This window comes from Aotus nancymaae, unplaced genomic scaffold (genome assembly GCF_030222135.1).
Source record: "Aotus nancymaae isolate 86718 unplaced genomic scaffold, 86718_ANA_hifiasm-v0.15.2.pri h1tg000014l, whole genome shotgun sequence".
Classification (NCBI taxonomy): Eukaryota; Metazoa; Chordata; class Mammalia; order Primates; family Aotidae; genus Aotus; species Aotus nancymaae.
In genome coordinates, this window is record NW_026988425.1 from 24,277,933 (window position 1) to 24,566,290 (window position 288,358).

Genomic DNA, 288,358 nt, shown 5'->3' on the forward strand with positions numbered 1-288,358 from the left:
GCAATGATACACAAAGACTCAAAACAAAAGGACAGAGGAAGATTTACCAACCAAATGGAGAGCAAACATAAATAAACAAATAAAAAGTAGGAGTTGCAATTCTCACCTCTGATAAAATAGACTTTAAAGCAACAAAGATCAAAAGAGGCAAAGAAGAACATTACATAATGGTAAAAGGATCAATGCAACAAGAAGAGCTAACAATCCTATATATACACGTACCCAATACAGGAGCACCCAGATACATAAGACAAGTTCTTAATGACTTATAAAGAGACTTAGCCTCCCACACAATAATAGTGGGAGACTGTAACATCACATTGCCAATATTAGACTGATCAATGAGATAGAAAATTAACAAGGGCATCCAGGACTTGAACTCAGACCCAGAACAAGTAAACTTAATAAACATTTACAGAACTCTCCACTTCAAATATGCAAAACATACATTCTTATCAGTACCATATCACACCTATTCCAAAAGTGACTACATAATTGGAAGTAAAAAAAAAAAAAAAAAAAGCCTGCCTTTCTATTGTACACAGTGTAAGCTCACATTAACCACTGAATACCCTGCACTTTGCATTAATATTTTTCATGGTTTGTTGATTTAATAAAAAATAATAATTTTTAATTTGAAAATGTGCTTCTTTTTTGAGTCTTTGTTTCTTTTGCTCAAGAAGTGGCAACAATATTTCTCCAATATCCCTACAAAGAACTTCACAGTCTTCTTTGTGTCTTCTTATTCCCCCATTAGCTACATTTAAACTATCCACTGATGTTTGTTTAATCTGTTTTATTTAATTTTTTTTCAATACCTTGGTTATGAGAAAAACCAAAATTTGTATAGAAAAAAAATTTCCCCCAAACTTGGAGGGAGCCAAGAAATGAAAGGACAAGTCAAGCTTGGTGAGGAGATGTGTTTATTAGGAATTACGTACAGACACTCCTGGGCAGCAGCAGGACAACTTTGGGGATTTATGTCAACCCCCTACCCCCATCTCAAAACCGCTTTTAAGCTAATTTGCTAGCTCTGTTTCTGCTACATTTAAGTAATGAGACTGTGTTTTTTTTTGGAGGCTGGGGAGGTTTTCAGGTGCTCTCCAGAATGTTTGGGTTCTCAGAGACACCTGCTCTTTGGTTGGACACCATAGCCTTGGCATGCAACCTAGCCTTCAGGGGTCAGGCAGTGGACATGCACATACAAAGGAAACCTTAGGGAGAGACCCATCACACTATAAATGTATACTAAAAATTCTCAAATTTCCTGCATTTATTGATTCCTATTACCACTGTTTGGCTCAACTTCCATCATTTCTTGGCTGGTTTATTGAGTTTATCTCAATTGCCACTGCTTTCTTTTACATGTACACCTAATAAGCTTATTACACAGCAGACCAAATTACTTCTAAAGTGTAAATCAGATCTCACTTGCTTATGAATCTCTCATGCCTCTAGAGAATGCCCTGGCTTCCTAGATGATGCTCAAGATCCTATATGATTTTCAGCTCATACCTATCTTATTCTTGTAATCCATCAAACTTAGAGTTCTTTTTCTCTCTGATTTCCCACACTTTTTTTAGTATTCTTGATTGTGCACAGGTTTCAGTTGAGACATCGAGCCATCCCAGTCTATAAGTGAATGCTTCTTCAGTAAAATATTTTGTAAATACTTCTTGAATATGTAATTATAACAGAAACCACAAGCTGAGAAAGTGGACTTCTGGTACCACTGTCCAATCTCTTCCCCTCTCTTTTGTGTCACAAGCATTTCTCTGCCATGCCTAGTTAGTCTTCCATACTCTTCTCAATAAACAAACAGTCCACTGGACCTATCCTTCTTTAAATCATTTTATTGATCATCAACCAAGAGAAATTGCACTGGTATCTCAGTCTTCTATAGAAACTGTGAATCACCATTCATTTTCAATATTAGCTTAAGCAATACAACAAAATTAACAGTATTCTTTTGACTTAAAAAGTTGGATTTTGGCAATTTTATGAATTTTAACCTAATGTGCAGTTATTAAATTCTTCAAAATGCCTGACAAAAATAATTTTCTCTATCTTGTTGCATTTCCAGTGATTATATATGTTTTTCACAGTTTGGTATGTCAGACACCTCACAGGCTGGTCCAACCATCAGTGGGTATTTATTTGATTCAGATACAATATTTTCTCTGGCCAAAATAATTTTACCATTTTTTGAAAATAGAATTTATTTTTTAGAGCTGTTTTAGGTTCACGGTGAAATTGAGCAGAAAGTATAGAGAATTTTTACATATCTCTTCGCCCACACATAATAGCCTTCCCCTCTACCAACATCCCACACCAGAGTCGTACATTTGTTAGAACTGATGAACCTACATTAACACATTATTATCACCAAGTCTATAATTTACATTAGATTTCACTCTTGGTATTGCATATTTTTTGGAGTTTGATAAATGTATTAATGACATGTATTCACCACTATAATGTTACACAGAATAGTTTCACTGCCCTAAAAATCTTCTGTGCCCTACCTATTCATGTCTCCCTCTCCCCAACACTTGGAAACTATAATCTTTTTGCTATCTATACTCTTGTCTTTTCCAGAATGCCATATAGTTGGAGTTGTATGTAGGTAGCTTGTTCAGGTTGGTTTCTTTCACTTAGTAATATGTAGGCAAGAGTCCTCTGTGTCTTTACACAGCTTGATAGCTTATTTCTTCTTTGCACTGCATAATATTTAATTGTTTGTTTTTTTAAAAATCTATTTACCTACTGAAGTTCAGCTTAGTTGCTTCCAAGTTCAGACAGTTATAAATAGAACTGTTATAAATATTTTGAATGCAGACTTTTGTATGGCTATAAGTTTTCAACTCATTTGGATAAATACCAAGGGGCACTTCATTAGATCATATAGTAAAAGTAGGTTTTAGTTTGTAAGAAACTACCAGTCTTCTATAGCTGTACTATTTTGCATTCCCACCAGTATTCACCACTTTTGATTGGTGTGAGACTATGGTACACTACTCAGATGGAGATAGTTCTCATTTGCTCTATGAAAGCCTCACCAACATCTCCAAGTAAAAGTAAGCATTTTGTTCTTCATGCAACCAAAAGTCTTAGAAAAATTTTAAGCATATGTGAAGTCTACCTTAAATGAGGTCAATCCAGGAAAGAAGGACAAGTGTCCTCCCAGGGGTAAACTCATCTTAGAAAATGTCATGATATGGGATGTTGACCAATGGCAAATACCAGAGTTGAGTTAGTGAAAAAAAAAATGTGTTTAAGTGCAGAGAAATCTGGATATTGATGGTTTCCTTCTGTGTTCAACCACATTCATATATGGCTACACACCAGTCAATCAAAACTACAAGTCACTTAGAGCCTTTTCTGTGAAAGCCCTTCTGGACCTTGTTATGAAGCTCCACACTGGGAGAGAAATGTCCTACCTACAACACTGAAGTACTGTATCACAGATTGAGACCAGTGAATTGCCCCAACACGTAGGGCTTCCTGTGGTGGTCAGTACCGAAGCTATAGCAGAAGTCAGCAGGGTGAGGGCATACCTAGTATTAGCTTTAACTCATCTTTTAAACAATGACCCCTGAAAAAAAATTCATAAGGAAATTGAAACCGGCACATAGTGATATACAGATATCAGCTGATTTGTATATCACCCTTAGGGGTTAAGGATTGTCAAAAATTACTCAAGAAGGGGAGCCGGTAGCATAATAAATGTCTCAACATCAGCAAAATCCAGGTGCCATTAAGCATGAATCTAATTATAGGGATATTTTCCCTATTTCATATGACATTTTCTTAAATTTGGAGATCAAATGAAATAATATATATTATTATATTTTGAACTAACAAAATTCTATACCAGAGAAAGTGTTATTCATCATAGAAATTAGTATCTTCTATTGTCCCTTGGGAAAAAATATAATAACTGCATCCTAATTATATTAAGTTTCCATATTAGGTGATAATGATGTAGGAAAAAACTTCAATAATGATTTTATTTAGTATGAAAATTCAAATGTAGTTATTCACTTCAGTTTTGTATTTTCTGTAATATAATATTCTGGTATTTTTGATGCTATTCCTAGCAAAGAAACAAAGTATTTGAACATACTTTGAAGGCAGGGAACCAAGTGATCTGGCTTGGCAGATCCCAATCCCACAAAGACCAGCAAACTGAGACCCACTGGCTTGAGATTTTTGCAGCTAGCACAGCAGTTTGTGCTTGATCAGGGATGGTCAAACTTGGGAGGGGGAGGGGCATCCACCACTACCAAGGCAGTTCTAACCTTGCCTGTGTAAACAAAATCACAAGGAAGTTTACACAGCAGCTGAGCAGAACCCAGAGCAGTTCAGCAAGGCCTCTGCAGGCTGACTGTTACTAGACTCCCTCCTCACTGGGCAGGGAATCTCTGGAAAAAGGCAGTAGCCCATCAGGGACTTATAAACAAAACCCCACCTTCCTGGGTCAGAGCACTTTGGAAAAGGGCCAGTTGTGAGTTCCACTTCAGCAGACTTAATGTCCCTCCCCAGCAGCTCTGAAGGGAGCAATAGAGCTCCCAGCACAGCACTTAAGCTCTGATAAGGGACAGACTGCCTCTTTAAGTGGCTCCCTGACCCCTGTATATCCTGAGAGACACATCATACAGGAGAGCTCTGGCTGACATATGGTGGGTACCATTCTGGGAGGAAGCTACCAGAGGAAGAAACAGGCAGCATTTCTTGCTGTTCTACAGTCCCTGCAGGTAAGTCCCAGACAATAAGGGGATGGAGTGGACCTCCAGCAGTCCTGCAGCAGAGGGGCCTGATTGTTGGAAGAAAAACTAAAAAACAGAAAGAAATAGCTTCAACATCAACAGAAAGAACATCTACTCAGAGACCTCATCCAAAAGTCATCAACTTCAAAGACCAAAGGTAGATAAATCGATGAATATTGGAAGAAACCAGCACAAAAAGACTGAAATCACCAAAAACCAGAACACTTCTCTTCCAAGGGATCACAACTACTCAACAGCAAGGGAAAAAAACTGGATGTTGAATGAGTTCAACGAATTGACAGAACCAGGTTTCAGAAGGTGGGTAATAACAAAATTCTCTGAGCTAAGGGAACATATTCTAACCCAATGCAAAGAAACCAAGAACCTTGAAAAAAATGTTGGATGAAATGCTAACTAGAATAACCAGCTTAGAGAAGAACATATGACTTGATAGAGCTAAAAAAACAGCATGAGAACTTCATGAAGCATACACAAGTTTCAACAGCTGAAACAATCAAGCAGAAAAAAGGATATCAGAGATTGAAGATCAACTCAATGAAATAAAATGAGAAGGCAAGAATAGAGAAAAAAGAGTGAAAAGAAATGAACAAAGCCACCAAGAAATATGGGATTATATGAAAAGACTTATTCTACCCTTGAACAGTGTACCTAAATGTGACAGGGAGAATGAAACCAAGATGGAAAACACTCTTCAGGATATTATCCATGAGAACTTTCCCAACCTAGCAAGGCAGGCCAACATTCAAATCCAGGAAATACAGAGAACACAAATATCTTCCTCAACAAGACCAACCTCAAGGCACATAATTGTCAGATTCACCAGGGTTGAAATGAAGGAAAAAAATGCTAAGGGCAGCCAGAAAGAAAGGTTGAGTTATCCACAAAGTGAAACCCGTCAGACTCACAGCAAATCTCTCAGTAGAAACCCTACAAGCCAGAAGAGTGGGGGCCAACATTCAACATCTTTAAAGAAAATAACTTTCAAGCTAGAATTTCATATCCAGCTAAGCTAAGCTTCATAAGTAAAGGAGAAATCAAATCCTTTAAGGACAAGCAATTTCTGAGAGATTTTGTCACCACTAGACCTGCCTTACAAGAGTTCCTGAAAGAAGCACTAAACATGGAAGGGAACAACGAGTACCAGCCACTGCAAAAATATAACCGAGTGGTAATGACCATTAACACAATGAGGAAACTGCATCAACTAACAGGCAAAACAACCAGCTAGTATCAAAATGACAGAATCAAATTCACACATAACAATATTAACCTTAAAGGTAAATGGGCTAAATGCCCCAATCAAAAGACACAGACTGGAAAATTGGATTAAGCGTCAAGACCCAGTAGTGTGCTGTATTCAGGAGACCCATCTAACATGCAAAGACACAAATAGACTCAAAATGAAGGGGTGGAGCAAGATTTACCAAGCAGGAGTTGCAATCCTAGTCTCTGATAAAACAGACTTTAAACCAGCAAAGATCAAAAAAGACAAATAAGGGCATTACATAATGGTAAAGGGATCAATACACCAAGAAGAGCTAACTATCCTAAATATATATGCACCCAACACAGGTGCACCCAGATACATAAAGCAAGTTCTTAATGACCTACAAAGAGACGTGGACTTTCACGCAATAATAGTGGGAGACTTTAACACTCCATTGTCAATGTTAGACAGATCAACGAGATAGAAAATCAACAAGAATATCCAGGACTTGAATGCAGGTCTGGACCACGTGGACCTAATAGATATCTACAGAACTCTCCACCTCAAATCCACAGAATACACATTCTTCTCTGTACCTCATCATACTTACTCTAAAATTGACTACATCATTGGAAGTAAATCACTCCTCAGCAAATGCAAAAGAATGGAAATCATAACAACCAGTCTCTCGGACCACAGTGCAATCAAATTAGAACTCAAGATTAAGAAACTCACTCAAAACCACACAACTACATGGAAACTGAACAACTTGCTCCTGAATGACTATGGATAAACAATGAAATGAAGGCAGAAATAAAGATGTTCTTCAAAATCAATGAGAACAAAGACACAACATACCAAAATCTCTGGAACACATTTAAAGCAGCATCTAGAGGGACATTTATAGCACTAAATGCCCACATAAGAAAAGAGAAAAGATCTAAAATCAACTCCCTATCATCACAATTAAAACAACTACAGGAGGAAGATCAAACAAATTCAAAAGCTAGCAGAAGACAAGAAATAACTAAGATCAGAGCAGAACTGAAGGAGATAGAGATACAAAATCCTTTCAAAAAAAAAAAAAAACAATGAATTCAGGAGCTGGTTTTTGAAAAGATCGACAAAAGAGATAGACCACTTGCCAGACTAATAAAAAAGAAAAGAGAGAAGAATCAAATAGATGCAATAAAAAATTATAAAGGATATATCACCACCAATTCCACAGAAATACAAACTACCATCAGAGTTTACTACAAACACCTCTATGCACATACACCAGTAAATCTGGAATCTAGTCTTCATGGATAAAGTCCTGGACACTTCCCAAGACTAAACCAGGAAGAAGTTGAATCCTTGAATAGACCAATAACCAGGTCTGAAGTTGAAGCAGCAATTAATAGCCTACCATCTTAAAAATTCCAGGACAAAATGGTTTCACAGCCTAATTTTAGCAGACGTACAAAGTGGAGCTGGTATCATTCCTTCTGAAACTATTCCAAACAATACAAAAAGAGGGAATCCTCAATAACTCATTTTATGAGACCAACATCATCCTGACACCAAAACCTGGAAGAGACATAACTAAAAAAGAAAATTTCAAGCCAATATCCATGATGAGCATTGATGCGAAAATATTCAATAAAATACTGGCAAACCAAATCCAACAACACATCAAAAACCTTCTTGATCACGATCAAGTCAGCTTCATCCCAGGGATTCAAGACTAGTTCAATGTATGCAAATCTATAAACATAATCGACTGCATAAACAAAACTAAAGACGAAAACCATATGATTATCTCAATATATGCAAGGAAGACCTTGACAAAATTCAACAGGCCTTTAGGCTAAATACTATCAATAAACTAGGTATTGATGGAATGTGTCTCAAAATAATAAAAGCTAATTATGACAAACCCACAGGCAATATCATACTGAATGGGCAAAAACTGAAAGCCTCCCCTTGGAAAACTGGCACAAGACAAGAATGCCCTCTCTCACCACTCCTATTAAACATAATATTGGAAGTTCTGGCCAGAGCAATCAGGCAAGAAAAAGAAATAAAAAGTATTCAGGAAAAAGAAATAAAGAGTATTCAATTAGGAAAAGAGGAAGTCAAATTGTTTGTATTTGAAGACAACATGACTGTATATTTAGAAGACCCCATCTTCTCAGCCCAAAATTTCCTTAAGATGATAAGCAACTTCAGCAAAGTCTCAGGATACAAAATCAATGTGAAAAAGTCACAAGCATTCCTATACACCAATAGCAGACAAACAGCCAAATCATGAGCAAACTCCCATTCACAATTGCTACAAAGAGAATAAAATACAGAGGAATACAACTAACAAGGGACGTGAAGGACTTCTTCAAGGAGAACTACAAATCACTGATCAAGGAAATAAAAGAGGACACAAACAGATGGAAAAACATTCCATGCTTATTGTTAGGAGGAATGAATATTGTGAAAATGGCCATACTGACCAAAGTGATTTATAGATTCAATGCTATCTCCATCAAGCTACCATTGACCTTCTTCACAGAACTGGAAAAAAACACCTTAAACTTAATAGGGAACCACAAAAGAGCTCACATAGCCAAGACAATCCTAAGTAAAAAGAACAAAGCTGGAGGCATCACCCTTCCTGACTTCAAACTATACTACAAGGCTACAGTAATCAAAACATCATGGTGGTAGTAGTACCAAAACAGAGATATAGACCAATGGAACAGAACAGAGGCCTCACAAGTAACATCACACGTCTACAACCATCTGACCTTTGACAAGCCTGACAAAAACAAGAAATGGGGAAAGTATTCCTTGTTTAATACATGGTGTTGGGAAAACTGGCTAGCCATATGAAGGAAGCTGAATCTGGACTCCTTCCTTGCACCTTATATAAAAATTAAATCCAGATGGATTAAAGATTTAAATAAAAGAACTAACACCATAAAAACCCTAGAATAAAACCTAGGCAACACCATTCAGGACTTAGGCATAGGCAAGGACTTCATAATTAAAACACCAAAAGCATTGGCAACAAAAACCAAAATAGACAAATGGGATCTAATTAAACTCCAGAGCTTCTGCACAGCAAAAGAAACAATTATTAGAGTGAACCAGCAACCAACAGAATGGGAAAACATTTTTGCAATCTACCTATCTGACAAAGGGCTAATATCCAGAATCTACAGAGAACTTAAATAAATTTACAAGAAAAAAAAACCCCATCAAAAAGTGGGCAAAGGAGATGAACAGACACTTTTCAAAATAAGACATATATGAGGCCAACAAACATATGAAAAAAAGCTCATCATCACTGGTCATTAGAGAAATGCAAATCAAAACCACACTGAAATATAACCTCATGCCAGTTAGAATGGCAATCATTAAAAAATCTGGAGACAACAGATGCTGGAGAGGATGTGGAGAAATAGGAATGCTTTTACACTGTTGGTGGGTGTGTAAATTTGTTCAGTCATTGTGGAAAACAGTGTGGTGATTCCCCAAGGATCTAAAAATAGAAATACCATTTGACCCAGCAATCCTATTATTGGTTATATATCCAAAGGATTATAAATCCTTCTACTACAAAGACACATGCACATGTATGTTCATTGCAGCACTGTTTACAATAGCAAAGACTTGGAACCAACCCAAATGCCCATCAATGATAGACTGGATAAAGAAAATGTGGCACGCATACACCATGGAATACTATGCAGCCATAAAAAATGATAAGTTTATGTCCTTTGCCGAGACATGGATGAAGCTGCAAACCATCATTTTCAGCAAATTGACAGAAGAATAGAAAACCAAACACCACATGTTTTCACTCATAAGTGGGTGTTGAACAATGAGAACACATGGACACAGGGATGGGTACATCACACACTGGGACCTGTTGTGGGGTTGGGGAGCTAGGGGAGGGACAGTAGGGTGTGGAGGATTAGGGAGGGATAACATTAGGAGAAATACCTAATGTAGGTGACAGGGTGATGGATGCAGCAAACCACCACAGCACGTGTATACCTATGTAACAATGCTGCACGTTTGGCACATGTACCCAAGAACTTAACATATAATTTAAAAAAATGAAAAGTGACACTAATGTTCATTTACAGGTAAGGGGCAAAGAAACTTTAGCATTTATATAATTCATATTCAGCAATAAAAGAGACAAACCATTGGCGCTTGCAATAATACAGATAAATGTAAAAAACTTTGTGTTAAGTGAAAGAAGCCAGTTACAAGGTAGTGTATATTCTGGGATTTCATTTATATTAAGTTCTAGATAGGCATAACTAATTGATAATAGCAAAATAGTGTTTTATACTTGGAGGCTGTGGAATGTGACTTTATGGAACCAGGACCCCAGTAGCAGACTTCAGGGATAAAACATTTCTACAGGCATACCTTGGAGATATTGCAGGTTGGGTTACAGAGCACTACAATAAAGTGAAGGTCACAATAAACCGAGCCACAAGAATATTTTGGTTTCGCGGTGCATATAAAAGTTATGTTTACATTATACTTTAGTCTATTAAGTGTGAACTAGATAGAATTCTGAAAATAATGCACATAACAATTAAAAATACTTTATTGCTAAAAAATGCTAACAATTATCTGAGCCTGCAAGCCTCATAATCGTTTTACTGATGGAATATCTTGCCTAGATATTGGTGGCTGCTGAATAACCAGAGTGGTGATTGCTAATAGTTGAGATGGGGTGGCAATTTTTTTTGTAGATGGAGTTTTGCTCTTCTCACCCAGGCTGGAGTGCAATGGCGAGATCTCAGCTCACCGCAACCTCCCGGTTTCAAGCAATTCTGCCCAGCCTCTTGAGCAGCTGGGATTACAGACATGCTACCACGTGTGGCTAATTTTGTTTGTTTGTTTGTTTTTTAACAGTGACAGGATTTCACTATGTTGGCCAAGCTGGTCTGGAGCTCCTGACCTCAGGTGATCCACTCACTTTGGCCTCCTGAAGTGCTGGTATTTTAGGTGTGGGCCACTACACCCAGTCATAATTTTTAAAAATAAAATAAAATTTAAAAAATAAAGTTTGCCTTGCCAGTTGACTCTTCCTTTTTTTAAAGACTTCTCTGTAGCATGGGATCAGTTTGATAGCATTTTACTCACAGTAGAATTTGGAGTTGATCCTCTTAAATTTTGCTTTAGCAAATAATTTATGTAATATTCTAAATCCTTTGTTGTTATTTTAATAATATTCACATCATGTTCATGAGGAGTAGATTCTTTCTCTTGAAACCATTTTATTTGCTCATCCATAAGAATCAACTCTTTTTTTGTTAAAATTTTATCATGAGATTGCAGGAATTTAGTCACATCTTCAGGCTTCATTTATAATTGTAGTTCTCTTGCTATTTCCATTACATCTGCAATTACTTCCTCCACTTGAACTTCTCAAAGTTATCAATGAGGGTTGGAATCAACTTGTTCCAAACTCATGTTAATATTGATTTTTTTTTTTTTTTGGAGACAACGTCTCTCATGATCTTGGCTCACTGTCACCTCTGCCTCCCAGGTTCAAGCAATTCTCCTGCCTCAGCCTCCCAAGTAGCTGAGACTACAGACGCATGCCACCACGCCCAGCTAATTTCTGTATTTTTCGTAGAGACAGGGTTTCACCATGTTGGCCAGGATGGTCTGCATCTCTTGACTTCATTATCTGCCTGTGTCGGCCTCCCAAAGTGCTGGGATTACAGGCATGAGGCACCGTGTCCAACTGTCATGTTTTGCCCTGCCTAATATTGACATTTTGACCTTTCCCAGTGAATCACAAATGTCCTTAATGTCATCTAGAATGACGAATCCAATTCCAGAAGATTTTCAATTTACGTAGCACAGATCCATCAGAAAAAACACTTTCCGTGGTAGCTGTGGCATCATAAAATGTATATTTTAAAAATAATAAGACTCAAAAGTCAAAAATTACTGCTTGATCCATGGAGTAATTTAAAAATAAGACTTGTGACTTTAAGTTAAAGCCAGTGCTTATTTACTACTTGAAATTCCTAGGGCCCTTAATAATTATGCTTAGAGCTGGGCACAATGGCTCACGTCAGTAATCCCAGCTACCCAGGGAGTTGTGCAGCTGGATTAAAAATAGTAAGACTCAACCCTTTGATCCATGGCTACAAAATGGATCTTGCATTAGCAGGCATGAAAACAAAATTAATATCCATGTGCATCTCCAACATAACTCTTGTGTGACTAGTTGCAGTGTCAATGAACAGTCATGTCTTGAAAAAAAGTTTTTTTTGAGCAATAGATCTCTAAAGTGGGCTTAAAATATTGAGTAAGCGAACCATGCTCTAAATAAACATGCAGTCATCCAGCCTTTGTTATTCCACTTATAGAACACTGGTAGAGTAGATTAAGCATACTCCTTTTTCTTCTTTTTTCTTTTTTTAATTATACTGTAAGTTCTGGGGTACATGTGCAGAACGTACAGGTTTGTTACATAGATAGACACACGCCATGGTGGTTTGCTGCATTCATCACCCTGTCATCTACATTAGGTATGTCCACACTGTCTTCCACAGTGGTTGAACTAAATTATGTTGCTCAAAGTAATTTATAGATTCAACTCTTTTTTTTTAAGACTTGGGGTCTTGCTCTGTTCACCCAGGAGGAAGTGCAGTGGCATGATCATGACTCATTGCTGCCTGAAACTCCTGCGCACAAGCGATCTTCCTTCCTCAGCCTCCTGAGTAGCCGGGGCTACTGGGGCATGCTGCCACACAAGGCAAAGTTTTTCATTATCCGTTGTCTGATTTTAGACATGAAGTCTCACTAGTGACCCAGGTTGGTCTCAAATATCTGGCCGCAAGCAATCTACCAGTCACAGCCTCCTGAGTAGCTGAGATTACTGGAGTGAGCCCTCATGCCCAGCTCTAAGCATAATTGCTAAGGGCCCTAGGATTTTCAAGTAGTAAATAAGCATTGGCATCAACTTACAGTCACCAGATGTACACTAGCTTCTAACAAGAGAGTCAGACTGTCCTTTGAAGCTTTGAAGCCAGGCATTGACTTCTTGTCTCTAGTTGTAAAAGTTCTGGCCCGGCACAGTGGCTCACGCCTGTAATCTCAGCACTTTGGGAGGCCGAGGCAGGCGGATTACCTGAGGTCAGGAGTTCAAGACCAGCCTGACCAACATGGAGAAACCCCGTCTCTACTAAAGAAACAAAATTAGCCTGTCGTGATGGCACATCCTGTAATCCCAGCTATTCAGGAGGCTGAGGCAGGAAAATCACTTGAGCCCAGGAGGCAGAGGTTACAATCAGCCAGATCAGGCCATTGCACTCCAGACTGGGTAACAAGAGTGAAACTCTGTCTCAAACAAAAAAAAAGTTCTTAGAGGACATCTTCTAAGACATGGCTGTTTCATACATTGAAAATCTGTTTTTGAGTGCAGCTACATCAATAATTATCTCAGCTGTCTCTTCTAGATAACTTGCAACAGCTTCTGTATCAGCACTTGTGCTTTGCCTTGCATTTTTTATGTTATGGAGACAACTTCATTTTTCAATCTTCGTGAACCAACCTCTTTTAACTTTTGACTTTTCTCCTGTGGACTCCTCACCTCTCTTAGGTTTTAAAAAATTGAAGAGAGTTAAGGCCTCTAGATTAAGTTTTGGCTTAAGAGAATTTTGTGGCTTGTTTCATCTTTTATTCAGACCACTAAAACTTTCTTCATTTCAGAGTAAGGCTGCTTCACTTTCACATTTGTATGTTCACTGGAGTAGCACTTTTAATTTTTTTCAAAAACTTATTTTTTGCAGTCACAACTTGGCTAATTGTTTGGCCTAAGTGTCTTACTTTTCAGGGGACCTTGGTTTTGACACACCTTTCTCTTTAAGCTTCATTATTTCTAGCTTTTAATTTAAAGTAAAAGACATGCAACTCTTTCTTTCTCTTAGAGACCATTGTGGGGTTGTTAATTGACCTGATTTTAATATCATCTCTCAGAGAATAGGAAGGCCTGACAAGAGGGAGAGAGATGGGTAACAGCCAGTTGGTGGAGCAGTCAGAATACGCACACATTTAAGGATTCAGTTCTCCATCTTACGTAAGTGCAGTTTACGGTTCCCCAAAACAACTATTATAGTAACATCAAATAGCAGTGATAACAGATCACCGTAACACACATAAAAATAATTTAAATGTCTGAAATGTGAGAATTACCAAATGTGACTCAGAGACATAAAGCGAGCATGTGCTGTTGGAAAAATGATATAGATAGGCTTGCTTGATGCAGAGTTGCCACAACTTTCAATTTGTAAGAAGCATAATATCAATGCATAATAAAGCTAGATACGCCTGTATAGGTTAATTGGAGTGGGTATTAAACATTACATATATTTGTCAGAATCCAACAAATTCTATTTATTGATAGCTTATTGAAAAAATAGTCTACCACTAAAATAGTGATTTAATTTATAACTGCTGTTCTATAACAAAAACTGCCATAAAAAATAGTTTGTAGTAATATCTATATAATTATATAAGCATGTACTTATATATATATAGAAATAGCAGTTTTATATACATGTATGAAACAGCACTATAAGTTAATATGTGTATATATGTATATGTGTATGAATTGTGTGTCTCTCTCTATATATATATTTATGTTTTCATGAGACTTCATACTCTCAGGATACACCAATGACTTTTAGAATAATTTAAAGATTTTTTTAAAATGCAACATATATTTAAATACATTCTAAACCCTAAATGTGCTTCAGCTATTTAACTTTATGTAGAAAAATTTATTTGAATATTGATATATTAAACTACATGATGAAAAATTTATTTACATATTTAAATATTCTAGCCATCATTTCTACATATCCGTCAGCCCTGTTTAATCACATAATTTAAAGCATATTTTAATATGTTGTTAATTTTGTTTTTATAGATTACTTTAAGGATATAAATTTCATATATTGGTCAATATTTTTTAAAGTAGTTTATAAAAAATTTAAAAAGCTCATTATTATAATAACAGAATTATGCAGTTTTTCCCCCTTTCTTATATGACAGTTTGAAAATATTCTTATTTATACTCTTAATTACAAATATACATAATGTCTTGTTAGGTAGATATAAATCTTTGCTTCTTGTTTCTCTGCTTTTGTAAAAGAAGTATTAACTATTTTTTCCTTTTGTAAAGCAAGTATTAACAATTTTTTCCTTTAATCGTATTATTTTTCTGTAATTAAAGTCCACTTTTCTCAAATATTTGAGATAGTATGAGCTGATATAAAATGATAGAACTTTAAAGTCTTGAATCAGCATCCAAGCTTTTAACAAAATGAGGAACATATATCTGTTCTCAGTCTCTAATTTGAACCCACAAGAGAAGGAGTAGGATTGAAGGACATGGGTTTGGCGACTACTACTGAATTCTAAAAAGTTCATACAGATACATGAGGAGCCTGTGTCAGAGGAATAGAAGGAATGGAATTCAACATTGGAGAGTAATTGCCTTGGAGTGAGAGAAGACAAGAGACCATATATAAATCACAGCTGATAATCTGGGAAAATTACATTCTTCGTGTTTTTGTTCCTTTGCAAATTGACCAAGAAGGATCTTTGCCTTCTCATTAGTTCACTGAGGACAAGAAAGCACAACTAATGCCTTGTAACAGACCAAAAATGGAAGTGTTCTGGTGCTCATATGGATAAATAGGGACCGGCAATGTGTAAAGTAAGGTGCTTCACTACATTCTCTCTCATTACTCTCAGCCCACCTTGCAGCACCATATATGGGATACTTGTCAATTAAAATGGCCAATTGCAGGCTCAAGATTGTTTAGTGCCTTAAGCAGAGATGGTGAGAAATTATTTTGAGTTGTAGGAAAACACGTGCAAGGAAAATGAGAGAGGTCAAACCCTTCCTCTATCACCAAAAAGAGGTATTTGTCAAACCACTAAACAAAACTCATTTGTAGTAACAAAAAATACTTTAGTGGGCCACAATAATGATATTTAAATAAGATGCGAATGAATTGAAAACATCAAGGTGTATCAAATGAGTGATGTTAAGTATTTTTTAATAAGTTCTTTGTAAGTTGAGCTTTTCAAATACACACACATACACACACACATTTGTTATAAAAAGTTAAATCAATGAGGATTGAAATATATGTGGTTTTTGTTCAATCCTGATACTCAGAGAGTTAGATTGCAGCTGGTATTTTATAGGCATTCAATAAGTATTTTAAAAATTAATGCAGTTATATGCTACATAAAAAATATGTTATGAAAATCATATTTCTATGATAGATTGCAATAAAAATACAGAAAAAAATGCTGTTATTTTAGCTTATAGAGCACAATATAGAGCTTAGACTTTCACCCCTCCTCCAGCCCCAGTTAGATATTATTAACTAGAGAAAGTAAATCCCTTGAGCATTTAAAATGAGCACCACGAGAAAAACAGTCACAGTGAAAGATGACCTACAGAAGAGAATCAAAATGAGTGTGTGTATATGTGTGTGCATATATGTGTGTATTAAATATTGAAAAGAAAAGGATATTAGAAACATTAAGCAGAAATAAGAAAGCAGTTTTGAAAACAGAAATCAATTGAAGATAATAGGTATAAAAATACAGTTGTTGAAATAGCGATCATTTAGTTCAAAGCTTCTTATTTAAAGAGGAAATTGAGACTGGAGACTGAGAATGAAAATAATTGTTTCATGTTTATGCATTTTTTTTTTTTTTTTTTTTTTTTTTTTTTGAGGCAAAGTCTTGCTCTGTCACCCAGGAGGGAGTGCAGTGGCAGACATCAGCTCACTGCAATCTCCGCCTCCCAGGTTCAAGTGATTTTCATGCCTCAGCCTCCCAAGTAACTGGGATTACAGGCGCCCAGCACCATGCCTGGCTAATTTTTGCATTTTTGCAGACACAGGATTTTATCACGTTAGCCAGGCTGGTCTCGAACTCCTGACCTCAGGTGATATGCCCACCTCAGCCACCCAAAGTGCTGGGATTACAGATGTGAGCTACTGTGCCTTGCCTGATCTTTTGATTAAGTGGAAAATGTTAATCTTTATCTATCATATTTTGTTTTGCCTTTTTACTGTATCTAATATATTCTATTTTTATCAATTTTATTTATTGTAACAAAATTTATATTTACATTTCTAAATAATTTTAATTTAGTTGTATTTTACCTAATATGACATCTTGAGAAGCACCTAAAAGTTAAAGAAATAAAAGGTTATATATGGTAGGGTTTGTAACTAAGAAAATATTAAAAACTCTGTTAAAAGCCATCTTTACTAGAAAATTATGCTATGAAGCAAAGGCACCCATGGCTTATATATTTCATCAGAAAGAATGGTAGCTCCTTTATTAGAAAGAAAAATACAAAAGCGAGCTCTGGCTCTGAAGGATAATGATGGTTGCTTGAATCTGATTCTTTCCACATATTCTCTCCAAAAACATTATAAGACTAATATCCAAAATATTATAAGACTCATAAGTAGTAAAATGCACACACATACATAAAAATTTCATAGCTTGACCATTCCTAGGAAACAGAGAATGCCACAAAAAATGTTACTCTCTGTAAATAGAGCCATAAACACCAACTTTTATTAGCGCTGCTACACTACTGCAAGTCTCTAGATACAGAAAGCAAAGGTAGATATTCGAGGCAAGGACACTAAATAGATTCCCCGAAAAAATGGGGAGTAAAGAGGAACATTTCATCAAATTAAAAATGAAATGACTCTCGTTGCCTTCAGCTAGAGAGATTCTATAAAATGCCAAAATACAGAAACAATATTTTGAAATATTGAAATCTGGGATTGGTAGTTCACAGCACCAACTACAGGGAGGTAGCTTGAAAGAAAACGGGTCCAGAAGTAAGAGATATGAAGAAACATTTCCCTGGAGGAGAAGATAAATAAGCAATGTGCATTAGACCATCAAGACTGGGTAATTTATAAAGAAAAGAGAGGTTTAACTGGCTCACAGTTCTGCAGGCTGTACAGAACGCATGATGCTAGCATCTGCTTCTGGTAAGGTTTTCAGGAAGATCACAGTTGAGACGCCAGTCACCACCTGCGGAGGTCTGTCCTGCAGACCCTGACTCAACAACAGATGAATAAATGCACTCTCACACCTGTTTCAGTGAGTCAAGTGGGCTAGGATGGTTGTTGGCTGATTTCAGAGGATGAATGCAGCCAACCGACCAAGACCCCCTCTCCATCCTCACATTTATTCAGTATAAGTTTCATAACAGAGGTTATAAGTCAACAGGCTTGTGGATAATTAACATGGTTAAAAGAGTGGTTTTACGAATGACAAAAGCTTTTGGTTCTGGGGCCCAGAGTAACACAATCAATGGGTAATTCCTCTTCGACTTCCCCCTGAGAAGATCATCTCACAAAGTTTATATGAGCAAATAAATTAGAGTAGAGACAAAGGAATGTGGGGTAAATAGACTTAACTGGGAAAGCCTCTTATCATCCCAATCTTTTCCCTAAGCTAATGTAAATGAACCAGCTGCCATCAGCCCATCCCAATAAAACCATTCAGCCTTCCAAAAGGTTTGAGACTAATCTATAACTTTTCCTAATATTTCCCTAATATTTTGCCAGCCAGCATAGTCAATCTCAACACACAGTCGTGGTGGAAGGTGAAGTGGGAATATATACATCACATGGCAAGAGCAGGAGCAAGAGAGCAAGTTGTAGGGAGGTCCCGTGTTTTAACAACCAGATCTTGCATGAATTAACTGAGTGAGAACTCACTTATCATCAAGGGGAGGGTGCTAAACTGTTCACATGGGCCCTGCTTCCATGATCAAATCACCTGCTACCAGGCTCCATCTGCAACATTGGGAATCACATTTCAACATGATATTTGAAGGGAATACACATCTAAACCAAGGAGAAATCTATCACAAATAGATAGATTAAATATTCTACAGAAATGAAGTAGAAAAGATTCACTGACACCTCACTTTCAACCACTACAGCCAGCATAGATGAGGTCATCATTTCAATATTACAAAATTTACTAAACTGGGAGAAGTGGATGTTTTGGAACTTAGAACCCTGTGTAGACAGCGTAATGGCCCCCAGAGTTATCAACGTTCAACATCCTAATTCCTGAAAACTGTCATATGTTTATTTACACGACAAAAGAAAAGGATTCACATAGACTGTTTGCAAATCAGCTGAACTTAAAATAAGGAGATTATCCTAGATTTTCCAGGTGAGGCCAACATAGTCTAAAGGGTCCTTTGAAATGGAAAAATGTAGCAGAAGAGCAATTAAGAGGGATGTGATGTGAGAAAGACTCCGCCCACCAGTGATGAACTTAAGATACAGGAAGGGGGCCATAACTGAAGAATGCAGGTGGTTTTTAGAAGTTGAAAATGGCAAGGAAACAGATTCTCCCCTAGAGCTGAGGAGAAGGAACTCAGCCTGGTGAACACCTTGATTTTAACTCAGTGTGACTTGTGTCAGACTTCTGAACTACTAAACTGTAAGACTGTAAATTTTTGCTATTGTAATCCACTAAATTTTTGGTAATGTTTGATAGAAGTTTTAGAAAACTAATAGAAACACTTTCTATAAAATGCCTAAGGTTAGCAATTTATTTAAAAAAATTCTCTATATATCTATTGTAAAAAGAGAAAATGCAAATAAAAATATTTCAGCCATAGATTATTGTATGCCCAAAACACAAAGACACGCATGCACATACATGCATACTCAAAAGCAGAAATTATTATACTTCTATTTGAAATAAATATCCAAAGTAAGCATTCTAAGATTTTAAGAAATAGACAAAGCTCCCTAGAATCTGTGAAAGGAAAATAGAAACTCAGGACTACAATTCACTATGCCTAAAAGAAAAAAATTAAGATGAAAGCTGAGTCATGCAAAAAGCTGCTCATGCAAGCAGCTGTCTTTCCTTTTGTTCCTAAGTGGGTAACTACAGATCAAAGGTTAAATATCTCCACAGGTAGCTATTCTATGTTCACCTTATCTTATGTGCGCCATGTACTGAGCATCAGATGCATACATAATGAACTATTCCCCTACCTGCTCCTTTTCTTTTGCAACATGTAGATTACCATACCATCCTTTTCCCTCCAGGCCACTTTTTTCCCTTGCAGTATTGAAGCCTTCAAAAATCATCTTTAGAGAAAAGCACAAACCACAAACGGTTTCTGCAATTCTGTGATTTCTTCTTCTGGGTACATCCTTAATCTTGGCAAAATAAACTTCAGAATTGATTGAGACCTGTTTCAGATACTTATTGGTTTACAAATCAGATATCCAAAATTAAGACAAATAGAAATAAATGTGAGGAGATTTTATTTGATTTAGGAAAGCAAAGAAACAAAAATATCAGAAATAAGCAACAAATTACAAGGTTTCAGTTGAAAATGATAGATGCAGGAGGCAGTTGTAGGGGGTTCCCTAGAGAAGCTCCAACCTGCCCACAGGTGTTTATGTCAGATGCTATTGTGCAGATGAGAGAACCTGCCCAGTGTCTTGTCTATGCATGTTCGCAAGGGACTGGGGACCCACATGCACACTGTGGGGATGACAGGGTGGAACCACAGGAAGTTCGTGCCTTGTGTAGCGGGGAGGAGCCTAGGCTCTTCAGCTCCTGTGTGGAGACTGATATTCAATCCGTGAGGTGGAGGAGCCTGTCGGCAAGACTCCCTCTCAATTTTCTTGAGTGTTTTTTGTTTTTTCTTTTCACCCCAAAAAATCTGCTTTCTTCACCCTTCAATGTTTCTACGTGCCTACTTTTTCCTGGTCATGACACAAAAACCCGGATTTAGCTGAACTCAAGGGCTAACTTTCTGCATCAAAGATAAATTAAAATGAAATCTAATAAAGCAAATTTACAAGACAAACCAAAGCAAAAATACGAAATAGAAATGAAATAAAAGGTTCAGAGGTAAAAGTGGTTGAAACAAAGTGCAAGCTAAGAAAGTCTATCATCCATATAATTGGAGATTTTGAATAAGAAGAAAAAAATTACTGAATAAATGTATAAAATTCTAATGCAACTGTGCTATAGCTGGCCTGGAGCCAGAACCTGAGCAATGCCATTTTATATAACAAAGCTGAATCTCCGAAAATGAGTTGTAATAACTGCCCCATTCTCCTTGCAATAACTGCTGACTTGGTTTCTGTAAATAAGACTGCTAGTCTGCTCTGGATAATGTCCACCAGGTGAAGTTGTTTACCTTTCTCATCAGTAACTGACAGAATTGCTGGCCTTTGCTGTTGTTTACCTTTCTCATCAGTAACTGATAGAATTGCTGGCCTTTCTTATCAGAATGAGCAGCCCAAGCTAATCTCATCTTGGCCCCTGTGAACTAAGATCTGTAATTTCCACCGGTACCCAAACCACGTGTAAAGTAACGTTTGTCTTGACTTTGTCGGTATCCAATGTGTAAGCTAACGTTTGTCTTGACTTTTGTGAATCATTTATGTAGCAATTAGAGTGACAATAAGCCCCCGAGCCCTCGGAATGTCCGGAGGCCCCCACCCCCGTCCCTGCCCAGGAGATGATTTACAGAATCCACCAGCCCTCGGAATGTCTGAAGCCCCTTGATCCCCCTCCCCATTCATCCCCCAACTCCCAGGGTGGTTTTTTGGGTATAAAAAGACTTTGTACCCTCCCTTCGGGGCCGCGGGTTAGAGAGACGTGAGTCCTCCGCGGTCGCCGGCAATAAAGACCCTGCAATTTGGCATACTTTTGTCTTGGTGAATTATTTTAATCTCGCATCCCAATACTACACAACAAACCTTTTAAAAATAATTTTTAAAACTTTCCACCATTTACCCTGGAAAAACTGGGCTAAAAAAACCAATCCTAAAACATATTTTAGTAAAAGTTACAGGCTGTAAGACAAAGAAAAAATTTATTGGAAACTCTAAACAAAAATATTAAGTTACTTAAAAATTTATGGAAATTAGGTTGACATTAGACCTTTCCAGTAGAACATACTAAATTGAGCAAAGGGATAATATCATTTTCAAGAAACTCAGGAAGCAAAGTGCATGCCAAAGATTTATATTTAGCCATATTGTACTTTAAATACAAAGGCTTCAAAAGAAACATTTTGAAATGGTAAAACTTCAGGTATTGCCCATGAATGTTTTTTCAGGAGACTCTTGCAGAAGACAAGCTTTATCCAAAAAATAGATAGCTAGGAAAGTTCAGTAAAATAATAAATTCTAAGATTTGATATATTTAATAGCATAAAAGAGAAGAAAGCAAGGGTGCAGACCTGGGCAGAACAATAATGTATTAGTCAAAGGTCTCCAGAGATGGAGAAATAATAGATTATATATACACACACATATATGTATATATATAACTGTTAGTCATTTTATATCAATATCTATCTATCTATCTATCTATCTATATGTAGGAAGAAAAAGATATTTGTTATAGGAATTGGCTCATGCAATTATAGAGGCCAAATATTTTCCCAGTCTGCTATCTGCAAGCTAGAAAAAGAGGAGAATTAGTGGTATAATTTAGCTCAAGGCTGAAGGCCTGAAAATAGGCGCACCAACTCTCAACTCAAACAGAGGCAAATTTGCCATTTGTCTGACATTTTGTTTTATTCAGGACTTCAGTGAATCAGGTAATACCACCAGCGTTGAAGAGGGCAATTCACTTTACTCAGTCCACTTACTCAAATGCTAATCTATTTCAAAAACATCCTTAAAGACATATCCAGAAATAATGATTACCAGCTATCTGGTCATCCCTTAGTTCAGTCAAGTTGATACACAAAATTAACCATCACAGCATATGAGCGTTAAATATTCTGACAATTTTTTAATGGACTTAAACCATGGGAAGTGAACTAGAAAAGAAAGAAGTTAGAATATGGCCAATGGCTCTTGAATTTGTAATACGTGAGAGTCCAAGCATAGTATTAAAGTCGATATACCAGGAAGTGAAAATAAAATATTAAGTACAAAAAGATAGTGCTCTTCAAAATATAAAAATACAAAAAGATTCATTATAACAAAATAATAAATATTTCTAAATACTAGGCATATTTTAAATGCAAAAACAAGACACAACACATAGAGAATAAACACTGTAAATGTACCCAATTCACACAGTAAATATGTATTTTCTGTAACCTATAATCACAGTAATGTAGCATATACATGTAACACTATTATATATCGATAAACTTTGATATATATGTATATATGTATATAATTTAAAACATTAACATAACATAAAATAATGTGAGCATAGAAACCAAATAATTTGATTCATATCAAAAAATGTGAATGGCTTAATTGACCTATTTAAGAAGTCACATTGGCTCTTAACACAAAACTTAGGTTTTTCTTTGCATTAATAAAAAGTCATTTTAATTGTTTGAATATTGAAAGAATAGTAAGACTCGAAGAGTTTTTAGTCATGAAATAGTTTCATTATAGATGAAGGACACCACACTACTGTAGCAACCAAAATCTGAGGTGTAAGATTCTTTGTTCCCCAACTTTGGAGGCTCATTGTGTTCATGTCTCACACAACTACTGGCATGCATGTGAAACACCTTAGCATTAGAAAGCTCAATTTCTCAGGATGGAAATCTCTCATACTGAGCTAGGCACATTCTAACTATTAATCGCCTTGAACATTAAATTCTCCTAAAAAAACACACAGGTAGAAACCATGAATCAAATTATTTTTTCTTAGAAAGTGTTGACAGGTTGATATATCCTGCTCTAGAACAACTTTCCAAATATGATTACAAGAATAATACCTAATTTTAGTTAATAAATTTTATGCATCTACCCCGACTTATTATCTGATACAGCTAGACCAGCTAATATTAACTCACACTATGAGATTCTGCACATAAAAGACATACTAAATCAAGGTAATTGAAAGACTAACAACAAAGAAATAAGAAAAAGACAATCATGCAAATGGAAATTGAAAGAAAGCAGCAGTTGCCATCTTGATACCAGCCAGGTAAACCTAGTCAAAATATAAACATTAAATAAAACAAAGAAGAAATGTATATAATGCTAAAAAGATTCATGAAGAAGATAAGACAGTATACACCAAACAACACGTAAACCACGTATAAAGTGGGGAAAGACAAGAGATAGAAGGAGAAATAGGAATATACTAATAGTAGGAGACTGTGTTACTCCACTTGAATAGGACAGTTCGAGTGAAATAAAAATAAGAATGTAGATAGTAGATGGTAATAGATGGATCAATTGTAAGATTAAATAAAATTTCAAAAGATCTTAAAAAGTTGATGTCTATTTATAAGGGATACAGGAATAAGGAATTATTCTTCCAATTTATTGTATACTTGACAGTTCAAAATTAGGAGTTACAAAATTTGCTACATACCATCAAAAAGTTATTACTCATCTACTTTTCTAGTTTACATATATGTATACATTACATAGACATGTTATATATATAATACATAAACTAGAAAAGTAGATGAACATAGACATGTCTATGTCTATATTCACATTTCTATACGTAAATGTATGCTTTCCAAATGTAGCATATCTATGTAATATAAACATATATGTAAACTAGAAAAGTAGATGAGTAATAACTTTCTGAGAATGTGTAATATATTACACGTATTATAATATATATGGTGTAACTATGTATACACATTTCTGAAAATTCCCCTGGTGAGGTCTAAGCCAAATTTATTTAAAAATTAAAAAAAAAATTCTATAAATTAAGAATAAATGGTACCACAAACTACTTTTTTTTTTTTTTTTTTTTGAGCTGGAGTTTTGCTCTTGTTGACCAGGCTGGAGTGCAATGGTGCGATCTCGGCTCACAGCAAGCTCTTCCTCACGGGTTCAAGCAATTCTCCTGCCTTACCCTCCTGAGTAGCTGAGATTACAGGCATGCACCACCACGCCCAGCTAATTTTGTATTTTTAGTAGAGATGGGGTTTCTCTATATTGGTCAAGCTGATCTCGATCTCCCAACCTCAGGCTATTTGCCCTCCTTGGCCTCCCAAAGTGCTGGAATTACAGGCATGAGCCACCTCGCTTGGCCGCAAACTAAGTCTTACAGAAATAAATAATTTTAAAGCCAAAAGCTGAGAATTATGAGAAATGTAAGAGTACGAAGAAGTGACACCTGAAGCTTTTCTCAGATATTTTTATGCTACGCATCAAACCTATATGTATCTGCTAAAGAAATTTTTTTGTCTGTTTTTTCCTTATCCATTCTTGAATTTGATTTCCCCAAGTTCAGAGAGTTACTATGCCACACTTACTTCTCACAGAAGAAAGCTTCCCTGCCTCGCATTGTTTCTCCATCTCTGATACCTTCAGTAGTATATGTAAACCAGAGTAGAAGCAGGTATAAGTGTGTGGTTAGCATTCTTAATTATTCTGTTCCCTGTCTGAATCTAAATTTCTCAAACAAGTTAAAATGAATTTTCAAATTTGGGTATTGGTGTAGGAAGTCTAAGTTAGAGAGAAAAATAAAGTAATTATGTCCACATTTTCCCCAACCCATCTGTAAATATTGGGAAATTGAGCAACTCATAATAAGTAAAAGGAAAAATATAACTATATATTGGTTCAATTGACACAAAGTGTATTTTTTAAATGGCAATAAAGAGAAAAAAAAATGCTCCCTGGCCAGATTCCAATTTAGGTTATTATCAGGTTCATTGTATTTTTCTTCTGCATTTTTGAGGTGCTAATCATCCCTCAAAAACCGTAGCATCATTACCACTAAATTCCCATTGTAAATTTTCTTTTTATCTTGAATGGAATAAGACTGAGAAAGCATTTGTTCCCTGTGTCATTCTGATCAAAATATATTGTTCCCCAAATAGATTTGGTCTTGTTGAGTGATCTCTTTAACCCCTTTCTATCATTCCTTTCTCCAATCTGCCACTGAAACAACGTCTGGTCATCCATTACAATCTTCCTAAGCTTCTTACATCAGATTTAATTTTCATGAGCATTACAGAATTGATTAAAAATCTAGGCATCTAGACCTAGACTCTAGAGACAGGTGGCTTGTCTTCAAATCCCACTGCCATTTTTATGAAGATTGTGATCTTTGGAAAGTTACTTACACTCTCTCTATTTCAGCTTCCTCATGTAAATTAAATACAAACAGTATTGTTGTGTTTTTTCTTGTTTCTCATGCCTGATGCTGGTAGGCTGTTATTTCTGTATATCTTCTATTGAAACTTATATATATAGGTTTTACCCACTCTTGAATTTGATTTCCCCAAGTTCAGAGAGTTACTATGTCACACTTATTTTTTATAAAAGAAAGCTTCCCTGCCTCACCTTGTTTCTCCATCTCCGATTCCTTCAGTAGTATATATAAACCAGAGTAGAAGAAGGTTTAAGTGTGTGATTAGCATTCTTGAGTAAAATTATTCTGTTCCCTGTCCAAATACAAAGATCGCAGTCTTTATAAAAATGGCAGCTAGATTTGAACACCAGGAGGCTGAGGCGGGATAATCACTTGAACCCGGCAGGTGGAGCTTGCGGTAAGCCCAGATCATGACATTGCACTCCAGCCTGGGCAACAAGAGTGAAAATCCATCACACACACACACACACACACACAAAAAAAAAAAAAAAAAAAAAAAATACAAAGAGAGAGAGAGGTTTCAATAGAATATATGCAGAAAAAAGAAACATATATATATATATGCTTCAATAGAAGATATACAGAAATAATATATATATATTTTTTTCTTTAAAAAAAAACAGAGCTGAAAATCTCAGAAGACAGCAAACAAGCTGAGCTCTTACTGCTTTTGTTCAAAGTCATTTCAAATTCTAATGAAAGTAAACTTTTATTTTTATGACCTCACCTGGAAATGGGGACAAAATTTAGGACCTACTTAACATTACAGATGAAAGTAAGAATCCAAAGAACTGTACTATCAAGGTAAATGTGAACTCGAAATAAGTCTGCTCCTGCCTTCCTCCATACCTAACAAAAGACTACATGAAGGATTCTCTTGACCTGAAAAGGGCAGACAACAGCGAACCAGGCAATCATATTTGAGAATTAATAGCATGTGGCCACACTCACAGGAATTTACAATTAAGAATCGCATATCCTAGGTAGTCAAAAAATTCTTAAGTTCCGAATTAAGTTCAGAGGTCACATTTTTTTTTTTTTTGACAAAGCTAAATCCATGGAAGAAGTGAATTGAGGAATGCATCTTTATTGAAAACCCCACATTATTCCTACAAATATATTTATTTCTAAGGCAATAATGACCTCACCATCTAAGATAACTCTCAAAAACTGCAATTCTTATGAAGAACCAGCGGAAACTACAAAAACACTTTCTCAAAGACTTTAGATATTAATATCATTGGTTGATATTATGCAGATTCTCTTGTCTGTCATAAAAAGGCATGGGATAGTTGCTGGGTATCCACTGATAGCAGAATGAGAAGTGAATCCAAGCTTCTTCTGAAATAGATCTATGAATTCATGAGAGATAGTAATTATTATATTTATTATAAGTTTACTATGTTTTACGGGCTGTTGTTGGTGCAGCACTACTATAGGCAATACATGACAGTCAGGCGTGGTGGTTCACACCTGTAATCCCAGCACTGTGGGAGGCTGAGATGGGTGGATCACCTGAGATCAGGAGTTCCAGACCAGCCTGGTCAAGATGGCAAAACCCCATCTCTACTAAAAATACAAAAATTACCTGGGCATGGTGGCACATACCTGTAGTTCCAGCTACTTGGGAGGCTAAAGCACAAGAATTGCTTGAACCCAGGAAGTGGAGGCTGCAGTGAGCCAAGATTGTGCCACTGCACTCCAACCTGGGCAACAGAACCAGACTCCATCTCAAAAAATGAAACAAAACAAAACAAAACAACAACAACAACAAAAACAAGTCAAGCAAGAAACACTAATAAGTATAGGGGTAAAATCTATCACTATCTCCACAAAATATGAGCTAGAGGAAGTTCAAATACTGTGTAAATAAATAAAACAAATGCAAAATTGCCTCACTATATTGTCTGGCCTAAGAATGAAATTCACCACATTGTCATTATTATATCATTATTTCTACTGTCAACATCCTAAGATGCATTCTGATACGTGGATGCTTACTTTGAGGGAGAATTAACTGCTTAAATTAAACAAATAGAAAAAATAAAAGCATTTTCATTGTCAGTGTTTTTTTTTCCACCAGTACATAATCATTTACATTTCATCAATCAACAAAAAAATTTGAAATATATCTATATTTATTATTTTATTTTTTAGCGATGTAAGTCAATCTAAAAATATACTAGAAGTAATTCTCCTGTATTTGAATTGTGTTTGTCATTGTGTGTTTATTGATATTCATTCTGGGTAAAAATGTTATCTGCATCTATTAGAATTCATAGAAAGTCAGCTACAACTGCTATATTATAGGAATATTGACTGTATGTGTGGTTCAAATACTACCTCTTTTTAAAGTAAAAATCTAATTCTCTAAAACACTGTTGATAGAAATCTACTCACTATCATTGCTCCCCTGAGAGATCAAGATTGATTATTTTATTCTTACCAATAATAGAGGTGGGGATAAGAGAACTAGCCTTAGGCCTGAGTCACTTGTGTTTTCCAGCTCTATACTATAACAGGAGCAGAACTTTGGGTAATTGCATTTGACCTCACTGTTCCTGTATTTCCTCATATGTAAAATGGAGATGATAATAGTACTTACCTCAGAGATTCCTTGTGACAATAAAATGTGTTACTATATGTAAGACAATGAACAATCTTGAAACATAATAGGCAAATAAATTTTTGTTGCTATCATCATCTTCATAATCATCACCACCACCTGTATCTTCTTACTCCTTATTATAAATTAGACACATTCTTAAGATTCCATGAATACGTTTTCCAGGCACTAACATTAAAGGTGTTGTTTATAAGGGACATTTTATGCACTTAAATGTACTACTAAAATTATGTTCCTTATGTTTTAATTAATTTGGAGACGAACCTTTGTGTTTATCCTTATTTTTCGTGTTTTTCAACAAATTAAAGAATGTATACTAAGAAATATATCAAGGTATAAAATTATTGTGTTCAGCATTCTATATTAGTAATTTACAGGGATATCAATTTTTTACATATGGGAGTTAAGACATTCTAAGATAATCTTTAAATAACTTAATTCTCTTTGTCAATAAAAACACACAAAAATTAAGTTTCACTTTTTCTTATTTTTGCATCAAAAATATAATTCATAAAAGAGTGCATTGAGTTTGTGGTTTTTTTCTATCTAGTCATCTACATGCTGTCTGCTCAGGCTATCACTTTTGGGAAGATGATGCAAGAAAGTTCAATATAGAGCTGGCATAATTGTGCATAGCTGCTGTCAAGAATTCCTAGGCAGGGACTGTCAACTTAAAAGGTTACTGTGACATTTCTAGAATATGTTTTTTCAAATATGAATGAAACATGTTGCCTTTTTGGTTGTGGGTGGGGAGGGCATGAAACCTGACATTTTCCACACTGCCAAAATTAGAAAACAAAGTATTGGAATGCCAAGATTAATCAATCACTCAACAAATATTTATGTGAAACCTATTCAGGTGCCCGATACACTGCTGGAACCCACTTTTTATCAGGTTTAAGTGTTTAGTCAAATGTAACCTAAAAATCAAGGAGTTGCTTTGCTTTAAATTATACAGTCTTGCCAAGAGAATGTAACATTCATATATTGAAACTACTAAAGTACATACATCCTTTTGGATGAATATTTTATGCTCATAATTAATACAAATGCAGTCAAATTCTAACTATAATAAAGTTTAACTCTTTGAAAAAACGCAAATACAAAATTTAATTACGCCGTTAAGATTTTAAATAATAATTATTTGCAGTGCTAGTCTTATTATTGTAAAAGAAGTGTAGAATGACATACCAGCAGTAGAATCAATTACTGGATCTAGCTGTCTTTTACAAAGATGCATTGATATTGGCAAAATCATTCAGGAAAGTTTCCCTTAAATTATATGAATAGTGAGAATAATGGAAATAACTAGCAACTATAACGCAGTGGCATGAATTTTACACATTGGAAAAATCTCATTTAGAATCCTTTTGACTGTAAAAGAAGAGAGGCAGAGATCATGGCAAGATTCTCAGATATACTTCTAAATATTTCACATCATGTGGGAGGTTTCTTCAGATAAATCTGGGGATGGAGTTGCTGTGCTGTTCTTCCTGTGGAGTTGTAAATGTCATGTTCCAAATTCAGGATAATTCCACAGCTGGAATTTTTTTTTAACTGTCTACCAGTTTTCTATTATATGCTTGTTAATCTTTAATCCTTTCCTAAATTCTCTAATTTAATAAAGAATTATACATTGTGCTCCTTTATGCACTCTTTTAAAATTATCTCATTTTAAATAAGAGTAAAAAATAAGCTTGAACAAATGATCTTTATTTGCCTTTTTTTTTTTTTCTTTTCTGCCCTAATTACTTTTATGAAATGCACTTTTTCCTTCTGTTTGATTAGTTGCCAAATCTGAAAATGTATGGAGGTACGTACTATATTTGTAGCCTTAAAGAATTAATGAAATTATCAAGAAAAGCAGATACAAATTGCAGTAAGTATAATAAACATTGGAATGAAGTGAAATAAACAAAATTTCATTGATATATACTTAACTATCAACAAATATGTACATATATATCAGATATATACAATACACACATAGTTTATATATATTTATATAATTTGTGTGAGTATACATATGTATGTATAATCACATACTTTCATTGGTATATCTATAGTTTGTATACAGTTTTGCTGATTTATATTGAGGTGGTAGTTAAGGTATATATTTTATTTTTTATAATCAAATTTGTACCTTTGCCTCCAAGCATCTTTGCTCATTGTTTTCAATTCCCTCAGCTCATTTTATTGACCTTGTTGTGGGTTCTTGATTCAAGTTAGTTTCTAAAGTTTATAGCTAGGAATATTTCAAGGTTTTCTTTGCAATTAATAGCATGGCAATATCAGCAAGTGAAACTTGTTATAAGTAATCAAGAAAATTTAAAACTAATCCATTATACTTAATAATTATGGCCTGAATATGCGAAGCAAATAAACTCAAAAATTGAACTCCTCAACCAAAAAGTGAATGAGGCAGATCTCAATTGATTAAAGGTTTATTTTGCCAAGGTTGAAGGTACATCTGGAAAAAAGAAACAAAAGTCACAGTAAGATCTGCAACCTGTGCTTTTTCCAAAAAGAGTTTTGGGAGCTTCAATATTTAAAGTGAAAAGAGTAAACAGGAGGGGAAGAAAAAAAAGGGGGGTGAGTAGGCAATGAGGCAAGTGGTTATGTTCTTGCGAGGATCTGATTAGCACTCAGTGAATTTGTGCTCAGTGAATCTACATTTTACACTTGAAAAGTAGAGAGTGGAGACAAAGTGAATTATGCATTCATCTTGTGCTCAGTAAATCTACATTTTTGCATAAGATTAAGTAAGCATGTGAAATTACAGCTATTTGTTTGGGAGCAGAAAGAAGGCAGCTTTTGCATGACTCAGTTCTGAAGCTTAACTTTCTTTTTGGCATAGGGAGTTCGGAGTCCAAAGCTTCTATTTTTCTTGGACATTTCCCCCATTTTCTTCAAAATCTTTCAGAGAAAGTATTGTAGAAGAAAATAAGTCTCTGGTCACATGTTTGGTGTGATCCTTTATCGCTAGAAGTATTTATTCCTCAAAAAATCCTAAGAAGGCTCATTCCCAGGAGGTCATGTCCTGTGTTGTTAGCCTTGGAAATTGTGAAGTTTCATGTAACTTAGGAAAAAAAAATTAGGAGGAGAAATAAAGAAACAAAATGAAAAAAAAAAAAAAAAAAATTCAAAGGGAGTAGAGCCAGATTATAGCAACAAAGGGAAAGCAATCCAGGAAAATTGATTCAGACTATACATCTGTAAAGTTCATACATCAGTAGGCAGGCATGAAGATGGTTTATGTAAGTTTCTGTTATTTCTGCCAATGTTTAAGTTGACTAACTTTAGTTTGCATGGCTTTAGACAACATAGTTTTAATTTACAGTAAATCCAGTAATTCTTACTAGAATTTCTTAGTTAAAAATAGAAGGAAAAAATTTAAAAAATTGAAAACCTGTAGCCAGAAAAAGATTCAGGGTCTATTCCAGATACATTTTACACAAACAACATAAAATTAAAAACAAAGGACAAGGCTAGAATCTAATAATAGGTGTACTATAATTTCTTTTGAAATATAATGTTTCTGTTTCCAGTCCCTCATTCTTACCAAAAAACAAATCATAATAGGACCAATTGATTTGCAAAATAAGTTTTAGTAGTATTGTACTTGGCCTCATTACATGCATAAAGTGACGCAAAAATAATTATTGGCCAGTAGACACTTTTTAAATCGGCTTTAATGGAGCCTTTTTCATAAGGAATCTCAGATTAGACTTTTAAAGTCCTCTCAAACCAAGCCAAGGATTTGTCTGTGCCTGGAGATACCTGTATGAACTGGGTAACTTTTCTTCTCCTCAAAAAACTTCAGGTTCCTGAGCCTGTCAGAAAGTGGCATTCTTAATAGGATATGACATTATTTACAGGATCCCTGTAAAAAACCTGCATAGATAGACAAGGTACAACAACAGTATTTCCAAGGGGATTCTGTCAGTTCTTCAAAGCATTATGTTCATACCTAAATTTTGTCATTCCAGTTAAAGCTTTGGTATAATAATCAGTGTCTCCAATTGTGTCCTATTACAAAAGGAAATAAATTGCTATTGAACTTATGCAAATACCTATATTGCTGTAAATTAAGAATATTCACAAATAGATTCCAAATTTTGGATAAATCAGATAGATAAGAAAAAAATATGTTTTAAATTTTACTCACAAGAGTAAAATGTATTCAATTGTTACATATTATCCAATTGTTACAAGTTATACATTGCTCAAAAGAAAAAAAAAATTTGATTCACAAAAACAAAAAAAAGAATCAGTAATTTTTCAAACAAAAATAAAGTCATAAAAATCATTTCATTCCTCTGTTAGTTCAGTCTCATACAATTAACTCATTCCATTTGATATTGGTTAGTAATTCTTATGAATATATGAGCTCTTCAATGAAAGTCCTGGAAATATTTTCTCTAGTCTAATGGTACAATCTCTAAATTATTCAAAATCTGCATTTAAGAGCACCTATCAGAGTCCTTTCTGTAAATTTCCCTAAAGAAGTAGGTTTTGCATTATAGCTGATTATTAACTGCCTTCGAGAAGGATCAAAGCAAAATAATAATTGTGGAGAACAAAGTTCTTAGGACAGTCACAGACAAAGACACAATTGACAAAGAAATTTGATTATTTCTGTAGCTTACAATAATTTAACAAAATAAGCATAATCGTTATTGATAACTTATACAGAGACATATCAGAATTATAGGAATCTCATATAATTTGGGAATACCGATTAGTAACACATTTATATAAATAGAACACAAGAAATATTAAACACCATTTCATATTTGACAATGCTTTCTGTATCATTTTATGATATCAAATAATCTGAACACGTCTCTTTTGGACTTCAAGTGTCCTAACATCTAACAAAGTAAATGAGATCAATAAGACTGAATTCAGAACTTAAAATTTTGATTTTGGAGTTTTTCAAATACCAAAGGTTTAAAACTCTTGATATTACAAAATGGGATAACAGATCTCTAGAAAAGTAAGTCATTTAATTAGCCAAAATGATAATTAAAGATTTTAAAAAGCAAAATCCTCTAATTTTTGATAGTGTGAAAAATCAGTTTCCCAAACAATAAGATATAATAAGGATGGCATATGCCTACTTAGTCTGTTCCTTTCTCTCCCCTCTTTTTTGTGGCTTACTCAAAAGGCAAACAAAAATATTTTATTATCTGTTAATATTATACAGAAGTCTTCTTAAAAGAGAAAACACAATTTTATCTTTGTGTAGTGTATTCTTAATATTAAAGGTAATTTTAAATAAAATCTTATAAACATATCCACCCAACCTCAGTTTGACCATAAGGTAAGATTTCAATAAACCATATTTTACAACTGTTTTCTATATTCTTTCTTTTCCAACTTTCTATAGCCATTCAGTTTTAACTATCATTCTTTTTCATTCCTTCAATTTAAGAAAAAACTTGTAGGAAATAAGAATAAATAAAAGGTTCTTCTTCAAAGCTTTCCTTTTAGTTTATTATGAATAAACAATAGTTTCATCAAAGATCAATTTACTTTAAAGCTTTTGCTAATCATCTTAAAGTAGCTATTAGTCATAATAAAGAAATAAGTACATCCTGGTCTCTTAGCTCTTACACTTTAACCTAGATATTTGCCCTGAGATGCCTGGACAAGCCCAGGTAAGTCTTAGATCAAAGCATATTCCCCTTCCTTATTTGAAAATGTTATCTCTTCTCTAAATATTCCTTACCTTGCTTCCTCTTTTCCTTTGTTTTCCTCTGCCTTTACTTCTTTAGAAAATTTCCAAGTTTGTAGCCAATCGGGTTAAGCATGGAATGTGAGGTCCTGTTCTGGCCAATGGAAACTGGACACAGCAGTGGGGCGATTGCATCAGGTTATGAAAGTTATAAATGTCCCTGTCTCCCTTGTTCAGGTGTGCTCTTGTGACAAGACTGCTGGAGAGGTGCACCCTTCCTGCAGGAAGTAAAACTAGCCTTGCTGAATAACACATTGCCTCAGTGTGTATTTTTCCCAAAGTTATAAACTTGCTTATAACAAGCTCAAAACTAGATACAATTATTCCTTTTAACAAAAACCGTATTTCCATGCCTTCCTATTATTTTTTAACCAAAAACGCATTCCATATTCCTTTACATTTTGCATACAAAATTGTTTTACTAATATTTCATTGTTTTAGTATAATATGTTATTTGTAATGCTAACTCTTAGTATCTCTTATTTTTAGGGAGAGGACTAGAAAGTAAGGGGTTTTAATTAATTAATAAATTTAGTTATTTATTTTGAGACAGAGTCTCACTTCGTTACCCAAGCTGGAGTACAGTGGCACAGTCTTTACTCATTGCAACCTCTGCCTCCTGGGTTCAAGCAATTCTCATGCCTCAGCCTCCCAACTAGCCGGAATTACAGTTACATACCACCATGCCTGGCTAATTTTTGTATTTGTAGTACAAACAGGGTTTCTCCATGTTGGCCAGGCTGATCTTGAACTCCTGACCTCAAGTGATCCACTGGCCTTGGCCTCCCAAACTGCTGGGATTACAGGTGTGAACCACCATGCCCAGAAGTAAGGGATTTTAAATATGTACCAGATTCAGAGTAAGCCCAAGTCAAAGGGCAATGCCTAAAGCCAGGCTTTTTCATAGCCCCAAAGGCTCAAATCTAAATATAAATTTGTAGAGAAGTTAAGCAAGGATGAAGTATTACAGAAGCAAAGTTTTAAGCCTTAAAATATCTAACAGAGACAGCATTTGAACAGCAAATTTTGAAGACATTTGAATTTTACTTCTCAAATAATTTCAAAACTATATTTACTAATAATTACTAAAGGCATATGAATTGAAAGGTACTAGATTTAAAGTTTCTATTTTTTGATATGAGGTTTTATTTAAGTGCTTATTTTGCTTTAAGCCAATTAGTTAGAACTCTTTCAAATATGTTTGTAGTGAAACATCACATACATGTGACACATGTAAACACATAGACATACAGGCCACACGAACAAAAGCAAATCTTCTAGATTCATAAGATTCTTCATTTGCCAGTTATAAATAACATTCTTTTTCATTCATTCTTCCAGTTACCTGTTTTACTTACCTAGGCAATTGTTAGGTAGGCCACCCTAAATTTGCATTTCTAAAGAGACAACACTTAATGTGAAACAACATAGAGAATTCTGCACTTTCACCTCCATGGCAAGGATTTGATCGCTTGTCTCTTAATTTGATATTTCTGTGACTTTTGGGGTACCAATTTACCATTGATCCTTGCCATGAAGATGAAAGTGCAGAATTTTAGCTATTATGCCATAAGGTTAAGTGGACCTTGTTTCCTGATCAGATAGCAAACTTAAGCCGTGGTGGGAATTTTAACTGTTTTAGGTCAGATATTTTTTCTGTCTCTTAATTTAGTCAAGAGAACTTTTAAGGCTATTCATAACACTATTATGTGTCCCTTTGAAATTTGATTTTTTCATTAACTATGTAGAATAATAGATCTCTAAAATCTTTCAATTAATAGCACACAGAAAGAGGCTGGGAAGGCAGACTTGTTATATAAAGAAAAACTCTCAGGTTTTAATTTTTTAATCTTTCTTAATTGGCCAGGGTTTTTTTAGAGGTGTAACTTAACTTCATACAGCTTTGAGGGTTTCAGTTGACATTAGAGGGGCCCAGGATGTGCTTAAATCTGAGGAAAAACAGAAAAGAAAAAAAGAAACAAGAAAATGCAGTCACACAATTTACATATAGTCAAGATCTCTGAGCATAAGAAGTGATAGCCAGCTGACAGACTTTGACCTTTAGCTACCAAGCCCCAAAATGAAACACCAAACCACTTACCTGGAGATGGAGCCCAAGTGGAAGCCTGCTCTCAGCCACCATACAAGCAGAAAACTGCTTTCTCCTCTTCTGGGAGTTTAGCAGCAGAATAAACCTCAGATCTCAATAAAAAATTATTGGGAGATCAGGGATCTCTGTAGGGAGAAGCTCCCAGACTTCAGCACATCATCTCATCTGTCAGGACAATAAGAGGTACTGCTAGCAGCAGGGTCCTGATAGGGGAGTTGCTGTAGACCAGGGGCTAAACTCCACATTCCTTTCAGAGAATCCCTTCATGATTACCAAAATCCCTTCATGGTCACCCTTCATATCCAACCAAAAAGTGACTGAGACAGATGTCAATGAATTAGAGGTTTATTCTGACAAGGTTGAGGATGCATCTGAGAAAAAGAAACCCAAGTCACAGTAGGACCTGTGACCTGTGCTTTTTCTAAAGAAGGTTTTGAGAATTTCAGTATTTAAAGGAGAAAGAGTAAGCAAGAGGGGATTTCAGTGAATTAGCACTCAGCGAATCTACTTTTTTTTGAGATGGAGTCTTGCTTTGTCACTCAGACTGGAGTGCAGTGGCACAGTGTTGGCTTAGTGTAATCTCTGCCTCCTGGGTTCAAGTGATTCTGCTGCCTCAGCCTCCTGAGTAGCTGGGATTACAGGTGTGCACCACCATGCCCAGCTAATTGTTGTATTTTTAGTAGAGACAGGATTTCGCCATGTTGGCCAGCCTGGTCTCAAATTTCTGACCTCAGTTCATCCACCTGCTTCAGCCTCCCAAAGTGCTGGGATTACAGGTGTGAGCCAGCCACCGCACCTGGCAGAGTCTACTTTTTACATGAGAAAAGAAGGGAGTGGAAGGAAAAGTCAGTTATGCATTCCTCTTATGCTCAGTAAATGTATGTTTTACTTAATATTAAATTAAGATTACTTAATTGAATCATGTGGAATTACATTTATCTGTTTGGGAACAAAAGAAAGGCAGTGACTCAGTTCCCAAGTTTAACTTCCTTTTGGCATAGTGACTGTGGGGCCCTAGGATCCTAATTTTCTTTCATACACATTTTGGAGAGGGAGTTCGAGTTCTTACAACTCCGGTCATCACTTCAACATTCCTTTTCATCATAATCTTTCTCAAAATCTTGCCTCAATAACATTTTTTTTCATTCATTCTTCCAATTACCTGGAATTGGAATTCCCTTTATTTGGCCTTTTCATAGTCTTGGAATATGAAGTTCCCCAAAACTGTGAGACAGACTTCAACTACATTAGAACAGAATCTGAAAGGGTAGTCATTCTCTGACACTAGTACTTATTTTATGTTAATTCCTTCTGTCATTATCACTGGTACTTTGCAAATGTTCCAAATATATTTGCAATGTAACTTCACTTTTTCTCAGATTGGTGTGTCTTTTAAGGTTTATTTCTAATTTTCTAAAGCAATTAACCAAAATAATTACTAACTATCATTTATTCTTAATATGGTGGGCCAGCACTGTTGTATTTTGGGGGAAAAAAAAACCAGTTGTCATTGTAAGAGTTAAAGAAAGAGGAAAGAAACACAAAACTCAGCTGGCAGTTATAGACAGGTTTTCTTTAGTTAAAACCTGAGAGGCACTCCTGGTGCTTTCTCTTACAGACTAAGACTATATATTGGTTTTAGGGTGAGAGGACTTATCACAAGAGTATATATTGGTTTTAGGATAAAGGGGGCTAATCATTTGGAATGTTTGTGTGTGTGAAGTTTACGGTAAGATTGGAGTCTTTCTGGGAGGAGGGCAGGTTATCTTGGGGCAGACATCTTTCCAGCCCAGAGAAGGAGTTATCTCGGGACTAACATGTCTCTGGTCACAGAGGAGTTTGAAATGTTTCTGGTTGGAGATGTTATTTTTGATTTATGGTTATACTGACCTTAGCCACTAGGCTTATGCCCTTTGGATTTAGGCAGCTTTTTATTAAGGTGAACTTTAGAATGAGGGGCTTGTCCAAGATAGCAATGCTCCTGCTGTCAGTCATAAAATGAACAAAGGAATCACTAAGGCACCTCCTCTAACTTTAAGTCGTTCACTAACTAAAGGAAGTGGCAGAAATATTGCATACATACAGTATGTTTATATGTCTACTTGAAGTTCAATATAATATGTGATAAATTTAATAGTTAAGTATTTGTTAATTCTTTCAACAAATGTTATTGAGGTCCTAGAAGATAGACATCATTCTACTTCTTTGGTCATCATAGTGACCAAACTTACAATTAATGACACACTGTCATGAATTTTACATTCTGTCTGTGGGAGGCAAAAAATAATCAGTGTAAACAAGTAAATTACATAACATATTCAAAAGGTGGTAGCCTTAGGGGGAAAACAGAACATAAGAGAGGATGTAGGGAAATATTATAGCTTTAAGAATGGATAGCGTAGGCCTCAAATCAAAACCAGCATTTGCTCAGTTAATCAAGAACTTGAGCTAGGTAGGGAGACCAGCTGGAGGAATAAGGAATGGTTACTGTGCATACAGGAAAGCAACAAGGAACAGTATTGAAGAAGAGAACAGAGCGAAGTGAATGAATGGGAAAACAGCCGAAGAAAGGTCAAATGCGTATGGGGAGGCTTTTTGGCCATTATGTTAGTTTTCTACTGACTAAAATGACAAATGAATAAAGAGTTTAAAAGAAGGAAATGACCACATAGGCAACTTATTTTGAAAAGATTCTTTTGACCTCAATGCTGACAGTTGAGTGAGTGTAAATGGGGCAAGATGGAAAGCTATGAGTTAGGAAGTTAATTGCTCCTAACAATTGAAGAAGAAGGTATTGGTGGCCTGGATCAGAAATAGAAATGGTGATAAGTTGTAGAATAACGTGTGTTTTAAAGAGAAAACAAATCTGTTTGGAGGTGAGATTTGCAAGAGATACTGTGGGAGTGACTCCAAAGACATGGGCTTGAGCACTTCACTGGAGGAAAGCATTGTCAATCAGAGCTGAAGCAGACTGCAGGTGAAGCAAGTTTGGCATGTGTTCATGGGGAAATGTGTGGTGCTCTTCTGGACATGTCAAGTATAAGATGTTCCTATTATAGTAGTTATCTTTGGAATTTCAGGAGAACTTCAAACTTAAAGAATAAATTATCTGGTCACAAGTTTTAAAATGACAATTCAAATCCTCATAGCAAGGAGGGAAGAAAACCCAACTTGAGGGAAAGTAGTATTCTATAAAAGGATTTTGGAATTGAACCTCTAGGCAAGAGGTTTCAGTGAGGTATTTGACAATGCGAAGTATAACTTTTTTTATTTTTGCTTTGAAGATTGCTAATCTATCATTCGGTTTTCGCTTTTATTTATTTATTTTTCTTTCTTTCATTTGTGTGAAAATAGATGGGTCAGCAAAATGCAAAAATTGTGTTGCAGGAAAGGAGAGAAGTTTGAAGATTGTTACCCTGACAGTGTTCAAGTGAAAAGTATAAAGGGCTCAACTGGAAGGAGAGCATCTTATATTAATACTGCCGTAGTTCGCAACTCTATTCATCCATCTTGTATGCTCTGGGGATATTAACACATTGGAGAACTTACTTCAAAGATTAAACTTATTGCCACACACTTAAAGATCATTGCAATCTACTTTAAGTATATGGCAAAAAACTGATAAAGTGGTGCTTAAGATGATAACTGAAAAATTTCTTTTAAAAAAAGAATGGTAGTAGATTAAAGCATATTTATTTTGGGAGATTCTATAGTAAATGTAAACTGATATGATACGTATGGAAGATAAAGAAGGCCTCAATTCTAGCTTGAACAGCCATAATTGATGATGAGGCCTTTAAAGAATGACTATAGGAAATATGTAGAAAACATATTGGAGAGAGGTAATGAAATTGTTTAGCATTATGAGTGACTATAACGTGCCAGGGACTGAGCACTGAGAAAATAATGGAAGGAAAGACAGACTCTGTCCTGGAATTAAAGGAGCCCACAACATTTTTAAATTAATTTCTTACTTTCCATCTTGTATGCCATTTGGTTATTTTGGGGCATATATGTAACATTTGTTATACAATAATTGACTAGGGGCAGAGTCCATAATTCAGTCGTTGCTTTTGTACCTTTGTATGAAATAATTATATGTCCTGTATAACTCAGTTCTTGTAAATTTATGAATTTTATCTCCTTTTATCACTCACAAAATCTCTGAGGCAAATATCGAACATGATTAATAATCGAATTCTGAATGAATGCAGGGATCACATCATCCTTCCATTCTTTCATCCACTTATTTAAGCGCAAAGGACCGATAATGAGTAAGGGATTTTGAAATGTGGCTCTGTTTTCTTGTTAATAGGTATGTTAAGCTGAACTTTTTAATAAAGACGTGAATATGAGTGTCTGTTTGTGTATTTGTAAACTAAAAAACGAAAGGAATAATTTCCTTGAATGTTATATGGAGTCTAACATAGTTGTATTTTATATATACATACATGTATATGTAACAAATATATAAATTATATATAGACACTTAGGTAGATATATTGATAAATGAATATGGATATGTAGATATCTTTGATCCTCTTTGATCCTTAATCTTAAAAAAACTTGAATGTTAATTTTTTATAATTTTAGAAGATCCTAGACATCTAATTACTCATGCTTAATTCATATGTCTACAAATAAATATCTGTAATCCTTGAATTGGCATAAGAGTATCTACCTGATATATAGAGAAATTTCAGCCTGAGTACGTATCATTATATAAATTTCCTTTGATATCTTGTTGATAGTAGAACCAATGAGAATTGATCAATTTAGTCACCAATTCTTTTTTTTTTTTTTTTTTTGAGATGGAGTATTGCTCTTTCACCAGGCTGGAGTGCAATGGCATCATCTCAGCTCACTGCAACATCTGCCTCCCAGGTTCAAGAAATTCTCCTGCCTCAGACTCTCGAGTAGCTGGGACTACAGGTATGTGCCACTACGCCCAGATAATTTTTTTGCATTTTTAGTAGAGACAGGGTTTCAGCATGTTAGCTGAGCGTGTTAGCCAGGATGGTCTCAATTTCCTGACCTTGTGATCTGCTTGCCTCAGCCTCCCAAAGTGCTGGGATTACAGGTGTGAGCACTGCACCTGGCTAATCAAGTTAGTCACCATTTCTAATGATCAAAGATTAGAAATCATCTTTTCTTAGATTATTTGTATATTTAAATTATGAATAATGACAGCAAAATGACTGATTTATTTACTGTTTAGAAAAACAAACAATAGGGCATGGCATGGTGGCTCATGCCTGTAATCCAAGCACTTTGGGAGGCCGACGCAGGCTCACTTGAATCCAGGAGTTTGAGACAAATCTGGGCATCATGGTGAAACCTTGTCTCTATATAAAATAAAATAAAATAAAATAAATAATTAGCCAGACATAATGAAGTACACTTGTAGTGCCTGATATTGAGAGGCTGAGGTGGATTGCTTGATGTTGGAGGTAGAGGCTGCAGTGAGCAGTGATCAAATTATTGCACTCCAGCCTGGGCAAAAGAGTGAAGGCCTGTCTAAAAAAAAAAGAAAAAGATTTAAAAAATTAATAATAGTGAAAGTTAGATATTGTCTTAACTATTTTGCCATCTTTACATTTTAATTAATAGAAAAATCATACAGTAATATAAAGTAATTATCTATAATTTATTACACCTCTAGGGTTTAAGACATCTTCTGATTTTATAATAGTTGCTCAAAAAATATTTGATGAATGAAGGTATACGTAGATGAATAAAAGTCCACATTTGTTCAATGAAATCAGTGATACAGAGAGAGGGTTGTTTCAGTCCCTAGGTAAAAGAGATTTGGGACATAGAATAGTCTATATATTGGGCATTCCTTTGGGAGAGCATAATGTCAGGGAAATTACTGAGTTTAAGCAGGTAATTATAGGCACACATTTTAAATTTCAGCATCATCAATTAATTTTTAACATATCACCTTCAGTATCAACAAATAAGATAGCTGTTACTGAATAATTTCTGTGCAATATAGACTTTATATTGACAAAGAAACCTCTATATTATTATTTTTCCATTGTTTACTGATTTTGTTTTTAATGAGTAGTTCTTTCAGGATATCGAGGATTTTCTCTGCTTTTAGTTCAACATATATGACCAAACTTTTTTTTTCCCTTAAACTTTGTCCTTTTGACACCTAGCCTTCAGTGAAAATAAATGGGTTCTTGGAAAAGAGGAAGTCTAACAAATCGTGTTATCATTTATCCTTGTCACATGACTGTATTTTTAACTAGAATATATCAGTTGTTTTTCTTTTATCATCAGACTAACATGCAAACAAAAATATCTGTGTTTAGAGTGATGTGGGCCCTTTCAGTCTGGAAGTTGGGAAAAAATTACCATTTAATAAGACTGAAATAATTCTACATTAAGGACACGTTAGTACTGCACCTTGATTCAATCCAAAAGCATAGCATTTTCACTAAATAGAGAGCACACAGATCTTTGGTATCATTTACTATATACTCAGCAGGGAATGTGGCTTCCTAGTCTATGTCCAACATAGTAACACTTTTATAAATAAATCATGTTGTGGAAGTTGAGAAATAAGGAATCAGTTAGTGTCAGCTAACTTTCATGATTCTTAGGAACTCTGGATAATTAGCTGCCAGTGTTTTAATTTTTTTATTTTTATTTTCTTGCTTTCTGTGGAATCACTGACAGAAAAGCAGGCTTTGTTACAAACAAATGTATCATGCATTTAAAATCTTGACATAATTGTAATGCTGTGTCTCAATGGAATATTCAACATTATTACTGTCATTAGTAGGCATTTTCAAAGTCACCATAGGAGGTAAGTATATTTTCCATTAAAGGATTATTTTAGTCTGAAATCTGTCTGAGCTATTATTCTCTATAAACTTCGATGGCATGAATGCCATAAAAAATGAGAAAATGGTTTGTTCTTTCAGATATGATTTTTGGGAATATAAACAGAATCAAATTACTGCATCACTGGCGTCTTGGTATATTTAGAAAGGATGGTCATGTTTTAAGTTTGTTTAAATGAAACATTTTTACGTGTTTCATAAATGGCTTTTACTTTGAATATAAAGAGTTTTCCACATATCACAGCATATCAAGACTTACTGGAAAAAAAAAAATTCTTACCTCAATCATATTAATTTGCTTAGCACTTTCAATACTAATGATAATAACATTGTGTTCTTACCTGTATGTAATGTAATTTTGTATCAAGATATTGAGTTCAGGGGGAAAGTCTTCCATCCTAGGGAAAAAAACGAAGCTACAGACAAAGTAGTTGTAAAAACTGGTTTATTTTTTTAAAAATAAATACAAAAATATAAATATAAAACATTAGCAGATAGAATTTGATGAAATGAAATTGCACAAATGTCTGTATACCGGGTTGCATATCACACCTACTAACACCACATGTACATTTTTTTCAATTGAATGTACAGAACAGGATATACCTTAAAAGTTTTCTTCACCTTTTTAAAAGCTTCATTTGCAAGGGCAGGGCATGTATCTAACAGAAGCGGCTTTGTTTGTGAGGTTGCTTAAGGGAGAACTATCCTGTTCATGTTTCTGAAATTATCTTTTATTTACTAAGATGGACAACACTGTATTTCCATAGCTTTGGCTCTTGGAAGTGATTAAATAAAATGTTGTATATATTCCATGAGACATCCTACAGAAAGAATTAATGTAATTAATGAACAAATTAAGAAGTAAATGGGAAAAAAAAAAATTTGTGCTGACTGGCAGGAAAATGCTCCTGAATATCAAATATTGTGGAGTGGAGACAGCGTGGGTAGAGTTACTTCCTCTTGTTTGAACAGAACATACATCCTACGTTAAGAGTCTTTGTCACTTTCCCCACCACCATACATTTCCGCTAGCTTGTTAAACCGAGGGCCCCATTCTCGGAGGTAATCGTAGTTTTGGTCTCCTTCAGTAGTACCTGATTCTAACGAACTCAGAGATTCAGCAATGGAATCATTTCCTTCATAGGCATAGGTTGCAAGGGAGTCGTATGGAGGTGCAGTGGGGTCCAGGTCGTGCTCTTTTAGCCTTTCATTAATGAAATCCCGGACGTCCGTGTTATCTGGAGCCGTAGGAGTCCTCCGAGGAATAAATAACGTTTCAGGAATAATATCTCGCCGGAGCTTTTTTTCCTCAATGGCTGCAGGATTCCTTAGGGTGCCGATATCAAAGGCCTGGGTGTCCTCCTCTCCTCCACCCTCATCGTTATAGCTCACAATGTTGTCTCTGATATCTTCTTTTGACAAGATCAGAGGCTCTTTCTTTCGCTGTCTTTTCAAAGCTGCAAACAGTACTACTATAACTTAAAAAAAAAGACAAGGAGATACATTAGAGGTCCGTTCAAAATACTATACATAACAAGTGGAAGTACTATAAAGGAGTTTAAACTCCTCAGGCTTTCTATAACAGGTTAGAATTTAAGATTAATTTTGTACTTCCCATAGTTTGGGGGAGGTGTCGGGGAGACACTGCAGGGTTTATCAAGGGTGGGTGGTGCTTAAGATCATATGCCTAATTTATTTTTAAAACAATGTAAAATATTCCTTAAATATACTGGCTTAGACTTAACCTATTTTTCTAGGAATCATTGAAGAAGGTTCCTCATTGTACAGATAATATTTATCTTTTGTATTAAATAGTAACATAAGATGCTATATAAAATTTGCCTGTATAAATCTACACAAATTGAATTCAGCTTCAAGACAATTTAAAAGGACAAAATTTAGCTTACTTTTTTCAAAGCCTTTACAGAATAGCAAAAAGCAACATCCTTCACAAAATATTGAGTACTGACTTTTGGTTAAATAGCTCTGCTTATGGACTTACATAGTTTTTTTTTTTTTTTTTTTTTGTCACTTCATTAAAAGAATGCTGCAATTATTGAAAAAAATGGGTTATTTAGAATTATATGGATTTAGAAATTTCTAAGGGTTTCCATGAAAATATATATCTTGCATGAGACCCACACCACCAAAAATTGTTAGATTAAATGATGGCAAAGAGTGTATCTCCCAAATTACAACATTGAATTAACTACCTCCCCAAAAATGTATGAATCTTGGCTAGATTCACAATAGAAAAGTATATTGCTCAAAAAGGACATTTTCCCACTTCAATAAGGACAAACAATACTAATTATATTCATAATCATAACAATGGTAATAGCATAAATGATAGGAGAAAGTTAATATCAAAATCTTCTTACTGCATTAGAGTTTCTCACCCTTACTCATTATCCCCAAACATTTGATTGTCAACTTTTAAAAGGATTTGAAGGAAAAAGTGAATTTAATAAGATAAGAAAAGGATAGGGAGACTCTTACTGGATATATATATGAAGAAATATTGATACAAGTATTTATTTAGCTTCTTTAGAATACACATTTAAAGAGTATGTAATTTATTATATTATTATATAAAGGAGTATTAAGTAATGTTTTGTTTTTTATTAACATTGAATGCACAGACTAGTTTGTCTTCAAACTGTGTGAGAGGGCAAACGATAAACTTTTTTAATGTTACAAAAAAGTTTTAATCCATTGATAAGTGTTCTTGGTCAAGTAATTAAAAAGTAAATAGGCAGAGAGTTTTAAAAAAGTTTATTCTTCAAGATTTTGAGAAAAGATGTCATTTTATTTTGCCTTAATTCATATATTTAGGTACACAAAAAACTGAGTATTTTAAATCTAAGATTATTTATGATCAGTCAAATGACTTTACCCAGCAAAAACTTTCTAGGGTTGAGGATAATGACAACTTATTATAATTGGCACCAAGTCCAAGTTCATTTCCCTCTTTCTTGAATGTTTTTTGATTAGGGTACCAAAAATACTCACAAAAATAGGTTTAAACTAATAAAACTAGGGAGAATATTTAATGCGATTTTAATTCAAAAGCAGTTAAAAGCCTTTTTATTTTGATTATGAAATAAAGTATCATTGCTTGGGGAAAAAGTAAACCAGGTAAAAATCTATTTTAATACAATTTCAGTGAATATGTAACTCAGTGAGGCCTCCATCCGGCCATAATAAAAGTGGAAATACAGATTCCACTGGGAATCTCTGTATACACTGACTAATAGCAAAGGTAACTTAGCTCAACCACTCAGAAATTATGTGACCTTGGAAAATGTTCTTAATATTTTGAATTTTTAGTTTCATTATGCATAACATGAAGATAGTAACACCACACTTGCCAGATAATTTTTTTTTTTTTTTTTTGAGAAGGAATTTCTTTCGCTCTTGTTACCCAGGCTGGAGTGCAATGGCGCGATCTCTGCTCACGACAACCTCCGCCTCCTGGGTTCAGGCAATTCTCCTGCCTCAGCCTCCTGAGTAGCTGGGATTACAGGCACACGCCACCATGCCCAGCTAATTTTTTGTATTTTTAGTAGAGACGGGGTTTCACCATGTTGACCAGGATGGTCTCGATCTCTTGACCTCGTGATCCACCTGTCTCGGCCTCCCAAAGTGCTAGGATTACAGGCGTGAGCCACTGCGCCTGGCCCAGATAATTTTTATTAAGTGAAAAAGGTTGTCATGGCAAAGTGCTAATGACAGAGCCCAAAACACAGTAAACACATACTAAAAACTTGCTACCATTAATATTATTCTTACTAGAGACTTTCGTTTTAATTATATATTTTAATAGAATTAGTTTCTATGTGATTTAAAGTATAAACCCTTCAAATAAAGATTTATATTATTCATATTTGCAATTGTGGATTCAACTATTATAAAGCACATTTATTAACTTTTCCTCAGTGTTTGTTGTATTAACAGTAAGTCAAATTATAAAAATAAAGTTATACCAAATTCTCATTCTATGAAATAACATGAGGTTTGTATTCTTTGTGGTGCAGAGAAACATTTTGTTCTGGCTTGTATTTCATAGTAACAGGTTATACAATGCATATTTTTTAATGTGCATGTTCTCATTTGCTGAATTACATAAAAATCTAATCTAGAATTGTTCAATTCATCCATTTAATGATTTTTCTGTCATAAGTAATTTACCTTTCTGTTATTTAAAAACAGAGTGAAAGTGCATAAATGCTATGCTAAAAGTAGAAAAATGGAAACTTCTATAGAATGAAGTAGACATAATCAAGTCAAATAACGAACACGGAAGTAATGTTAATCAATTTTTTTTATTGTTGCAGTTCTTAATTTTATATAAAAATGTGCTCTCTTTTTCTAATCATAAAAATAGCATTAGGAGAAATACTTAATGTAGATGACAGGAAGATGGATGCAGCAAACCACCACCATGGCACGTGTATACCTATGTAACAAACCTTCATGATCTGTGCATGTACCCCAGAACTTAAAGTATAATAAATACAATTTTAAAAATATTACATTTATTATCATCTACATTATTTTATAATTTATGATGAATGCTGAATCGTTTTATTCAACTTTATTTTGTAAGTATGAAAAGTTAGCAATTATTGAATGTAGGAAAACGGAAAGTCCTTCTATATCAAGGTTTTGAATTGCTATTCTAACAAATGCTATCAACTTAACCTTTGTCTTTTTCTTTTTTTTTAGTCTTATAGAGATTAATTAATGTCCACCTTCCAAAGTTGGGGTTTGAGACCCTATGATTCTCTTACATTTCTTCCAACTCCTATTTGATTCGTGTCTGGAGGATGTTCCAGAAGAACCATTCCCACAGATTGTTACTACACCACTCAGGAGGAAAGTAATGGGCCACCAATAAACTATTTTGAGTCCTGGTCTTTGATGCTTCTCCTTTCATTTATTCACTGGACCTAGGTTTCAAACATCACTTAATTCCATCAGAACATTCAGCATGACTAGCAAGAATTTTGTCTCTCAAATTTCCAAGCTCCTACACAAGCCATTCTGCATTCATTTTTCTTGCCATTTCCTTTGTTTGCTGCAATGTGGTGAAAAGACAGTTGTTTTTTCTAAATATTTTGACTCACATTTGAATGAATTCTAGGCCCCATTAGGTAAAGTTTCACGATTACTACTACTGCTACAAAAATTCTTTATATATTCTGATCAAATAAAATATTTTAACATAAAGAATGTCACATAATTTATGTCTACCATAAAACTTGGGGTTGGTTTTGGGGGGTGGTATTTTAATAGCAACAATTCTTCTTCAAAAACGTACTAGAGCAAAAAGCCTAGAGAATGCTCCCATTGTGTTTAAGGTTTCTTACCCAGTAGAATGATGATGCAGAGGAGGATGGCGATCAAGGCCCCAGTGCTGAGGCCGGCAGGGAGGAGCAGGGCTTCAGCACTGCAGGACTGCATGTTGCCTTGACTGTCACAAGCGCACACTCGAATGGTCAGTGTGCCTGTGCTGCTCTGAATTGGGTAATCATTGTCTGATATCACCACAGGCAAGAGATAGGTACTGATTTCATGTCTATTGAATCCATTTTTTCTGGTTAAGATTCTGGCAGTATTATCTAAAATAAAATTTAAAATGTTACAAATGGTTTGGGATAGTAAATTTTTCTCAATGTGATAACCAAAGTTTAACATATAAATAAAAACATATTTATGTAAAATATAAAATTGGTATACATTTTCCTAAAAAATAAGTACAATGCAATTCATATAGAGATAAGACAAATAATTAGTTTTAGAAATATACTATACGTTGTTTATTTATTAGGTTGTCAGGTAATTCCTCAGTACTGTTTTCAAAGAGGTAAACTTTTATAAGTGAATCATTTGCCAAGAGGACACAGAGGATAACAATTGGCTTTTCTCTTTTCAAAAAACTGATTTTGCATACCAAGAGAAGAGTCATACTAAAAGTATATTTTTAAATTTATGTGCATCTGTGCGTGTGTGCTTACACACATACAGAACGCACATCAATTCCATATTCATGAAGAAAATGAATTAGCTAAATTTCACACAATGTTGCATGTTTTAAATCAATAACAAAGTAAAAAAAAAAAACCCTTCAAGAAGCATTACATCTTGCCATTGCAACAGTACCTTTGTAACAATGCCTTTGTACTGGCTTTTCTTTTCACTCCCTTATGCATATTTGGCTTTGGTGAATCTGCTGCTGCTTAATCTCACTGAAGTCTGCTTAAGAGTCTCACTGAATCATTTATTTCTCTACCCTATGTGTTCTATATTATTGTTGTAAGAATTATTTCCAGCCTTTATAATCTTTTCAAGACTCAATCATTTCTTTAACATCCATAAAGAGACCTTTTTCACATATTTTATTATTTTAAAATTGAAGAGTACACATTGCTAAGGAAGAGTTTACTAAATATATCATTAAATACCTGATTAAAACAAGATGTAACTCAGTTCAATAAATAGAGATGGCATATATATTGCAATGATTACATTAGGGAAATTGCCTATTTATGTCATCATAAGTCATAGTGAACAAGATCTAAAATTTACCTTCATTATCCTGTACAGTGAAGTTTGGATTGACAGCAGCTAAACTGAAAAAAAATTTCTGTCCACCTAAAGGGTCATCTTTGTCTACTGCACTTATAGTCTGTATTAGCTGCAGAAAAAGAAAAATACATCTCATCAATATATCTCTTATCCATGGGTATAATCTGTACTTTTTAAAGATTTTCATTTTGTCTAAAGTTTTTCAAAATAATTGGCCTCTGTTTTTTGTGAATGTATCTTTGAGTTAATCCATCTTTTAGTTATTACACTGATTTTAATAATCTCTGCCTCTCTCTCTCTCTCGGATCATACCCTTTGCTTCAAAATGCTAAAGGAAAATATTATATTCTTCGAGGTTTTGTTAATTTAGATATAGCACTTAAAATGAGATTATTTTATATGCATTTATACATTGATCTGATCTGGAGGAATTTGTCTAATATCAGAACAATTTAGGAAATTATTGTGACTATGCTTTGTTTCTTCCCAAAAATAAAGTCAAAAATGGTTGAGGAATGTAAACATTTTATAGATAGTATTATATATTACTTTTTAACAGTCTTAAACATTGTTATAAACTTTGAGAAAGTTCGATTAATTTACACTTTCAATAAAATAATATTTTAAAAATTCAACATATGTATATTACGTGGGAGTTATTTTAAAAGGGTAAACTCTGACTGATTTTACTGTAAGAGAAAACATAAGAAGCTATATGGTGGCAAAGTAGACAATGTAGCCCCTAATACGTAATCAGATCACTGCTTTGCACATATGATATGATTAACTCATATACAAATATGTATGTAAGATGTATACATATGTAATAGGTAGTTTTTTTGCATCTTGTTCTTTAACTTATATTTATAATAAAATTTATATTTTTTACATGTGTTAATTTTTAAGAGAGCCTCAAAAGTTGTTAAATACATACACTGATGCCTGTATAGTCAAATTTATGCTTAACTAAGAGGAATACACTTTTGACTTCATTAACTCAATGTTGTGTGGATGTTGGGTGGAAATACTTGTTGCTGATGTTTTGTTGGTTTAACAAGTGATTTAAATTAAAAATATTATGTAAAAAGTTACAAGAAGTAAAGAAATTATTACAACTATCTGTATTAGATCACTTTTCTTCTTAAGTGTCTTATAGCAATAAAATGTGATACATTTGTGGCACTAGCCTATTTAATTACAGCCCTAACCATTTATTTCAAAAGAATACAAGAAATGTAAATGGACTAAAGATTTATATTTATTGCCCAGAAATAAGCAGCAAGAAAAAAATCAGTTAAAACTTTGAATCATTTTAAAAGCATATTTTAAAAACAGCAACATAATTATTTGACTAAATTTTAATTGGAACTTAAGATTAAATACAAGCAATAATTATTAAAAAGCAAGAGTATACATCTATTAAAATTAATGAAATAAGTTAAAATACTGTTAACTAATACTACTTAAGATGTGTCAATTCAATGAAAAAATATTTCTTGACCGATCTCTTGTCTGTCGAATATATTCTCAAGGATTTCCTTTTTAAATAGTGATTTATAAAATAATTGAAGAGAAAAAAAGGCATAAATAGAATAACATCCAAAAAGATAGTGGACTAATGGAACTCCTTAGTCATTGAGATTAACATTTTAACATTCACATACAGACACAAAAAGTGATGGAAATGTAGAAATAAGACTAATAGCTTCTGAAAATGGAAATTCAAATGTCTCAAAGTAAATATACATTTGCAACTGTATATTTTCTCTCAAAATAAATGTATAAAATATAATTTCAATTTATTTTTATGGATCAAAATAATGCAGTTCAAAAACCAAATGTGACATGTTTACATATATCTATAAGAAATTATAAAAATTAACATTAAAATCATTAATTAAAATGTATTATTTTAATCAAATATTATAGCACTTTTGATTTAAAGATCAGCAGTTAATTTATACATTTTCATTGAATATTATAAAAGGAGTAAGTCAAACTCACAGTGATGATACAAACAAAATGGAATCATATGTTGCAGAATCTATATCATATTACAATACATTTTTATGACCTGAAGATGTCTCTGTTGCAGATAGAGGCACTTACATCCTTTACAAGATAATAGTTTCTTTTTTTTTTTTTTTCTTAAGACGTTACTTCTAGTGTTCAACTTCTTCATATTCAGAATTTACCTCTCAATGAAGTTTTTCTTTCCATTTTCACCGTATATTAAAAATCACAGTGCTTTCATTTTGGTAAATGTGCCATAATGACTGGTAACAGATATAATAACTAGGCAACAAGGAGCTAAAATTATTTTCCCTGGCTCTCTGTAAGCATCCACTGTTTCTTTTTTGTCCTGGAGACAAACTCATTTTGATCCATTTCCAACAAAAGAGTTTTCCACAATTAGGAAACAAACAGAAACCAGTGATTTCCAGTATTCATTCTGAGCGCATGAAGAAAAGTGTACAGATAAGTCATTTACATTTTATCTCCTTAGCAACAATATAATTGATTTATATTTTAACTGGGCTATTCTAAAATAATCTTAAATCAGCTTGAGGAATGTTTCAGTGATCATACTATTATGGTGTCTGGAACAATGAATGGGTTTTAAGATATATAATGTTAAAAACTGGTTAAGTTTTAATGTTTTAGCTTTTTCTGTGGCAAGACTTGAACTTTCTGTTAACGCGAACATTTCTTTTGTGCTGGTAAAATGCACGCTTTTCAGTTGTTAGGGAAGTACTAAGGATTATTCTATGGAAAATACGTAATGGGATATTTTTGGTTTCATAAAGGCTTACTTGCTATTTGGTTTGATATTTGTTGATTGTTGAGATGTGGCTTGATAAGTCACTTAGATACTATTGAAGGGAAATAGAAACAGCATATCTCCCTAGAGAGACACCTTGGGAAATCTGTGATATTAAATCCTTTCCATAAAGATTAAAATTATTAAAATGCATTTTATTTATTCAAAATACATTTTATTGACTGCAGGAGTAAGAATGAGTGAGACAAGATAGAAGGAAAAACATAAACAGCCAGCCCTCTGTCCTCCCTTTTGCTGAGGTCCTCTGACTCTGAGATGGAAAAGGGGAAGGCTCAAGAAGCCTAGTTCAGGCACCAGAGGGGACTACTAATATTACATCAGCTAAAAGTTACATTTCTAAGGAGAAATTCTACCCTTAGATCAGAAAATAGGTGAGAGTAGGGAATAGAAAGGAGGAGGGATGATCATGAGTTTTATTTTATTTCTGTCACCTCATTTTGTCCACAAACCAAATGAATGGAATTATTTTTCATGTTGGTGCTCTGAGTGCTATTCGTAATGAGCGCTTAATTCAGGGGAGTGCTGGGTGGACTGAGATACTCTGTAAATAACTAAAGCACACCTAGAAATCCTGACATTCTTCTGCTTTCCTAGAAGGGGAGTCAGAGCTAACAAATTAATGTTAAAAAGGCTCTGAAGAAGAATTTTATCAAATTACCACTTTGATTTTGCCTGCTAGGATGTCATAACCTAGAATTTCATTGCTAAATATATAACTGCTTAGTTTTAGCAAGGCATTTTTCAGCCTATGAGACCAATGTGACATCTAACAAACTGGTCTTATTACAAATTGCTTGTATGGGAGGCTACTGCACATGCAGCCAATTCCACAGAAAATATTAATCATCCTCTTCCTATCAAGTCGGTCAAGACAGGCTAACTCCCTTTTTATTGAAATCATCTTTTATTTGATTATTTTCCTTCAATATGCCAGCTGTTTTTTAAATGTCCAAAAGGGATGGAAAAGTTGTGAGCCAGTTAGAGTTAAAAAGAAAATAGGCAGAAGGAAAATAAACAAACATACTTTCTATTTTGTATATTTTGAATACATTTGTAAATCAGTATTTATAATGACTTGAACGCTCTGAAAAGATATCTTTTGAAAATCAAATAGAATAACCATAGAGGGAGCAATGTATGCAGCAGTGGCAAAGTGGATAATTTATCTCTTAGAGAAAAGACTTCAGCTTATATCATGCTGAGCCTGCCAAGCAGAGGACGATTTGGAATGGTGTTTTTGGGGCGTGCACTGTTTCATTAAGTAGTAAGTGGGAAGCAGCTAAGTCATTTAAATATTCCAAATTAAACATTTCCATAACATTTTCAAGTAAAAAAAAAAAAAAAAGAATCAAATTGCAGCAATTTTACCATATTCAAACAACAGACAGGCTATTGAATTCTTGTTAGAATCTTCAAAAGGAAGAATTTGAATTATTCCACAATAAAATTTGCATAAAAATGTAACAATGACATTGATGTTTATAAAGAGTATCAAATAATGTCAAAACATAATACAATTTTATGATGGTTCTTTTTTTTTTAATAAAACACATTTGATTCCCAATTATCATTTATACCACGCAGCTTCCTTCTGTGAAGATAGCACTCAAACCAATTAAGAGCATTCTCTTTCAGCCATATACACTGGAGCTTTTCAATCAACAAAATGAGTCCACTGAGGAAAAGACTTACAGAATTATAAACAAAGCTGATGTACAAAAAATGTTTTAAAGGACTAAAACCAAGTCATTAAGCACTTCATATGTTGCTGTAATGATGAAATGCAATGTGTAAGTCTAAGAAGCGAACTCTGCTGCCCTGCTTCAAAGTCATAGCTGCATACATCAGAATAGTGATTAAGTATTCTGCTGCTCCCATACATTTGTCTCTAGTTTTTCGCAGCATTCATCTCTCATCTCTCTAGCAGGTTTCAGTATTTATTTAATGACACAGCCGGGGGTTTTAGGGGTTTGCTTGTCTTTGTTTCTGAAAGTTTTAAAAGTAGGCATTTCCTCTTATATTTCAACTTTTGTGGCCACAGTACAATTTTATCCATACATTAGAACTTTACAAAGGAAATATGAAACCTGGTATATGGCTTTAAAAAATATTTTCATTTTCACCTTTAAAAACATCAGTTACAGTTTTTTAAAATGATATTATTGGGACTGTATAGTAGTGTTTCTGTCTCTGTGTATTCTTTCCTCTCAGGATTTTGAAAAGGAAATATTTTGCATGCAGTTAAAATCTTTCCGTAGTTTTAATCCTGTAGGTACTTACCTGCCCTGGTCTGGCATTTTCACACACAAAAGTGTCATAGAACACGGCAAACTGTGGGGCATTGTCATTAACATCCAAAATTCTCACAAAAACAGCCACGCGTGTTGTCTCTTTGGGATTGTCTAGAAAAGGGGAAGCAAAATTTTGTTTAGGAAGACAAACGTGTGCATCAAATTTAATTTATATAGGCATCCTGTGGATATTAAGTGCCCACATACAAATAAGCATTGCAATCATTCTACTAACATAATGAGCAAATGCAATAAAGAAAATTACTGCAGAGCCTAATTAAGTAGCCATGAATTCAGTTATTATTGGGAACAAGGGTACTATTATTATTTTGGAAAATCATGTTAAAAGTACAAGCCAGTATAATTGAGTTCACATTATATTTGTGTCCTTATTGTCCAAATATATAAAATAAGAACACTTACTTATTAAATCCTTGTTATACTTCATTATACCATTGAATCTTTACCTATTTTTTTGATGAATAAATAGTTTTACATAAATTAGTAACTTGTCCAAGGTCATTCGCTCCTAAGTGATAATTATTATAATAAAACCTGCTTCTGTGACTACTCTTATCACCAAAATGTATTTCAACAACTGCTCTCAACTTTCTGTTTGAAAATTTTATTCTATGGCTACTTACTTTACAAGCTAGTTGGAAAATTTATGATGAAATATGAAGATTAAGTATTTTATTAATATAGCATGGCTGGTACCATCTCAACACTCTAGCTCAATTCTGTATTACAATCTATTGTCACAAATTAGCTCAGTAGTAAGAAACAGCATATTAATCACACCTTTGCTACAAATGCTGAAATCAGCAGCATCAAAGTTTTCACATAAAAAGATGCATTTCTGGCTGGGCATGACGGCTCATGTCTGCAATCCCAGCATTTTGAGAGGCTGAGGCAGGTGTATCACTTGAGCTCAGGTGTTCGAGACCAGCCTGGCCAACAAGGTGAAACCCCATCTCTATAAAAAACACAAAAATTATCCAGGAATTGTGTCAAGAGCCTTCAATCCCACTTGGGAAGCTGAGGCAGGAGAATTACTTGAACCCAGGAGGTGGAAGTTGTGGCAAACCAAGACCGTGCCACTGCATTCCAGCCTGGGTGACAGAATGAGACTCCATCTCAAAAAGAAAAAAAAAAAAAAAGATGCATTTTCAAATTTGTTTTGATATGTAAATTAATAAAAATATAAATGCCTCTTAATTTAGCTTAGCTTTGAGTAACAACCTTGTATTAGTTATAATTGCATTTTCTCTATTATAGATTTTTCTAGGTACTTATGCTGAGAGTGTGTTTACATTTTAAATTCAGGTTATATTCATCAGCTTTTATGATGTCAACAGCTCCATCTTTGGATACAGTTAAACTTCTGTGTAAATTTTGGAAAACTGAAGCTGAAGAGCAATAAAATATAACAAAAAATATAATTAGCTGAAAACAAAACAAAACAGTAGCAGAATAGCTTGGGTCAGCAGCAACCTTATTAAATGGTGTCAACCAATGGGCTGTGGATATTATTTAGCCTTGTAAAATGTATCTGACGTTTTAAAGTAATCTAAATAATTTTCAGATACAAAGGTAAAATATATTGTCACATATAAATAGGAAGTGTATTACCACCAAAAATAATTTATACCCCCTGTTCTCTCCATATAATTAAATGTTATTGCAATATTAAAATCAGCACTTTAAAAAATGATATATAAGCACAGACTACTTAACAGGGATATAGTTACAAGGCTGAAATAGTATAAAGAAAGGCAGACAGAATTGAAGTGTATTTAAATTTCCTTCCTCTTTGCAAGAGAAAATTTAAGCTACATCCTTTCTTCACAGTTCCTTTTAAGTCTCACCACAGTCTTCTGAACCCACATGCATTTAGTTATCAGGTTCTAACTTCTTATTTGCTAATATGTTATTGCACATTATACACTTGTTAGTGTACCATGAGGTTTAGAGTTCAGTCCCTGGAGTCAAACTGAGATGCTGCTTTTTTTTTTTTTTTTGAGATGGAGTCTTGCTCTGTCACCAGGCTGGAGGGCAGTGGCACAATCTCAGCTCACTACAACCTCCGTCCAATTCCTTGGTTCAAGCGATTCTCCTGCCTCAACCTCCTGAGTAGCTGGGATTACAGGCATGCGCTACCACACCCAGCTAATTTTTGTATTTTTCGTAGAGACAGGTTTCACCTTTGTTGGCCAGGATGGTTTCGATCTGCTGACCCATGATCCACCCACCTCGGCCTCCCAAAGTGCTGGGATTACAGGCATGAGCCACCACGCCTGGCTGAGCTGCTGCTTTGATTCTCAAGTTCACCACTCAATTGTCGTGTTAGTTTGGTCAGTTTACTCCATCTGCTTAATGTCTTAGTTTACTCAATACAAATCAAAGTAGAATCTCTAATCTCACAGAGCTACTTGGAAAATGAGGAGTTAATGCAGGAGAAGTTCTTACGAAAGTATCAATGATCAGGACTCAATATGTATTGATCATAATCCTTACCACCATCTTTATTATCACTATTATATTGTCTTCACTTTCTTATGTAACTTAAGAACTTATGTTTCCTCCACATAAAGTATCCGCCTAATAAAAACACATTTTTAGCCTTCCTACCATTCATGTGAGTCTGAAGAGTTGTGTATTTGGGAAGAAGTGGAGAGAGGAGGAAAAAAAAAAGGAGAAAAATGCTATCTCATTATTTTCTGCTTCCTCTATGCCTAGAACATTTGCTAATACCCAGAGGCACAGTGTTCTCTACAAATGGACCTTTCGCTATCTACTTGTTGCTATGGAGAAAAGTGAGAAGGTATGCTTCTTCCATATTTTCTGGAATGTGCTCTTTAACCTAATTATGTAGTGAGTGGACATAAGCAAAATATTTCCTCTCAATATAAAGTCTTGACATAAAAATAACCCTTCTTGGTAACAATTTACTTTCTAATGATGTCACAGGAGCCAGGAGAGACAAAACTTTCATATCTAAAAACTTGCATCATCAGCCCCTTCCCTAACACAATATAGAAATTCTCCAGTGTCTTTACAAATAACTCAAGGCTCTTAAAATCAAAAGCTAAATCCACAGGGATGAATGTGCTTTGTAAAGCATCAGGCCTGGAGTCACCCATTTAAAAAACAGTGCTTACACTAATCTTTTTTGCTGGCAGATGCTGTCGCTTATGTATAAATGAAAGTATAAAGTGTTCCAAGGAAGAATCAAACTGAATAGCAACTGGCATATATTTACCACCTGAGTTTCTCTCAAAGTCCTTCAGGGAAACACTTCAGTAGCAAGAATGTATCAGCAATAAAGGATCTTAAAATGTATGCCCTAAGGTGAAGCCATGACTATGCGCCCATGAGCCTTTTCATCCCTCCAAACAGAGAAAGTTTAAATCATTATCCAGAAATCCAGGCTTTGGAAAAATATAACTGTTTTACCTGCTTTGGGTAAGAATTTATGAATAAGACCTATGGTGTAAATAATGGAGTCCTTTAGTCGTAAACTTAGTTCTATTGTCCTCAGAATGTATCGCAATGATTATAGTCCAATTTTCAGATATAGTGACAGGTACTTTTTGGTTTATATAGCAAATATACCCTAAAATCCCAAGTTCATTATTAGGACATTGATTGTTACCTTAATTTTAGATGTTTTATTCTTTACATGACATTTCAAAATATTTTTGAAGAAGAAAAAGAGGAGTTATTCCATGATATGATGCACTAAATAATTACCTGAAGTAGTACCTGCCATTTGATGTGATATATTGATATGGAATATAGAATTAAATGGTTAGAGGCAAGGTCTTACAACATATTGGTAAGAAGTACATTTAAACGTCATTCTGTCCTGCTCAGGGTGTGGTGTATGACACATTTACTGTAAAGCCAGTGTTTAAAGTCTAGTAGAAAAAATTCCCTATATGCTGTTTCCCTCTCATCCTCATTGCATTCAACACCCGGAACAGAATAATGAGATCCTGACTCTGTGGTTTGGCAGGTAGGCATTTCTGGCAGTTGTTCTACAGATTGATTTTATTTAAGGGCAAAAAATAGATTTAGTCCTTTATAAAAAGAAGTAATTGGCTTAGCTTTTTAAAGAATTGTAATTACTTCAACTAGCTTTAGAAGTTAAATCTCTCAAACTATCTGAAAGGGAAAATGCAATTCTTTGCTCACTGGGCCTGAATAAGGATAGTGAGTCAGCAGAGAGTACAATCATGATTCTGAAATGATCAGATTGGATCATGTTAGGTCCATCTTACTATGGAGATGTGGCTACAGATACAGAAATCAAAGCTTCCTTAAAAGAAAAAACTTGAAAATATTTAGTTAGCCTTAAAAGGCACAGACATTTATATCTCACTACGGAAAAAAAATGGATCATTTGAGATTAATCTGTATTTCAGGGGCAGATGTAAGAAAGATGCTAAATCTGTTACTTTGTCCTGAAGCTTTGATTTCATTGCTGATGATCTGTCTAGCCGAATTCAACTGTTCTAGGACACTTGGTGATTCAGCCCCACCCAATGCTTTGCCTCCCAAAGCCTGCAGTCGTTACTTCAAATAAATTACTTGACCTTGATATGAGTTTGTGGATTCAGCTTAGTATTACAGATTTAAAATTTATGGGCTTAATTTTTTAACAATGATTCTGTCCCTAATTAATGCTTATTTTAAAAACAGTTCAAGAGTTGCTCTATACCATATACATCACAATATGGGAATTAGAAAATCTGAACAGGTTTGCAGATAGGTGTGCCGGCAGGACTGGCTTCATGGGCATGTAACCCAAGCAGTTGCACAGGGCCTCACCCTTAAAAGAGACTCATGCTTGTTTAATGCCCCACCTTACATTTCTTAATTTACTTTTAACAAGCACCTGACATTTTCATATTACAACAGGCTCCACGAATTGTCCTAGTATGGACAAGAACTTTCATAATTAGAGACAAATATAGCTTGAATATGTCAGGTTTTAGTGAATAAAATTTTATTAATTAGCTTCGGAATTAAATATTGGATCTAGAAATGACATGATTTCAAATCTCAGTTTTGCTACTTCTGATGTTACAGCTTCGGGCAAGTTACTAAAAGTCCCAGAGCCTTAGTATCTTCTCTGTTAAATGAGGTTAATCAAAGTATTAGGAGAAAATATTTTTTTTTAGAGTGACACCTGGCATATATTATTACTGTTAACTCTGATTAACATCATATACCTGGATTCCTCATCTGTAAAAAAGAAGTAGTAATATCTACCTACATGTTTTTCGATAAGATTAAATTGTATCATATACACCCAGCATTTAGCATAGATTCTAATTATTAGTGTGCAAGTGACAAATTTAATTCTTTTATTTTTCCTCAAATGATAATATCTTTAGTCTCTAATTCTAGCTCATTTTTATTAGTTAATATTAAATATACATTTATACATACTGAAGAGTGGCAAAATGTGCCATTTTGGCATAAAGATTATTTTGAGCTAAAGGTACTTAAAAAAACAAAAAACAGCAGATGCAAGAAGGGTGCTCTGCCCCTTCCCTTTCCTTCCTGAAAGCAGGAGATAAAACCCCAGATAGAAGATGTCCTCCCTATACCAGAAGAAAAGTAACATTCTTATCATCAAATAATGGGAAGTGAGGCCAAGAATATTCCATACTAACAGATTCAGATTTTGCTAACATAATTTTTATCTTCATTTACACTCTCCATATACATTTAATTACTTTTGTACAATTGCCTCTCTTTGTCATCCTAGCAAAAAAGAAAAAAATTCAGTTTTGCCACTTCATTGGGTCTTTATTTCTTTATGAGAGGTCCTGTGTCATGTATCATTTATATTAAATGCTTTGTCCTGTTAATCTGTTTTATATTAATATTATGATGAGGCTCAGTCAAAATCTCTAAAAAGGCAGAGATAAAATGTTTGCATTTTTTTGCCAATACATATAGGTATCCCTCCATATATAGATGTAGGAAATATTGAAGAAAAGATAAGTGTTGAGAAAATTACAGTTCATCTGTCCAACAACAACTATTTTTAATATAAAATGAAACCTATAAAATGTTAAAATATGTAAAATATATAAATATAAACATATTTAAATATATGTTATATACACGAAATTCATCTTACTAATTTCAGCAGCTATAACAGTAAGATTATGCCACTGAGATAGTTCACGGTCAAGAGGTTTTGAAGTATAAAGAGATCCATTTCCTGAATGAATGTTAAAGATCCTGTCAAGGTCAGTATGGCGATCCAAGGAAAATCTGAACATAGAGGACAAGAAAAAATACATGATAGCATTATTAATAGTTTGTAAGAAAAACAGTGAAATGCAAAGACACATTTATCACGGATAATTACAGGAAAGAACACAGTGCTGATCCAGAATGTAGATTGTTTGAATGACTTTTCATAGTTTCACACATACATTCTCCTCAAGGTGTAAGTTGGTACTCTACTCTGCATTCAAATGCTATTCTTCTGAATGTTTGTGTTATTTTAATTATTGTTTATTGTCATATTCACTCAACTGACTTTGATATATTTGGTCACAAAACAGTTGGGATTACAGGCAGTTACATTGCCAAATGACTTTATTTGGTTATTGGAAGTTCTGCTAAAGAATAATACAAAGATTTATTGCAAAAGATTATTCCCAGAAGCTATGTGCTGTTCTTAGAAAATTGAAGACAATGTTAGCTTCATCAAAGTAATAGACTATCAATTTATTAATAGTGTTTCATAGCTTCATGGTATACTAGCCATGTAGCTTCAGTTTCCTAGCCAGGTGTATCATTATTATTCATATTGCTTTTAACTCGAGAATTTTAAAAATATAAAAGTTTGGGATAAGAGTTTTTAATATATCTGTATCAAATAAAGTCTATATGCATTTAAAAATTAACAATACATTATACTGAAACTTGATTGCATGCATGATGTGCTGGGTGTCATTTTAAAGCCTAAAACTAGATTTAACATTCTGATTGATGTTGTTTAAATAAATCACATTATCTTTATCAAACTACATATCTACCATTCACATACAAAGAAAATCATTGTGTCTCCCCACCTGTAATAATTACTTTATTACTGAAAGACCTAACGTACATTTCACCTCTTCCTTTAGCCTCTCATGATGATGTAAAGTAGAAGCTATTTGTCCCCTTCACTCATAAAGCAGCTTGTACCACCATCTTTCCATTTACTACATTGTATTAGGAATTCATTTCATCTCACATCTTAAACAGACAATAAAACATGAAAACATCAAGCATCAAACTCTACTAGGCACTCAATGAATATCATTTAATTCTCATTCTGCATCTTCTTCTCTAAAATAGACTGTGAACTCCTTGAGAAACATATTAATATCTGATATAGTCATCCACAAATATTTATTAAATGAAAGAAAGAACGACTTAATCATTTGGCATTTTGACAAATCATAAGATTCCTTATTTCTGTAGAAATATGACATAAAGTTGAAACATATAAATCAATAAAAAGCCTCCGCTGTCATGCATCACTGACTTTGCCAAATCCATATCATGTGTGTTCTTTCTTAATTATTTCTTGTAGTTCAGACTGAGGAAGTAATGACAAAATTTTGAACGTTATGTGACATTATCTCGAAGATACACAGAGATCACAGGTCTTCTTTTTCAAATACGATTCAAAGTATAATTATAGTTTGCAATTCTCTGTTGGAAAGTTATGGGTGTTAACTTTCATTTTCTTTTCTAAAATAATTTTCAGAACACACATTTTAAGAAAATCTCTTTGATTACTGTATTAACATTCACAAGATATGACACAATTTATAGCATGTCAACTATGATCCTTCCCATAACTATATTGCATTAGTAAAGCTATTCTCTTTTTTTGAAAATATATATATTCTAACCAAAGAATGACACCCAAGAATATTAATTACATTTTCTACATCAAAGGTCAAATTATACAACAATTTTAATAGCATATCATCTGTCATTGATAAGTAAGGAAGTTATTATTTTTGCTATAATATGTAAAATATTGTACACATAAGAGGATTCGTTCCTCCTCGTCTTTATACTTGCATCCTAATTAACCATTTTATTTCATTTTATTTTAAATATCCACATATATATTTTGACATATAATAATTACATATCTATAGGAGGATTTAAATTCTATTTCATTGTGTGGAGAAATATCATAAGTATGCCACTTGATATACATTTAACTAACAATATTACCTTTTATTTTGCAATGTCCATTTTAAAATCAGAAACATAGCCTGCTAAATCATGGAATCTCTGCCAAGAAAATGCTTGGTAAGTATTTAATGGGGAAAATTAGGCCTCTGTATTGGTTATGTAAAACCTTCAAAGGAAAAAGAAAAAAATAGCACAAGGAATGCAGCAACTTAGAAGTCGATAAATGAATTGGGGAAGAGATATTTATGAGAACATCATGCTGGCATGTACAGGTTTCTTCTGCCAATATGTAACCTGTGATGCTATGTATGAATATAAGAAAACATATTTATGTGAAATTATAAAAATATAAAGTAACATATATATTCATAAAATATATGACTTCAATTGAAGATATGGCAGACCCTGCAGAATTTTTAACTGGCTTAAGTCATACAGCATATAAAATTAGAAGTTCCCTATATGTGCTGTGGCTCAGAAGTGAACAATGACGATCTGAACTCATACTTGACTGGTTCACATAGAAAGTGGGCAAGCAAAATCAGCCTGCAGAGATTTAGGAAAATAAGGGAAATCCAAAATACACAGTGGATGAATGGATTATAGTAAGTGTTCATTTTCATGCTGAAATTATGACAATATGTATATTTATTTAATGTAATAGAACAAGTGTCATTGAAACATTGATTATTTTTCATTTTCAGGAGTTTATCACATCTTATATGTTTTTAAGCTGTCATAAGAAGGAATTATATTGAAAAGACTCATCTTTCTGGAATGTTCTCATATTATTTGAAAAAGGCAGAATAAATAAATAAAGATAAAACAAAACCAGAATCCTCTCAACTTTGATGGTTGTGTATTAGGGGAGTTTTTAAAATCATAATGAACACTTACTAAAATTATAATATAACCACATTACTGCATTATAATTAATTTTTTAAAAAATTGAGAGAGGGTATTGCTTTGTCACTGGAGTGCAGTGGTGTGAATGCAGCTCACAGCAGCCTTGACCTTCTGGGCTCAAGTGATCCTCCTGTCTCATTTGAGTAGATGAGACCACAAGTGTGCACCTCTATGCCCAGCTAACTTTTTATAGAGGCTGGGTCTCAGTATGTTCCCCAGGCTGGTTTCAAACCCCTGAGCTTAAACCATCTGTCCAACGTGGCTTCCCAAAGTGCTGAGATTACAAGTGTGAGCCAGCACACTCAGCCTACTTTTTAACTGTTAAAACTTCTCTCATTCAACCTTATATTCCATTTAATAACTTGAAAGCACAAATAAAGTGGTTTGGTTGTATTGTAAATGGAGAGCTCACATAGTACCCTGTATCTGTACCAGGGATCAGAACAAGGAACATCGTAAGGAGACATGCAGGTGTAACAAGCAAGGTTTCAGTCTAAAGTGCATGATAAAAATAAGAACACCATGAAGCATGTGCATGCCCTGCCCCAAAACGTTGAGACAATTTACTAGAAATGCTTGGCTTCATCAATTTTTTATACAACTTATGGAAGGATTCTTTCATCGGATTGAATGTTTTAAATAGAATTTTATAATCCCTGTATGTATTTTAACTTCCTTTTTTTTTTTTTCATTTTAAACAACATTTTGTTTTCATTTTTAAAAGGCACACTTACCTAATGGGGCTGGAAATAGAATCTGGGTCCCTTGCCATCACAGTACCAATGATTGTGCCCACTTCAATATCTTCATGAACTTCAAACAGATAGGAGGACCTACTAAACACAGGAGGCTCATCCACGTCGTCTATAGAGATTTTCACTATGGTAGTATCTTTAAATGGTCCCAGGTAATAAAAACGTGGATCTACATGGGTGTTTTCTGCTTCGACTTTCAGAGTATAAAGTCTTCGGCTCTCAAAGTCAAGTGGCTGTATAAAGAAATAAATCATCAAATTAGAGTGAGGGAAAGTGGACCAGGTTACAACATGATTTTTAAGTTCTGGTTGAGTTCTCTCAAGTAGCTCATTAATTATAAATAAAAAAGACTAATGCAAATAAAAATATAATCTTCATGTTTCACTTAGGATTCAACTTTTACATTTTATTCATTGAATTAGTAATCCTTTGGAACATAGGATTTCCTATGAGACTTTAAGCCTTGGAAAAATTGGGATGGATAATCAAACCTATCTTGTAGGTGGTAACATTACAAAAAATGGGCTGGGGGTTGTTGTATGTGTTTGTCTGTGAATGTGCATGTGCTGAGGTGTTAGCTACTGTGAAATTTTTCTAAGTAAATACATTCAGTTATCTTTTTACATTTATGTCGTGATGTTTCCATTCAATGTAATGGGCTTATGACATTACAAACATTATGAAATCTTGGAGACTAACATAAAATTTTCAAGTTACATCAAATATTCGAGATAAGAAAAACCTCTAATTAAAAAAAAATGATAGTAATTTGGTAAATACGTCACATTATGAAACAAAATACCTTAAATATTCATATAATTTAACTGTCAGAAGTATAAAATCGAACATTTTATATCTCATCCATTCTAAAATGTATGTTTTTTCAAAAACACATTTTTCATTTTTTATTTTTTTGAGATGGAGTCTCACTCTGTCACCCAGGCTGGAACACAGTGGTGCAATCTCGGCTCACTGCAACCTCTGCCTCCTGGGTTCAAGCAATTCTCCTTTCTCAGCTTCCTGAGTAGCTGAGATTACAGGTGCGTGCCACCACACCAGGTTATTTTTTGTATTTTTAGTAGAGAAGAGGTTTCACCATGTCGGCCAGGCTGGTCTCGAACTCCTGACCTCGTGATCCACCTGCCTCACCCTCCCAAAGTGCTGGGATTATAGGCGTGAGCCACCGCACCCACCCAAATGTATGTTTTGTTAACAGATAAAAGGCATTGTTAGTTTGAATTCCCTGGACCTTTTATTTTTATTTCAAAAAGAACCAGATTCTATATGCCTTACTGCTGTTATCTGGTCTGAAAAACTACAAGACAGCTGCTTTTCCATTTGCTAGTCACTGTCCATTTAATAACAAGTGGTTTTGTACTTTGTACCTTGCAAAAGAATCTCAGGATTGTTTAATTATTAACTAATGCCAGTGTAGTTACTTTATGCATGGCATTTCATTAGGACCTAAAGTTTAATGTGCCTTATTTTTTTCTCATAATGATGGCACTGACACTACAATAAAAAACAGGTTATCTTTAAATTGCATCACTGAGCATATGTTAGCAGAGAAGTTTCATTTATATAGCAGAAGGGAAATGTGAACAATTAAATTATGTTCCAATCCATGCTGTCTCTTTTATTAGTAACTCTAATTACTGCTTCATACATCTGGATAGATGGCATGGTACTTTTTATATCTCCAACTGGGATGATATATTGCCATTATTAGGTATTAACTACACATTTTAAAATAAAACAAGTAATTATGAGGATTATCAATGTGGCTTAGAAATATGATCACACATATATTAACTTGCCTTTATATTTTCTAAAATTTCAGGTTTCATGTCTCAATCAATCAAAACCTGTGGTCAAAATCTTCAAGGAGCTCTTTGGCTTTATGTCTTTCTTATGTATCCACAAGATAAATTAAATTTTTTGGAAAATCAGAGTGGTAACTTGCAATGGACAATTCATGAGTGAAGAGTACACAATACAATCCCTACCCCTGAAACACTCAGATGCTTATTTATATGGACACTGTGTACCTTTTTCACAGTTATGATGCCTTCCTGTGTGTCCTTCTCAGTCACGATGTCAAACATATCAGTACCGTCGCCATCAATAATTCGGTATTCTACTTCAGCATTTTTCCCAGTGTCAGCATCAGTTGCTTTGACACTTCCAATGGCTGTGCCAACCGGGGAGGATTCGAGAACCCGAAGATGAATAGTGTCTGTAAAATATAAAGAAAAGAGAGAGAGAGAGAGAGGGAGAGAGATTATATTTCTCAATAGAATAGCCAAAAGCAAAAGGTGTATAAGGCAATATTATAGATCTTAAACTCTAAATCAGATGTTGACAAATGATGAATACACTTAATATGGATAACATTAAGGTCTAGGAACTTCGGGGGCTTTGGTCTGTGTATATTATGAATAGTGAGAACCGAGTCCTAACAGTAGAAGGAATTCTGGTTTAAAAATGAGTATGTTCTAGTGAAACCCCATCTCTACTAAAACTAAAAAAAATTAGCCAGGTATGGTGGTGAGTGCCTGTAATCCCAGTTACTCAGGAGGCTGAGGCAGGAGAATTGCTTGAACCTGTCAGGGGGAGATTGCAGTGAGCCCAGATCGCTCCATTGCTCTCCAGCCTGGGCAACAAGAATGAGACTCCATCTCCCCCTCTACAAAAAGAAAGAGCATGTTCATAAAAAGGAATGGCTTCATGTCTTTTGCAGGAACACGGATAGACAGGGAGGCCGGTATCCTTAGCAAACTAATGCAGGAACAGAAAATCAAATACCACGTGCTATTACTCATAAGTGGGAGCTAAATGATGAGAACTCATGGACACAAAGAGATAAACAACAGACACTGGGGCTTACTTGAGGGTGGAGGGAGGGAGGGAGGAGGGAGAAGAACAGAAAAACAATAACTACTGAGTACTAGCCCTAGCAGCTGGGTTATGAAATATATATCTGTACAATAAACACTCGTGTCACAAGTTTACCTATTTAACAAACCTGCACCCCTGAACTAAAGTCAAAAAAATTAGCATGTTGCTCCTTCCTTTCTTTCTTTCTTTTGAGTTGGGGGTCTTTCTATGTTGCTCAGGCTGGTCCGAGCTCAAGCTATCCTTCTACCTTAATCTCTGGGGTAGCTGGGATTACAGATGCAAACCGCTACACCAAGCAAGCATGTATTTGTTCATTGCATAGATCTGCTTTGAGTGCAGATGTGTATTTACGTGTGTTCACACAATCACAACAAAGCACAGGATATACAGTAGTTGTTTTTATTATGCTATATTTAGTTATTTACTACTCATACTTATTTCAACTGATGGGAGAACATTAAAAAAATCCAATGAAATCAGTCATAATGGGTAGGAATCTTATTTGTACTTGTGACAGCAGGAACAAAGGACAGCCTGTGGGAAAAACATGAAGATGCCCTTCGCAGCGTCAGAGTAAAAACACTAAATACCGACAAACTCCCCTTCATTCCAGAGCAAAACAAGAATTTGAATTTATCTATGCTTTCGGTGTACCTAGATGTTCTTCCAGCATGAACAACTTCTACTGCTAATGAGATTTATGTTTCAGCACCTGATCATAAACCACATATTTCTGACGGATTAGTCAACCCCTAGTACACCTCTGATTATAGCACCTTCTTGCTCATAAACCGTAAGTAATTCTTCTTAATATACATAATAAAGTCCAGACCTCTTAGCTTGTCATAATCTTGCTTGGATATATCTCTCCTGTATCATTTTGCACTTAGTTACTTCCATGAAAGATATGGACCAAATTGGGCTTTTCAACGTTTTCTAGCCAAAATTTAGTTTGCTATATCATTCTTATATCACTATTTCTTTTTTTATTTTTCTTCTTTTTTTTTGAGATGAAGTCTCACTCTATCACCCAAGCTGGAGTGCTAGAGTGCAGTGGCATCATCTAGGCTCACTGCATCCTCGACTCCCGGGTTCAAGTGATTCTCCTGCTTCAGCCTCCCCAGTAGCTGGGATTACAGGCAACTGCCACCATGCCCAGCCAATGGTTGTATTTTTAATAGAGACAGGGTTTCACCATATTGGTCAGGCTGGTCTCCAACTCCTGAACTCAGATGATGATCTGCTCGCCTCGGCCTTCCAAAGTGCTGTGATTACAGGCATGAGCTACTGCTCAACCACTTTATCATGATTTCTATATTTCTCATGGTATTTTTCTCACATAAAATTCCTCTCCTTATCCTCAGAATACCATAACGCAGTTTACCAAATCTAAGAAAATGGTATTGTTCAAAGCTGACTGTTGGTTGGGCTATGCCAAGCCATGGAGAGAGATCTCAGAAGGAATGAGCCAGCAGATACTTTGTTATCAGGATTCTAGTCCCTAGAATTGTGAGATAATACATTTGTGTGGTTTAAGCCATCCAGTCTGTGAGACTGTGTTGTCGCGGCCCTAACAAATGACTACGGGCAAATATACAACACTACATTTTGGAAGTCATTTACTAAGAGACGTCATTGAAACTCAGTTTCCATCACACTGTAGTTGGTCCCTTAGCCTGTATCCTTCTTCGTCGTTCTATCTCTGGTAACACACCACTGAAAGCAACTCTTAACTCATTACTTTGCTACCATCTTATTGGTTCTCTTTGCCTTTGCTGATTCTTCTCCATGGAACACCTGTTCCCCTGGATATTCTGATGGCTCTCCTGCTCTCTTCCTTCAGTTGTCTGCTCTACGGGGACTTCCTCAAGAGCTTTCACTAATAGTTTAAGTGAAAATAGTCTTATCAAAAATAGCACTCACAATCACTTCTCTTATCACCTGTCATCACCAGGCATCCTATTAAATCCTTACTTGTATGGAACATAAGAATATAACAGAAAACAGGCACTTAGTATTTTTATCTAAAGATTCATTTGAGTGTAGTAGCCACCATATCATTATTCATATATTGGATAAATTATTTGTGTATTGTATTTTGTATAGAAGCTTCCTAACTGGTCTACTACTGAGGGAATGTGTTCTCTTTCCGGGACCACAAGGGGGCGTAGTTTTAAGGGCAAGAACTTCCCAGCACCATGCCCGCTCCCATTTCTCTCCACCCGGGAGATTTAATGTCTCTGTACAAATTTTAACGGGGGTGGGAAGAATCAAAAAGTCAATCACTCCAGCGGAAGTCCTAAGGAACTCCTTTCACTGGCCAGAGGTCTAGGAGAAGGAGGGGGTTCCTCCCAGGTTAAAAGTCCCCTTCTTCCACACCCTTTTGGACTCCAGGTTTGGATCCCCTTCACGAACACTCTCTAGTGGAAGCCATCTTTCTCTCTCCTGGATTTCCCCTCTAGAATCCCCTTCCACACTCTTCGTGGAAGTCTTCTCTCTTCTTTTTTTTTTTCTCTTTCTCTACCTAAATAAATTCACTTTCTGCAAAAACTGTTTAGGGTCCAGTATTTACTTTATGAGGGCACTTGGTCCCCTCTCTCATTCTTGAGAAAGAAAGAACCTTGGAGAAATGTCCTCTCAGGGGAGCTAAGGGTTCCCCTGAACCCAACACTATCTCCTATGCTCGGCCAAATCAAATCAATTTGTACACGCTCAGTCCACATTGCAGCCCTGCTGCCCCTTAAAAACATTCATCTTATCAAGCTTTATTTAGTTTCAAAACTCTTTAATTGTTCCCATTGTACTTAAAAGAAAATATCCACAGACTGACCCTTCACAATGTAGACCCTCTGTCCTGTCAGTCCCTCTCAAATTAATACTACCCAATAATCTTGTCCAACAAGCTTTTTAGCTTTGGACCAACAAGCTTTTCTTACCTCAACCTTTTTTTCCTCTTCTTATGAAAGATTTTCCACACAACTCTGCCTGGTAACCACATACTTTTTTAATATACTTCATTATGATTCTACCACAGAACATCATAAACTCTAACCTGTTGATTGCAACACCTTTTTTAAAAAATTAAATTTTATACAGTGGCACCTCAGTAAACGATTTACTACTCCTTAGCAAAGGTGATCTTTCTAAAATACAAAAATGGTATCACTGCCCCAATGAAAGCACTGTTAATGTTAAGTGTTTAATTTCATTTGGTGTATAAAGACCTATAAAATTTGGTTTCTGCTAAAATCTTCATTATTACTAGTATATGTATTCTCAAAGCTAGAGCATATAGGAAATGCAGCCACAATATTTTTTTAATTAATGAGTTTTCATTTAAAAATTTTAGATACGAGAACTATTTAACAAAACAAATACAAATATATGGATTATTGGATTGAGATATATATATATATATATATATATATATAACTTGAATCTATCATTTAGAGAGTACAGATTCTTTTAGAGTTGGCATGAAACATTTAATTCAATCTAACCAAATACTAAGTTATTAGGCAAGCTTGAATACAATTTAGTAACCACTATCTACTAAATATTCTCACTACGCTACAATTAAGCTAAAGGTTAACACAGAAATGATAAACTGAAATCCTTATATTCCTGAATATGTTAAAAAATAGAATTAAAATTGTGAAGGTTAGAAAATATTACCAACACTTAATGTGCTAATAAAATTGAATACCTAGCCTTAGTGGGAAATTCCTAAAAATAATTAAAAATATATCAAAATTTACAAAAGAGAAAATGAAGTATGCTTTAAAGTATTCTGCCATTCCAAATCCAAACAGTTCACTCAGTTTTCAAGGAACATTCATGGAAAAGAAAATTCCAGTCTTACACAAAGACTCCTTGAAGAAAGAAAAGTGGGGTTCCTGTTGTAACTCTTAAGAACAGTATTACCCTGATATAAAACCAGACAGGAGAAGAAGAGTCCAGTGGGCATATAGTGTGATCGATATTCAGGCTCTATCACATGGAAATGCATAACATTTAATAAGTTCATTTAAAAATTTTTTTTTTTCTTTTTCTTTTTTTCTGTTTTCTATTTTGAAGGTCATATTGTGCTACCTCTTTTTTTTTTTTTTTTTTTTGAGAGAGAGAGAGAGAATAGGAAGGAGGAAAAAGGAAGAGAAAGAGAGAGAGAGAATGGGGAGGAGGAAGAAGGAAAAGAAAGAGGGAGAGAGAATGGGAGTATTGCTTTCTTGCCCAGGCTAGAATGCAATTTAGTAATGGGTATTGAAAACCTCTTTTATACTGATAATTATACTTAATGATGTAGTCAGGAAGGAATAAGGGAAGAAGATAACAAACAAACAGCCAACCAATATTTAATTTAAACCTATGAAATGCTATGCGATTACTGAGGAGTGATTTACTTCTAATTATATAGTCACCTTTGGAATAGGTGTGAGGTGGTAATGTATGTTTTGTGTATTTGAAGTGGAGAGTTCTATAAATGTTTATTAAGTTTACTTGTTCCGGGTCTGAGTTCAAGTTCTGAATATCCTTGCTAATTTTCTATCTCGTTGATCTATAGAATCGTTAGCTCTTCTTGTTGCATTGATCCTTTTGCCATTATGTAATGTCATTCCTCGCCTCTTTTGCTCTTTGTTGCTTTAAAGTCTACTTTATCAGAGGCGAGAATTGCATCTCCTGCTTTTTGTTTATTAGTTTATTTTTGCTCTCTGTTTGATTGGTAAATCTTCCTCCTTCTCTCTGAGTCTTTGTGTATTGTTGCATGTAAGATGGGCCCGGATGCAGCATACCGATGGGTTTTGGCTTTTTATCCAATTAAAATATATATAAGTTTAATACCGGCGTTTGATGCTAGCTGGCTGTTTTGCCCATTAGTTGATGTAAATTTTTTATTGTGTTAAAGTTCTTTGCTTTTTGATGTATTTTTGGAAAGGCTGATATTGGTTGTTCCTTTATATGTATAGTGCTTCTTTCAGAAGCTCTTGTAAAGCAGGCCTGGTGATGGTGAACTCTCTAAGTACTTGTTTGTTCGCAAAATATTTAATTTTTCCTTCGCTCATAAAGCTTAGTTTGGCTGGATAGGAAATTCTGGGTTGAAAGTTCTTTTCTTTAAGGATGTTAAATATTGGTCCCCACTCTTTTCTGGCTTGTAGGGTTTCTGCTGAGAGATCTGCTGTAAGTCTGATAGGTTTCCCTTTATGGGTAACCTGACCTTTCTCTCTGGCTGCCCTTAGTATTTTCTCCTTCATTTCAACCCTAATAAATCTGGCGATTATGTGCCTTGGGGTTGGTCTTCTTGAAGAATATCTTTGTGGTGTTCTCTGTATTACCTGGAGTTGAATATTACCCTGCCTTGCCAGGTTGGGAAAATTTTTCTGAATGATATCCTGAAGAGTATTTTCCAACTTGGATTCATTCTCTTCATCACATTCAGGTACACCTATCAAACGTAAATTAGGTCTTTTCACATAGTCCCATATTTCCTGGAGACTTTGCTCATTCCTTTTCATCCTTTTTTCTGCATTCTTGTCTTCTCGTTTCATTTCACTGAGCTGGTCCTCGACTTCTGATATCCTTCCTTCTGCTTGATCAATTCGACTGTTTAAACTTGTGCATGCTTCGCGAAGTTCTCGTGTTGTGTTTTTCAGCTCCATCAATTCACTTATATTCCTCTCTAAATTGTCCATTCTCGTTAACATTTCGTCAAACCTTTTTTCAAGGTTCTTAGTTTCTTTGCATTGGGTTAAAACAAGTTCTTTTAATTCACAGAAGTTTCTTATCACCCACGTTTTGAAACCTGCTTCTGTTATTGGAACACAGGTGTAATCTATTAAGCCTTGTTCCGTTACTGATGAGGAATTGCAATCCCCTGTAGAGGGAGAGGCATTCTGATTTTGAGTATTCTCTACCTTCTTACGCTGGTTTCTTCCCTTCATTATATATTTGTCCGTCTGTCGTCTTTATAATTACCGACTTTCTAACTGGGTCTCTGACGTCCAACTTGTTGATTCCCTGTGCCGAAATCTGAGCAATCCACTGAGCCGGCCAAAACAGCGGTGTTAAGATTGATGGTGCTTTTCTGCCCGGGAATCTCCGGACTCTGCACCAAGAACTGGCGTGCTAAGGCACCAGCAAAACCGCCACGCCGGCCACAAGAGTCGCCCTGGCGACCCGTGGATCTCCTCCACTGGGAATCTCCTGGTCCGTGAGCAACTAATTTTCGTCTGAAAGTGTGGCGTCCTCTCGTTCTTTGCGCTTTCACTGGGAGGTACGTGCCCGAGCTGCTAATCATCAGCCATCTTGGATCTCTCCCCTTAAAAATATTTTAATTTAAAATCACTTATGTAAAGTGATAAACACTCTTCTAATCATTTTACTACTAACTAAATTTCTGACTTTGTTCAAATTTCACAATCTTTGTGATTAAAGTCATTCTTTTTTTCTAGAGATCTCACTATGCATCTGGTTGTCATGTCTTCTCACGTTCCTCCAAACTGTAAGAATTCTTTATTCTTTGTCTTTCATGACTAATATGGTTTGGCTGTGTCCCCACCCAAATCTCATCTTGAATTATAGCTCCCATAATTTCCACATGTTGTGGGAGGGACCTGGTGGGGGGGTAATTGAATCATGGTGACAGGTCTTTGCAATGGTGTTCTCATGACAGTGAATCAGTCTCACGAGATCTGATGGTTTTATAGAGGTGAATTCCCCTAAACATGGCCTGCAGCCATGTAAGATGTCCTTTGCTCTTCCACCATGATTGTGAGTCCTTCCCAGCCATGTATAACTGTGAGTCAATTAAATTTCTTTCCTTTATAAATTATCTAGTCTTGGACATGTCTTTATTAGCAGCGTGAAAACAGACTAATGCAATGACTTGACACTTTTAAAGAATACTTGTTAAGTTACTATGCAGAATTTCTTTCAGTGAGGGTCTGTCTGATATGTTCTTGTCATTAAAGTTATACACTTTGTCAAGACCATCACAGAAACAATCATTCTTAGTGTATTATTTCATAGCAGGGAGTATCTGATGTCAAAATGTCTTATGACTGGTGATCTTAAAGTGGTTAAGGTGTTTCTGCCAGTTTTCTCCTTTGTTAAGTTAGTATTTTTCTTCATAATTAATACACAACTTGGTGAAGATATTTTGCATTTATGCAAATATCCCATTTCTCCTAAAAAATATGCCCACTAACATTAGCATCAGTCAGTGATCTTGCTGGCAATAATACTGTAGTTTACTAATAGTGATTTTCAATTTTTTTTCATTCAGTTCCACATTTATTATTTGAAAGTCTTCTATAGGAAAAGCTGCCCCTTCTCTCTTTTATTTTTACTTATGCTTTTATTTATCTAGTAGATCAGTATAGATTCAAAAACATTTATTTTATTTATTGGAATCTAATAATATGGTTATTTATTGTTTTCTGCAAATCCTTCCAGATTCAGCCATTGGATGCTTTTTTTTTTTAGATGGGTTCTGGTGCCTTTCAACATGCCTCCATCATTCTTTCAGCATGCTTCCTTAATTTCAGGCATCACAAAATGTTCCAAGTCCATCTTACATATTTTTTGCCCAAGCCCTCAAATCAAACAAGTTTCCATATATGCCTGATTGCTTCTGCTGGAGAAAGAACCATAATTAAAATATTAAAAATCAAAAAATAACTCTTGCTTCATAATGTGGAAATATGTCAAAATATGTACATGAAAGTATTTGTATTAGAAATAAATCTATGTATTGCATATAAAAATCTAAGTAACAACAAGTTGTTTTTTAACATTTGTTTTAGAAATCAACTATCTGTATCTTGAAATCTATTATTTATAATACTAGCATTTAAAACTTTTCAGCCAAAGAAAAAATTCAGTATAAGAATAAAACGGAAGTATTTAAATAGCAATGCTGTAACAGAACTGATTACACATATTTTTTATAATTTATATTTGTAAAGTAGTCACACATTTTTATTTAATCATTAGTGCTGAAAAGGGCCTACAATTTCATTTCTTGGCATGAAACACAACTCTAGTGCCAAAAACACTAGTCAGTAATACCACTGTTTTCACATTGATATAAACTAAGTTTTTTTGGAGATTTGCTGTTTCTAAGTCTGAAGAATTAAAAGGAAAGTGAGAATAGGATTTCTTCATGAGACCAAAATTAACTGAGATATCAAAGATTAATGGGATCACAGAAAAGTACAAAGAAACCAATCGACTTTCCTCTACTGGCCAACATTTAGAAAATTTGATAATCAATAAGAGAATAATAATTCAGGTGATTAAAATACAATAAATCATATTTGGTTTTGGCAATGCAAGCTAAATAATTCAGTTTAATATCTTAGTGAAAAACAATTAATATTTGTGGACTATATGTAAAGATAAAGATAGTTGTATGAAGGTGGTGAAAGAACACAAGCCCAAATTGAAGGGAAATGAGAACCTAGAGAAGCAAATGAAAAGCTAAAAGCTTTTTTTGGCCTGGGGATATTTGCCATTTTCACAAAATTTATCTTTATTTTTATGGCCTCTTGAAGCAAGGAGGGCATAGACCAAAGTCAAGGTTATCTACAAGTTTATTTACCGAATGAGCAGACAGACTCCATAGTAAACTAAACCTAATGAGCTTTGCACTAGGTGTGAGAGGGATCCAGATTGTAAGCCACCCTTGACAACATTTTAGATTTCATAGTGTAAGCTCAGATAACCCTGGTACATATCTATGTTTACAGACACAGAAAGCTTTAACTGCTAGGGAAGAGGGTGACACTGTGGTATCCACAACGGATTGGGATGAAGGATCATAAAGCAGTGTAAAATTACTTGAAGGAGAGTCTATGAACAGACAAGAAAACCTCTAAGCTTGTCCTAACTAGGAGGACCCTTCCTGGGTGTCTTTTGCAAAAGTGAGGGACATTAATAACTCTGAAAAGTTTCTTGTATAGCTCAGTGAGAGTATAGTTGTAAACATTTAGCTCATAAAGCCCAAAGGAAGGAAAATGAAGGCACTAGTTAACCTAAAATATAGAACAACACATCAAATGCATGTTGGAGAGAGGAACAGATACACACACACACACACACACACACACACACACGTATACACATATTTATATACATATATACACATAAATATAAATTTATATATACACACATATACACAAATATATGGGCAAGCTAAATAATTCAGTGTAATATAGTGTATGTATACACATGTGGATATAAAATGGAGTTTTAATAAGCTAATAGATCTTTAATATTTTAATGGAATCTCTTATTTTCTCTCTTTAGTAAAAATAAGCTTTTGAAACTTTCCACTGTAGGTAAATTCAGCCCTGCTGCAACATTGCAGGTTTTTCTGCCTCAAAGATCACAAGATCTCCCCTTTCAATGAATATCATGTTTTTTCCCCTGTTCTCTGCATGTCTCAACATAATACTTGAACTGAAAACTATCAAGTCATATCTGTATATTAATAAAGTTATTTTAATGCCAAAGGCAGCTTTCACCCACATGGGAGAAGGTAATCTCTTGTTTATTTTGCAAAAGATTAATTTTGATTTTTTTGTATGTGCACTTTTTTTTTTTTTTTTTTTTTTTTTTTTTTGAGACAGAGTCTTGCTCAGTCACCCAGGCTGTGCTGCAGTGGTGTGATCTTGGCTTACTGCAACTTTCATCTCCTGGGTTCAAGTGATTCTCATGTGGCAGCCTCCTGAGTAGCTGGGATTACAGTTGTGCACAACCACACCTGGCTAATTTTTGTATTTTTAGTACAGATAGAGTTTTGCCATGTTACCCAAACTGGTCTCAAACTCCTGGCCTCAAGTGATCCACCTGCCTCAGCCTCCCAAAGTGCTGGTATTACAGGCATGAGCTACTGTGCCCAGCCCACATGAAAAATTTGAGTTAAAAATTCGCAGTCTGCTTCTTTGTTGTTTTCCCCAGCAATCCTAAACTTATAAAATAATTTTTAGCAAAACTTATAGTTTATAAAACAATGTAGATCAATATTTTAATGATCTTCAGTTAAGGATTTCTAAAACAACAAAACAAAATAAAAAAAGGTTGATAAATCGGTCTATACTCAAACTAAAACCTTCTATAAAATAAAGATCATGTAGAGAAAGTGAAACATTTTACAAATAAAGAGAAGATAGTTTCAGCACACGTATTTACAAGTATATATTTAAAGATCTACAAGAAAAGGCAGAATAACTAGTGGAAAAATTAGTCAAGGATGTTGATAGAAAACAATTTCCAGTGGAGGAAACATGAAAGATCCATAAACAGAGACAACTGTACTAAAATTAAACCGGGTAAATGCAAATTAAAGCCAAGATATGACACCTTTTTTAAAATTATACTTGAAGTTCTGGGATACATGTGCAGAACGTGCAGGTTTGTTACATAGGTATACGTGTGCCATGGTGGTTTGCTGCACCCACCAAACTGTCATCTACATTACGTATTTTTCCAAGTCTTTGCTATTGTGAACAGTGTCGCAATAAACATATGTGTGCATGTGTCTTTATAGTATAATGAGTTATAATTCTTTGGGTATATACCTAGTAATGGGATTGCTGGGTCAAATGGTATTTCTGGTTCTAGATCCTTGAGGAATCACCACACTGTCTTCCACAATGGTTGAACTTACCCTCCCACCGATAGTGTAAAAGTGTCCCTATTTCTTTATATCCTCTCCAGCATCTATTGTTTCCTGACTTTTTAATGATCACCATTCTAACTGGCATGAGATGATATCTCACTGTGGTTTTCATTTGCATTTCTCTAATGACAGTGATGATGAGGTTTTTTTCAAATGCTTGTTGGCTGCATAAATGTCTTCTTTTGAGAATTGTCTGTTCATATCCCTTGCCCACTTTTTGATGGGGTTGTTTGTTTTTTCTTGTAAATTTATACTTATGAAAAATTAATAAAAGTTAAGTCTGACAGTCCCATGTATCAAAAGTATGTGGTAGAATAAAAACTATTATGCAGAGTTGATGGGTGTTAAGTTTGACACAATGACTTTGGGAAATGTAGTTTCCTAGAGGTTCTGTAACAAAGTACCGAAAACTATGAGGCCAATAACTACAGAAACATACTGTCTGGCAGTTCTGGAGGATACAAGCCTCATAAGGACATACTCTCCTTGACTATCTAAGAGCAAATCTTCCCTTGCTGCTTCTGCTACTGGAGTTTGCTGGAAATTCTTGGTGCCCCTCAGCTTGTAGCTGTACCACTATCACCATTGTACAGTGACCTTCTCCCTGTGTATTCACTTGGCCGTCCCTATCTATGTGTCTTAATTACCCCTTTTCATAAATATACCATTCATATTGGATTAGGGCTTTAACCCTAATACCCTCATTTTACACTGATTTTCTCTATTTCCAAATAAGCTCAGATTCTGCAGTACTGGAGGTCAGTAATTCAGCCTATATGTAGACATAAGCCATACAGAATTGTTGGTTTTAAAATGAAGAAAAAAAGGAAGTAAACCAAAATGACAAACAGCATAAGGACAAATGAATAAATCATTGTCTAATCACACATCTCAACAACATAATACAAAAGTGAAAAATGTGAGCTATACTTACATGGAAAAATATCGTGAATCTTAGGTACATATTATTGAGTGAAAAAGACAAGTTTCAGAAAATGCTGTATAGTGTGATACTATCTTTATAAACCTCAAACAAGAAGACTCAATATATTATTTAAGAATACATACATACTACTATGAATATATACACATAGTTGTATACATATACACCTCCTTAACCTTATCCCATATATATATATACACGTACATATATATATGTATATATATACACATGTATATATATATATATATATACACACACACACACACATATATATATAAGATAGTGTCAATGACCAGATACTATCACACGGTAATTAACTCTGGACTATCTAAAAGGAGAGAATGATGTATGTCCATGTAAAGTATTCCTAACCTTAGTCTTTATGATGTACTTTTTCAGGTGGTGCTACTTATATTCTTTTGTATTTATTAAATACTACTAGAAAATGTAAAACATACAAATAAACACATATACAACACAGGTAAGTTTTTTTGTTTTGTTTTGTTTGAGATGGAGTCTTGCTCTGTCACCCAAGCTGGAGTTCAGTGGGGTGATCTTGGCTCACTACAACCTCCGCCTCCTGGGTTCAAGTGATTCTCCTGCCTCAGTCTCCCAAGTAGCTGGTATTACAGGCACCTGCCACCATGCCCAGCTATTTTTTTTTTTTTCGGTATTTTTAGTAGACATGGGGTTTCACCACATTGGCTGGGCTGATCCAGAACTCCTAACGTCAGGTGATCTGCTGGCCTTGGCCTCCCAAAGTGCTGGGATTACAGGCATGAGCCACAGCACCTGGCCACAAATAATTTTCAAGTTGAGAATTTAAACTATGGGTAGTATTCCTGGCACTCAACAAAGCAAACACAGGTCTGCTATTTAAGATTTAAACAGAAAAACAAAAAACAGAAAAGCAGCAACAACCCTAACATACAAAACACTCCCAAAACAAAACAACTTCTAGCAGAGTCTGATCCACAAAATGGCTAATATTGGAGTAAACAGATGCAGAACAATCCACACACACACACTTATGTTAAATATTTTCAAGAAGTAAAAGTTGACATAAAAATATGACCAGACTCTAAAAAATGACTCAGAGTATTTGATATTAAACCAAACATAACTGAATATTAAAAATATAATCATTGAAGTTAAGAAAATAATGAATGGGTTAAAAAGAAGATTAACATCATCCAACAAGAAAATAAGTGAGTTGGAGGATAAAAGGAAGGAAGTAAACGCATTTAAAAAACTAATATGTAATTGTGAGTATTATAAACAAAGATTAAAATGTCAGTGGACCTTTCAACAGCAACCCAGATGCTAGAAATTTTTGAACAATAGTATCGAAATTTGAGATAATGTTATTTTGAACCTTGAATGCTCACTTTAGCCACCATATTATGTGTGATAACCCAATGAAGATGGTTTTAGATTCAGCATAGTCCCTTTGGACCTTTGTAAAGAACCTAGTGAAGAAACTATTCTAGGAAAATAAGGGACTAAATCAAGATTTAGGAAAGCATGAGATCCAGAAAGCTAGAATCCAAAGCAAGAAAGTTAAAAAAATAAATAAATAAAAAAGAAAGAAAGAAGAGAAAAGAAAAAAAGAAACGTCTGGCATAACAGGTGTTCCTGTCTATGGAGATCAGCCAGCCTGTGCTGGAACCAGAATACTGAGGGCTTCAAGATTGCATCTTCACAATTGCCAGATTGAAACAAATGCTACAGGGCTGTTCACTAACAAATTTTCAGCAACTGCACACACAACACAAGCCTGTGATATATGGGAAAAGATATCCTTGCTAAAGACAATCTGTAATATCCATCAGTTTGAAATAATTACTTAGGAAATAAAATGCTCGCCTTTTTCTCTTTGAACTTGGGGAGCGATGGTATGCTCTGTTACAAATTTTAATACATGAGACCTAAATTTTACAGTTAACAGCAAAGCATTTTTGAAAATTACACTAAAATATCAGTTTTTGTCTTAATAAAATTTTCACTCAAGCACAAAATTTACATTTAGTGCTGTAGTGAGAGTGCTCTTGGGACAGAAAGTCAAAGAGGGAGGCTGACAATGGTGAATATAAAACTTTTATAGCTTGGAACTTAAATTTGCAAAGATAACTAATATAGAAAACCAAGGAGGTGTGGGAGGGTGGGGAGTGACATTATATTTTCAGAGAATAGAATGATGTGTAACTGATGTCCGTTTTCATCAATCCTAAAAGCAAGTCAATGAGTAATATATAAAAATATCTCAACAAGTAACAAGAAGATATTAGTTAGAAAATTGTAGCTTAATCCTAGATAAACTGAAAAGAGTAATAAAGTTGTTATCTGTGAGAATTAGAGCTATAGATGAGAATGGAATGGATGACTTATTTTATATATGTATATATAGACACATATAGGCATATATAAATGCATTTAATATTCTAGTAAAAATTGTCTTTAAAAATTAAATTTAAAAATTTCCTAATGATACTAGCAATAATCAGTTTATGATAAAAAGTTACCATATCATAGAATGTTCTTTTCAAAGAGAGAGAGACAGAGAGAACAAAAGAAAAAAATATTTCTTTGTTCCATTAATTTTACTTTTACATGGAATTCACTGTGAATATTGTCTCTGGAAATGTGTTCTCAAACATTTTACTTTTAGTTTGACTTCTTTGAGATTGTTTGATTTGTATTCTTAGGCATATACTTAGAATTTGAAAATATGTCTGCTTTAAACTTGTCATTATAGTTCTGGTCAAATATCTAAAATTACTTATTACTATATTTTAATTTTTTGGTGTAGAAACAGAGACAATATTCATTACAAGGTATATTTCATGGTTATGAAAGTTAGTGTTTTTCGTGTTAATTTTTACTACTTTCAAGACTTAGGAAAGTGATCAGGCTCCACTGGTTCACATTAAAATGAATCTACATTTTTTAAAATTTTACTGATGATACAATATAACTATATTGATGATCTATAAGTTCTTTTCCACAGCAATTTGTCTGAAGAAATATAGGTGAGTTGTATGTGTGTGCATGCATGCACATATGTACATTAATTTTTTCTAAAGCACACATGCACATAAACACATTTATTTTTTCCCTAAAACAAAAATTGATTATATGGCAACTTCAGTAATTAATTCACTCAACAAACTTATATTCAGTTCCCTACATACATAAGTTGGTCACACTTTTTCTGGAATGATGCTTATGCACAGAAATCATTTTTAGGACAAGATTTATTGGGTCTATTTCAAAATCGAAAAGTGAATTTCTATATTTTATATGTATGAAAGAGTGATTCATTCACACTTTCTAATTTATTTCTAAGGCAAGTCTGTTGAATGTAAGTATCCTACTTTTTCAAGCAAACTGAAATTACTAATTGAGAACCAGCATGCTCTCCCTCCAAGGGTGTTTGCCATTTCGGCGAGCAGTAGGCAGGGAACTAGAAAGCAGACATAGATTGTTTATGCATACGCTGACAAAGGCAAATGAGTGCTTAAGTTTCATTTCTCCTTAAAGACACCTATTTGCATGCTCCTTATTTTTTATCTTACAGTGACGAAGCTTTAATTATGTGGTATGCTTTCCTATCAATTCTAATTTATAGTCGTTTTAAATTCATTTCCAGGTGTCAGATTGAATCATCTGCTCCCCTTTTAATGTTTAGGCAGATAAATATTTCTTTCTGGTGAGCACATTCTTAGTATGGTTACTCATTTAAGCACAAAGGCATGAATGTGAAAAGGAGAAAGGTAATTGCTATTTCTATGTCACATAAATAAAGTTGTATTGAGCAAGTAAAAAATCTAGAAGGTAATATTGCAAAAAAAAGCTTCCTGAGGACTGAGCAAAATGTGTGGCTACGTAAATAAGCGCCCTTTCACACTGATACTGAAAACCTTACACAACATCTGCATGGTCAGTTATTAATGATTTCAAACAATTTTGATGCGTTTCTGGTTTTTCACTATTCGAGGCTGATATTGCCAGTCACTTGTTCTACCAAAATTTGATCAATCGGATCTTTGCGCTTGAATATTTAAAATACTGCCAATTTGTGTACGAGAGTTATAAAGAATTGACAGCTCAATGTGAGTAAGAGACGTTGGAGGAAAGATATAATAGGTAATTTGAGAGATGTGACAGGGTGACTTCCTTAAGAACAACAAAGTGATGCCGGAAATCAACTGGGAGGGCAAGAAAGGCAAACTGCTTACCTCTAGGTTTTGCGTTTAGTGACAAACAACTGCTGTTTCGTTTTGTTGATAAAAACCAATAAAGTTCAAAGAGATATAATTTGTTCTTATCCTTTATTCTCTACCCTCGTTGCTACTCACATTTACATTAGAATTCCACTTTTCCAGAGTTGAGATGAAAAAGGAATCATATATATGAATCAACAAAATAACATTAGCTTAATTTTTTTATTTGCTTTGTGTATAATCATATTGTAACATCTCTGTGTTGCATGATAATCTCAAATACTTGCTCTAAGAAAAATGACATAATTATGCACGTTTATAAAACATTCCATTGTATAATGTTTAAAAGATGCTTTTTAATGAGCTTAAGAGGAAGAAATTAAAAACAAGATAAAGCTCCTTGGAGGGAACTGCAGAGCAGTTAAGGAAATTATGCAATGCTAAATGAGCATTTAGGAGAAAGCAGAGGAGAGCTGAAAGTCACACCAGAGACTGAGAAACTACTGAGGCTTTTGAATTGAAGATTCTTACCAGAGGAAAGAGAGAAACCTAAATTTGTGAGCACCGGAGATACGATCATCAACTTAGCTTTGGGCATTTAAGTTAAATTAGAGCAAAACGAGATGCTGTACGATGTCTTAGTTTCCTGTTTGAGCTACTGAAGAAAGTAACTTGACAAAGCTTTTAGTGATGCTGCCATGGATCCTGAGAGTCCTGGAAATCCATTTTGCTACATTTCTCTAAAACTGTCTCCAAGTTAATCGGCATCAATAGATAGCACACAGTGGAATGTGTATAAACAATAAAAGCATATAGGATTCAGGGAGGTTAAGATAAACTTTCAATTAATCACTCATAAATATATTATATTATCCTAGGTGTTCATTCTCTTTACAATGGATCTCACCTGAAATTGTAGGTGTCCTAAAAACTCTGTAACAAAAGCTTTAATTCTGTTTAAACAGGTTTGCATAACTAGTTTTACATCTATATTTCTAAATTTACATCTACCCAAGGATAATGTCCAAGATGTTTTAGAGGGTATCATAATACAGAAGGAGTGTGAATATCATTATGTAACATGCCAAGTAGTTCTGTCTAAGGCAACTTTCCACTGGACTAACTGGAATGTTCCAAGTAGGCTTTTGTATAATTTCCATACACATGATTTCTCTTTGAGAATTGGAAAATGTATATTTCCCCTGTCATGCTAAAAACATTTAACCTAGCTGTTACCTTACATGTCTATTTTCACTAATATCTTGCTTGCACATGTCAGACTAACATACTGTATTTCACTAGTTACTAGATAGGACTTTTTCTGCAGTCATCTCAATTCAAAATGCTCAAATCCAATTGAAATCCCTGTCCCTCTCTTCAAATAAACACTTCTGGTAGAAAGCTTGAAAGTATCTTGTTATTGATAGTTTCACCTTTTATCCCTCTAACCTTTTACCGACCTAGTTACTAAAGCATCTTAAATACATCTCAAATTCCTGTTCTCTTCAGCATTAGTTCAGACTCCATCAACTCTTGCTCTTCCTATCCAAGCAATGTGCTTCATTGCTATCAAAATAATTAGTTAAAATGAAGAACAGTGCCTGATGCTCTCCAAAACAAATGATTTCTTAAATAAGTAGCATTTTTATCTTTTATTCAGCCCTTTTCACGATGCCAACAATGTCTTGTAATCTCACCTCTCACAATCCCTGATTTAAACCAAATTACGTACATTTCACTGAAGTCTGCTTTTATTCATTTTAGTCTAACAACAATAACTAACAAAAATATTCTTTCCCTCAATGCCCCTTATTTTTCTGCCCGGAAAATTTTTATTCATTTTAGAAGTAGCTTTAAATAATGATCTTTTTCATGATTCTCTTATGTCTAAACTACTTAATTATTTAGACAATTATGGCATTAATCTTATTTCATTACTCTCCAATTATATGTGTGTACATGTTTATGTTTTGTGTATATATGTATAAATATAAGTATATATAATCATATATATTTTGTGTGTATATATAAGTATATATAAGACTATATATACTAATATTCTATGTATATGTATAAATATAATTATATAATTATATAAAAGACTATATGTACTTATAAGTATATAAAGACTATAAATACTTATATTCGATGTATATGTATAAGTATATATGACTATATATATTTATACTCTATGTATAAGTATATTTAATTATATAATTATATATAAGACTGTATGTACTTATATACAAAACATAAACATGTACACAGATATATATACTATATTTATACGTATATACACAAAACATATATATGTAGAGTCATGTTTCACTTAACAGGGATACATTCTGAGAAATGCATTGTTAGTTAATTTTGTTGTTCAAACATCACAGAGTGTACTTACACAAACCTAGATGGCATCTCCTTCTATACACCTAGGCTATATGGTAGCGCCTACTACTCCTAGGCTACTCCTAGCACATTACTGTATTGAATACTACAGGCTTGTGTGTCTAAACATATCTAACACAGTAAAGAATAAGTATGGATATCCTAACCTTACGAGACCACCATCATAATATGGTCCATCACTGACTAAAATGTCATATGGAGTGCATGACTGTATTGGTACAAAAGCAAGCAAGGAAAAGAGTGAGAGGGACAATGAGTATAAGAGAAACTGAAATGTGGAACAGTAAACGTGTGTGTGTGTCTGCGTGTATGAGAGATAGTTTGTGCCTGTTTACCCTACCAAAATGTAAATTAGATGTGGATGTATCCTGTAGTAATTCCTTACTTTAAGACAATTACAGTTCATTTTTATTTCTTAGCACACGTTGTGCACAGTAGGACTTCAGTCAATGTTTAATAAATCAGTGAATGCCTTAATAACATAATTTCCTTATAACTCCCTCAAACTATAGGCATTGGGAACATGAGGAAAAATCTGACAAAAGTTGAGAGTATTTTGGTGGTCACAGTAAAAAATCACGCTATAGCTAACCAACATAAGTTGTAGAGCAGTGCTTTTGCATGTAAGTAGGTTCATTTTTTCTAGATAATAAAACAGGGGAAAAGAGACATTTTTAATTTTATTCCCTTCTTTCTCATGCTGAAGCATCTTCCTTGGGGCATACCTGACAAGTTGCTCTAGTTGAAAAGTGCTTGATAATTTTAAAATATGCAAATCAGCCTGGGGCCTACATTACCTTGGGATCCCCAGTAGAGGAGAGGTTGACTCTATTTACAAAGTGAAAATCAGCACTTATTAAATCAAATCTCTCTTGTACCAGGCAGGGATTATGGTAGTCTCACAGCACACTGAATGTACGTGTCTTAAATCCCTATGTATATCATATAGACGTTTCCTTGAAAGACCTTGTCTCATGCAAACTTGTTTATCTGGCCAAGCAGTATAAAGATCCCAGAAAAGAGGTCGGTCGTGTTTGGTCCTTGGATATTGTAAAAGCACCAGGCAATAAAAGTACAATTTACCTATCTCTGTATCACCACGCATACACGTTTTAAGAATTCAGTGTGTCCTGCTTGAATTTGGCTCTATAATCTATATATAAGTAGTGAATCATAGAAGTAACTAAAAGTGAAATGCACCAAGGAAGATTAAGTTTTTGATGTACCGATATCTGTCTAGGTGTAGTGCTTTGAAGCGCAGGCTTAAAAGTCAAATAACCTGGATCCCCAACCTGCTTCTTATTTCATGAACAAGTGACTATACATTTACATGATTCCACTTTTTAATTAATGAAAAGAAGATTTTTGTTGGTGCAAAAGTAATCACAGTTTTTGCTGTTAATGGCAAAATTACTTTTGCACCAACCTAATACATTATCTCATATCAATGATGTGAAGATTAAATGAGTTTATATTTGTACTATATGCTGTGGTATTTAGTACATGCTTTACCAATGGACTGTTCTTGTATTATTTATTTGGGCAAACCAGATAATCCTTTTTTTAAAGTAATTTAATGAGATAAAGTCAGTAGCCAATCAAGAGCATTCAAATAAAACAAACAAACAATCATGCATAGATATGACACCTCTTTTAGGTTCTGCATAATTCTGGAATTGTTTACAGTTGCTTCTGAATTGGTTGTAGTTGTGTATAATCTTTAGAGATAATTTGATGGGAAATATAAAGAATTGATGTTGAAATTCTCGAGAAGTAAGATTTCCTTCAGTTTATTTGTATACTCAAAAGTCTTCCATCACTTCTAATTTATAAAATTAATTAAATTAATTTTATAAAAATTAATTAATAAATATTAAAAATTAATATTAAATAATTTTAAATAATATTAAATATTAAAATAATATTAATTTTATAAAAATTAATTAATAAATATTAAAAATTTAATAAAATTAAATTAATTAATAAAAACTGTCCTTTAAGTGGGAGAATTTTTTTATTAATTTTCAGAACTAACATTAACCAATTGATAAGGAACAACTGATATCTTGTCACTATTCTTAACAATCCATGGGAAATGTATAGTAGAAAACAATAAATTCACTCTTTCGAGTGCATTTAAGATCGATCTGGATGCTTACATAATAAATATCATATCAAACTCTCATTTAATTTGACATTGGTTGTCTATCTACATAATGCCCTGCATACATATGAGAGAGTCACTCAATCACAATGACCTTTGGCTTGGAGTTTGTAATGTTTTTTTCACGCTCATAAAAGCTCAGCAAAGATGACATTGCATAAATGTACATGTTATTGGTTCAGGACTTCTATTTGTCAGCCTAAATTGTGTGCAATAATGTCTGTGAGTCAGTGAAAGTACAGGAGCATGATTCTGTGAGCGCCAGGATTCTTAGGAGCTCATATCCATTGTCAAGTAGAATGTGAAAACAATCTGCTTTCCTTGACTTTTGTCCCTGTGATAGGATGTTTGGAAAAGCACCTACCTGTGAATAAAAGACTCTTTTTTTTTTTTTTGGAAAAAAAAAAACAAAACTGGTGCCCACCAACCAGTCGGCTGGGACCCTGACCACCTGGTTAATCGATTTTGCAAACCCTTTTTCTCTAGGCCTTGACCTTCTTCTCTGGTGCCCACTTTTTTTTCCTTAAATAGATCTGAGAGTCTTTTCAAATAGACATTGTCTGGAGTGTGAAGGCAAAGATGGAATTATTCAGGCCTCAGTACATTAGATGTCCCTTAATCATTAACTGTGGACAAATGAAAATCAATATTGTAACATTTTCTCAGGGATACTTTTTGTAAAACCTTTTGGAAGCAAATACTGTTGTCCCACTTGGTTTTACCAAGCCCTACGATGATCGGGTTTCAGTCATTTAATCTTTTCATAGACCTTTCCAATGATTTTTTTTTTCATAATTTTACATAGTTTTATGATTTTCTATGTTTTCATAATATTAGGGAAAGGAGGAGGGAAAAGGGGTAAAGAGGACTAAAAATATTCAAGTGATAGTATCAAGCAGATAGATTTAAAGTATGAAAGTATAATATTTTTCTAATATTAGCACAATGAAACAGAAAAATTTAAGGATTATTGAGTGTTTGGTTGGAGAGAGGAAAACTTGCTCTGGAATCTTCCTTAACGGAAGTGTTATTGGTACATATAAGGGAAGTACATTCATTTTGTATACATTAGTATTTCAATCAAAAGAGTAGAAAATACTTTTAGATATCATTTTGAGGGGCATCTCTACCTTACAATCCATAGACTCCTTTTTAGAATTATATTAATGTGCATATATTCATGTTCACATATTGATATACTTTTCAAACCATGAGACTATAAAGATAACTTCAGTCAGGCATACAGTTATGATTTTTTATAATGCCAATGATAATTTATAATTATCAATGTTCCTTTGAGTGTAAAGCCCTTTAAACTCATCTCCCATCAACCTCCTCATTCTTTGGTATGTTCCAGACACAGGAGGTTTCAGTTGTGAATAGACTCCCTTCATTTCCAACCTCAGGGTTTCCCACATGCTGAACTTTTTGCTTCGTCAATCTCTCCCTCTTTTGGTGACTAGATCTACTCCATATTGCAGTGTTCTAGTGAAATATCACCTTTTGAATGAGAGTTTCTATTAGCCTTCCCCCTACCCCAATCATCAAATCCTGCTTACACTGGAATTGTCTCACATGTTATTCTTTTTATACAGTAGTGAACCAACCCCTTGCCAGTGTACAATGCTTTTACTTATGCATGATTTTTCTCCCCTGCTTTAACGAAAGGTGATAGGGACACAAACAAGGGCGTTTTGTCGTTGTTTGACAAATACCATATACTTGTATTTAGTTTCTAAAATGGCTGTGTTAGTCTGTACTCATGCTGCTAATAAAGACATACCCAAGACTGGGTAATTTATAAAGGAAAGAGGTTTGATTGACTCACAGTTCCTCATGGCTGGGGAGGCCTCACAATCGTGGTGGAAGGTGAATGAAGAACAAAGTCACATCTTACATGACAGCAGGAAAGAGAGTGTGTATAGAGGAACTCCCCTTTATAAAACCATCAGATCTGGTGAGACTTATTCACTATCACAAGAACAGCACGGGAAAGATTGCCCCTGTGATTTAATTACCTCACACAGGGTTCCTCCCATGACACGAGGGAATTATGGGAGCTACAATTCAAAATGAGATTTGGATGGAGACATAGCCAAACCATAACAATGGCATTTGGTACAAGGGTGATCTCAATAGTTTTAGATCAATGAATTTGTGATTTACTTGAATTGCCCCTCATATGACATAAAAATTTATCACTAAGATGCTACTGGAATATTGGGCTAGATAGCTCTTTGTCATTGAAATTGTAAGGATGCTTAGAAGTACCTAGCTCCCACCCGTTAGATTCCAGTAGTACTTGCCAGTTGACATTATCAAAACATCTCAAGACATTGCCAAATGTCCAGGGTCATGGTTGGTGAGGGCAAAATTATCTCTGAATGAGAAACATTGTTATAAATCCACACAGTAAAATAAACACAAAAATAAACCAAGATACCTGAGTTTTCATTTGTTTCTTTCCCCTTCAAATGACTGAGATTGTTGATACAGAATATAGGGAAAAAGTGAATTTGGATCAGTCAACCTAAAGGAAAGTTGGAGTTGTGACCTAACTTTTACACTATTGAATAATAATAATAATGGTAATAGAGCACTAGCATGAATCAACATTATTAGATGCATAAATACACTAAATGCCAGCCACTGAGTTAATGCTTCCTAGATATTAAGTTATTCAGTCCTACGTTACTCTGTGACGAAGAGACTGCTATCCAGTGTTACTGATGATAATGAAAAACAGATGGTCAGTTTAATGGACTCACCTGAAAAAACTACTAAGTGAAGATTATTGGGATCATGCAGGATGACTCCAGGGTCTGCTGAGCTATCTAACATGGCAACCTCTAGCCAAGACACTAACACTCATATAGCTATGACTACAAATGTAGTTACTTTGAATTGAGAATTGATGTAAGTTGAAAATACTTGACTCAGAGAAAAAGAAGAATGTAAAATATTTGAGTAAGTTTTATATCAATGACATATTTAAAGCATAATATTGGGTTAAAGCAAAACATATAATTCAAATAAATGTCTCTTGCTTTTTGAAAACTTTTTCTGTGTGGCTTTATCATTTCTTCCTTGAGCCTCGTTTTCTTCTATATATTGGGTGTAATAACAGTAATGGTTTCTATAGATCAGTTGTGAGGTTTCTATGATATGCTACATATGAAAGGCTTTGTGAACTGCAGAGCTCCCTTCAAACATTGACTATTTACTTAAATAATATTAAATATTAAATACTGTTTTCCAGATGTTATATGATTTAGACGATCAAATAACATTCTAATTGTCATGAATGTGTGTTACCAAAGGTCAGACAAGGTTGTAAATATTCATAACACAAAAGATAACTTAGAAGAATATAAATTACGTTTCCATCTATAACTTAAAAATAATGAGACAGTTCAAGACAGACCTGGGCAACATGGCAAAACCTTGTCTCTACTAAAAATACAAAAATTAGCTGGGCATGGTGGTGTGCATCTGTAGTCTTAGCTACTCAGGAGGCTGAGGCAAGACAATCACTTTAACATGGTAGGTGGAGGTTGCAGTGAGCCGAGATCGCACCACGGCACTTTAGCCTGGGCCATAGAGCAAAACTCTCTCTCAAAAAATATATAAATAAATAAATAACAATAGTCATAATAATAATGACACAAGATAGGGGATGATCTAAAATCCTCTAAATGTATTGTAGTATACATTTGGTGTTAGAGGTGGATTTAATTTGCTTATTGAATGTGTTATTTGTAAGTGGACTGTATTTTAGACACATGCATATATATGTTCCTTAAAATGTAAAATACAATACTACTCCCAAAGGAAATTTATGACTGATAAAATACTTTTTTTCCAGTAATAGTTATGCTCACTGTGGATTATGCAATTAATTAATTATGGTTCATTGTGCTGAATTTGCATGTCCATTCTCCTGAGAGAAGGCTCGAGCTAAGAGCTGGTCAGAAAACATATAAAATGTGAAATTTAAATTTTAAACAGTGCACATCTGTAAACTTGTTCTAAGAAATATGCGGGATTATTACTAGTTTTATTTTTCTTACCAATATTAAAGGCAATCTGGAACTAAAACCTAATTATTTGAAAAAAGTGTAAGCGCATGCCTTTCCCTATGAGGTCTGGGGCCAGCACCACACCAGCAGACCTGATGGGCATACCTTAAATATCTAATCAAACAACCATCACAAATACACAGGTATGTGATTAGTCTGCTCAAGAAAATTCTCTATGAATTTTGAAATCTTTCCAAATACATGCTTTTAAACAATTTAATAAAAATCATGTACTATTAATAAAGTTAGATAAAAATAGTATAGGAAAGAGGAAAAATGCTTTTCAAGACTCAAGACAGTACCCTTAATTCTTAGACCATGATTCCTCTGAACAATGGCCTTTAATATAAAGATATAAGCATTACAAAAAAAGCTACTGCCTTTAAATTTTAATACTTTATCACAGGTTTTTAAAGCAAATTACAAACTAAAGTTGAGGGGCCAATTCAGAGGTCAATATTCAGCAAATACTGAAAATTAAGGACATAGATGGTAGTTGAATGTCTTTTTTGTGTCACATTGCTACCCTAAATTCTATCTTTAAGTACAGGATCTTTTAGCACAGTGTAAAATTGGGAGTGTCCATTGAGACTTGATAGCATTCTCTCTAGTATGCGGGTAGACATGTAATCTAACAAATTTGTACAAGAAAAAAAATAAAGGCGTGTATTTTATAGAACCTTTATTTATAAAGGTTCTTAACCAATTATTAAACTTTTTTAAGAATTTGAGAGGTCAGTTCAAAATAGATCTACTCATAGAACAGGAAGACAAAATGTTGTACTAGGTTGTCATTTCACACATAATAACATTAAATGCAAGTCGGACAGCTTTCTGAGGTTCTCCCTCTACAGTGCTCTCTGGATTAGTTCTTATTAATTTGTCAAATTAGATTTTTTGTTGAAAAAATTTGTCCTCAAGTTAGGATCCTTTTTATTAAATGTGAAACAGAAACAAACATATTTATTGTAAAAATTAAGACTTGGTTTCCTAATAAACATTGTTTCCTTTTGTTAGCTGAAAGAAACAGTTCTTAAATCACAATTATAGATGCCAAGCTCATATAGGAAGAGGTTTGGGATCGTGGGTCCTCCTGTCTCTAAGTGAAATATGTTTGAAATATTCAATTTTATCTTTTCATAATAGTAAATTCATCAGCATGTACACCTTTTTTGTTTACTTTTGTAGCACATTTTCAATATCTTTTAAATGAATGATAATTGATTTTTTTTTCCTTTTCTTTCTTTTTCTCTCATTTTAACACTGAATCTTTTGCCCTGCAGAATGACCATCAAAGGGTGCTTACTCTGGGGGAAACGTGGTGGATTATCATTGACATCTGTCAGCGTGATGTTCACGGTGGTTGTTCCCGATAAGCCTCCCATCTGGCCGCCCATGTCTTTGGCCTGGATGACCACTTGGTATTGCTCCTTGTTTTCTCTGTTCATATTTGGTAAAGCAGTCCTGATGATACCTTGAGAAAATACAAAAACTTCCATTATCTTAACTGAAATCTCAATTATTATTAGATTAAGTCCATAAATCGTATTTTTAAGCTCGTGATTTTTTGAAAGATAGGTTTTTTATATTAATTTTTATTGCTAGAAATTATAAAAGTGATTCTGTGGAAATACCATCTGTATTGGGTTTCCATTTCCTAGCAATACCACCTGTGCTGTAGAGTGGCCTAAACCTATATGTTACAATATCTAAACAGTGGTTTCCATTAGTTCACTTTATCATTTTCTTTGAGTTCTTACATCTTTAAGCATTGCATTATCACTCATCTCTGAGTACTAATGTTAAGATTTTGTTCTTATTCTCTCATGGTTTTTCTACTTATAAAGGTCATAAAGATGATCAAATGAACAAACAACAATTCATTATTCCTGACCTGTTTCAGGCTCCACAGAGAAATAGGGCTGCCCTTGAAGTATGCTGTAAATGACTCTGGCACTGTTCCCATATGAAGGGTCATCGGCATCGGTAGCTGTGACTTGCACCACAGAAGTACCTGAAGTATCCAAATTCAGCTTAGTTCTGCACAGTACCAGAAGGAGGAGCAAAAGCACTGGTTTTCATTGAAGACTTGAATGATTCTTGGCTTTAATAATGACCTCTTAAAGAAACTTTCATATATAATTTGGATGAATATATACATAGATAGTGTTATTACAGGTAAACTCTGAATTCAAATGCATAATATTTATTTAGTCAACATGTCCATTTTTTACGCATGCAATAAATAATGCTAGTACATCAGAATATGATAAATATAGTTACTTTAAAAATGCTCAAGTTTGATATTCAAATTCATTTTCACATAATAGATTTGTTTCGTGTAAAGTGCATATCTAATCACAAAGGAGTAGATATGTTCTTCTTCCCCCTCTCCACTAATTAGCTCTAAAAATAATTAACATCTGCTCTCGAATACAATTTTATGAATAGATTAAATTCTAAATTTAGAAACAATCCAATATGATCCCAAGTTCCATGAACTACTAAAATCTATTTGGTAAAGTTCAAGATATTTAAAATGGCTTTAAAGTGAGATCACTGTCAAAAGTCCTTGGGATTTAATGAGGTAAATATTAAATAACAATCCCAGAACAATGCTTTTGAGAAATGTAGAGTCTGAAAATGTGCTACTATAACTGTTACAAGTAAAAAAAAAAGCGTCAGATTTGTTTATTCAGTTTAAACAACTTCATGCATATTTGAGAAGTGTCTATTCTTCCACTGAATCCAAAAATACATCTTTAAAAATGTTATCACTGTTTTCTGATGCTTTTAATGGCCTGTCATTCTATACCTAATTTAAAAAATTAAAGCAGTTTTAATTTTCTTGGCCTAGAGATACATCTCCCGTTTATTTACACTGAAAAGGGAAATTCTATTTTCTTGAATGTTATAATTCTATCTTTTTTCATGCTGTATGTTTTACAGGTTCCAGCAATTCTCTATCAGTACATGTTTAACCATGAGTTTTCAATTAGCCTCTTTGAATATAAGATTTCAAAGAGTTTTAAAGATACCAGCAGACTTTTAGGTGTAATAACTATAATGATAGGATATTTTATAATATTTAATAAAAAAGAAATAATCCAATCAATTTCCTCAATTGAAATATGTAGATAGTACATATTCCAATTTAAATCTTTAGGCAAAATATGACTACAGTATATGTGAAGATTATATTCTCTCCCCGGTATTCTAAATGTATTTATATTTGGGATCAGAAATGTACACAACTATTATCTAAATCCAAGGGGAAAAAAAAAATTTATTTTCACAGTTTTCTACTGAAGTTCAATGACATTTTCTTCATTGTAGAGGAAAGCATCTAACTACATGTACTATAAAGATTCACAAATCCGTAGGAAGTGTAAATTGCATTAATTTTTTTTCTGATTGTCTCCTAAAAGAAAAAAAAACGTACTCAAGGTAGCAAATCAAAGAGGATTTCAATTAATTAATTATAATATTATAAGAATTTATTGATTTTTAAAACATTTTTTAAATATCATCATAAACGTAAATGAACTTACCTACAACAGACATCTCAGGAACACTAGCTGTATAGATTTCCTCTGGGAACGTTGGCTCATTGTCATTGATATCATGAATTTTGATCACAAACTCTGACTCTGGTTCTACTGGCCTCAGAGTTCTTCTGTTAATAGCTTGTGCACGTAGAGTATAAAAGGCCTTTTCCTCCCTATCAATTCGTCTTGTGGCATGAATATCACCTGTTTTTTCATCGATAATGAAAAGAGTACCAGCTCCATCTCCAGATAAGATATATTTGAGTGATCCATCTCCTTTATCTTGGTCTGAATGTAGCTAGGGGAAATAAAAAGAGTATATACATGATAATGTGTAAAGGTACATGATGCTCAAAGAATTCAAAGGTTTTTCAAGTTTCATCATTGAGCAATGGGTCAGCTATCCGAGTTCTTGAAATAAGAGTTGAATAAGTTTGATCACACTCATTTATACACTTTAAACCATATGAATAGCCTTTTATATATCAGGATGATTTTTATTCTAAATGAATAAAATGTAATAAAACTAAACCAAGCTCCTCTCTTTGCTTTGCTTGGGAAATACTCATTTTCATGGAGAAATAAATTCTGTTCCAGATATAAGATATCCGTCTTGATACATTGCTGTAAACATTGCTCTTTCATCTCTTTCTGTGAATGAAAATTATTTTAATCTTATGTCGTGCAAGAAATTTATCTGCTATAAACTTGTTATTAGCTATTGTATTTCTGTTGATGAATTAGTAATATCTTAAGAACTGTAAGAAAAGCAAAGCTGTAGGAGACATAGTCCTTACTTTAAAAAACAACATATATCGTTTTTTGGTTTATACAATAGACAGTGATTACCCCACAAATATTTGTAGTACTCAGAGCAGATAGATGTCTACATAACACGTCTATATGTTTTCAAGTTATAAATCAAATTAATGAACTATAAAATAAAATACATTCTAGCCTCCTACCTTGTCAAATTTACCTTCTTAAAAACCTACAAAGACAAACTCTGTGCAGGAACAAGGTAATACAAGGCCTGTGTCTTGCTCCTTTTTCTGCACCTATAACATAACCACACTGGAGCTTTGAGAATCAATTCATCACATCGAAGAGCTTTGCATGCCTTCCTGTGGACATCTCAGCCCAATGTACACACTATCCCAGTGCAAATGCTAGTCCGAGAGTCCATGTGTCATGAACAAATTCCATCCATGTTGTTTTTCAACAGATGCCCTGAAGGCTAGCCAACAGGCTTAGGAGTACGTGTACTAGTGACTGAATCTAACCTTTGGGCAATTGACTTAAAGAAGAGCCTCTTCTAAAACCTAGAAGCAAGCTCCAGAACGTTTGGAGAAGAAATAATGGGCCCCAATGACCTTGAGAATTCTGGAAATGGACAGGCAGTTGCCAGTTGCCAGATGGGTATACCTCCTGCCCCATATGGAATTCTTACTCTGAAAAATAAAAGCCTGGTCACAGGAAGAACAGATCTTGGCTTTGAAAAATATAAGAAATGTATGGTTTGTTTTTAAGTTGTACCATCCTACCAATAAACATTTCTAAATGCTAGGATCACAGTTTTATTACCTGTGATGATATTATGGTTCAACAGGTTCAACAAATTTTATGTTGCTATGCATTTGATAAGAAATATTTTTAAAACAGTAGGCCTTAATTCCTACCAAACATTTATTATAACACACATTGTTATAGGTGAGTTTTATGTTTTAATATTGATATAAAATGTAGACATAAATCAGAATAGGCACACTGATCTACAGCCTAGAAAATTAAGAATTGGAGACAATAATCTTCAATAATATGCTTCAATTATATGTATTTTTTTTCATATAATTGAAGTTAGACATTTATCTAAATAAGTTTGATTTTTGCTCTTTACTTAAACCAACACTCGATTTCATCTGATTAAGTGTAGAGTTTTAAACTAATTACTTCCTATTTAAAGAAGGCTTGTTTATTTAATTAAAAGATTCTTTTTTATTTATGAGAACTTATTTCAATGAACTTGTCCCTGAAAACATTTTTATGTAGATATCAAAAATATTTAAAATAAATAAAATGTTATGTGTATCTATCTCTAATGAATTGCATTACTTATTATCACTGGGTCTATAAAAGCAGTCTACTTTTTGGTTAATGGTTTGTAGTAATTAGCACCTAGCTATCAACTCTAGATAAAACTACATTTCTGGATAAATTGCTTATTAATGCATACATAATAGATAAAGAAAACCCAGATGGGTATATACTTTGGAGAAAAAAGGTGAGAAGTTAGATAACAAATAGTTTCTTATTACATTTTTAGCTATTCATAAACAATAAAGTAAGGTTGAGAAACTCAGGAAATAACTCCTTTTAGCTTAAAAGCTTTCAGAAGTAACATGTGACTTTTATCCAGGAAACCACTCTTTAAAGAAAAGTCACAAGATTGATGCTTTACAGGAACTGAAAATGTACATAGTTGCTGGGAAACTTTCCAATTATATGCATGTGCAACACAGTGGCAATTTTCCAAGTTACAGATTTAAGCGCTGCATATTTCTTGTTCTATCTGAGAATCAAAATAATTCAATAAAAATTATTGATGTTATCAATAATTTGATCAGATAATGTTATGGTTTATAGTAGACAGTTATATTTATTGTCTATTAATTCAGTAATTTTAATTGAGAAATACTTGTTTATTCTCATAAGAATCATGTACTTCTTAAACCAAGTCAATCATTCCAGTCAGTTTTTGTGGAAGGATAAAACATTTTGTGAAATGGAAATTCACAGGACAGCCCCTAATATAGTCCCCAGGAATGAATGAGGATTTCTTAAGCTTACAATACCTAAATTATCAAAGACTGAGTAGAGGTTTGAACCTGGGAAATTTTTATATTTTACTAACTTTGCATTTTAGAAAGAACACTGCATAAATATAGAACATAGATTTAGAACGAAGAAGGATCTAAGGCAAGATGGGAATCATTAAAACCCTTTCTCCTATTCTAATCAGTTTGACATGCAAAAAAGCTGCTAAGATGGTAAGATTTTAATTTTTATAAAGCTCAGTTTTGGAATATAAATCACAGCAAGATTATTATCTTCACTTATACTACAGAGAGCGAAAATTAAATCTTATAATTGGACCACATACTGTGGGAGTTTCTTTTGGATTAGAAAATTGAACGTGGTAGTAGGCAATCAAAGAGATGGAGTTTGCAAGTAGACTGTGGTTTTGAGAATCAGAAAATGATAGGATTTCTACCTTCTCCAGGGGAATATAAGAGAAGCAAGTTACACCTAAGAATTTATACAGCTTGATCCTAAGAAGCCACAATTATTATACGATTTTCTTGAACCACTAGAGCTTGTGCTAATGATGATGTGCATTTAAAAAGTCTTTTCTTATACAGTGAAACAAGTGCGCACTAGCACTAGAATAAAGGGCAAAAAGGACCATATATGAGGGCATGATATTAGCCGATGTTTAATGAAAGATCGTGGATATGGACAAGTAAAGAAACTACAAGAGATATTCACTGTAATAAAGGAGGCAGAAGGATGAATTTCCAGATCTCCTGAGACTTGTGGGATTGCTCCCCTCGTAGATGAAACTGATGGGATACAAGAACTAAGTAATAACAGGTCTACTGATGCTGATGATTTCCTAACAGTTACAGAAACAGACCAAAGAACAAAGTTCATGAGTTATAGTCCCTTGTCTAAACTTCTCATCTTCTTTTTAACTTTCTCTGTATTATTTTAATTATCTCTTACTCTGCATACTTTTTCCACCATTGTTCTGGTATTACCACCTTCCCTCATTCTTTCTGTGTGTGTGGCACAATTTTATTTCCTATTCCAATTCATTCATTGAGTAATAATCAAACAAGAGTTTGTCTTTATGGCTTTTTCTGGACTCCTCCCTTTTTATTTGGATATCAGATCACAATACTTGGATTCAAAAAACAAACATTTAGTCGAGCAAAATAGTTTACATCGCTGAGAAGTTGGGATCAATGGATCACATGCCAAAAAACTTACAGCATCTAATTTGAAAGATACAACTTATATATTGATTTGTCTTATACTATTTGATTCTGTGAGACATTAAGTTTTCTTCAAACATAAAAAAAAATTATATTATTGTGGTTTTAGTTCCTCAGTAACACCTGTTCTCTGGTGTGAAAGATTTGTGTTACACATTTTTAAGAAGAATTTTATGTTAATACTGACCTTTTCTTTCCTCTAGAAAAGCCTATTAAAAATTCACAACCTGCTGTGTTCCTTGTAAATTCACAACTAGATAAAGGACATGGCAAGATACGTGACAACTAATGAAAATAGAACAACTGGTACTGCATTGCACATTTAAAAGTCATCTCCCTACTATTTAACTTTTTTATTCAGACTTTATAATTATAATACATTATTACATGTGCTTATATTGAGTAATTTTAATATTTAAAACCAAATGATACATTTAATTTAAAGAAAAATTTAAACAAATTATGTAATGAATGCCTGGTCACTTGAAATGTGTCTGTTTTCTGATAATTTTATAACACTTCTTGTAAAACACCTTCTTTGTATAAAATGAAGTTTATAAGTTAAAGGGGTCTTGCAGCCTATCTAGTTTAAAACCATCTTTTTTAAAATTGTATTTAAAGATGGGGAAAAGAATATCCAGTCAATTGTTTATCACCTGGAAAGGAAGTAAGATTACACTTTAGTGTAGGGACAATGTTGGTAGAACATTTTCGTTTTCATCTGCTCAGACCACTATAGCAAACTACAATCATGTGTCATATGAAAACATTTCAACGACAGACTGCATAGCCAACAGTAGTCCTATAAGTTTATAATACTGTATTTTTACCATATATTTTCTATGTTTAGATATACAAAGACTTGGCATTGTGTTACAATTGCCCACAGTACTCAGTACAATAGCATGCTGCACAGGTTTGTAGCCTAGGAGCAATAGGCCTTACCACATAGCCTAGGTATGCAGAAGGCTCTACAATCTAGGATTGTGTAGGTACATTATACAATGTTTGCACAATGACAAAATTGCCTAATGATGCATTTCTCAGAAGATATCTTCTTCATTAAGCTATGCATAATTGGACCATAGACAGGGTGGCTTATAAATAACAGGAATGTACTTCTCACTGCTCTGGAGACTGGGAAGTCCAACATCAAAGTGCCAACAGATTTGGTGTCTGGTGAGGCGCTACTTTCTGGTTCATAGATAATACCTTCTGGCAGTGTTTTCACATGGTAGAAGGACAAAGCATCTTCCCTGAGGATCTCTTGCTAGAGCAATTATCCTATTCGTGAGGACTCCGCCCTCACACCTAAGCACCTCACAAAGGCCCCACCTCCTAATACCATCTCACCTTAGGAATTAGGATTTCAATATATGAATCTTGGCAGCAAGGGCACAAATATTCAGACCATAGCAAACCTTTAACTCTTAATGTCAATTCATTTTTATTAAGTTACATTTAATGAAGAAATATTATCAAAAAAATCAATTTACAAAGTATAGGAAATTTAAGCAATTTGTTACCAAAAGAATAAGAGATAAAATATTTTACGTATATTTTCACCATTGACTAGAAGAAAAATAAAGACAAAATTTAAATAGTGAAAAAATCTTATCTATCAATAGGCACTTAGATTGCTTATATTGTGAGATTATTTCTCATTCAGAATATTGATACCATTTTAGATATCGGTAATCGTTGGTATTTGGTTTCATTCCAAAAACTGGGAAAACAGACATAATTAGAATTAAATTTGTAGCACTATATTAGAATTATATTTATAATTGTTAGGCTAGTTTTTAGAAAGATGAATTTTGATGAAAGAATCACAAGGACTATAACATTCAGTATCTGAGTCAAACAATTTATGCCTAGTTTTTATGTACATTAACCTGAAAATAACAAAAGTGTTGAATAGATTTTTCAGCATACAGTGATAATTTTATGCTTGATTTTCTTTCAAACAGCAAAGGCATTTTATAGTTGTTGAAACAAAATGTAGAATGTGGCAAATACACCATGCTCTCTTGGTGGCATCATTAGCATTCTGCTCTAATTGCTCCAGTTGAGAAATATAATATCAAATGGCAAATAAAGCACTGAATCAAATAACTTTAAATTTGCACCCAACAAGAAAACACAGGTGAAAAATACTCTGGCATCAGAAAGCAGCTGAAAGCATGTTAAAGCCAGCAAACACAATCTGGTCAAAAAGTAGTATTTACTCAAGTTGTTAGGGCTGGAGAAAAATGAGAAGGGGAGAAAACTTTGAACTGGAGTATGGGAAGATTACAGAGTAATACTGGCAATACAGTGTAGTTTGCTCCCTCCAGGGCACTGTTTAATATTAATGTACAGAGAAACAAGACCAGTTTTATGAACCTCAATGAAACAATTCTTCCTTCAAAAATGGAAGGCCAGGTGTGGTGGGCTCATGATTGTAATCACAGCACTTTGATAATCACACTACTTTGGGAGGCGGAGGAAGGCAGATCACAGGGTCAAGAGATCAAGACCATTCTAGCCAACATGGTGAAACCCCATCTCTACTAAAAATACAAAAAGTCCCAGTTACTCAGGAGGCTGAGGTAGCAGAATCGCTTGAACCTGGAGGCAAAGTTTGCAGTGAGCCAAGATCGCACCACTGCACTCCAGCCTGGGTGACAGAGCGAGACTCAGTCTCAAAAAAAAATGAAGAAAACCAATAAAGCTTATCAATGGAATAGATTATAGAAACAACTATAATAATTTGCCCATATGTATAATTTAGATTGACAAGTACATTTCTGAATAATTTCTTTCTGGGACCAGAGGTAAGTATTGAAGATTTAAATGATGGTGGGCACAGATATCTGCATAGATTGGTTTTTGGCAAGAAAGTTAAGTGATTCATTCTTCACATTTGACAAGATTCCCCAGAGATTTCCTCCAAGAGGAAAAATGTGGATAGGATCTGGATTAAATAACTAGGGATTCCTCTTCTCATTTAGTCTTCCAAGAAAGAAGACCCCATTGAAAATTGGCCAGGTGCTTATGGCCACTTCTGACTGAAGTGTCCAATCTGAGATGTCCTGGAGATGTAGGAGCTTTCTTTGAAGACAACTTGATTTACTCGAGAACCCACAAGAGGTTAGACTTCTTCATGAGAATGCGATAGAATTCTAGAAGACATGTCCTGCTGCTATCTCACCTCTTGAAGCATCTCAACCAGGATATATTTATTTGCTAGCATTGGAAAGATATTAGATTACATTGAAGGCATTTATGTAAGTATTTTGAGGTACACTTTCACTGGCATTATCTGCTTCCAAGGCCAGAAATTTAAAAAATATATTTGCAGGCATTAACTGATTCAAAGGTCAACAATTTAAGTGCATAACTAAGGAATCCTCCTTGTAAGTCCTTAAGTGGTATATAAAACACAAAATAGACACATTATTTCTCAATTTCTCATGTATTAGCTTATCATTTGTAAAGAGAGTTATTGAGAAAATGATTTAGAGAAAGTTCATATTCCTTTAGAAGCCAGGAATCTTCTTATATTTTTGAAAATCACTGAATTATGAAAATTATCACCTTGTGGTCTGAAAATTGCATTGAACTTTTTCTTTCTATCTTTCTTTCTTTCTTTTTTTTTTTTTAGATGAAGCCTCAGCTCTGTCACCCAGGCTGGAGTGCAGTGGCGCAATCTCAGCTCACTGCAACCTCTGCCTCCCAAGTTCAAGCGATTCTTCTGTCTCAGCCTCCCGAGTAACTGGGACTACAGGCGCGGGCCACCACACCTGGCTAATTACTGTATTTTTAGTAGAGACGGGGGTTTCACCATGTTGGTAAGGCTGGTCTCGGACTCCTGACCTCGTGATCCGCCTGCCTTGGCCTCCCAAAGTGCTGGGATTACAGGCATGAGCCACCACACCTGGCTACATTGAACATTTTAACACCTTATTTTTTCCCCACAACTTGGAGAAGTCTTCTTAAGCATCATGGATTTACAATATAAGCATATATGTACATAGGTATCTATGAAGTTGTTAAGTAAATTTACAGTATTTAAAAGCAAGACATTCATTTAAAAGAAAAATTAGTAAAGAATATAACTTATTTTCTATGAGCTATACAAATAGCTGAGAATCATTCTTTCCTATTTTTCACCAAGAAAGGTATAAAGACAGAAAATTTTAAATGAAAGTGAGGGCTACGTGTAAATATTCATTAAAGAAGTTTTTTAGGCCTGGCATGTGGCTCACACCTATACTCTCAGTGCTTTGGTAAGCTAAGGTAGGAGGATGTTTTGAGGCCAGGAGATTGAGACCAGTCTGGGCAACGCAGATTTCCTCTCTACATTGTTGTTTTTTCTTTTATTCAGCCAAATAGGTGGCATGCCTGTATTCCTAACTACTTGGGAGGTGTAGGCAGGATTGCTCCAGCCCATGTGTGCGAGGTTACAGTGAGGTACGATCCTGCCACTACATTCTGGGAGACAGAGTAGAACTCTGTCTTTAAAAAAAAATAAACAATAACTGTTGGTGGGAGTGTAAATTATTTCAACCATTGTGGAAGACACTGTGGCGATTCCTCAAGGATCTAGAAATAGAAATTCCATTTGACAGGAGGGGGTATAGCTCAGGGGTAGAGCATTGAACTGCAGACCAACAGAAATTCCATTTGACCCAGCAATCCCATTACTCGGTATATACCCGAAGGATTATAAATCCTTCTATTATAAAGACACGTGCACAAGTATGTTTGTTGTGGCACTGTTTACCATAGCAAAGACCTGGAACCAACCCAAATGCCCATCAATGATAGACTGGACAAAGAAAATGTGGCACGTATACAGCATGGAATACTATGCAGCCATAAAAAATGATGAGTTCGTGTCCTTTGTAGACGTGGAGGAATCTAGAAACCATCATTCTCAGCAAACTGACACAAAAACAGAAAACCAAACCACGCATGTTTTCACTCACAGGTGGGTGACAAACAATGAGAACACTTGGGCACAGGGAAGGGAACAATACTCACTGGGCTAGGTAGGGAGGTGGAAGGGAGGGGAGGGGAGGGGTGGGGAGGATGGGGAGGGATAACATCGAGAGAAATGCCTGATGTAGGTGATGGGGAAGGGGGAGGTGGAAGGAGACAGCAAACCACCATGGCATGAATGTACCTATGCAATAATCTTGCAGGATGCAGGATGTGCACATGTACCCCAGAGCCCAAAGTACAATAAAAAAAAAAAAAGAAGAAGAAGAAAAAACCCACACACACACAAAAGTAAATTAACAATAAAAAAGTAAAAATTTCTGTAAGTGAAGGAAACTAAATAAGTGATAGAAATTCTAAGGGTGGTATTTTCCGACTTTAAAAGGTTTGGAGACATTGCTACGGAGGCAAGATTTGAAGGTCTGTACCTCTAAGGTTTGTAAAGGTTCTTTTATTTCAGAAGGTATATAGTGACAAGCACATGACTGGATGCCTGAAGGAGAAGGACTAGGCAGCGGACTATGGCCTCCAGGAACTATGGTCAAAGAGGGGAAAGAGATAAACAAGCCTGGATCTTTATATTTATTTGATTTTTTGGGACACTAACTAAAATGAGTTTTTTTTAAAGGCTATGAATGGTATCCTTAAAAAAAATGTGTGTGTGTGTGTGTGTGTGTGTATACAAAATACACAAACAATGCTAATGCAGTATCAGGAGTACAAAGATCCTCTGAAATATAGCCAAAGAACCCTAAATTAAAAAAAAAAAATCTTATTCTAGGTTAACTTTCTGTGTTTTCCCCAATAAAAAGGAATTAAGAATCAAGATAGACATTCTCACCAGGGAAAGAGATTGCTTGATGACTGAGAGATATTCATATTTTCATTTGGGGAATACCTATTCCCCAAACATATCAATGTCATGAGTCTGCGATTTGTCTCCTACCGCATGACATTGATTTATTCACCCTAAATATTCGTACTCCTCTATAAATATCCTATTTATGCATTATCACCCATATGAAGCATTTTAAAAAGCCGTTGAAAAGCTGAAGTGACCTCGCTTTCCTTTGTGCGCCAATTATATTTTTATGAGTGTATATATGTATAATAGTATACAAAATTAAATATTTAAATTGTTTATGTATATATATATGACTATGTATGTGTGTATACACATATAAATTGTGTGTGCATATATATACACATATAAACTCATAACACCTGAAACAATTTTTGAAGTATTATTTTTGTAATTTTTTCTGAAACTAAAAATATATTTATTTTGAAAATAAGAACCAAGTTTTCTACTCTTTTGAACTCCAAACATTTCATTGTACATAGTACATTTTTCCTTTTATCTATTTTATCTATTTATAAAAGGAAATGGACATCAGAGTCAAGTGCCACACAAATAAAATAAAAAGATGAGCAATAATGGGTCCATTTTTGGCTCTTTTTTTGGAAAGCCTAAAGATATTGAATGAAGTGAAAGAGAGTCAGAAATTCATAATGAAACAAGGGGTAAACAATTACTCTATATTAAAAGTATAAATCTGCACAAAGAAAATTTTAGCCTTCAAACTGAAAAAGACTATGTTGTAAGATATATAGGAATTCAAGCTAACTATGAAATTGGATCAGTGAACTAGGATGTATACATGGATTACCAGAGGACAATTTAAAATTTTAGTGAAGTGCTAATAATAGAAATGTTGATCCAAATTTGCCTTTGAAACTGTAAGTTAGATCACTGTAAACAGTTGTAATTTATCTTATGTGTAGGGTGAGGCAGGTAAGCAACAGCAGGTCAGCTTTCCTACTGACATCATGTAGAACAGCTAAATAAATCACAGAAACTCATATTGCCAGGGCCAAATTGCTACGTAAACAAGAACTGAGCAAACTGAAACCTGAGAGAATTGTACAGATGTGAGCCTATGACTGGCAGCTGCCTTTTCCCTGGGGAATTTGCCAGTTCTTGGCAAGGGGCTTGAAGGTGAATATCTGTAACTGGCCAAGGAAAGTGTACTTCTAGAAAAAAAAAAAAGATTTTAGAGTTTGTGTGATACGAGAGTAAAAATATTGGTAAACTGATGGTCTTCAAGTACATTGCCCGTCTTCCCCACAAGACTTTTGTTGAATAGAGTCTGTAGGAGGCTAACGGGCAGGACTGAAAGCTTCTCAAAGCTGGGATACAATTATCTATATTTCCAGACACTTGTGGTTTTTAGATTCAATTTTTTTAAAATAAAAGTTAAGAGATGAAAGTTGGAAGTCCTCCAGAGACTGTGGAATTGAACCTGAGGATTTACAGAGACCTTTTTTTTTTAACCTAAAGGCATTCAACAATTCTCAGAGCCTCTAGAAGCTAAACATATATGCTTGGTCCCTTGAAAAATGGCCACTGCTCAGCAGAAGAGAAAGAAGATATGTAGCTCTCCATGTCACGCTGAAGTGGCAAAACACACAGGCAAATTCCTCTTGGTGACTTCTGCTAATTGTTGAAGAATCATAAAGCAAATTAATGTTAAGAAATTGGTTCATGCAATTGTGGGGGTTGGCAAGTCCAAAATCTACAGGGAAGGACAGCAGACTCGAACTTCACGTGAAGGTTAATGTTCCAGTCAACAATCAGAAATCCACAGGGCTGGCCACCAGATGGGAACCTCAGCAGGCTTCCTATGTTATAGGCTTGAGACAGAATTCCCAGTCCTCCTCCTTTTTTTTTTTTTTTTTTTTTTTTTAAGGAAACCTCAATCTTTGCTACTAAGGGCTTTGACTCACTTAATGCGGTCCAATTGTATTATGGAGAGTAATCTGATCTGCTTGTTTACTGATTATAAATGTCAAGCGTATCTAAAAAATACCTTCATAGCAATAATGAGACTAGTTACTTTGATCAACTGTGTACCACATCTTAGCCAACTTGACATATAAAATTAATAATCAGGGTGATAAGCAAATAAATAATCTAATAAACAAAAAGAAAACTGTCCAGTAAAAAAAAAATCCATTCTGGAGCCTTCGTGTTCATTACACATATTGTGTGGTTAAATATAAAAATTACTATACATGCAAAAAAGCACAAGTATGGGATTAATATGCAAGAGTAAAAGTAGAGATAGAAAGAAACCATATTTGAATAACAGATTTAGCAAACAAGGCTGAAAAATAGCTATTTTAATATATTTGAAAATATAGAAAAAGATAGAAAAATAAATAATAACTGAGATAAAATGAATCAAAAGAGCATTCTAAAACTGAAAATACAATAGTCATTCATAAATTAACAGAAAATGGATACAGAAAAACATAAGATTAATCTTTCGGAAGCCAAAAAAATTCCCAGGGGAAGTCAAATATATAGAATATACACAAACTGAAACATGCAGAAAAATATGAAAATGAAAATGCGTAAGGTCATTGAATGCTTGTGAAGCAGAATCAAAAGTCGCAAGGTATGAAACTGGATTTCCAGAAAGAGAAAGAGTGAGAATGAAGTAGAAGTTGTATTCCAAGAAAAAATAAGTAAGACATTTTTTAAAACTGGTGAAAGATTACAGCCCACAGATTCAGTAAGATGTGAGAACTCCCAAAAGGATAAATGAGAAGAAAACCACAGCTAACCAAGTTATACTCAAAGTTTTAAATACTCAGGACATAGAGAAAACTATAAAAGGACCTAGGAGAAAGTCACATTAATGTCAAAGCAGCAAACGTGGGTCATATTTGGTTTCAGTAAAAATAACAGAAGCCAATACATAATGGAATGACATCTTAAAGCACTGATAAAAAAATAACTAGCAGTATAACATTCTATATTGTATTAAAATAGGTTTCAAAGAAAGGTGAAATAAGTATATTTTGGGGGCTGGGCATGGTGGTTCACGTCTATAATCTCAGCACTTTGGGAATCCGAGGTGGGAGGATCAGGAGGTCAGGAGTTTTAGACCAACCTGGCCAATAAGGTGAAAACTCGTCTCTAATAAAAATACAAAAATTAGCCGGGCATGGTAGTGGGCGCCTGTAGTCCCAGCTCCTTGGGAGGCTGAGGCAGGAGAATCACTTGAACTTAGGAGGCAGACGTTGCAGTGAGCCAAGATTGCGCCACTGCACTACAGCCCAGGAGACAAAGCAAGACTCCGTCTCAAAAAAAAAAAAGTATATTTTTGGACAAAAGCCAGGGAATTTATCCCAACAGCCATTCAGTAAAAGAAATACTAAAGTGATATTTTCAGGCCTAGTTAAAATGATCCCAGATAAAATCACTGAAGGGAATGAAGAATATCAGAACAGTAACTATGTGGTAAATATAAACAATTGCTGAATATGCAAAACAATAATAGTCATGTCTTTTGATATGAAAATAAAGTACATGAAAATAATACATAGAAGAAAAGGAGGCAAATGTTTAAAGTATTCTAACTAGTTTGTGAAAACACATTGAATTGTACAGTTTTGACATGGACATTTTTCTGTATTATTCTTTTTCAATACAAAGTTAACATATTTCATGTCTTTCTGCTTTCCATTTGACCCCACCTTCACCCACCATCAACATCCAGGCTTGTACATATGGCTATAAATCTAAAAAAAAAAAAATGTACGCCACCAAAATGGAATATAAAAAATATATAGAATTAGAAAACAAAACAAAGAAATACTAGGATTCCATAAATGTCACTATTTTTCCTAATTTATATCAGACCTTTTTGACTTTAAGAAATAAAATTAATATGAACTGTAAATCACTCAATTGAAGTCTTCTCTGTCTTTTTATCCCTTTCCTTAGATCCTTGCACAACCTCCATTTTGAGGCTGGTGTGCATCTTTTTCATTCATATTTTATATTTTTACAATTTGGGTGAGAATACTTCTCCTAAACAGAATGCATCCTTTCCATCCTCTCCACAAATCAGTCCTTCTCATTTTACTAATCTGCATGATTATCAAGCCAATTATTCAAAATACAAACCTAGGAGTCTTTGAGTTTTCCTTCAACTTCACTCATTTATTCCATAAGAAAATCTCTTCTGACTTCTAAGTGTATCTCCAATTGTTTCTCACTGTCTCTGCTGTTCCCATTCCAACACAAATCACTCTAATTCACCACCCAAGCTCTGATTTAGTTCCTATGCTTCTTTTCCATCATTCTATGACTACTCTCTAGCCAGTAGCGAGAATGATGATTTTTAAACACAAAACTATGCATAACCATCAATGGCTTCTCATCACATCAGAACATAATCTAAACCCCTTATCCTAATTTACAACATCCATATGATGTAAGCTCCTGCCTATCACTTTGGCCTCATTCTTCTCCCTTCCTTAGCCTTGTAAACCTAAACTAGCCTTTCTGTTTCTTAAATATGCTATGTTTATTTCTACCTCAGCCTTTCGCATTTGCGATTCCATTGAATAAGATTCACTCCCTCACTTACATTTTTATAGGCTATTCAGTATTCCTCTTTAGTAGCTTTTTATTTTATTATTCCCTCTTGTTTCACTTGCTCTGTCATATTCTTTTCAATTTGTAACAGATAACTTTATATATTCTGATTGAACAATTGCCTAATATATTACTACAAATATCTTGTTCAAGTTGGAGATATTTAACATTGGTAACAGTTCGTTTTGTACTAGAGAAATGTTTAATTTTAACACAGTCAAATTAATAAAGCATCCTTTTTATGGTTTCTCCTCTTTGTATCTTATTCAAAAATTATTTTTCTAAGCCAGTGTCATAAATACGGTCATATAGTCTCTTCATTTTATATTTTTAAAGCTTTTCTTTTGACATTATATTCAGTTTTACCATGCGGATGTGTGTTTGTGTGAACATGTGTGTGGTATGAGCAACAGATCTACTTTTAAATAAGAATTTACTACAGATATTCATTAAGTCATTGACTTTTAATTCCAATTTTGTAATTTAAATATGTTTGGTACGCTCACCATCTGTTTTAGAGCCTTCTGTCTGTTTCATGCCGATAGATCGGCACCAGTATTACACTAATAACATACTCTTAGTTTCTTAAGCTTTACAGCTATTACTGATATCTTTCCAAATAAACATACTTTTTTATCCATCTTTTAGAAAAATCATCATAGGGTTCTTCGTCTTTATGACATGGATTTTTATTTATTTATTTTTCATTTTCTTGTTTTGTTTTGGTGACAGAGTCTGACTCTGTTGCCCAGGTTGGAGTGCAGTGGCATGATCTCAGCTCACTGCAAGCTCAACTTCTCGGGTTCAAGTGAGCCTCCTGTTCCAGCCTTCCGAGTAGCTGGGACTAAAGGCATACACCACAACACCTGGCTATTTTTTGCACTTTTAGTAGAGATAGGGTTTCACTGTGTTAGCCAGGATGGTCTCGCTCTACCGACCTCATGATCCTCCCACCTAGGCCTCCCAGAGTGCTGGGATTACAGGCGTAAGCCACCACGCCTGGCCTATTTTTCATTTTTAACATGGATTTTTCTACATGGATTTTAACATCGGTATGTTTTATCTTCTGTTAAAAACAAAGCAAAACAATAGACAAGAACAAAATATTCTTGCAAAATATTTGATTGGGATTACAATGAGTTTACTTTAAACATATAAGTAAGTGCTTCTTAGTCTCATGTATACATATATCTCTAGGACATCTTAATGCCTTTCACTATAATTTTACATTATTGTTTTGATATGCAGTTGACTTTTGCCATATGAATTTGTGGAACTCCGTTAGCTTTCTAGAGATTTTGTGCTACTGTGAGTGAGATTTTTTAATGTACTCTTTGTATGAGTATAGTCACTTATAGTGTGCAAAACTGTTACTCATTCTTGTAAAATGAAGAAAATTCATTATATATGCATATCAACATCAATATAAATTATAATCAACATAATAAATAAGTTTTTCATTAAATACCTTTGTATAATTTTATTGTGAGTTTTTCTTATAACCTGATAGAAATAGCTCACTACAGTATGTCATTAGTAATTTTTGTCTAATATCATATTGTTAATCTTTCTTTCTATTAATGTTTGATTGGTACATCATTTTCCATTCATTTATTTCCAACTTTGTCAATGTAGATTTCCTTGTTAATATAGGCAATGATAGATAGGTTGACTCTGTAATACATAGAATTTATATTCGTTCTATTTCTCCACTCCACAATGATTAATCTTCCTTTAAGTTCAGTATTTTTGTTACCACTATTATTTCCTTCTTTTCTCACAGCTACTAATTGTCTAAATTCTTATTTTTCTGTGCTCCCTTTTATTTTTTAACTGAGTCACAAATACTTCCATAACTTCTTAAATTTCCTCTCAACCTTCTGAGGATCAATGGGTTTTATTTTGTTGGAGCTAAATCTCTCAGAGCCTTCTGACAGGTTCCAAAAGGGACTGTTTGTGATTCAAACTTTGTTTAGAGCTGTCATCCTGTAATATTTCTTCACCAGGATTTTTGGTTGCTCCAATCTCCCATGTCTTTCTCTTTTTTGCATTTATTCTTTGATTTTAATGTGACAACAAAATACCAGATGTACATGGACTCTCTTGTTGGGCAAAAGCAGACTGAATATTTTTATTTGAGAATATTAAACCTATCATTTCATTAACTTCTTAATATTGCTATTAATAAATTTGTAGTCATTCTGATCTCTGATCTTTGTATAAGATTCATGGATTTAATTTCTTTCAGAAGTTTGTAGATGTTTTTGTTTGTCCAGATTCCTGAAACTTTACGGTATTGTTCCTTTGTCTATATTTATCAAATGTGCGGAATGCTCATCAGGCCCTTTCAGTCTGTGGCCTCATGTCAGTCCCTTCTGGGACATTCTATAAATTTTTCACTGTCCCTCTGCTCTGTTTTTCTTGTTCAGTCATTTTGGAACTCCTGTTTATTAGATATTCATCCTCCTGGCTTTTCCCTTTAATTTCATTGTCCTTTGGCTCCATTTTCCATTCTTTGTCTTCTTGCTTTACTTCCAAGGGGATTTTCCTAATGTTATCGTCCAAACCCTCTATTGAAATTTTTATGATCAGTACTATATTTTTGATTTTCAAAGACATTTTTTTCTATGTGAATTCATGTTTTATATTATATATGTAACATATAATGTTTTTCACAGGTGGCCTACAATAATACCTTTCACCTTATATCTTCTTATAATAACTTGCTGTTCAATAATCAAGAGGAAAAATTCTATACTTCTCCCATTAAATCCCCATCAAGAGGTGGACTCTAATTCCTCTACCCTTGAATACTTCGTAATGGGCGGAACATAAGTAGCTAAGGTGATGCTGCATCATTTTTGAGGTTGGGTGGGACAAAGTGAAGAAAGACGCCTCTGCCTTATGTACTGGAACCCTTGCACTGTCACCCCTTGAGTTACAGTGGACACTATCCAGTTGTCTGGCTGCTACCAGGAGCTCCCACTGGGCTGTGCAGAAACTACATGGGAAAACCACTGGACCACATAAGGACACAGTGAGAAGGATAACAGGAGGGAAAGAGCAAGACACATACACACACACACACACACACACACAGAGTGAAGAGAGACAGAGAGAGAGAGATGGACATTCAGTTAGCCCTCAGGAACTCTAGCTCCTCACCTAACATTTGACTGCAACTTTTTAAGTAACTCTAAGTAAAGAAACACCCAGCCAAATCCTTCCCAACATCCGAAACCCTGGAATCATGGCAGATAAAATTATTGCTGTTGTGCTAAATTATTAAATTTTGCAATGTTGGGCAGAAATGGCTAACCAGAAATGTAATTTATTATTTTATGAGTATTTTATATATATAATTACATTGAATAATATCTTACATACATGTGAAATTCGGTGCTTCCTTTGAGATTTTATTTTCTCTCCATAGTCCCTAACTTTTCAAGATGCTAAAGTTGCTATTTCTCCCTATTTGTGTGTGTGCATGTGTGTGTGTGTGTGTGTAGTGCACACACATGTGTGATTTTTAGTGATGGCTTACCTCAAATGTCTTGGTTGATAATTTAGTCATATATCATATGATCCAAATATTTTTCATTTTATTTATTTTATTTTTGATCCAAATATTTTTTATCAGAAAATTTTAGAAACTCTGTCATTTTCTTCTAATACCCAATATTGCTGTTGGAAAGTATAGTCAAATCTGATTTTCATTTAATTATGGTAAAAAAAAGAGAGAGAGACTATTCTGAGGATATGTAAAAGATCTTATTCTTTTGGTTTTAAAAATCTCAACATATATAACTCTAGAAATTGCACTTTTCCATTTATGTGGTAATGTATCATGAAGTACCTTTAGTCTGACCATTACTGCTTTGGAAACATTATTGTCTAATATTATTTCTTTAAAAAATATTACGGCCAGGTGCGGTGGCTCATGCCTGTAGGACTCTGGGAGGCCGAGGCGGCTAGATCATGAGGTCATGAGTTCAAGCTCAGACTGGCCAACATGGTGAAACCCCGTCTCTACTAAAAAATACAAAACTTAGCTGGGCATGGTGGCTAGTGCCTGTAATCCCAGCTACTTGGGAGGCTGAGGTAGGAGAATTGCTTTAACTGGGACCTGGAAGGCGGAAATTGCAGTGAACCGAGATCACGCCACTGCACTCCAGCCTGAGCTACAGAGCGAGACTCCACCTCAAAAACAAAAAAAAATTACGGCCGGGCGCGGTGGCTCACGCCTGTAATCCCAACACTTTGGGAGGCCGAGGCGGGCGGATCACGAAGTCAAGAGATCGAGACCATCCTGGTTAACATGGTGAAACCCCGTCTCTACTAAAAATACAAAAAATTAGCTGGGCATGGTGGTGCGTGCCTGTAATCCCAGCTACTCAGGAGGCTGAGGCAGGAGAATTGCCTGAACCCAGGAGGCGGAGGTTGCAGTGAGCCGAGATCGCGCCGTTGCACTCCAGCCTGGATAACAAGAGCGAAACTCCGTCTCCAAAAAAACCATCATTCTCAGCAAACTGACACAAGAACACAAAATCAAACACCACATGTTCTCACTCATAGGCGGGTGTTGAACAAGGAGAACACATGGACACAGGGAGGGGAGCCCTATACACGGGGGTCTGTTGTTGGGGAGTGGGGGGGACAGCGGGAGGGTGGGGAATTGGGGAGGGATAGCATGGGGAGAAATGCCAGATATGGGTGAAGGGGAGGAAGGCAGCAAATCACACTGCCACGTATGCACCTATGCAACAACCTTGCATGTTTTTCACATGTACCCCAAAACCTAAAATGCAATAAAAAAAAAAAATAAAAAATAAAAATAAAAATAAAAATAAAATAAAATTTAAAAAAATTACATAAGCTAATATTTTATCTTTGTATTTTCTAATATTTATTTGCTTCTTGCTCTCTTTACATTTTATATTAGAGATTTATTAGACCTCAATTTATCCCTATTTTTCCCAGAACCCCCTTTAACATTTTCTTTATTTATTTTTGAAATATAATTTCTGCTTGCTTCAAATAACTCTTTTTTATAAGAATGCATTGTACTTTTTCCAGTCCCTTGGAAGATATGATTTAATTTTTCTAATATTCTTTACTCTTCTCTGACTTATTTCTTAGTACCCAAGAGAGTGATGCTCAATTTATTAAATGAGATTCTTTTTTTGTGCTACTGGGTTTCCTAACGTTTCAGTGACATTTTATTATTTTTTTGTAATTTTGCAAAAGGTTCATTAGAGGCTTCTATGACTTTTCTCTTTCCTTACACGCCTGGCCATTTAATGAACACAAAGACCCCAAGCTATCCAAATAGGACTGTCATCAAGCAGTTTCCAAGCAGTAGTATGGTAGCAGCTGACAAGCTGGTCTGTCACACTTCCATAGACGTGATCACTAAAGACACAATGAGCTCAAACAGATGTAGACATTCATTACTCTGTCAGCAGAGTAGGCAGCATAAGTTTCATGCTAGTATCAGTTTCTCTTGGCCCCTCGTCCATGGAGGTGATGTGGCATCACAGCTTACTGATCCTACAGTGGGTCAGTATCACAGCTGAGAGACACTGAGCCCAGAAAACCGCTAAGAGAACCTGTAGCTTTATCTATTTACCTGGAATATATGCAAGCTTCATCAGGAATGCGAGCCAGAGATTATCATCTAACCTCAAGTGTCAGTTGGGAGTGAGCTATTTACTATTCTGAAATGTAAAGTAATCTAAGTGAATTAGCTTTCAATCTCTAGAAGTGAACAAAATTAGAAATCTCTAAACAACTGTCTTCTTGCAAGGTTAGCACATGTCTATTGGGATTGGAGAACTCTACTGCAAACTGCACATGCAAAAACATGAAGACAGTGAGCTGCCATCTGTACAATACTGAAAGACATTACGCTTAACACTAGGTAGTGATATCCAATTTGGAAACCACAATCACTTGCAGGAAGATACCTTATTGGACATTTTGCTTATGTTATTGGCAGAGGTGGGTGTAAGGGAGAGGAGAAGCCAGTCAATACAGATCACTGTTGAGAAGAGAGTTAAAACAAAAATAGTGCAAATTAAAGGTAAAATTTAAACTCACTTTGATCTTAGCTTTCTTCTACATTACTAATCATCAGTGTTTATGTCTGCTCTTGTGATTAGCATAGCCATTATGGAAACTCAATCCATTTGTAATTTATAATTGTTGCTGATTTCATGGATCATCAGGTTGTTCCTTGTCCTTCTAATATACACTTGATTTATTTTTTTATTTAGCTAAGAAAGCAAATAAGAGTCAGCAGGTGAACGGGTGCAGTGGCTCAAGCCTGTAATCCCAACACTTTGGAGGTCAAGTAGGAGGATCACGAGGTCAGGAGATCGAGAGCATCTTGGCCAACATTGTGAAACCCCATCTCCACTAAAAATACAAAAAAATTAGATGGGTCTGGTGGCACATGCCTGTAATCCCAGCTATTCAAGAGGCTGAGGCAGGAGAATTGCTTGAACCTGGGAGGCAGAGGTTGCAGTGAGCCAAGATCCCACCACTGCACTTTAGCCTGGATGATAGGGCAAGAGTTTGTCTCAAAAAAAAAAAAAAAAAAAAAAAGTGACTAGGCTACCATGTTGAAGGAAACTTAACTTTAAAAAAAAATGCAATTTTACCAAGTCAAAACGAATTTTCATCTCTAATTGCTTTAAAAACAACTGTGTTTTGATTTATATTAAATAAAATGTAACTGTGAAGATTGTGTTTTTATATTTTCTGTAGAATCTCCAAATTTCAAAAATTGTTTCAATGTTATTTTATATGATTAGCTCTGCAAGCCTTCTTTAATAATATTTAATAAAATCAAAGTTTTAATGAGCTCCATCCTTACTAAATGAAACCTTAAAAGTCTTACTACCACTAGAAATTAAACAAATTTTTTGGTTAAACTAACCATCAAGTAGTGATTGTTTGGTTGACTCTTAAAATCTTAATGACTAGAGAATTGTAAGTAATAAATGTAAAGTATTTACACAATTTAAGAAAATATTTAATATAGCTGTGTAAAAAATCAGCCCACCCATTTTGTATGTCTGTCATTCTATATGTGAAAGTTAACTGAGTGTAATTTATTCTTCATAATTCTGTGCTAATTATTACACATTCAATTGGTTTCTAGAGATATTCCAAAAAGCATTTCTATACATATTCCCACTTATTTCAAATTTTTAAACAAAATAAAACTTAATCTGAAGATTTTTTCACATTTGTCTTTAAAAAAGTATAAAAAGAAAACACACTGGAAGGCATTCTTTTCAACTTGCCTAGACAAACTCATTTGATGTGCTTCACGTCTTTAAAAAATAGTGTATATGTGTAGTGGTCCTGTGAGAGTGGGGTGGAATGATGATGAATGGCTTTCTGTTAGTACTGTTAGTATATTCTGTAACTTTAAACAGAGATAAAAATAGAATTATTAACATCAGTATTTTCTTAAATTAATTACTATAATTTAGATTATCTCTATCACTGATACCTTCTAGATAATTTTTTAATTTGAAATTTTCTGGGTTTTTATATTACTGGTAATTTACTTTTGTTGCCAACCAAAAAAGGTGTGATTTTTTTCTTTCTACTATTTTAACGTCTTTAATTTATATAATCATTCTTATTTCCCATTATGTAATTTTCAACTTACATCCACTTCCTTTTTAGTAAAGGAGAACCAATTGCTGACTGAAAAAAACAACTCAACATATTTTCATATAATTTCATGCTTAATATCATTTGTGATCCCCAGACCCCTTCACATAACAATAAAGATAACACCATTAAAATTCTACAATTTAATCTCATTTTTTAGCTAAGTTGTTTACTTGCATCCTTCAGACTTGTCAAGGGAAAAGATAATGAGATGAATTCACGGTGCTTATTTCTAGTCAGTTTACAAAACAAAAAAGTAATAAAAGCCTGAGGTTACCAGTAAGTATCTCTGCCTAATATAAGAATAAATAACTACTTTAGCTTCTGCCGCAACTGATTGTATTATGATGTTCCAATAACACCCTCCCTGCTGAATCTAACAATTACTTAAAGATTAGCATAGTCACTAAACAAAATAAGATGAATGGAATGGATTGAAGAGGCAACTAATGATGCATAGCAGTTTTCTCAAGCAAGAACTAAATTTAATTGTTTTTAATCCCTTTGAGAAAGCATTACAACAGTTTTATATTTGGCTTAAAACTTTTAACCGCCCCCACATTCAAATTTTTAGAAACAAGAGGCAAAATATAAAAATAAAATAATTTTTTTTGTCTATTAGAATTGTAAGTGAAATTAAGTAAAATAAACAGATAACAGGGGAAAAATATAACATATTTTTAGAATCCAGAATAATAAGTTATTTATGGATCACTTAAGTGTTGGAAGTCTTAAATCTTCCGTAGGACTTTCTGTAAATAATATTGAGAATTATTTGTGTTTTGGGGCAAACTTTCTGTAATGGAGGCTGTTTAAATGCTATGTTAGTGTATTTTATAATTTTAGAATATTTTGTTACATAGAAACTACATTTTTGTTTAATAGCTCATTATTGTAAACCAGGACATTCACAATTTCAAATATTTCCCCACACTATAATTTGAGTTTAACAAGTGGTAACACTATGGCAAAGGAATAACAAGAAATTAAGTAATAGTAATTGTTCAAATAGAATTTTTTAAAAATAATTCTATTAGTCTATATTTAAAATGCATTTATTTATTTAATAATCAAAATGTATTTTAAGTAAGTAAAAATAATTTTAGATGGCCATACTTTATGTAGAATACTGTATTCAATTTCTAAAGGATATAAGTATATACTTGAATCCTTTGAATATATAATAAAATATATATTGAATATATAATAAAATACATGTTAAGGAAATGAATCTAATCAAGAAAAAAAATCAGTCAAGAAATGAAGCTATCCACATAAAAGTCAAAAGAGAAAAAGAAATATAGATAAACGTTTTTAAATATGATAAGATACATTTATAGCATTACAATTTATATCAGTTTGGTGCAAGCAATGTTTACTAAGCTGTGCACTGTGTTAGAATCAGAACGCACAATCATGAAGTCTTAGTGTTTGCTTTGCTGTGGCTTGCCAATATAAACTTTAATATATATTAGTTATTAAAACATTCCATTTCAACATCCAGATTATTCCTTCATTAAATTAGTTCAGTCTCATTCAGCATCCCTCTTTTATTTTTAATTATTTTTGAGATTTTAGAAATCTCATCTCTTAAAAGCAATTGCTTGGGGTGATGTCATGGGGGACGGAGTCTGTCTAGTTTGAATTATTTGTTTTAACCTGTCTTTCTAGAAGGATAATTCTGCTCATAAAGTAGACATTGGATCCCTTATTTTGTTTTATTATTGTACACAAATAAATATGCTGTTAGGAAATAGGTATTACAGGAATTATATTTGTTTGTTTAGTAGAAATAAATGGCTAAATAAAATAGGCTGTTAATATTTTACTCCTTGGGCAAATCATTCCATAAAACTGTTTTAGTCAAGTTGTATCAGACAGCCAATTTTAGCAATAAATAAGCCTTTGTTAAAATTTATTACTTGGTTCTGACATTGTTTGGCCACAAATATCTGTAAACAAATGTATATCTAGGCACCTAAGAGAACCATTCACAATAAATTATCTTTTTTACTCAACTGAATGTATAGCTATAATATGCATAAATTTATCTTAGATCAATAGCCAATCAACAACACTTCCTTCAAACATTACACTGTTGAACTGATTCACACTGCAGTACTTTATGTTGAGAAACCGTATATGGGAAGAGAAAACTGAAAGTGTTTTTGGTTAACTGAAAACATGGGAAAAAGAGAAAAACAGATTTGTGCTGATACTGTGAAACTGTGGTTAAAATATTACCACAACTGATCAGTCTTTGCAGGATAATTAGACAGGTGACAATGGTAATTCATAAATTTTAAATTATAGGACAGACTGCAAAATGATACTTTGAAAGAAAAGTCCAAGTTTCATAACAAATAAATGTTAAAGTCTAGTTCAAAATTATAATCAAAAAATGAGAAATGAGCATTTTCATTTGGAATCACTGAACTGATTAAAATGTTAAATATCCGTATCAGTTTCTTTATGAGTCAGATTGCAGTTGCTATATAGCTTTTGGCCAGAACACAAATGAAATGTGTGGTCATATTGTCAGTGTTTTAAAGTGTGACTTTGTATTATTTTGCTTTCACATCACTGCTATTAAATAACGTACCAGTTTTCATTGTTTTATCTCCAAATTTGTGAACACCTATTTGTGTCTTGCCTTTAACTTTTTAACCTAACATGTTGGCTGATTTCCTGTCAGTAATCCACAATCCCAGATGCTCAACTTAAATCCACATTTCTTCTTTTTTGCTCTCCAGATTAAGTTAAATAAGATGACAATGTTTCCTTTGGAAATACTTGCAATCATATGAGTGTGTGTGTGTGTGTGTGTGTGTGTGTGTGTGTGTGTGTGTTTCGATGCTCTACACATTTCCTCTGGCTTGCATGCTTCCTGCATATCAAACAACCTGTAGGAAAATATGTTGGGAAAGAAGCCCAAGCACCAACCCACCGACATGGCACATGGCCACCATGTAATTACAACTTCCACTGCAACTTAGGCTTCTTACTATTTCCTTTAGATTTTTCTTTTCATTTATATAATTAAAACTGCATTGAATTAAATATGCTTTTTGATAGAAACTATTGTGTTTTTTCATTGAGGTGTGCCCTAAGTTTGAATAATGCTGGGCCTTTGAATAAAACTTGATAGATTTTAAAGGATTTGCATATTTATTATCTAATTTTGATTCTCAAATTACAGCTTGTATAAATAGATGCTATTATTTTATTTAAAACTATAAAAACTGAGGCTGTAGGAGATTAGGTAATATTTTCAAGGAATCTTGGCTGCTAATCCATGCTGAAGTTGAAACTCCCAGGGTTCTTTTCTCTCTAAATGGTTGTCAGTGTATTTTTAGAACAAAGTAACTTCAACCTTTAAAATTAATTCTGATAGATGGATGTGTTCAGTCAGAATCCTATCCACAAAACTAAAATAAAGTTGTTACTCTGTGATGTTTTATATATATTTACTAATATGCTTCTACACCATAGTGAAACAATCCAAGTTTCCTGATTATATAGTACCAGATTTGAATTCTAGATGTGTAATTTACCAGCTAAATCGATAGATACTACAGTCAACTTCCCTAAGCTTCAGTTTCCTCTTGGTAAAGTAGAAATAACATCCTTGTCTTGCAATAGTGTTAAGTACATTAAAAGTTCAGTATTTAAAGTGCCTAGCAATAGCTGGCACACACTATGCTCTCAATAAGTGGTAACTAAGATAACTAGTATTATCTTAATTATTTTATATTTTAAAGTATTACATATATTTCATTTTTAAAAACAAAGTGCCAATATTATGTCAACATATGTATAGTAAAAATGAATGGAACAGAATATGTATGGGGTTTAAAAGGAGCAATCTCTAGAGGGTTAACATCAATTTCACATCCTATACTAGTCACTTCAAATATATGTATTTGGTATTAATTTGAGTTTATTTTACAATCGACAAATAAAATTTTAAAAATAATTGTATAAGAAAATTGTGAGAATAAACGTCAGTGGAAAGAGGCAAAAGACAACACTATATCAGTTTCTAAAAATGTTACAGTTAAATTACACTGAACTTAATTTAAGGGTAATTTGCCTGGGAATTAGCTTATAGTGACCATTGTTTGTGACTCTACTGCATTTTTCAGTTCCTTTCCCTCTCTTTAGTAATCTACAAGGCATATATCAACTTACAGTCATCCCCTCTCTCTCATAATTAGATTAAAATAAAAGAATTAGAACAAAAGCTACAAAGTGTCTGAAAAAATACCTACATTTTAAGATTAAATGGAGATTATTTGGAACAATGGAATATTAAAGCAAAGTAAAACCACCGCATAAGACAATTGACATTAAGATCAGTTCATAAGGAAATCCTGAAAAGCTCAAGCTTGGAGCAAGAAAACATAATTTTGTAAAGAAACTACAGGACACAAACCACAGTAATTAATTAAAGATTGGGGTTCAGATTATTAAGGGAGGCCAGGCTCATATTTCTCTTCCCACTATGAACCATGCACAGAAACTTAAAAAACAAAAACAAATGAAAAACCATATGTGACCAAACCTTTAGTCAAATGTAATTGAAATCTTTCTTGGTGGGCCCAATAAAGGATTTGTTATCCTTGCTTTTAATTTGGTGGATGCATACAATGAAATACTGTGCAACAGTTAGATGTAGTAATATAGATGTAGAAGTTATGATATTATAAATCTTTAAAATATGTATTGTTAAGAAAAATGAGAAAATACAAAAAATGAGAAACACAATGAAACTACATTCATGCAAATTTAAAAATACACTTCTAAAACTATATTTATAATTTTTATGTTGCCATATTTAAATTATACATTCATAGTTTAAAACATTTCTCTTAAAAATGTTTAAACAGAAACTTAAATATGTCAAGAAATATTATCTCTCCATCCTATATTTATGAGTGTGTTTTTCCTTTTTTTATTTTTAATTTATCAGCAGTGTTGATATAAAATTACAGAGTCTAATGGTGTCTCAAATTTAATTTCACTCAACCATTCTGTTTTTAGTTTTTATCAAACTGGAAATCAAAGAAATTAAATTATTTTCATATAATCATTCTGATATTTAGTGGGAGAGCATGGAATTCAACTTGTCTTGTGATATTCCCTACAGAAAAACGTATCTACAAAACTATTTGGCTGTATTTTATTGTATTATTTCACTATAAGCCACTTTAAAACTTGATTTTCTATTTATTCTACAACAATTTCTGTAGTTAATATCATATATGATATAGAAAGACAAAAGTAATTTCCCTGTAAGTTAAACAGAGAGAAAACATCCATTCTCACTCTTTCAACTTAACACTAGAGATCCTAACCACTGCAATTTGTAAATAGAAATACTATCACAGGTGTACCAATTGGAGATAGAAAAAATAAGCTTTTTTAAAAAAAGCCTTTGAAACACTTACACATTTATAGAAAGGTGAAACTAACATATAAAGAACTTATTTGTTCCTCCACCATTTGACAGTGAGTTGTCAACTTGATGAATCATCATTCCTGAGTAATTCAGTTGGCATATCCTACAAAAGGATATTTTTACACAATCTCAAATCCTCTATGAAAATTGCTAATGTAATATTAATTTATTATTATAACCTAATACTCAGATTCCATTTATATTTCACCAATTGTTCCAGTAATATCCTGTGTAGTACAAGTAACTATCTCAAATAATGTGCTACATTTAGTTGTCTTGACTTTTGGCATCTTTGAGGCTGGAAGAGTATCAGTCCTTCCTCAACGTGAAGATTTAGGTGACTGTAGTAATTACAGATGAGTTGCATTGTAGTATATACCTCAATTTAGGTTTGATGTTTCCTCATGTTTACATCTAGGTTAGGCATTTAGAGCAGGATTATCATAGAAACGGTGCTATGTTCTTTCTGTGTCCTGTTGACAGATGCATTTCCACTTACCCCTTTACTGACAGTGATATTCAATTTGGTTAACTAATTACATCTTTTCCAACAGAAAGATTTATATTTTCCCTTTGTAATTAATGCACTTCTTATAGAAGCTTTAAAATAACTGTGTAAATATACCACTCTTCATAAAATGTTCTAATCAATTAGTAAATTATATCTGTATAGATGAATGGTTTTCTATCTTCTTCAATGGGTTGTCATCCATCACTAATATTTTATTTTGATATTCAAATCACATTAAGCTGCTTCTGAATACTTTAGACAAGTTCTGTTTATTCTTTGAAAACTTACTTGCCTTTTGGCCCAAGATAGGTTGAGTTTATCTTGTACATACAGTGGACCACCTGTGAAATCATCTATATCTCAAAAGATCTCTGGTTCCTCTAAGTCAAATATGATATTTAGAAAGAAATATCTCTATAATATGTGTACTCACTGCTATTGAGATACTGCTTTCCTCAGACCCTCCTCATTAGACACAATGAAGAAATATTTGTGGACACAATGAAGAAATATTTGTACACACATATGCTATATGTAGATAGATTTCTTTTTGCTGTTGTTGTTGTTTAGACTAACAGTTAAACTCACATGTAGATTAAGTAATTATGTGGGTAAGTTTAAAGTTGAACTAAGATTCTGTCTTGGACAACCAACTATCACTAGGCTTGGTAGGTTTGTCACCACTATTCATGAATTTTCCCACTATTTTGCCACACGAAAATAGATCGTACCAAAATCTTGCTTTATTTGGATCTACTTTTTTGAAGGAAAGCACAGAATACTAATTGGCATATAGAAACATTACTAGTGATGTCATTCGTCCTTCTTACAGGGTCTACATGGTGTGTTTTCATTTCAGTGAAGGCTGAATAATTAATCATTAGAAAGGAATCACCTCTATAATGAAGTCAAGAAGATTTTTCCTCTTTATAATGATAGAGGTCAGATCACAGCATGGCGTTCTTGGGTTCCACGCTGCTGGTAGAGCTGAGGCCTCTGCCCCTTACAGGGGTTGTGAAAAGCCAGCAAGTCCCCATGGCCCATCCAGGATACTTTTATATCTATCTGTATAAATATGTTTAAAACAAGAACTCACACCAGTATTTCTAACCGCAATTCAATAGGACAAAAGTGATTCTAGTTTTCTTCCTTTTCTTATTTGCAACTTTCTTCTATAGGAGAAAGAATTCATGCTACAATGATCCTTAATATATTCACTTATAACACCACAAAGATATTACTATAAGGACACATGCACACGAATGTTCACTGCAGCACAGTTTACAATAGCAAAGACCTGGAACCAACTCAAATGCCCATCGATGATAGACTGGACAGGGAAAATGTGGCACATATACACCATGGAATATTATGCAGCCATCAAAAATGATGAGTTTGTGTCCTTTGTAGGGACATGGATGAACCTGGAAACCATCATTCTCAGCAAACTGACACAAGAACAGAAAATCAAATGCCGCATGTTCTCACTCATAGGTGGGTGTTGAACAATGAGAACACATGGATACAGGGAGGGGAGCATCACACACTGGGGTCTTTCGGGGGGAAATAGGGGAGGGACAGTGGGGGGTGGGGAGTTAGGGAGAGATAGCATGGGAGAAATGCCAGATACAGGTAATGGGGAGGAAGGCAGCAAATCACACTGCCATGTGTGTACCTATGCAACAATCTTGCATGTTCTTCACATGTACCCCAAAACCTAAATGCAATTAAAAAATGCTGTTAAAAAAAATATATATATATATATATTCACTTATTTGATCAATCCTCCTGGATATAACAAATCTCCCACATCTGCCACCTCTCTCAGGATACTTCATCTTGTAATACCCGCCCAGCCTCTGAAACCTCATGCTGGAACCTCCTATTCATGGATGCCTTCCTCAATCTGCTCTCATCTGACCCTCACATGGGGCCACTCCATTGAGTGTGTGCCCATGATACCCTTTTCTGCCTCTGAATACCCATACCAGACCAACTCCCTGTAAAGTAACTTTCCTGATCTCTCCTGATGCTCCACATCAGCTCCCATCTCTAAGGATGCCTCCTTATCCTGATGTAGTTCTGAAACCTCATGCTGTGCAATAGGGGCCTTTTCAATCTGGAAAGTGGATGTGTTAATCTTCTTCAATAGGTTTAGAACTGAATTGTTTAGGAAAGAAGAGAAGAAAAAGGGAAGAGGAAAGAAAGAGGTGCAAAATTGTCTTTATTCAGACAAAATGCTTATGTATGTGGAAAATTCTAAGAAATCTACATTTTAAAAAACTTCTATAGTTTCTAAATAAATTAACATCACAGTACGTGGAGTCAAAATAAATACAAAATATATTTCTACTTACTAACATCACATTCTTGGAAACTGAACTCTAACATACCATGCCTTTTACCATAGCATAGAGAACATAAAACACTGATGAAAATGTAACAGAATAATATCTAAAATCTCTACGCTAAAATCTGTAAAAAGCATTGAAAGGAATGAAAGAAGTGCTGAATCAATGGAAAGATATAACATTGTTCATAGATAAGAAGAAGACTCAATGTTAAGATTTGTTATGGACTGGATGTTTTTGACCCCCACCAAATTTAAATGTTAAAGCCCTAATTCCCAGCATAATTGGATTTCAAGATGGAGCCTCTAAGCAAGTAATTGAGGTTAAATGAGGTCCTAGGAGTGGGACCCTGATCCGATAGATTAGTATCTTTGTAACAAGACACAGAGAACTCTGTCTCTCTGTCTCTTTTTATCTCTGTCTTTCTCTCTCTCATACACTCACAAACAAACACACATACCCCTTGGAAAGGACATGGAGGACAGAGCAAGAATGCAACCATCTGCAAGTCAGAAAGAAAGCACTCATCAAAAAGCAATCATGGTGCACCTTGATCTGGAACTATTAGCCTCCAGAACAATCAGATAATAAATTTCTCATTTAAATGACTCAATCTATGGGATTTTGTTAAGGCAGCCAAGCAGACTAATACAAAGTATTAGTTCTGTCTAACTTGGTTTACAGATCCAGTAGGATTTAAATAATATCCTAGTTTTTCTTTTTTTTTTTTGAGACAGTGTTTTGCCCTGTTTCCCAGTCTGGAGTACAGTGGCATGATCTCAGCTCACTGCAATCTTGGTCTTGAGTCCAAGTCATTCTCATGCCTCAGCCTCCAGAGTAGCTAGGATTGCAGGCACACACCATCATGCCTAATTTTGTATTTTTAGTAGAGACTGGGTTTTGCCATGTTGGCCAGGCTGATCTGGAACTCCTGACCTCAGGTGATCCACCTGTCTCAGCCTCCCAGGGTGCTGGAATTACAGGAGTGAGCCACTGTGCCCGGCCACTAGCATGTTTTAAATATATTTTTGGTGGAGGTAAAATTTATGTGAAAACATAAAAGATATAGAATTATTTTAAAAACACTTGGAGAATAAAATATAGTTGGTGCACTTACTTTTGAAGCTACAGTAATCAAGATAATGTGTTACTGGCCTAGCTATATATATAGAACAACAGAACAGAATCGATCATTCATAATTAGACCCCAAAGTATATGGTCAATCGACCTTTGTCCAAGGTATGAGAATATTTCAGTGAAGACAGGAAAACTATTTTCACAAATCATGCTAGAACAATTGGTCCTCTGAATGGAAAACAAAACAAAAAAAATCACCTATTTATACATTATTATACTGTATACAAAAAATATATTTAAGTTCTAATGAAAATCTAAAACTATGTATTTTTTAGACGCTAACACAGAAAAATAACCTTATGATCTTAAGGTAATAGAGGATTTGTTAGGACCCAAAAAGCACTACCCATAAAAAAACAGTAAAATGGACTGCAGCAAAATTAAAACTTCTCCACAACAAAAAGAAAAGTAATGAGCAAGTCAGAAACTTGGGGTAAAATCATTTACAATGCCTACATATTTGGTAAATATCTTATATCCAGAATATATAACTCTTACAGCACAATTAGAAAATCCCAACCACCCAATAAAATATTTGGGCAAATCTCAAAAACATACTGCATAAACCGATATATACAAATAGCCATTAAGTCATTTTATTAAGCCATATTAAGGATGCTCAACATCCTTTGTCATCAGGGAAATGGAAATTAAAACTACATTACATTGTTATTATATACCTTTTAGAATAACTCATTTAAAGACTCTCACAATACCAGTGTTATCCAGGACACCTACTAATAGGAGTTCTCATATACTAATTGTGATGGTGTAAAATTTTACATACATACACCTGAGAAAGAATGTTCTCATTAAGTTAACACATACCTAGGCCATGACCCAGAATTCCATTTCTACACACTTGGAGAAAAAAAGGAAACTATATGTACACAAAAGGACTCAAAATGCACATCAACAGGAAATGGAATACACAAACTATGAAATACTAATATTTTGGAAGAACACTCAGAAATAAACAGAAATGAACCACTGATTAATACAATATCATACAAGATTCCCCAAAAATAAACCAAGAAAAAGAAGCTACATACATAAAGAGTATATGCTCTAACGGTCAATTTAAATAAAATTTCAAATAAATGAATATTAATTCTTTTATTTGAAAATAAAATAAATAATTTCTTGTTGACAGAAATCAGAGAGATGGTTACCTATTGAAATAGGAAATGGGCTGGAAAGAGACAGAGGGAAATTTCAGGGTAATGGAAATGATTTGTATTTTCACATAATTGCAAATGTGTATGTATTTGTCAAAACCCATCAAACTACACTCTATGTCACTGTACTTTGCTATCTGTAAATTATACTTCAAAAATGTAAAAAGGTACTTCTCATAAGGACATTTAGAGAGAAAATTTAAATAAGTAGTATCCCTTCTTCCTATAACTATGTATGTATTTTTTCTTTCTTTTCTTTTATTTTGTCAGGAGCATTGATATAAAAATACAGACTTCAATGGTGTCTCAAATTTAATCTCACCCAACAGTTCAATTTTCAATCATGATCAAAACAGGAAAGCAAGAAATTAAATGATTTTTCCATAATTTTATAAAGAGTTAGTAGCAGAGGGTGGAATTCAACAGGTTTCATGATCTACTCTCCAGAAAAATATCCACAAGACTGTTTGCCTGAATTATCTATTTTTGCTTTGAGTTTTTAGTATAAGTAGCTTCAAAATTTTCTTTAAGAGAGTCTTGTTATAAAAATAAACAAAAACATAGAATAGAAACCAGAGAGACAATGTTAATGTGTTGGAGATATGACCTCCATAAAGAAATACTGAGCATGGAGAACATATTCTTAACTCACATAAAAAGTAAAATTATTTAAAATTAAAGAATTTTAAGCAGGCAGTACAATTAAAAAGAGATCAAAGAAATAAAATGACATTTCTCCAGAGAAGACATCCAAATGGCCAGTAAGTACATAAAAAGATACTCAACATCCCCAGTCATTAGGGAAATGCAAATCAAACCATGATGAAGTATCACTTCATACCCATAATGATAGTCATTATCAACAATAACAAACAGAAAACAAGGTTGTCAAGAATGTGGTGAAATTGGAACCCTTGTGCATTGCTGGTGAGAATATAAAATAGTTCAACCACTGTGGAAGACAATGTGATACTCCCATAAAAATTAAGTATAGATCCAGTAATTAGGATCCATATTTACCTAATTACCATAGGATCCAGTAATTCCACTTTTGGGTATATACACAACAGAATTCAAAGCACGAATTTGAACAGATATTTGTATAGCACTGCTCATAGCAACATTATTCACTATAGCCAAAAGGTGGAAACAATTCAAATGTTCATCAACAGATGAATGGATACACAAAATATGGCATATATACACAAAAGAATATGATTCAGACTAAAAGAAAGGATTTCTTGACTGGGTGCAGTGGCTCATGCCTGTAATCCCAGCACTTTGGAGGCTGAGGCCAGTGGATCACAAGGTTAGGAGTTCAAGACCAGCCTGGTGAAGATGGTGAAACCCTGTCTCTACTAAAAACACAAAAATTAGCCAGGAGTGGTGGTGGATACCTGTAATCCCAGCTACTCAAGAGGCTGAGGCAGAAAATTGCTTGTACCTGGGAGGCAGAGGCTGTAGTGAGCTGAGATCGCACCACTGCACTCCAGCCTGGGCATGAGAACAAGACTCCGTTACAAAAAAAATAAACAAAAAGAATTTCTGAGACATGCTACAATATAAATAAAATATAATTCCATTTATACAAATTACCTAGCATAAGCAAATTTATAGAGACAGAAAATAGCATACTGGCTACTATGGGTGAGGGAGATAGAGTAAAGGTGAGTTATTATTTAATTTGTGTAAAGTTTCTACTTGAGATTATAATATTCTAGACAGTAGTGATGTTTGTGCAATGCTGTTAATTAATGAACTGTACACTTAAAAATGGTTAAAACAGTAAATATTATGCTGTGGTTGTGTATATTTTTCACAATAATAAAACAAAAAATTAAAGGAATTTTGGTAGCATATTGATTTAATAAATTTGATTTGGAATGCCTTTTTCTACATATGCTAAATGCAGCATATGTATAAATATAAAAAAAATTAAAATATTTTGAAAATAATTTTCATAATGTGTTTTCCTTTGAATCAGTAATGCAATTTCCAAAATAATCTGTACCATTTATGCATTTAAAAATTACTCTATACTTTTTCTTAATTAAAATAAACTATAAACATTTCAAATATATACTATTTTTTAAAATCTTTATTCCTTATTGGGGATGTTCACTGTCATCAGTGTGAATGTTTGTGTGAGCAAGTATGTGTTTTCTGTGAGATTTGTTTTTGTCTGAAATTGTTCCAATTTTCTGTTAAATTGGGATTTTACCTCATAGAGATATTAATTTGTAGAAACTTTTGCCTATGATTTTAACACTGATAAAGTATTTCTATTCAATTTTGTTTTACCTGAAACAATAAATTAAAGATAAGTTAAAAAACAATAAGTCAAACAACAAGACAAAAATATTCATCTAGTTGTGCATAGATATAGTAGCCCCCGTTCCGCCTTCAAGGACAGAACATTACTATAGTTGTAGGAAATCCCTTTCAGGGATTGCCAAAGGTTCAGAGAGATGCCTAGCTCCATTAGGGTCTGATAGAAGGGAAAGGGAAAGGGCCTGGCCATTTCAATTCAAAGAAAGACAATTGGGGTAGGATATTTAAGCTTTAGAGACCCCAGAAGATGGGTGGAGGCTGTAGAGATTTCATCACTGCCCAACAGCTCACTTTGCCAAATCTTATCCACAGATGTTTACATCAAGATCATTCCTAAATATATATTCTGATAGGCTGCATCCTGCAACACACAAAATATACACTGCTTTTTACCTTACTGTAATACACACACACACACACACACACACACACGCGCACACTAGAGTAAAATGGCCTCTGCATTCTATCTAATCAGATAGTTGAAACTGTCTCTATAATATGCAGAAAATGTCTGCTTCTGATAGTTTTGTACTTCACAATTTTTTTTTTTTTTTTTTTTTTTTGAGACGGAGTTTCGCTCTTGTTACCCAGGCTGGGCTGCAATGGCGCAATCTCGGCTCACCGCAACCTCCGTCTCCTGGGTTCAAGCAATTCTCCTGCCTCAGCCTCCTGAGTAGCTGGGATTACAGGCACGCGCCACCATACCCAGCTAATTTTTTGTATTTTTAGTAGAGACGGGGTTTCACCTTGTTGACTAGGATGGTCTCGATCTCTTGACCTCGTGATCCACCCGCCTCGGCCTCCCAAAGTGCTAGGATTATAGACGTGAGCCACCGCGCCCGGCCCTTCACAATTTTTATCTAATTTGCTTTGGAAGCTTTCAGAATTTACCTCATAGACATAAGATCTTTTCGCAAATGATTTGAAATCATCTTTGTTTTTTCCAAAAAAAAAAAAAAAAATGCTCCGGCTAGACTCACCTCAGTGTGTAGTGTGAATGTACTACAACCTCTAGTTTTGAAGTAAGTCCTGCTTGCTTATTACCTATTTTAATAAAGACTAGTTCCTGATGATGCGTTTTAAAATTTGATCTGGATAAAGTAGAGGAAGGGTGTCCATTAACCTATTCTTTTATTAGAGGTTTCAAATTCTTTGCAATGGAATTTTCTGTCAGTGAAGAGCCAATTTAAGAGTTCTACGGAGAACCAATCTTTTCATGGAATCTTTCACAGTCAGCATCTCAGTAGTCTGTGGACTGTATACATGGAGTAAATATATTAATAATTCATATGCTTCAGTGCACTTTAAGTTATGTTCATGATGAGAAGATTATAAAGGGCAAAACATTTTTAAGAACTTGGAAAAAATGTAAGAAAAAAAGCAGGATGTAGGAAATATTAGGAACAACTTCAGTTAAGCTAAGAAAAGACTGATTAATGCTAAAAGCCACAGGGGTCAACAGTAAGAAAATGCCTCAGAGAAAGGAATAACTGAGGAGTTATGTGACAAGAAAGTTAATTAATTTGAGCCAGATGCCAGGAAAGCATTATTACCCTGTTTAGAGTCAAGGTCAATATAAGAACAACATAACAATTCAGAAGAAATTGCATATTGGCCATGAGAGCTGAAGTTAAGACATTGACTAGAACAGAGCAGCAAGAGGGCAAGATGGGAAGATTTACTGAGCATTTCTGATATGCTAGATAGAAAACCTATGTAAGGTAGTCCATACACTATTACATTCGATTCTATACTAGCAATAGTTTTATGAAAAAAGTAATGTTACGTGTTGATGAGCTGGCCAATCTTTAACAACTAGCTCTCTGGGAGTAGGAGTCCTGATTTGTAGTGTTTGCTGGTTTCTGTGGTATAAATACTGCACCGTACTAAATTTAAAACTACCCCACGACCTCAGCTGGGCATGTAAAAATCCTAAAAAGTTAACAATGGGCTCTGGCAAGTAAGCGCGAGCCAGCTCCAGCAAAATACACTACTGCTATATTAAAACAATGTTATAAATAAAAAATCGACCTAAGGGTGGGCTCAAATTTACTTAAAATTTTTCTGGTTTAAAATCCATATTTTTACTAATCTAGTATTCAAGAAACAAACAAACAAACAAAAACCCAAATTTGTTGTCTGGATTTCTTTTGTGAAGTCAATATTATCTTGGAGCTCTGTCCGAAGAAGAAAATCAAAATGAACTTGGAACTTACAAGGACCTTGGAAACCCAAGAAGCAGAGCTAGAGGAGTGAAGTCAGCCATTTTCTGGAAATTTAGAATGACTTTCAACTTCCAGGTAAAGAAGTAGCGGCCGGGTGCGGTGGCTCATGCTGTAACCCCAACACTTTGTGAGGCAGAGGCGGGCGAATCACGAGGTCAGGAGATCAAGACCATCCTGGCTAACACGGTGAAACCCGGTCTCTACTAAAAATACAAAAAATTAGCCAGGCGTGGTGGTGCGTGCCTATAGTCCCAGCTACTCCGGAGGCTGAGGCAGGAAAATCACTTGAACCCAGGAGGTAGAGGTGGCAGTGAGCTGAGATCGGGCCACTGCACTCCAGCCTGGGTGACAGGGCAAGACTCCGTCTCAAAAAAAAAAAAAAAAAAAAGTTGATAAATGCAGTTTGACAAAACAATTAATATTAAAATTAAATGTCCCCCCCCCCAAAAATTCAAAACTATCTTACTTAGAAAAAAGGGAAACATTATACTGGCTGATGGCAGGGGCATAGTGGATCAGTTTTGGCACAAAAATAGCAAGGTAAAATGAATTGAAGAGTAGAATTGTATTTTCAGGAAGCCATGTATGTATGAGACTTAAAGAGGAGAGAAATTTTACAGTGTAAGCAGTCAGAGCCACCAATTTCAGCTGACAATTGAGAAGAAGCAAGCACACATAAATCTTGTGTCTTGCTCACGCCACATTCACATATACAGAGAATTCCTCATTCTTGCCTCCATTTCACATATTATTTGTATAAAACTGGGACAGAAAAACCTTACTTTATTCAATCATAAGGACCTGGTCAGAATCTATATAATTGTACTAGAAGAAGAAAAGAAGAGCAAAAGACAGAACAAAAAAAAAAAGATATAAACAAAAAATAAAAAATAAAGATCACAAGAAAATTATGATGAAATAGATATAAATTGTTTTTTAAAAGTAACAAGAAAATGTGCTTTTATGTAACAAGCCTCCAGACATTAGTATGAGTTCATAGAAGATAGGGCAATAAAATAAAAGATAAATATATAAAAACTCCAGAGCTTCTGTACAGGAGAAGGAACAATCATTAGCGTGAACTGGCAACCAACAGAATGGGAAAAAATTTTTGGAATCTACCCATCTGACAAAGGGCTAATATCCAGAATCTACAAAGAACTAAAACAGATTTACAAGAAAAAAACAAACAAACCCATCTGAAAGTGGGTGAAGGATATGAACAGACACTTTTCAAAAGAAGACATACATGAGGCCAACAAACTTATGAAAAATTACTCATCATCACACTAATTATTAGAGAAATGCAAATCAAAACCACATTGAGATACTACCTCACACCAGTTAGAATGGCAATCATTAAAAAATCTGTAGACAACAGATGCTTGAGAGGATGTGGAGAAATAGGAACACTTTTACACTGTTGGTGGGAGTGTAAACTAGTTCAACCATTGTGGAAGACAGTGTGGCACTTCCTCAAGGACCTAGAAATAGAAATTCCATTTGACCCAGCAATCCCATTACTGGGATATACCCAAGGGATTATAAATCCTTCTACTATAAAGACATATGCATATGTGTTCACTGTAGCACTGTTTACAATAGCAAAGACCTGGATCCAACTCAAATGCCCATCGACGATAGAATAGACAAGGAAAATGTGGCACATATACACCATGGAATACTATGCAGCCATAAAAAATGATAAGTTCGTGTCCTTTGTAGGGACATGCATGAATCTGGAAACTATCATTCTCAGCAAACTGACACAAGAACAGAAAATCAAATACCACATGTTTTCACTCATAGGCAGGTGTTGAACAATGAGAACACATGGACACAGGGAGGGGAGCATCACACACTGGTGTCTGTTGAGGGGGGCAAGGAAAGGACAGTGGTGGGGTGGGGAGGTCGGGGAGGGATAACATGGGGAGAAATGTGAGATGTATGTGACGTGGGGATGGAGGCGGCAAACCACACAAACCACATTGCCATGTGTGTACCTATGCAACAATCCTGCATGACCTGCACACGTACCCCAGAACCTAAAGTACTATTTAAAAAAAATTTTTTTTAAATAAATAAGTAAATAAATAAATAAATAAACAGAGCTCAGGAAAAAATGTGAAGACTTAAAAATTAGTGACAAAAATAAAGACATACTTGGAAACAAAAAGACAATAGAAACTACTGTCAACACAGTAAATGAAAGAGAATACAAGAACCAGAAAATCAAACAGATAATTAGAAAAAGAGAGTAAAGAAATTTAGAGAAAAAATGAAAGAACAAAGGGAGTTATTTCCAAGAGTATCAGAATAATGAGGGAAGAAAGTTTAAAGACAAAAGCAAATAAATAATTTGACTTTAGTGAAAATACTGCAATAATCTGTTTATGAATATATACTGAAATGGTTAAAACACAATATACATTGGGACAATATATTTGCAACTCATATCAAAACTCTTAGAGAGAGACTATCATTTTCTGACATACTAGAGAAGTTTATTTGGAAAATAATTATGTTAAAATCAATTAAAATTCTGGAAAGAATATACACAATAGTTCGGTAAAAGTAATAAAGACAAGATGTCAGAAGAAAATCTAAGGGCTAGTAAAATCCTAGAGTAGTAAGTAAAACAACAGATCACAACCCTACTTTTTCTATGAGAATAAATTCTTTACGGGAAAATTCACTTTTCAGCTTTGTTGCTGTCCTGGGGCCAGAGGTACACAATTCAAGGACAGAGATGTAGACCCAATGTGCAAAGACTTAAACAGTTAAAACCAGCTGCTCATCCTATGTAGAGGGACAGAAAATTGCCTTAAGAGCAAAGCTAGAGAAAGACAGAAAAAAATGTACAAAAAACTAAAGAAAAATCAACTGATTCTGGAAAGCCAAGGCCACAAGCTGGCCCTCACCAATATTTTGAGCCAGATTTAAAATACGTAAGTAAACCAGACGAGCCTAAGATAAAAACCTGAAAGCAACCAGACAAAAAACAGTCAAATTATGATCAACAGACTGTCAGATTTTTAGCTGATTTCTCAGCAACAACAATCCATTAATATTCTAGGAGATAGAGAAAATTTAACTGGAGTAGTTGTCATCCTTAAATTCTATAACCACAAAAATTAACTTTTTAACAGAAGGGAAAAAATATCTTCAGATAAACAATGCTAAGAGATATCAATTTTAGCATATACACTAAGCATAATGATTTCATAACAAAGACAAATGATCTACAATTGAATATGAGATAGAAAAAGAAGATGAAGAGAATTAAAATACATGAATAGATCTAAACAAACAAGGCACACAAAAGACAATTGTGATGTAATACAGGTCAGAGATGACCAGTGATGATGAGCAGCACTAATGTATTCTGCGGTACTTTTATAATCCAGCATCCAGAAAACATTATGGATTGAAACCAGATTTTGATAACTAATGGTGCACAATATGATTTGCTGGGCAAAGCCTAAAAGAGTTATTAAACAAGTAGTAACTAAATTTGTAAAAGCTAAAATAAATTAATAAACTGGTAGAGTGAAAAATGAAATGATTAAAAAAACTTTAAGAGAGAAATGTTTAAAATGTCTAGGTTTGATTTTGGAAAATTTTTATTGTTTTATCTTCAAGTTCCCTACTCTTTTCTTCTGCAATTTCAACCTATAAATAATCATATCTTCTGTAACTTTCATCTCACTCATTTTAGTTTTTAACTCTAGAAGTTTGATTTGTATATCTTGCATATATTCATATCTTTACGTAATCTTTATCAAGTTAAATCCAGTTATAACCATTTTCATATTCTTGTCAGCTAATTATAATATGTATTTAATTTCTGGGTTGATTTTAATTGATTTTTCTCTTTGTCATGATTATTTTTCCCGTTTCTTTGCATGACTCATAATGTGTCTATAGGATAAACATTAAGAATTTATTCTGGAATTCTGAGTATTTTTGAATTACCATAAAGAGCCTTGTACTTTATTTTGGGACTGTTTGTACTTTGATTCTTGCTTTTGTAAGACCATTATTTCTTTTATGTAGAATTGGAGCAATAATAGCTCTTGGGTTAATTGTTCCCTACCACGGAATCAAGGATTTCATGTGTAATCAATCACCCATAGACCTTGAGGTTTCCACGTCTGCTGATGAGAACAAGCACTATTCTCATCACTGTGTGAGTATGGAGCACCGTTTCCTCTAAACTCTGTAAGAGGTTCTTTCTCCAGCCTCAGTGAGTTTTCACATGTTTTGAAAAATTGAGAGAAACACTATGAACATCCACAGAGTTCTCTCTCTGTGCCTTTCTCATCTCTGCTTCTCTGTCCTGGGAGCACCAGCCATCTCAGTTTTTCCAGACTCTGAGTCACCAACTTGTCATCAGCATCAGCCTCAGCCTGCATTCTTCCATGCACTTGTGTCTCAAGGCAGAATTCTAAGGAAAACATAGTTTTTAATCTCATTTAATATTCTGTAATTTAGGGATCATAACCCTTGTTAACAAAAAGAGGAAATATTTTCACATGATGCACGAAGTGATAAAATATAACAAAAACTATGATAAGTTAAAGATGTATATGGAGTCCTCATTTTGCACAGTTCTTTTACGAATACAGCTCAATTGTCACAGTTTAAAAAATGCCATTCACCCAACAACACAGTTTAATTTTCGATTATCATAGTATATTAACTGGAGTAATTGCATGCTAGCCTTGCAATCCACAAGCCACTACATAAATAATAGTGATCATGATTAGTGACCAAATGTGTCACTTTTTTCAAAATGCTTCAGTAATTGATCATTATTCAGTTCATTCACAGATACTCAAACGTATCGTTGCATTGCCTGGTTGGTTCTCGGTGGTAAACTCACATAACATTTTACAAAAATGGATAATTGGAAGAGGATATTGGCAAACACAGATGAAAGTGCAGCAAACAAAATATGACATTCTTGAAAGTAAAATAAGAATCAAACACAAGTGCAGCATGGGACTATTGACACAGTGTCACCACTTGAGATCTGATGCCACTCCAGATCTGATGTCAACTGAACAGTGAACAGGACACTGACATATTGAAGAATGTGGATGTAAAGAAAAGAATGAAATGTCACAGAGGAAGTAACACCAGCACAAAATATCCTATTGAAGGAACTTTAGAGATGTTTTACAACAAACTCAGAAAGGAGTCTGACAATTTGCCAAGGCCAAAAACAGATGCTTACTCTGTATCATGTTTCATGATGAGAAGGCAAGCACTATTTAACTATGCTTAAGTTTTGATTTAGTTTTTGTCTTGAGACAGTGTCTCCATTTGTTGCCCAGACTGGAATGAAGCTCAAGCGATCCTCCCACCTCAGTCTTCCAAGTGGACTACAGGTACACACATCAATACCACCAGATATTTCTCCCCTCCCCTCTCCTCCCCTTTCCTTCCCTTTTTCCCTTCCTCCTCCTCCTCCTCTTCCTCCTCTCCTCCCCTTCTCCCCTTCTCCTCCCTTCCTTCCTCCCTCCCTCCCTCCCTTCCTCCCTTCCTCCCTTCCTTCCTCCCTCCCTCCCTTCCTTCCTCCATTCCTTTCTTCCTTCCTTTCTCCCTTCCTTTCCTTCTTTCCTCTCCTTATCTCTTTTGAAGAGACTACGTCTCACAATATTGCCGGGGTGGTCTCGAACTCCTGGGCTCAAGCAATCCTTCTGTCTCAACTTCCCAAAATGTTGGGATCACAGGCATAAAACACCATGCTCAACTAAGTTTTTTTTTTTTTAATAAAGAAACAAAACACTTTAATTCTCAATGTTTCTAGTGTGTAAAATTATAGCTGACTCAATAATAGTTGCTTACTATGTTTCTTTCATCTTCTATACATTTATGACAAATAGTAGAAGAGTTTTAGAGCTTTGACTAAAAAATTTAAGGTAGCAGAACACTTGTGATTTTCTCAATTAATTGTTAAGATACATCACTTTGTATGGGCTTCAGTGTGCACAGGTACTTTTATGGTCTCATACTGCCACACAAAAAGAGGACTTTCTTTTCTTTTTTTCAAGACTCACTCTGTGGCCCAGGCTGGAGTGCAGTGGCGCGATCTCAGCTCACTGCAACCTCTGCCTCCCAAGTTCAAGCAATTCTCCTGCCTCAGTCTCCTGAGTAGCTGGAATAACAGGTGTGTGCCACCATGCCTGGCTAATTTTTTGTATTTTTAGTAGAGAGGGGGGTTTTGCCATGTTGGTCAGGCTGGTCTCGAACTCCTGACCTTGTGATCCACCCACCTTGGCTTCCCAAAGTACTGGAATTACAGGTGTGAGCCACTGCACCTGGCCAAGATGACTTTCTGTAGTAGGATTTGTGAATAAACCACTAAGAAGGGATAAACAAACTTTTTGTTGTTGTTGTTAAGAGGAAGATACTAAATATTTTAGACTTTGAAGGCCACATATAATATCATTTTTTTCTTTTCTTTTTTAACCCAGCCTAATAAGATTCAAAAACAATTCTTTGATCGAGGGCTAAAATATTGCCTTCTAGATCTAGCCCACTAGTCATAATTCATCAACTTCTGTACTAAGATAACAAAATAAGAGTTAGAGTTAATGGACAAGTAATAATAATATTTTTTAAAATTTATTTTGTTTAAAAGATGATAGAAAAAGGAAAAAGAGAACAAAAGTAGATGGTACAAATAGAAAACCAATAGTAAGATTACAGATTCAAACCCAACTCATGAATGAAACCTTAAGTGTAAATACTGCAAATACCTCAACATGTTATTTAGCAATGAAATTGATCACCATTACAAATGTCTGTTTTCAGGTAAATTTCGTGGTCGCTTAAACAGATCTGAGCAAGGAGGTAAATTTCACATTCCAAATGTCTCCTGGCCCTGCACTGGCACTATGGCTCACGCCTGTAATCCCAGCACTCTGGGAGACTGAGGTGGGTGGATCACCTGAGGACAGGAGCTCCAGATTAGCCTGAGCAACACGGAGAAACCCCCTTTCTACTAAAAATGCAAAAATTAGTCAGGCATGGTGGTGTGCACCTGCGATCTCAGCTACTCAGGAGGCTGAGGCAGGAGAATCACTTGAACACGGGAGGCAGAGGTTGCAGTGAGCTGAGGTCATGCCACTGCATTCCAGCCTGAGTAACAAGAAAAAAGAAAAAAGAAAAAGAAAAGTCTCCTGCATCCTCAGTCTGTAATTTTAGAGTAGCTTATTGTTTCCATCTTTTTATTAATTACGTTAAAATATATTACCTAAAAATCAACTTAAAGTTTAGTGAACACTTGGCTCTATTATATTGCTTTAAAATTTTTTTTTAATGTAAGTTTTTTGAAAGCCAGAATTAGATATTGCTAGTCATAGTATTTCCTTAGCATCGAACACATTTTAGGTTCTAACATAAACATTTCTATTGAATGATTGAATAAATATAAATAAAAAAAACATATGTTCACTTAAATGTAAGAAGTGCCTGCTTTATTTCTTGTAACATTCTTTCCAGTGATGGAAATACTCCTTTCCAATAATATTTCCATGTGCTTTTATATTCTGAATATTTAAAGACCTGTGCAAGTTTTATATTGTTTAAATATCTTAATGTTTAGCCATTATTCTGTTGTTAATTCTATCATGCATTTTTTAATTTTAATTTTAATTTTTATTTTTAATTGTATTTTAGGTTTTGGGGTACATGTGAAGAACATGCAAAATTGTTGCATAGGTACACACGTGGCAGTGTGATTTGCTGCCTTCCTCCCCTTCACCTATATCTGGCATTTTTCCCCATGCTATCTCTCCCCACCTCCCCAACCCCTGCTGTCCCTCCCCTATTTTCCGCCAATATAAACTTTTTGTTTTCTCTTTGGGGTTAATAACTTTTAAAATATTCAAAATGCTATTATTGGCTCAAAGATATAAAAACTTACTGTTTGTTACCTATTGTCTGAAATATTGACTACTGATGATTTGAATTAGCCCACAGAGCTATCATTCATGCATATCTGTTTCTTACAAACCTGCCGATAACATTTTTGCTATTTTCATAACTTTAATTATTTTTAGGACATTTATTTTTCTCATGTGGAGAGACAATTTGACTCTTCTATGTGATAATCTGTCGTCTGCATTTCCTCAATTATATCAGCTATAAACCAAAATTAAATTTCCGTGTTGCTAGTTCCAATAGCAATTAAGGTGAGGATGACATTTTCATTACTGAGTTGTTCATGATGTGTATTACATTGATATCTCATAACACTTTATATCATGTTTTAGAATTTCTTTTATTATATTAATTTTTTTTAACTTAGAGTCATGTGCTTTAGAAGATTATGATGTAACTTGACTTAAATTCTGGTAGGTTAAACCTCCTCACCATCTTTTTGTTTGGAAAATGTCTTCTTGAAATGACTTATTCCATCACTGGGCCAGAAAATACAAGATGAGACTGAGGCACCTTGCAGTGCCCAAAATACGAAAATAAGAAAGTGCTCAAAATCCAGAATGTTAGGGCAGAGCTCCCAATGGCCGAAACTGAGTCAATCTGCATAACAAAGTCAGTCAGATAGTATTAGATTATAACCCAAAGTAAAACGTAAATATCCAGGTGTAAATATGAACATAAATAAATCATTAAAGAAAAGAACAGGGGAGAAGAGACAAATATCCTACAGGATAACTTCAGGTAGTTTCGTAAATCTACCCTTCAAAAAGTTAGAGAATAACTGGCAGTCCCTCGAGTGTGGACAATGCTTAGTGACTAGCTGCTAAAAGGACGGTATGGAAAGCAGCATTCCAGGAGAGACCTTACCTAGATTTCAAGGTTAACATGATCATTAATAAGCAATTTTGAAAACAGATGCCCATGCCATGATATGATGTGCTGTGAATGGCATTTTAACCTCTGTAGTCTTTCTCCCAAAGCCCATAACCACAGTCTGTCCATTATATAAAATGTTTTTAAAATCCCAAACTGAGAGACATTCTACAAAACTTTCAAGTACACTTCAACAATGTCAGAGTTATCAAAACAAGCAAAAGACGTGAAGCTTCCACAGCATCCAAGAGCATAAGGATACATGATAGCTAAATGAAATGTGGTTTTCTGGTGGAGTTCTAGAAGTGAAAAAGTTCATTGGGGAAGAAACATGAAAATCTGAATAAACTGCAGAATTTATTTCATAACAATGTATACTTATTGGTGCCTTATTTGTGACAAAAGCACTAAAGTAATTGAAAATGATCGCAAGTGGGTAAAGTGGGTGGTGGGATATACGGACTTTCATACCATCCTGTAACTTTTCCACAAAGCTAAAAGTATCATAAACTAAAATAGTTCATTAATAGGTTTTTCAAAGTTTTTAATCACATAGATTTTCCATCACTCTTTATTATGACAATATTCATCTCATTTCCTTGTCTGCATACATGTAAGAAAATATGACAAAAAATAAACTCTGGCAGGAAATAATAGATAAACCAACTGATTTGTTAATGTTTCTCTTTTACTACATAGAGTAAATTGTTAAGAATATAGAAGTTATAAGTCAAACATCATAATGAGGGACTGTGTTAGAAGAACTTCCGGGAGCTATATATATATATATATTCTTGATTACACTAACACTGTTCCCTGGCAGATACTGCTGCATATATTTGCTCCTTTCTAGCAAAATTTTCTAAAGTTTGCTTGCATGTACTTTCTCCAATTTTTCTCGCTGCATTCCCTTTTAAATCCACTGCAGAAAGAATTCTGGACCCACCATATTACTGACATTACAGTCATCAAGTACAACTAATAATCTCACTGCAACTAAAGTTAACAATTCAAACCTCTCATCATTCTTGACTTAGGAGCAGTTTTGACAAGGTTGACACATTCTCTTCTCCGTACATTTTCTTTGTCTTGTAAGACACTCAGGTTTTCCTGCAGCTCAGGAAATACTGATTCTCAGTTTCATTCATTGTTTTATCTTCTCTCTCCCCATACCCTCCGCTTCCATACACCTGTCTTAATGAGGGCTGCTTGCTCTTGAAAATAGACTTACTTGTTCTCTCACTACACTAATATTTTTACATATTATCTAGTCCCGTGACATTAAATACCATAGAGAAGCTGATTCCTGGTACCCCCAATTTAAAATTCAAAACTTGATATATCTCACCATATTCAAAGCTGAAATCTGTTTTGTTTTGTTTTTTTTTTTTTTCCTAAAGCACTATCACTCCAAATAAAAGCAGATTTATAGTTTCCAGTTGCTCAGGCCAAAATCTTTGACTTAGGAATCATCCCTAACAACACTCCCTAAAACTCCAGAAAATTCTATTGTTTCAACTTTAAAGCCAGAAGACAGAGTGAAAATTCTACTTTTTAACTTTCATTTTAAGTTCAGGAGTATATATGCAGGTTTGTTATATAGGTAAACCCGGGTCATGGGGGTTAGTTATATAGATTATTATACAGATTATATGTAATTTTTGAGTTTTATAAAATTATTCATTTTTTATACAAGATATTCCCCTGTAAAATGTCTTTCCTTTAGCTATTCTTATTTGATTTAGATGGCAAACTTATATTAGCCACATAAAATCAGATCGGCAGTATCAACATGTTTTCCATTCTCTTAAACAATTTGTGTGAGATGGAATTATTGCTTTCATGAATGGTAGATAGAATTTACTAAAGATATGCTATGATACCACAGTTCTGTTGTAGAAAAATATGAGCTACTGATTTGTTATACAGATTATTTCATCACCCAGGTTATAAGCCTAGTGTCCATTAGTTAAAACATAATTAGTATAGGATCAGTTTTCTGCTAAAAATTCTACAGTATCTTCCCATATAACTTAGAGTAAAAGTTGGAATTTATTCAAGACCCTACATATTACTTTTCTATTCCTACCATAAGAAATGACCACAAACCTAGTGAATTAAAACAACACAAATTAATTTTCTTATAGCTCTGAATGTCAGAAATCTAAAACCAAGGGGATGATAGGATGGCATTCCTTCTGGAAGCTTCAAAGGAGAGTCTGTTTCCTTGCCTTTTCCAGCTGTCTGCATTCTGTGGCTTGTGTCCCCTTCCTTTATATCCAAAGTGCATCATTTCAACATGTAGTTCCATTGCCACATCTCATTTTTCTCACATTGACTCTCTTGCTTCACTCTTAGAGACCCATGAGTTATATTGGGATCACCCATGTAATCCAGGATACTTGCTTCACATCAAGATTCTTAATTTGATCACATTTGCAGAGACTCTTCTGACATACGAAGTGACATGTTCACAGTTGTATTAGGGTGTGGTCATCCTTGGGGGCCATTATTCTGTCTACCCCACGCTATGGATTCTGGGCACCACCCCACCAGCCCGTAACCTCTTTTCCCTGTTCTTCTACCCCTTTCCTCTTGCTTCCTTTGCTTCAGCTACACTTGACTCCTTGCCTTCCTCAAATATTCAGCAGAACCTCCCAATGTAAAGCATTTGTAGTAACTGTTTCTTCTTCCTGAAAACAGTATCCCCTTGATAACTGCCTGCCTCATTCACTTCCTTCCAGTCCTTTGCTCAAATATTACCTTCTCAGTGAGGAAGCATTGATCACCAGGACCTGTTCTGCCCTGTTCCCAATATTCCTTACCTTGTTACATCTCTTCTTTTCTGATTGCAATTATCATTTCTAACAACTATAAGAATAATATATTTCTCTTGTTTATTTTGAATTTTCTGCATTTCCCACTAAAAATGCAAGCTTCCTGAGGACAGGATGGTTGTTTTCCATGCAGTGATGTGACCGAGTGAAACTACCCAGAAAATACTTGGTGCACCACACTTGTTATGATTTTGTGAAAGAAGGAATCCACAGAAAACAATAGACATCTTGAAGAAACTACTGAAAAAACATTTGGAAAACTTCAATATATGGTTATAAGCATCAAGAAGAAATGTTGAAGTAACCAAAACTTGAACTGTTTACTAAGTTCTAGAACAGAGAACCCAGGATGAAACACTTAAAAATATGCATTTATTTCATTATCTGCTTGGATTTATTTTTGGAAACACAAAAAATAAATGTTTTGATCTAAAAAAACTTCATTACAAAGATGAAAGATTATCGATATTTAGAAAAATGTGAATAAAAATGTTATTTTAAAAATTCTAAAAATAAGAAGTTAAGATGTTGACATGAAATAACAGGAACTCACTCATAGCTGGTGGAAGTTGTGTTGGTTATAACTTAGGAAGGTACTATGACAATTTCTGAAAAGATTAAAGTTAGGTACATGCTATAGAACAGCAAATTTACTTCAGAATGTATACTAATGTACATGAGTATCAGGATGCATGTACAGAAAATTCACAGGAACATTGTTAGTAACAGTCAAAATCAGGGGAAGAGGCCACTCCACACACCCATTGATATGTGTATAACATATTTATTGATATGTGACCCATATTAATAAGATTGAACTAAATTCAAATAGATTTATGTAGAAAGATACGCTACACTACAGTATTTGGCAAAAGAAGAAAGCAAAAGATTATGTGAACTATGATTACACATAAATTTCAAAAACAGTCAAAATTCTAGTATTATTTAGAAAGACCTATGTTGATAATCAAACTATAAAGAAAAACAGACATTATTATCACAAAATGAAGCTCACTGGCACCTCTCAGAAGGAGAAATGGTGTTGCTATTAATATACACAGAGATGCATTCTTGGGGGCTAGAAATTTTCCATTTCCTGGACTGGGTAGTGGACATTCCATTTGATTTGTATTTATTTGTTAAAGTATATATATATTTGATTTAAATTGAAATATGCATTATGTTTAAAATTTTAAAAACATAAAGGTCAATTAATAAAGATTGTGTATTAAAAAAATACTACCATGTCAATAGAAAGTCTGGCAAAGGATTTGAACACATTTTCAAAATGCAAAATGCCTTATACACATAGATACTCATGCTCACTTAGTATGAACAATAAAATGTTACTTGTAAACCTTTTCATTTATAAGATAAAATAAAATGATCATGGTGGTACAGTGATTTGCTACAGCTGTGGAAAAATAGTTACTTTCATAGACTGTCATTGGTTTAAGTTAAAACAATCTCAATGGAGAGCAATATAAAATCCCTATCAAAGTTGAAAACTTTTCAAGACTATTCTTCAGCATTTCTACTTGTAGTCATAGTTCCTAAAGATATAACACTGTGTCAAAGAGCACCTGTCATATTGCTATCTTAGCAATTTTTTTAAAAAAAGCTAAATGTACTTTAAAAATGGTAAAACAATTACAGTGCACCCATTAAAAAGACTATTATTTCTCTACTCAAAAAGAGAAAGAGGTCTTTATGTACTGCAATGCAATGAGTCTCCAACATGTATTTTTAAGCTAAAAAAAAGAGTGGATTACATTAACATCTCACATCTCATAAAGTACACTGTCATGTTTCTAAAAACAAGATAACACATGTCTTTACATGTTTCTCTTAGAATATGTAACAAAAAATTGGAAAAACATGTTTTTTTTTTAAGAAGAAAACTAGGGATGTCTGAGAATCATGATGAACATCTTAGTTTTACCTGTGTATCTTTCCCGTATAAAGTGCATACATCATCAATTCCAAATATAACTTAAATAATAAACACATAATGGCTACAAAAATTAATTGGATTTTTCTTTGAAATAGTTGAAATATCTCTATTACATATGTGATCTTAGTTTTGTACTTCACTAGAAAAAATCTGCTAATTTATTAATCAGTACACTACTTAAACAAAAACATAACTGTTTTTGATGTGGTTATATATTAATAAATGTAAGAATATTCTTAATAATGGTGCAATGAGGTATAATGTTGATTCTAATCCTGGAGTCATACCTTCAATGTTAGAAGCCCATCTTTACAACATTATGAATTCATACCATTAGAAAACTTAGACAATGAGGACACATTTTTTTTTCTTTCTTGTTAATGAAAGATAATTGAAACTACCTCATGAGGTTGTTGAAATCCTAAAATAATAAAATAAACTTTAAAGGTATCACTATCAGCCTACATCAAGTTTCAAAATATTATATATCTCATTTAATTGTACCCCTGAAATTTTATGTGATAGTATTTTTTTTTTTTTTTTTTTTTTTTTGAGATGGAATCTTGCTCCATAGCCCAGGCTGGAGTGCAGTGGTGAAATCTTGGCTCACTGTAAACTCCTCCGCTGTGATTCAAGCAATTCTCCGCCTCAACCTCCCAAGTAGCTAGGATTATAGGCATCTGCCACTACGCCTGGCTAATTTTTTTTATATTTTTAGTAGAGACGAAGTTTCACCATCTGGGCCAGGCTGATTTTGAAGTCCTGACCTCATGATCCACCTGCCTCGGCCTCCCAAAATGCTGGGATTACAGGGGTGAGCCACTGTGCCTGTCCTATGTGATAGTATTTATACCACTATTTTGCTTCCAGAAGAATGTTAAATACTGTTCATGAGAAGGATCTTTTTAAAAACTGGTGATCTAAATTAGCATGTGTTTTTGTTTGCTGATTATGTATAATGGTGACTGTGAGCTTAATATAGATATTTTTAATTACAATTTCTAACAAAAAGAGTGAGCTCACCTTATGTTCACATTCACATCCTTTCTTATTATCCACATCATAATATATCTTAACATTTCTAGTTGTCTAGTTGTTCATCATTTCAAATATATGTTTGTTTGTCTGGTTTGATACAAGGTCTCACTCTGTCATCCCGGCTGGAGTGCAGTGGTATGATCATCACTCACTGCAGCCTCAAACTCCCAGGCTCAGGTGATCTTTTCACCACAGCCTTTCTGGTAGCTGGGACTACAAGCACATGCCACCATGCCTAGCTATTTTTTTGTATTTTTAGTAGAGATGAGATTTTGCCATGTAGCCCACGCTGATCTCAAACTCCCAGACTCAAATAATCTGTTCATTTCAGTTTCCCAAAGTGCTGAGATTAAAGTTGTGAGCCACTGCGCCTGGTCCACTTAATTTTTAGTCTTAATAATACGGCTCTGAAAATCTAGCATGTAGCCTTCTTGCAGGCTAACTAAAGCCATCTGATTCTCATTTGACCAGATTATTACAACAACTCTCTCCTGGGTCCACACTGGTCTCTAAATTGCTACATCTGTCCCTGTGATGAGTTTGTATCACTCAACAAGATCAGTCATCAATTCTTGGAACGTTTTGCTTCTTTGGCCTCTAGAAGGGTCACAGTTTCCTTCCCTCCCCCAACAGACAAAAATACTTTTTCTTGGATGTTCTCTACATCTAGGAATAAACATAATCAAAGGTCATTTCCTAGATATTTGTTTTTTTCTCTTTACTGTGTCTCTTCAGAAGCTCAATTATCACAGGGACAGAAGCTAGTCCACTCATGATTCAGAATTCTGTCCCTCTGCTGGACTCAGGAAAACCAAACACTCATAAACCAGATTTGGTGCTAAGCCTATGATGCAGACTTGTAAATAGTGTCAGAGGAGTGGCAAAGAAAATTGAAGATGCTCAGTTGTCTTGGGCTTTTTTTGGGGTGGTATTTGAAAATGAACCACTGAATGCTGAGAAATTGATGATGTAAGTTAAGCTAAACTGCAGCCAAATATAAAATGTTCCTTTAGAAAATGTGATATAGTGGTATACATTCTTACAGCTCAATTTCTTACTTGATAATGTACCTCTAATCCTGGGATTTAACATTTTAATTTAAAGTTCTACATTTAATGGCTGTATGTATCTGTAAATGCATAGTATATTTTTAAACATGATGTTAGTGAGAAAATTTTGCTAAATGGGGATATGAAATTTACATTAAATTCCCTTGCCTACTGTGGATCAAAGCTCTAAGGAGAGAAAGGTTTTAAGTTATAGTTCGACAAAATTCCTGCTCCCTTCTCAATTTTAGTCCATCTATCTGAAAATTTACATGCTTTTCTTTATTTTAACTCCCTTTTTTTTTTTTTTTTTGAGACGTTTAGTTCTTGTTGCCGAAGCTGGAGTGGAGCAATGGCCAATCTCAGCTCACTGCAACCTCCGCCTCCTGAATTCAAGCAAGTCTCCTGCCTCAGCCTCCCATGTAGCTGGGATTACAGGCATGCACCACGACGCCTGGCTAACTTTTTTTGTATTTTTAGTAGAAACGAGGTTTCACCATGTTGTCAGGCTGGTCTCGACCTCCTGACTTCAGGTGATCCACCTGCCTCGGCTTCCCAAAGTGCTGGGATTACAGGCGAGAGCCACGGCATCCAGTCTATGCTAACTCTTAATTAAAATTACCAGGAGTAATGGAACACAGTAACACAGTTCAGTGATTAGTAACATAATAATAATGGTAATAATAAAACAATAAGGTGCCTTATATTCTTTAATAAAATGGATGTAAAAATTTAGCTATATGAAGTGGATATTCAAGAACTTACTTTAGGAAATTTACTAGAGTGCTCCCTCCTATTCATGCTTTCATATGAAACAAGTGAGAATATGAATATATGAACATATGCCAAGTATGAGACATTGATGAGCAAACACAGTAACATACATCCCTCTCTTTCATTTTCTTTACAGAAAAGAGCATTATTCTTCAATTCAATGTGTACAAAATTTAATTGAACATATATAATTACACATTGTCACCAAGAAGAAAATGAGGGAGCTCTGGTAGACATTCATAATATCATATTAAAAATATCCCATGCTTCATTGCTAGTACACATGTACTTGTTATGGATAAATTATATTGAGATATCTTCTGCAGAGCAAAATCTGTGAGATTTAATAGAATTTTCATTTACAGAGCTTTCTCTTGAGCTTTTACTAAAAATCACTGACTCAATTTTCATATAATCTTCATTCTTGATTATATATTTTTTAAATTCTGTATTTGAAAAATCATTGGCTAAATTATAGATATAAATGTTTTATTTTAATTGGAATATTTTGATTGAATCAAGTTTTTCAAATTTATGATAGAGAATTTTGAGTGGGAAATTTATGTATTCAGGATTTTCCTGAATACTTTGTTAAAATATTATAGTGAGATTTGAAGATGTATTTTCCCTACATAACTGCTAGCTAAAATATTACTGTATTGAGAGATACATATATTGTATGCATTTTGAGAATTAAAAACAAAGAGGTGGTCTGCTCTGAAAACATTTTCAAGGTTTTCTGCAAGGCATGCCTCTATTTATAAATGTTTTATTACCTCTTACTTGAAGTCCCTACAGATTTTAATACGATTTACACTGTGTGTGTGTGTGGTCTTTACATATTAACAGAAATAATGTCTGTGTTCATGCAAATGTCCACTCACAGGAAGATATTTATAATCATTTAATCCAAACGAGTCTCTATCAATGTCTATCACATCAACCTGATTAATGTTTTCCAGGACTTTTCCTAAGTAAAATTTCCTAATGCATTTATCTTTTCATGTCCTATCCATTATATGGTTGCAACGGATGGTTCAAATAAAAAAAAACTGTGTCCCCATATCCCTATGTGTCCCTACCCCCATCTAACCACTAAAAGCAGTTTTATATTTAGTAAACAGTTAATGTTTCTTATGTGTGTCATTTTGGTTATGTTTGGATATTTTTTTAAAAAAAACAAAACCTGGGAATGTTTAGTCGCAAGAATAGTCTCATTTCAGTTGTCAAATAGAGTGTTATCTACATGCTGAACTCTCATGCAATGTAAAGATTTTCTACCTGGGCACTTGAGATTTATTTCACCCTAGGAAGTCTGCAGTAGTAAAGGTCAGAGCAGCTTCTTCTCTGACTTAGTTCCGGCTACTTCTCCTGCTGTGGCCAGGTTTGACATGATTGTGTCCATATTATCAAGAGTTAAAGGGATACAGCCTAATATGGTGGACACAGTTGCTATTTCTGGGCTTTATTGATATTTAAATTTGAGTTAGTCTCTCATGGATCACTTTTTACAGTTTCAGAGAGATCCTCTAGAAATTCTCAATTATCATTTCTTTATGAGGTATTTCACATCAAATATACATTCCCAAGGAATAAACAGATCAATAAAACAATAAAAGCATGCTCTTTGAGGCTTCAATCTTAACATTTAGTAGCATTGATTCATACAGCAAAAAACCCCAGACTGTTTTATTTTCTCTGTATTTACAAGTACTGCAGAAAGAACATGGGAGTATTTGTTGACTATCGTTTTGTTCTTGGTTTGGGGAGTCTGTGCTATATCTGATACAAAAGAGTCCCATAACTTGCTGTTATTCTTATGTATTATTTGCTGTCTTTCCAGGCCAACACTTTGTGAGCAGAGAGCTTATATTTTCATCACTGAGTGCATAATACCATAGTGGTACCTAGAAGGTTCTCTACATATTTACTGAAAGAAGGAATACATACTTCATGCGTAGTGGGTGTGTGGAGCCTACGAGTCTGTAGAGAAGGATGACCACCAGGCTAGAGACAAATATGTGCTTTAAGACCAGACATAAACAGGAGGTCAGGTCTTGTTAGAAGTCTACACTATGAGAAACAAACAGTAATGGTAGCTCTGAAGGGAAGAATATAATTGAGAGCATATTTAGAAGTAGTGAGAACATATTTAAAAGTAAGAACCCATGAAAAATAAAATTAGATTGAGTTGTTTAGGAAAAGGCAAGAGAGGTTTTACTATACTGACTCAGAATCAGATTTATGGTTGTCCCTTCATGTTATTACTTTTTTTTTTTTAGTGTTTTGGGATTTTTCTCAATGTTTGGTTTTGATTAAAATCTATTTTTAACATGCTTTTTTACCACCTGAGACTAATTATCATATAAAATGTAGAGAAAGTTTGTGCAGTAAATATAAAATTAGTAATTTGCTTAGAATTGCATATTTGTTACAACTAAAGGTAAATTCAAGGCTTTATAGTTTAATATCATTATTTACTTTAGATTTGAAGATACAGAAGCTGAGGAATTTGAAATGATCTTCTCAAGGCAACTGGATTGAGCAATAGGAAACTGATTAGAAACTACATGTATAAAAATATTAAACTAATAAAAAATAGGAGTTTATAATCACAATGTTCCTTGAATTTAAATTTGGAAATTGAAAACTATGTATAGAAGGTTTCACTATGGAGGTAACATGTTTCGAAAGCAGATTCCTTGACATTCAACATGTGAAGCTCTTGCCTCGGAAGATAAAGACAGGGAGTGAGTATATAGGAAATACCTATATATTCCAATACAATCCAGTATATAGGAAGATTCTTAAAGGTCAGTGTTAATGATTATCTCATGGAAAAAGAAAGGAAAAAAAAGATCTTACACTAAATATATTTTTGTTTAGAATGTATTTAACAGAATGATTTACAGGAAAATGCTTCTTGCTGTGGAGAGCTCAACAAAGACATGTTTTGAATTCATTATGGTTGACTTTGTCTCTTACAAGGTCGACTGTCACTGTTGCAGCAGTGACAATTAGCCAATGGGCTTAATTGCTCTCCTTTCCCTCTTTCTCTCCCCCTCTTAAGTTTTTTTTTCTAAATGAGTTTTTAAATATACATATACTTTACATTTGTAATATTATTAGAAATGAGCACAATATGAATAGAAATTATTTAGTATTTATATATAGTATGCATATTATATATTATATTAATGTATTAGTGTATATGATACACTATAATCATGCTCTTTGATTTCATGGATAAGAAAATGAAGGCCAAGAGAAGTTAACCAAGGGGTGAGAAACAGTGGCAGACACAATGTCACATCCTAGGTTTTCCGATCGACAGTTGTATGTTTTCTTAAGTTCCTCTCTACTTTAACCCAATGAGCAGAAATGGGTTTTTCTTTTTTCTTTTTTTTTTTTTTTTTTGAGATGGAGTCTCACTCTGTTGCCCAGGCTGGAGTGCAGTGGCACAATCTTGTTTCACTGAAACCTCTGCTCCCAGATTCAAGTGATTCTCCTGCCTCAGCCTCCTGAAGAGCTAGGATCACAGGCACTGCCACCTCACCTGGCTAATTTTTGCTATTATTATTACTATATTTGAGATAGAGTCTCACTCTGTTACCCAGACTGGAGTGCAGTGGCATGATCCCAACTCACTGCAACCTCCACCTCCTGGGTTGAAGCAATTCTCCTGCCTTAGCCTCCCAAGATTTAACCACATAGCAATAAAGGGTTTCTATCTGAGAAATTATAGGCATCAGTTCTTCCTGGGATCTAGTTAGGTAATTGTTTGGGTATTTAAAAAAATGTTTCTCCATCTCCACACAGGTGCTTTCTAGTCTTGTCCTCATCAAACCAGTATAAGTCTCTCCATTGCTAGTGGGAGCATACTTTGTGAGCTCCCAAAATATTCCCCACTACAGGGAGATATCGATCACCATCTTTCCATATGTCTAGTAATTGAAACACATAGTACTCCAACATCTAAACCAACCTACAGGCATTGAAACACTTAACAGCATATCACATGCCTACTTCAAAGGATGTAAAAACTTAAAGAATAACTTCTGAAAGAAAATATGATTATGTGATAAATCCCTTATTAATAATGATGGAGAGAAAATGTGGGGGATTTAAAGTTTTTTATACTTCATAAGGAAAACATCTTAGCCTCAACTTGTATTTATGATAATGTTTGTTTATTAAAATATCCTATGTTAAAAATTGCATTTTTGGTATATCCTCATCTGTGTGTTTATCTCTTAAATAAGATTTTAATTGTATAAGTAATTAATGTAATACAAATAATACAGTAATTAATACAATATTATAGTAAAGACAAAAATGTTAAAGCATCTGTTTCACAGATTATGACGTGAATAAGCCACAGAAACTACAAAATTGATTTGAAATGTGAGCTAAAAGTCAGACATTCTGGCCATTAAAAAAAGCAGACTCAGATAAGTGTGAGAGTTACAGCACCTAAATCATTTCTGTTACTCTAGTACTTTAGCACAGTTTACATGGAAAAGAACTGATGAACACTATAATTCCTTACATCCATCCTCATCAAAGAGTTTTCTAATTTGTTTTTATAAAGCAGAGTAGGAAACATAAAATTTGTGTTGTATATCAACATGCATATATCTTAAGTTTACCAACTTGTCTTCAGTGATTAAAAATTCTAAACTAGTTTTCTCTGCCAAAGAGCTGAATGGCACCAGATGGCATTGAGAATTCAATTTGATATCACTCAGGTTAATTCAATGAGCTAAATAGTTACTAAGCTCTACTCTAAGAGCTTAATAGTCTCTTACTACTCTAAGAGATATGAAGTAGTTCTTGATTTCAAGTTGTTATTTTATGATAAAAAATAAAAATTAAATAAGAAGTAGCTTGACTATAAGGAGAGAGTATATAATATAATGATAATTCAATTTACTAACATTTATTAAATCATCATAAAGACTACATGAAGGAAAATACATACAAACAGGCCAACTGCTATGTACAGGAAGAACCAAAGAAAACTATTATTTTATAGTTTCTATGACCCAGATTTCAGTTTCTATATTTTTATGCAGTTAGTTTCATAAACTAAAAGTTGTCTCTGAGACCAACCTTCACTCTCTATTCCCAGGCTTTCAGTCAATGAGATCTGTGATAAGCCTGCTACTTTGTGCTTTCTGGTAAGATTCCTAGGTTGCTGTTTCTTTTCCTTTTCTTTCTAGTCAATATGATATTTAACCTTTAAAATCATCTTTCTCATTTTACCAGATATTTCAAAAGGTCTGAAATGACTGTAATATAATAAAACATTTTAGTGTTTTACAATTAATGAAAATGTTGTCTCAAAAATAGGGTTTATAAACCTTTCACATGATTTTAATTATTGGAATGAAGATATCATAGGTAAGGGTGGTGAAAAGTTTCCAATACAGTAACGTATACATCATAATTGTATAGTGGATTTATGTTAGTATACTTAATTTCCTTTTATTCCTTTGATACATTCTCACAAATTATCTATAAAAATTATAATATTGACTATTAAATAAATTTCTTCTTAAGCTCTCAAGTCGACTAAGGCATTATCTAACTTCAATTAGATTCAAATAGTGTCAAGAAAGAAAATTCGAACTTAATACAACCTAGTGTATGAAAGCATTCATTATCAATTTTATGTTAAGATTCTCATTTCATTCCCAACCACCACTAATTTTCCTCACTAACTTTATAATTCTATAGGATGAAAACTCTTCTCTGTCAACCTCATATAGCAATAACTAAACTATTTTTACCTACTTGTCTTCCTATTTGGTTTTCTTTATACAAATGGACCCATAGTGTGACCTAAGAAAAATAAATAACATTCATATCTGGAATACATTTTCTTATAATAAGCAACATTTTTTGTCCTTGAATCATATTTTTGTGACATTTGCTTTCTCATTCTGTAGAAAATTAAACAACTTTGAAATGTTTTCGCTTCCTCACTGAACTCAACAGCAATTTGAAATATATACATATGCATTGTCATTTAAATGACTGTATTTACACACAGCTTTCTCACTATCGTTACTTTCTAACCATAAATTCTAAAATTGCAGTTTTGAGTACCTCTTTAATCCATAAGTTATTGGGCAGAATTAATTCTAATAAATAAATTTATGCATTTATCATGATATATTCATTCCATAGTTTTTATCAAATTAGAATTTGTATTCCATAAACAAAAATATTTCAGGGAGATTTAGAGAATCATATTTATAAAATTGATGGTTTGATGACCTTCCAATTTCTGTCAGTAAAATATATAAAGAGCAAACGTAAATATGTGATTTTAACATAGACTTACCTTGCCTACGTATTGATAATCAGATCCTGTATATTCTTCCAGTAAGAAAAATTGATTCCACATCCAGCCACGTTTTTGACGATGCAGAATTTTGCCATCACTCCTTGACACACGTGAACTTAAAATTCTTTGCTGTGGTACAGGAGTCCTTCTGAACATTATTTCTGGAGAACAGAAATGTGGCAGGCATACCCAGAGTAGAAACAGTAGCAAGAATTGATATATTGTCATAGTTCACTTCTTGACAAATCCCAACGTAGATGAAGAGAAGTTGTCCTATTTCACCCGGTTGATTTTACTGTGTTTCAACTGGTTTCCAACATTTCATCAATGTTTTATACATGTTTCCCAAAGCTACAAACAAATAAACAAAAAATGTCAGTTGACAACATTATTACTTTTCACTTTAAATTTAAAACGACAATACTTTAATAACAACCAAAACATTCATTTTCTTTATTTTTCAAACAATAACGAATAGTTTTGAGAAATATTACTTGTCTAGCAATATGTCCACAATTTATGAAAGGATAATTGTAAATGCTTATTTCCACCAAATTCAAAAGAAAGGACATTATTAGACTTTCTTTTTTCTTTTGGCACCTTAACAGTTTTTAGGAATTACATTCCTATATACACTGGAGATATAGTTCATTCTGCATGTCAATTTTTTCAGAGTAATTTAACATAAATTAAAATTTTGAAAACAAAACTGTGGTTTAAATAACCTCCAGGAATCATGCCTTCTGTTGTGCAATTTTGTATTTTAATATTTTTAAACAGTGGCATAGTTTCTTCAAATTTAATCTTAAACAGAGGCAAAAGTAAAGGCAAAAACAAAACCAAACAAACAAATGAGAAAACCAGAAATGCCTTCCTTTGAAGACTTCTCCTCTCTTCCCTGTTAGGTTGGACTTTGGAACACCTACAGTTTCCTAAAGTAGAAAATAATCACCACTACAGTGAATCAATTTGTAATATAATTAAATCTAGCAGATAGTCTGCTTCTAACTACCTCTATGGTCTGGTCTAGAACTCCATTACACCCCAGGCTGACTATGGCAACAGCCTACTGACTGCTCTTTACACCCTCTCTGCCACTATTTTCTAAACAAAATTTCCTTAGAAATTTATTAAAAATTAAATCAGATCATGTCATTTCTCTGCACAAAACACTCCAGTGGTTTCTTATACCACTTCGATAAAAAACAAAATCTGTCCAAGGATTCTGCACTAAAGTCATGACTGCTGGCCGCCACTCTGACCATGGTTCACTTTAACCCTCCACCACATCCTCTTAAACTGACTCTTTTGGGTCCTTCTTGCCTCACCCTGTAATGCATTTTACATGCTCCTTTCCTTAACCAGCAACTTCCTACTTGTTCCCTATGCCTAGAATGATTTTCCTGTAGATATTCACCTAGCTAGATCCTCTGTTTCCTTCAGGCCTTTCTTTCAAACCACCCCTGACATTTCACATATTCCAGTATACTGCATGAGTTTTATTTATTCATTTATTTTGTACATTTTCTGACTTCCTGCTCCAAACTCATGTAGGAAATCCCATTTTACTCTTTTTTCATTACTGTATTCACAATGCCTTGAAAAGAATCTTGGGCATAATAGATAAGCAGTTTAAATGTATGAATAAATGAATGAGTAAATTGCAAGTGAAAGCAAATATCTGACTACCATTACCTGCTATATGTTTTTATGCCCAAGCATTTATGTATAGAAATACATATTTTTGAATTATGGTAACTTTTATATTATTCTTCATTTATATTGTGTTAATATACTTATTTTGCTTTATTTTTTGTATGTGTAGATTGTCTTTTGTTTCCTAATATATGTGGATTTTATTTCAGGACATTATAAAGTATTTACTATAATCAAGACATAATAAAGTATTTGTTACAAAAAGTGATTTGAGAACCGAAAGGATTGCACTTCTCTAACATGGCAATGCATTATAAGTACTCCTGCATTTACATTTATGCTTGCATCCACAGTAATTGGTTAGCAATCTCTTTACTTTTTGTTTCATTATTAAGAAGATTTAAAAATTAATATAAATGTTTCAAAGAAATAAGATTAATACTGAAGCTGTATCTCCCTTGAGTGTATTAAATGACACTGGAGCCTTCCACAATGCTTGAAGACATACAGCATGATAGATGTAAATTGTTTTGCAACATGACATGTAATACTCTACTTGGAGTTTAGAAATTATCTGATGCATTACATCACAAAGCACTGAAACTCAGATTGATTGGATTCTAAGTAATAGGAACATTTACCAAAATAGTGGCTTTTATATGTATTATGATGTGCTAGATGGTATTCTCCAGAAACGTACACTATTCCCAAAATGCAGGTGAGTGTTTGTGTAAATGAAGTTTTCTGCTTTCTTTTACAAAAGCTTTAACACTTATTGAAACAACAGTCATTCTGATTTTATCTCTTTTTTCACTCTAAAAAATTGTCAGCAATTCTATAATGTATTGGTGATCATTTTCAATACAACACTTCCCTAGTGTTAAAAGCTTTTGCACCAATGTTTTGGAAAAGAGCAGGTGGAGACTATCGCTATAAAAGTTGTTATTGAATAATTGGAACCCCACATAATTCGTGAGATCATTTCCTTTGTTATTGTTCTAGTTTCAATTATTTAATGATAAATGTCCTGAAAAATCCAGAGTAAAATGCATTGGTTAATACAGATGTAAGATAATTTAGAAATATTTAAAGTACATTTTACATAAAGACTACAGTATTTGACAAAACTTTTCAAACAATGACACAATTAAATTAAAAAAGAAAATTATATGAAACAAAGCCAACATTTAATTTGTCTGTAGTTAGTTCTTCTTAGGCATGTTCTAAGTAACTAGAAGCCTACATATTAGACATCTCAAAACACTGTGAATGTATTATAAATACAAATAATCATCCTTCCAGTAACCTAACTCAAATTACAGAATATCTTTGGCATTTCCATTTAACCAAGTGTACCTTTTACATGGTCAGTCAATACATTGCTCTGCTACTTTTTTTCTCCCTCATGGCTCTCAGCTGTCTTTTTTTTTTTTTTTTTGGTCAATGTACCACCACACCATTTTAAACGATCATCATTTCATGCAAACAACATACAATAACTACGAACAGCCATTTTCCTTAACCTCAATCTTTCTTATTTAAAATATATCCTACAGGGAGTTAGCTAAATTAATTTTCTCAAACTCACTTCTCCAAGGCTCAAATCAATTAAAATTTTGAACATATCTACCACTGGGAAGATTAACATCAAAACTTTATATTTCATGTCAATATCTGGAACCAGATAATTTTTAAAATATCATTTTGTAATATTTCCAGTTGTTTTCATTTCAACCCTGATATGTAACTTCTTATATGGATAAACTATTTTGCCACTAATATACAATTCTGAATAATATTCATGTGATTAGAAATGTATTAAATTTTCCTCACTAGTAAAAAGTGGTGTATATATATATACACACACATATACATGTATCAGTATGTTTCTTTAATTAACTGATCTACTTATAAAAGAGCCTTTCTAACTATGTTGGACTATTTATCATGAGAAATAAAAGCTAAATTTTAGAATATAAAAATATTACATAAGGTGGCAGTTGTGCTTGCTAGAAATTATTAACAGAATTAAATTAAAAGGAACCAGGTGGGTTGAAACTACTGTTAAACTACCTCTCTAAATAAAAATGCTAAAATTAATGGAATTCTATAATTTCAATTCCAGTTTATTTTATTTTCACAAAATATTTTCAAAACTACATTTCCTTATTTTAATATCAAAAATAATTTATTATGAATATCACATGAAATTTAAGAATTATTAAAACCTCCTTTAGCATTCTGTAATCCCATATTTCCTGTAGGCCAGTGCTTCTCGAATTTTAATGTACGTTCAGAACTCCTGAGTCACTTGTTAAATATCTATGCTCTCATTCAGCAGGTCTGGTGTGGGGCATAAGATTCAACATTTCTAACATGTTCACTATAATGCCAATGCAGGTGGACCACATGCTTTGACTAGCAAAGCTGTAGCCCTCTCTCAAACCTAGTATCATCCTTAGAATGTTTTTCTAACTTTTTCCTATTTAGTGCTTCAGCCTGCAGATACAAAGCCTGCTACAATGAGGGGAAAATAAGCTATATGGTGACTGCAGGCAGAAGATCAGCACATTATTTCTAAATATTCTAAGTCATTTTCTATATTTTTTTTAACCAGAAAAGTTTGTTTGCTTCAAGCTACAGTACGTACAATAGCATTTTTTCTCCTAATCATGCTGTAAACTATGTTTTTCTTTATATGTGCATTTTAAAGCATTTGTCCCACTGGGTCTCATTTCATTTTTACAATTATAGGACTTTCATTATTCTTCTGAAATACTTATCACAAATATTATTTTCTCTATAACATGGTAATTTTATTATATAGGCAGTGAAGAACAGCTGATCACAGAATGTAATATAACAGGCATTTTGGCACATCTCAATTACTAATTAAGTCTCCACACATCACAGCTGATCAATTAGGCGACAATTTATTCTTGACTAATAAAAGGAATTAGTTCTTCTTCAGTCAATTTATTATGTTGATTAGGATCCTAATATACCAGTCTTAAAAATATATATAACATTTATAAGAGTAATAGAAAATGCTAAAGATTATTGAGACAAAAGTCCTTATAGATGGACAACTTTAATCCTTTTAAAGTTTCATACAATGAATACAGTCTAATAACATTGCAACATTGAGAAATAAGAGAACATTTTTCAGATGTGTTTATACAATTAAAATGAGTCAGTGAATACTAAATACTTCCTTTTCATTCAGCTGATACCATTTTATGCATCTAGTGTAAAGCACCATGTGAGATAATTGAATCAAAGCATTACACTAAGGACTCAAATAATATGAGTCCATATGCTTGATCGTATTATCCAAGAGTTCATTACACATTACCTACTGTGCTCCATTGTCATAGAAAATGTATAATTCTACATTGAATATTTATCACTCTATTTTAAGTATTCTGCATATGTATTTCTCTTTAGACTGTAAGTTTGAGGCAGGGTTTTATGTCTTCCATGCAAAGCTAGAAATATAGAGACTAATACCAAGTGTTAAATATTTTTGAATTGGATCAAATATCATAATTCTTTGTAAAACATTTCAATAAGAAAGAAACTTGCTTCATTTTTCTTAAAAAAAAAGAAGTCAAGGACCACTTTAGGCCTGTATCTTATTTGTATTTAACATGACAGAACTCACATAAGACGTTAACCAAAAAGGCAATCAGTACATCACTGTTGAATGAAATATACAACACAAAGGTTTGGTAGTCTTAGATAAGTTATTAAACATTGCTAGAACTGTTATCAATGCAGAAAGAATCCCAAGAAGCTCTGGTCCTTGCTATTCTTTTCAGATTAAAATTCCCCTTCAAGCAAAACCGTTTGAAATTAGTTTTATTCTCCAGGAATGTGACCTGCACACAAACTAGTAATACACCTCTCCAGCTATATACTACGTGCTAACATCTTTCTGTGACAATTTGCAAAACCAGATATAACCCATATAAATTTGGGGTCAGTGAGTAGATAAAACATATGGCAGGGATAAAGAGAAGGATTGTTGAATGAGGGGCATAACTTCATGTGGTCATTATCGCTAAGATTCCCGCTAATAGGCTAAAGAATAGCATCGAAGAGTTCTTGCTACTCTCTGAGAAACCTTTTAAACTCAGCAGCAAATTTGACAGTCCCAGATGTAACTTGATCCACAAGCAAGTTAGCAGTGCTAATACAGATGTGACATTGCACCTGCTGCTTCCTGGAAGTCTCATTTTACTGTAGCTAGGATTTACTTCATTATGTGGAGAGTGGTAGCAAGAATGCTCTCAGGGTAACTAAAAGATGTTCGGATAAAAGCCATCTGGTACCCAGTTTTCTTTGATCCAGGACTTGAACTGCTTCTGTAAAACAATGAGTGAAGAGATAGGAAGAGAGAGTTTGGGAGATTATTAGGATTTACTACAAAGATGGCTTATCCTTCTTCACTGAATTCATTATTATTAGGACATCAAGAAAAATAGCCATGGCTGGGAGAAAGAGTCCATTAAAGATTATTTTTCTTCTAAGTTACTTCTAAGACCATTTATGCACGTAGTAATGAATAGTGTGTAAACTAAATTACTATGCACTTTAGTGTGTTCAACTATGAGAATGTGTAGAATATGCATCAGACTGGGATAAACTGTACTGCAAAATGTGCTTCTGCTGTTATACCTGAAAGTGCAAAAATACACGTGACACTCATTTGTGAAAAGCAATCAAAAGTACAAACATATGGAGTCATAAGACCGGCCATTAAAAATCTAATTAAAAGCATAAATATAGATCTTTACACAAAGATAAGCGCAGTAATCATAAGACAAATCTTTGTGGCACATATCTGTGAGATGGTCAGGCTTAAGAAAAAAAGCAGAAAAAACTTATCAGTGCTAATTTTTTACTCTAATTATGCTTTAATATTTGTACAATACTAAAAACCCACTTTCAGATGGCCTGTCTTATCTCTATGTGTAGTACCATTTTATAAAAAAAGGATTATCTCCTACATTATGTATCTGTAGCTCAAATATAAAATTGGAATAATGTTGCATTAGTTAAATTTCATTTTCCCGAGGGCAGTAAGGGACCAGATATGGTCTAAAAAGACCTAAAAAGACAATGCAAGACTTATTCCTCATTTTTTAATATCTATTTTTTGATTCTTAAAGGGATCAATGCCAAAATACAGAATATAGAATCTGAAATTTGTTATTAGTTGTGTAAATACATCAATTACTGAGCTATAATATAGGGAGCACCGCAACGAAACAGTTATTGAAGTAATCCCTGTATTTATTTTTTTTCTTCATATCTCAACGGAGTATGTTTAGAATTTTCTTTCTATAAATAGGGTCATTGAGGCGGAGAATTATTCCTTCAGCAATGTCTATGGAGCTCTATCTCTGTGCCATGAATTCTTCTGTGTGGAAGCTGTAAAATGTAAACAAAATTGAAATGGTTCTCACAGTCTAAGAATTAGCTATGGGAGTCCATGAAAAGAGCACCTAACCCAAACATGGGTGGTCTGAGAAATCTTTCTGGAGGAAACCACATCCTAGCTGGCACAAAGGAAGAGCGGAGTGTCAGTGTGTGTGTCTGTGTGTTTGTGTGTGTGTTCTGTATGCGCATGCTGATGTACATTTCTGCAAACAAGGACAGGAGTTAAAATGAGTTGTGGCATCACAATAGAGAGAAATTATGTTTCATGAATTGACATAACGGGTCATGAGTATGTAATGCGTCATGAATAAAGAAAAGAATGTGCAGGACGGGCATGGTGGCTCACGCCTGTAATCCCAGCACTTTGGGAGACTGAAGCAGGTGGATCACAAGGTCAGGAGTTCGAGACCAGCCTGGCTAATATGGTGAAATCGCATCTCTACTAAAAATACAAAAATTAGTTAGGCATGGTGGCAAGCACCAGTAGTCCCAGCTACCTGGGAGGCCGAGGAGGAGAATTGCTTGAACCTGGGAGGCAGAGGCTACAGTGAGCCGAGATCACGCCACTGCACTCCAGCCTGGGCAACAGAGCGAGACTCTGTCTCAAAAAAAAAAAAAAGAATCTGGAAAGGTCAGGGGTAAAAGGAAACATATGCAATTTATTTTTGCGTGACACTTATAAGATGACTAAGTTCAAAATTAGATTTAGGTCTAGGTCTGATACAATGTGGAGTTCAAAGCAGCTAATCCTTCAGCCACAATTTTCTCTACTGTAGCGGTGGTTGGGTTATGACTTTGATGGGCTCTAGGAAGTTTGTATTTGTGGACTTCCTTTTTCTTGAAAAAAAATATTTTTTTTACAACTGCAATTAAGCAAAGACTCATATGTTAATAAATATATGTTATAGCATTTTCTTTCATCTGAAAGTTCAATTTTTTTTAAAAGAAATTAAATCATTTTCATGGGCACTCAGCTCGGTGTCTACCAAGCTTAATGGAAAAGTCAACCCTGTCCTTAGCAGCAAACATACCATCATGGACTTCTGTACCCAGCTTCAGAAGTCAAATTTTTCTCCCATGGGTTAAAATGACAGGCAAGGAAAACAGTTTTGAAGGTAACGTTATGTAATTTGCTCAGTCTCAAACAGTTAGCGTTATAACCAGAAATATAACGTGGGTCACCAGATTCCCTTTGCACTGTTCTGAAATCTCCTACATAATTTAGTAATGAATAGATGTTACTATGATTAAAATTTACATGCTAATGCCCTTATCTAGGAGACATCCCAGCTAGCGTCCACTTTGCCGAACATAAATAAGATGGACCTACTGGGAAGCATGTAAACTACAGACTATGAAAGTGCTTAGACACACAAAGTAAGGGTCCAAGAAAAGAATATCGGTTCAAAACACTTATAAATGTGTGGTATATCTAAATTCCACAGATTGCTTTGATTTCAAACATATCATTGATATGTTGAATTTTAAGTATAAATTTGCTGTTCAAAAGAATAAAGATTTAATAGTTTTTTTTTTCTTTTTTAAGAATTGTGCCAGTGGGAAAAAAGCTTGAATGGGTTAAAGTTTTAAATTAGTTGATAACAAGATATTTTAAAAATTACCTTTAAAAGTGTGGAAACAGTAAGTGGTTTCTTTTTCCACCCTCATTAAATTCACACCCTGACCCTAACCCTGCCATTATCGTCCTCTGCTACTGCTCTTGCCATTCCAACTAAATTACACTTTGCAGTTTTTTATGCAGTAGGTTTTATGACCACCCACTTTAACAAATTTTGGTTTTTGTGTATGCATGGCTGACTTTTTTTGTAGTGCACACACTAATGATGAAATCATTACTTTTAATTGCTTTTAACCATTAGAAAGTATTAGAGATTGTAAGTCCGATTCGGTGAATAATTTGGTGCACAAATCCAGTATAATACTAAACTAATCACTACAACAAAAATTCACACTTATTAAAGGCAGTGAAATTTGTAAGCTTTCAGACATTACAAGAGATTATGCATTGGTCCTTACACCAATTATATACTTGATCTATATTCAGTCACAATTACTGTGGGAACCAGAGAGATTTATCATTTCAGCAAGTATTTAGTGGGCTAAGATCACTGCCAGAAACAAAGCAGTACATTTACATTCTGGACCATTAAACCACAATCTGTAAAGTGCCATTCATTCAGTTTAATTGCAAAAGCCTATGTCAAGCAGAGTGCTGCTCAGCATTTCCTATCTCCCGTGGATAGCTGGTATACTTTCTGTGTATACCCCTCTGTACGGTATTTCCTGAATTTCTGCATGGTGATACTTACTACATGATGTTACAGCACTTTTTACCTATTTCCCCAATTAGACATTCCGCAATGTGGGAAAGGTGTCATTGTATTGCTTTGCATGTGTGTTTATGTGTTTATGTGTTCCCTTAATGATCTTTAATGGACTGCGTTAGTCAAATAAACATTTCTTTTTGAGTTTATTTTAACTTGCTCTCCTGTCTCCTACCACAATCTAGGAATATGCAGTAGTAGATGCTAGATATAAGGATATGGGAAAGAGATTAAGGAAACAGGAGTTTATTTAGATTGAGTTTTTTCACTTTCTGACTCCCCTAACTCAGCTATGGAATGAAAATATGTTAAGTCATAAGAAAAGAACATGTGTGTCAAGGTCTCATTTTCTAGAATAGTTGCTTCCTGAATATATTCACTATTTATCCTGGTTTCCTTTCTAAAATGTGTATTCACCCTTTTCAAGATAACCCATTGATCATTTTAATAACTTATTTTGGGAACACGTGGCTTCATCTGACAATGAAACTCTTAAAAACCAGGAGATTACAATGTTTTAAATAAGAGGAATCAGACAGCCACTAGGGTAGAAATAAAACATCTGTGATATATCAAGAGGAACAAAGAACACAGCATGATAAGGAAGTACAAGTCTCTGTATAACTAGAGGTGTCAGTTTCCACTTTCATCAGCTTTAGTTGTAAAGACCATTCAATTCAATCTGCACATTTTCTCTTTGGACTCTAACACCACCCAAACAGATACTATATATGTAGAATATAAAGAATAAAACACACTTGCCAACACATTTTATGTAGGTATCATTACTCTGACACCAAAGTGATAAAACATTATTACAAGAGGAGAAAATCAAAAACAAAACAAAATTGAAAAACAACTTTTGTGAAGACAGATACAGAAATCTTCACCAAAATATTAGCAAGTGGAATCAATATGTAAAACATATAATACATCATGACATTACCTTGGTATAATGTTGGCTCAACATTCAAACACCAATTGTTGGAATCGTCATATCAATAATTTTTTTAAACTATGACCATTTCAGTAGATGAAGAACAAACATTTGACAAAATTTGACATCCTTCATGATAAAAATTCTCCACAAAGTAGGACTGAAACTAACTTCCTCAAGTCTCATATAGAGGACCCACAAAATCCTACAGCTAGCACCCTTGATGGTAAAACAAAACAAAACATAAAAACCCTAAAGTTTCCCCCTATATATTCAGAAACAAAGTGTAGAAAAAATATCTACTTTCACCATTTGTATTCAACTTTAAACTGGCTGTCCTAGCCAGAGCAGTGAGGACAAGAAAGAAAGAACTGGAAATCATACACATTGAAAAGAAAAAAACAAAACTGCCTTCATTTGCAAATGGCATGATCCTGAACATAGAACATCCCAGAGAAGTTAAAAGCTACCAATCTGATCAATGAGTCCAGCAAGTTGACAGGAATATATAATCAAACAAAACAATTAAAGTTTTACATACAAATAATAATTTTATACTGAAATAAAAATAAAAATTAAAAGTGTCTGGCATGTGGCTCTCTCCTGTATTCCAAACACTTTGGGAGGCAGAGGCTGGAGGACTACTTGAGGTCAGGAGTTCAAGACCAGCCTATGCAACATAGTAAGAACCCATCTCTACAGAAAAATTTAAAAATGAGCCAGAAGCAGTGGCACATGACTGTAGTAGCTACTCTGGAGACTGAGGTGAGAGGATGGCTTGAGCCCAGGTTCCAAGCTGTAGTGAGCTATAATTGTGTAATTGCCCTCCAGCCTGAGTGATGAAGTAAGATTCTGACTTCAAAAATACAATACAGTAAAAAACCATTTATCATTGTGCAAAACAATTAGGTAGAAGTTAAACAAACTATATGCAAGATCACTGTGCCAAAACTTTTGTGTCTTGTAATTGGTAAAGATTTATTTGAGACGATACATAAATCATGATCCATGAAAGAAAACATTGACAAATTGCATTTGATGAAAGTTAAAAGCAAAAGTCTCTTCAAAGACACCATTGATAAAATGAAAGACAAGTTAGAAACTTTTAGAGAATAATTGAAAGTGTGTCTCTGATAAAGCCTTTTTTCACACTACATAAAGAATTGCCAGATCTCCATAAATGAAAACAAATAACCCAATTGAAAATGGGCAAAATACTTGAACAGACATCTTTGGCAAAGAAAATATACAGATGGCAAAGAAAAAATATGGATGGAAATAAGCATATAAAGAGTTGCTCCACATCATTCATCCATATGGAACAAAAATTTGAAAACTAAGACCACAATGCATACCACTACATTAAATTAAAATAGCTAAAATAAAATTTTAAGAGGACATTACCAAGTGTTGGAAAGGATATAGAGCAGGGATATAGCACAGGTCTATGGCCTGTTGGGAACTGGGCCACACAGCAAGAGGTGAGCAGCCTGTGAGCAACATTACCAACCTGAGCTCTTCCTGCTGTCAGATCCAATCAGCCGTGGTGGGTCGGGGAGGAGGGAATTAGCTTCTCATAGGAGCAGGATCCCTACTGTGAAATGCACATGTAATGGATCTAGTTTGCACACTCCTCATGAGAATCTAATGCCTGATTGCCTCACGATCTGGGGTAGAACAGTCATTCTGAAACAATTCCCCCAACACCTCCTCCCATCCATAGAAAAACTATCTTCCACAAAGTGGGTCGTTGGCACCAAAAATGTTGGGGACCACTGACACAGAGCAATTGTAACTTCTATACCTTGCTGGTGGGAATGCAAAATACCACAGCCACTTTAGAAAACAAATCTGTGGTTCTTAAAATGTTACATATGTACTAATCATTTGATAAAAAATTCCTCCCCTAGGTACTTATTGAGGAAAAATAAGAAAATGTGTCCACATAAAACTTTATACAAATGATGATATCTCCTTTATTTATAATCATCAACTGGGAACAACCCAAATGTCCTCAAATGGGTGAAGGGGTAAACAAACTTTAGTGCATCCATACAATGACATACTACTTATTAATAAAATGGAATGAACGATTGCTACGTGGATGAATCTCAAATGCATTATGCTAAATAGAATAAGCCAGCCTCAGAATCATATACAGTGTAATTTTAGTTATATGGCATTCTTGCAAAAGCAAAAGTATAGGGATACAAGAGAGATCGGTAATGGTTAATGTCTAGTCACCACAAAGTGACAGGAGGTAATTCCTTGGAGAGATGGAAGTCTCTATCTTGACTACAGTGGTAGTTATAAAACTATAGTCATTTATTAAAATTCAGAGAACTTTAGCCTAGAAAGGATAAATTTTACTATCTGTAAATTTCACCTCCCTGCAAATGGCCAAAAGTTACATGAAATGATGCTCAGCATCATTAATCAGGAAAATGCAAATAAAAATCACAATAAGCTATCATCTAACACCTGTTAAGATGGCAATTACAGGCCTGGCACAGTGGCTCACATATGCAATCCCAGCACTTTGGGAGGCTGAGGCAGGCAGATCACAAGGTCAGGAGTTCGAGACCAGCCTGGCCAACAAGGCGAAACCTTGCCTCTACTAAAAATACAAAAATTAGCCAGGTGTGATGGCATATGCCTGTAATCCCAGCTATTAGAGAGGCTGATGCAGGAGAATCACTTGAACCTGGGAGGAGGAGGTTGCAGTGAGCTGAGATCATGCCACTGCACTCCAGCCTGGATGACAGAATGAGACTATCTCAAAAAAAAAAAAAAAAAGTTGGCTTTTATATAAAAGGATGAATGCAATTTATAAAAAAAGATATTTATCTTCATTGTTATTTTCCTTATCAAATATTATTTTAATAATTGAAAGCTTTTAAGGGCATGTAATTTTATGAATTACACAGAAATATACAGCATTCATTTAAAAATGTTATTTAGATCAATGGTTCCTTTATTCTACTCTGAGATACTGGCATTTCAAAGAAGAAGATGCCCTAAATTGAATGCTCCATTTTGTTTCCTGTTATTCTTTGATGATAGCTAGTTATCAGTTGTCAAAACAACAGAGTAAATCTAACACCTCATGGCATGCCAAATATATATTTTTCAATCTCTACAACCTCATCAGAACTTTATTTCCTCAGCTTGGTCTGGACACTCTCAGCTTCAGCAAACAGGGAGTCGGTGCAATAGTGAATAAAATATGAGGGCTCTGAAAGCCTGGGCCTGCTTAGGGGAGTGTGTAATTTAATAAAGTGTTCATTGATGTCAGCACACGGGCTCATCAGACTCATGTTGATGCCGATGCCTGCAGCACAGAGACTCCTGGTCCTAATTAGATGACTGAAGTAAGATTACATTTTCCCTTGGAGACAGGCACAAGGGTGGGAGAGTTACTCTCCAAGGGATTTAGATTTACAAGCGTCTGATGGAACAGAACAAAAATAGGGAAAGACACACTTTAGGGAAAGCCAAAGAGAGAAATGAACTTAACAGAGTTGCATTATTTATAAGAAGGAAAGTTAAAAAAACACACCATCAGGTGTCTATTGTTCCTATTTTATTCATACAGCGAGTCTGACATAAATTATAAATAAGGAAAAATATTTTTATGACTTGTACGCTAAGCTTTCTAACAATCCCTTATAAATCCCAGAGAAATTTTAGCAATATGACTTAGAATTTTAAGTATTATATTATGGACTTTATTGTCTAGGGCTATCGATTAGTGTTTTATGACTTTTAAAATTTTATCTGAAAAAGTCAAATTAATGATTTCTCAAAAAAATTAACTGATGTATTAATCATTTATTTTATCTTAGATCAGACAATGAAAGTTTTGTCATACTGATGAAAAAGCAAATATGTGCCATTTTATACGTATTTCATTAATATTTTAAATATTTTATTTCCTAGCCTAATATAAAAGTGAAAGATTATCTGGTGATTAAAAAATATTAACTAAGTATGGCTATGTAGATAATTGGATATTTTAAAGCAGGACCTATTTTTTGTTTAATTTGACAACATCAACCTAGACATCTTGAGCTATCTGACAGTGTTCAAATCCTCACTCTGTGCTACTGAACTATCCTTGGCTAGAAATATTAAGCTTAGCAGAAAAAACACTAGTGTACTTAAGATAATAGTTCATATTTATTTTAAACAGTAGTATAGCCATATTCTTATGAAAAAAATATTGCTAACAGAATTATACCATTTTAAACCACTGGTAATGAGAAAGAATATGGAACAGTAACGGGTTCTGCTGGCAAACCAAGCCATCCTCTGTGACTTTTCTTACTCTGTTTGTCAACACATGTGGTGTTCCTCAGTGGTTTGATTTAGTTACCTTCTGAAATTTTTAACAAAAGATTTCAAACTATAATGTAGTAGTAAAAATTACATTGTCCTAATAGTTCAGTGAAAAGATATTTAAAAATTTTTAATCATCCCATCACTTAATTAATTTGTTCAATGAACAATTATTTAATACTTCACATGAACCAGATAATGAGGATATAATGGTACAAGAGCACTGGTTTAAATAAAGCTTAAATTTCAACAGGGTGAAATAGATGTATTAGCAATATAAAATGAATAAGCTGCATTTTCAAAGTTATTAACATTTGTACATTGAAAAATTTCCCATAACATATTATGCATAGCTGCACCCTGATTAACTTAACACTATTCTTTGAGCTGGAGGCTCTGGATATAAGGCTCCAAGGGTGTGGATGGAATAAAGGTGTGATTATATAGTCCTGAGTTTCAAATTGTATTTTCTTCAGTGTATTTGCAGAACTAACACTTGAAAATCAGTAGCTGTTGAATTTCTAAAGCTTTACTCAAAACTTCAGTATAGAGAAAACTAAGACTAAAATGTAGGAGAATTCCCACCCCACTGGGAATGAGGAAAGGATTATGGATTCTGAACAATGGCTCTCAGGGAAAGAAGCAGAATGCCTGTCATCAAAGATGGTCAGGCTGTTGGGTACTAGTTGTTTTTTCCTTTCCATGCCTCTAGTCAACATCCTTGAGGCTTGGTAGAACAATGGTGGGTTGGGGGGAAGTTAGAAGCACAGACTGGGTGGTACATAAGAAATGGCTGATGAAACTGTCTAGGTAAATGAGTTGGAGGACAACCTCACAGAGCCCCACACAATCCAGTATGTGCTGAAGATGTGACTCGTGAAACAGAACAAAAATTCGGAAGGGAGAGAAAAAATGACAAGAAAGCTTCGACCATAGACTTCAGCAGGAGATTACGACAGGACACTGTGAGAATATGTTAAGACAATGACACTGCATCAGATGCCAGCACAACTGTGGGACTATCTATCAAAATAATCATGCCTTAAAATATTACAGTGTAAGTGTATAAAAGGACTATCTACGCTACAGCAGAGACCAGCAGGAATGCAGGAGATCGTGTGCCACCACTGCAAGGCTGTGCAAGCTTCCCTACAACGTTTGGATTCTGTTCTTTCTTCTTAGATCTCTTTCTAGTACACCTTTTCCAGACTGACTCCAGTCATCCTCACACCTGCTGATGGTTTCCTAACTCCCTGATAGCTGGCTTTGAATCAATGACTGGGCACCCATCAGAATGACTAATGGTGCTGCTCGCTGCCTGTTGGATGTTCATCCAAGTCTTCCCCTACCATTCACAGAATTCACACTATAGCATCTGGTCACCATTACAATGTGCAAGCTAAATACTTGAAAGGTATTTAGCTAGTTGATCATTGTTTAGATGGCCTAATTTTATCCTGAGACGGTTCTGCAAAATAAACTTTCTTATATTGCCAATTATTGCATGTCAACTGCTTAGCAATGTACTTTCACAAATGCTAAATGAATGTTTTAAATACTGTGAAGTAGATTTCTAATGACATAAGTGGGAAAATGAAGCAAAGAGTCCTAAACATACATGTGTTGGACTATAGAAAATAACATTAAACAGCTTCTTAAATATAAACTTAATTTTTATTCTTAGTTTCAATAAACAGTCGTTTTAGAGTACAAATAAAAATTGTATTGACTGGGATCATCTTTATTTTTGCTTCCATTATGCTAATTGTGTTTGATTAAATTTAGAGAGATTTAAATATTAATGTGTTTTTTTTGTGTTATAAATATGAATGTTTGGCCTCTATTTCAAAATACACATGAATAAAACATTAAGTTTCCTCTGAATGGCAATGTTAAACTGCTCTACCAAATGGAATTATGATTATAATATAGAGATTATATATTGATTTAATTTATTTCTGGTGAAATCTTCATACTAACATCAGTAAATATTTCCTGGCATGATTCTCATCCTCAGCATTTTATTTTTCTCAGTTCAAATCCTCAAGAAGATTTTAAGTACCTTGTACCTATGTGCATTGAGGGGACAGGGAAGACAGTTTGGAGATGTGAAGAAGTTAGAAAAATGTAAACAGCTTAGAGCTGGAGAAAGGAGGGAAGCTGCATCTTTAATTGATGTCCTCCTCAGACTTTAACAACTGCCCCTTTGCAGTCACTGAAGGCTGCAAGGTACAATATGTAGTGAGGCTCAGCAATCAGTATTTAGAAAAAGAAAACAGAAAAAGAACAATGTCCCTCTTTAGGACCATAATTCGCTGACCGGTTATTACAGGCCAAACTCGTTTCTGCATAGCTTAAACATTGTTTCTTATACTGTATGATTTGTTGCTCGAGGAAAGGACTATTTATTCCTTACCTTTTCATAGCCAGGATTTAGCATAGATCCTTGTATAGACAGTTGCTCTATAAGTTCCTGGAAAGTAATATGTTGTTATTCTTCCCTCATAGGGTGCCCATGACTAGGTCATATTAAGGATTAATCCCTTTAATTGATACACCAAACAAGGTTGATAAATTCAGTAATGTGATTAACATAATATGCTTCTAACTGGTTAAACTGGGATTTTTAAAAGTCTTGGCCTGATGTAGGGGCTCATGACTGTGACACCAGCAATTAGGGAGGTGGGAGGATGGCTTGAGACCAAGGGTTTCAGACCAGCCTGGACCACACAGGGAAATTCTGTTTCTATAAAAAATAAAATTCAAATTAAAAAAAGAAAAGTCTTTCCCTTTCACCTTTATTATGTTGTCTTCAAACAATAGACTGTTTATAACTTATAAAATATCAAAAAACATAGTTATAAGGAGAGAATAAAATAGGATTATTAGAAAAATTATTAAACAAGTATTGTCTCTTATTTTTCAGAGTAGATTTTTGTTAACAGTGAACTTTTAAGACGGTCCCCAGCAGTGTTACCTTTGTCCTGGTATGCAAACCCTATGTAATCCCATCTTCTTGCATGTGCACTGATCTAGTGACTTACTACTAACCAGTACAATACAGCAAAGGTGAAGAGGTATATTCCCATGATTCAGTTACAAAAGATGGTAACCTACATCTTGCTAGAAGACTCTCTATTGCCTTCTCAGAGTGCATGCTTTGATGTACATACCACCACGTGGAAGAGGATCATGGGACCAAGAACTGACTGTGGTTGAAGGTCAACAGCCATTGAGAAACTGAAAACCTCAGTCCAACGACGCATAAGAAACCGGAACCTGCCAACAACCATCCACTGAGCAACTCCTCAGATGAAACCTTACTTGCAACCTGCAAGAAACCTTAAAGCAGTGGATCCAGCTAAGCCTGCCTGCATTGCTGACCTACAGAACTTGTGAGATAATGGGTGTATGTTGTTTTAAACAGCTAAATTTTGTGATAGTGTGTTACACATTAATAGATACGTAATACAATATCAAACAAATTAATAAGAAGTAAATATTATATATATCTTATTATTTTCACAAGAATTAAATATTGTACTTTTTAGAAAAAGGTATCAGTTGCTTATGATCATATATCTGTGAAGGGACAAAGTGTCTTGGTGGCCCACTGGAAGTAAGAACAGTTCCCTGAACTACAATAAATGCCATAATCAGTGTGGCTTCAATTGCAATGCGATATCCCAAAAAGGAAATTTCATAAACTTTTACAATTTTCTTTTCATGAAAACTTTATTGCTTATTACCTTATCTCACAGATATATTTCTTTTTTGCATATTTATGACTGTGAATATAGAAAATGTATTTCAACTGATAGCACAGTTGAATTAAAAATAGTTTACTCACTTAATTTCACAAAATAATGGAGCTTATACAATTGAGAAACCTCAATAATTGATCAACGTGTTAATGGTATAAATTATTTAATGCTTTTTTTATTTATTATTGGGGATAAAAGCTACACAAACACACTGGCCATTAGAAAGTCAGAGGTCAACCGATGAAGTGTACAGCTCTCAGGTTTATACACATACTTCTTACAGCAAAAAACAACTTTTTGAAAAGTTATTTATTTCTTTTGTTCACATTTACCGGTGTGCTCCTATTTAATCAATACAGTAAGATTAATAGATATCAATGGAACTTTTGAAATGTAAGGTAGTTTTTCAATCCATCATAAAATGTTTGTGGTAATCAGAACCCCTGATGAAATATTACTATTGTACTTTCAATTATTTTAAAGATGATTAGACTTCTTATCAAGATTGTGCAGTATGCTACTTGCAGCACATAAGGACACAGCTTGCCGAGAGATGTAATCCACATCGACTGCTTCGGAAACAAACTACTAGTAACTGATTTGAGTGTCATTGTCATTATCTAGACTAAATCTAGAGTACTTCCATATAGAAAAAAAAAATGTTCAAGAATGCAATATAATGACTTTCATTCCATTCCTACTGAAAGTATCTCTTTCTTAAAAGAAAAAAAAAAAGGATAATTGCAGTGCAAATCAGCCATAGAGAATACGTGGAGAGTGTCTAAGGTATCAGCAATGCCTGTAGCTATTTCATGTTTTATTCAACTGTAGTTGTGGTGAGTAAAAACCCCTTTAAAAAACTCAGGAAAAACAATGCATTTATATTTTCTGCTGTTAATATAGCTATGAGCAAGTATAAATAACACGTGGTTAGATAAGGCTCATTTTCACAGTTTTACAGCCTTCCTAGAAAAAAAAAAGGAAGATTAAATCATCTTTATTTTCTATGCATTCTCTTTCTTTCCTGTGTAATAGTTTTCAAATTTTCGTTCATTGTTTTCACTGTATTTTTCTCTCTAGTGTTTGGTTTGCAAGCATCCTCTTTGCTGGGAAAAAAAAAAAAGGAAATGACAGCTTTTATTTACCATAAACATGAAAGAGCGTCCTTGGAAGTATTTGGGGCAGCTGGAGAGGAGTCTCAGGAAGTACAAATGGGGACAGTGTTGCTACATAGGACACTGTGTCAATTGTCTCAAACTTTAAATAAACTTTGGGGCACGTGAATTATCGGTCACTAAAGAATTAGTTTCTCATGAACATACATTCTATGATACAGATGAAACATTTTCACTAGTTTTTTTTTGAACTGGGTATTTATTGCTCCCTTACCCCACTAAAAACACCTTCTATGTTTCTATGTATTTATTCAGTATTCTGTGTTCTATGTATTTTCTCAATAAATAAGTTTTGAATGGGAAAAGGACAAATTCAACTTTGAATCTGAAGAATTACCTAGAGAGATACTCAAACATCAAAACTAACAGTTCATTTTGTGAGTTAAAAATACGCATTCCAGAACAGTATAACTAAAGTTAAAGCAGACAGATAAAGAACACAGTCTGATAATAATTTTGATAAGGGTACTTTGTGGTTCTATTGTATGGTCAGTGTTGTTATCTATCTATAAAACAATCACAGTGGGTCCAAAATGTTAAAAAATAATTACTCTCTATTGATAGGAAAAACTCAGTACGTTCTAAAGGTAGGTTATATTCTTGCAATGAACATTTACGGAGTAGAAAAATGCAAACAAGTATGGATAAAGTTACGCTTGAATAATAGAATCTGGCATTATGCAGCATGCAATATATCCCTCAATTACTTCTAAAACCATACATAAATAGAAACATATCTCCAGAGCTTGCACCCTTTCAGTGTCATCCATGCTACCTCCTGATCCAATCTTACAGAATTTGGAAAACACGAATTCGGTGTAGATCTCAGTGTAATTGATGATGTGCATATTAAATAATGGCAGGCTGATAAATTAAGTATTTGATGAAATGACTAGCATGACATTGCAGAAGCCAAGAAAATGGGTCAGGGATGAATCTCTCCATTTTTTTTCTCTCTCACTTCCTTTTACAACTTCTCATTGTTGGGGCCACCACTTGATGAAGTAAGAATTTAGTTATGGTTTCCAGACTAAGTAAAGATAGAACAAGTCACAATTATTATCGTCCTCGTGCCTGCAATAATTATCTTTGCCAATTAGATTAAAATTTGATATTGGGGGTATTTTCTAGGTACCCATGTAAACTGGGGCACAGTACAAGAATCATGTTTATCTCGCCTTTACTTCTTCCTTTTGCCATCTAATTATTCTGTGAAAATCCAAGGTGGCAGGGCTTATTTTTTTGTGTCGTTCCCCCCTGCAGTCCTATTGGTCAAAGCAGTAGCAGATGACAATGTGCTTTTTTTTTTTTTTTTTTTTTTTTTGCTGTGTCACCCAGGCTGGAGTGCAGTGGGGCGATCTTGGCTCACTGCAACCTCCGCCTCCTGGGTTCAAGTTATTCTCCTACCTCAGCCTCCTGAGTAGCTGGAATTACAGGCCTGGCTATTTTGTTTTGTATTTTAGTAGAGACAGGGTTTCGCCATGTTTGCCAGGATGGTCTTGATCTCCTGACGTCGTGATCGGCCCGCCTTGGCCTCCTAAAGTGCTGGGATTACAGGCGTGAGCCACCGCGCCCGGCCTAGACTCTGGTTTTACCCATTGTGCCATCTTCAGCTGCAGGAGTCAAGCACCGTGAGCATCTACATATTCTGGTGTCTCTGGTGAGTGTGGCCACCTCCCCAACACGTAAACATCTACTCTCAACCACGCTTTCTTCTCCACTTGTCCATGTTACCCACAACCCATGATAACATTGTTCCTGCCTGTTTCTCTAAATGCCTTTCCCACTGATTTCTCTCAATCAATTCTCTTCCGGCACAATGGCCTCCACGCATTTTTACCAATACACCAAGCTGCTTTCTGCATCAGAATTTTTGCACTTGCTGTTCCTCTTGCATGGAAATCTCTTTTGAGATTTCACTTTTCACATATTTTAAATATTTTATATTTCTGTACACATTTCTCGAGTCTCAAATATCACCTCTTTGGCACTAAAAACTGACCTTCAAAGACATTCTTGTTCACTTTATCTTGCTTATTTTATTCGTGTTATCACAATGTGATGTTATTTTTTTTAAGTATTTAACTGTAAATCATCTGTCATTGAAATACGTTCTACACAAGCACAGGAAACTAGTTTTGATTGTTCCCTTGGGACCCACCCCGCACAAAACAGTGCTGAGCATATTGTAGGTATGGGATGAATGGAATAAAATAGATAATAAGTGAATAACTTCGGTTCTAAGACTATAGAGCTTCCCTAGAAACTCCTACATCTTTCATGGATGGTTTTTGCTCTCTGAAACCTGAATTTTTGGTGAATACAATTCCCAAATAATATCAACAGAGCTCTCTAACCTTCACTTAATTTCTAGGTTCCATTGGATTCTCACTGCCATGCTTACTTATTAGACTGGCCCTCTTTATATAAATTAAACCATATATGCAATTTAACAAAGTGACCAAAGCTGAGCACACCATATATTTTGGAAATTCTGCTTCGAGGCATGAGGAGGTCCTTATTGTGTTCAATCTTAGTAGGTGCCAAATTCCTTGGCAATTAGAAGTCATGAGCCTGACCATAGCGTTTTAGTGTTTTTCATTTATCCCTTCTCGTTGCCAAGGTATTAGCATCTCTTGTGTTTTAATTACCCCATATGATATAAATTACAGCCATATTCTTTGAAATGTTGACTGTAATCATTTTCTTTATGTTCTTTCAAAAAAATGTAATATTCCATTGCATTGCATGAATTTAGTTTTTTTCTGCAAGTTAAAAAAAAAAAGAAAGAGGAGGGTCTACATGAAGTAATTTTTAGGAAGAGGTATCTAACCTTGGTAAACAAAGGAAATTTCCATTTTCTCATTTTTCTGTTGCAAAGACAAAGTAATATTTAAATGTTCATTAATTAAGGAACTACGTGAATAATTTTTGTGTTTCCCAAGGCTGACAAGAACCAAGAATTTGTTTTTTAAGCAACAAATTTGGATTATGGGTAACACTGTAATTTTTTAAGGTTTTTTACATTGTAGGAAAGAACACTGAATCTAGGATTTATACATGGGGGTAGGTTTAGGTTAAAAGGTAAGAAAAGGAATGAAGGCATAAAATATATAGAAAAATGAATAGTAGAAATAAATTGCAGCATTGATAAATGTGAATCAAAGAAAAGGCTATTACTAGATTGCAATTGTATTTTTCAAAATGTGCACATACCTCATGCTTTCTATATTTAAAAAAACAATTCTACAATCAGTTCTCTTTCTGTGAGTACTTGGACATGGAGCAAAATAAAACTTAGTCTCCAGAATAAACATTCTCTGGCACTCAGATGCTTTCATTGATTCCAGATAAGCAGGAGTATCAAATTCATATTTCAATTAGACCACTGGACTAAGGCCAAAGTCTTGTGTTTATCAATTTGTATGTCAGCTAAGTTCACTCTGTGGCATGACCATAAATTATACTGGTCCTCAGAGTGCATACACTATTTTTCCTCTAACAGTTATCTTATCAATATATCTTTTTTTTTTTTTTTAAGATTCAAGGACATTTAAGCAAGAAGTAATTTTAGAAAAGCAGATATCTCTCATTGTTATAATTTCATTGAATTCAACACCTCATCTTTCGAAAACACACATTTCTTTCATCAAAAATCTGCATCAGTTATTATGAAAAGGGATGGCGGTAAATCCAGCCCCTGAAAGTGCATCAAGTTGTATTCAAAATGAGTTTATTTCAGAGTTTACCAAGAGTGGCACTCTTGATATTTAGGGCTAAACAATTCTTTGCTGGGGGGGTGAACCTCGTGCATTGTAGGAGGTTTAGCAGCAGCCCCAGCCTCTGCCTACACAATGCCAGTAGCAATGCAGCCTCCTGCTTTTGCCCTGATCATGGCAGACAAAAGCATGTCTCCACATATTGCCAAATACTATCTAGAGGCAAGGGAGAAAAATTACCCCAAATTGAAAACCACAAAATTGTAATATTGCCTAGAATACTTGTATTGAAATCAATAATTTAAGAATCGAAAGCAAACTTTAAACAAAATGTACAAGTTTAAAGAAAAAAATAAGACTGAAAGTAGGAATGGGCTAAAGTCTGAAGTAGGCGTTAAGCATATGTTTGTTAATTAACTTGCAACCAAACTTACGATGTAAGCCAAGTATTTATAGGATACTGTTGTGTTTTCTCAATTCTAAGGTATTTTTGTAAAAACTTAAAGCTCAAAACTAATTAGTTAATGAAATCCAAATTAGTAATTGTATAAATGCAAAAAATTAGTCTTCAGAGGGGTAAATTATTTCTTTAAGGGTACTTACTAGCATAGGTGATCCAAAAACCCTAATTGTCAGTCTTTAGTCTCACACAAAATTCCCTAAAACATTCTGTATGCTCTCAAATATACACATAGGCTCTCTTCCACAACGCACTGAAACTCGGGAAAAGATCAACAAGCTCGTTTAGACTAAAGTGTGTCCTTGATTTACAGGGCTTAATAAGTTCTATTTTGCAATAATTGACAAGGAGATTAGCTAGAAAAACTGGCACATGAGGTATGAGAGAGAAGGTAGAGGGCAGAGTGCTTAGGTTCAGTGGAGCTCAAAAAGTCAATTTCTGTAAGCAATAGCAAACAAAATACATAATTTTTAGAGATTTTACCTTAAAAGTCTGTCTACCTTAATTTTCAGTTTGATTTTCATTGGAATGAGTTAACTCAACATTCTTTCTGAAATAATGTCTCCAATTCTGTGTATGGAGCAAGTTGTGAAAAAGAAATGTCATTTGTGGAACTGTTAGCAACTTAGCAATCTTTGGTTACATGTTTTTCAATACTTACAACACTTTCCCGTATTAAAAAAGAAACAGCTGCTACTCATTTACATTACGGAAATTATAATTTCTGATTTATAATTTGCTGAAAATTAGTAAAATTTGCCGATAAAATTAGTTGACTATCTGAAAAAGAATTGGCTCCATGCAGCCTATGAATGTCGACATAAATCCTAAATGACTCTAAGAGCAAATGTAAGCATGATAATATTTTTTTAAAAAGCTCTAAGAAAATACCACTTAATATTTCTTGGATCTTAGGATAAAAACACAACAAAAGAAATAGAAATATCTGACCACTAATTAGGGGAAGATGTAATAAAGGAATAATCATACAGCGGTTTCTAACTCTTCATTTGTTCCTATTTGGGATTACATATCCACACTCCTTTGCTATGTGCCTCCCAGACCATCCTTGCAGAAGAGATAATACCCCGCTCTCCACCTGACTCATTTGGATTACTCTGTCATTATCAATATACCTGTAAACCCAATTGATCACCTTGTGGAGGGTTGCTGTTTATAAAGCCATACAGTTTTAGAATTGCAAGGAATCTCAGCTATCAGTCTGCTGTCCACCCTTTTTTTCACATACCAGTGTCAACATGTTATGTGATTTTATCTGTATCATGTGCAGTTGCTAAAAGGGTAGATTACACTTCTCAATTCATGAGTGCTCAGTCTCAATGTGTGTTTGGTTAGGTGTTCATTCTTTGGTTTTTAGAGTTTTTTCACCGTTAAATGTAAAATATGAGATAGTTCATCATCTGTTTGTTCAGAAACCCAACTCAAAGAATGGGCCATTATTATTAGCATAATTATGAATAAAACTGATGTAAAATCATTTAACATGGAAGTGATTGCAAGATTTCTGAGTCTCTGGAAACTGCACTCTCATGAATATGACTGAAAGATAACTTGTTATGAAGCGAAAGTTGAAGTCATTTGAAGAGACAGAGCTGCTGAAGAGTAAATTCTGTAGAGGTGATTGCTGAGTGTTTCACTGCCATTTGTTTCTTAAATCCTTTCAGTTAACAATAGATTTACTTAGTAATTTACATAGCACTCTTAAAACTCACGTGGTTATTCTACTGCCTTCCACAGATATTAAGTGGATAAGCATGAAACCATTTTCTTTTCTGTCCTGTATGTTTTTGTTTAAGTTCTAAATTTATATCTGCTATTTCTTTTAAATTCTGCCTCCTTAATCTTATTTGACATAGAGATTTCAAGCAAGTACTGGTTCTATCTAACTGATTAAACAAATAGTCCAGTAACTGGCACTGGTCCCTTTAAAGAATCATAAAGAGAGAAAAAGTTATATTGTGTAATTGTCTAAATAATGTTTGAACTCTCCACAACAGTTTAATTAAATGTTTATTCATAATCATATAAGACCATTTCCTTTTCTTTAATTTGACTTCCTGGTCTTTGTAGAGCTTATTTTATACTGGAATTAAATGACATAGTAAGAAGCACCTAGAGGCATTGCATATTATTTAATTTTGAATTATTTACAAACTGTAAAGGCCTCTATATCAAACATCTGATTTTAATAATTATTTTAACAGTCTTAGTGTGTTCATTCCATAGGACTGTTGAATAGTATACTAAAATAATCAATCATAAAATAACCCACAACATGACACTCCTTTCTTCTCTCCTATTTCTTTACTTTTGAAATGGAAATGTGTGTCCTGTACCTATCCCACCACTGTATGTTGGAAGTACATAACATGTTTGATTTCACAGATGCATAGTTGGAGAGCAATATGCTTCAAGATGAATGGTACCTTGAGTCTCATCTACATCTGATTTAGATGATATTTAGATGAGATGCAAAATGCTGAATATTTATAAACATTAATTGTCTGAATATTTATGTTCCTAAAAAATCTGTATGTTGGAATCCTAACCTCCAAAATAATGATATTACAAGAATGATTCTAGGAGATGATTAGGTCATGATGGGGATTAGTACTCATAAAAGTAACCCCAGAACTTAGCTAATTCCCACTACCATGTGAGGTCACAAGGAGGAGGAGCCATCTCTGTACCCGAAAATGGGTCTCACCATATACTGACTCTGCTCGCCTTGATCATGGAGTTTCCAGGCTTCAGAACTGTGAGAAATAAATTTCTGATGTTTATAAGCTACCCACTTTATGGTAGGTTGTCATTGCAACCAGAAGGGACTGAGAAAGTCACCATTGAGGTTTGTTCACCAAAAGAGATAGTTTGTAGGTAAAATGAATGATATAGAGTTGCACATATCAGAATAAATACTTCTCCAAAAATCTACCTTAAATTTTCTCCTTTTTAGTTTTACCTTACTAATTTCAGATAATAAAGCTCTTATCTCCTCTCACATGTTACTAGGCATTTTTCTATATTATTAAACACATCAATAATTTTTCTAAACTTAACAACTTATTTTCAGGCATTCTTTGGTCTGACAGCTCAAAATGCAGTAATTATTTACATCTATTATAGTTTGACAAAACAATATACATTAAAAGAAGATTGCACATCTTTCTAAGATGTATATAAGCTTCCTCAGTAATTACATCTCCAAATAGGCTGAGAAAAAAATTATTAAAAAGCAAAGTTATTCATTTTTGTCTAAAATGAATGAGCCTTAATTGTTAGTAAATGAAGATAAGACCTTGAATGAAGTATATAAAATGTGATTGGGTCCTTTTTCTCTTCAAAATCTGGTTATTGAATAAAGGGAGATCTCTAAATGTGAAAATAACACCTTAATTCTGTGTTTGATTTAAAATCATACAAGTTCAACTATTTTCCACATATATACTAAGGACAGTAGGGACAGTAGGTATACTTGTTAAAGTTGTACTTTTCTGACCTTTACATATTGCTTAGAATTGCTTTAGGCAATCGACTCTGAATACGCCAGTTATATATTACCACAGTTACAGGGGAGAACAGATTTTTTCATCCTCTTCTCATTGCCACTGTTTTGTAAGTGGTGCCCGTACCAGTCTGTATTCATATTAGACATAAAGTATGTTGACAGAAGAGCACAAACAAAATATACAAATCCCATAAAACAGCAATCAATTTAGCTGACTGACTAGCTCTGGACAGCTTGTTTCAACTTTTGAAGGTTTATGGAAAACTCTTTTTAGTTCCATTTTATCGTCAAGGTCTAACTGCCAGCATAATATATAAGACACTTGGACTTATGAGCTTTTGACTTAATATTTTGAGATTGAAACTGGGATATATCTGCCAGCATGCAGCAAATATGGGTAAGCCTGATGTAGTTTAATTCAGGAGGGAGCCTCCATCAGCTGTCTCCTCAAGGACGTCAGAACTGCCAGGTCATGAGAGCCCTTAGCGTGTCTCCAAGAGCCCTCACTCTGTCTCTCACCTATAGTGCCGATGAGTGTCAGAAAAGCAGTGTGGACAAGGAGACCCAAAGAAGAAACCCAGTCTCCCTGAGACCTCTGGCAGTGGCCGCTATCTAGAAATCCCACAGAATCCCCCTATCCGTTTATTTATTCACGCATTTGACCAAGGCACATCTACTAAGAGGATGCAGAGCTAAACAAATCAAGCAGCCTTCTCAGCCTCAAAAAGCTTACTACTATTTTAGTGGAAAAATTCAGACCGCAAATACAATACATAAGAACCACAACAGAACAAAACCAGCAAACTCATTGTTTGCAAGAAGCTCAATTTCATTGAGGGGATATCAACAATAATCACATGGAAAAGTAAAATAGATAGTATACTGCATGTAGTAAGTGTTCAGAAAACATCAAAACAGGAAAAAGGCATAGAGAATGTGGAGAGATTTCTATTTTAAATTAGAAAGTCAAGGGAAACCTTCCTGACAGAGTCACTTTGACTAAAGAACTGAAGGAAGAGAAAAAGCCTAGTTTATCTCTCTCTCTCTCTAAGAGAGATAGATAGACATATTTATATGTGTGTATGTGTGTGTGTGTGTGTGTGTATACACACATATAATGCATTTATATGCATACATATTATCCATTTATATGCATTATATACATGATATTCATGTGTGTATATAACACACACATACAGATATAACGATCTTTCATGCATAAGGCACAGCAACATGTAAAGGCCCCACCCAATGCAGAGACACGACAGAATGTTATATGACTAGCCTAAAATCAGGATGACTGGAATGGTGTGAGTCTTAAGAGAAATAAACAAGACGAGGTTAGAGAGGAAATCCAGATCCAACTGCATTGGCTTCTTGCCAGCTCTTGGAACGTCTGGCTTTTACACCAAGTGAGACATTTACACAGAAGACTAACATGATCTCATTTACTTGGCTTGAGAGAGATTGAGGTACAGCAAGCACAGAAACAAGGAGAGCTGCTTGAAGGCTACTCAATTCAGTTACAACGAAGACTTCAGAAAATGTCAGCACAAACTCAAACTCACAAGTCACAGCTGACCTTTGACAAAACATACTAATTTGATGTGCGAATGATTGTTGACAAAACTTTTCAGCTTCTAAATGTTATGGGAAAGAGTATGCACGATGAATCCAGAATATATTTGATCACAATTTGCAAGGAGGGAGAAGAAAGTGCCTGGGGGAAGAAGGGACATTTTCCTGGCTAGCCACAGCAAATTCATTAGCTCTGTTGATACTGCAGGATCAGTTTAAGCGGGCTGCAGAATTTGGAATGCATTAGCATGGATGAAAATTTCTAGATTGGATACGTACCTTATTCAGTTCACTGTAGTTTTCTGACTAGAGAATAGCTTACCATTCTAAAGCCCAGCCAGTTTTGACAGTGATAATCATGAGGCAATTAAAATCTGCTAATAGAAATTTTTGAAATCAGACTCTACCTCCTCTTCAGGTCCCCAGGACTTAACAAAATCCTAGGACAGATGAAGCGTTTATTGGTGGTGGGTAGCAGGGAGGCTCTCAAAATTCAAGAGACAACAAGCATTGCTTCATGTATTTTCATCACAAAGAAATAAAAGTATAGGTAGTTAGGGGAAAGAAACAACCCTTTAATGTCGGGTTTCTATTTTACTCCCATTTTTTTTTTTTTTGAGGCAGAGTCTCGCTCTGTTGCCCAGGCTGGAATGCAGTGGCATGATCTCAGCTCACTACAACCTCCGCCTCCAGCGTTCCAGCCATTGTCCTGCTTCAGCCTCCCAAGTAGCTGGGACTACAGGCACACACCACCATGCCTGGCTAATTTTTGTGTTTTTTTTTAGTACAGAGCGGGTTTCACCACATTGACCAGGCTGGTCTCAACTCCTGACCTCATGATCTATCTGCCTCAGCCTCCCAAAGTGCTGGGATTACAGGTCTGGGCCACCGTGCCTGGCTTCACTCCCATATTTCAAAAAATAAAATCTTTACTTAGTATCATTCCATTTTGTACATTTAAAAAGTTAGAAACCATTTAGTTTAATGCTTTTATTTCCAAGAGGAGAATTCTGAAACCACATAACGTTATGTGACCAGCATATCTGACCTTAGTGGTAGCACTTTCTAGGACATAAAAAACTGTGAGATAGCTTCAAAAAGTGTTGTTCTGATAATGCCAATTGTAGGGAAAGGGGGTAAAATGGTATGCCTCTGCCAGAAATGAGAATGATTTCACTTTCCTTTGTGTCACACAGGAAGATGTGACTGGGAACTAGAGCTCCTGGATCAGAGCAGCCTCACAGCGCTCATTCTGCAGCTAATTCCAAGCCAGCAGTCCTGCAGATGCAGGGAAGCTCGTCAGGCACACTCCTGGTGGGGGTACCAGTTTTATTTAACAGTCTTGAACAGCTGGAGAGCACAACGCTAATGACCACTTGAGCATGAAAGTGTCTGATGATTGCATATAAAATATGACATGTAATGAGGTAAAAGGGTCATAACAATATACCACAGAACAAATGTACAGTGCCAGGCCAAAATGTGTAAACCGCATAACAAATTTTAAGATAGAACTGTCATTGAAATGTGCCTTCTTAGAGTGGACTATTTCTTTCCAATCAGAAATAATTGAAACAATCAGAGAAATTCTCTCTTTTCAATCACCTCAGACACACGTAATTGGAAAATGATGCAATGTTAGGAATAGAGAAATAAGAAAATCCCCAAAAGAGAGATTTCCAGATCCAGCAGGAGATTTTCAATGGCATTTAAGCATCACGTGAACGAAAATATTTATGAATTGAAGCAACACTAAGTTCTGAATATCTCTTACCTTGCAGAAAAGGAAAGCTATCAAAAACAAAGCAAGTAGAAGGCAGTGCTGAATTCCAAGTGCAATTTCAGGGTGAGCTGTTTCTAAATAACAGCATATGTGTTTTTAGGGATTTGCCTCGCAGCATGTGTCTTTTTTCTTTCACACAACTGTCAACTGTATCAGTGATGAAAATGAAAAATGTATCACTCAAAACTTTTTTTTTTGTTTTCTGAACTGTACCTTATCTAGTGAGAAATGAGAGTTCTCTCTCTTTCTCTCTTTTTCCCTAAGAAATACATTCCTGTGACATTTCTACACTATCAAAGTATAATAGCAGGTTGAAGGAAAAACAGAACATGGCCAGATACCCACACAGCAACTGTTTTTTTTTTTTTTTTTTTTTTTGCCTTTTTTGTTTTTTGAGAGCTCAGAAGGGGCTCTGAGGTGTAGTAGAGAAAAAGACTGTGTCATCAAGGAGCGGTGTCCTGTTGTGAGGAGAAACAACTTATAAACCAGTAACACTCCCTTTCTCTGCACTGTGTGCTCCGTAGCCCTTATTACAAATAAGCCATACAAAATGTTTTTGTTATTCACATTTTATTGTCCGATGCCACCCATGAAAGTAAACTCTATGAGGTCATAGTTGTTAGTCTATTTTATAGATGGATTTTTCCTCAGTGCCTCAATCAATATTTAAATAAATCAAGAGAATAATTATCAAATATTCCTATTAATGCTACAAATTATGGACAAACAACATATACAAAGAGATAGGAAAATTTAATCCCCTCTGAGACATTTAAAGAGAGTTATGATGAGGTGACACGCTGGGTTCGGTGATCTCTAGGTCCTAGAACGTTTCAATGTCAGAATATGAAATTGCATGGCTAAACTCTAAATCATTTTATTTTGTGTCTTGTCTCATTAACCACCCCCAAAGTATTTCTTAAAGTAATTCTGTAGTAGTTTCATTTCTGAGATTCATAGTATTCATAGGTTCAGGATAAAATTTAGAACCAATTCTTCTAAGTGCCAGTGTTTGATGAAAGCAAACTAAAATCAAGAAGTTGTAAGGCCTATATTGAAGGTCCCTTGACTAGTGAAAAAGGCAAGACTGGACTCCATATGCTGAAATGGTCTTTCTATCATTACTTCTTTCAGCCATGTGCCTGCATGTTCTCACACAAAGAACTGCATTACCTCAAAGAAATGCAATAGAGCTGGAAAATGCTAACAGGAAGACAACTAAACTATCGTTAAAGAAAAGAAGTAGCTTTGTAAAGAAAGACCTTAAAGATTAGAATCTTCAATCTGGAAACTCTGACATCTATTAAATCATGAAGAAGGTGAATAGTGTAAAAGCCAAGCTATCCACAAACTTCAATTATACTAGGTCTTAGGGTACCCTTTGAAGTTGAAAAGAGATAAATATAGGAAAATAATGGGAAGTGCCATACTACTTTATTTATTAGCTAGAGTGCTCATGGAAGTAACACAGGCTGGAAATATAATAGGTTCATAAAAGGTTTAGATAAAAAACATGCAATAAATCAATTTTAGACTATTAAAGGGAATTGGCCCAATATACCGTTACTACCGCTTTTATCTCTGTCAAAGCACAGAACTCTCCTTGCTCTTTAGTTATATTGGAAGTGACTGAGCTTCAACATTGTTGCACTGATGTTAAAAGACCAGATGTCTTAGTAATATGAACTCAATAGCAAGGGGAGATGTGGTGGGATACTCGACACTTAAGGCCAAGATAAAATTTCCAAACGACCATAATAGCACCATGATTGGCTATATTAAACTCTCTCTGAATACACATTTTTCTCAAGTGTGTGCATTACCTTGTATACACTTTAAATTTAGAAGCAAGATCTGACTGAGATCTCTCTCTGTCTGTGTATAGATATATATATTCACAAATTCACAAACATCAAAATGTACCAAAGGCTATTTCCCTTCTAGAGGTGCACTTTGGATTTTGGTACATGGTTTGGTATCTTCTAGATATGCAGTTTAGATTTTGGTACACGGTTTTAGGTTTTGGTATAGGGCATCACTTTGAAAAATGTTAGGCTCTTGGTGTTAGGGATTTATAATGTTCTCTTACATCACAAAATTCATTACTCTTTTTGTTTTTTTTTTTGAGACAGAGTCTCACTCTGTTGCCCAGGCTAGAGTGCAGTGGTGTGATCTCGGCTCACTGCAATCTCTGCCTCCTGGGTTCAAGCGATTCTCCTGCCTCAGCCTCCTGAGTAGCTGGGACTACAGGCGTGTGCCACCACACCCAGATATTTATTATTATTATTATTTTTAGCAGAGATAGGTTTTCACCATATTGGCCAGGCTAGTCTTGAACTCCTGACCTCAGGTGATCTGTCCTTTTGGCCTCCCAAAGTGCTGGGATTATAGGCATAAGCCACAGTGCTGGCCAAAATTCATTACATTTTTAAGTATTAATCTTTGCTGTAGAATAAAATACTTTAATTATATATGTCTCTCATCTAGTAATTATGATCTGAAAAATGTTTACTAACCTTTAAGAGAAAATTCAGATTTATCTTGGGCTCTTAGGTTGAATCATGTTCTCTTATCATGATTCTTGCTGCTACATTAACAGGAATAATTTGTAGAATAATGTTGCTGGAACACATATAAATTAGGCATAAAAGCTTATCATATAAACATTTGTGCTTATAATACTTACAAAGTCATCACCAAAAATAAAAATAACTGTAAACACAAATCACAAAACCAATGGCCATTCAATTTCATGTTGATTTAATGGATCAGATTCTTTTGGTTCCCAAAACATTGTGGTTGGTGCCTATGTAAATATGACACTGGGAGCTAACATGGAGAATTTCAGAGATTGGTAAGCTTCAAGTGAACTCTTGATTCATTTTTCTCTATATGGCAAAATTTTTACATAATTCATATAATTCACATTTACATAATTTGCAGCTTATTTGGTAAAAACTGATAAAATAGTATGTCTTTCTCTGTTCCTTTTTCAGAAACCTCACGGAGGCATGAAAGGGACAATAATCACAATGGAAAAGTGGGTCCTGAAATAACACGAAAGTAATTTGACAAAAGAGAGTCACCCACCTTAAGCATGATTATATTCAATACATTCATAGTATCACATGAAAGCCCACAATTTCCAGAACTCATACAACTTGAATCAGGTTTGAAAAATGCTATTTTATATCATAACTTCAATGTAGATTTCTAATAGTAAATTTCTATTTAAAAACATAATCTAGCTGGGTTTACTGGTGTATGCCTGTAATCCCAGATACTCAGGAGGCTGAGGCATCAATTGCTTAAATCTGGGAGGCAGAGGTTGCAGTGAGCTGAGATCATGCCACGGCACTCCAGCCTGGGCATCAGAGTGAAACTCTGTCTTAAAAATAATAATATATATATATATTTAAAAATAATATATATATAATACCTTTTATGGTTAAAGCCACATGAAGAAAAAAATTGCTGCTGAATATTTTTCTGGTAATAGCTGTTCAGGTTGCTAAAACTCAGCGAGGTGTGTGTGTGTGTGTAGTGGGGTGTGTGTAGTAAGGTGTGTGTGGTGTGGATGGAATGTGTGGTGTGATGTGTATCTGTGTGAGGTGTGTATGTGTGTAGTAGGGTGTGTGTGGTGTGTCTGTGTGTATGGTGTGTGTGCTGTGATGTGTATCTGTGTGTGAGGTGTGTATGTGGTGTGCTATTTTATGTATGGAGCCAATGAGCGGTCAACTTACGTTATAAAGATGAATTTGGAGTTCGGAATCTTTCACCTTTCTCCTGCACAACAGATTTCATAATGATCGGCAAGTTTTTAAAAGTCAGTTTTTATCGAAAAATTAATCCACACTCATAAAAAAATTTCTAAAAAAAAATATACAGTGAAAAACAATCCTCTAAATGCAGACATGCAAATCCCTTACCCTTCTACACAGACCACAGTGACTATTTTCCTGTATATACTTAAAAATATTCTATGCCCATAAATAACATCACCATATGCCTTATTTGCCCTACTGGAAACATCTAAAAAAGTAAACTATTATATAATGCTAAAAGAATGACATGAAGTTCACTGAGGAATTTACGGCTACTTTTAAGTTAGTTTTAGTGACATTTTCTTACACGTAATACTAATCTCTCTACTATGAATATATTTTGACAACTCAATTTTACATATTAATAAAATAGTGTTTAAAATATGACACATTTGGTGTACTCTTAAATGCTTAAATCCTTTTTAATTTTAGGGCAATTTTCTCTCATTGAAAAAGAAAAAAATAAGTCACCAATAACTAGAAATTTTATTAAAAATATATAGTGTGGAATAAGAGATCACATATTTTTTCTTCTCAGGAATACAGACATACATACTTAAATATGCAGTAGCGGGTAAGAATGGAGGGGTAGGGACCATATTGTAACAGTTTCATTCTGGCTGTCTTGCTTACTGGCTTTGTGATTTGTGAAAGTCATCTAAGCTTCTTTGTGCTTCAGTTTACTCATTTGTAAAATGGAGATTTTAATAACACCTGTCTCCTTCAACCTGATGATTAAAGGAAATGCTAGAGTCAAATCACTCTGCACATTGTCTAGTGTGTAGAAAGTGCTCAATAAATGATAGCTATCATTTTTAAAGATATTATCAATATGGCCGGGCGCGGTGGCTCACGCCTGTAATCCCAGCACTTTGGGAGGTCGAGGCGGGTGGATCATGAGGTCAAGAAATCGAGACCATCCTGGTCAACAAAGTGAAACCCCGTCTCTACTAAAAATACAAAAATTAGCTGGGCATGGTGGCGCACGCCTGTAGTCCCAGCTGCTCAGGAGGCTGAGGCTGGAGAATTGCTTGAACCCAGGAGGCAGAGGTTGCGGTGAGCCGAGATCGCGCCATTGCACTCCAGCCTGGGTAACAAGAATGAAACTCCGTCTCAAAAAAAAAGATATTATCAATATTTAATGATTTGCTTTTTAACACATTTTAATAGCAGAAAAAACATCTACATATAATTAGTATTAGTGGAACCACCATCATAGCTTTAAATATATGAACAGTATGTACTGCACAGCACACACGCACATCACATACACACATTAATATAGTAGTATATGTATTATCTCAGTTCATTGTTAAAAAATAAACTCATTAAGTTGTTATTGTCCAAGTTTTTATTCTAAGGTGAAGAAAACTTTGATTACTCTTATGGCATCATGGTAACAACACAGGAATGGGAATTTTACGTATAAACTCTACATCATATTTTGCTGATGACCAGCTACAAGATTAAGAGCAAATTGTTTTTCCAGGAAAAAAACAACAACAACATAGAGTTTGAAATAGATAATGCCTCCAATGGTGTAACTGGGTGTCCTAGGTTCTTGGCCTCCCCTGCCCAAGGAATGGGAGAAGAGGCCCTGGAGGTGTGGTGGGCTCATTCAAGTAAATATCAGACCCAAAGAGTTTTGCAGAAAGTGATTTATTAGGCAAAAAGAGAGAGAGAGGAGAGAGAGAGAGAGAGAGAGAGAGAGAGAGAAGTGGGTTGGGGGGGAGAGAGAGAGAGAGAGCACGCTCCCACGCTGTCGTGGGAGTGCATCCAGAGATGGAGTACGCACAGGTAAAGGGCAGGGGACTTTCAATCTGGGAGTTACTCCCTCCCCATTCCAGTTCTCCCATGAGAGGAACTCCCATGAGAGGAGTTCCTTCAAACTTCCACTGGAGTGACGGATCTCTGACTTTGATATCGGATTGGCTGCCAAACCACAGTCCTCCCAGAGCTTTTTGAGGGCTTTCTAAACAAAGGAAGCTGAGCTAGGCAGTCTACCTGGCCTGTGCAGGCAAAAGTTAGACAAATAACTGTGGTGTCCAGATGGCGAAATGAATGAAGGCAGGTTGGGCATGTCACTGGGAAGTTCTTGCCATTGAAACCACACGCCTTGTGGACCCGGGAAGAGAACTTAACACAGTCCGTCACTGGCTACGCACATGAGCATAAACTGAGGCAGGATTTAAACAAAACTATCTTGCACATCAAAGGCACTAACTCATCAGTGTGACCATCAGTAGTTTTAACGGCTACAAAACACCAGAACGACAATGGCAAGCGTAGACTGGAGACAATTATACTTTCATCAGTGGGAGAAGACGCTATACAGCAATAAAACTGAAACCATGAGCAACTAGATACCAGTGGAGATAAAGTGCAGATACCAAATGGTAATTCAATATACATATGAATGTGAGAGCACATATGAGAAAATTGCTAGGAGTACAGAACAGGCACAGTATTTGTTTAATTCCATTGCCATCCACAGGCTGGCTTACCAGAAATAAAAGCTTCTGGTTAACTTTGAAAGCGTTTGGGTGTACATTAGCACCAACAACCATGCATATAAAATGCCAAGAATAGAGGTTGATACTTTTTTACCCTATTTGTCTCTTTGAGCATTTTTTAAGTCAAGTTTTTAAATAATACCTCTTTATAAACATTTTCATTATGTCTGAACCTGTTAAGCTTGTATTCAAGTTTCTTCACAAATGTATTTTCTTAGCATAAACCCAGGTTGGTGTCTTAGTAACCAACTAAACTTCCATATTCATTCCTTTCTTTGCTCACAGAAATACAAATTCTGGAACACTTGTTGCCCCTCGACCCTCAATCCCTGGTGCATGTGTGCACACACACACACACACACACACACACACAAACACACACATTCTATATATTACCCAAGCCAAGGTCAGGTAAAAATTCCATGCCCTCCATTACCTCAGTTTTCTTACTTATACTGATGATTCCTAGTACTTTATTAGTTTCTTAGAGTCATTTTGGTGCTTAATTATATGCCACCAAGTACTTCTATGAATTATTTTATTTCTCAAAGATATAATGTGTCTCTTAGTTTTTCCATTATATTCATCTCACTAAGGCAAAGTTCTGTACAGAATATGTGTTTAAAACAATAAATGGCTATAAAGGAAGTATCAATTTAACAAAAATCAAATAATTTGTATATCACAAAATGAGTAATGTCCCTTTCAATAAGCCTACTTTAAGGAATAAATACTTGCCATTTTCAACGTATTTAGGAAACTTTCTCTTTTAAAACTGATTTTAGAATCAGTTTATAAGCTTGGACATAAAACATCTCAGTATCTTCCAGTTACAATCATGAATTTATTCAAAGCACACAGCAAGAATTTAAAAATACATTTCACCATACTATAACCAAAAATTCTGATTCAGTAGGTCTTAGGGTGAGGACAGTTGTACATATTAAGTGAAAAGGATAACAAAGAAATAAATAGAAAGTAAACTTGTCAGGTGAAGAAAAAAGTGCTTTCAAGTTTCTCCTCTTAGAAACTGCTTTAGCTTAAAGGAGAAATTGATATGGTCTGGCTGTGTGCCCCACCCAAATCTTAGCTCCAATTGTAATCCCCAGGTGTTGAGGGAGGGGCCTGGCGGGAGGTGACTGGATCGGGGTGGTTTCCTCCATGTTGTTCTCATGATGGTGTGTGAGTCTCACGAGATCTGATGGTTTTATAAGGGGCTCTTCCCTCTTTGCTTCCTTCACAGGCTCTCTTGCATGCTGCCACGTAAGACGTGCCTCCTTCCTCTTCTGCCATAATTGTAGAATTACTGAGGCCTCCCCAGCCATGCAGAACTATGTCAATTAAATCTCTTTTCTTTATAAAATACCCAGCCATGGGCAGTTCTTTGTAGCAGTGTGAAAATGGACTAATATAGGAATATTTTCCAGTGGAAAGAAAAATACCTTTTGTGTCTCTCATGGGTTATTTGATCTTACAATTACTCAGTGATAGTATACTTGTCTGTAAAATGCAAACCATAATAGATGTTCTACTTATGTGATGCATGAGTTTCCTCACCAAACATTTGCTACTGTGTGGGAGATACCAGGCTATGAGTTGGCGATGGTTTTAAGTAAGTAAAAATATACAAAAGGAATAGGGCATACAAAAAATAACCCGGGGCAGAAAATGATCCACAGTAAAGAGAGGTATAAATTAAGAGATATGAGTTTTCCAAAGCTAGAGAGCCCTACTGCCTGGGGAACTCAGGGAATATCTTACGGAGGTCACACACAGGGGCTCACACCTGTAATCCCAGCACTTTGGAAGGCTGAGGCAGGGAGATCACTTAAGGCCAGGAGCTAGAAACCAGCCTGGCCAACATGGGGAAACCCTGTCTCTATTAAAAATACAAAAAATAGCTGAGCATGGTGGCATCTGCCTGTAGTCCCAGCTACCTGAGAGACTGAGGCATGAGAATCGCTTGAACCCAGGAGATGAAGGTTGCAGTGAGAAGAGCTTGCACCACGGCACTCCAGCCCTGGTGACAACAAAGAGAGACCCTGTCGTTAAAAGAAAGAAAGAAAGAAAGGAAGAAGAAAGAAAGAAAGAAAGGAAAGAAAGGAAGAAAGAGAAAGAAAGAAATGGAAGAAAGAAAGAAAGAGAAAGAAAGAAAGAAAGAGAAAGAAAGAAAGGAAAGAAAGAAAGAAAGAAAAAGAAAGAAAGAAAGAAAGAAAATCTTAAGGAAAAAGTAACATTTGAAAATGACTTAAGTGTGAGTTTTAGCAGCCAGAGCCTGAGGGCAGACTGACCAATAGAAATAAAATTAGAGAGATTAAAATAGTAATAATAAAATAAATAAACAGAACTCCTAGAAAGAAAAACTCGTCTATCAATATTATGAGGCAAATTACAAGGGAGGCAGAGAACCTACAATGAAGAAAGTATTAGAACAGATTTAAAAATTTAGCCATTACTCAGTAAGCAGTAATACATGTTGATAATTTTTTTTTTTTTTGAGACAGAGTCTTGCTCTGTCACCCAGGCTGCAGTGCAATGGCATGGTCTCTGTTCACTGCAATCTCCACCTCCTGGGTTCAAGAAATTCTCCTGCCTCAGCCTCCCAAGGAGCTGGGACGATAGGTGTATGCCACCACACCCGGCTAATTTTTGTATTTTTAGTAGAGATGGGGTTTTGCCATGTTGGCAAAGCTGGTCTCGAACTCCTGACCTCGTGATCTGCCTGCCTCGGCCTCCCAAGGTTGCAGGGATTACAGGCATGAGCCACAGCAACTGGTCCATGCTGATAATATTTACTAGGCATTTGTAATTGCAAAAAAAAAAAAAAAAAAAGAACTCTGTTAAGTGCTAAGTATAGTTTCATTTAATCCTTTCAGCACAGTTAGGAGACATCAACATTACTGTTCCATCTTCTAGACAAGGGAACTGAGTTTTAGCTAGATTGAATACTTTGACCAACTTTTCAAACTCCTTCCTTGGTGGAAGTGGTAAAACTCTTCGTAGATGTGCCTTAAGTCTGGAGTGACAGCAGTTTACCACCATGCAGTACTGCCTCTGGACATGGGATTGTAACTAGGGTAAATACTGAGCTCGTGAGTGACACTAAGTGTCACTGGTTTAAGGACTCAGGTTAATCTCATCCCTGAAGGAACCCTAACACTGTATGCCATCACCTTTATATCTTATAATATCCTGTATTTGTAGTGTTCTGTGAAATTTTCACAGTATATTGTAATTCCTGACCCCTGGAAAACACCAGAAGTCATCTGAGGGCAGAAGGTCTGACTATGGCTTAATTTTTATCATATCTTATTGCCTAAAATGTTGCCTTCTTCATAAGGAAAAATCAGTACATATTACTGAATGGATAATTGTGGGGAAAAATCAATTAAGAAAAATATATTTTAGGAAGAATTAGGAAGAATTAGAAAAGACCTAGATCAGCTAGGTCTTTGGATGTGCAGACAGCCATGCCTCCTGGCTTATCAGCTTCATCTTTTAATACCCACTGAAAGAGTTCTCACCTTTCAAGTCCCTCTTCAGCTCCCCTGTGCTTAAATGACCATGTTCCTTCCTCCACATTTTCCTCAAAACCCATCAGTATCCTAAAGCAGAACACTAAATAATTGACAATGTATTTACTTTTAATTGTGACTCTCTCCTACTATATTTCCATTTCATTGAGAAAGGGGACAAAAAAATCTCATCTACATCCATTTCTCAAGCTCCTAGCACACTTTACGATATATGTATATAGAACTCTAAAATGTTGTTGACTAGTGAAGGAAAGATGTAATTTGAACCTATTCTGTAGTGTGGAGTTGGAATCAAAAGGAAAGGATCATTTTTAAAATACAGATAGAATTAAAGTCATTTGTCAAATAATTATATTTGAGAGAAAAAAAGTTGAGATTTATAGAAAATATATTTTTTTGCCTTAAGTTAGTGAAAAATGAAAAGTAGTTCAAGAATGGTCCCAGGGTGATGGCTGACTATGAAAATCTCCCTTATGACCAGGCACGGTGGCTCACGCCTGTAATCCCAGCTCTTTGGGAGACCGAGGCAGGTGGATCACGAGGTCAGGAGTTCGAGACCAGCCTGACCAACATTGTGAAACCCCGTCTCTACTAAAAATACAAAAATTAGCCGGGCGTGGTGGCACATGCCTGTAATCCCAGCTACTCAGGAGGCTGAGGCAGGAGAATCACTTGAACCTGGGGGAGGCGAAGGTTGCACTGAGCCGAGATCATGCCACTGCACTCCAGCGTGGGAGACAGAGTGAGACGCCAACTCAAAACCAAACAAACAAAACTACCTTATCACTTGAGGATAGTTATCTTGTATAAACAAGTATACTATATTTTATATTTTAGATAAAAATTGAGAAGGAAGTAGATATTTCTAGCTAAAATTATTTTGGGTTATTTCTTGTTTTTTACGTACTTTGAGAGGTGCTTCCATATGCTTCTTTCTATATTTATGATCCATTTACCATCTATTCTGTAAAACAAAAGCCTTTGCCCTAAAACATAGCCCTAAATATGACTATGACATCATCAAAAGGTTGCATGCAAATTTTAAACATTTCTATACTTTTATAAAATCATTTCAATTTCTGTCTCCCCTTTGGATTTGAAATAAATGCTTTATAGATTCATTTGAAATAATACCTAGTGTGCAGCATTGCAGAGGAAAAAACTTCATCAGTCTTTTGAGAATAAAAGCAAATCAATAGTAATATCTCTCAGAATAGAAGCACTTTCATTGACAGAAGGAGCATGGTTTAATGGGAAGCAACGTAATCTTCATTTTCAGTCAGACTATTGGGCTGTGCATGAGAAATGACATGCTCTGACCACTTGTTCCACATTAAAGAGCAGTATGGCAGGTTCAAAATAGAGAAAATAATTTGCCTAATAGCAATGGACAACTCATAGCTTTAACACATAACATAGAAATATTTGTTATAAGATTTGTATTCAATTTTATAAATTTGTCTTTCATTCCCATTGAGGTCTATTCTGTTAATTAAAGCAAATCATCCCAGTGCCCCAATGATAGGCAATACAGGACCTATTCACGTTGTGTCCTGTAATTTACATTGTGTCCTGTAATTCACATTGTGTCCTGTAATTGTGGTTGAGCTATTCCATGTCCAACCTCACAACTGAAGTTTTATTCAGGTTTTGATGATGATGATGATAATGATGATGATGAGGAGGAGGACGATGTTGATACTTTCGGATGTAACATAAATGTATCCAGATTGACTGATAAAGAGATATCACTATAGATATAGTTATCCATATAGAAATAAAGTATGGGAAAATTTTGTGCTCATATATTCCTATGAGCTATATACAAATAATATTTACTTTGATCAAATTTATTCATTTTTACCTTCAGGTAATAAAGTAAAGGAAATAATGAGGAGTAAGACCACATAAGCAATGACTATTCTAGACTTTTTAATTTTCATTTTATAGAAAATAATTGTAATATTTTATTTTTAAGTATAGGCACATCCTAGTAAAATTACAACAGTAATTATAGGTCTCACTCCTCTGTAAGTATGTTACTATATTATAAAAAATCTAGTCAAAGAGGCTTGATATTTGATGAATATGTATATTATAAATTGTTTTAGAAATTTATAAAAAAAGTTTTAGAATTTATAAAATATAATATGTATAATATAATACATATTATATAGTAACATAATATATAAAGATAAATTGTTTTAGAATTTATAAAAAGAAGTAAACACAATTTTTTCTTTGAACTTCCAATGAACCTACTGAAAAAATGCAGTCAATGACCAGAGTTTGCTGCTATTAGTTCTCTGCTTTTTTCGTAGGTAGCATATTCACATTTAAGTTTTACAAAATGCAAAAATAACAATAATTCAGACCCGGGTTTCTTTGTGTTGCCCATCAGAGGATTCTAAAAAAAAATTTTCCTTGAGAAAGTTAAACCTATGAGGAATATTAGAGTTTACTTGCAGCTGCACAGTAATATATTTTAGTTTAAAAATGATATCTTGCCTCAAAAATATTGATTACAAGATTTTATGTCTATTTTGTAAAACGGTATTTGCTATAATTCATGTCAATATGTAAACATTAAATGGCATTCATTTATATATGATTCATTTTCAATGTCATTTTATAATCTTTAATGTAAATTCACATCTGTTTCAATGCTTCCAAGTGCCATGTTCACTCGGAAAAACATCTAAAGCCAGAAAACATTCTGCAATACAGAATGATAATTCTAAACATGACCACAAGGTGGCACTAAACACCAAAATATGTTATTTTCCCTCTGGCCAAGTGAATAGAATTTTACCAGAAATATTAGCAGCAATTTACCCTATAAATGGGTCAATACTTCAAAAACATAAAATCATCTCAACCTTCTGATCATGTTGTGAATCCTAATTTATATTGTTTTAAACTTCAGACATTCAAAACAACACATCAAATGGCTGAAAACTTTTAAAGAATTTGAAAGATTTTAAAAAGAAATGATTATTTCAGTAGTCTGCATAATTAATTATCCAATAACTATTTCTTGGGTTTTAAAAATTAATTTCCCCTCTAATTTTGCACGATTTTATTCTCACTTTACTTCCAACTAAATGAAAGCAAAATAGATGCAAGTTAACAAACTGTCTCTAGCATGATTAAAGAATGTGAAAATTAAAGAGAAAGTATGTCAAAGTTTTTAGCCCTTGTAAAGTCTAATTCTAAAAGTATATACATTTGGATGATCCATTATACTAAATTTAAAATGTGTGTAATATTAATAGAATATTTTAAATTAGCCACCCTGATGAATAAGCCATGAGGTTAAATTATTTTGCCAAATATTATAGTGAAGTTGTGAAAAAAAAAAGAATGCTATGAAATGGCCACAGCACTAAATGAAGATGATAAGAAAAAAATAACCATGACTTTGATTAAACAGATAATACATGATTAAATAGATAATGAATGTAAATATATAGCTATGGCAAATATGAACATTATCTCTACTGTGCTCACTAAAGTATCTGTCAGCCAAGTTTAGGAGTCTCTATTACAGTTTACCTCATCTTTACAAGTTAGTGGGTAAGATGGAGTGCTATGTCCTTCCAGTATGTGAATGTATAAATAATATATTAATTATCCCTGAGCTATAAATAAAACTGAAAAGAAAAATACTGTGATATAATTCTGGATTTTTAAAATAAAGCTTTTTAAAAAATTTATGAACCCATATAAATGTATATGTTATGACCTCAAAGTTCTCACTTGTTTATGTAATCCATAGAAACCATTCCAGATGCTTTTTAAATTAACATATAAATAGAGCCACAAAAACGAAAAAAGAAAAAACGGAAACAGTGGTTTCAAATTGATCTTCATATCACCTTGAATGTGAAGAATGAAAAGAATGAATGATCTAAATAAAACCTGTTAAATTTTTCACATTTTGCAGCAGGTCCTATGTCTTCATCAGACAGTTTCAGGGACCTCATCTAGGAAACCGGTAGTCCACTGACCTTTCAGTTTGTAATATAGACTGCAGAATTATTCTTGAGATTTATAGGGATCAAAACTTTAATGGGATAATTTCTGTAATGCACTGCCTCTGTTCATCATTCTTTTTCTAATTCTCATTACTCTGACCTCAAGAAGGAGAATCTGTGAAAGGAAACATTACTGCAGTGTATTCAGAAACGGCTCGTGTTTCAGCTGAGTGAGTTTATGTGGCTCATGGACCTCACAACAGCTCGTCTCACTCTTTCTGATGTTTTCTTCCTCCTCTCTTTCTGTTTTGGGTCTTTCCTATCATTTTCAAATTTCACATCCATCAATTCCCTAGTTCATGCAATGCCTCCCTGAGAATGCGATTTAAGTTTTCAGGTTACATTCAAGTCTTTATATAACTGACATTTTCACAATCATTAGAGAATGAACACATTTATAAAAGCTATATATTGAGCCCTCTCCAGTTACAATCATAGACTTATGAGCCCTTTCCAATTATGATGATAGATAAATCAACTGTGTCCTTGGAAATGGTATGGTTCAAACTCCCATTTCTCCAAAAATAAAATTCGGAATGAAGAATTTATTATGTTTTCAGTAGAATTAATAACAGAATCAGACTTAAAACATCAAGAATTTCTCACTTCAAGTACAAAATTATTACATAACCCAAGTTAAAATATTTAAGTATTTTAAAGTTGTAGCCAAAATGATATTAAATGCTGTGGTAAAAATACAACACACTCAATATTAATGAAAAAGCAGAGGTCACATGAATTAACACCTAATAATACCAATGACAGTAACAGGTAGCATAGAACACCTATTGTGTATTAGGTATTGTTGTTAGACTTTATAGGAGTTGCTTATTATAAACATGACAATTGCTCTGTTGATGTAAGTATAATTATTAACCCCATTTTACAGATTAAAAAAACTACCAGTGACATTAAATATTCAATATATGGTGAGTGGCACAGCCAGGATTTAAATCCAGACAGTCTGGTGCCATGAACCATGCTTTTATCCATCAAAGGGCCTTGTGAGAGCACTTAGGTTAGGGTCATTACATTTTCTAAGAAAGGAAATCTCAGTGCTTCTAGAACGTAGGTTTATCACTGCGTAGTCTCCTATTAAGCACGACCTTCATCTGATGTCCTCACAAAAACAGACTATTATATAGAAGAGCCTTTTTCACAGAGTGACCACATTTAAAACTCAGTGGCTTCTATGAAGTGCTTATTTTCATTACTTTGGAAGTAAGAAAGCTCTTGTTCATAAAATTTTTCTGTATGCCAAACTCCTGTGACACATAATATACCTATATAACAAACCTGCACATGTACCCCTGAACCTAAAATAAAAGTTAAAAAAAGAAAGAAAACAAAATAGTAGCAATAGGAATTTGGGTTACATTTGGCCTTCTCATACATAATTTTTTCTGTAGGCTTCTTGATGGGGATGGGTATATTAGTCTCAAATTTGAGTCTTTGTTTTATCCCATAGAGTTGTCTGTGTTTGCAAGATGATGATTGGCTGCCACAAATTTGAAGTGCACCACAGATCACCAACCAGAAGGCTGCTCCTAACGGAAGCACCAAATCAAAATGCATTCTCAGGACATGGCTGACGAAATCTTAGGCTATACAACAATGTATCTCAAACCAAACTGCTAACTCTGATATTTTCTTTAATGATGTGGTATGGCTATAAACACAACAATGCAGCTTTAAAAATACAGATAAAGTTAGATCCTTGTATTAGTCACTTTAAAAGCACCTAGTAGTTATCTTTCTTGTAGTTATCAAAGCTGGAATATAACAAGTCATGTGATTATTCATTCAATGGCTCACAATATCAGAGGCTTTTGTTGGTTAGTTTCTCTCTCTTTCTCTCTCTCTCTTCCCAAGTTTGTATTTCTGGATGCTTGCACAGTGTCTGGCTTATGGCAGGCACTTAAAGAATATTTGGCAAATGAAGGGATAAAGGAACAGATGAATGAATGAAATTCTAGTGAGGGGTTTCTTCGGCAATGTATCTAATGGAAGATGAAAACTTAAGACTGTCTTAGGAGGAGGAATACATGACGGCCCAATCATGTTCTACAACCTAATTTTACTATTTCATAAAAATGGAAACATGTAGAACATAACTATTGACATTTCTATTGTAAATTATATGATATTTAATTGTGACAATCTCACATCAGGACCAGCCTCTTCTTAAGGACAAAATTTGTACTAAATTCATCCTTATATCTCCAGGTGTGACAGAAGGAAATGCCTCACAGTAACTTCCCCCAAAATGAGTGAAATTAATTAAGGGCTAAAGAAAAACTGAGCAAATTATTGTATAGATACCAGGATACCAGTTAAATTGATCATGGAAACTGCAAAATAAAAAGTGAAGCACATGTAAAAGAGTAAATAGCAACATATGATAGCCTAAAATCAAAAGACAGTTATTTAATGATTGTGAATTTTGGATTCATAGTACCGAACCCCTAAGTACTATCAAAGATTTCAAATTTCCATGAGGGTGTTTCTGGGAACTGTGATTCCTATGCAAAGTTTCATTTTGCTTCAGTGAAGGACAAGGCTCTCCTCGTCCACACTTTTTTCTTCTTAGACCTCCCCAGAAACAGGCTTGATCTAGCCTCCACCTATGAAGTGAAGTGATTAATTTCTTGGCTCTGAAGTCAAGATCATGGTTGCCATTTGTCTATGTTCACATCTCCACTGGGCTGGATTTCAGATTCATATTCTATCGTGATGGCTAATCTAACTCCAAGGGGCCGGGGGGGTGGAACCATTAGTAAAGAAAATATTTTTCTCAACTTCGACTTTAGGATTTAAAATCTTAGATTTTATTTCATTCCTGTCATTTTTTTTAAGTATTGATGTTAGTACTTACATCTATTCTCAAGTCAGTGAAAGTTTATAAATTAATTTTTAAAATATTATGTAGAGCTATCTGGTATTAACTGCCAAAAATTAGGACATATATTTTAAAAGATAGTACCTAGAAGAGAAGAAAATCTCAGAAAAAGTAGAGTTCTCCTTTATCATTTTCAATTGCATATACCAGTGGGGGTGGGGAATCACTTCTTTAGTGTAGAAATTCTGTAGAAAACTTCTACTCTTCACTCAGCAGTTAAAAAAAGAAAAGGAAAAAGAGACAACGTGACAGTGCCTCTAAGTCTATGCCTGTACTTAGGATTCATTTTTTAACTAATCTCTAAAAGAATAACTAAAGTCTTGGTTGAGGGGGTAGATAAATAAAGATTTTCTGTAAGTTCCTACTCATGGGGAAATATTCAAATTCAGGAAGCTAAATGCAGACAGAATAAATCTGCATGTTGCTGGTTTTCACTCTTCAGGGACTACATATTGAAAAATCACTCTGGTGACAAAATATGGTTCAAGATTACAGAGCAGGAATAACCCCCAACGTATACTGTTTTAAGAAGAAGTCAAAAAAGAAAGGAAAAGATATGACAGATGGCTAAGTTAGTAGTCATTGGATATTCAGTTTCTTATTTGATGTAATAAGTTGACATATATTTTACTCCAATAGCTTCTTTTCTTCAGGTCATCACTAAAGCAAATCAATACCACATTGTTGGTTTTGAAAGTATATAATTCATGTTTTTGATCTTATTAGCAATAGACTTAAACCACTTGAGTTAGAGGAATAAAAATTTTAATGTTTTGGTTTATTTCAGGAAAATAATTTTAATGAAATAATTGATAAATACACTTTATAGGTTGAAGATTTACATGGGAACACAAAACTCATCAAATTCCTCAGGTAGTTGAAATATTTTCAAATCTATCAAAAAATAAGCCTATGAATTTAAAATTTACCTTTAGAAGTCAAATTATTTGGAAACATTATGGTGCTTCATTTATATTTGATGTTTGCTTCAATAATTATGAAAATATTCATAAATTCAGAAATCCTAGATTTTACAATGGATTCAAGGAAGCTACTTGACCTAATTTTATTGAGAGTGGAGCTATATTTTTAAGAAAGGAGAAACAGTTACATTTTAAAAGCTTACATTAATGGATGTACAAAATTTACTCCAAATATTCCGATTACTGGGACAAACGTATTGGTTGCCTTTGATCTATCCAGATTTCAACTTTAATTCATGTATTTATACATATTACATTAACCATGGAAAGAATTCCCAGCATAACTCAAGGTGGAATATTTACTGTATTCAGTTTATTGATTATTTCATTTTGTCACACATGATGCCAACTTGATTATTGTTACAGTTTCTGTTTCCCGAATTTCCGACTGGAAACAAAAGCAATGGTAGTTCTTTACTCCACAGTCTCTAGAATAGACATTCGCTCATTATATACCAGTTTTCATTTTTAGATTACAAACTGGTAGTATTTGTTTCTTGCAGCAAAGAAGAATCAACATGTCTAGTGAAACAGTGCTTTCTAGAAACATGTAATTCATGTTTATTTTAAAAATTAGGGCTCTGTCAAACCATTTCAATATCCTCTCTTACAGTAAATCAATAAAGATTCCTAATCAATAACTTATGCATTGAGCATAATAATTTATGTCTATGCATTCTACATTCTGATAATTTGGAGAAGTCATTTCAATAATAAATGCTGAATTCCCATACTTGGCTTGCTAGTGCAGTAAACTACACTGGTGCCAATTTCAACTCCTTAGAAGCCTCACAGTTACAAAATTTCTAAGAGTTGCTTTCATTTAAAAGAATAGATTCTAGCCAACTGAAGTGTCATACACTTTGTGCTATAATGCAAGGATAATGTAATAAACGTAAAGTATAATGTGGCAGATGATAGAATACTGGCCATAAAAATCACAAGATTTACAGAAATATAACTTTACAATAGGGTAATATTTTTTAAAAGCACATGGGAAATGTATTCGAAGCATTTTATAATTGTTTTAAATGAGGAAGAAGAGAAAAGGAAAAAAGAGAGAGAGATGGAAATAGATACAGGTTTACAGAAAGAGAGATGGGGTGGAAGAGAGCGAGAGAGATGACCTGCTAAATTTGTGGGGATCAGCAGGGCTCTGAAGTGTTTAGACATGTCATTTAATGCTGATTTCCTATTGTGAAGCAATATTGTATTATATCTTATAGTCTATTGTTTAATTCTGTCTTGAAGCTTGAAGTGTCATTTAACTTTAATTTATATCACTGCATCATATAAAGTATGTTGAATCAAGACTGCTTTCTTGAATAAAAAAAGACTGAATATGGAAATCACGTGATTTGGCAAAGTGCTTATAATGTTTCTGACAAACTCTCTAAGGATATGAATCCCTTTACTGAAAGGGATTTTTATATGAAGGCATTTCAACCTCCCACAGGCAGGCATTATTCTGAAGGAATGGTACATTTTATTTCCTAAAACTGATGTAAAATGTGATTTTATTTTATTCCTTCTTACTCAATTTGCAGCTTTCCCTTTCTTTAGGTCCAACTCCACTATGGTTAATGTTTAACAAATGTCTCTTAGTCATATAGCGTATAGGGCATCATATACATTGCAAGAAACAAATAGGAAAAATATATAAAGAAACTGATTAAAATAAAGTACTTTCATTCTTAAAAAAATCAAAAGTTACTTTGTGAGAAGTTGCATTGATAATAGAGTTAAGCAAAAGTTGTATTAAAATTTTTTAAACCTGTCAGATTATTTCAACTTATCATTGTTAATATTTCATTAAGAATAAAACATTCCCAGAAATCTGCAAATTTAATGTGATGGGTCTTATTTTTTGACAATATGTCTAGAGTTAGTTCAACTGAGTGGTGACAAAAAGGTATGAGAAAAGCAAAATAGCCTTATATGCTTTAGGTGCCCTTCTGTTCAAGAAAGACAGGACAACTGGATTGCAAAAGGGCTCAAGGGCTCATACTACAATGTCAAGTGAGGTGAGACTGCTCTACAGTCAGAAAAGAAGAGGGCAGAGGCGACCCAGAGCTGATATTGTTATTTTAGAAAACAGGCATTGCTTGGTAATTGTTTGAAATTGTCTCTTGTTCTTATGCATGAGAAAAAAATCTCTAATTTTGAAGATTGCCCTTATTGGGGTAAATGCAGAAAATCATATGAATGCTCTGTGAATATCATCCAAAGGTTTTAACTAGAAAAAAAAAGAAAAAGATTCTTAAAAATTTAGGACTTGTATTTTTTCTGTATATTTCAGATTATTTAATTATGGCAAAACAATATCTTTTTGTGAAACTATTAGTCTGTATAAGTGTCAAGAAAAAAAATAGATTTGTCTGTGTTAACTTTCAGTTTTTCAAATAAGCGTCTCTAGTGTCATTCCAAGTACTCTTCTTTTTACTGTTTAAAATATCATAAAAGGGACCATATATTGTACTTAGTATAATGCTTAATCAATTTAACTATTGGCCAGTATAAGTCTAAAAAAGATGAGAAAATTTTTCTTGCTATTTGGTTTTTAATTTTAATCTATTCCAGACATAACTGTTAAACAGAAAAAGGTTAGCAAATTGCCTCCTTTGAAACTCTCTCCCAGATAATATGTTGGGTTAATCAAAAGTAGAGTTTTCCAACATAGACCTGAAATTTGGAGCATAAAATTACTGATAATTGGCATAAATATTTTTTATGTTTTTCTATTTATTATTTCAGTATTCTAAATTTAAGTATTTCTAATATGACAGCAGTAATAGAACGTAATTTGCATAGTAGAAATAAGAATATTTTGTGGTTAATGCTTTTAATGCCCAAGGCCTCCACTAGAGGTAGTAGGGTTTACATCACTGATTTATATTAATTGCTTACTATGAAACACTATTACTGATAATAAGACTTAACAAAAATATGGTTCACTTTGCTGCTGAATCAGCATCATCAGCACCAATACTGTTCTTGTGCTGCAGCCTAGTGGAATGATTTGGTATAAAAATGACATATTCCAGTAAGACGTGTGATCACTTGCTGCAAAGTAGGTTAAGAAACACAGGAAATCAGTCATAAGCACAGAAATCCCCCAGATAGTATATACTTTGCCTCAGTTATTTGCTTATATAGAAAATTAAGTAAAGGTCAAGAAATTCACCCTATATTTTATACAGGATTCACATATTTTGGAATTAACCTTTCCAGTTTCAAATAGTCTATTTTTCAACAAGAAAAAAAAAAAAACCATACATCTTTCAGATAAACTAACTTTGTAAATAATGTGTCAGAAATATTACTCTAAACTAAAATCAATTTATCCTTTTTTTTTCTGTTTTAAAGAAAACACCAGTGTGAGTAAAAATCTAACAATGAAATATTAAATTGATTACCTGTATGGTACTGTTCTTATCAATAAATAGTTTCCATAAACATCAAGGAACATCACCTAAGGCATTAATCAGGTACCAAACAATTTAACCATTGACTTCGCACATACCCATATATAGGTGGATGGCCACAGAGTTTACATTCCCTTTTCCCATTTCCCAGAGATTTTGGTTTTGTTTGCTTTTTTCCCCCAAACCTTTAAGTGTATGGAATTCTGTTCTTTGATTGGAGTCAGGGAAGGCATATGAATTCACCAGGGAAGTCAATTTGTTAGCATCAAGTATTTGAAACCCAAGAAGTATCTGATTTAATGAAAGCAGACATTGACTCATACTTTAATAACACAGCCAAAAAAAAAAAGTGAAAGAAGCATTTCTTTATATTTTTATCATCAGAATGGGTTTGTATCTGATGTATTCCTAAGGCACAGATCCACACTGTTTATATTTGTGGACTCTCCAGTCGCCTCACCACATCCCTCCCCAAATAAACCATTACTTCCTTATGCATTGCACACTGAATACATATGTGCCACATTTAGTACCCTGGGGGGAGCGGGGGTCAGATTTTCTATGCAACTTAGCATTTACCTATGTTTCTAGGACATAACCTCTTCCTTCTTCTTCATCACTTTAACTAAAAATGAACATACGGCTCTGTCAATGACATAATGTTTTCATGAAAGTTCTACTAATTAAAAATCCTCACCATACCAGACCTAAAAAATGAGCACACTCTTGCCAAGTGTTATTCACCACAGAGAAGCTCTTGTAGCTATGTTTTAAAGGAGACAGAGAGGGGGATGGTGTGGAGGGAGAAAGTCTAACATATGCATTGAAGTATAACAGTTGTCAACATCAGAAGGACAGATTATTTTTAATATAGATCCTTAAAGAAAAAAAAAGAGAAGAAAAAATAATGTATCTCCAAAGAGCTGAGAAGTAATGGATATGCAGATCTGGATAATAGAAGCTTTTACTGGAATGAAGGACCACAATTATAGGAAACAGATCTGTTTTTTCAAAGCAAAAGATGATAGGTCATTTTGAAAACAATGTTTCTCTTTGTACCTGTAGACTCCCCTTTTTTATTAATAAGAAGATAGTAGGTTTTTATTGTAGTGGCATAAAAACAATTTCAGACTACTGCTTTTGCCCATACTTACAGTGCTATCAATAGTTACTTGTTGGGGACATGCATTTATACTTGCAATATGCTGCATTAATTTAACACCACATAAAATATGGATTTTATTGCAGCAGAAACAATAAATGCTGCAACTGCTGACTACATGCATTTACTCTCCCTCTCTTACTTCTCCCCCCATACTTCTGACTCAGATATACAATTGAAAATAAGAATTCTGCCTATTCCATTTCTGATGAATGTCAATCTACTGTATTTATGTAGATGCTTAGTGACCATTGACAGTTTCAAGGAATCTGTCTTCTGCCTGTCATTTCTCTATATATTGAATGTGCAATGAACTATGACTATGAATAAGTGCAGAATGAATCCATTCATATGGAATGCAAAGTAATGCTAGATGTTAGAGTTCACAGCAACAACGTTATCTCTTCAACTGATTTTTAAAATAAAGATGAACAAGTCTGAGCATGACAAATTACACTTTGTAACATATTTTTTAGCATTTGTTCCAAGTGAATGAATTCACAAACTCTAATATCATGACCCACTGTTGAGCATCATATATAATTTATCCAGCGTTACATTCCCTATATAGATATTCGAAGCAGTTGTTTCTAGAATTAAAGAGAGAGAGTTGCATGCTTATTTATTTAGGTCCTAAAGATAATTATTTTGAAATAATTGCTGAACACAACTTAAAACCAAACATTTCTCTCCTCCCTTTCCCCCCTACCCCCCAAGTGGAAGAAAATAAAAGATCTTAAGGGAGTTAAAAGACGGGAAGTCTTCCTACCTTTTTCATCGGCTTCTGGATAATGGAAGTTGGTTCCAGCCAAAATAACCCCGGAGAAATTGTCACTATGTCCCCTTTTTGTTTGTTTTCGGCTGTTATTTTCTAGCTCTGATTCTACTTCAATCTAACTCAACCTCTTTCTCAGCATCACTTTTAACTCTGGACAGCAGGGAACCGAAGAAAACGGGGGCGAGCTCGCTCTCTCTGATTGGCTTTCATTCAGTGCTTCTGATTAAGGGGAAAGGAAAAAAAAAAAATAAAAAAAGGAAGGGGAAAAAAGCTCTTCCTCACACGGAGAGAAAGGTTCTGCTGATAGAGCTGCAGCCCTCGCCATGGGAAGGTTAGAGACTGGGGAAGTGCTGGCTTCTGCGAGCACACAGCGATTTGCAAGTGAATACGAGGGGAGGGCGCATCCGAGAGGAGGGCTTTGCTTGAAAGGCATCCCCTCCCCCGCAGGGCAGAAAGACTCTCTGTTTCAAGGCTAAGGTAATCAGCCCAATCTAATCCGCCTGTGTCCGTAACACAATCTCAGGAACAGGACTGCTTCTTGCGGTTTTTTTTTTGTTTGTTTGTTTTGTTTTAAACAGATAGTTCTTCTGGCATGTATATTCCTGCACCATCCTCCCACCAGACTACCGAAATCCAAGTATGATCGGAGCGCCAAGTCAAACTGCAACCAGATCTGACATGTTACCAGAGTGATTTCTTTTGTGTGTAGTGGTTTTAAATGTTTATGTAATTTTTTGCTTTCAGGGAACTTTGTCGGCTTGATTTTCCAAATCCCTTCTCTTGTTGCTTATTGTCATAGGCGTGCATACCGCGCTCCTCCTTTTGGAATGTCCGCGAGCCAGTCTTCTCTGCCTTATCTTTGCATTTTCATACTTTATAGATACAATATTTTATTAAAAATGTAAATATATAATTACTGTTATTAAAATATTTACACTTTGAACTTGACACGGTCTCTTTTTTTATTTTTAACGGTTTTTCCCCCTCTCATAAATATGAGTTTCATACCCAAAAGAGTGTGTGGACAGATGTAAAAACATTTGGATTGTTCTATCTACTTATCAAACATCTAACTGTCTCCCCATGTATCTCTCTCCACATCAAACTGCAATCAACCAAAACCTTACCAAAGGATGTCAGTATAGCTCCACAAAGTAATTAACATATTTGCATTTTTCCGGCTACAGGTAGATTCTTTTTAAAGTGCCATCCATAAATAAATTGCATACATATATATATACACATAAATACATATATATGTGTTAATTATAATTTTAAAGCTAGAGGAGAAATTATGAAGATCATTTTTCCAGTTACAATTTTTTTTTTTTTTTTTTTTTTAGCAGATAATAATGCCCAGAATGTTAAATGGTCACAGGACTAATTGGAGGCGGGGTTAAAACTGTAAAATCACACTCTTCTTCCGGTTTAGTATTGTTACTGATATGTCATACTGCCTTCTGGGTACCTATTTGATCATTATAACAGTCAGCAGGCCCCTTATATAATAAGCATAGTGAAAAAGGAAGGAAGCTCAAGGGGAGGGGTGGGAAGAAGGGAGAGATGGATCCTAAATTAGATTCCATTTTTGGAATTAAAACGTTTTAGTTTCAGTGTATCACAGTGTTATTATGTGATGAATGTTACCAATTGGTCTTACATTTGAAAATACCAAACACTTCACTGAACTAAACAGCTAAATGATATTTACAGCAGAAATAGACTTTTGAAACTCTTAATTTTACAGATAATAGCATTAAGATCAGGAAAATTCTGTGGCCCCTCTAAAGTTTGGCAATAACAGAGCTAGAATTCTGAATTATCACTGTATCAATTGTCCATAGCTTTTGTTGTTTCGTTTGTTTCATTTTCAACAGGGTGCCTTAATTTCAGAGTCAAGTGAAAATAAGTATTCAATTTTTTTCCTGTGATATATATATTTGTGTGTATTTGTGTTAACCTGGTTTATGTGTGTATTCAATATAATCCTGTTATTGACATGCTAAAATTAGCTGTCAAGAGAAATTTATAATATTTAATTAAATACAGCAGGTTAGATGCACACACACACACCCGGTTCTCTTATTAGATTAACTATTTTTTTATGTTTGTTTAGTGCTAATTTCAAAATATATGGCTACATAATGTGTGGTATTTGGGGGTTACATTTAAATAAGTTGAGAAAATAACCAAAGGCTAAGATCTGAGGTAAATTGCTATTTTATTATTTAGAATACATGTTGCAATGATGTATTCCCAAAATAACATTTTCTGAATTATATAAAAGTTTATGCTTCTCTTACATAAGTTTTTGAGTTGGTATGATTATTCTGTCCTATCTAGTCATCAGAAACTCAGGTTCCTTCTGTCCTGATGCTCAATGTTTTTAAGGAATTGAACTCATTTCTATGATCACCTCACATCTACCTTCTAGAAAAAGGAATAAAATGAACAAGGGAAAGTTGTTCCCTTCCCTTGAAAAATGTGACCCTGAAGACATAGATGTCACTTCGATGATCTCATTGGGTGGAATTTAGACACTTGGTCACACATTGTTACTAGGGAGGCTGGAGATGTGGTATTTACTCTCACTATTTGCCCAGCTAGAGTCACTGGGGCTATTAGGGAGGTGACAGAATTGGGTACAAAGAGCCGGATTGTCTATTACATCCATGTATTATAGACTAGCATATTTTGTATAATGTACTTTTTTGGAGAAAAGCAAATTTTTATTCTAGTTAAAAATTAAAATTGTGTCATAATGCTAGTGAAAGATATCTATACAAAATGATTGTAATACGTTTTGAATAATGAAACAACTGTATGGTCAGTTATTGCATTTTTTTCTGTTTTTTGATCAGGTAATATAATTAACAAATAATAGGCAAAGCATCCATCTATCCCAAAGTTCAGGGGATATAGTTATAGATATGAGAGAATGAAAAAGAAAACATTTGAACAATAAACGCATTAAAACCATTCACATTTTTCTTAATGCTCATCTTGTAAAAGGAAGACTCTATATCTGAGATAATATGCCATCCTATCGAATATATGCCCTAGTAATTAAAATTACAATTAAGAATAAACAGAACATTGGCTAAAATGTAAAACTTCTGACAATGGGTTTTGTTTTATTAAACAATATTATTTTCATTTTCTTTATTGCGCAATATAAATGAGTTAACTTGGGATCCTGAAATTTTTTCTATTTCTTTTTAATTTTCCCTCCAATTCTTACGTGCATAGCCTTGTGAATTAGACAGGGTTTTCCTGTAGTTACCAATATCAGGAAATTGTTTGCACATGGGAAGTGAAATGAATAAACGAAATGTAAAAGGGACAGTAAGTTCTCAAAATGAAATGAATGGGTCAGCACCTCACAAAAGTGTCCTTCAATGTGAGGAGAGGCCAAATATCAACTATAAGCCGATAAAAGTTGATGAAAACTTTTGCAAATATATTTCTATACACAACTTTTAAAACTAAATAGGAAATTGCACAGAAGACACCTTACTACAATCATAAAACACTAAGAAAATTTCAAAGTATTCTATTATTAATATAATAATGGGACTCTAAGAAGGCTGATCTCTTCATTGCAAATGTGAAAGATCCAATTTGAGTAAAATCAATTAAATAAAACAATCTTCCATTTTATATGAAACCATTACATGCCTAGAAGTTGTCAGGCTATTATTAAACAATAAGCTTAACTGCATAAGGTATCACTTGCTGAATAGCTACATGCTTATTTTAAAACACTGGCTTCTTAGCCACCCTTTCCTCGGTTTCCTTGAGTGTTATGAAAGATAATATCAATTTCCATTTTCTTTAGGAAGTTAGTGAAACCTAGTCCTCTCGCTAAGTCTATGAAACAAAAGTGAAGAGTGTCCACATTGCTTCACTCTCCATAAATATGTCGGCAGAAAAAAAATTTGTCATAGTTTGACGACATTTTTGCTAAACTCCTTTGAGTCTGCCTCACAGGACTGTACAGGCTTGGAAAATTGAAAATCACATTTTCCTTACAGCTAGTGTTTGGGGTAGGAATGGAGGGTGATTCATATTCAATTTTTCAGATGCCCTCATTTCTTTAATTGGAAACAGAGTTGATTGGGCCCGGTGGCTCACACCTATAATCCCACCACTTTGGGAGTCCAGGGAGGCAGATCACCTGCGGTCAGGAGTTCGAGACCAGCTTGACCAACTTGGAGAAACCCCTATCTCTACTAAAAATACAAAAGTTACCTGGGCATGATGGGGCATGCCGACAATTCCAGCTACTCAGGAAGCTGAGGCAGGAGAATCGTTTGAACCCAGGAGGCAGAGGTTGCAGTGAGCCGAGATTGAGCCATTGCACTCCAGCCTGGGCAACAAGAGTGAAACTCCATCTCGTTCTGCCTCTTGCTTTTTCACTTCTTCTCCCAGAACTCAGAGGAGCTTTGTCCTAGTCCATTGTCTGTTCTTCGGGCTCATTCATTTCCCCTGAAAGTCATTTGCTACCCTTCACAAATGCCTTCATCTCTCATTTCTTTCTCCCCTATGCTATTTAAGCTCAACCATCTGGACCTTCTTTGAGTCTCATATTTTATATGGCTCCTGTGCTTACGCAAGTTAATAAATTTTTATGTCTTTCTCCTGTTAATCTGTCCATTGCTAGTTCATTGCAGCAGATTCAAACCTTCAGAGGGGGAAGAAAAATTATCTTTACCCCTATACTTTCTTAGATAAAACCCGAATCACATTGCATGATCTCTTTCCTATTTTTAATGTTAAAAAATTTTAATTACATGTCAAAAGATTTACAAGTAAATTGAATTCTGTTTTCATAGGAAAATTGATAAAAAGTAGATTTAATAATTCTTACATTGATTGAAAATTAAATTCTTACTCAAACTGACTACTTCAATCCATACCTAAATAAGGTCAGTGGCCTAGTTTAAATTTTGAAACATTGGCAAAGTGAAAATAATCAGGGATGAATTGTACATTGTTTGGTTGTGATATAACTTTATGCCTGAGGAAGTGAAATTTATTAAAATCTTTGATATAAAAACTAGTGACAAATAAATCATAACCTAGTGTATTTGTAAATGCATTTAGTGAACATAGATACAATCTTTTTATACTTTATTTAGGCTGTAATTTTAATGAAGAAACTAGGCTGTAGTGCTAAAAGTAGTGTTTTAATCAATATTCTCATTCTGAAAAGCCATTTTAAGAATTCTTAGCAGCTTCTTAATAAAAGGCAATATTTTTAAATAAATAAAATACGTATTATAGAACATCAGACAAACCATAATTATAATTTTTATTTCTTCACTCTTAAAATATTATTTTATCACTTCTATGCCTTTTCTTCTCTTATTATTTGTTAAGAACTATTAATTGTATGAGATTCTTACCTACATGTGAACCAACAAATCACCTTGCCAGTTTCATAGATGCCGACAGAAGTTAGGAAACTTCTTTTTTTTTAATTGCATTTTAGATTTTGGGGTACATGTGAAAATCATGCAAGGTTGTTGCATAGGTGCATACGTGGCAGTGTGATTTGCTGCCTTCCTCCCCTTCACCTATATCTGGCATTTCTCCCCATGCTATTCCTCCCCAACTCCCCACCCCTCCTCTGTCCCCCCACTCCCCCTCAACAGACCCCAGTGTATAGTGCTCCCCTCCCTGTGTCCATGTGTTCTCATTGTTCAACACCCACCTATGAGTGAGAACATAAGGAAACTTCTAAGTAAGAGACAGAGGGCACAGAAGCAGCATGGCTATCATATTTGTGACAGTTTTCTTTCCCCCCATAGTATCCCATAGGGGCCATAGCTGAGATGGGCTCAAGTAGATATTGCATATAGAATCGGTCTGCATATTAGCTGAGGGACCACAGCTAGGGAAACCCAGCATTTTGCTATAATGGTGTATGAGCAATACTGTTTGAATTTTTTTCCCTAGGAAGTCCTTGTCTCTGTTTTATTATGCTGTCAACTTAAAAAAAAAAAAACAAAAAAAAAACATTCCAGAGGAATGTGTTTGGTTTACTCAGGATTAAGTTATAAAGATTACAATCCAGAATGCATGGACTAGCAAGCCCCTGGTACAGTAAGTGAGGGTGAAGGAAGGGTGAAGGGGACTTTTTAATAAAAGAGATTTTTGTAAGCTGCTTAGAAACAGAGTTCATTGGTTCTAGAGGTTCATACCCAGCGATGCCAGTTCACACATTGAAATGCTGTCGGTAACTGGGCAAGTATCCTTCCCAGAACATCTTATCTGAATTACTGCAGTCCTAGTCTAGTGATAACCCCAGCAAAGCAGGAGATGCATGAAGAGTTTCTTGTGAGGATTGTTTGTTTTAGAAAGTCCTTGTCAAGAGTTTGTTTGTTTTTTTTTTTTTTTTTACTTTTAAGTTCAGTGGTACAAGTGTAGGTGGGTTACCTAGGTAAACGTGTGTCATGGGACTTTGTTGTACAGATTATTTCATCATCTCGATATTAAACCTAGTATCCATTAGTTGTTTTCCTCATCCTCCTTCTTCCTTTCTTCTGCCACCAAAAGGCCCCAGTGTGTGTTATTCCTCTCTATGTGCCCATGTGTTCGCATCGTTTAGCTCCCACTTATAAGTGAGAACATGCAGTCTTTGGTTTTCTGTCCCTGTGTTAGTTTTCTAAGGATGATGGTCTCCAGCTCCAACCATATCCCTGCAAAGGACATAATGTCATTCTTTTTTATGGCTTCATAGTATTCCACAGTGTATATGTACCATATATTCTCTCAGACATGTAAGCATACACCTCCTCTCCTTTGGGTCGTACTGGCTCTATTTTGTCTGGGTCTGACAAAAGAGGTTTTATCTTGGTATCTGCAACATTCACAGCACAATATGCAAACCTTTTATCTGTTCTAATGGCGACACTATATTATCCAAGACTGTTCTCATGTCAATGTCCTTAAGACAGTTCAGAAAAAAAAAGGGTGTAGTACAGAAACATATGGAAAATTGTCTCACAGAATCCCACTTCATTTTACGCAATGTGTGTTCCAGATTCCTTATTAGGAAGTGTATCTCTTTCTCCTCTTCTGACTATATGTCATACACCTAGACCACGAAGGGTTTATATTTGACCATTCCTCCAGCCAGAAATTGATCCTGACATGGGCTTAATGTTAAAAAGCTACTAATTCTCTCAAAATACCACAACCACACTGATCACTACAGCAATGCATGGCCGGACAGGCTATAGGTTCCATAAGGCAATGGGAAGCTGAGGGTGAAAATATTAGATAAGAAGTTCAGATTTCAAAGTATCTATTCAATCAGCTATCAGATAAAGTAGGAAGTATGTTTAACAAAACTATCATTATTCTCATATTTAACTCTCAATTCACTTTCACTCAAGACAAAGGTACAAAGTAGATTCATTTCTTTTTATAACCTTACATCAACTAAAAAACAATTACGAAATTAAGATTTTGTTCCCTGCACAGTAATCTTTGTTTTTTGTTTTTTGATGGAGTCTCGCTCTGACATCCAGGCTGGAGTGCAGTGACATGATCTCGATTCACCACTACTTCTGCCTCCCAGTTCAAGTGATTCTCCTGCCTCAGCCTCCTGAGTAGCTGGGGTTACAGTCACAGGCTACTATGCCCAGCTAATTTTTTCATATTTTTAGTAGAGATGGGGTTTCACCATGTTGGCCAGGCTGGTCTCGAACTCCTGATCTCAAGTGATCTGCCCGCCTCAGCCTCCCCAAGTGCTGGGATTACAGGCGTGAGCCACTGCGCCTGGCCAATATTTGTTCTTTAAGCTACTTAACTTATTGTTCTTCCCATTTTGTCATTTAAATGGTGAGAAAGAGGGTGAGATGAAATTTTAGTTTTCAAAGTTCTATTCTTTAATCACTTTTCACCCTTCGTAATCTTACCTCTCTCCTTTCCTCCTGTCTAAAATGTCTTTGACAACCCTTTTACTTTTAACCTAGAGCTCAAGCAGAAAGAAATATCCCAGCAAGAGTATGTAAGCTCAGTGAATACCGCTCATCTTCCCGCTCTAGGCAGTCAATCTCCAACTCTGTCATTCACAGTCAGTTGTTAATCTTGCCTCAATGTGTCTGCTTGGAAGCTCACCTATACTCAGCATGTGGCCACCCCAATCCTTAGGAAATTTCAAAAGAACATGAATATTCTGCCTCCAGAATCAATTTTATGACCTGGAACAACGGTTCTAGAAATGTAGTTCAGGAAAAAAATCATTAGCCTCACCTGGAAGTTGGATCACTCTCACAGTTTCTGATTTAGTTAGGTCTGAGACTTTTCATTCATACCATGAAAGTGATCAACATCCTGTGCTCTCAGAGTCTCAAGATGGTTCTGGGAACAAAAATTTGAAAACCCTTGCCCTACAATGATTGCTTCAATTTAGAAAAGAAAGCACCTCTGAATTAAAACTACCGGTTCATAATGAGAGACATGTTTATGCAATCACTTATTTTTACACATATGTATCATATGCAGAATCACTGCAAAGCATTATGCTATTTATGAGATTGTGGAGGACAGCTATAATCACGGTCCTGGCTAAATAAGGATTGAACCATGTGATGAAGGAGACAAATGAAGACAAGTGATACACAAAAGTAAGTGGAAGGAAAGAAAGGAAGGAAGGAATTTGCCGTGTGTGATGAGTGTAGATGTAGTTACTCCGAGGTTTCAAAACAGAGTATTACAACTCTGATAAGTGCCAGCCACTTTGGTTTTCATTTCAGCAGTCAGCATCCTGGGGGAAGGATGGCAGTGAAAACTCCTGGGTTGTGATGTTCCATCCTAGCCTTATGTTGATAATACAGAGTCCCGCAGGAGTTGCCAAGAGAACAGACTAGAAGGAGGAGGGGCTCTTTACTCCTTTCTAATAATCTCCAATTGATGATGGTAGCTTGCTTTGCATACAAATATCTGCCCTTTCCCCAGTCCCTCTTGTAACAATACCTCCCCTGTGTAATCCTTAGTGTGACACCACAGAAGAAAAAGAAGAGGGAATTAAGACAAGGAGAGGAAACAGAAGAAGCAAAAGAAGTTTTATAAAGTCAGATTCTAAAACTAAAGGAAACTAAAAATGTCTTCTTTATTAACAGGTTTAGCTTCAGAAATGTGCATCTTGTTTAGTTGTATAGGGCCTCATGCTCCAAAAGGCCCTTTCTTGGTTTAATGCACTGATACTGCATTCTAGAATTTCCTAAATTTTTTAACAAAGGGCTCCATGTTTTCGTTTTGCATTGGGACACAGCATTTTGTAGCCTATCTGCTTATTCACTGGCTGATAATGTCAATGCAGTAAGATGGCCCCATGGACCAAAAAGGTTCTTCACAGGTGAATGTTTGCACAGTAATCAATGTTGACATTTAACAGACAAACAACATTGATAAACCCGTTTGTCATTAGTAAACAACGACAATAAAGTGTACTTGACTCCTATTAAGCTGGGCTTGCCTCTATGAATCATTTGATCTCTTGTGTCAAGGCAGTGGCCTAAGGTTTCCCTGAAATCAGCAGGTAAAATTTTGTTCTTTTATGTATTCAGCTATTTATTCTCCAGCTATTTATTGAATATGCCAGATATTCTGTTTAGCACTGGGGATATAATGGAAATTAGTATCTTACTCATTTCTCACCCTCACAAAGCTCACACGTGAGCAAAAGAAAAGAATCATTTAATCGTATAAATGATTATATAATTGTACATTGTTCTATGTGCCCTAAAGGAAGGCACTTGATTCTTTCACAACTTATGAAAGTCTTGACCTAAATGGGAACAACACAGAGGGAGGAGCTGAAAAGACGGTCAGAGAAGTTTCTTTGATTAAATGAGGTCTAGGGTAAAATCGGAAACATAGTAGAATGCCATTTACCCCACTGACTTTTAGAAGAAATCATTTTGTGTATGTTCTGGTAACACTTGAATCCTACCCTCCTAACACGTAATTGGCAAAGAGATTTCATTGGTGCAAATATCTGTAACCACTATATGATAGATAACCAAATTATTAGATATATCATACATATACATACTCTTCTAGTTGTCCTAGAAGATCTTACTCATTCTGTAACACATTAGAAAAGAGCATAACAAGGCTGGGCACAGTGGCTTATGCTGTAATCCCAACACTTTGGGAGGCTGAGATGGGTGGATCACGAGGTCGGAAGTTTGAGACCAGCCTGGCCAACATGGTGAAAGCCCATCTCTACTAAAAAATACAAAAATTAGCCGGGTGTGGTGGCACAGGCCAGTAATCCCAGCTACTCAGGAGACTGAGGCAGGCGAATTGCTTGAACCTGGAAGGCAGAGGTTGCAGTTAGCCGAGATCCTGCCATTGCACTCCAGCCTGGGTGACAGTGAGATTCAGTCTCAAGAAAAAAGAAAAGAATAGAAAAGTACATAACAGACCTCAATTATTACAATGCACCAAGGGTTATATCTACAGAGCCCCTCTGAAAGTACTTTAATCTTTGCCAGCTTTTTGTCCAATTTTTAGCACTAGCAAAATGAAATAAAAACAAAACAATTATTGAACTATATATGTTTGTTATTTGGTATCAAACCATCTTTCAGGAAAACCATAGGGAGAAAAAAAAATCTGTTTAAACAGTTCATTTATACAAGGAATTATGCCATTGTTTCTTTGATTTTTAGCAGACTTATTCTTTTTTAATACCATGATCTCTGCATCAAAATATTCTGGCTGAAAAGTCACCAAGATTAATCAAGTATTTTAACTTTTTTAACATAATTTGATTCAGCTCACAGTTAAACTGAGATGCAAAATAAATATTATGATTTAGAAGGATTTTATTTTTAGATAAAAATTTATCTTAAATAAATTTAATTACTTAATTGATACAGTAACTATTCAACTAGATACAAGATCTCAAGCTAAGTATAGTTGCTTAACATTTTCCATTTCTTATCCTAACTCAATTAAAACAAATGAATTAAAAGTCTTTACAAAAATTACCCAGTCAAAAGCAAACTGCGGGTGATTTGTCAAAATCAACAGCAATTCAATTGCCGCCTTGTATAAAATACTAAATTAAAAATTAAGAGCAGGCTGGGCGTGGTGACTCACGCCTGTAATCCCAGCACTTTGGGAGGCTGAGGCAGGTGGATCATGATGTCAGGAGATTGAGACCATCCTGGCCAACATGGTGAAACCCCATCTCTACTAAAAATACAAAAAAATTAGCTGGGCATGGTAGTGCACACCTGTAGTCCCATCTACTCGGAGGCTGAGGCAGGAGAATTGCTTGAACCCAGGAGGCGGAGACTGCAGTGAGGCGAGATCTTGCCACTGCAGTACAGCCCGGGGGACCAAAAAAAAAAAAAAAACAGCAAAATAAATTAAATCATAAGGATCACTTGTGAAAATTCTGAGCTGGTTTCTGTAAATACTACTCCAGAGGTGGAATTTTTTAAAGTGTGCATTTTATCAATTTCACTTTTGTTAGTGGTCATCATTGTAGTATAGCAAAATTTTCTTTCTCCAAACTAAAAAGAAAACGACTAATATTTAAGAAAAGCAAGAGAACAGCATCATTTAATCAAATGACTAAGTGATAAACATAGAATTCCAAACAGTGGGATAAATTTAAGATGCAAAACTGTCAGTGACTTTTAATCTTAATGCTTATATCAAATAACATAGTAACCATAAAACTTACCAAAGTGTCTGTACAGACATAATAGAGCATTATAACTATTAAAGTATGTTAAATATTATTACTATTATTACTTTTTTATTTCTCAAAAAAAAAAAAATTCCCTTCTGCATCTCCACCCTGAGCTGAACTTTCCTGCTCACATCTCCCTTTCTAGGCCTTTTAGATATATTTGCTATTTTTTGAATAAGTTCATGACCACTCTGATATTAATCCATCTGGCTCCTTCCATCTTGCACTAGGATTGAGAGGAGAGGTTAGCAAACAGAGATGACCTGACTTCCAGGGGTGAGCGGCAGTGCCCTAGAAAATAGTGGGAAAGAACTGAGTTTGGAGGACCAGGATAAAGAGGTCTCCAAATTTGGGCTCATCACTGGAAACTTCAAGTTCTGGCTTGGCACAGATGGTTGTCACCATAATCAGGGGCTACTTTCCTCCTAAAACTAGGATGGAAAATAAAGTAGACTAGTAAAATAGGTGTTTATGGTCCTCTAAACCACAATTTGATCCTAAAGCCCCAAGTATATTTTTCTTTATCTTTTTTTTTTTTTTTCTGAGATGGAGTTTCACTCTTGTTGCCCAGGCTAGAGTGCAGTGGTGCGATCTCAGCTCACTGCAACCTCTGCCTTCCGGGTTCAAGCGATTCTCCTGCCTCAGCCTCCCAAGTAGCTCGGATTACAGGCATGCATTACCACACCAGACTAATACTGTATTTTTAGTAGAGACTGGGTTTCTCCATGTGGTCAGGCTGGTCTGGAACTTCCGACCTCAGTTGATCCGCCCACCTCGTCCTCCCAAAGAGCTGGGATTACAGTCCTGAGCCAGGGTGCCTGGCCCCCACATACATTCTTAAGTGCCTCTATCTTTGTCTCTAAAATCAGCATAATCTTTGAATTAACTTATTTTATTTTTTCTAAATTTTCTTCCACAAGAAAATTACACATGAATAATTGACAAATAAAGACATTGACAAAATAAAGAGGTTAATAATGTAGCCAAACACAGATCAGAAAGTGGGAATGTTTCTTGTTTCAGTAGTGTTGATACAGCAATATGAATCATACATCATCTGTGGATCTTTTTAAATTTAGTACAATATACAGTCACACATAAACAGCTATGTGGTATCATGAAGGGAAGTGAATTGCAGGTAATTATTACTAGAGCTTTGAAAATCTCTATAATGCTGATCACCTTTTATCCTTTGTGTTCACCTTCATGCTTACAGTCTATAGTACAGGCAAGATCGCTTGTGCCTCTTTGAAGCTGATCAATAGGAAAAAACATGTTTATGTGCAATCCCTCAAAAATATAATGTTGAGCCAAAAGTTAAATAACAATCAGGTTAAATTTAAGACAATACAGAAGGGAATGCATTCAGATAATTATTTGAATGAGTGTTAACACTTTTCAGTTGAAGGCATTGATGTACAATGCTTTTAGTAGGAAATGTTTGCATTTTATAACCCCTTTTCCCCATATGTACTTTGCAATAGTTGTCAAGAGGTTAATCTAGTTTAAAGCTAATATACTATTTTGTTTTTTGATTTTTTTCTGGCGGGGAGGGTCTGGCTATATTGCCCAAGCTGGTCTTGAACCCCTGGCTGCAAGCAGTCCTCCCACCTCAGCCTCCCAAAGTGCTGGGATTACAGGTGTGAGCCACCATGCTCGGCCAGTTTTCTCTTTTTATAAAAAATGTAAATTTCTTCTGGCTCTAAACTTTCAGTACAATACTTGTTTTTCTTTCCTTTACTTAACCTATCCTTCCTTGTATGAATATGGAAGATGTGGTTTGCAGACAGATTGCTATACTAAGAAGCATATGATATAAATTATTTTACACCTGTTTTAATTCTGTTCTTATACCAAACAAAAGCACAAATTTCTTGAGTAGTATTTACTGTTTACAATATTGAATCTACTATCCCTGATCACAAATATGTTTTAGTTATTAAATACACCTGACATTTCTTCACTGCTCAAATATTTCTTTAATGCCTCCTAGATCTCAAGTACTTCTGCAGGCCTTGAGTATGCATCAGTAAACACAATATACAAAGATTCTGTTCTTGAGAAAATTGCTTTTGACTAAGGAGAGACAGACAGCAAGCAAAGAAGCATATAATACAACAGATGGTGATCCGAGCTATAAGTAAAACTGAAGCAGGGGAAAGTAGGCAGAATAGTGGCCCCCAAGATATCCACATCCTAACCCCTGAAACCTATGAATATAGTAACTTACATAGCAAAAGTGATGTTGCAGATTTAAGCTAAAAATCTTAGCCGGGTGCGGTGGCTCACACCTATAATACCAGCACTTTGAGAGGCCGAGACTGGAGGATCACGAGGTCAGGAGTTTGAGATCAGCTTGGTCAACATGGTGAAACCCCATCTCTATTAAAAATACAAAAATTAGCCAGGTGTGGTGGCACATGCCTGTAGTCCCAGCTACTCGGGACGCTGAGGCAGGAGAATTGCTGAAATCCAGGAGGCAGAGGTTGCAGTGAACCGAGATCATGCCACTGCACTCCAACCTGGGCAACAGAGTGAGACTCCATCTCAAAAAAAAAAAAAAAAAAAAACAAGCAAACTTGAGATCCAATGAGTTTTTGTTGTTGTTGTTGTTTTGTTTTGCATAATTCTGAAAGGCCCAATGTAATCACCGAAATCCTTAAAGCAAAGAACGTTTCTCAGTTCAGAAAATAAAGACAGAAGAAGAGAACCAGAGTGACAATAGCATAAGAAGGACTTTCAGCTCATTGCTGCTGACTTTTTGATGGAGGAGTCAAGAACTGTGGCCAGTCTCTAAAAGCTGCAAAATGCAAGAGAACACATTCTCCCTTAGAGTCCACAGAAAGGAATGCGGTCTTTGGTGATACTTGATTTTAGCCCGGTGAACCACATTCCCATCCCATGTAGGACTTCTGGCCCACAAAGGGGCAGATAATAAATCTATGTTATTGAAACCACCAAATTTGAGGTATTTTGTTACAGCAGCAATAAGAAATGCATACAGGAGATCAGGAGAGACCGGTAGGTATATCCATTTTGTATAGCATGGTCAGGGAAGGAGTCCTTGACAAGGTGATGCTTGAGCAGAACTGAATGAAATGACAAAGTCAGTCATCTGCAGAAACGTAGGAAGCGCCACATGGGCAGAGGAAGCAGCAAGTGAAAATGTCCTGAGATAGAAATATGCTTAGTTATTTGAGAAATAGCAAGGACTATTAACATAATGACTGAAAATGAGTAAATCAATGACAGAAAGTCAGGCAATGAGATGAGTACCGGCATCGAGAAGACAGGCTTTCTGGGGCCTGGTGTGTCCTGGCAATTTATTCTGTTTGAGATGGGAAGCTCTTGGAGTTCTGGGGGAGAGGAAACATATCACGTGAAAAAGATCATTTTGGTTACCCAGTGGAGATCAGACTGTAGGAAAGGCAGGAGCGGGAGTGAGCAATCTAGAAGATCAACCAAGAGGTTTGTCCAAGTAGAAGATGGCATTTGGATGAGTTGATCAGAAATAGATAGATAGATTTTGGAGCTAGATGTAAGAAGATTTGCTAATGGATTATACATTTGCATTATAGGAAAAAAGGGGAGAATAATTCCAACTGCAAAATGGAGTTGCCCTACTAGACCCCAGCTAAGGATGGAATTAGTTTTGGGACAACTGAAATATTTACAGATGTTTATGACTTTAAAACATTTCCTATTTTTTCATACTGCATATATGTTGAATTTATCTTTTACCTTACTTTCAACAGTGCACATGACTGTTTCATTAATTCATATATTACAGAATACAACTTTAGAAGAGGCCATCCATATGTTCATGTTTAAATCACCACCGCTGTGCTGCTCACTCAGAAGTTTGTATCTTCAGAGTTTTCTGCCTGTCTTCCTAAGCACTTTGCAAACTATACATTTTTCACTTGAGTACTTTCTAGTCAATGTTTTTTTAGCCAAAACCTAATTTGAAAATTTAAATAAGAATTATATTTGAAGTTATATGCAAATTCATTGAGATGAGAAAATTCTGCGCTTGGATTCTTCTTAGCAATGTTAGTTGGCTCCCAGGTAATGTTATGTGGGAATGAGCAATTTTGGCTTGTTAGATGGTAGGTTTTGAACGTTAAGCATAACTACTATAATTGAATTATTTTAAAATGTCAGCATTATATATTAGAAATATACCATACTAGGATTGAGGCTTAAGTTTGCACATTTAATATTAAATTAAAAAATAAGTTAGAATAAAATCAAAGGTAATTTAAATTTAAACAAAATATTTACAGCAATTGCCACTTTGATGAAAAGTAAATCTAAATAATAAACTATCTCCTAACTATATGAAGTTGCCATACATAAATATGAAATGTTTAATCGTATATAAAATAATAATTAGTTTAACACAACTGAAATGATTATGTCTCACATTTTATTATAGCAAAATAGTATTTTCAAGCATATTCTGATAAACTCATTAAATCACCAACTGTAAAAATGATTTTAATATAATTATTTTGATTATATATTTTATAGATTATTACCATATACCACAAGTATTATCAAGGGTTTAAGATCATCAATGATCAACAACATTTTTTCTTTTCCTAGTACAAAAAATTTAGAGATGTCAAGATAAAAATGTGCAGTTTTGCTTTCCAAATATTTAGTTAACATAATAATTTAGCTCTGTATACGTCTTGTTTTTCCTCAACAAAAGAAATCAAAGAGTTTTACGGTGTGAAAGCATTCTTATTTCTTTACATCCTCTCTAGCATCTGTTGTCTCCTAATTTTTTAATGATCACCATCGTAACTGGTGTGAAATGGTATCTTAATGTGGTTTTCCTTTGCATTTCTCTAATGACCACTGATGATGAGCTTTTTTTCACGTTTGCTGGCTGCATAAATGTCTTATTTTGAGAAGTATATGAAAAGATACTTCTCACTTTTTGATGGGTTTGTTTGTTTTTTTTCTTGCAAGTTTGTTTAAATTCTTTGTAGATTCTGGTTATTAGCCCTTTGTCTGATGGGTAGATTGCAAATTTTTTTCCCGTTTTGTTGGTTGCTGGTTCACTCTAATGATAGTTTCTTTAGTTGTGCAGAAGCACTTAAGTTTAATTAGATCCCATTTGTCTATTTTGGCTTTTGCTGCCATTGCTTTGATGTTTTAGTCATGAAGTCCTTGCCTATGCTTATGCCCTGAATGGTATTGCCTAGGTTTTATTCTAGGGTTTTTATGGTGTTAGATCTTATGTTTAAATCTTTAATTCATCTGGAGTTAATTTTTGTACAAGTTGTAAGAAAGGGACTCAGTTTCAGCTTTCTGGATATGTCTAGCCAGTTTCCCAACACCATTTATTAAATAGGGAATCCTTTTTCCATCGCTTGTTTTTTTCAGGTTTGTTAAAGATCAGATGGTTGTAGATGTGTGGCATTACTTGTGAGGCCTCTGTTCTGTTCCATTGGTCTACATCTCTGTTTTGGTACCAGTACCATGCTGTTATGATTACTGTAGCATTGTAATATAGTTTTAAGTCAGGTAGCATGATGCCTCCAGCTTTGTTTTGTTTTTTTTTTTTTTTTTGGCTTAGGATTGTCTTGGCTATGTGGGCTTTCTCTCAGTTCCATATGAAGTTTAAAGTGGTTTTTTTTCCTTCCAATTTTGTGAAGCAAATCAATGGTAGCTTGATGGGGATAGCATTGAATCTCTAAATTACTTTGAGCAATATGGCCATTTTCATGATATTGATTCTTCCTAACCATGAGCATGGAATGTTTTTCCATTTGTTTGTGTCCTTTCTTATTTCCTTGAGCCGTGGTTTGTAGTTCTCCTTGAAGAGGTCCTTCACATCCCTTGTTAGTTCTTTTCTTTGGTATTTTATTCTCTTTGTAGCCATTGTGAAAGGGAGTTCACTCATGATTTGGCTCTCTATTTGTCTGTTATTGCTGTATCAGAATGTTTGTGATTTTTGCACACTGATTTTGTATCCTGAGACTTTGCTGAAGTTGCTTATCAGCTTAAGGAGATTTTGGGCTGAGATGATGGGGTCTTCTAAATATGCAGTCATGTTGTCTGCAAACAGAGACAATTTGACTTCTTCTTTTCCTAATTGAATACCCTTTATTTCTTTTTCTTGCCTGATTTGCCCTGGCCAGAAATTCTAATACTATGTTGACTAGGAGTGGTGAGAGAGGGCATCCTTGTCTGGTGCCAGTTTTCAAAGGGAATGCTCCCAGTTCTTGCCCATTCAGTATGATTTTGGCTGTGAGTTTGTTGTAAATAGCTTTTATTATTTTGAGATATGTTCCACTGATACCTAGTTTACCAAGAGTTTTTAGCATAAACGGCTGTTGAATTTTGTCGAAGGCCTCCTTTGCATCTATTGAGATAATCATGTGGTTTTTGTCCACGTTATGCACATGTACCCCAGAATTTAAAGCATAATAAAAAAAATAAAAAATAAACAGTATGATACACCCTGCAAAATAAAAAAAAAAGTAATATAAAATATAAGTAAATAAATACAAACTAAAAAAAATCATCTTAGGTCTCATTGGAATCTTGAAAATAAACTTCTACAAAATAATTGTTTGAGAGTTGAGTAAACTGAGTCAGAAAAATATTAATTCTTGATCCATACAAAATGCCAATTTTAGCAAAATTGGGATCTCTGTCAAACAACTGCATGCATAAACATTCATTTATTCCTGTTCATGCTGTCCCAGGATGAGAAGTACACTGAATCCCCTATCTTTTGGGGTCTAAGGCACTTTCTAACTGCAATTGTGTTGTGTGTTTCAAGTAAAGGATTAGCTTTTTTGTAAATACCTTTGTATAGAGTCCTTTGGATGATACTCATTGATATCCTCTGTAGATATTGCACTTCTTTATTTCTGTTTTTCCTTTTCCTTTTTTTAGTGAAAGACTAGTGATCTATTTTTACATTTCCATTTACACTCTCTTACCCCATTCCTCAAATGTAAGAAAACAAATATTCCCATTTTCAGAACTACTTTCCAAGGGCAAGGTACAAATCTATGGCTGATGGATGGGATTAAGAGTACAGTGGAAATAAACCAGTGACCTTAGCTATTTTGTTTTGATTTACTGTGACCTCACCAATTGAGAAACCAGTTTTTATGTACAATGTAGAATTATTGTGACTTTGCTGGCTGTAACTTATTTGACAAAAGTTAAGGCACATGGGTCAATATAGCCTAGAAGGAAGGTTTCATCACAGTAATTTTTCCCTAGAGTTCTAAAATATTATTTTTTGTCCATTATATGTTTCAATTCCCAAAAGAAATTTTTATCTCCTTGTCTACAAAAAGCACAGTAGAACACAGAATAATAAGTCCATTAAGGAGCCAAAATAATGCAGAGTTTTAGTATAAGGTAATATATATATTAAAAACAAACATATAACAACAAAAGCAAATGAAGGCTTTAGGAGGCCGGTAGCCTTTATGTTTCATCTGTAAACTGACAGACAGCAGAGCGTTTTTGATTTCAGTTCCTTTCCTTTCATGGCCTTCCTAAGAATCCATTTACAAGCTTTCCTCTCTCTCACCCAAATCTAAGTTCTGCAAGTTTCTAACCTGTGGTAGAGTGACATTAGGAGGTATACTGAAGGCCTTTGGGAGATTATTAGCCCAAGATTTAAAGGCTTGGAATGTTTGTTTTTGTTTGTTTTGCCTATGTTTCTACTTTAAATAAAATTGTAAAGACACATGCACGTGTACGTTTATTTGCTTTACAATAGCAAAGACTTGGAACCAACCCAAATGTCCATCAATGATAGACTAGATAAAGAAAATGTGGCATATATACACCATGGAATACTATGCAGCCATAAAAAAAGATGAGTTCATGTCCTTTGCAGGGACATGGATGAAGCTGTAAACCATAATTCTCAGCAAATTAACATAAGAACAGAAAACCAAACACCTCATGTTCTCACTCATAAGTGGGTGTTGAAAAATGAGAACACATGGACGAAGGGAGGGGAACATCACACACTGGGACCTGTTGCGGGGGTAGGGGAGGCTAAGAGAGGAATATCAGGGCGTGAGGGGATTGGGGAGGGATAGCATTAGGAGAAATACCTAATGTAGATGACGGGGTGATGGATGCAGCAAACCACCATGGCACGTGTATACTTATGTAACAAACCTGCATATTCTGCATATGTACCCCAGAACTTAAAGTATAATAATAATAAAAAAAATCCACATAGAATTAAGAATTAAGGAAACTTACACAAAACTCCTATTCAGTGCCCTATTTCTTTTTTTTTTTTTGAGGGAGAGTCTTGCTGTGTAGCCCAGGTGGAGTGCAGTGGCATGATCTTGCCTCACTGTAGGCTCTGCCTCTTGGGTTTTGATTCTCCTGCTTCAGCCTCCCAAGTAGCTGAGATTACAGGCATGAGCCACTACACCTGGCTAATTTTTGTATTTTAAGTAGAGACAGGGTTTTGCCATATTGGCCAGGGTGGTCTCGAACTCTGACCTCAAGTCTTCTGCCTGCCTCGGCCTCCCAAGGTGTTGGGATTACAGGGTTGAATCACCCCGCCCAGCCCAGTGTCATATTCTTACAGCAGAACTATATTCAAGCATAGAGTTATCACCAGACATTTTGTCTACTCAATGTTATTATCAGTATAAATATGTACTTTTGTATTTCTGAAGGGTTAATATTAATAAAAATCTTACAATAATTTGTTTCCAATAAAATTCCCACACAGGCAGTTTGAATAATGCTCCATATGCATGCCTTCAGGAAGAATTTCTTCTAAGATCATTTCTTCCAAATATTGTTTCAATCATAGAACATTACATGACAAAATTCAGCTATAAATTAAACACCATCTGACAATATCTTTTATTTTTTCCTCACATTTACATTTTCATTACTGGTCAATTATAAATGTAAAACTGCCAGATAATCACTCACTTTATCAATGACATTTTTAGGAGAATGAAAGAGAATATAATAAAAGAGCACAGTATGTATAAAATGCTATGTAATATAGAGCTGTGTTTTGCTGCTTTAAAAGTGTCAGCTTTGTTATCTGTGACTATATCAACAAAACTACTTAAATTTCTTTTTTAAATGAAGTCAACTTGTTTTCAAAATGCTAAATAGTATTTTTGATGGCTTTTGGAAAAAAATCCATTGATTTTTTTTAGCCCTGAGTTAAGCAAATTTTGATTTAATTTAGACACTAGGTCTAGTCAGAGAAACAGGCATGGCTTCATTTAGAAAGGTATATTCCAAATTAAATATTTATACGTGTCTTTGGTGCTTAATTGATAGTGCTTAAACTGAGACATATTTATTTCAGAGGAAATATACAAATTTCAATATATTTACTGAGCTAAAATGGCAGAGTCCTCTATGTTACTCACTTTCCTCCCCTCATCTTGGTGAAAATGCAGGTGATATAATGGTGGTTATTAGAATTTATCTCATTGATGAGAAAACAGATAAGATATTTTGCCATATTTTACATTAGAGCATGTGTGCAGTAGTTCTCGTATCAGCATTATTGTGTTGCTCTGCAGCGGCTGAGTGACATTGTGTGAGTGGCTTAAACTCTTTCCATCTCCATTTTGTCATCTGTAAAATGGAAGGAAAAATAACCCTGTTTCTTTTAGTATTACTTTCAGTACATACCATTCACAGTCAAGTATTCCAATAAACAAAAAATATATTTGAAAAGTTTTAAGGTTTTCTTGGAATGAATCAGGTAATCTTCCTAAATAATACAAAACAGTGTTGTTTTTTCATCATGTGCTTGCTAATCTGGCCCATTTTTTTCTGAAAATCATTGGGTTCAATGAAATGTGGTAAAACTTTTCTATTATTTTGACTTACTTAAAAATATCATCATTTTTGGCCAGGTTTGGTGGCTCATGCCTGTAATTCCAGCATTTTGGGAGGCCAAGGTGGGCAAATCACTTGAGGCCAGAAGTTTGAGGCCAGCCTGGCCAACATACTGAAACTCTGTCTCTACTAAAAATACAAAAATACAAAAAAAAAAGCCGGGCATGGTAGTGAACACCTGTAGCCCCAGCTACTCAGGAGGCTGAGGCACAACATTCTCCTAAACTGAGAGGTGGAGGTTATAGTAAGCCAAGATCATGCCGCTGCACTCCAGCTTGGGTGGCAGAGCAAGACTGTCTCAAACAAACAAACAAAAATTATTTCTATTTCAAAAAGTCTTGAAAACAAAAACTCGCGTATTATCTTTGAAAATGCCCACACATAGATTTTTTTTTATTTCTGATTTTTAAAATAATTGAATATTAGCTACCAGTGAATCAAATGTAGCTTTAATCTATAGAAAATGAGTTATTATTAGTTCTAAAAATAATTTTAGATTTGTTTCATATTCTGAAAGACATGTAGATCTATTTGAAATGTTAAGTATTCCTTTTCAAAACTGGCCGGGCACGGTGGCTCAAGCCTGTAATCCCAGCACTTTGGGAGGCCGAGGCGGGTGGATCACGAGGTCAAGCGATCGAGACCATCCTGGTCAACATGGTGAAACCCTGTCTCTACTAATACAAAAAATTAGCTGGGCATGGTGGCACGTGCCTGTAATCACAGCTACTCAGGAGGCTGAGGCAGGAGAATTGCCTGAACCCAGGAGGCGGAGGTTGCGGTGAGCCGAGATCGCGCCATTGCACTCCAGCCTGGGTAACGAGAGCGAAACTCCGTCTCAAAAAAAAAAAAAAAAAAAAAAAAAAATCAATTACTTAATCAAAAGATAAGCATAAAACTTTGAGTTATCATGTAGAAAAGCCTTGAAATACATAAAATGAAATTATTTTGATTAATAGATACTATATGCTTACATATTTCCTTGAAAACCAATTTGTGTGTATATTTATTTATGTATTAAATTTATGATTACATATTAATATGACCATGTGTAATTTTTAGTAGTTTGTAGTTTTCTTGCTTTTATGGAACAAGTTAATTTGGTTGGATGATTATTATTTTAAGAGAACTTACAGAAGCTTCCCATATAGTGGTTCAACTGGGACCTAGTATTAAAAAAGATGAGCTTTAGCTAAATTGTTCTGCATTAAAAAAAAAAAAAAAAGTGGGTTGGGCGCAGTGGCTCACACTTGTAATCCCAGCACTTTGGGAGGCCGAGGTGGGCAGATCACAAGGTCAGGAGTTCAAAACCAGCCTGACCAATATGGTGAAATCCTGCCTCTACTAAAAATACAAAAATTAGCCGGGTGTAGTGCCATGCATCTGTAGTCTCAGCTACTCTGGAGGCTGAGGCAGAGGAATCACTTGAACCCAAGCAGCGGAGGTTGCAGTGAGCCAAGATGACACCATTGCATTCCAGCCAGGGTGACAGGGCGAGACTTTGTCTCAAAAAAAAAGAAGAAAAAAAAAAAGTGGAGGTAGAGGCCCATGTAAATCTCTCTGGAGGAAGGCTGCCTAGACTGAGCTGGTCTGAAGTAGATGTCAAATGGGATTTTGAATGAGGATTGCTCTCACAAAGTAAGAGAACTCTACCTTCAGTACATTTAACAACACACTACATCAACCCTGCTCGGTAGTATAGTTTGGATGCTTTTCCTCTCCAAATCTCATGTTAAAATGTGATCTCCAGTGTTGAAGGTGGGGTCTGGTAGAAGGTGTTTGGGTTATCTGGGGGGAGTCCCTCATAAATGGCTTGGTACTTTTGCCACTATAATAAGTGAATTCTTACTCCATTTGTTCACATGAGAATTGGTTGTTTAAAAAAGCCTGGAATGTCCTCCTGTCTTCCTTGTCCCCTTCTCACCATGTGACATGCCTGCTCCCCCTTCACCTTCCTCCATGATGGCAAGCTCCCTCAGAACTCACCTGAAGCAGATGCCAGCATCACACTTGTACAGTCTGCAGACTGTGAGTCAAAATAGACCTCTTTTCTGCATAAACTATCCAGTTTCAAACTTTATAGCAATGCAAAATGGACTAATACACTCAGTAATGTCATGTAGAATAGGGTTTGTATTTAGAAGACACCAAGATGTATGCTATAGTGTTGTTTTTAAGGCAGAAACATAAGTTTTTGAGAGTAAAGATAATCATATCTCGTTCTCAACCTGTGAGTGCATGTGTGAGCATTTGTGTGTGTGTGTGTGTTCTCATATAGTTCAAAATCAGAGTGCATTTATAAGAACTGAAATAACTTATGAACTCTAGTCTTTTACATATACAGTCGGCACTCCATATCTGTGAGTTCTGTACGACGGATCACCAACCCTGTATTAAAAACATTCACAAAAATATCAACAAAGTTTCAAAAAGCAAGACTTGAATTTACTGCCTGCAGAGTACACTGAATTCACATGAATGAAATGATGTAGGCATGTCATAAGAATAATAAGTAATCTAGAGATTATTTAAAATATAGAGGTGTGTGCAGATTATATTCAAATACTATGTTATTTTATTTAAGAGACTCAAGTATCTCCAAATTTTGGTATTCATGGGAGTTCTGGAAAAAACCCCCACAGATATCAAGAGACAACTGTATGAATCAAAATTAAAATAAACTCATAATTCACAGAAATATTTATTAAATTACTTATCTTCTTTTTATGAACTGTCCTCAGTAGCTTCTCTTATATGCTCTCATTACCTTGTCAACTTACCTCTACCCAAAAATATCTCCAAAATCTTTCATATTATATGAAAAATAATAATGTATTTTTCTTTTTTTTCTTATTCATGTGTAAACTGTATATGTTTTCATCTTTTGATGAAAGATGTTATCTTTTCATCTTAACTTGGGCTATTCCAAGTTCAAGAAAATTATCCATGTATCTATCTACAGTAGTGATTAGCATTTTAGGCACACATATAGCCTGAGAAACAATCAAATAATGCTCTTGATTTTCCTTTGATCACTTCAGCAGCAAATAAGTATCTCAGAGTCTAATGGAGCAGAAAAATAAGATATTCTTCAACATCACACATTGTGGCCATTTCAGCATTCAGCTTTTTACCTGTTCACGCTTAGCAACCTGCTCATTTTTTGAGTTGATTTTTTTATGAAAGGTCCATTAAGTGTTAGGAAGAATAAGGCAATGGATAAAAGACTGGATCCTGCAGTCAAAATTCCAGACTCCAAATATTGACTTTGCTATCAACTAGTTGTGGAAGTCTCTCTGCAACTCATTTTTCTCCTCTGTAAGATGGGAAAAAAAAATAATTTCTAATTCATAGCTAGATTTTGAGAATTAACTAACTTAATTTATACACAGGAACAAAGTAGTTAATTGATATAAAAAGGAAGAATGTAATTCCATTTTCACCACACACAAAACATGCAAATTACCTGTATTACAGAACTAAGGATTAAGGACTCAGCAGATGTGTAATGAGATTTAAATAATTATAATATCTCTTATTTTCTTCTACTGTTAATAACAGTAACATTTAATTTTTATTTTTTCAAGTAGAAATTTAGCTATATATAGTTTATAGAACAATCGCAAAAGGGAAAATGACATTTTAATACATGATTTCCACCTATAGTATCATGGGGCATGCCTCAATAACTTAACAGAGGAAAATAGTATTTATCATCATCCTTCTTCTTCTCCCTAGAAAAGCAGAGGGACTATGAGTTTAGAGGAAGTAAAAAAATAAAAACAAAATCTAAGAAGACAAATAAATCCAGCCAATTTTTTTCATATTCAGTTACAAGATACATTTTTTCTCCCCTTGGGATTAAAAAGAAAATATAAGAAAAAAGTTTCTACATTTAACAACTTCAAATTAAAACTTGTTCTAATTCTATCAATTATTCCTAACATATATTTTACCAATTACAATGCATTGATTGGGTGTGGTGTTCACGCCTATAATACCACACTTTGGGAGGTTGAAGCCAGCAGATCATGAGGTCAGGAATTTGAGACCAGCCTGGTCAATATGGTGAAACCCCATCTCTACTAAAAAATACAAAAATTAGCGGGCATTTTGGCATGACTTTGTAGTCCCAGCTACTCAGGAGGCTGAGGCAGGAAAATTGCTGGAACCTGGGAGGCAGAGGTTACAGTGAGCCGAGATGGCACCACTGAACTCCAACCTGGGCAACAGAGCAAGACTCATTCACAAAAAACAAAGTGCATTGATCAAAACCTACTGTTTTTCATTGAATTTTTTATTTACTTATATTCTGAATTTATTTAAGTCTTTGTGTTTGGTTAGAATTCATAGATTTAAATATGCACTAACTAAAAAAAATGTAATTTAATTATCCTATTACAATCATCACAAACATGTCCATTAAAAAAATCTGTTCTTTTTTCCTTCCATAATCCTCAAGATATGGCCTCCAATTTTTTCCTGTTTTGTTTTCACCTAAAAAAGATTAGAAGACGGCTTCTGTGAAGAAAAAAATATGGTAAATACAGGAGGATATGATGACAAGTTAAGTAAATCAAATGAAAATTTTCAACTTCTTATCTAAATCATAGGTTGAATTTAATATGGTGCTTGTACAAATTATTTCACAGTTTTCAGATGCTGGGAAAGTCAGTGTCTAGGGTGAGAATGTATAGTGTGTAAGTGTATTTATTATGATAAGCTAAATAAAGCACCATCCTATTTATCTTTGATCATAATCTACTTATTGTAATTGTTTAAAGTATTCACAATTTTAAAAGTTTGTATAATAATTATTTTTGGGGGGGAAAAAAAAAAAGCTTGGTTTTAATTTTTCCCCAAGGAAAAGTTTCTAAATTTTCCAATGCTAACTCTTCTGTTTAGTAGAAGACAGGCATTTCATCCAAATAGTTGAGGAAAAGCACAAACCTGATAGAGCCTGTTATCATTTCAAATTAAACTTGAAGTTTTAGAAATTCAGTTTCTCACCAGCCTACTCATTTCACATTGAATTTTTTAGTCACACTGGTGTGCTCAATTTGATACCTTTTGCATGTCTTAAATTATCTGTGCAGCTTTCATTATGGGTATCAATGATGTGCAGGTTAAACATCTTTAATTTGAAAATCTGAAATCGAAAATGCTTCAAAATCTGAAAGTTTTGAGCACTGATGTAGCATCACAAGTGGAAAATTCCACACCTGATCTCATGTGACAGGTTACAATCGAAACACAAATGTTCAACACACAGTTTATTCAGCATCCCCAAGGGAAAATTAAAAATAACTTCAGCCTACGTGTGTAAGTTGTCTATGAAACTCAAATAGTTTTGTGTTTAAACTTGGGTCGCATCCTCAAAATATCTCATTATGTATGTGTAAATATTCCAAACTTCAAAAAAATTAAAAGTTTAAAACATTTTTGGTTCTAAGCATTTTGGATAAAGTGTGCACAACTTGTATCTTATAGAATTAATATTCCAGAAGTGTCAAATTTTTGTTGTTGAGGGTGTTGCAATAAACAGAAATACACAGATTGAATTCACATTTAGTATCCAGGGTACACTGGGAAAAATATAATAGAATTATTGCTAAATTAGCAAAAAATTTTGAAAACAAAATATGTTTGCAATATTAAAATATTATTCCAGAGAAAAAGTAATGACATTGATAGAACAACTTATGAGCTATAAAACATACTCAGTATATTTTCTAGAAGGAGAAACTGAGACCAGAAAATTTAGAAAATGTGTCAAAGTCACACAGCCAAGCATTATGTCAGAACAGCAACTTATTTCTATTTGAGTATAGAACTTAAGCTTTTTCATTTCCACTATGAACTATTTAAAAAATAGCCTTAAACTTTGTACTTATCTTGAAGAAGTTTGCTTTCAAGTTGAGATGGCATGAGTAATATATATGACTCAAAAAGTGAGAAAGCCAAGTCAGTACGAAAAGTAGTGCTAAATCATGTTTTAAATATCAGTGAGTGTTAGCAGTCGTTGAAGAATTCTTTATTTGGAAGATAGAAATTGAATTTGATCTTAAAGGAATAATAATTTAGATAGATTAGTATGCATGCTTGAGCCAATATCACTTGTACTTATTTGGAATAGTGAGAATTAAATAGTATATAATGCCTCATTGAAATGTAGTTGGAAGAAATTTCATTTTTACTAAAAATGTGTGTGTGTGTATGTGTGTGTGTGTGTATTTGTGGAGGGGGTGCAGATATTTATGTATATAAGCATGCATATATGTAAACATATAAATGTTTGTGAGTATAATTTGTATACATAATTAAATGAATTTAAAATAAATCTTCAAATTTGGAGACCAACCTCAATCAAATTATGATTGTTATTTATGTCATCAAAATATTTGTTAGTAGGAAGATGTGCTTTAATAGTGGCAACCTAGTTCAGTATCAGCTGGTATCAGAGAAATCTTCTCATAGAGAGAAATAATAACCTCTGGACAAAATGTAAAATCAATATATTTTCCTCAACTATTTGAAGAAAAAAATTAGAAAGTCACTTAAATAAAAGCACTGGAAGGAAAAGCAAAACATAAAATTTTGAGTAAATGTAACCATTAAGTGAAATACATTCTGGCAATGTTTTAACCTGACTGAAATGCCATGTCAATGAGGCCTAATTGGTTAGAAGTCAAACAGAAAGATGCCACCCTATTAATTTAGGGTGTTAAATGACAGAGTTCTGGGCTGCCAGAGTCACTGGAAATTGATGAAGAAAATCCTGAAAAGAAGGAAGCCACCCATAGGAGACAATTCTAAAACTTGCATACAAGTCACTTTAAATCCTTTGGTGAACTCTGATCTGCAATGAAACACTGTTCAGGTGATGGTTACACTAAAGCCCAGATTTCATGACTACAAAATATATTTATGTAACAAAATGACACTTGCACCCCCAAAATCTATAAAAATAAAAATTTTTAAAAAGGGGGCAAAATATCCCATCAGAAAGTAATCATGGGAAGGCTAAAAGTACTGAGCTATGAGAGAGAAAGTGTATGAAGGTCGACATGAGTTTCCTGGATACCCACTCAAATCTCATCTTGCATTGCAGTTCCTATAATCCACATTTGTTGCAGGAGAAATCTAGTGGGTGGTAATCATCTAACATGGGAAAGTTTGGAATTTCCTAGAGACTTGTTGAATGGCTTTGACTAAAATGCTGATAATAATATGGACAATGAATTCTAGGCTCAGGTGGTCTCAGATGTACATGAACTTGTTGGGAACTGGAATAAAGGTGACTCCTGCTATGCTTTAGCAAAAAGACTGGCAGCATATTGCCCCTGCTCTAGAGATGTGTGGAATTTTGAACTTGACAGACGTAATTTAGGGTATCTGGTGGAAGAAATTTCTAGGCGGCAAAGCATTCAACAGTTACGCTTAAAACTCTTGAAAACTTTTGCAGCCTGACGATGTGATAAGAAAAGAAAAGGAAACAAAACAAAACAAAATATTTTCTGGGGAGAAATGCAAGCCTGCTGCAAAAATTTACATAAGAGAAGCAGAATATCAATCACCAAGACAATGGGGAAAATGTCTCAGGGCATGTCAGAGACCTTCATGGCAGCCCCTTCCATCATAGGGCTGGAGGTCTAGCAGAGAAAAATGTTCTTATGACCTAGCTTAGGGCCCCCCTGCTCTCTGCAGCCTCAGGACATAGTGCCCGGCATCCCAGCTGCTTCAGCTCCAGTCATGGCTAAAAGGGCCAACAGACATCTCAAGTTATTGCTTCAGAGGGTGAAAGCCCCACGCTTTGGCAGCATTCATGTGGTATTGGGCCTGTGGTTTCACAGAAGTCAAGAATTGAGGTTTGGGAACCTCTGCCTAGATTTCAGAGGATGTACAAAAATGCTTGGATGTCCAGGCAGAAATCTGCTGTAGGGGTGGAGTCCTCATGGAGAAATTCTACCAGGGCAGTGAGGAAGGAAAATGTAGAGTCAGAACCCCTCACAGAGTCCCCACTAGGACAATGCCTAGTGGAGCTGTGAGAATAAAGGCCACTGTCCTTCAGACTCCAGCATGGTAGGTCAACCAACAACTTGCACCATGTACCTGGAAGAGCCACAGGCACTCAATGCCAGCTGTGAAAGCAGCCAGGAGTGGGCTCTACCACGCAAAGCCACAAGATCTGTCCAAAGGGGGAGTACACCTATCAAATCAGCATGCACTGGATGTGAGACATGGAGTCAAAGGAAATCATTTTTGAACTTTAAGGTTTAATGAGTGGCCTATTGGATTTCAAACTTGACCTGGAGCCTGTAGCCCCTTTGTTTTGGTCAATCGTTCCCCTTTGGAACAGGTGTATTTACCCAATTCCTGTACCCCCATTGTATCTAGTAGGTAACTAACTTGCTTTTACAGGCTCATAGTGAGAAGGGACTTGCCTTGTTCAGGTGAAACCTTGGACTTGGACTTTTGTGTTAATGCTAGAATGATTTAAGATTTTGAGATACTGTTGAGACAGCATGATTGTGTTTTCAAATGTCAGAACGTGAAATTTGGGAGGGGCCAGGGACAGAATAATATGGTTCAGCTATGTCCCCACCCAAATTTCATCTTTAATTGTAGTTCCCATAATTCCCACCTACTGTGTGAGGGACCTGGTGGGAAGTAATTGAATCATGAAGGCAGTTACCTCCATGCCGCTATTGTTATCATAATTAAGTGAGCTTTATAAGGGGCTTCCCCCCTTTTGCTTGGCACTTCTCCTTCCTGTCTCCCTATGAGGAAGGATGTGTTTGCTTCCCCTTCCACCATGACTGAGTCAATTAAACCTGAACTGTGAGTCAATTAAACCTATTTCCTTTACAAATAGTCTCAGATATGTTTTTATTAGCAGCTTAAAAATAGGCTAATGCAAAGCTTTATTCCCAAAATATTAGAAGGGTGTTGGTAAATAGTTAAAATCTATTATTGAGGACCTAAAATATCCACATCTTAAAATTTTTACTACACTACAGGATTAAAAGAGTTTCCCTGGATAAAAGAGCATGACATTAAACTTTATTCAACATTACAATTATAGTCAATAATTTAATCTCATATTAGAACAAAGATAAACATTTCTGAAGAAGATAACAGAATTCATTCTCTTCAATGTACCTTATGAACTATCCAGTTTATAATAAAAATGTAACCAAAGTGATATGGTTTCTATCTGTGTCTTCACCTAAATCTCATGTGAAATTGTAATCACCTGTGTTGGGGATTACAGGTAGGGCCTGGTGAGAGGTGATTGGATCATAGGGGTGGGTTTTCCCTTGGTATTGTTCTCATCATAGCAAGTGAGTTCTCATGAGATCTGGTTATTTAAAAGTGTGTGGCATCTCCTCCCTTTCTTTCTTCCTACCGCTTCCACCATGTAAGATGCTTGCTTCTGCTTTTCCTTCTACCCTGAGTAAAAACTCCCTCACAACCCCAGAAGCAAATGCTGCCATGCTTCTTGTGCAGCCTGCAGAACCGTGAGCCAATAAAACCTTTTTTCTTATAAATTACACGCCTCAGATATTTCTTTATAGCAATGTAAGAATAAATTAGTACAGAAAGTTGGTACCAAGGAGTGGGGCATTGCTATAGATAGATGAAAATGTAGAGCTAGCTTTGGTACTGGTTAACTAGCAAAGGCTGGAAGAATTTGGAGGCCTAAGAAGACAGAAAGATGATGGAAAATTTGGAACGTTCTACAGACTGCTTAAATTATGACCAAAATGCTTATTGCTATGTGGACAATGAAGTTTAGGCTGAGGAGGTCACATATTGAAATGAGAAACCTATTGGAATATGGAGTTAAGGTACTTTTGCTATGCTTTAGCAAATAACTTGGAGGCATTCTACCACTGTCTTAAGGATCTGTGGCACTTTTGAACTAGGGAGTGGTGACTTAGGGTATCTGCAGGAAGGAATTCCTAAGCAGCAAAGGGTTCAATATGTGTCATGGCTGATGCTAACAACCTACATTCATATGTGTGAGCAAGGAAATGATCTGCAACTGGAACTTATATTTAAAAGAGAAACAGAGCATACAAGTTTAGAAAATTTGCAGCCTGGCCATATGGTAGAAAACAGAAGCCCATTTTCAGGGGAGAAATTCAAGGTGGCTGCAGAAATTTGCATAACTAAAAGGAAGGCAAATGCTGATAGCCAATACAATAGGAAAAAGGCCTTAAAGGCATTTCAGAGACCTTTGTGGCAGCTTCTCCAATCACAGACTTGGAGTTGTAAAAGGATGGAATGGTTTCCTTGGCCAGGCCCAGAGCCCCACTGCCTTGCACAGCCTCAGGGAACTGCTCTCCACATCCTGGCTGCTCCAGCTATAGCTCATGGGGCCCAGGTACAGTGTGGGTGACTACTTCAGGGAGCACAAACCATAATAATCCTTGGTAGCTTCCACGTGGTGTTAAGTCTGCAGGTGAACAGAATTCAAGAGTTGAAGTTTGGGAGCCTTTGCCTAGATTTCAGAGAATGTATGAAAAAGACTGGATGTCTGGGCATAAGTCTGCTGCAGGGAGGAAGCCCTCATGGAGAATCTCTACTAGGGCAATGTGGAGGGCAAATGTGGGGTTGGAGCCTCCGACAAAGAGTCTCCACTGTCAGTTCTTGAAAGCAACCATGGGAACTGAACCCTGTAAAGCCACAGAGGTGGGACCTTTCAAGATTTTGGTAGCCCACTTCTTGCCTCAGTGTGCCACAGATGTGAGACACAGAGGCCAAAAAGATTAATTGGGAGTTTTAAGATTTTTAATAACTGCCCTGCTGGGTTTCAGACTTGTATAGATCCTGCAATCTCTTTCTTTTGACCAATTCCTCCATTTTGCAGTGTGAATATGTACTCAACGCATATATCCCCATTGTGCCGTGGAAGTGACTAATGTGTTTCTTATTTTACAGGCTTATAGGTGGAAAGCACTTGCCTTGTCTCAGATGAGACTTTGAACTTTGGATCTTTGTGTTAATGCTGGAATAAGTTATGGCTTAGGGGGACTGTTGGGAATGCATGACTGGATTTTGCAATGTTAGAAGAATGTAAGATTTGGGAGAGGCCAAGAGCAGAATGCTATGCTATAATGAGATGAGATGAGATGAGATGGAGATGATACAGATCTGTGTTCTTGCCCAAATCTCATGTTGAATTGTAATCTCCAATATTCTAGGTGGGTCCTAGTGTGAGGTGATTGGATTATGAGGGCAAGTTTCCACTTGGTGCTGTCCTCATTATAGTGAGAGAGTTCTCATGATATGTGCTCTTCTAAAAGTGTGTAGCACCTCCTTCTTCTCTCTCTCTTCTCCCTGCTCTGGCCACGTAAGATTGTTGATTTCTCCTTCTCTTCCTGCCATAACCGTAGTTTTCTGAGGCCACCCCAGAAGCAGAAGCTGTTATACTTCCTGGACAGACTGCAGAACTGTGAGCCAATTAAACCTCCTTTCTTTGTAAGTTACCTAATCTCAAGTATTTCTTTCTAGAACTGAGAAAATAATACACAAAGTAACAAATATGTAATCAAAAGTCAAAAGAAACAGCAGTCAATAATAATTGAAATTTAGATGATATGGACATTAGAATTAAAAGACAAGAACTTTAAAATATATGTAAGCAATATCCTAAAATAGTCCATCAAGATTTACTGTCCTAATCCTGGGAATTATAATGTGAAGGACTATCATACCAATGACTATGGTTACAACATTGCAAAAGAAATTAAGGTCTATAGTTGTGGAGGTTAATTTTAGGTATCAAATTGGAAGGTGTTTCTGGATGATAGTAACATTTAAATTAATTAAATTTGAGTAAGCAGATTGCCTACCATAATGTGAGTGGGCCTAATTGAGTCAACTGAAGGCCTGAATAAAACAAAAAACAGACCTCCCCAAGCAAGAGGAAATTCTCCAGTATGCTGTCTTCAGACTTTATCTGTACCATCGGCTTTCTTGTGTCCTCACCCCATTGGCCTTTAGAATGTGAAGTCACCATAGGTTTTCCTAGGTCTCTAGTCTGTCTGGCCTTCAGATTGGAAATGCATCGTCATTTCTACTGGGTCTGAAGCTTGCTGGCCCATATTGCAGATTTGAGCTCACTGGCCTCCATAATCAAGTGACCCAATTCCTTATAACATACCTCTTCATAGGCATGCAATCCTATTAATTCCCATTTTTGGGATAACCTTGATTAATTCACTAATCAATTGATTTTGATTTAATCAAAAGAGAGTTTAGTCAAGTGAACCTAATCTAAGCAAATTGGCCTTTTAGAAGTGGATAGTCTTCCTGGATGGTAACAGAGTGATTTGCAGCATCCAATGCATCCTCCATTCACCCTATTTCACATAAAAGGAGTGATTTGCAGCACAAAATAGATTTTACAAGTTTTCAAGATAGAGGGGCTACATGTAAAAGGCTAGAAAGGAATATCCATGATTTGAGAAGAATGTCTAGAAGTTAAAAATACCACAGCCCAAGAGATAGAAAGACAATGGGTATTTCAGTCCTACAACTAGAAATAAAGTAATTCTGCTAAAACCAGAAATGAACTTGGAAAGGATTTCTTTCCCATGGCATATGGACAAAAGCCCAGTGTACTGACACCTTAATTTCAGCCTTGTGAGATCCTAAGCAATCAATAGAGTGTACTATCAAATGGGTGTCATTTTAATTAGCTAAGCTTGCAGTTATTTTTTGTTGAAAAATAATACAAAGCAAATATTATAAATGTATCCAAGGATTCACAAAAAAAAAAAAACATGGCCTTAATAAGCAGAGTATCTCAGAAGAGGAGAAACTATTTCCGTGAAACCAATAAAAATGTAAAAGTGAAAATAATACCTGAAGTTAAAAAAAGAATGCACATGCTTAACAGCAGACTGATGATAGCAAAAGTGAGAACATGAACTTGAAGAAAAACAGAATTTGAAATAAAAATAAAATCAAACTGAAAATAAACAGAACATCAATGAGTTATGAGAACTTTTAGCTAGACTAACATATATCTAATTGCAGTACATGAGTACAGACAGAGAATGAGAAACATAAAAATGAAAAAAAAGTCACAGAAAGTCTGGCAAATTTGGTGAAAACATGTTATTAGATATCCAAGAAACTAAGCAAAACTTACGTAGGCTGATAAAGGTATATGAGGACAAACTGCTAAATACCAAAATTAAGGAAAATTTCGAAACTGGCCAAAGAAAAATAACATTTTAAAAATTTATTATTAAAATGATATAGTATTGGCCTATGGTTTGTAAACATAATCAATGAAGGAGAGCCTAGAGACTAGAAATAGCCCACATTTATACAGACAATTGACTTTCAAAGGTATCAAGGTAGTTCAGGATTAAAGGAATGTTTTTTTCAACCAATGATGCTGAATCAACTAGCTAAATGTTGAAAAAGATGATCCTCAAGCTTGCTTAATTATACAGCTAACAATTAATTTAATGTAGGTGGCAAAACTAAATAAAAAATGTTAAAACTATAGAATTATTAAAGAAAATGTGGGAAGGTATCTTTGTGACCTTGGGATAGAAAAATATTTCTAAGATAGGACAACAGCAACAATTAAAACAAAACAAAACAAAACAACACAACTATGGAAAAAACGAGAAAAAATAGTGTTTTGTTTCATCAAAATAAAAATGTCCAGATTTCTAGTTTTAGGTTCAATAGGTAACTTAGCTGAACTCATTACACCTGTATTTTTATTAGGAAATAAGTTACTAAGCTGGAAATAAACAACTTTTCTTAGACTCATTAAAGAACAGAGGTTACAGAGTAAAGCATCTACTTAGATATTTGGAAAGACAGGTGAGGTAATTTTTACGACTTACTGAAGTTAGAATATAGACTATCTCGAGTGAGAATCTACAGGGTGTTATGTTCTTTGTGAGTCTCTACAAGCTGGTGGGCTTTACCTCCAGAAACTCTACCAGATTATCAATGATTCCCTCATGTTTCTGGCAGGGAAAGATGAATCATTCTGAAATACATCCAAAGTATTCTCTATAAATGAGGCCTACTCTCCAGGGTAAGAATATTTTACTGTATTCTTATTCTAATGGTGGAAGAGCATTCCTTCCAATGCATCCTCCATCCACCCTATTTCACATAAAGGGAGAAAAGAAACACTTGTGAAAATGAAAGTCACAACCCAGAGACAGAAGCTCAATCCAAGACTAAGATTTAATTATAAATTAGAAAATGTCTTCCCATATTCTACCCATGACCACCATAACATCAAAGCACCAGCACAATAACAGTGAATTTCAGCTAAAGGGGCTGCAAGAGGCATGTACTTTGAGGAAGAGTGATGAGGAAAGTTTAATGTTAAGTAGAGACAAAAACAAGAACACTAGAGGAATTTGAAGTTTCTAGCACCTACAACTATAGCAAAATTAAACACATTTCAGCTCCTAGCCAGAATATCACCAATTTTCACACTTAAAGACCAACTTAAACTCAGTTTCTAGTACCTAATAAGACACATCTCACTTTCAACAAATTCAAACTCATGCCAAAATGTGAGAAAAAATTACCTTCTGAAGAGGCAAAATAAGCATAAGAAGTAGACTTAGATAACACACAGATATTTGAGTTATCAGATAGGGAATATTAAAGTAACTGTAATTTATCATTAAAGGCTGTGTTGAAAATAATATAAAACATTCAATAGATGGATATATCAGGAGGTAGATAGAAACTAAAAATAATCAGAGGACATTCCAGAAATTACAAGCACTGTAACAGAAATAAAGAATGTTGTTGATGAACTTAGCTGTAGAGTAGACATGATCAAAGGCAGATTTCAGTGAGCTTGAGGGTAAGTCAAGAAAAAATTTTCAAACTGAAATGGAAAAAGAAGAAATGAAAACAAACAGAATGAAAGAGAACATCCAAGCAATGTGAAACAATTTTAAAAAGTATAACATGTAATTTTTTTTTTTTTTTTTGAGACAGGGTCTTGCTCTGTTGCCTAGACTGGAGTGCAATGGCATGTGATCATAGCTCACTGGAGCCTCAACCTCCCAGGCTCAAGTGATCCTTCTACCTCAGTCTTCCAAGTAGCTGAAAATACAGGTGTGCATCACACACCCAGCTAATTTTTACATTTTTTTTGTAGAGATGGGGTTTGACCATGTTGTCCAAGCTGGTCTCAAACTCCTGAGCTCAAACAATCCAACTACCTTGGCTTCCCAAACTGCTGGGATTACAGGTGCGAGCCACATGTAAAATTTAAATACATTTTAAATGGGAGAAAAAAGAGAGTAGAACAGAATAATTATTTAAATTAATAATGGACAAAATCCTGTTAAAACTCTGACAGACACCAAAGTACAGAAGGTCTGTATAGCTTAGTAAGGTCAGAGAATATTAAGCAAAATAAATAGAATAAAAATACACGTACTTTTGTAATATTTAAACTACGGAAAACCAATAACAAGGAGAAAGTCTTGAAAGCCTTGGGAAAACAAAACCTTACCTGAAGAGGAACAATGATAAGAATTACAATGGGCTTCTCATCAGAAACTACAAAGACAGGAATGGAGTGGACTGGTTTTTAAACTGTAAAAACAAAGCAAAATGCAAAACCAAAAAATATATATGCAGGATTTCAGGTTATATAGATCCCGAAAATGTGAAAGGGAGGGGACAGAGAAAGATGGCCAATAAAAGCTTCCATCTATGGTCCATTCTCCATAGGAACACCAAATTTAACAATTATTCACACACACAAACACACAAAACACCTTCATATGAACCAAAAAACAGGTGACCAATCATATAAAGTTTTAACTTTATATTACTGAAAGAGGTGCTGAATGAGTAGAAAAGACATTCTTAAATTGCCAATATCACCTCTTACTCAAGCCCCCAGCAGCAGCTGTGTGACTCAAAGAGAGGATCTGCGTGATTGGAGGAAAGAGAGCACAGAGATTGTGAGACTTTGTACAAAACTCAGCACTGTCTTATCACAGCAGAAAGCAAATCAGACTGAATTCAACCAATGTTGGACCACAGTAAGACCACTTAGACCAGCCCTATCAGAGGAGAGTAGCTTATCTCAGGGGTTAAAATGTAAGTTTTGACAAACCTCATCCCTGCACACTAAAGTGCTCTGAAGTTCTAAATGAACTTGAATGGTAGTCTAGGCCGCAAGGACTGCAACTTCTAGGCAGGTCCTAGTGCCGTGCTGGGATGAGAGCAAGTGGACTTGGGCAGCATATGAGCTAGTGAGTCACCAGCTGGCGCAGCTGTGGGAGTGCTTGCATTACCCCTTCCTTAATCCTAGACAGTGCAGCTCACAGCAACAAAAGTAACTCCTTTCTTTTGCTCAAGGTGAGGAGAGGAGAGGGAAGATTAAGAGGACTTTATCTTACATCTTGGATATCAGCTCAGCCACAGAATGAGAGGACAGAGTCATAGGTCTCCATTTCAGGACATAGGTCCTGGATGACACTTCCAAACACACCCTGGATCAGAAGGAAACCTGTTCTCTTGAAGTAAATAATCTAATCCTGGAAAGATTTATCACCTGTAGACTGAAGAGTCCATGGGCCCTGAATAACAAGAAATGATAACCAGGTAATATGCTGTGGATCTTGAATGAGACTTTGTGGTGTGCTGGTTTGTGATGAGACCCAATCAATTCCAAGCCTTGTTGAATATAGTGAGAGACTCCATCTGCTTGAGAAAAGCAGAGGGAAAGGCAAAGCAGACTTTGTCTTGCACCTTAGGTACCAGCTCACCCACAGAAAAGTAGACTATCCAGCAGACTTTTGAGGTACCTGATTCCAGTCCTTGGCTCCTTAATGGTATTTCTAGACCTGCCCTAGGCCAGAGAGGAACCCACTTCCCTGAGGATTGAGTCCTAAATCTGGAAACAATCACCGCAAAATGACAGAAGAGCCCTTGGGCCTGAAGTAAACATTGGTGGTTGTGATGGCTAATGCTGAGTGTCAACTTGATTGGATTGAAGAATACAAAGCATTCATCCTGGGTGTGTCAGTGAGGGTGTTACCAAAGGAGATTAACATTTGAATCAGTGGTCTGGGGAAGGCAGACCCACCCCTAATCTGGGTGGGCACCACTTAATCAGCTGCCAGTGCAGCTAGAATATAAGCAGGCAGAAAAATGCAAAAAGAAAGACTGACCTAGCCTCGCAGCCTGCATGTTTTTCCCATGCTAGATGCTTCCTGCCCTTGAACATCAAACTCCAAGTTCTTCAGTTTTGGAACTTGGACTGGCTCCCTTGCTCCTCAGCCTGCAGATGGTCTATTGTGGGACCTGTGATCGTGTGAGTTAATACTTGATAAACTCCTATATATATAGAAGTTTATGTATATATATATAAAGTTTATATATATAAAATATATAGAAGTTTATATACAAATATATATAAATGTACATATATTATACACACACACACACACACACACACACACACACAGAGTAGTTCTGTTCCTCTAGAGAACCCTGACTAATACTGTGGTAGCCTGACATATTTCTTCTGGGTCTGTGGTGGTGGTGGGCATCAGGAGAGGCTCCTTTTCCTGTAGAAAGAGAAGGAAAGAGTGGGAAGAACTTCATATTGTGGTTTGAGTGTTAGTTTAGTTGCAGTAGACAAGATGCCATGTAGATTTCTAAAGTTTTTGACTCCAGTCCCTGGCTCTCAGATAGCATCTCTAGATCTGCTTGGAGCCTGGGGGAATGTGTTACTCTGAAGGGAAAGATACAATATGTGGCTGGATCTACAATCTGCTGATTGGAGAGCCGTAGGGCCTTGAGTGAACATAGGAGCTATGCAGAGAGTGGTTAGGTTAACCCTTGGGTGATAGTGCGGTGATGGCTTCAGTTCTGATCCAGCACACTCCTAGTGGTAATAGCCACAGGGGAGCTCCAGGTAGCTCAGCACAGAGAGAGAGAGAGAGAGGAGAGAGAGAGAGACTTCATTTGCTCCAGAGAAAGTAAGGGAAGAGATAAAGTCTTTGCCTGGTAATCCAGAAAATTCTTCCAGATCTCATTAAAGAACATCAAGGTAGTACTTTTACAAGTCTATGACAAACATGAGATTACTGGGTTTGGGGTGCCTCCTAGTGTAATTTTAGTGTATGTCATGATACCCAAGTCCCTTCAATCCTGGAAAGCCTTTCCAAGAAAGATCAGCACAAACAAACTCAGACTGCAAAGACTACAATAAATACCTTACTCTTCAATACCAAGACACTGACGAACATCCACAAGCATCAAGATCATCCAGGAAAACATGAACTCACCAAATAAACTACATAAGGCACCAGGAGTCAATCCTGGAGAAACAGAGATATGTGATCTTTCAGATAGAAAATTCAAAATAGTTATATTGAATCAACTCAAAAAAAATTGAGATAACCTAGAGAAGGAATTCCAAATTCTATCAGATAATTTTAACAGAGATTAAAATAATGAGAAGAAATGAAGAAGAAAATCTGGAATTGAAAAATGCAATTGACATACTAAAAAGTACAACAGAGTTTCTTACCAGCAGAATTGATTCAGAAGAAAAATGAAAGACTTAGTGGGCATGAAGATAGCCTATTTGTAAACATACAGTCAGAGGAGATAAAGAAAAAAGAATAAAAAACAATAAAACATGCATACAAGATCTAGAAAATAGTATCAAAAGGGCAAATCTAAGAATCATTGACCTTAAAGAGGAGATAAAGAAAGAGACAGTGGTAGAAAGTTTATTAAAGGGAATAAAAATAAAAAAACTTTCCAAATTTAGAGATGGATATTAATATTCAAGTACAAGAAGGTAATACAGCACCAAGCATATTTTACCTAAATAATATTACCTCAAAAGATTAAATAATCAAACTCTCATAAGTCAAGGATAAAGAAAATATTTTAAAAATGGCAAGATAAAGCAAATAAATAAGGTACAATGGAGCTCCAATATATCTGGCAACAGACTTTTCACTGGAAGCATTACAGGTCATAAGAGAGTGGCATGATATATTTAAAGTGCTGAAGGAAAAAAAAAAAAAACTTTTTCACTAGAATAATATATCCAGTGAAAATATCCATCAAACATAAAGAGAAATAAAGACTGTCCAAAAAAAAAAAAAAAAACAAAACCTGTGGGATTTCATTAACACTAGACCTGTTCTACAAGAAATGCTATAGGGTATACTTCGATCAGAAAGAAACGAATGTAAATGAGAAATAAAAATATCACCTGAAGGTACAAAATTCACTGGTAATAATAATACACAGGAAAAATAGATTATTATAACACTCTAATTGTGGTGTGCAAATTATTCTTAAGTAGAAAGACTAGAAAATGAACAAAACAAAAATAATAACTAAAATAATTTTTCAAGAGTTAACGATTGGGGAGATATTTAAAGTGTAGAATTTTTTAAAATTTGCTTTTTGCTTGTTTGTTTATGCAATTAAAAAAATAAACAAATAACAAAATAGCAGTAGCAACTCTGTGTACTTAACAATAATAGTAGACAGTAAATCAACAAAATTCTCCAATAAAAGAGGTGCAGTGGCTGAATAAATTTTTTAAAAAAAGGACCGAGCCATCTGTTGCCTACAATACACATCTTTTAGTTATAAAGATACACATAGACTGAAATAAAGTGTTGGAAAAGGTATTTCATACAAATGATAATAATAAAAAAAAGAGCATGAGTAGCTATGCTTACATCAGAAAAAAAAATTCAAGACAACTATAAGAGACAAAGAAGGTCATTATGTAATGATAAAGGGGTCAATTCAGCGAATGCCTATAACAAATGTAAATATATATACAGCAAACACTGGAGCACTCAGATACATAAAGAAAACATTATTAGAGCTAAAGAGAGCAATAGGCCCCAAAACACTGATACTCGGATACTTCTCCACCCTACTTTCAGCATTGAACAGATTGTCCAGAAAGAAAATCAACAAATAAACATTGGTCTTAATCTGTAGTACAGATTAAATGGATCTTACAGATATTACAGAACATTTCATCAACAGCTGCAAATACACATTTTTCTACTTAGCACATGTATAATTCTCAAAAATATGTGACTGTATGTCAGGTCACAAAACAAGTCTGAAAACATTCAAAAAATTTAAATAATATCAAGTATCTTTTCTAATCACAAGGAAATAAAACTAAAATTTAATAACAATCAAAATTTTGTAAACTACAAATACACATATATATTAAACAATATTTTCCTTAATAATCAGTGGCTCAATGAAGGAAATTAAAAAACTTCTTGAAAGAATCGATAATGAAAACACAACATACCAAAACCTATGGGATACAGCTAAAGCTGTACTAAGAGGGAATTTCATACCTATAAGCATTAATGTCAGAAAATAAGAAAAACTTCCAATAAATAACCTAACAATGTCCTTGTAAAAACTAGAAAAGCAAGGACACATTGAATTTAAAATTAATAGGAGATAAGAAATAATACATCAGAACAGACATAAATGAAATTGAAACAAAGAAAATGAAAGACTTACAAAATAAAACATTGTTTTTTGAAAAACCAAAATTGAGAAACCTTTAGCCAGACTTACTGGGAAAAAGACAGAGAAGACACAAATAAATAAAATCAGAGATGAAAGAGACATTACAACTGGTACTGCAGAAATTCATAGGATAATTAGTGGCTACTATTAGCAACAATATACTAAAATATTACAAAAATAGAAGAAACTATTTCCTGCATACATACAACCTACTGAGATTGAACCATGAAGAAATCCAAAACATTAAGTGAAAAGTAACATGTAACAAGATCAAAGCTGTAATAAAAATTTCCCAATAAAGAAAAGCCCAGAACCCAATGTCTTCCCTTCTGAATTCTACAAAAATTTAAAGAAGAACTAATACTGATTCTACTATAACTATTTTGAAAAAATAGAGAGGGAAAGAATACTTCCAAAGTCATTCTGTGCAGCCAGGTTTACCCTGATACCAAAACCAGATCAAGACATATTTTTTTTTAAAAAAAGGAAACTACAGACCAATATTTCTGATGAATATTGATGTAAAAATCCTTATCAAACTATTAACAAAGCAAATTCACAGTACATTTAAAAACATTATTCATTGTGACCAAAGTGTGCTTTATCCCAGGGATTCAAGGATGATTCACCATATGTGAATCAATCAATGTGATACATCATATCGACAGGATAAAGGAAAAAAAAATCCATATAATAATTTCAATTAATGCAGAAAAAGTTCAATATCCATTCATGATAAAAACTCTCAAAAAACTGGGTATGAAAAGAATATACCTCAACATAATGAAAGCCATATGAAACACCCACAACTAGTGTCATACTGAATAGGGAAAAACTAAAAGCCTTTCCTCTAAGATTTGGAACAAAACAAGCATACCTACTTTAACCACTCTTATTCCACATAGTATCATAAGTCCTACCCAGAGTCGCCAAAGCTATCCTACGTAAAAAAAGAAAAAAATTAATAAATCACATTAACTTTCTTCAAATTATACTACAGTGCTGGTATCCAAACAGCATGGTACTGTATAAACCAGACAAGTGGACAAAGGAAATGGAATATACGACACAGAAACACATCCATACATCTACAGTGAGCTTATTCTCCACAAAGGTACCAAGAATATACTTTGTGCAAGACAATCTTTTCAATAAATTTTAGTGGAATAACTAGACATCAATATTCAGAAGAATAAAACTAAACGCCTATCTCCTGCTACATACAAAAATCATATCAAAATGGAATAAAGACCTAAATCTAATACTTCAAGCTATAAAACTACTACAAGAAAACCTTGTGGAAATTCTCCAGGACATTGGACTGGGTGAAGATTTCTTTAACAATAATCCACAAGAACAGGCAACCAAAGCAAAAATGGACCAATGGGATCACTTAAAGTTAAAAAACTTCTCCATAGCAATAAAATGAAGAGATAATCCACAGGATGGGAGAAAATATTTCCAAATTATCCATCTGACATGGATTAGTAATGAAAATATGTGAACCTGTATAAACACCAAATTGAACAACTTTCCACAAAATAAAGCACCTTCATAAGAACCAAAAATCAGGTAAGCAATCACATTACTTGATTTTAACATCATATTAATAAAAGAAGCTCTGAGGATGATATAAAAGTCAGTATTCAATGGCCTACACCGGTCCTCCCACATCTCCTAGCAACAGCCACATGGTGTGAAGAGAGAATCTGTGCACTTGGTATATAAAGAGTACAACAGTTGCAGGAATTTGCATTTGAACTCAGTGCTTCCTATCACAGCATAAAGCAACCAGGGTAGAATTCAGCTGCTGCTCAGGGAGAGAGCATTTAAACTAGCCCTAGCTAGAGGCAAATGTCTATCTAGGCAGTCAGAACCTGAGTTCTGGCAAGACCCACCACCATGAGCTAACGTGGTTAGGTGTCCTAAACCAATTTGAAAGGCAGTCTAGGCCATGAGGGGTACAATTTCTGGGCAACTCCTGGTGCTATGCTGGGCTTGCAACCAGTGGACTTAGGATGCACACAACCTATTGAGGTATAATCCGAGTTGCCAAGAAGTGCTTGCGTCACCCCTCTTTCAACCCTAGGCAGCATAGCTCACATCTCTGGGAGACACTCCTTCCCTCTGTTTGAGAAGAGGAGAGGTGAGAGTAGAAAGGACTTTGTCTTGCAACGTTGTTTCCAGTTCAGCCACAGTAGAACAGGGCACCAGGCAGAGTGCTGAGGACTCCATTCCAGGCTGCAGCTCCCAAACATTTCTAAACACACTCTCGGCCAGAAGGGAATCTGTTGCCTAAAAGAGAATGACTCAGTCCTGGCAAAACTCATTATCTCCTGACTAAAGAGTACTTGGGCTGTGAATAACCAGTAGTCACAGCCAGGAAGTACTTGCCATGGGCCTTGGGTGAGACTCAGAGCCATGCTAGCTTCAGGTGTGACCCAGCACATACCCAGTTGTGGTAGCTATAGGTGGGGAGGAAAGGAGAGGGAAGAATAAAGGGAACTTTGTCATGCACCTTGAGCACCAGCTTGGCCACAGGGGAGTAGAGCACGAAGTGGACTCCTGGGATCCCCAGTTGCAGGCCTTGGATCCTGGATGGCATTTGTGTAGCTGTGCTGGACCAGAAGAGAGCCCACTGCCCGGAAAGGAGAGATTCAGGTGGCAGCATTCATCACAAGCTGGCAGCATTCATCACAAGCTGACTGAGTAGCTTATTGTCCTTGAGTGACTATCAACAGTAGTCATGCAGAAATATTGAAGGAAGTTCTTCAATCTGAAGGAAAAGGACATTAATGAACAAAAAGAAATCACCTGAAAGTACAAAACTCACTGATAATATAAGTACAGAGAAAAACACGGAATTTTATAATACTATAATAATATTATAGCATTAATATTATGATGTGTAATTTACTCATATCTTGAGTAGGAAGACTAAAAGATAAACTTATTTTTTAAAATAACAAAACTTTTGAAAACATCAGAAGTGTAATAAAATATGAGTAATAACAATTTTTAAAAGGGAGATTGAACTTGAAGTGCAGAGTTTTTATTAGTTGTTTCTTTGTTTGCATATGCAATCAGTATTAAGTTTTCATCAATTTAAAATAATGGGTTGCAAGATATTATTTACAAAACTCATGGTAACCTCAAATAAAAAAAGACATACACAAGGTATACAAAAAATAAAAAGCAAGAAAATTAAACATATCACTAGAGAAAATTACCTTCATTAAAAGGAAGATCAAAAAGAAGGAAAGGCAGAAAAGAAGATGACAAAAAACTAGGAAAGAAATAATAAAATGGCAGGAGTAAGTTCATACTTTTCAATAATAACATTGAATGTAAGTAAACTAAATGCTTCAATCAAAAGACATAAGTAGCTGTATTAACGAAAAAAAAAACCAAGGCCTAACCATCTGTGGCCTATAAGAAACACAATTCACCTATAGTCTAAAAGACACACAGAGTCTAAAGATAAAGAGATGAAAAAAGATACTCCATACAAGTGAAAACCAGAAAATAGCAGAAATAGCTATACTTATATTAGATGAAATAAATTTTAAGACAAAAAGTGTGAGAAGAGAAGAAGAAGGTTATTATTAATGATAACAGAATCAACTCACTAAGAGGATATAACAGTAGTAAATTTAAATACATCTAACACTAGAGCACCCAGAGATTTAAAGCAAATATTGTTAGAGCTAAAGAGAGAGATAGACCCCAATATGATAAGACCTGGAGACTTCAACATTTAACTTTCAGCATTGGACAGATCATCAGACATAAAATCAACGAAGAAACATAGGACTTAATCCACATTACAGACCAATGGATGTAATGGGTATTTACAGAAAATTTCGTCCAATGGCTGCAGAATGTGTATTCTGCAAAATCAGAAATGAAAAAGGTGACATTACAAACGATACCACAAAAATTCAAAGGATCACTAGAGACTACTCTGAGCAACCATAAATTGGAAATTCTAGAGGAAATGAAAAAATTCCTGGATGTCTACAACATACCAAGACCAAATCATAAAGAAATCCAAAACCTGAGCAAAAACAAGAAACGAGATTGCAGCTGTAATAAAAAGTCTTCCAGTAAACAAAAGCCCCTAACCTAATGGTTTAACTGCTGAATTCTACCAAATATTAAAGAAGAAATATTACCAAAGATACTTCAATTATTCAGAAAAATACAGGAGAAGGGAATACTTCCAAATTCATTCAATGAGGCCACCATTACTCTGATGCCAAAACCAGACAAAGACATATCAAAAATAGAAAGCAGTAGGCCAATATTTCTGATTAATATTGATGTAAATATCCTCAATGAAATACTAGAAAACTAAAATCAATAATACTTTAGAAAGATTAGCCACCATGACGAAGTATGATCTATCTCAGTGGTGCAAGGATGGCTCAATATATATGCAAATCAATCAGTGTGCCACATCACATTAACAGAATGAAGAATAAAAACCATCTGATAATTTAAATTAATGCTGAAAAAGCATTTAATAAAATTCAATATTATTCCTGACAGAAAAAAATGCTCAAAAAACTGGGTGTGGAAGAAACATACCACAACATAGTAAAAGCTGCATACAACAGACCCACAGTATCATACTGAATGGGCAAAAACTAAAAGCATTTTCTCTAAAATCTGAAACAAGACCAGCACACCTACTTTGACAACTGTTGTTTCACATAGTATTGGAAATCTTAGCTATTGCAATTAGACAATAGAAAGAAATAAATGGTCTCCAAATTGGAAAGGAAGTCAAATTATCCTTGCTTGCAGATCATATGATTTCATATTTGGAAAATCCTAAAGACTCCACCGGAAACTATTAGAAATGAAAAAGGAGACATTACAAATGATACCACAAAAATTCAAAGTATCACTAGATGCTACTCTGAGCAACCATATGCCAATGAATTGGAAATTCTAGAGGAATGAAAAAATTCCTAGATGTCTGCAACATACCAATAGAAACTATTCCAGTAGAAACTACTAGAATAAATGAATTTGCTAAGGTTGAAGGATACAAAATAAACATACCAAAATCAGTAAAACTTTCATCAAAGGATCTTTGGGGTGTCACTTCACCAGCCAGAACCTCTGTGAACAGTGGTGCCCCTGCCTGAGTTTTGCTTGGGCCTGCTGGGCTCATTCCACCCACTCAGCCTGGCAGGCTGCAATCAACTTGCACTACCAGCTTGGATCCCATGCCTGTCAAAGGGCAGCCAGGTGCAGAGTCGTGAAGGATGTGTGAGCAAGTGAGCATGGGGTCTGGCTGTTGTATAAATTCAGGAATGCTGGTTGCATTCTAGGAGGGTGGGCAATTCTAGGTGCTGGAACAGGTTCCAGCTCCCTGTGAGGCTGTGGCTAGATCAGGCATGCCACAATCAGCTTCCACAGCTGGCTCTGGGGAATGCCTTTTTGACTGGAGGCTTGGAGATGCCAGGAACTGTAGATCCCCAAAGAAGGTGTCACAGCCCTGGCTCAGTGACTCCTAGGTTTGGGTTCCTCAAAGTGATGCAGCTTTTTTCTCCTTCTCTCCTCTATCCCTCTCATTGCCCACAACCTGGTGAGTAAAGAGTGGGTTTCAACCCTTTTTGTATTATAGCACTTTCAGTCCACCCTCAGTGAGTCCCAAGTTCTTGTCCTGTGTCCAGGAAAAATTAGGTATGCAGATAAGTGGAGGGTAAGCAATACAAACAGGTGTTTTATTGAGCTACAGAAAAACTCAGAGGAGAACTGCAGTGGGTAGCTCATCTCTGCAGGCAGGTCATCCCAACTAGTGTCTAGCTCTCAGCAGAGAGGAGACCCACAGTGGGTAGCTCCTCTCCACAGGCAGGGCATCGCAATGACGGTTCAGCTTTCAGCAGAGAGAAGATCCACAGTGGGTAGCTCCTCTCCACAGGCAGGGCATCCCAATGACTGTTCAGCTTTCAGCAGAGAGGAGACCCACAGTGGGTAGCTGGGTAGTTCCTCTCCACAGGCAGGTCGTCCTGTCATCTGCTCAGCTTTCAGCAGAACAGAAACCCGTAGTGGGTAACTCCTTTCTGAAGCCAGGTCATCCCATCATGTGTCCAAGTCTGGCTGAGTCTGGGGCTTTTATGGGCCTAAGAGGGGAAGAAGTGTGTCCATGGGTGGTGGGGCCTGAAAAAGCTCCATATTGTTACTCTGGTTCATAGCCCCCAGGCTTCAGGCAGTCTCTGGCTTGAAGGTGGGGTTTCACCAGGGACCTGCCTCTTCCCACCCAGGATCCTGTCTGCCTTGCCTCCTGCTACCATTAACCTACTGTCCATGGTGTCCACAGGCTGGCATGTCAGTGCTGCCCTGATAAGACCCACACCCAGCCAGGCTGTGATACTGCCCTGGGCTCAGCCACAACTTTGTTCCAAAATTAGAGTGGGTGCTGGGAGTGGGGAGTAGGCAGACAGTGAAGCAGGCACTTCTGAGCTTGTGGTGGTCAGAGGGGCTTCCCAGGCTCCAGAGAGTGCAGAGATGCTTGGGTACATAGCCATGGCTAAGGGGCTACAGCTGCACACTACAGGGTGGGGCTCCCTCCCAACCCACTTGGAATGGGGCAGGGCTTCTGCCCATCCCCAGCTCCTGTGGAGCAGACAGCCCTGGCCACTCCTTCCCTACTGCAGCAAGCATCTTTGTAGTAGATGCTCCAGATGAACCTCCACTGCCATCACTTTTATATGCCAACAATGAACAATCTGAAAAAGAAATCAATCAAGTAATCTTATTTGCAATAACCATAAATAAAATTACATATCAAGAAATTAATGTAAGCAAAGCAGTGAAAGATCTCTACAAAAAAACTATAAAACATTAATGAAAGAGATTGAAGAGGACACAAAAAAATGAGAAGATATTCCATGTTTATGAATTAGTAGAATAAATATTGTTAAAATGTCCATGCTACCTGTATTAGTCTGCTCTTGCACTGCTATAAAGAAGTAGGTAAAACTAGGTAATTATAGTTAAAAGAGATTTAATTGGCTCATAGTCCAGAAGGCTATACAGGAAGCATGGTTGGGAAGGCCTTAGGAGACTCTCAATCATGGCATTAGGGAAAGCAGGTATTTCTTACATTATTAGAGAAGGAGTAAGGGCAAAGGCGGAGGTGCTACACAATTTTAAACAACCAAATCTCATGAGAACTCACTCAATATCACAAGAACAACAAGGGAGAAATCTGCCTCCATGATCCAATCACTACCCACTAGACCTCTCCTCCTACACTGGAGATTACAATTTGACATAAGATTTGGGTGGAAACCCAAACCCAAATCATGTCCCTACACAAAGGAATTGACATATTCAATGGAATTTCTTGCAAAACACCAAAGACATTCCTCACAGAAATAGAAAAATAATTTCTAAAATTCTTATGGAACCACAAAAGACCAAAATAGCCAAAGCTATCCTGAACAAAAAGAAAAAAATCTGGAGGAATCATATTATCTTTATTCAAATTATACTACTGAGCTATAGTAACCAAAACAGCATGGTACTGTAATAAAAACAGGTACATAGAAAAATAGAACAGGATTGAGAACCCACTAACAAATCTATACCTCTACAGTAAAGCCATTTTTAACAATCACATACATGGGCAAAAACAGTTACTTCAATAAATGGTGCTGGAAAACTAAATAGTAGTATGCAGAAGAATAAAACTAGACCCCTGTCTCTCACCTTATACAAAAATCAAATCAAAATAGATTAAATACTTAAAACTAAGACCTCAAACTCTAAAACTACTACAAATAAATCCTGGCTTAACTCTCCAAGAAGCAGATTGGGCAAAAAATTATTTAGTAATACCCCATAAACACAGGCAACCAAAGCAGGAATGCACAAATGGGATCTCAAGTTAAAAATCTGCTGTACAAGCAAGAAAACAATCAACAAAGCAAAGGGACAACCCACAGAATGAGAGAAAATATTTTCAATCTACTCATCTGACAAGGAATTAATAACCAGAATATAAAAGGAGCTCAAGCATTTCTTTAGAAAAATTTTAACGATCTGATTAAAAAGTGGGCAAGAAATCTGAGTCAAAAGAAGACATACAGGTTCCAAACTGGCATATGAAGGGGTGCTCAGTATCACTGATCATCAGAGAAGTGGAAATCAAAACTACAGTGAGATATTATCTCACCCTAGTTAAAACAACTTTTATCCAAAAGTGAGTCAATAGCAAATGCTGGTGAGGGTGTTGAGAAAAGGGAACCCTCGTACACTGTTAGTGGGAATGCAAGTTAGCATAACCACTATGGAGAACAGTTTGGAGGTTCCTCAAAAAAACTAAAAATAGAGCTATCATATGATCCAGTAACCTACTGCTGGACATATACCTAGAAGAAAAGGAAATCGGTATATTGAAGCGATATCTGCACTCCCATTTTTGTTGCAATTCTGTTCTCTATAGCCAAGATTTGGAAGCAGCCTAAGAGTCCCTAAACAGGTGAATGGAAGAAAATGTGGTATTTATACACAATGGAGTACTATTCAGCCATAAAAATGAATTAGATTCAGTCATTTGCAACAACATGTGTGGAACCAGAGGTCCTTTTGTTAAGTGAAATAAGCCAGGCATAGAAAGAAAAACATTGCATCTTTTCAGTTATTTGTGGAATCTAACAATCGAAACAATTAAACTCAGAGAGATAGAGAGTAGAATAATGGTTACCAGAGTCTGGGAAGTACAGTGGGGAATTGGGTGGGAGGCGAGGATGGTTAATGGGTACAACAAAATAGAAAGAATGAATAAGACCTAATATTTGATAGGAAACAGGGTGACTGTAGTCAAGAATAATTTAATTGTACATTTAAAAATAGCTAAAAAGATATAATTGGGTTGTTAGTAACACAAAGGATAAATGCTTTAGGGGATGGATAGCCCATTGTTCGTGATATGATTATCATGAATTGCATGCCTGTAACAAAATACCTCATGTACTCCATAAATATATATACCTATCATGTATCTACAAGAATTAAACATAATTAAATAAAGGACATATGGCACAATCATAAAGAAATTAGATGGGTCAGGAGCAGTATCTCACACCTGTAATCTTAACACTTTGGGAGGCTGAGGTATGAGGATCACTTGAGGCTAGGATTTGGAGGCTGTGATTGCGCCACCGCAATCCAGACTGCAGCAGAGTGAGATCCCATCTATTTAAAAAATGTGGGTTCAAGGAAATAGGGAAAAAAGGGCCAAGAGCATAGTCAATTCTGATTCAGAAAGAATTTCTGAAAGAATATAGATTTCTGTGCAGAAAAAATATAAAGCTTGGAGTAAAGAGATGTGGCTTTCAGACCTCGACCTGCTACTAACTAACTGTAACCTTGTAAAAATCATTTCTTCTCTCTGGGACTTCATAACACGAAGAATTTGGCCTGGATGATTGTTATAATTTTCATATTTGTTTGATAATTAGCTATTTTACATAATAAAGTAATAAATAATATACTCTAAAAAATACCATTATATGTATATTTTTTAGGTTGGCCTTATTTCCCTCTAATTATGTAACAGCAGCACTTGAATTGTACAAAGTTTTTTTTTCTAAAAAAGTATAGATCCTACAATTTACATTGAAAAATTTAAGGTATATAGCTATATAGGTATAAAGGGTAAGATGTTCTGAGTTTCCCATTCACAAGACTACTGGTTGTTGTATTCCAGGGAAAGAAATGTCAAGGTACATACAACTGGAGAAAGGATTAAAAATGAAGTATAGAACTGAGGGGGTGAAAGGACAGAAGGTTTGTAATGACAACCACAATTTGTAGGTTGCAATGCAATCTTCACATTAGTAAGTGCTTACCTGGGTGATACCGTTATGTCCCTCCGGCAAAGAACTCCTTATGGAGGGCAGATGGCATGCTATTTTCTGGATGTCAGGACCTAAGAATGTCTGTTTTACTCAGTTTATTTTATATAAACATTTCTCCTTCTATTGAAATATTACACTATATGCTGCAGAAGGCAGAAGGGATGATGATGCAGCATAAAAATTTGAAACAGTAATAAGAAGCCATGGCAGCAGGTGCACTTGGCTAAAAAATGAAGAAGGCACAATGTGGCACAGACCGCAGGAGATTAGATGAAATGCACAGACATTTTACAGGGATAAAAAGTTGGTAACAAATAAATTTGAGAAGGGAACACAACAACATGATTCTGGATTGGGTGCTGAGAACAGAAGTAGTATTTATGTGGAATAGAAAGTTAAGTGCTTAGACAGCAAAGCACAGCAAAAGAGAGAAGAGACAGAGTTAGCATGTCACTATAATTAAGCAGTCAGAGAAATCATCATAACTACTTGTAGACTAATGCAGAGATCTGTGAATTATGATCCACGGGGCAAATCTGGCTGACAACCTGAATGACTAATAATCTAAACAGAGTCAGAAAAGCAATCAAAATCCAAATAAGAATATGTCACAGAAGCTACACATTGCCGCAAAGCCTTAAATGTTTACTATCTGGCCTTTGACTGCAAAAATCATTTTCCCACTAGAGTAGTCAGTTAGCAAATATTTAATTAATCAACTCATTTCTTTGACTCACTTTCTTTGACTCATTAATGAGTACGTTTAATGCTTACCTTTTGACAGACATAGTTCGCTATATGCTGGAGCATTGCCGAGAAAGGTAACCACCTAAAACACTGTACTCCTTAGTACTGTGAATCCTGAGTAGAATTCAGTGTCTACTCAGATGCTTTACCCATTTTTAAATCAGATTATTAGAATTTTTCTAAAGACATGTTTGAGCTCCTTATATATTATATATTATGGTTATTAATTCTTTTGTCAGATGAGTAGTTTGCAAATACTTTCTCTAATTCTGTGGGTTGTCTTTTCACTTTGTAGATTGTTTTCTTGTTCGTATACTCCTGTTGGTAAAGGAATAGAAAACCAACAAATCTTTAGAAAGTAAGTAATTACAAAAATGACAAGCTCTGAAAAGAAGCATATGTTTTATAACAGGGAGCAATATATTAATGAATTTTCCCTAACCTGGGAAAGTAGTGATGGCTTTCATGAGAGAGTGGTCAAGAAACTGAGGGCTGCCAGATAAATATGAGCTAGTCAGGGTGAAAAGGGAAGGAAGGATAGTCTAGAGAGAGGGAAAAGCACATGTAAATGCTTTCAAGTGAAGCATTTGAGGAAAAAAGGCCAATCTGTTTGAAACACAGAGAATAAGGCAGTACCTTGTGGGCTATGAGTAGTTGATAATATTTTTTGTCTACCTAGCTCATGGGTGGAGCTAACCTTATCCTGACATTTGGTCTTTAGCCAAAAGATAAACAGGAGACAGGAGACCCAGGTTAGCAGTCCAGTGGTTGGCTTAGAGAGATGTACACTAAAGTTATGTTGTGACCATCTTGTCTCCTTGAGACATTTACCAGATTGATGCATCAGGAAACGTACTTTCTCTTCCTCTTGAAATTTAAGGTTTAAAGGCATGTAAGTTTGGAAATGCCAATGGTCATCTTAAATTTATATTCAGGTGTCTACCTGAGAACAATGACAATATAAAGAGAGGAAGAGAAACAAGAAGAAGGAGGAGGAGAAGGAGAAGGTGTAAAAGAAAGTGAAGAAGAGGAAGAAGAAGGAGGAGGTGGAGGAGGAGGATAGAGAAAGAGAAGGAGGATGGAGGAAGAAGAGGAGGATAGAGGGAGGTGGGAGGGGGAGAAGGAGGAAAAAGGGGAGGATAAAGGGGGGAGGAGGATGGAAGAAGGGGAGAGGGGGAGGAGGAGCAGAAAGAAGAAGAAGAAAGAGAGAGAGAGAAACTGAGGCAAATTCTGAGGTTACGATAGGATACATATTCAAACGTGACAAAATATTATATAATTGAGTATTCATTGACTTGATGAATCAATAATTTAGTTGCTTATTAAGATTTTATAAACTCAGAGACTGGGTAATTTATCCTGTGTTCCCTAAAGTGGTTTTCCAAAATTTCTCATTTTGAGGAAAAGAGGAAAAAAATAAAAGAAAGTAGAAATTCATGTGAATTTTTTTTCACAATGCTATTGTTTTATCTTTCCTGGAAGAAAAAGAAGGAAATATACTTAGTTGTACTTGTTCATTCAATGTATATTTATGAAGCACCTATTGTGAACCTGATATTTATTTTGATGCTAAGGATATAAAAGAAAATAAAACAAAACAATTCTTTGCCTTCATGGAACACCTGCTTTGGTAAACCTAAGTTTAAATATAGGCATGCCTTGTTTTACTGTGTTTCCCCAGTATAGTGATTTAAGTTTGTGGCAACCGTGTGTCAAGTAAATCTATTGGTGCCATTTTTCCATCAGCAGGCATTTTTTCATGTCCCTGTGTCACATTTTGATCCTTCTTGCCAAAGAATGGCAAACTTGATAAATGTCCTATGTGCTCTCACTGCTTCACTCCACCAACCGGCTGTTTTTCATTTTTTCCTCCCTCTCCTTGGGCCTCCCTATCCCCTGAGACAAAATATTTAAATTAAGCCAGTTAATAACCCTACAATGGCCTCTAAATGTTGGAATGAAAGGAAGAGTCACACATCTCTCACTTTCAATCGAAACTAGAAATGACTCAGCTTAGTGAAGAGGCATGTTGAAAGCTGAGATAGCCTGAAAGATAGGCATCATGTGCCAACCATTTAGTCAAGTTGTGAATGCAAAACAAATGTTGTTGAAGGAAACTGGAAGTGCTGCTCCAGTGAACACACAAACGATAAGAAAACCAAACAGCCTTATTGCTGGTATGGAGAAAGTTCTAGTAATCTGGGTAGAAGATCAACCAACCACAACATTTCTTTCAGTCAAAGCCTAATCCAGAGCAAGGACTTAACTCTCTCAATTTTATGAAATCTGACAGTGGTAAGAAAGCTCCAGAAGAAAAGTTTGACTCTAGTAGAGGTTGGCTCATGAGGCTTAAGGAAATAAGCTACCTCCATAATATAACAGTGCAAGGTGAAACAGCAAGTGCTTATGTAGTAACCACAGCAAGTTATCCAGATCATCTAGTTAAGATAAATGATGATGGTGGCTACACTACACAACAGGTTTTCAGTGTATATAAAACAGTCTTCTATTGGAACATGATGCCATCTAACACTTCAATAGTAGAGAATAAAAGTAAATGCCTGGCCTCAGAGCTTTAAAGAAGGATGACACTTTTGTTAGGAGATAACACAGTTGGTGACTATATTAGTTCTTGCATTGCTATAAAGACATATTGAGACTGTGTAATTTATAAAGAAAATAGTTTAATTAACTCATGGTTCTGCAGTCTGTACAGGAAGCAAGTAGCTTCTCGGGAGGCCTCAGGAAAGTTACAATCATGGCTGAAGGCAAAAAGGAAGTAGGTACTCCTTACATACTCTCTACGTGACTGGCATGGAAGAAAGATGGGGGAGAGGTGCCACACACTTTTAAACAACTGGATTTCCTGAGCTCTCTATGGCAAGAACAGCACCAAAGGGATGATGCTAACCATTCATAAAGGACACATCCCCATAATCGAATCACCTCCCACTCAAGGTCCATCTCCAACATTTGAGATTATAATGAAACATGAGATTTGGGTGGGGACACAGATCCAAACCATATTAGTGACTCCCAGTTGAAGCCAATGCTTATTTTTCATTTGATAATGTTAAAGCCTTTAGGAATTATGTTAAATGTACTTTGGTTGTTATCTACAAATGGGACAGCAATGTCTGGATGACAGCACATTTGTTTACATAATGGTTTACTAAATATTTTGGGCCCACTGTTGAGACCTACTGCTCAAAATAAAATGTTTATTTTAAAATGTTACTGCTCACTGACAACATACCTAGTGATGCAAGAGATCTGATGGAAATGTATAAGCAGATTAATGTTGTTTTTGTGCTTGCTAACACAACATCTATTCTGTAGCCCATGGATCAAGGAGTAATTTTAACTCTTAAACCTCATTATTTAAGAAATAAAATTTTAAGGCTATGGTTTCCATAGATAGTAATTCTCTTGGATCTGGACAAAGTAAATGGAAAACCTTCTGGGAAGAATAAACCATTCTAGATGTCATTAAGAACATTTGTGATTAATGGGAAGAAGAAAATAAACAGAAACAGGAATTTGAAAAAATCTGGTTCCACAATTCATAAATGACTTTGAGGAGTTCCAGATTCCAGTGGAGGAAGTAACTGCAGATGTGGTATAAATAGCAAGAGAACTAGAATTAGAAGTAAAGCCTTAAAATGTGACTAAATTGTTGCAATCTCATGGTAAAATGTGAACAAATGAGGTGTTGCTTCTTATGGATGAGAAAAGAAAGTGGTTACTTGAGATGGAATCTATTCAGGTAAAGATGCCATGAAAATTGTTCAAATGACAACAAAGCATTTTGAATATTACATAAACCTAGTTGATGAAGCAATGGAAAGGTTGGTAGAGATTGACATTCAATTTGAAAAAAAGTTCTACTACAGATGGAATGTTGTCAAACAGCACCACATTCCACAGAAAATCTTTAATTAAAGGAAGTCTATTGCAAACTTTATTTTTGTCTTATTTTAAGAAATTACCACAGCCACCACAGCCTTCAGGCACTACCACCCTGGTCAGGAGCCATCAGCATCAGGTCAAGACAGTCCACTTGCAAAAGATTATGACTCACTGAAGGCTCAGATGATTGCTAGCATATTTTTGCAGTAAAAGGCTTAAAAATTTACATATGAATATTGTTTTTTAGACATAATGATATTACACACTGAATAGACTATAGTATAACATACCCTTGGAAATAAAAAATATTATATCACTTACTTTTAGCTGTGATCTGGAAGCAATATATAATATCTTGAAGACATGCCTGTATTGAGAATATCTTATTTAAAATGTGAAATAAATTAGTGATAATACAGTATGATTTTTCATGAATTGGAAAGAAAAACACTGTGATTTACTAACATCACTTTCATAATTAAATTTGATTGCTCTGATTAGGTCTTAGAAGAAAATGAGTCAATACATGTAGGCTCTGGCTTCTGAAAATGACCAATTTTTGTTTTGTTGAGGCAGAGTCTCTCTCTTGTTGCCCTGACTGGAGTGCAGGGCCCAATCTCTGGCTCACTGCAACCTCGCCTCTCAGGTTCAAGCAACTCTCCTGCCTCAGCCTCCTGAGTAGTTGGGATTCAGGTGCCCACCACCACGCCTGGCTCATTTTTGTACTTTTAGTAGAGATGGAGTTTTGACATGTTGTCCAGGCTGGTCTTGAACTCCTGACCTTAGGCCTCTCAGAGTGCTGGGATTAAAGGCATGAGCCACTGGGCCTGACTGAAATGACAACCTTTTCAAGACACAAGTACTGACAGGGTTGTTTTGAGCTATCAGAAACTTGAACTTCTGCAATTTGTATCATGTTGTAAGTCCTAAATGTATTGCTCTGATTCCTTTTGGACAAAATATAAATGGGACTGGTCTATCTGAAGCATTGGTTCTGGAGTAGCCAGTGGACAATCTGTCATCAGAGATCTCTCCCCAGAAAAAATTCCTGACTTGGTTTGACAATGCAAAAGTAGACAGTTTGTGTTACTTATATCATTATTCATAAACATGTTTGTAATATACAGTTTGTGGTATATATTAAGGCACAGTCCATACAAGTGCACCAGAGTCCAGATTCAGGCCACTGAAACTAGTATGAAGTTCCAGAGGCAAAAGAAACCCAGATTAAAGGGATTTTTATGAGTTTGACTTGACTGTAGTTTGTGATTTGATCATATGTGGCAAACATGAAGAAAGGGTCATTCTTTGCTTTCTGATCAATTTCATAGGGTATCAAAGTAAAATTTCTGTGTGTGCTTTTTTTAACAGGTGATTTTTAACTAGTGGAATATGGATTTGAAGATGTGAATCAAGTTTGGAACACTAAAATTACCATAATCACTTTGATTTGCCTGGCCCTGAGTTTATTCTCTACCCCAACTCCCACCTCCAATCCATTGTAAGCTCCTAGAAGTAAGGGACTTGATTTGTTTAATAACTATATCAAATTCTTAGAACCACACTTAGTACCTTTTAGGTAAAAGATGCATTTAAACCATTAAACAGAAGAATGAATAGCACACCTAATTAAAGAAATTACCACATTTAGAAAAATAACATTCAACATTCAAGAAATACATGTCTAGAGACCTTATTCTAGAAATATTTTGTGCATAATTGCAGCATTTAAGCTGGCAAATAATTGAAACAAATAATCTTTTTACACTTTTATTTTTAATATTTGTGGGTACATATATGTTTTTATGGGGTACATGAGTTATTTTGATACAGGCATGCAATGAGTAATAATCACATCATAAAAAATCAGCATCTATCCTTTCAAGCGTTTATCCTTTGTGCTACAGAAAATCTACTTACACCCTTTTAGTTATTTTAAAATGTACAATTAATTTGTTATTGACTATAGTCACCCTGTGGTGCTATTAATACTAGTCTTATTTATTCTTTCTATTTTTTTTTTACCCATTAAGAATCCCTACTCCCACTTTCACCCGGCTACTACCCTTCCCAGCCTCTGCTAACCATTTTTCTATTATTAACTTCATGAGTTCAGTTGTTTTGCTTTTTAGATACTACAAATCAGTGAGAACATGTAAAGTTTATTTTTCTTTTCCTGGCTTATTTTAATTAACATAATGACCTCCAGTTCTATTCATGTTGTTATAAACAATCAAATCCCATTTTTTAATGGCTGAATAGTGCTTCATTGTGTATAAGTACCATATTTTTTTCTATCCATTCATTTGACGATGGACACTTAGGTTGCTCTGAAATCTTGGCTATCATTAACAAGGCTGGAACAAATATGACAGTGTAGATATCTCTTCAATATACTGATATTTTCTGGGTATATACACAGCAGTGGAGTTACTGGATCATTTGGTAGCTCTATTTTTAGTTTTTTTGAGGAAACTCCAAACTGTTCTCTATAGTGGTTGTACTATGAAAATTTACATTCCCACGAACAGTGTACAAAGGTTCCCTTTTCTCCCCATACTCACCAGCATTTTCTATTGCTTAACTTTTGGATAAAAGCTATTTTAACTGAAGTGAAATGATATCTCACTGCAGTTTTGATTTCCATTTCTCTGATGATCAGTGACACTGAGTGCCTCTTCATATGCCTGTTTGGAATCTGTATATCTTCTTTTGAGAAATGTCTACAAAGACCCTTGTCTATTTTTTAAAAATCAGATCACTAGAATTTTCCTAAAGAGTTGTTTGAGCTCCATATACTCTGGTTATTAATCCCTTGTCAGATGGGTAGTTTGCAAATATTTTCTCGCATTCTGTGGGTTGTCTCTTCACTTGGTTGATTGCTTCCTTTGTTGTAACTTTCTAACTTGGTGTGATGTCATTTGTTCATTTGTGCTTTGGTTGCTTGTGCTTGTGATATGTTATTCAAGAAATTTTCACACACACCAATGTCCTGGAGGAGTTCCCCAATACTTTTTGTAGTAGTTTCACAGTTTGAAATCTTAGCTTTAAGTCTTTAATCAGTTTTGATATTTTTAAATAAGGCAAGTGATAGAGGTCTAGTTTAATTATTCTGCATATTGCTATTTAGTTTTCACAGCATCATTTATTGAAGTAACTGTTTTTTCCTCAATGTATGTTTTTGGCACTTTTGTCAAAAATGAGTTCAATGTAGGTGTGTGGATTTATTTGTCCATTCTCTATTCTGTTCCAATGGTCTGTGTGTCTGTTTTCATGCTAGTACCATGCTGTTTTGGTTACTATAGCTCTGTGGTATTATTTGAAGAAAGGTAATCTGATTCAACCCGTTTTGATCTTTTTGCTCAGGATAGCTTTTGTTATCCTGGTCTTCTGTCATTCCATATATATTTTAGGATTGTTTTATCTATTTCTGTGAAGAACGCATTGGTATTTTGATAGGAATTGCGTTGAATCTGTAGAATGCTTTGGGTACTGTGCACATTTTAACAATATTGTTCTTCTAATTCATAAACATGAAATATCTTTCCTTTTTGGTGTCCTCTCCAATTCATTTCATTTGTGTTTTATAGTTTTTGTTGTAGAGATCGTTAACTTCTTTGATTATGTAATTTCTAGGTATGTAATTTTATTTGTGGCTATTGTTTATGGTATTACTTTATTGATTTCTTTTTCAGATTGTTCAGTGTTGGCATTTAGAAATGCTACTAATTTTTGTATGTTGATTTCGTATCCTGCAACTTTACTGAATGTATAAGTTATAATAGTTTCCTGATAGTCTTTAGATTTTTCTAAATATGTGATTATATCATCTGCTAACAAGGATAGTTTTTCTTCCTTTCCAATTTGGATGCTATTTATTTCTTTCCTCTTGTCTAATTGCTCTAGCTAAAACTTCCAGTACTATTTGAATAACAGTGGTGAAATTGGGCATCCTTGTTGTGTTTCAGATGTAAGAAAAAAGACTGAGTTTTTCCTTATTTTTTATGATACTGGCTGTGGGTCTGTCATATATGACCTTTATTATGTTGAGAAATATTTCTTCTATACCCATTTTATTTATAGTTTTTATGAAGTGATGTTGAACTTTTTCTATCTCCTTATTTTCAGTCTATATGTGTCTTGATATATGAAGTGTTTTTCTTATAGGCAACAGATCATTAAGTTTTTTTTTTTATTCATTCAGCCCCTGTATGTCTTTTGATTGGAGAGTTTGGTCCATTTACGTTCAGCATTATTATTGTTAAGTAAAGACTTACTCTTTCTGATTGCTTTGTGGTTTCTCTTCCTTCTCTTCCTTTCAATGACGATGATTTTATCTGGCAGTGGGCTTTGATTTGTTGTTTCTCAGTTTTGTGTATTCATTGCATATTTTCTGATTTGAGGTAACCGTTAGGTTTCCAAATTTCATAACCTATTATTTTAAACTGATAAGTAATTAATACTGATTGCATAACAAACAAACAAACAAAAACACAAAATAAAACTAATGAAAACTCCACACTTTGTCTTTCAGTTTTTAAACTTTTTGTTGTTTTTCTTTATGTCTTATTCTACTGTCTATATCTTAAGCAGTTCCTGTAATTATTTTTTTGATTGATTCATCATTTAGTCTTTCTACTTTAGTTAAGATAAGTTTACATACCAAAATTATGATGTTACATCATTCTGTGTTTTTGCATATTCTTATTTTTAGCAGTGAGCTTTAAATCTTCAAATCATTTTTTTGTTGTTCTTCATTAATGTCTTTTTCTTTCTGATGGAAGTACTTCCTTTACCATTTCTTGTGGGACAGGTCTGGTGTTGATGAAATTATTCAACTATTTTTTGGGAAGATCTTTATTTCTCCTTCATGCATAGAGAACATGTTCACTGGATATACTACTGTGGGGTAAAAGTTTTTTCCTTCAAAACTTAGAATATGTTGTGATATCCTCTTCTGGCTTGTAAGACTTCCACTAAAAAGTCTGCTGCTAGACGTAGTGGAGATCCATTATACGTAGTCTCGCTCTGTCTCCCAGGCTGGAGTGCAGTGGTGTGATCTCAGCTTACTGCAATTTCCACTTCCTGGGTTAAGCGATTCTCCTGCCTCAACCTCCTGAGTAGCTAGGATTATAGGCATGTGCCAATATGCCCAGCCCAGCTAATTTTCATATTTTTAGTAGAGACGGGTTGTCTCTACTAAAAAGACTATGTTGGCCAGGCTGGTCTTGAACTCCTGACCTTGTGATCCGCCTGCCCACCTTGGCCTCCCAAAGTGCTGAGGCTACAAGTGTGAGCCACAATGCCCAGCTTCTTGCTGCTTTTAGAATCCTTAATTTATCCTTGACATTAGGGAATTTGATTATTCAATCCCTGTGGTACTTCTTTGGGTTAAATCTGCTTGGTGTCCTATAACTTTTTTGTAATTAAATGTTGATATCTTTTTCTTAATTTGAGAAATTCTATGATATTATCCTCTGAATAAACTTTCCTCTCCTATTTTTTTCTCTACTTCTTCTTGAAGGCCAATAACTCTCAGATTTTCCCTTTTGAGTGTATTTTCTGTATCTTCTAGGTGTGCCTCATTTTTTTTTTGTCTCTTCTGTGCATTTTCAAATAGCCTGTTTCAAGCTCACTAATTCTTTCTTCCACCTGAACAATTCTGCAAGTACACTGGAGGAATGAGTTAACTTTGAGAGTCAGTTCTGTTATGAAAACCTGTGTGTCATGAGCAAAAGGGGCCCGGCATCCAACAGGAGCTACTGGCAGTGGCTCACTGATTTTTCCGTTTACTGCACATGAGCTGGAGTAGGGTTTTGCTCAATGGTGGAGTATTAATGTAGAGTGTAGATCCCAGGAGGTGATAATGGTCATGCTAAGTTTAAAATAATTCTGTTTCATTGCATGGCTTTGCAAAGCAGTATAAATAACCAGATGACGAGTATAATATACAAAGCATAAAAAGAGATTTGGGCATATGAGGCCGTTTACGTAAAAAGCAATTAACTCATGTTCTCGACATATCTATCAAAATGCCATTTGCTAGCACAACATTGACTGTTGAGTGCCTTTTCTCTAGCATTTGTATTCTTTCCCCACACTGGGAATCATCAGAGTAACCTTTTCACTCTGTTTTCTTAGCTCTCGCTCTACCTCCTTCTGCTCCTTACTGTCTGTCTCTTTTCATTTGTGAATTTGATCAGCTCATAGGGAAAGTGCCCTCCAAAGTTTAACTAAAAAGCCTGAAATTTCATGTATTTAAAAAGCACACATAATGGAAATAACTTATATGTATGAGCTATGTTAAGTTAAAAGTGTCGTGTTTAAGTGTGACATGAGCCTTGAGCACTGCAAATAATATCACACTGGGAAATTGCCATTTTTCTTTCCACTCTACTTCACTGCAAGTGAGGAAAGACTAATTAAAAATAGGGATCAGTAAATATGTTGTCTTGATAATCTAGGTTAAAGAATATGTTTGCATATAGATTCTTTGCTGTATTAGCTCAGCTGAACTTTATCTTTTCCCTTGACACCCTGCTGATTTCCAACATATGTGTGTGTAATCACTAGTGTGTGACCTTCTACTGTTTGCCACTTAAATATCTGTTCCCTTGCCTTTTGCCAGCTGTACTAAGCAATGTTCTCAGGTACATTTTTGATCCTGTCAGCAATTTCAGCATCAGAAAAAACATAACTGTGGGTATCTCAAAAAATTCTCCCTTCTTTTCTCATTGAGTTCTCCATCTCAATCTTGAATATAATTTATTACAAGTTTAATAAATGATCTTACTATTGTTAATACATTAAAAATTTTCTTCAATTTAAATTCAGCATTCAAAATATATATCCTCAAAGGGGATATATCCATGCAAAGAAGGGGGAGAAATAAATGGCACAATAAATATTTGAGACAAAATGCTTAGGATAGTCACTTGATAACTTCTTTGATGTTTTTCTCCTATTTCCCTGCTTGCCCAAGACAACATAATCGGAACGAGTTATAATATGAAGAGAATGTCAATATTGATGGGAGTTTTTGCTCTCACCAGGAAAGAAAGAAAAATCAGAAGCTCTTAAGCTGTAAGTTTAGTCTTTTGGGAGGTTAATTTCCTTTGGAAGTTTTATTAACTCCTTATTACCACATGGGCATTATGCACTCTTAGTTTGCTACTGTTGTCTTTATAAATAGCCCTCCAGTAGTCCTAAATAGTAACTAAAGCTTTGTAATATGCCTAAATGGTTAAAGTATGAAAAAGAGTAATTTAGGTATGTGACGAGTGTAGCTTGACAAATTACAATGATCACTTCTTTTCTTTCAGATTGAACATTTTCCCCCACAACTACATTTTCCTCTTCTTTGAACAGGATAAATTTCAACTGGCGGGGCCACTAATAGTCTCAGTTTTACTATCTAATGATAACTGTATTCAGATGCAATGGTCTTTGACAAATTGAATTCTAATGTTTAATGTATGCAGATCCTCTTTGTTCTGAATGTGGAAAGATGGGATTCCCTGCTTTAAACTGACAGCAGTAGTTTGCAAAGTAGTACTGACTGTGATTTTAAGAATATCTTGTGATTTATGATCTACTTCTGTACCACAGAAGAGGATTTAAAGCTTGGGACACATGTCTGCATCTCACTATTTGATGTTTCTGCAACAATAGTATTAAACTTTCCCCATTGACTCAATATGGGTTTCATAGAATATGAGTATTTTAGCATGAATTAGAGTGTTTCCTCAATTTGAGAACTCAATTTTTTTAAATTTAAAATATTACAATTATTTTTGCTAAAATATTACTATTCTCACTGTTAAGTCTTATAAATTCTTGTTACATTTAACTTAAAGTCCTCAATTTTTAGAAATTTAAACACACACATGCATTGTGCTACACACACTAACACACATGCAAAACTAGCATCCTCATGATTTACAATGGGGCTATGTTCCTATACACACATTGCTGGTTGAAAATATTATAAGTTGAAAATGCATAAAACATACCTAACGAATTGAACATCATAGCTTAGCTTAGCCTACCTGATACATGCTCAGAACACTTATATTAGCTACAGATGGTCAAAGCCTATTTTAACACAAAGCCTATTTTATAACAAAATTTTGACTATCTTATATAATTTATTGAATATTGAACTGAAAATGGAAAACAGAATGGTTATACCAGAATGAAAAGATAACCTGCAGAAAGAAATAAAATATTTGCAAAGTTATTCATTTGACAAGGAATTAATATTCAGAATATACAAGAAACTTTAACAGCTTAACATCAAAGAAAAACATTGAATAAAATTGGCAAATTAGCCAAATAGATATCTCTCAAAAGAAGACATACAAATGGCCAAGAGATATATGAAAAAATGTTCAACATTGTTAATCATTGGGGAAATGCAAATTAAAATCACAATGAGACATATAATCTCCCTCCAGAAAGGGGAACTCTTATACACTGTGGTGGGAATGGAAATTAGTATAGCCATTATAGAAAACAATATTGGCTAGGAGTGATGGTGCACGCCTGTAATCCCAGCACTTTGAGAGAAAAAGACAGGTGGGTCACCTAAGGTCAGGAGTTTGAGACCAGCCTGGCCAACATGGCAAAACCCCTATCTCTAATAAAACACAAAAAATTAACCAGGCATGGTGGTGAATGACTACAACTACTCGGAAGGCTGAGGCAGGAGAACCCCTTGAACCCAGGAGGCAGAGGATGCAGCTAACCGAGATCCTGACACTGCAGTCCAGCCTGGGCAACAAGAGTGAAACTCTGTCTCAAAAAAGAAAAGAAAAGAAAAAGAAAAAATAGTATTCAGGTTTCTTAGAAAACTAAAAGTAGATCTACCACATGATCCAGCAATTCCACATCAGGTATACATCTAAAAGAAAAGAAATCAGTATGTTGAGGAGATAGCTATACTCCCAGGTTTATTGCAGTACTATTCACAACAACCAAGTTATGAAATTAACCTAAATTTCCATCAACAGATGAATGGATAAAGAAAATGTGGAATATATACTCAATGAAATACTAATCAGCAGCAAAGAAAGAATAAAATCCTGTCATTCATAGTAATATGAATGAGCTTGGAGGACTTTATGTTAAGTGAAATAACCCAGCCCAAAAGAGATAAATACCACATATTCTCACTTATATGTGGAAGCTAAAATAGTTGATTTATAGAAATAGAAAGTAGAATCATGGTTCCTAGATGCTGGGAAGGAAAGTGGGGAGGAAGGACGGTATGAAATTGGTTAACAGATAACAAATTACAGCTAGATAATAGGAATCAGCTCTTGTTCTTTAAGCAGTGTAGGTGACTATAAATAGAAAATTATTTTATATTTTCAGGCCAGGCATGGTGGCCCCTGCCTGTAATTCCAGCACTTTGGGAGGCCAAGGCGAGTGGGTCACCTGATGTCAGGAATTCAAGACCAGTCTGGCCAACATGGAAAACCCCATCTCTACTGAAAATGCAAAAAATACCCAGGTGTGGATATACGCCCCTGTAATCCCAGCTACTTGAGAGGCTGAGTGGGAAAATTGTTTGAACTTGGGAGGCACAGGCTACAATAAATCACAATCACACCACCGCATTCCAACCTGGGCAACAGGGCTAGACCCTGTCTAAAAAACAAAAACAATAACAATAACAATGCATTTTATATTTTCAAATAACTAAAAGAGTGAATTTTGAATGATTCCAACACAAATAAATAATAAGTGTTTGAGGTGATGAATATGCTAATCACCCTGATTAGATCATTACACATTGTATGCATGTACCAAATATTACACTGTACCCCATAAATATATGCAATTCCTTTATGTTAATTAAAAATAATTTTAAAAAGCAAAAAAAAAAAAAACCCTTAGAATAGTTGCATAGGTACTTGAAGTATGGTTTTATTTTTATAAATTTAAAAAATTGTTGACTCATCATTAGTCAGAGACCATCTTATGTACTATACACATATATCTTTAATATTTTCCTGCTTCTGTTTTATAATGTTATTTTGCCAATACTATGTTTTCTTGACATTGTTCACTTTTGGAGATTAAAATTTACTTTAATAAAATGAATGATGTGTCACTGTCTAATTTTAATGTGTAAGTAAATATTCTTTTACGATCCATTTGTCCATGTGTTTAAGAGTATGTGATTGGGTTTCATTCTAGATGTAAATTCATTTTCCCTCTTGCATCTCTTTGTGTTTTATGCTCTGTCTAGAAGTTTTGGCAATGACTTCAACCAACCACAGTTTCTATCAATCCAAAAGCAGCATGGGGCCTCTGTCCCTGGGTGACGGTAGATATTTGTAGATTTAGCCACCAACCCACCGTGGTGGTTTGTCTCAGTCCCCACCTCTCCTAGGTCCTCCAGATAATTCATAGTCTCAGGGAGTGATGAGCTGGCAGCGGCTTTTTCCATTCTCTTCTCAGCAAGTGGTTCTGACCCCAGATGCCTGTTTTAGAGTACAGAGCCTTGTTTTGTTTTTGTGCTTTAAATGGAATTATTTACTTTTATTACAGAGAGAGCTTTTCTTCTGATCTCTGTTGCCTGCTGGCTGGAGGTCAAGAAGCTTGAACCCTTAGACACATACTCTAACATATGTTTGAGTTTTGAATATGGATTATGGAAATGGTTACCTTATAGTTGAACAACGAAAGTTCTAATCTCAGGTTATTAATTGAAAATATCATGATGTATGTGTGTGTGTATGTGTATGTATTTAGGTTTGGGAATTATACTCAAATTACGGTCTTAGAGCATCATCTTTATTGAAAGTCAAGTGGATTGCTATTATCCAGTGAAATTTATTGTATTGTCAAATTCTATCACTGTAGCTATTAATAAAGCTGCTTTTGAAATAATCAGAAAACACTAAACTAAGCTCTGTATCTAAGAAAAACTTTGTATTCTGTAGTATTTTTATAGAACAGTGTGTGCTTTTCCCTGTTAACTTTATCTTGAGTAACCTAATAACATTAGCTATAGATTGAGTCTACAAATGATAATCCTAGAAATTCAGTAAACAATCATGTTGGCTATTGTTATGAAAGTTCCTTAATAATAAGGTTCATAGAAAGTGATCATTCCTTTGGCAACTGCTACATAGAGAACTAAATATTGTCTCTAAAAATCCAGATTCACAATCTAAATGAGAAAATGAAAACAAAAATAAAGCCTTTTAAATATGTTCCATTATATTCATCTTACGTATTTAGTTTTTCAGTTGAGTGATCATTAATTTGCTGGAATAAAATTTTCTGTTTAGGGTTAAATAGACTTAAATTGTTTAAACCATGAAAATATAAAAATAAAACATTAAATTTGGATTTTGTAAATAAAACATTATGTATATTTTACTACTGGAAGGAAACATCTCTATTTTAACCTATTTTATTTATAGATAATGACATGATCATAGTTTATATTTAACTTATTCTCTATATATTTGAAATAACATAAATAAGGAAATTGTATCTATTGTTTTTGAAGATGCATTCATTAGTATTGAATAAGTATTTCATGAGCATTGGGTAAAATATTCTCTCCTGATTAATATTATCAAATATTAAACTGGTGACATTATTCAGATAATTGTTTTATATATTTCCTCAACTAGAAATTAGCAGTAATTGAAGCACAAGTCTTATCCAATGATTACATTTTTAAAAAGCATTGTAAATTACATGATCCAAGAAAAATTTTTAAACCATTTATGTATGATATAGGACTCTTATATATGTTTCTTCCTAAGAAAAGTGGTTAAATATTTATTTAGAGATTTTGAGACTTCTGAAATACTTCTCTTCGATTATATCAAGAAAGCTCACACAACTTTTTTTGCCAAAACTTATGCATGCCTCTTTATACAGAATTAATTAAATTTAAAGTTTTCTCCCTATTTTTTTTTATTTCTGCTTAGGCTTTTAAATCTCCCTAGCCGGATAGAAGACACGTAGTGCTTTAATCCTTCTGTGCTTAAAATAGTATCTAATAGGGTCTCTTACAATACTGATTGAATGGTACAAATTAGTCATCTTTGTCCTCTGTATCTAATTTCTACAGTAAGTTATAAATACATTCTTTGAATTGAGAATCATAAGATAATCAGATAACCAGTAATCAGTAACTTTAGCCATATTACATATATCATATAGCTATAATATATATGTGTGTGTATTTATATATAAAAAGATTTTTAAATGTACCGACATTTAATAAATATTTTAATTCTACCGATAAAAAGTTTAAATGTTTTCTTTTCCAAGATTATAAAAAGTAATACAAATATCACCATATCAAGGCAAAATATACATATTGACATTACAATTAAACTATTATCTATGTTTTCATACATAAATACATACATATTTATATCTAAATTCTTACAGGGGACAAATTAAACAAGTGTAATTTATAGCTAAAATGTTTCAGAAAGAAAACATTGTGAGTTTTGTTCTAATATGAAAATAGAGAAATAACAGACTCAAAATAGTAGGACACCATTGAAACAAATTATAAGGAATTGCTATGATTTAAATGTGTCCTCCTAATTTTATGTGTTAGAAACAATTTCCAATGCAATAGTGTTGAGGATGGGGACTTTGAAAGGTATTTGGGTCATTAAGGGTCTGCCTTCAGGAAAGGATTAATGCTGCTATACAAAGGCTTGCAGGAGTGAGCTCTTATGCTCTTCTCCCATGTGAGATGCAGCGTTCAGGACATCATCTTGGATATGGAGACCAGGCCATTTTAAACCTTCCAGTTTCTTGATCTTGGACTTTTCAGCCTCTGAAAATATGAATTAATAAATTTCTGTCCTTAAAAATGACCCAATCTGTGGTATTTTGTTATAGCAACCCAACATGGATGAAACAGAAATCAGTGCAATGAAATAGATATGCTAATATCACATAGAAAGCAACACAAATTAATGAAAGAAAGAGAACTGTTTAAAAGTAGTAATTATTTCCTTGAAAATTTGTACTATAAATGCTACATTAAGCCTTATCCATTATGTTAGTCAGTTCAGGCTGCAATAACAACTACCATAGACTACATGGCTTTAAGCTACAAACATTTATTTCTCACAATTCTGGAGGCTGGGAAGTCCAAGATTAAGGTGCTGGTTCGTTCAGTTCTTGGCAAGGGCCAATTCCTAATTTTCAGAAGGAGATCTTCTTGCTATATACTGATACGACACAAAGAGGAACTCATCTTGTTCTTACAGGCATGCTGATCCCATCATAAGCACTCCTCATGATCTAATTATCTGACAAAGCTCACACCTCCAAATACCATCACACTGGGAATCAGGGCTTCAAGATACAAATTTTGGAGAGACACAAACATTCAGTCCATAGCACAGCACTCAGCATCAAACAAATAAGTACATAGTGCATAAACGAACACTATTCAAAAAGTTAAATGTAGCCAATGAAATAACAAAATATAATGTTCTGCTTTCTATTAAAAATAAACAAACTCACTGGGCATGAATTTGTTTATTTTTAATAGAAGGCAGAACATTATATTTTGTTTAATAGAAGGCAGAACAAACAAACTTACTGTAGTTCACGCCAGTAATCCCAGCACTTTGGGAGGCCGAGGCAGGTGAATCACATGAGGTCAGAAGATTAATGCCAACCTGGCCAACATGGTGAAACTCTGTCTCTACTAAAAATACAATAATTAGCTGGGTATGGTGGTGGGTGCCTGTAATCCCAGCTACTTGTGAGACTGTGGCAGGAGAATTGCTTGAACAGGAGGTGGAGGTTGCAGTAAGCCAAGATCGTGCCATTGCACTCCAGCCTGGACAACAAGAGCAAAACTCAGTCTCAACAAATAAAGAAAGTAAATAAATACATAAATAAACAAACTCTTAAACAGAACATTAACAAAAAAGCAAAATCAGTGGATGCTTGTTGGATATGACAACCTATGAAAGAAATGTAACTAAAATCAATATCATCAAAGTTAACATATACACATTAGGAAAAATTCTGCCAGAAAATATAAAGAACACAGAGGTAAAATACAAATATTCTTTATTACCATCACCTAAAGAAAAGTTTATGGAGTTTGTCAATTCCCAGAAGAGGAATCAAAGATGTTCAACACAACAGTAGTCAAAGTACGACTTGTAAAAACAAAATATTTCTTTTATAACAGAGGCATTTGAAAATAATTTATAATTTTAAAATAAGATACATCACAAAGAAGGTGTAGGGTAAACATTAGAGTATTTAATAGTAGTGTAGCAGCCCACATTTGTTAAGCATCCGATATGTGATTCATGTTTTTCTACAACTTCAGTTATATGCATTAGTAGTTTATCTTCAAAACATCCTTATGAAGTAGGCACTATTATTATTCCCAATTTACTTAGGAGTAAATTGAGGCACATAAAAATTCAAAACTTGTTTTTATAATGAGTGTAGTGAAAGAACCAACGTTCATTATCAAGGTATCTGTTTCTAGGGGACATGCCTTCAAACACAATGCAGTGCTTGTAAGGTATAATAATAGTATTTACCACTTACAAACAATACATGTTTGCTAGGGATTATGGTAATCATTTATACTTAGCATTTCAGGTAATCTCTAGAGGAAAGTTTATTTTCTTCTTAGACTAGAGAAGGAAACCACAACCCAAATACTTTAAGTAAATGTCCAACATTGAAAGAGCTGCTAAACATAGCAACTGTCTGTGAAACGGCAAAACCTTGCACACTCATGCCCTTTCCATTTTGCGATACTGTTTTCAATCTTTCACTAAAGCAAAATGAGGGTACAATACCCCTTCATATCTGTGGATTCTGTATCCCTGGATTCAACCAATGGCAGATCAAAAATATTTAAAAAAAGAAACAATAAAAAATAACAATATGACAATAAAAATAATACAAATAAAAATGAGTATTTACAAAATATTTATATTGTATTAGGTATTATAAGTAGCCTAGGGGTGACTTAAAGTGTGTAGGAGGGTGTGTGGAGGTTGTGTACAAATATTACCTCTTTCTATATAAAGGACTTGAGCATCCTTGGATTCTGCTGTCGGTGGGAAGTCCTGGAAACAGTGCCCAATGAATACTGAGAAATTACTGTATGACTAATTGAAAAATAAAGTCTTTAAGATTATCTTATTTTGCTTGTATGAAACTCAACTAAAAATGGTAAGAAATGGAAACAAAATCTTATGTTCATGAATTTACTTGACAGCCATGATTGTAAAACATAAAATAATTCAAATGTCTAACAATACAGAAATATCCAATTCACATAGTGACTGAAGCATAGCTATTGGAAATTAGGTGTTCAAAGAGGATATAACGAAATGTATATTTATTCATTTTCTCTCTCTATATATGCTTAAAGAGACAATGATTGAGGGAAGAATACAAGAACCGTTAGCAGTGGTTAATGTAATATTTTACCATGTAATATACTTTTTTCTTTGAGGCTTCTCTATTTTTTTAAGTTTTCTGGTCTAGACTAATTTATTTTGCATATGTAACCCAGGGGCCAAGAAGAATGAGAATCGTAATAGGAGTATACCAGAAAGGAAAGATAAACAGTTAAATAAGTAATAGAGTTTTTTTGAAAAAGGTTTGTTTTCTATCCTATAATGGACATCTCAAGACAATTGGGTAGTCCATTGAGTCTCTAAATTAGAACACAGTTGGATGTTTCTGACAGTGTTCAGATTTTGTTTTCATCCTCTGAGATACTGAGATTCACTAGGGAAACCTAGCATTCCAAATGTGTTAGAAAATACATAATGTGTCAACACATTGTGACATGGGAGTGATACTAGTAAAAGCTGTTTGAGTCTATTAATAACACAAAACCAGTTCATTCTAATAGTACAAAAATATGAGTAAATTTCAGGTTTCCGTACTTCTTTCTTTTTCTCTTATTTTCTTCTGTAGTATTACTCTATAAATGATAAATTTTTTTTTAAAAGACGTATGATGCTTTGTGTGGAAATGTCTTCTCCCTTTGAAGCTGGTTATTTAACATTATATACCGAACTATTTTAGCCATACATTGTTTTTTACTCATTTACATGACCTCTTGCTTTCTGTCTCCATTGCATCATCTCTGATGCTAACATTCAAATGGCAAAGGAAAGAATACTGAAAAGCACAAGTTCGGTTCACAAAATTTATTTGCTGACTAATTTGCTGTTTTTGATTACACCTTTTCCCAAAGTAACAGAGAAAAGAGAGAACAGGATCAATAATAGATAAGTGAATATGACCTTACCAACACGTGTCCTCCACTGGAAAATGTTTACAGGTGCAATGAATCAGTCAGCATCTTACTTCATTCATAGGTGCAATGATTGACCTGTCTCTCCCAACTTCACCTCCATTACCTTTGAGGACGAGTTGCTCTGAAGATGTGCTTAATGATTCAGTTGCTCTGAAGATCTGTATTATGTTAGTTGTTACTAGTCATCTTTATTGTTTGTTATTGCTTAGGCCTAAAGCACCTTTAGTAATAACAAAATAAGATTTGTTTAGAAGCATCAAATATATCTCATTTTTTTTTTTCCTACTGACAGAACTCTGAAGGTTCTAATTTTGGCTAATATATTGAATCACTTCCATTTTGTCAATAGTCATTTTGGAGAGATGACATTGAAACCTATCTAGATGTATACTGATTATTGCAGTTTCTACAGAATTGTGTGTAACTAATGTGATATATGACAAGGTGACCCAGTGATAGTGATGGTAGTGATAACAAGGGGACTTGAAATCCCAGCACAGTTGTCACCTCAATTTAGTGAGAAAAAAGAAAGCTCTGAAGGATTTTTTTTCTCCCTTGAGTAGCTTGTTTTTCTTAGTTTGGTCCTTCGTTATTATCATAACTTGAAATTAACTTATTTCCTCAGTCTAATCTTTAATATGCTAAGATATGTCAAATGTGTCCAATTGCATTGAACAATTTGAATACATTCTATTTTAATCTTATTGACTATATTGATCTCATTCTACTCCTCAAACAACACAGCCAAAAATATGCAATCCATTTCAGCAAATGAAACCTCTGGGTGAAGGTTAATTACAAGGCTTCTAAATGCAACAACTGAAAAGAGACAATGATCAATTGAAAATAGACCCTAATAGAGTATGTATGTGCATTTATCCTTTCACCATAAGGGTTGGAATTATAAGCCACAGATGCCAGTTCCCAGTTACTCATGCCAGCTAGGGGTACATTTGCCCCCACTCTTTCCCATTGGATTTGAAAACTGCTCAATTATCCTTGTATTCCAAGGGCTGTGCTTGCAGCAGGGCTCTGAGATCTAAATTCTTTCACAGATACAGAGATGGGTTCAGTTTATGTGTCTAAAGAGAGAATTTTTTTATGCACATACATATTTGACTTTCATATAGTAAGAAAAAGAAACATTTACGTCTATCAAGTTAAAAAGAATGCAGTGAGTCTGGTGTGTGTGTGTGTGTGTGTGTTAGAGGGAAGGAGGTTGGGGAGAGAGGAGCAAACTGGCACTTTTTCAGGGACAATCTAGCTGTTTGCTATTCCACAGTTGCTTCTGGAGTCTGCGGTGGCAGCTGGTAGTGCTTCTCTGATGGCCATGCTTCCAGGAAACAGCAGAACTAAGACTTAACCTAAAACAATAAATGCAATGCCATTAACAAATTACTGCCCCTTACTCCCTTTCTACCGATTTCTTTACAGAAAACATCTGTCTTCTCGGTCTCCTTTTTGCATGCATAAAGTCACTCTAAAGTTCACAGCTTCTTGAGCATTTTTCTCTTCTCTATTTTAAAATGTATTTTTCTCACAATCATCTGACAACCTTTCAGTAGCAGAGGTTGTGCGTACTATTTAGTTTTACTTTCCCTATCAGGAATACTCTGTTTGCATACTAGGCAATGAAGAACATGCATGACCAATGAGATAAAAAAATTACTAGGGTGATAATATAAAGTAAGATAATCTTTTCAGAGAAATTTTGTTTAATAATCCCTCCCACTTCCTAGAGCCCATTCTACAATTTCCTGGCTTGTACTGGGATAATTTATTCATTTTACTTTCATAATATTACTCTGCTTTCTTTTCTGTGCACTTTTTCTGTTACAAGAATCATGACTTCCATTTGTCTTCACACATCCATTATTTACAATTAACTAAATTAATTTTAAGACTGATGGATCGCCACTGCTTCCCTCTCTTCTTTCATCTTTTCTTTTCTTCTTCTTTTTTTTTTTTTTTTGAGAGAATCTAGCTCTGTTGCCAGGCTGGAGCACAGTGGTGGGATCTCAGCTCACTGTGCAATCTCCACCTCCTGTGTTCAAGGGATTCTCCAGTCTCAGCCTCCCAAGTATCTGGGACTACAGGTGCATGCCACATCGCCCAGCTGATTTCTGTATTTTTAGTAGAGTGGGGGTTTCATCATGTTGGCCAGGATGATCTTCATCTCTTGACCTCGTGATGCGCCCACCTTGGCCTCCCAAAGTGCTGAGATTACAGGGGTGAGCCACCATGCTGGGTGCCTTTTCTCTTTTGTCTTGAAATCCCTATCGTTAATTCAAACATATTTTTATTAAGAGTCTTTCACTGAGAGTTTTTTCCAAATGATACATAAAGATGTATCCTTTTAATCTTTGTTGTTGCTCAAAAATGCCTGTCTTTTGCCTAACGTGTGGTATTTTGCTTGGAGATGTGATAGTTGAATTGTAGTCTTAACTTCGCAATAGTCTGTAGGTGTTCTTCCATTGTCTTCACTTCCATTATTGCAGATGAGGGGTCCAATATTTTGTTTTGTTTTTAATTCCTGTTCCTGTGTAATCAGTTGTTATTGCATGGAAGCCTTTTTTTTTTTTAATTTAAATCATGGAAGAAAGGATTTTACCAAGATATTGCCTCTCTAACTCTCTGTTCATTTCCCAGTAAAAACTTAATGTTCAAGTTGTAGTATGTATGAGAGAAGTGTTCAATTGTATGAACAAACATTTGTTGAGTGTACGCTAATACAAAGTGCTGTGATAGATTACAGACACCTCCTTCCCTTGCTCATTAAGTTTGGAGTACAATATGGAAAGTTTGCAGGTAAACATTTAATTACGACAAGGCATACTGAACTGGAGGTTTTTAGGAATTAGACAAAGTTCTCTCTGTAGAAGTAAATACATGATTTGTTTTCATGGATTTTACAGAGTCATCGGGGTTTTTCAACGAAACAGATTCCTCTCTCCATTGACCTGAATTGCCTTCACTGCCAATGTCTGGGTCTTTGCTTAGTAAAAGAGAGACGCGGGATGCAATTCTCCTATTTTTTTTTAATCCTTGTTCCCTTTTTCAGTTGAACAGCTAGTTGGGCATTTACTGCTGAAGCACACAGAAGGCAGTTTCAGCTGAAAGTAAGCCCATGTTCATGTAAACTTCCAATCCAGATTAAATATTAGGGTTTGTCCCAGCTCTCATAAGAAGCTAGAGCTATCAGGTTTAGGGGTGGAGAAAACTCAGAGATTCTTTTAAGCAGAGGAAAGCAGAGGAAAGAATATATTTAAAAGGCTGGAAGCAAGAAAGTCCATGGGAAGAACGAGATCACGAAGTACATAGAACCATATTACAATATGGCCCTGAGTACAACTGGATGGCTCTGAATGAAAATAGATTCATGATGTGAACTGACCTGAATAATCAGTGTGGGAGGCTCTCCAGACAGGAGGGATGCTGGACTAATGCAATAGATACATGATAAACTTGGAAAAAATATGATCCTTTTTTTCTTGAAATGCTTTTCATTTAAACCAAAACAATAGCAACCAGGAAACCCAATAAATACAATACAGCTACTTTATTTTTTGGAATAAGGAGGAATATTCTCCTTTATTTTTGCATTTGAATCTTGGTTAGCATAAAACATATTAGCCTTTTTCTTTGTTTTGTTTTTTTAGATGGAGTCTCACTTTGACGCCCAGGCTGAAGTGCAGTCGTTCGGTTTCAGCTCACTACAGCCTCTGCCTCCTGGATTCGAGCAAATTCTCCTGCCTCAGTCTACTGAGTAGCTGGGACTACAGGCCCGAGCAACCATGCCTGGCCAATTTTTGTAATTTCAGTAGAGATGCTGTTTCACCACATTGCCCAGGCCTGTCTCAAACTCCTTACTTTAGCTGATCTGCCCGCCTCCACCTCCCAAAGTGCTGGGATTATAGGTGTGAGCTACCACGCCCAGCCATTAGCCTTTGTTTAAGATTTAATTGCTTTTTCGTTTTTGTATGAATCTCTTTTGAAAGCAGTCTCTGAGTGTGGGAGGTTCCCTGGGACTTGCAAGGCATCTGCTGGAGTCATAACTGAGAAGACTGCCTTAAAAAAGAAAATAATCCATGAAAACATTGGCCTGACCAAAGTGGACAAAAATCCCTGTCAAGATAGGATAACAACTCTGTTTATTGATTCATTTGAAGAAAGTTGGCTAGGAAGATGGGCAGAATGAGAATGCATTTTATTTGAGGATTTGCAAAACTTGAAAAAGCTGGTATTTTCAGGTTATTTTGGAATTATCACTTAGAATAGTAATTGAAATGTTTATATTCAAATATTTTAAATATAAGTTAATATTAGATTGTGTAATTTAAAAATATACAGCTGTTCCACAGGGAGTTTTCAGGGGTCTCTTTTCTGCATTGAGACCACTGTCATTAGCTATTACAACATATATATATATATATATATATATATATATATATATATATTTTGTTTTTGAAACTAATTATCTTTCTCTTCCAGGCTGGGGTGCAGTAATGCCATCTCTGCTCACTGCAACCTCTGCCTGCCTCTAGGGTTCTAGTAGGTTCTGTCTCCTGAGTAGCAGTAATCACAGGCGCCCAACACCACGCCTGGCTAATTTGTTTTTGTTTGTATTCTTAGTAGAGACAAGTTTTCACTGTGTACCATAATCGGCCAGGCTGGTCTCAAACTCCTGACCTCAAGTGATCTGCCTGCCTCAGCCTTCCAAAGTACTGGGATTACAGGCCTGAGCCACTTCGTCTGGCCCTTTTGGAGATCAGAAAGTATATTCAACGTGTACAGAGTTTGTGTGCATATGCATATGTGTGAAACATATGTCGTGCTGAGTTAAGTTGCAGTCTTCTTTAATACATAATTTTTCAACATACAATTTTAGGATGCTCTTTTACTTTTAACATGGAGTCTTGAAAATAATAGCCACAAGAATAGAAAATCAAACACCGCATGTTCTCACTCATAGGTGGGTGTTGAACAATGAGAACACATGGACACAGGGAGGGGAGTATCACACACTGGGGTCTGTCAGGGGGAAATAGGGGAGGGACAGCAGGGCGTGGGGAGTTAGGGAGAGATAGCATGGAGAGAAATGCCAGATATAGGTGATGGGGAGGAAGGGAGCAAATCACACTGCCATGTGTGCACCTATGCAACAA

The 288,358-nt window shown here is 34.9% G+C and overlaps 1 protein-coding gene across 1 annotated transcript; it reads right to left on the bottom strand.

The window, feature by feature from the left end:
* Positions 1–43,933: 43,933 nt before the first annotated feature.
* On the bottom strand, positions 43,934–210,541 carry CDH10 (cadherin 10). The gene is made up of 12 exons (XM_064375904.1): positions 210,149–210,541; positions 156,269–156,622; positions 96,071–96,365; positions 94,414–94,533; positions 93,826–93,993; positions 67,174–67,361; positions 65,105–65,358; positions 61,390–61,526; positions 55,222–55,343; positions 50,100–50,208; positions 48,881–49,132; positions 43,934–44,986 (listed from the first exon to the last, which is right to left on the bottom strand). The coding sequence occupies exons 2-12, from the start codon at positions 156,497–156,499 to the stop codon at positions 44,496–44,498; spliced, it is 2,367 nt and encodes a 788-aa protein (XP_064231974.1). The 5' UTR covers positions 156,500–156,622; positions 210,149–210,541; the 3' UTR covers positions 43,934–44,495.
* Positions 210,542–288,358: the final 77,817 nt, after the last annotated feature.

Excerpts from the sequence above, each read along its gene's own strand:
- CDH10 (XM_064375904.1), bottom strand. The coding sequence starts at position 156,499 with ATGACAATATATCAATTCTTGCTACTGTTTCTACTCTGGGTATGCCTG. Across the intron at positions 67,362-93,825 it reads TCCACCACGTTTCCCCCAGA|ACACTATTCATCTTCGGGTT; the intron begins GTAAGCACCCTT and ends TATATTTTACAG. Across the intron at positions 61,527-65,104 it reads TCTATTTCCAGCCCCATTAG|ATTTTCCTTGGATCGCCATA; the intron begins GTAAGTGTGCCT and ends CTCTATGTTCAG.